A 282,237-nucleotide genomic window follows, 5' to 3' on the forward strand; every position below is an offset into this window, starting at 1 on the left:
AGCGCTGGTTTGAGTCCCAGCTGCTCCATGTCAGATCCAAACAGTCCCCTGCTGGATCTGGGGAGTGAACCAATGGATGGAAGACCTCACTACCTCTCAAATAAATCTTTTAAAAAATATATAGTTTAGGGGCCAGTGCCGTGGCGTACTAGGTTAATCCTCCGCCCGCGGCAGTGGCATCCCATATGGGCACCAGGTTCTAGTCCTGGTTGCTCCTCTTCCAGTCCAGCTCTCTGCTATGGTCCAGGAGGGGAGTGGAGGATGGTCCAAGTGCTTGGGCTTCTGCACCTGCATGGGAGACCAGGAGGAAGCACCTGGCTCCTGGCTTTGGATAGGTGCAGCGCGCCGGCCATAGCAGCCATTTGGGGGGTGAACCAACGGAAGGATGACCTTTCTCTCTGTCTCTCTCTCTCACTGTCTATAATTCTACCTGTCAAGTAATATATATGTGTATATATATATATATATATATATAGTTTAGGGGCCAGTGCTGTGGTACAGCAGGTTAACACCCAGGCCTGAGCATCGGCATTCCCATATGGGCGCTGGTTCAAGACCCGGCTGCTCCACTTCCAATCCAGCTCTCTGCTATGGCCTGGGAAAGCAGAAGATGGCTCAAGTCCTTGGGCCCCTGCACCTGCATGGGAGACCTGTTAGAAGCTTCTGGCTCCTGGCTTCGGATCTGCGCAGCTTCGGCCATTGAGACAAATTGGGGAGTGAACCATCAGATGGAAGACCTCCCCCACCCAGTCCCTCCTCTCTCTGTGTAACTGACTTTCAAATAAATCTTTAAAAAATGTATATAATTTACATTCTAGAGCAGTCTTAGACCCCCAGGCAAATGGAGCCATAGATCTCTTATCCCAGCCACATGCTAATGTGCTGTTTTTTTTAGCTTCCTGACACAGAAACTTACTGATTTTTAAATCTTTATGCAAACATACATATTTACAGATTTTCCCTCTAAGCAATACTTCAGGGACATCCTATCAATTCTGACATGCTATGTTATCATTCTTATAGCTTAAACTATTTTTAAGTTCCTATGACATCTTCCTAAACTAGGTTTAAAATTATGTTGCTTGCCGGCGCCGTGGCTCAGTAGGCTAATCCTCTGCCTTGCGGCGCCGGCACACCGGGTTCTAGTCCCGGTCGGGGCACCGATCCTGTCCCGGTTGCCCCTCTTCCAGGCCAGCTCTCTGCTGTGGCCAGGGAGTGCAGTGGAGGATGGCCCAAGTTCTTGGGCCCTGCACCCCATGGGAGACCAGGAGAAGCACCTGGCTCCTGCCATTGGAACGGCGCCTACTGCGGCGGCCATTGGAGGGTGAACCAATGGCAAAAGGAAGACCTTTCTGTCTCCCTCTACTGTCCACTCTGCCTGTCAAAAATTAAAAAAAAAAAAAAAATTATGTTGCTTGGTTTCCAAATACTTGTGGACTTTTCTGTCTGTCTTCTATCTTTGTTCTTGAGTTTGGTTTTATTCTACGGCGCTTAAGAGACCACATTCTGGTCTCGATGCTCTTAACTGGCTTCACAGCTTGTTCTGTGACAGAACTGTACTACGCAGAGCTCAGCACCCAGCCCAGGCATCCTGAACAGCGCTTCCTTCAAGGGCAGGACCTTCCACGGCCATCAGGATGCAGTGAGAGCCAGAGGGCTTCAGCGGCGCCGCCAAACTTTCGGACGGCTTCTTTCCCTCACAGCAGCGCTCCCGGGAAGCCACGGATGTTGGACCCCAGGATTCTTTTTTGCCGTTGGTCTTCAGAGGCGAGAAATCGAAGTTCTCAAAACTCAGACGCTCTCCAAGGGAGCAGAGCTGCTTCGAGAACGTGGAAGATGCTTCATTTCCAGATCCAGGGGGCACATCGCTGGCCAGCACAGGCCTCGGGGAACAGCTCCTAGTCACCTCGGTCACCCAGTAACCGAGCCAAGAGCAGCCAGACCCTTCCTCCTCCCCTCCGGGCCGCTCAAACTTCCAAGGGCAGAGGACTTGGGTGTGGCCAGGAAACCCGACTGCGAGCCGCCATCACGTGACGGGAGGACCCGGGGAACCTACGTTTATCAAGGCTCCGCCCACTTGACGTCATCCGCCGTGGCCCCGCCCTACCCACGAAGGGTGGACCACGAGGCCCCGCCTCCAAACGGCCTCTCCGCGGAGGGCCAGGCAGCCAATGAGGCGGGGCGAGAGGCTGGGAGAGGGAGCTGGTGCGGGGGGAGGGGAGCGGAGGAAGGGAGTGGTCACGTGTGGCGGGTGGCTTGGGGTCACGTGACTGGGCGCTGGGCTGGAGGGAGCCGGGAGTTCGCCTGAGGGAAGAGGAGTGAAGAGGAGGGGTCGCGGCGGCGGCAGCGGCGGCGGTGCTGACAATGGTGAGTGCGCGGCGGCCCGAGCCCTCGCAGCGGGAGCGCGCGGTCTGCTGCCAACGGCGGGTCCGGCGTCGCTGGAGGAGTGGGCGGGCGAGCAGGGCGGGGAGCCCGGTTAGGCCTGTCCGGCTGCCCCGGGGTTGGGGAAGAGCCGGCGGGCGCCGCCTCTTCCCGGGCTCGCAGAGGCCCGAGCACCTGCCGGCGGCGGCGGCGCGCTCTCCTGGCCATGTCGGAGCCTCTGCCCGCATTCCTCGGCCGACTGCGGGGGCCCTGGCTGGGCACCCGGAGCCCGCCTGTGCGGGGGCTCGCCGCCGCCTCCCGGTCCCAGGTAGCCAGCCCCTACCTGCCAGGCTTCCGCCGACGGCCGGAGACCGGGCAGCCCCTTAAAGCTGGACGTGGTGACATTATCTGTGATTTCGTGTCGCGGGCTCGGGCTTGGTGTTGACACTTGTAGAATTGAGGGGGGGGGCGGGAGAGAGAAGGACGTCCGTGTTTCGGGAGACCCCCAGCCTCGGGCCCCGGGTCTGAGCCCTGCTGTTACTTCCTTCCCTGGGCCATTGCTCTAACTTGGCGCACCGGGCGGCGTGGACGCGGCCGGGGGAGCGGACGAGGCGGGGAGAGCCGCGCACTGCGGCCGCAGCGCGAGCGTGGGCGCCGTGGTTCTTAACTTTGTGCGTGTCGGCCGTCTCCTTGGGGTGGGGGCTCGCTCGGCTCGTTTCAGAGTAGCAGCCGTGGGTTCGGGTCATCGCGCGAGCCCACCTTGAGCGCCTGCTCTGTGTGTGTTCCCTAGCTTTCCCAAAGCTCCGCAGTTAATAAACTGCTTGAGACGTGCGCTGAAAAATCAGGCTTATCAAGAAAAGTGATTTTGAGTCCATCACTCTGAAAGTCAGAAATCGTCTTTCTTCCCAGACAGCTCATTCTTGGAACTTTTTATCTTTGATTCAACAAATTATAGCTTATGTGTGTGCGCGCTCAGGGACCCGTGAGCAAAACGGGAGCACCCCTGCCTTCTGTCTTGTAGTTTACAATCTAAGGAGAGAGAAACACTTATTCTCGAGCTGTTTAACGTGGAGATGCCCGCTGCGATGCACGCCAAGAAGGAAGTACTGAGGGACCTTGCCTGTCAGACCTTGAGTGGAATTTGGAAACTCCAGTCCTCCTGTTTGTTGGCTACATTTCTAATTATTTTACTAAGATTGTTGGCTTCTGTTCAAGAGCCGTTTATTTTTATTTCCAAGTTACTCTTCACATATAAATTAATTTGTAAAGCCGAAATACACGGAATAGGTACAGGTGTAACATGTGTATGAAAATTTGCTGTTTCATTGTGTGGGTAAGTGAGTAAATCTTGGGAGCTTTGACATGCAGTCACTGGACCGAGTGACAGTCATATCCACATTCAGTAAAGGAAAAAAGTCTGCTGACTTTTATGTATCCATGGAATTTTGCTACATGGTGATACTCAATATGGAGCTTATACATTATTTGAAAAATTTTAAGATAACCTAAAGTCAGTGATAGGAGGTTTCGGCCAAGATTAGAAAACCGTTAAAAAAAACTTTTTTTTTGCTGTGTTTTAATAGTCGTTGTTTATTGCAGTCTGTTTATTTAAAAGCTACCTGAGAGTTTTAACTTGTAGGCCGGCGCCGTGGCTTAACAGGCTAATCCTCCGCCTTGCGGCACCAGCACACCGGGTTCTAGTCCCGGTCAGGGCGCCGGATTCTGTCCCGGTTGCCCCTCTTCCAGGCCAGCTCTCTGCTATGGCCCGGAAAGGCAGTGGAGGATGGCCCAAGTTCTTGGGCCCTGCACCCGCATGGGAGACCAGGAGAAGCACCTGGCTCCTGGCTTTGGATCAGCACGATGCGCTGGCCGCGGCGGCCATTGGAGGGTGAACCAACGGCAAAAAGGAAGACCTTTCTCTCTCTCTCACTATCCACTCTGCCTGTCAAAAAAAAAAAAAAAAAAAAAAGTTTTAACTTGTATGTTAAATGTGTAGTATTGCTCCTGAAAATTTCATATTCTGAATGTTCACTGGAAGATAGCATTTCCAAAATAACTGATCAGTATTCTTTCACATGAAAGATCTCAAAATTACCTTTGGTAATTCAGCACAAGTCTCTGTTAATGTATCATTACTTTCCGTGCAGTTTTTATTCATTTTCCTTCTAATCTCCACCATCCTGACAATTCTGTTTTACTTCGTTAACATATCAGAAGTGTATAATTTCATTGTGAATAAATAGAAAAAGGATTTAACTTCATGACTTTTTATTTGAAATGACAAGTTACACATCTTGAAATAACGTTGAAAGCAAGGATAGGTAGAGAATCTTTTTCATCTCCTTTGAGAAGGAAAACCAGTACAAGTTTTTGTTCTCAGATATTTTTGTTTCTGTTGTTTACTTGTTAAATGTAAGACATCCAAAAAAAATTTTTTTAAGACTGGTTCAACTTTGATGTGTTGTAGTGTAAAAAACTGGATGTTAATCCAGTGCCACATTCTTTTGGCATAGGGAACTTATAAAGTGCTTTTTTAAAAAAGACATTTTATTCAAAAGGCAGAGTTAGTACGAAATAGGGAGAGAGATCTTCTGTCTGCTGATTCACTCCCCAAATGGCCACATCGGCTAGGGCTAGGCCAGGCCAGGCCAAAGCCAGGAGCTTCATCTGGGTCTCCCACTTGGGTGGCAGAGACCCAAGGACTCGGGCTGTCCTCCACTACTTTCCCAGGTGAATTAGCAGGGAGCTGTATCAGAAGTGGAGCATCCGGGTCCATATGGGATGCCAGTGCTGCAGGCAGAGGTTTAACCCACTGTACCACAGCCCTGGCCCCCATAAAGTGTTATTGTTTATTGCTCAACCTATTACTCTTTTGCTATACCAAGCTTAATTTTATACCTTCTCATCTTTCCCAATTTTAGGGTTTTGATTGAATTGAAAAATAAATCACTTTTTGTTTTTAGTTGTGAAATATTTCATGCAAACAAAATAGAAGATACATAATTTATTTCTTAATGCTTTGGAACTTTAAGAATGATGTCAGAATAAGGCTTGTTTAATAATTGCAGTGTTGTGAAGTTTTATAAAGCTACACTATTTTAATGAGTGGAAATTTTGATTTTGTAAAAATATTTGATTTTTAATTTTTTAAAAACAGGTTTATTTTTAAAGATAGATTTATTTATTTGAAAGAGTTAGAGGGAGATACAAAGAGATCTTCCATCCATTGGTTCACTCCCCAGATAGCCCCCGTGGCCAGGAATGGGCAAGGCCAGAGCCAGGAACTTCTTCCAGGTCTCCCATGTGGCTGGCAGGAGCACAAATACTTGGGCCATCTTCTGCTTTTTTTTTTTTTTTAATAAAGATTTATTTTATTTATTGGAAAGACAGTTACAGAGAGAGGTAGAGACAGAGAGAGAGGTCTTCCATCTGCTGTTCACTCCCCAAATGGCCACAATGGCCGGAGCTACGCTGATCAGAAGCCAGGATCTTCCAGGTCTCCCATGTGGGTGTAGGGGCCCAAGGACTTGGGCCATCTTCTGCTGCTATTCAGGCCATAGCAGAGAGCTGGATCGGAAGAGGAGCAGCTGGGACTTGAACCAGCGCCCATATAGGATTCTGGTGCTTCAGGCCGGGGCTTTAACCTGCTGCGCCACAGTGCCAGCCCTATCTTCTGCTTTTTCTAGGCCATTAGTAGGGACCTGGATCAGGAGTGGAGCAGCTGGGGCACAAACTGTCTCCCATGTGGGATGATGCCTGCATCCACTAACTCACTACTCCACAATGCCACCTGCCCCAGATTTGTTTATTTAAAAGGCAGAGTGACAGGGAGGGAGAGACAAAGAGCTCTTCCATCTGCTGGTTTGCACCTCAAATGCCTGCCAGCAGTCAAGGATAGACCAGATAAAGCCAGGAGCCTGGAACTCCCTTCAGGGTCTCCCTTATGGGAGGCAGGAGCCCAAGGACTTGGGTCATCATACACTGCCTCCCAGATGCATTAGCAGGGAGCTGGATTCGGAGTGCTGAATAGCCAGGTTAACCAGATACAGGTGTCCCAAGCAGCAGCTTACCCAGTGTGCAACACTCACCCCTGATCACTTGATCTTTTAATATAATCTTTCAAATTCCAAGTACAGCGCTATGTGTTACATGTAAGTATGTGGAAAAAAGTTACCACAGTATTTCTTTTTATCTATATAAAACAGGTTTTATAGCTTAATTAATTTTTTATTTGAAAGGCAGCGAGAGAGAAAGAGCTCTTGTATCTGCTGGTTTACTGCCCAGATGATGCAATAGCTGGGGCTGGGCCAGGCTGAAGGCAGAAGCTGGGGACTCAACGTCGGTATGATGGGAGGGACCCAAGTATTCCAGGTGTTGCCTGCTGCCTCCCAGAGTCCGCATTACAGGAAGCTGGGATCAGGAGCAGAACCAGGACCTGAGCCCAGGCACTACAGTGTGATGCTGGCATCTGAAGCAGAATCTTCACAACCATGCCACATACACACACCTTTTTTTTTTTTTTCCCCTCCCAATTTTCAAGTCTCATTTTGCCTTGAAGTAGCTCTGGGAAATGTGAGAACAAGAACATTAATTTTAATTTTCCTGCCTCTTGTAACTCAAGAGTTAAGGATGTGTTTGCCAAAAGGAAGGATAACTCACTTTCTTACTGCCCTCTCTGCCAGTTAGCTTTATTTATTTATTTTTTTAAGATTTATTTTATTTATTTGAAAGGCAGAGTTACAGAGAGGCAGAGACAGAGAGAAAGGTCTTCCATCCTGGTTCACTGCCCAGGTGGCTGCAACAGTTGGAGCTGTCCCAATCCGGAGCCAGGAGCTTCCTCTGGGTCTCCTCTGTGGGTACAGGGGCCCAAGGACTTGGGCCACCTTCTTCTGCTTTCCCAGGCCATAGCAGAGAGCTGGATGGGAAGTGGAGCAGCCTGGACCCAAACTGGCATACGTATAGGATGCCTGCACTGTGGGCGGCACCTGTTATCCTTTAACATTGCTGATTTTGCTTCTCCCTTTAAAGTAGTCAGCTACTTGGAGGTACTGTCTTCCACTCTTTCATGATTGCTCCTCCAGCAGCCCTCCTCTAGACTTGCTGATAATCAGTATATAGTTGATTATTTTGAGCTCCATGAGTTACTGTACAGTCTCGTATCTGTAACATTTGCGATAAAATGTATTTCAAAATTTACTACTTTGAGCAAGTTTTGAGTTTGAGACTTGGAGTATGAAAGCTAACTAGGAATGGACAATGCAGGTGACCTATCATTGATGTTTTTCACTTTTTCTCTTCTAAGTTGTTTCAGAATAGTTCTGATTAAAATTAGTTTTCTGGTTAATTTTTTATTTGTAATTTTGTCAGGAGAGATTAAAATATGTTGTCAAAAAGAAATTTTGCTGTTTGTATTTGAAATATGTCAAAAGTACTAATCTGATGATTCTTTTAGTTGGGTTCTTGAAATTATTATCCCTCTGGAAGAATAAGATTGAGAACAAAGAAGCAAGCCCAGAATTTAGGAAAACACTGTCTCCTTTATTATAGTTTCACCCTGTGATCTGCGTAGTCGGAGAGGCTCGTTAGTTTGCTTGCTGTTACCTTGCTCCCGAGGACGGAACTGAGACAAAACACAGATTCCATGCTCTAGATGGCTGCTCCACCAGTGCTCACTTGTTGAGACAGGGCTAATCTTACCAGCTAGTGCAGATTTTACCCAATTTTTAACATTTTTATTTTCTTTTACTAGGTTGTATGTGCTCGTTTAGGATTAATATTCAGCAAGTGTTTGAATGCCTTCTATTAAATGGCTCACACGGCCCTGGGCATTGTGTCCTCAGTGATGAGGAAAGGGTAAGGTGTCTGTCCTCATGGAGTCTGCAGTTGAGTAGGAGAGTTAGGTACTAAATAAGCTTTATGATTCTTACATTTGGAGAATCCAGTTTGGATTAGGGGTTCAGGAAGACCTTGTTAAGGAAGTGAGTCAAACAAACTCAAAAGAAGAGTGAGTTAGGTTAAGAGTACTTCGCCAGACTCTAGGACAAGGAGACTAGCAAATCTGATTACTTGAGGCTGATGAGACTGGAGAGATAGGTAGGACTGGGTATATGTGGAACACAATAGAAATACATTTTGTGGGTGCGTGCTTAACAGTTACTAAGTAAACATTGCTTGAAAGTATACAAATAAGTGTATAGTTTGGTGAATTTCACGAAGTGTACATACCTGTATATCAAACATGTAGCTCAAAACAAAAATAAAACAGAATATCACTAGCATCCCAGAAGCTTTCTTTGTGCTATTCTTTTTGTGTCTGGCCTCTTTCAAAACTCAACATTTTCTATATGAAATTTGTCTTTGTGTGTAGTTATATATCTTTTAATTCTAGTGCTGTTCAGTATTGATGCTGTTTGAATATATACTAAAATTTATGTGTCCATTTTCTTCTTGGTGGACTGCTTCTCTTTGGGGTTACTATGAACAAAGTGGTGTTATGAACATTTTTTTAAAAGATTTTATTTTATGTATTTGAGAGGTAGAGATACAGAGGGAGGGAGAGACCGAGAGAAAGGTCTTCCATCCACTGGTTCAATCCCCAAATGGCCAACTGGCTGGAATTGGGCCAATCTAAAGCCAGGAGCCAGGAGCTTCTTCCAGGTCTCCAATGTGGGTGCAGGGGCCCAAGCACTTGGGCCATCTTCTACTGTTTTCCCAGACTATAAGCAGAGAGCTGGATTGGAAGAGGAGCAACTGGGACTAGAACTGGTGCCCATATGGGATGCCGGTGTCACAAGCAGAGGTAGCCTACTATGCCACAGCGCCAGCCACCTGTGAATATTCTTCTTTTTTTTTTTTTTTGACAGGCAGAGTGGACAGTGAGAGAGAGAGACAGAGAGAAAGGTCTTCCTTTTGCCGTTGGTTCACCCTCCAATGGCCGCCGCGGTAGCGCGCTGCGGCCGGCGCACCGCGCTGTTCCGATGGCAGGAGCCAGGTGCTTCTCCTGGTCTCCCATGGGGTGCAGGACCCAAGGACTTGGGCCATCCTCCACTGCACTCCCTAGTCACAGCAGAGAGCTGGCCTGGAAGAGGGGCAACCGGGACAGGATCGGTGCCCCGACCGGGACTAGAACCCGGTGTGCCGGCGCCGCAAGGCGGAGGATTAGCCTAGTGAGCCGCGGCGCCAGCGTGAATATTCTTTTATTTGTCTCCTGGTTCATGTTTGTAAGAGTTTCTGTCTAGGGTATCTACCTGGGGATTGAGTTGCTGGATGATGGGCTTAATGTTTATGTTCAGCTTTACAAGATAATATCAAATTATTTACTAAATTAGTTGTTCCAGTTTATACACTCACCAGCCTATAGAAGGATTTTAACCAGGAGGTATGATCAGATTTATGTTTATGAGAGATCACTCTAATTACTGGGTTGGGCAGAGTAATGCACAATTTCAGTTGATAGGATAATGTTTTTCTGTGTAACAAAAATAATAATCATATCCAATCAGAATTACAAATGGATGCTATATTATTATCACCTAGTGTATTTTGGCATTGGTAAGCAATTGATCTTTGACCCTGGTAATTTTTTTTTTTTTAAGATTTATTTATTTGAGAGTCTGAGTTACAGGCAGAGAGAGGGAGAGACAGACAAAGAGGTCTTCCATCTGCTGGTTTACTCCCCAGATGACTGCGAAGGCCGGAGATGAGCCCATATGAAGCCGGGAGCTTCTTCTGGGTCTTCCACATGGGTGCAGGGACCCAATCACTTGGGCCATCTTCTGCTTTCCCAGGCCATCAGCAGGGAGCTGGAATGGAAGTGGAGCAGCCAGGATTCAAACCAATGCCCATATGGGATTCAGGCACCTCAGGTGGAGCCTTAACCCACTACACCACAGTGCTGGCCCCCACCTTATATTTCTGTTACATTGAGGATTTACAGAACAAGGCTTATACATTTTCTTTGGAAAAATTCACAGAAATATCATTAGTCTCATTTAGAGCCATTTTTACTCCAAGGACTTAAAGTAGTCCACAATAATAATAATGATTATATAAGTAGCACTTTATAGTAATTCATCATGAGTAATTTGGATTGTATAAGTTATGCTATAATAAAAGTTATACCTGTATAATACTCATTGAAGTATATATGAAAGTAACTTTTCAAACCCAGATATTGAAGAATTATCTTCTTAGTTTCTTACACATGGTAGTATTTGATTATAGTGGTTACCTATGGAAATTGAAATTATAGGGTGTTTTAAGTTTGCTCAGAATATTTGAAAATCTTTTTTGTGTCAGAAAACATACCATGGGGCTGGCATGGTAGTGAAGCAGGTTAAGCTGCCACCTGCAACATCAGCATCCCATATGGGTGCCAGTTTGAGTTCCAGCTGCTCCGGTTCTGATCCAGTTCTCTGCTAATGCACCTGGAAAGGCAGCAAAGGAGGGCCCAAATGCTTGGGCCCCTGCATCCACGTGGGGAGACCAGGATGGAGTTCCTGGCTCCTGTCTTTGGCCTGGCAAATGGCTGTTGTAGCCATTTGGGGTGTGAACTAGCAGATGGAAGACCTCTCTCTCTCTCCCCATCTCTCTCTCTCCTCCCCGCTTTTGTCTCAATCTGTTTTGCTCTCCCTTTCTGTTGCTCTGCTCCTGGCCCAGCTCTGGCTGTTGCAGCCATTTAGGGAGTGAACCAGCAGATGGAAGATCGGTCAGTCGATTATCTCTCTCTGCCTCTCTCATTCTCTCCCCGCCCCCCCCCTTAACTCTGCCTTTCAAATAAATAAATAAATGAATCTTAAAACATAATGTGAAATTTACCCTCAACAAATTTTTATTGTTACACTCAGTTCAAGTTTGCTATAAGGTTTGCCATTTATTTGTAAACTCATAGATTTTAGTCTGTTTAGATTTTAAGTCATAAGTAATTCAGTCTGAATTATAAAAGGCATGACCTACTAAACATGGTAATGTGGAGCTTTTTCATTTTATTTTCAGAGTTTTCTTGGAGGCTTTTTTGGTCCCATTTGTGAGATCGATGTTGTCCTTAATGATGGGGAAACCAGGAAAATGGCAGAAATGAAAACTGAAGATGGCAAAGTAGAAAAACACTATCTCTTCTATGATGGAGAATCTGTCTCAGGAAAGGTAAATATTCTGGTGGGCAGAATTACCTAGTTTTACGATATTAGAATTACTCATCAAAATGCACTGTGCTGTTTCTGAATTTGAATGATGTCATTAGAGATGCATTTTTTTTTTTTCCTGAATGTCAGCTAAAATCTTTGATTTTAGAACATACAGGGAGGATTCTCAACCTGGAAGGGTTTCAGGCACTGTCTTCAATTTCATGTAAAGCTTTCTGTCTGTGACTGACTTTGGGCAGTTTTCTCGTGAATAGGATTGTTACCCATTCAAAGTTTGTTCTCCTTTAACATGAGTTTTAGAAATTGGAAGTAATTGTCTGGTATAGCTTTCTGAAGGTATCTTTCTCTTTCCTCGTATCTTTGTTCTTTGTACTACCACCATTGTGTTGTCAGTCTCATTTGTTGGTATCTTCCAGAGGACTTGAGTACTGTGGGAACGTGTGCATGGTCAGATACCTTTTGGGTACCTTCTATAAAGTTTCACCTTGTTCCCCTCTTTTCCAGTGATGTATTAGTTTATTCTTATACCTTAGGGAATATGATCAGTATTCATTAATTTGTGATGCTGGGGAATGGTAACATCATAAATGAAAGGAAATCACAACACATAACTTTTAAAATAGAAATATTGGGATTTTTCACCTCTACTAACAAGTAAAATGTATACTTGGTAGACAGTTTGGTTGTTTCTTTCTGCATTAATTAATATTTATGTAGTCTTTATTAAGCACATCTTTTTCCTGTTAGATATTTAAGTACTTTTTTATTTTTTAAAATTTTATTTATTGAGATGCAGAGACACAGGGAGACTGAGACAGTCAGAGAGCGAGCTCCCATCTGTTGACTCACTCTCCAAATGTTTGCAGTGGCTAGGGTGGGGCTGGACTGGGGCTGAAGCTGCAGCCAGGAATGCATTTCAGGATCCTAGTTACTTGAGCCATCATCCCTGCCTCCTAAGGGTCTCCACTGGCAGGAAGCTAGAGTCAGGAGCTAGAGCTCTGGGAATTGACCCCAGGCACTCCAGTGTGGGATGTGGGCATCTTAGTACACTTTAAAAAAATTATTTGGGGCTGGCGCTGTGGTGCAGTGGGTTAAAGCCCTGGCCTGAAGCGCCAGCAGCCCACATGGGCACCAGTTCTAGTCCTGGCTGTTCCTCTTCCAATCCAGCTCTCTGCTATGGCCTGGGAAAGCAGTAGAAGATGACTCAAGTCCTTGGGTCCCTGCACCTGCGTGGGAGACCTGGAAGAAGCTCCTGGCTCCTGGCTTCAGATTGGTACAGCTCCGGCCATTGTGGCCATCTGGGGAGTGAACCAGCGGATGGAAGACCTCTCTCTGTAACTCTCTTTCAAATAAATAAAATAACTCTTTAAAAAAATATTTATTTGAAAGTTACAGAGAGAGATGGAGAAACAAGAGTGAGCAGGCTCTTCCATTTGCTAGTTCACTTCTGGAGTGGCTGTAATGGGCAGTTGTGGGCCAGGCCAAAACAGGAGCCTGTAACTCCATCTGGGTCTCCCATGTGGGTAGAAGGGGCCCAACACTTGGGCCATCTTTCACTGCCTTCCCAGGAGCATTAACAGGGAGCTGGTATTGGAAGCAGAGTAGCTGGTCCTAAAACTAGCACTTAGGTAAGGGAAGCTGGCATCACAGGCACTGGCTTAGTCTGCTGCACCACAGTGCTGGCCCCCAACTGATTATGATTATTTTTTGTTGAAGTCAAAGGAAATCCTGTGTGCTTGGTTTGTGGCAATGCATTACAGTAATGAAAAAAAGACAATCTCGAGCATCTTAGCAGCTCAAAACCTATTAAACTCAATGAACTGGGAGACCAAATGCATCTGGAAAAAATCAGTTCTCTTCAATGGAGTTTGGAATCACAAGTGGCTTTTACTAGGCCTGATTGTGACAGAGATAGTGTTGTTCAGATGAGTTAGGTAGTGAGTAAGCTGATCTCAAAGAAGCTGAGGCCCATGGAGAGTTTGTGAAAGAATGTGCGCTGGGTGTTACAGTATTGTTAGCATTAGACAAAGTAAAATTATTCCAGAGTGTTAGTTTGTCTTGGAGAACCATCTCAGATCAGAATACTGATTTACCATAAGATATAAAAAAACCAGGATTCTGCAGATTTGCAGTCTTTCTGGCTTGTGACAAGATAATGGACATAACAAATACCACCCAACTGGTTTTCACTCTTGAGATAACTGCAGTTTGACATGCAAGAGGAACTGTCACTGGAAGCCATGCATGGAACTACAAGAGGTGACATGTTTGAGAGACTTGTTTTATCAATGAAAAATCTTGAGCTAACGTTTGAAAAGTTGAGCAACTTTCTACAGATGGAGCTGCGGCCACGTTTGGCTTGCATAAAGGGTTGACTGCGTTTGTCAAGAAAGAACAGAATCGTCTCAGTCATGATCCAGGTGATTTAATCTGTGCCACTGCATCACGCACCGAGAAGTCTCTGCTCAACACTGATGCCAACAATAGTGTCATGCGTAAATGTTGTCGAAAGCAGAGGATTTAATAGCCACCGGTGTATGGAGTTGCTGCACGATCTCGACTCTGAGTACCGGGATTGTGTTGATCACCGAAGTGGGGTGGCTGAGTTGTGGGAACATGCTCATGAGTTTTTAAAAACTGTGGGGTGAAGTCAAGCAGTTCATGGGGATGAAGAGAAAACCATTAGGGAACTCAGTGGTAGCAAGCGGCTGTGTGGTCTAGCGTTCACGGTGGACATTCCAAGTACTCTGAGGGCTGAACGTCAAGCTGCAGGGCCCCCACCAGCTTCTCAGCTCTGTGCTTTCAGACATGAAATCATCTGAAGCTAAAGTAAGGCTGTGGAAAGTGCATCTTGAAAGGAGTGGCAGACCTTCCCTGACACTTGAATGTGCTGGTGAATGTGTGAAAATAATTGAGTTATTTAGTGACATAGTCAAGGATGTGAAAAGTAAACAAATGGAACTGAGCATCTTTGCTACACTGTTCAGTGTGGAACCAGCTGATGCTCCAGATAGCCCTCAAAAGGAAATCATTCAGCTGCAGAGCCCAAAGGTAGGTACAAACCCTCCACTGTTTTTCTATAAATGTCACCTAAGCAGTGAGGAATTTCCCACTTTGAGGAGACATGCATTGAAATACACATCTGTGTGTGGAACAACTCTGCTGCTGGGAGCAGTTCTTTTCAAACATAATCACAGAGACTCAGCTGTGCTCCAGACCCACAGCCTGGGAAAGTTGTGAGTAACAACATCATCAGTGCCAGCTAAAATCACATACTTCACAAAAGAAAAGCAGTTCCAGCCATCACATTAGGGCTGAGTTCATTAAATGTTTGACCAAATATAGCAGGCTAATTTTTAAGTTGATAATTTTGTATGGCCTGGAAATGGTGTTGTAAATATCCAAATGGCCCTTGGCACAAAAAAGCTTCTCCACCCCAGCTCTGTAGTATCGTTAGACTTTGATGTGTCTTTGTTGATTTTCTGTCCGGTGATAACAATGGGGTGTTGAAGTCCCACGCTACTACTGTATTGGGTCTGTCCCTCCCTTTGGGAGAGATTGTATTTGAGTTTATCTCTCTCTCTTTAGGTCTAGCAATATTTGTTTTATATATTTGGGTGGTCTTGTGTTTGGTGCATATATATTTTTATTTATGATTATTTCATCTTCTTAATCTATTCTTATCAATATACAATATCTTTTTTCCTATTTTTATAGTTTTTAATTTAAAGTCTCCTTTATCTGATATAGCGACTCCAAATTGTTTCTGGTTTTCATTTGTGTGGTGTATCTTTTTAAAGCCTTCACTTTCAGTATATGTGTGTCTTTTTCCTGTGAAATGAGTTTCCTAGTTGATCTTGTTTTCTTATCTGTTTGGCCAACCTGTGTCTTTTGACTGGGGAATTTAATTCATTTATATTCTAGGTTAATACTGATAACAATTAACATCTGCCATTTTGTTGAATGCTTTCTGATTGTTTTATATATTCTCTGTTTCTTTCTGCTTCTCATTTATCTTGTGTTTTGGTAGCTTTCTATCACAATAAGGTTGGATTATTTTCTCTCCCTCTTTTGTGTATCTGCTGTGTCAGTGAATTTTGTACTGTTTCTTTTCATGATAGTTATGATTCTCCTACTTTATTTTTAAATGTTATTATTTATTTGAAAGGCAGAGTGACAGAGAGGGAGGGAGAGCCAGGCTGAAGCTGGGAACCTAGAATTCCCATCTAGGTCTCCCATGCAGGTTGCAGTGTCCAAGTAGTTGGGCCATCTACTGCTTTCTTAGGTATAATAGCAGGGAGCTCTATTGGAGGCAGAGCAGCTGGGATTTGAACTGGTGGTCTGATATGGGATACCTGCGACAGCTTAACCTGTTACACTGCAATGTTGGTGGCTTCTTTTACTTCTAATGTAGGACTCCCTTCAGGAGTTCTTGCAGGGCTGGTCTGGTGGTGATGAATTCTCTCAATTTTTACCCAAGGAATACTTTATTTTACTTTCACTTATGAAGATAGCTTCACTGGATGCAGTATTCCTAGTTGGAAGTTTTTTCTTTAAAGACCTTGAATGTATCACCACATTCTCTTGGCCTTTTGGATTTCTGCTGAGAAGTCTGTTAGTCTAATGGGTTTTTCTATATATGTAACTTCACATCTTTCACTCACTGACTTTAAGATTCTTTGTCCTTAACTTTTGACAATGTGGCTGTATAATACACTTTGGAGAAAGTGTGTTTTGGGTGAGCCTGATGCAGGTTCTTTGAGCTTCCTGTACCTGGATGTTCATATCTCTTTGAAGACTTGACAAATTTTCAACTACTATTTCATTAGATAGGTTCTCAATGCCATTTTTCCTTCTCTTCTCTTTCAGGTATCCCTGTAGTACAAATATTTATTGGCTTAATGGTATCCCATATATCCTGTAGGCTTTTTTCATTTCTCTTTATTTTTGTCTGGGTTGTTTGAGAAGTCGTCTCCTCTAGATCAGAAATTCTTTCTTTCATTTGTCTAATCTGTTGTTGAAACTCAATTGCATTTTTCATTTCATTGATTCAAGCTTTCAGTTACACAATTTGATTGTTCTCAGCGATTTCTATCTATTGAATTTCTCATTCATGCCGTGTATTGTTTTCCTCATTTCCTCAAATTATCTTTCTGTATTCTCTTTCATTGAATTTCCTCAGGATTATTATTTTGAATTCTTTTTTCAGGCAGTTCATAGATTTCCTTCAAGTTGGGATCTATTTTTGGAAACTGTTGTGTTCTTTTGGAGGTGTCATGCTTCCTTGCTGCTTCATGTTTCCTGTGTCCATGTGTTGATATCTGTATCTGGGCATCTGATGTAACCATTCCTTCTTTATGGGACAGCTTTTATTGGGGGAAACTTTTTTGTTCTGATGGAATGTGGGGTGTCAGTTGGGTATTGCTGTGGTTCTAGGTGAGCCCTGAAGTACAAACTGAGCGACTTGTACAGTCACCACCAGCAGTGTCTGAGTGCCATGATTTTCTAGTGTGTAGCAGTTTGTGGAGGTAGTAGTAGGACTTCAAAGTGGACATGGGTTTCCAAAGGTGTTGTCTTTGGGTCCCAGAGAGTTGGATGTCAATCACCTAGGGGTTATGATGACAGTAGCCACATTTCTGGTGCTATGAGACTCAGGGTGGGCATCCCCTTATCCTATGACACAAGCCAGCATAATGCTGGGGAAGGTATTCAGAATACATTTTTACCAAACATGTATACATTTTTTTTTTTTTAATTTGAGAGGTGGGGGAGAGATAGAGGAAGAAAGAGAACTCCCATCTGCTGGTTCACTCTCCAAAAGCCTGCAGTGGGACAGGGCCAAGGCCAGGGTTTAAGCCAAGAGCTGGAACACAGTCTGCTCTACCACGCAGGTAGTAGGAACTAGTGCCTCCCAGGTCTGCATTGGCAAGAAGCTGGACTCAGGAGCAGAGCTGGAAATCAAATCCAGGTACTCTGATCTGGGATTCAGACCTTTTTTTTTTTTTTTTTTTTTTTAAACAGATTTATTTACTTGAAAGAGCTACAGAGAGAGAGAGAGGGAGAGAGAGAGAAAGGTCTTTCGTCTGCTGGTTCACTCCCCAAATGGGTACAATGGCCAGAGCTAAGCCAATCAGAAGCCAGGAGTCAGGAGCTGCTTCTGGGTCTCCCAAGTGAATGCAGGAGCCCAAGCACTTGGACCACCTTCCACTGCTTTCCCTGGGCATAGCAGAGTTGGATTGGAAGAGAAGCAGCCAGGACATGAACCTGTGCCCATATAGGCAGCAGCTTTACCTGCTATGCCACAGCGCTGGCCCCCAGAACATTTTTATCACCTCAGTGAAACCTCAATCTATTAGTCCTACCCTTTGAGCCACAAATCTGCAGATCTCTTTAGGAAGTATACCTGTTCTGGAATTTCATATAAAAGGATCATGTAACATGTAAATAACATGTGACCTTTTGTGTACAATTTCTTTCATTTAGCATGTTTTCACAGTTTATGTACAATGTAGTGTATATCAGTACTCCATTTAAAAATTGTGATAAGATATGTATAATACAAAATGTAGGGGCTGGTGCTGTGGCACAACAAGTTAAGCCACTGCCTGCGATGCCAGCATCCCATATGAGTTCCACCTTGATTCTCAGCTGCTCCACTTCTGATCCAGCTCGCTGCTAATGTGCCTGGGAAACAGCAGAAGGTGGCCCAAGTTCTTAGACCCCTGCTACCTGTGTGGGAGATGCAGATGAAGCTCCTGGTTTCTGGCTTTGGCCTGGTCCAGATCTGGCCATTGTGGTCATTTGGGGAGTGAGCCAGCAGATGAAAGATTGATCACTAGGTCTCTCCTTTCTCTGTAATTCTGACTTTCAAATAAAATCAACAAATCTTTAAAAATAAATAAATGAAATGCAAAGGGACTTGAAAAGGTTTGTGGAAAAATGAAATTAAAAGGTAAGTTTTGGGGCTGGTGCTTTTTGGCTTAGCAGGTAAAGCTGCTGCCTGCAGTACTGGCATCCCATATGGGTGCTGGTTCGAGTCCTGGCTGCTCCACTTCCAGTCCAGCCTGGGAAAGCAGTAGAAGATGGCTTCAGTGTTTGGGCCCCTGCACCCATGTGGGAGGCCCAACAGAAGTTCCTGGCTCATGGCATCAGATCTGCTTAGCTCTGGCTGTTGCAGCCATTTGGGGAGTGAATCAGCGGATGGAAGACTTCTCTCTCTCTCTGCCTCTGTCTCTTCGTAGCTCTGCCTTTTAATAAATAAATCTTTAAAAAAAAATGTTTAGTGGTAGTCATTTGGCAATCAGAGTTCCTGGGTTTAAGTCTTGACTCTGCTCCCAATTCGAGCTTCTTGCTAAGGTGCACCCTAACCCTAGGAGGCAGCAATGATGGCTCAAGTCTTTGGGTCCCTGCCACCCCATGTGGGAGGCCCAGATTAAGTTCCCAGCTTCTGCCTGACCTAGCCTCGACTATTGCAGGTATCTGGGGAGTAAACCTCAGTGGATAGGCGATCTCTCTCTGCCTTTCAAATAAACATTAATATAGATATTTTAAAGGAAACAAGGTATATAAAAACTTTAAAAAACAAAAATTTTGTTGGAAAATATTTTTTGAAATTCATACATAGTTTTTTTTAAAAAAGATTTATTTATTTTACTTGAAAGAGTTACAGAGAGAGGAGAGGCAGAGAGAGAGAGAGAGAGAAAGAGAGAGAGGGGTCTTCCATCCGATGGTTCACTCCCCAGTTGGCCGCGACAGCTGGAGCTGCACTGATCTGAAGCCAGGAGCCAGGAGCTTCTTGTGGGTCTCCCACGTGGGTGCAGGGGCCCAAGGACTTGGGCCATCTTCTACTGCTTTCCCAGGCCATAGCAGAGAGCTGGACAGGAAGTGGAGCAGCCGGGTCTCGAACTGGCGGTCATATAGAATGCTGGCGCTTCACGCCAGGGCATTAACCCGCTGTGCGACAGTGCCGGCCCCCATACATAGCTTCTTTTTATTTAGTACTTCATGATAAAAGTAATACATAGTAATTCCTTGAACTTTTTTTTTTTTTTTTTGACAGGCAGAGTGGACAGTGAGAGAGAGACAGAGAGAAAGGTCTTCCTTTTGCCGTTGGTTCACCCTCCAATGGCCGCCGCGGAAGGTGCACTGCAGCCGGCGCACCGCGCTGATCCAATGGCAGGAGCCAGGTGCTTCTCCTGGTCTCCCATGGGGTGCAGGGCCCAAGGACTTGGGCCATCCTCCACTGCACTCCCTGGCCACAGCAGAGAGCTGGCCTGGAAGAGGGGCAACCGGGACAGGATCGGTGCCCCGACCGGGACCAGAACCCGGTGTGCCGGTGCCGCAAGGCAGAGGATTAGCCTAGTGAGCCGCGGCGCCGGCTAGCACTTATGTATTTTTTATATGGCTTAGTGGGTGTGAAGTTGTATCTCATGGTCTTATTTACATGTCCTTATTGACTAATAATGTTGAGCATCTTGTGTTTATTGTCATTAGTACATCTTGGACAAAATTCTATTTAAATCCTTTAACCATTTTATTTTTTTTTAATTTAAATTTTTTATTTAGTAAATATAAATTTCCAAAGTACAGTTTATGGATTACAATGGCTTCCCCCCCCCCTATAATTTCCCTCCCACTCGCACCCCTCCCATCTCCCACTCCCTCTCTCATTCCATCCACATCAAGATTCATTTTCAATTATCCTTTAACCATTTTAAATTGGGTAGTCTTTTTTAAAAAAATTATTTGTTTATTTGAAAGGCAGAGTTAGAGAAGGAGAGGTGGAAATTTTCCATCTGTTGGTTTACTCCACAAATGGCTGCAAAAGTCGGATCTGGCCTGATCTGAAGTCAGGAGCCAGGTAGCTTCTTCTGGGTCTCCCATGTGGGTGCAGGGGCCCAAGCAGTTGGGCCATCTTCCACTGCTTTCCCAGGTGCATTAGCAGGGAATTGGATCAGAAGTGGAGTAGCCATTTGAACCAGTGCCTATATGGGATGCTGGCACTGCAAGCGGCAGCTTTACCTGCTGTGCCACAGCGCTGACCCTGGGTTGTCTTTTTTTGGTTGAGTTGTAAAAATCCTTTATGTGTTTTTGTTGCAAGATGCTTATCAGAAAGTATGTTTTGCAAAAATTTGTTAAAGAAATATTTTATTTATTTGAAAGAGTTACAGAGAGCGAGCCAGAAAGAGAGAGGGAGAGAGAGAGATCGAGAGAGATCGATCTTCCATTCTGCTGGTTCACTCCCCAAATGACCACAATGGCCAGAGCTGAGCTGATCTGAAGCCAAGAGCCAGGAGCTTCCTCCAGGTCTCCCATGTGGGTGCGGGGGCCCAAGGAATTGAGCCATCTTCTGCTGCTTTCCCAGGCCATAGCAGAGAGCTGGATTGGAAGAGGAGCAGCCGGGACACAAACCGGTGTCCATATGGGATGCCTGCACTGCAGGCTGGGGCTTTAACCCACTGCGCAACAGCGCCGACCTCTGCAAATATTTTTTCACAGTCTGAGTTTCCTTTTAACTTTTTTAGAAAAAGATTCATTGGGGTCCACGCTGTGGTGTAGCGGGCTAAGCTTCCACTTGAGGTGCCGGCATCCCATATGGGCACCAGTTCAAGTCTTGGCTGTTCCTCTTCCAATCCAGCTCTTTGCTATGGCCTGGGAAAGCTGTAGAAGGTGGCCCAAGTGCTTGGGCTCCTGCACTGGCATGGGAGATCCAGAAGAAGCTCTTGGCTTCAGATCAGCCCAGCTCCAGCTGTTGGCAGCCATTTGGGGAGTGAACCAGTGGGTAGAAGACCTTTGTCTCTGTCTCTGCCTCTCTGTAACTTTGCCTCTCAAATAAATAAATAATTTTTTTTTTTTTTTTTAAAGGCAGAGACAGAGAATGAGAGTGAACTAGTAAGCTTCCATTTGCTGGTTCACTCCCCAAAGGGTTTCAACAGCAAGCAAATTTTGTGCCATACTGAAGCCAGGATCCAGGAACTCCATCCTGGTCTCGCATATGGGTGACAGGAGCCCAAGTACTTGGGCCTTTTTCTGCTGTCTTCCCTGGCACATTAGCAGGGAGCTGTAGTAGAAGCGAAGTAGCCAGGAATAGAACCAGTGCTCCAGTATGGGACATCAGCAGTGCAAGGGTGACTTAATCTGCTGTTCCATGAACCAAGCCCTTTACTTTTTTTAATAGTCTTTTGTAGCACAAGAGTCTTACATTTTGATGAAGTCTAGTTTACCTAACTTTTTACTTTATTGCTCCTGCTTTTGGCATCAGCTGGAAGAAACCAGTGCTTAATCCAAAGTCATTAAGAGTCACACCTATGTATTTTTTACAAGAATTTTGTGGCCAGCGCTGCGGCTCACTAGGCTAATCCTCCGCCTTGCGGCGCCGGCACACTGGGTTCTAGTCCCAGTCGGGGCACCGATCCTGTCCCGGTTGCCTCTCTTCCAGGCCAGCTCTCTGCTGTGGCCAGGGAGTGCAGTGGAGGTTGGCCCAAGTGCTTGGGCCCTGCACCTCATGGGAGACCATGATAAGTACCTGGCTCCTGCCATCGGATCAGCGCCGTGCGCCGGCTGCAGCGCGCCTACTGCGGCGGCCATTGGAGGGTGAACCAATGGCAAAAGGAAGACCTTTCTCTCTGTCTCTCTCTCTCACTGTCCACTCTGCCTATCAAAAAAAAATAATAAATAAAAATAAAAAAAATAAAAGTCTTTAAAAAATTTTTTGTAATTGTAACCCTTACATTTGGGCCTTTAATCCATTTTGAATTAATATTATATATGGTGCGAAGTAGGGGTTCAACATCATTCTTTTTTTCATAATCTAGTTGTCCCAGTGCTATCTGTAGAAAAAATATTCCTTGCTCACTGAATTTTCTTGGCACTGTGTGGCATATACTTTCAGAAGTTAAAACTCATTGCTGTTTATTAAGTTTTTTCGAGTGCTTTTTGAAGCACTCCTGAAGAGAACTGCAAATATTTAGATTATCACGAAACAGGAAGTTGTTAAACCTACTTAGGTTCTTTTTAATCCTTAGTATTGCTGCTTTCATTAATATCAAGGGACAAGTATCTCACAGCTCTCTGCTGTGGCCTGGGAGTGCAGTGGAGGATGGCTCAAGTGCTTGGGCCCTGCACCCCATGGGAGACCAGGAGAAGCACCTGGCTCCTGGCTTCGGATCGGCACAGCACGTCGGCTGTAGTGGCCATTTGGGGGGTGAACCAATGGAAAAGGAAGACCTTTCTCTCTGTCTCTTTCTCTCACTGTCTAACTGTGCCTGTCAAAAATAAAACAAACAAACAAACAAAAAAAACCTCAGCTAATATCCCTGTTCTTTCTGAGTAATTTTGAGAGTCTTGCTGACTGTGTTTAATTAAACGTTGAGCTACAGTTGTTTCTCCAGGAATTGTGAAAATTTTAGCTAATGATTTATCTGGCTTTTTTTAGGAGGGGTATTCTGTGTTCCAATTATTATTATTATTTTTTTTAAGATTAACTTATGCATTTGAAAGGCAGAGTTAGAGAGGCAGAGAGAGGGAGAGAGGTCTTCCATTCACTTGTTCACTCCCCAGATGGCCGCAATGACTGGGGCTGAGCTGATCTGGAGCTAGGAGCCAGGAACTTCTTTCTGGTTTCCCACGCAGGTGCAGGGACCCAAGGACTTGGGCCATCTACTTCTGCTTTCCCAGGCCATAGCAGAGAGCTGGATCGGAAGTGGAGTAGCTGGGACTTGAACCAGTGCCCATATGGGTACTACAGGAGGTGGCTTTACCTGCCACGCCACAGTGCTGGCCCCTGTTCCCAGTTACTTAACTAGGACATTAGTTTAAAGGCAGACAATAAAATAATATTGAAATTCTTATTTGTCTGCGATGTAGTTTAAGTTCGGGTCTTAGCTTGCCATCCAGATTTATGATGAAGCGCAGAAAATAATGTGCTTGGAACTGAGGACAGCGCCTTGCCTTTATTTATGCAGTTTTCAGATGACAGGTTTATGAAGGAGTTGTTTTTCTTCCCGCATTGCTTTTTCATGAGCAAACAGTGCTTGTCAAAGTGTTAATGTGTTGCTGAGAAAATTATTCATTCTATAAATATGTATTAGCTACTGTCATAGCAGACAGAATAAGGGGCTTAGAGGATCTCTATAAGGGAGAGAGTAATAAGATACTTGGGTTAGTTGCTTCAAAGTGGTATTTTTACACAGCAGTATATATTGTTCTCTCCTTACACTTAGAAGACATTTTTATTGATTTCTGTTTCATCAGAAAAGGACTAGATTGGTCTGTGGTAAGTGTTATGTCTTGAAGCCTGGTCCTAGCACAAAGCCGCCATACAGCAGAGTCTATTAATTCCCTGTTGGAGAAGGGAGCAAAAGCGTATGTTTAGCTTAAGATGACAGGAGTTTATATTTTAGTTTTTTAAGCCAGGAGTATTTTTGCAAAGTCTTTCATCAACAATACGAATATGGGACCAGCACTGTGGTGCCGATTAAGCTGCTGCTTGCAATGCCGTATCCTGTTTCAGAGCACCAGTTCATGTCCCAGCTACTCCATGTCTGATCTATTAATGCACCTGGGAAAGCAGCAGAAGATGGCCCAAGGACTTGGGCCTCTGTGACCCTTGTGGGAGATTGGGGTGGAGTTACTGACTCCAGGCTTCAGTCTGAACCAGTTCCAATCCTCATGGCCATTTGGGGAGTGAACTAATGGATAGAAGATCTCTTTCTCTCCCTGTATTTCTGTAACTCTGCCTTTCAAGTACATGAAATAGATCTGAAACAAAGCAGACATGGATGTGGACTGTGTTCTGGCAGCACTTGGCTAATTTTGGATAACCCTGACATCCAGCAATAATAATGTACAGATGTGTGGAACTGTACTTTCTATAAATGGTGTATAGCTCATTGATAATGTAGAATTTTATTCCTTGAATAAATCCTGAAGATGGCATCATTCAAGACATATAAAGAATATTATTATATATGCTGAAGCATGAGCTTTGAGACTGATTTCTTGGAGCAGTGAATATGTTTTATATGTAGATTTTATTTCCCTACATTCAGTTTTCATGGCCTTTTGAACATGTATACATAGTATCAAGTGTATTTACTTATTAATAACAAAGGAGAAAATATTACTTTGAATTGGAGAAGCCTGATGTGTCATCTTAGCCAACTGGTCAGGGTTAACATCACTCATCCTAGGACAAGCTGGCAGTGTCTGCTTCTTGACACACACGGAAGGATGCAACTTCATTTCCTGGTGTTCTTGCCAGAAATGCAGAAACAGAATCTAACTGTGGTGACACATTGGGCAAATCCAGATTAAGTAACATCTACAGAGTAACCGACTTGTGTTCTCAAAAAAGGGTCAAAGTTAAGAAAGACAGTGATTGAGAAATGTTCTAGAAGGAGACTAAAGAGACATCACAACTGAATGTAATATGTGAGCCTGTACTGAATCCTGGACAAGAAAAAGACTCTACATTTTTCAGACAATTGACAGAATTTGAATATAAGCTGAGGAATGTTAACTTTCCTGATTTTGGTAGTTCTGTGGTTATGTAAGAGAATGTCTATTTTCTTCAGAAATACACTTGAGGGGGTTAGAGGTAATGGTGAATGATATCCCCAACTTATTCTTGGCTCTGAGAAAAAAACTGTACAAATGTGCCGGCGCCGTGGCTCAACAGGCTAATCCTCCGCCTAGCGGCGCCGGCACCCCGGGTTCTAATCCCGGTCGGGGCGCTGGATACTGTCCCGGTTGCCCCTCTTCCAGGCCAGCTCTCTGCTGTGGCCCAGGTGCTTGGGCCCTGCACCCCATGGGAGACCAGGATAGGCACCTGGCTCCTGCCTTCGGATCAGCGCGGTGCACTGGCCACAGCGCGCCGGCCATGGTGGCCATTGGAGGGTGAACCAACGGCAAAAGGAAGACCTTTCTCTCTCTCTCTCACTGTCCACTCTGCCTGTCAAAAATAAAAAAATAAAAACTGTACAGATGTATGCTTTTGTATATGTAGAGATAATAGAGCAGACGGGAAGACACACAAACATATGATGGATCTGGATAAAAGTTATGTGGGATTTCCTTGTGTGTTCTTGGAGTGTTTCTGTAAGTTTGAAATGGTACCATAATAAAAAGTATAACTGAGTTGGTATTTTAAATTCTTTTTTTTTTTTTTTTATTTGACAGGCAGGGTTAGACAGTGAGAGAGAGAGACAGAGAGAAAGGTCTTTCTTCTGTTGGTTCACCCCCCAAATGGCCGCTACGGCCGGTACTGCACCGATCCGAAGCCAGGTGCTTCCTCTTGGTCTCCCAAGCAGGTGCAGGCGCCCAAGCACTTGGGCCATCCTCCACTGCCCTCCCAGCCCAAAGCAGAGAGCTGGACTGGAAGAGGAGCAACCGGGACTAGAACCCGGCACCCATAGGGATGCCGGCGCCGCAGGCGGAGGATTAACCAAGTGAGCCATGGTGCCAGCCCTAGTATTTTAAATTCTTTGACCTAGTTTATCATCATAGTTTTATTTATTTTTCTGTGTATCCTTGAAGAATAACTTTTAAGCTAAATTGCTTAATTCTGTCTTCTAATTCTTGGGGCCCTGCAGATTGCAAATTAGCCTGCATTGGGCTTAAAAGGAACTGTGTGACATCAATGAAAAATGAAGGAAAATTTCAAGACTCAGGCAGTTTAGTGGGAAAACTGAACAGTTTTGCATTTCTACCTTTATATTGTAGATTTATGATATTTTTGAAGAACTGAAAAAATTTTATTTATTTATTTTTTGACAGAGTGGATAGTGAAAGAGAGAGACAGAGAGAAAGGTCTTCCTTTTTGCCGTTGGTTCACCCTCCAATGGCCGCTGCAGCCGGCGCATCTCGCTGATCCGATGGCAGGAGCCAGGTGCTTCTCCTGGTCTCCCATGGGGTGCAGGGCCCAAGCACTTGGGCCATCCTCCGCTGCCTTCCCGGGCCACAGCAGAGAGCTGGCCTGGAAGAGGGGCAACCGGGACAGAATCCGGCGCCCTGACCGGGACTAGAACCCGGTGTGCTGGTGCCGCAATGCGGAGGATTAGCCTGTTGAGCCACGGCGCCGGTCGAAAAAATTTTAAATATCAGATGCAGCCATGTTCAAACAGACATTCTCAGTAGGTGATGCCAAATAGACCTTTTTTTCTGTGTACTTTATTGGTATACATTAGAGAATATTCCTAATTACTGCCTGGTGTATGAAGCATCTGGGAGTTAATACTTGTTTTATTATTTGTGATTCAGACATAAAATTTTAAATGTATATGAAGTTTATCTAAGTAGTACTTTTCTTAAAATTTTTTGACTTTGACATTATTTGTTCTTTGCTTAAAAAAAAATACTTGAAAACTACCAAGAAGAAAAGAAAGTTACCCATAGTCATTCATTCCATAAGAAATTGCTCTTAAGAGTATTTTATTTCTGTAGTTTAGAAAAATATAATTGGCATTTTACTCATATACAGTTTGACCATGCTTCCTTCATGTAACATATCATGTACATCTTCCTGCATCATTAAAAGTTCTTTGACACTATTATTTTAAACTTTTAATAATATTCCATCATTATTACCACAATTTATTTACTGTTTTTTTGAGATATTAATTTTGAAGGCAAGTAACTAATGTTCACAAGAAAACTATATATGAAAGAGTAAATATTTTAATTTGTATAGTTTTCAAATAGTAATTGTGCCTGTGTTTTTCTTGGTCCTTGATAATCTCTTTTGAGAAGCAGTGTTTGGAAGAAAACTTACGAGAGTCACATTACCAATATTTGTGGTAGTAAAGATTAAACCTGAAAGTATGCTCTTTTTTAAAAACAAAAAAGAACCCTTAAGGGACCAGCTGGTCCTTAAATGTTTGGAATTTTCTTCTTTTCTGTTTTTTTTTTCTTAAGATTTATTTGTTTATTTGAAAGAGTTACAGGGAGGGAAAGAGAGAGAAATCTCCCAGCCAGTGCTTTCCTCCCCAAATGTCCGCGATGGCTGGAGCTGGGTGGATCTAAAGTCAGGAGCTAGGAGCTTCTTCCAGGTCTCCCATGTGGGTACAGCGGCCCAAGCACTTGGGCCATCTGCTGCTGCTTTCCCAGGCCATAGCAGAGAACTGGATTGAAAGTGGAGCAGCTGGGACTCGAACTGGAGCCCATATGAAATGCCAGTGTTTCAGGCAGCTTTATGTGCTATGCCATGGTGCCAGCCTCTAAAATTTTATTTCTAATGTATATGTACACTGCAGGTATTTTTTTCTAATTAAATTAAAAATCTAATGTTTCCATTTAGCTGATAGGTTGTGAATTTAGAGATTTTAGATTGTATAAAATATGTAAGATAAATAAACTCAAAATTTACATCTTTAGACATTTTGTTTTTAGGGTAAGTAAGATTCAGGGCAATAAGCATTCCTTTTAAGGCTGGAGATTAAAACATTATAATCTTGGTTGCTAAAAACTAAAAGTGATTGTTTAGGTCAATTCTTGGAATTAGTTACTATGTCTCATTAAAATGCTGTTATTAGCCATAGAATTGGTTAATTATTTGATGGGAAAACACATGAATAGTTAAGTTTTTCCTTTGAGTCTTTATGTAGTTCTTGAGCCACAGGCTAAAGTTCCTTTACAATAACGCACATGCTTTAAGGATCTATGTGAGTAATAGCTTCACTAGTGATTGCGTATGAATAAACTGCACCTTCTCTGTCCTCCTATAAGGTCATCCTGAACTAGGTATGTGCTGGTGTCTCATACTTTGTAAGTGAAAACCTGAAATACATATATGTTGCATTCATCTGGAAGGATCTGATAGGCCCACAAAAAAGGACTGTTAACATCTCTTATAATTTCATGTTTTGGCAGGTAAACCTAGCCTTTAAGCAACCTGGAAAGAGGCTAGAGCACCAAGGAATTAGAATTGAATTTGTAGGTCAAATTGGTGAGTTTTAAAATAGTATTTTTTTTCTTTGATAACTGAGTTGAAGAAGGTTGGATTTGGCAATTAAATAATTGAATCAGATCTTGGCTTTGTGAAAGAAAGGAAGGAAATAATTTTGTATAATACAAGAGGATTTATTTTATAAAAATATTAGATCATGTTTTTTAATTCTGTGAGATATTTGACTCATTCTGCATTTATTGGACTTCATTACTAAAAGTGAAAGGAGTTCTATAAACTACCAGCCTTGAAAAATAATTCAAGTAATTTAGCTGATTTGCTGAAATTTCCATCTGCCTACATTTTTCATCAGCCTTATTCAACAATTACCAGCCTCACCTTCATCTTTCATTTTCTAATTATCCATGCCATTTGTCTTCTTGTCCTAGTATATTCCTATAGCCAGGGTAACCTGTCAGCAGAAAATTACATGCAAAGAGGAAGAGTGTAGTTTCCCCCTGACTTAGATCAACGTGTGCATATTTCTTCCATACATGTATTTCAGAGACATTCTTGATTTAGCAGAAAATAAAACTTCATATGTCTTTTGGTACTGCAGCTTCAGAAGAGAAGTGTATCTTTATAGTACTATTTACATAGCTAGGGTTTAAATCTAGCACTCTAAATTTTACTGTGCATTTTTAAATTATCAAAATTGGAATGGGTGGATATTTGTTTACATATCTATTCAGGATGACATATGAGACAGTAGTTGAGGGACAGTTTACAGTAATTAACTGATAGTTGGTTTTAGTCTTTTGTGTATTTTAGTTTTATCAAGGTAATATATTTGCCTAAAACAACAGAACAATTTTTACCTTGAACGGAAGAAATTCAAATAATTGCTGGTAGTGTGTCAGACAGCTTCATATTAGGAAAGTCATACCTACGTCAAAGCAGTGAACTCATTTCTAATAGAAATTTTCACTGGGCTCTGATGTATTTATGCCTAAGTGCATAATAATGAGGTTAATAAAAATCAAACCATTACTCTAGTTTATTAAAATAGAGACAAATCCAACTAGTTCCTTTAGTCAGAAATACTTATTTTGGATGTAGAAGTTTGGGCTTATTGAATGAATATAAAATATAATTGTTTCTTTTAATTTCTTAGAACTTTTCAATGACAAGAGTAATACTCATGAATTTGTAAACCTAGTGAAAGAACTGGCCTTACCTGGAGAACTGACTCAGAGCAGAAGTTACGATTTTGAATTTATGCAAGTTGAAAAGCCATATGAATCTTACATCGGTGCCAATGTTCGCTTGAGGTATGATTATATATTGGAAACTGTAAGCAGAAGCAAAACCAAGAAGTAACAGCTACTATTGATGTCTTATTTGAACTTCTAATTATAATTCTAGACTGGAATATATATAAGATTTACAAAAATCTTTCTCACATCTCTTTGTCTGGCTAGCGCTCCACAGAAGTGCTAAGAGCTTTCTGAGATTACAGATGGAGAGCGCTCCAAAATGAGAAGTCTTGGTCATATACTTCCTTTGTATGAACTGTCCCTTAAATACTTTGGATTTTTCCCCCCAGTGGTTTTTTGTTTAGTTTCTCAGTGAATCTCATTCAGTAAATGGTCAATATGTGATCTGAAGCCCCCTAAAGAGTGTCTGATTTGTACACAATTCCATAAGTAGTTAATGGCAGAAAACTATAGTTTTCTAAATTCCCAATCCAGTGTCCTTTCTTTCCACCAAGTCTTCATGCAGGAAGCCAAGGTTGCCTCCAAGACCATGATAAAAGAACATATCAGGTATCAGGTCTAGGATCCTGCTTTCTCTTTGACATTATACATACAGAACTGAGCTTGACAACCCAAATCCCAAATGGCAGTGCCTTACCCAGATAGGGATTAAAGAGAAAAAAAGAGATGTGGAAAGATTTCCTCAAGTTTTCCAGACCCATGTGGAAAGTATTTACTGTTCTTAAAATTGAACTTTTTTTTTTTCATGTTGGGGGCATTTTGAAAAAATTATAACTCTTTCATGAGGTGTAAATGAATTAAGTTGATTCCAAAGGAGTTCCAGCAAGGAGAAACCATCTGTTAAAATTAATGCTTGTTTATTTAAAACATAAATTTTATCATAGGTATTTACCTCATCCTCTCCATTAACTTTATAGGTATTTTCTTAAGGTGACAATAGTAAGAAGACTGACAGACTTGGTAAAAGAGTATGATCTTATTGTTCACCAGCTTGCCACCTATCCTGATGTTAACAACTCTATTAAGATGGAAGTGGGCATTGAAGATTGTCTGCATATAGAATTTGAATATAATAAATCAAAGTAAGTATTTTTCACAGAAATGGCCAAGGAAACATTAAACATAAGCTTTTCAGGTCTTTCTGTAAATGTATCAAAGAAGGAATAGAATGACAGTAACCTGATGTTAACAAGACCAGCAGAATTTCTGAACAGTAAGGCACTTCAGGAGCTTGGTCTGGTCATCCCAGGGTGGGTATCCTTTGTACACTATTCCTTATAAGTCTCTGTTTGGCTGCTTTTTGTAGAGAATCTCACCATCTCAGAAAGTAGCCAATCCCATTGTATCTGTAAAAACTTATCTTACTGCTTGAAATCACTTCAGCCTGGCCACCTCATTAAAAACACACAAAAATACTATGTAAGAAATACATTTTCATTATCAAAAATTTGGGGAGCTGGCGCCATGCCGCACTAAGCTAATCCTCTGCCTGCGGCGCCAGCATCCCATATGGGCGCCAGGTTCTAGTCCCGGTTACTCCTCTTCCAGTCCAGCTCTCTGCTGTGGCCTGGGAAAGCAGTGGAGAATGGCCCAGGTGCTTGGGCTCCTGCACCTGCGTGAGAGACTAGGAAGAAGCTCCTGGCTCCTGGCTTCGGATCGGCTGTCCATTGTGGCTGTTTGGGGAGTGAACCAATGGAAGGCAGATTTTTCTGTCTCTCTCTGTCACTGTGATTCTACCTGTCAAATAAAAAAAAAAAAATTTTGGAAGATGTAGAAAAGTAAAAAGAAGTAAAAATAGCAGGTATTTTTTCCTTTTTCACTGCTCAGTGTTAATATCCTCTAGTATATCTTTGGAGGGGTAGGGAAGTTTATAAGAGGGGCTGTAAAAGGTTCCGGGAAAGGTGCATTATCTTTTCATTCACCACAAACCCATGTTGTATTTTTACAGAATGGACTCACACTTTGTTTATTCCTTAATGTTTTTTTAAACTCTGTTATGGAAAAGTTAAAGAAATACCAAAGCATATGAAAAGTGTACTGAACAGTATAAGTCCTCATGTACCCTTTGTTCAGCTCCAAAAGTTATCAACACATGGTCAGATTTGTTTTATTTGTATTCAGCTCTCATACTCCCTATACAATATGTCGAAGCAGAGTTACTTATTTGTTTGAAAGTCAGAATTTCAAAGAGAAGAGAGATCTTCCATCTTTTGATTCACACTCCAAATGGCTGAAATAGCCAGGACTGGGCCGGGCTGAAGCCAGGAGCTGCTTCTGGGTCTCCCACGTGGGTATGGAGACCCAAGCACTTGGACCATCTTCTGCTGTTTTCCCAGGCAGTGGCAGAGAGCTGGATCCGAAGTGGAGCAGCCGGGACTTGAACTGCTGCCCACATGGGATGCTGGTGTTGCAGGCAGCAGCTTTACCAACTATGCCATGGCACCAGCCCCAAGCATAAAAATCTAAATTTTCCACTTTATTAGGTGCTTAGGTTCTCTAAAACTAATTTAACCTCTTAATAGGAACAGCAATTAATCAGGCTAGTTACTCCCTCAGAGGTACACTGATGATAGTCAAGTAAAAATTTTTATTCCTTACTTTGTATAGTGCAGTGATGAAAACGGGTTTGGAAAAGGGGGCATTAAACATATGAATATTCAGAATGCTATGCTTAAATATAATGTTATTATCCTAAAGATACCCATTAAAGCCTTTCAGGACCTAGTTCATTTTTTGTTTAGTTTTTTTTTTTTTTTTATAAGAGAAAATGAATGTTTAACCGTTTTAATGTATCTGGATTTTTCCTTTTTTTAAAATGTTATTTAAGGTCTACAAATTTCATATATTTCATATATACAGATTTAGGAACTTAGTGATACTTCCCACTCTACCCTCCTCTTATCTTTATTTTTAAAACTTGCATTTAATAAATGAAATGTATTTTTTTCCTAATAGGTATCATTTAAAGGATGTGATTGTTGGAAAAATTTACTTCTTATTAGTAAGAATAAAAATACAACATATGGAGTTACAACTTATTAAAAAAGAGATCACAGGAATTGGTAAGTTTAAAAGAGAACTTAAAATATCTTTAGTTGAAACTTTAGAAACCTTAAAATGTTGTTTAAAGATAAATTTGAAATCCACACTGAATACCACCTTTGCTCAGTTAGTATTGTTGATAGCAAGTTAATACTTTTAAAAAAATTAACTTGAATAAGTAACAAATTTATATTATTTTAAAAAAGTATAATAGACTATATGGTCATATTGTTCTATTTCTGTATCCAGGCTACTCACAGGTAATGTTTATACATTTTAAAATCCTTCTAGATATTTAAACATATACAGGCAAGTACCTATATATGTCCTTTTTACTTAACTGGTAACATAAAATACATAATTTGGTTTTTCACTTAACAGGTATTCTTAAAGATCTTTCCATATCATTGTGTATGTTTCATCTTTTGTATAATGCTCTATTGATACGCCAGAATTGAACCATTCCACCATTAGTGGACATGTTTTTTTCCCCCAGTCTTTTGCTACTATAAACAGTGCTTCAGTTAATATCTTTTCATGTGTATGTGTGACATGTGCAAGATGAAATCTTAGAATTGGAATGCTGGGTCAAAGGCATATTTATAATTTGAAGCACATTGGATTATACCACTTTGCAGTGCTATCTGCAATGAATATAGGACAGTGGCTTTTTTCTCTCATATTGTTGCCAACATGGATGTTTTTAGCTGCTGTCATGGGAAGGGAGCAAAAGTGTTCTATTGTAGTTTTGGAGGCTTTTTTGTTTTTTTAAAGATTTTATTTATTTGAAAGGCAGAGTTATGGGGCGGGTGTGGTGGTGGGGTGGGGAGCAGGGAGAGAGAATTTCTCTCTGCTAGTTCACTTCCCGGATGGCCAGAACAGTTGGGGCTGGGCCAGGCTGAAGCCAGGAGCTTCTTCTAGGTCTCCAATGTGGGTGCAGGGACCCAAGCACTTGGGCCATCCCTCTACTGATTTCCCAGGTGATTAGAAGTAGAGCAGTAGGACCTTGAACTGGCACCCATATTGGATGCTGGCGTTGCAGGAGGTGACTTACCCTGCTGTGGCACAATGCTGGCCCCAAAGTTTTGGAAAATTTTTTTTAAAGATTTATTTATTTATTTGAAAATCAGAGTCACACAGAGAGAGAAGGAGAGGGGGAGAGAGAGAGGTCCTCTATCCACTGGTTCACTCCCCAACTGGCCACAACAGCTGGAACTGGGCTGACCTGAAGCAAGGAGCCTCCTCCGGGTCTCCCATGTGAGTGCAGGGGGTCCAAGGACTTGGGGAATCCTCCACTTCTTTCTCGGGCTACAGCAGAGAGCCGGATTGGAAGCGGAGCACCTGGGACTTGAATCAGCACTCATATGGGATGCTGGCACTGCAGGCGGCAGCCTCACTCACTATGCCACAGCACCAGCCCCTGGAATTTTTAAAATTTCTCAACTTCATTGAACTACCATTGGCAAGTAAAAATTGTTGATGTTCAAGGTTTATAGTGTGATCTAAAATTTTTTAAAGAAATTTGAGAGTTCCCATCTGCTGGTTGACTCCTCATATGCCCACAATAGCCTGGGGTGGTGGTGATCAAAGCCAGTAGCTAGGAACCCAATCCAGGTCTCTCACATGGGTGACGGGCCCAATTACTTGAGCCATCACTGCTGCTTCCTCCTGCATTAGCAGGAAGCTGAAATCAGGAATCAAACCTGTAGCACTCGTACATGGGGCACAGGCATCTTAACTGATGTCTTCAATGCTGGACTAAATGCCTGTCTCTGGGATATTTTGATATATGTGTGTGCTGTGAAATGATTACCACAATCAAGCTAATTAACATATCCATATGGTAGTTTTTTATATAATATTTGTATGCATTTAAGATACAGTATTTTTTAAGGACTTTATTTATTTGAGAGAGTTACATACATTGAGAGGGAGAGACAGGCAGAGAGAGGTCTTCTATCTGCTAATTCATTCCCCAAATAGTCGCCAGAGCTGGGCTGATCCAAAGCCAGGAGCCTCTTCTGGGTCTCCCACATGGGTGCAGGGGTCCAGCAGAGAGCTGGATCAGTAGAGCAGCTGGGTCTTGAACCCTGCACCCATATGGGGTGCCAGCACTGCAGGCAGTACCTTTACCTGCTACTCCACAGCGCTGGCCCCTAGTATGGTGTTTTGATTCCTGTGTACATTGAATAATGACACAGTAATGAGTATATAACATTGTAGTCTCAATTTACATTTCCTTTATTCTAATTGGAGGGTATCTTTTTACACGTATAGAAACCTTTTGCAATTAGGACACCTGCCTCCCCCATTGGAGTGCCTGGCTTTAGTCCCTTATTCTGGCTCCTGACTCCAGCTTCTCACCAAGGGAGACTGTGGGAGGCAGCAGTGGTAACTCAGGTAACTGGATTCCTGCCTCTCCACGTGGGAGATAAGGACTGCATTCCCAGCTTTGGTGTAGGCCTAGCCCTGGCTTTTTAAAATTAAGATTGATTTATTGGGGCCAGCACTATGGTGCGGCAGGTGAAGCTGCTGCCTGCAGTGCCAGCCCATGTGGGTGCCAGTTCAAGTCCCAGCTGCTCCACTTCTGATCTGGCTCACTGCTGTGGCCTGGGAGAGCAGTAGAAGGCGGCCCCAGTCCTTGGGCCCCTGCACCCATGTGGGAGATGCGGAGGAAATTCCTGGCTTCAGATTGACTCGGTTCCCACCATTGCAGCCATCTGGAGAGCGAACCAGAGGATGGAAGAACTCTCTGCCTCTTCCGTAACTCTGCCTCTCAAATATTTAAAAAAATTATTTTATTTGAAAGGCAGAGTTACACAGAGGAAGAGACAGACAAACCTGACATCCATTGGTTCACTCCCCAAATAGCTGCAATGGCCAGGGTTGGGCCAGGCTGAAGCCAGCAGCCTGGAACTTCGTGCAAGTCTCCCACGTGGGTGCAGGGACCCAGGGATCTGGGTCATCTTTCACTGTTTTGTTAGGCATGCCCGCAGGGAGCTGGATAGGAAGTGGAGCAGCTGGACTTGAATCAGCACCTATACAGGATGCTAGCATGACAAGCTGTGGCTTAACTCGCTGTGCCCCAAATACTGGCCCCCAACTCTGGGTTTTACAGGCTTCTGGGGAGTGAACCAGCTGATGGGAGCTCTGTCTTGCTACTTTTCTAGTAAGTTAAAATAATATATTTGTACTTCTTTTCTGTAAACTATGTACTATTGGTAGCAACTACGCATTACGGAAATCAGCCTTTATTGAACGAACAAATTTCCCCTTTTTCTTGCCGATGATTCTTGATATTCATGTTAGAGTTACCGGTTTTTCCTTTCATAGTGTCTGGTTTTTGTTACATTGTTAAAGGTTTATTTCACACTAAAGTTCTTTTGATCTTGATTCTCCTAAACTAATGAATTGTGATTTGGGGATTAAGTTTTTTTTAAGATTTATTTTATTTATTTGAAAGAAAGTTACAGAGAGAGGTAGAGACAAAGAGGTATTTTTGAAAGTCAGAATTACACGGAGAGAAGAGGAGAGACAGAGAGGTCTTCCATATGCTGGTTTACTCTGCAATTGGCCAGGAGCTTCCTCCAGGTCTCCCACGTGGGTGCAGGGGCCCAAGTGCTTGGGCCATTTTCTACTGCTTTCCTAGGCTATAGCAGAGAGCTGGATTGGAAGTGGAGCAACTGGGTCTTGAACCGGTGCCCATATGGGATGCTGGCACTGCAGGCGGTGGCTTTACCCACTATACCACAGCCCCAAGGGTTTTTTTTTTTTTTTTTTTGTGTAGCATTTTAATTCATTCAGGATCTGGATGTGAGATGTGAAATATGGATCCAGCTTTACTTTGTTCCTGACTGCTATCTTTTATTGGTTTTTCAGGCTTTTTTTTTTTTTTTTTTTTTTTTTTTTTGGATACATAGGTTTACCCCCCTTATTTTACTGAAAATAAGTTCAGACAGCACTTTTTAAGAATTTCTAAGTCTAGGGTGAGGGGAGCAGCAGGTGTTGGCACAGTGCTTTAAGGCAGTGCTTGGGATGCCCACATCTATTTGGGTTCCTAACACACCTGGGAAGGCATTGGATGGTGACTCAAGTACTTGGGTTCCTGCCACCCACACGGGAGACCTGGCTGGAGTTCTGGGTTCCTCACCTCAGCTGGTTGTTGTAGGCATTTGAGGAGAGAACCAGTGGATGGAAAAGCTTCTGCTTTTACTGCGCTCTCTCCCCATCACTCCTTAAAAGAAATCATGAAAATTTTAAGTTGGTAGTCAAGTACAATTTTTAAAAAGTCAGAGATGTATATAAGTATTTGAGATACAGCGCCCATTTGTTGGTTCACTACCCAAATGCTGGTAACAGCCAGACCTGGAGCTGGAACTCAATCTAGGTCTCCCAGATGGGTGCCAGGATCTGAATTACTCGAGCCAACACAGTGGCCTCCCAGGATCTGCATTAGCAGGAAACTGGAGTCAGGAGACAGAGTTGGGATTCTTGCCCAGGCACTTCCAATGTAGGACGTGAGTATCCTAACCACTAAGCTAAATACTTGCCTCTGTCTGATTTTTTTTTTTTTTAAAGATTTATTTACTTATTTATCTGAAAATCAGACTTAGATAGAGAGACTTAGAGGGGGAGAAGATCTCTATCTTCTTTCTGCTGGTTCACTCCTCAAATGGCTACAAGAGCTGGGGCTGGCCAGGCCAACGAGAGGAGCTTCTTCAGGGTCTCCCATGTGCTTGACAGGGATACAAGTACTTGGGCCATTAGCATGGAGCTGGATGGGAAGTGGAGCAGCCAGGGCATGAACTGGTGCTCCTATGGGATGCCTGCATTTCCTGGCAGCAGCTTTACTGGTTATGCCACAATGCCAGTGGCTTCTTCAATTTTTGCTAAGAGATAGGAAAATGAACATTAAGTGATTTTAAGTATTAAAACCAAACTTTAGTTTCCCATTTGTTTGTTTTTTCCTGAGTGCAATTATTTTGTTATAGAAAGTTTTATTAAAAGAAAAAAAATCTATACCCATCAGCCAGAACAGACACTGGTCTTTGCATATTATATATTTTAAAACATTGATGTCATTATATTTTTGGCATACTGTTTTTCACCTAATATATTGATGCATTTTTAAAAATTTACTCAAGGGGTTGGCACTGTGGTGTGGCAGGTAAAGCCACTGCCTGCATTGCCAGCATCCTATATGGGCATCAATTCGAGTCCTGGCTGCTCCACTTCAATTCAGCTCTCTGCTATGGAGAAGCAGATGTCCCAAGTCCTTGGGCCCCTGCACCTGCATGAGAGACCCAGAAGTGCCTGGTTCCTGGCTTTAGATCAGCACATCTCCAGCTATTGCGGCCAATTGGGGAAGTGAACCAGCAGATGGAAGACCTTTCTCTCCCTGCCTCTCCTCCTCTCTGTAACTCTTTCAAATAAATAAATCTTTAAAAAATAATTTTAGAAGGGTGAACCCCTAAATGTATATATGTCAGTCAAGTATTCAGTTTGGTATTTTGTGTTAACTCCAAAAGAAGACAGTCTGGGTGTTCCATGTAGTGGTTCAATCTGGTGTGTAGTGCTAATTCTTTATGTTGGCAGATAGTAGAAATGAAAGGAGTTATGTGAAGATGCTTTCTGAGCTGTATGCTACCTCTGAAACATTCACTGAAGTGTACATCCAGAGCTAGCGGAGTCATCAGCATTTTCACAAAATGACGAGACAGACTGGTGCTAAGATAACAGCTCCAGGCTGGCATTGCAGCATAGTAGGTAAAGCTGCTGCCTGCGACACTGGCCTCCCACGTGGGCTCCAGTTCGTGTCCTGGCTGCTTTACTTCTGATCCAGCTCCCTGCTGATGCACCTGGGAAAGCAGTGGAGGACAGCCCAAGTGTTTGGGCCCCTGCAGCCATGTGGGAGACCCAGGTGAATGTCCTGGCTCCTAGCTTCTTCAGCCTGCCATCGGGGAGTAAACTAGCGCCTGGACTATCTGTCTCTTTAAGGTTTATTTGAAAGTCAGAGCTGCAGAAAATGTAGCTAGAAATCAGTAAGACAGTATAAGGATAGAACTCATTCTGCAAGTATTTAAGTTCATCGCATTTACTTTATTGCCCTAGGACCCGGCACCACAACAGAAACAGAAACAATCGCCAAATATGAAATAATGGATGGTGCACCTGTAAAAGGTAAGATGTTTTTCAGTTACTTCCTTTGTGTAGTGCAAACAGCACGACTGTGGCAGTTTCATTTGTGAACAGACTATTCTTACAAAGATCGTTCTTAAGGTCATTTTTGTATAGATGCTAAGACGACTATATAGCATTTCTTAGTTTGAAAAAAGTTTTTTTCCATCTGTTTAGAGTTTAGAAGATACAGTTATATGTATGTTTTCTCTAGTTCTGGGTTTGTGCTATTTTGATTATCTTCTGCTATTTGTTATCTGTAAGTCTTTTTCTCTCTTATCTGACCACAAGGTGCAGTGTGGCTAAGTGTTAATTTCTGTGGGATTTTGGAGTCTGTGTATAGCCTCCAAGGAAAAAGCAATTCTAGATAATTTTCATTGAGACACTGAAGCCCATATTTACCAATTTCAATTCATGTCTTTGGATTTTCTAACCTTGTTAGTCATTACTTAAAAAGTAGCTGCCCTTGGTTGAGTGCCAGTTGTGGGTGAGGCATTGTGGTCTCAGTGCTGAAAAGTGCCCAGGGCTCTTTGTGAGGTGTGTGTATCCTTCATCTGCAGATGAAACAGGTGTAGAGAGGGTAAAAAACCTCGCTAATGGTGATAGGGCTAATCATTGCCAAGTGGAGGCCAAGATCCACAGAGATGTCCTTTTGTATTCATTGCTTTAAAAAAAACCCAGCAGCCACAAATCTTTAAGTAGAGTGGTGAGTTTTAAACCTTCCAGCAAGTAGATGTGGGTGAGAAAAGTATTCAATAAAACATACTCAGAAGAGAATGTGCAAATACTTACCTTTCATAGGGAACTAGAAGCTGAACAGCAGTGTTAGAAATCGTGGTAAACTTTATGGAAACAGAAAATAACAATTCTACTTCTATGCAGCACTTACCTGCTGGGACTTTGATAAGCTTTCACATATTTTCACCCATCCAGTCTCTGCAGCTTTCCTTCAAGCTGCTATTGTTGGTGTTCCCCCTTTACAGATGAAGAACTTGGAACACAATAGTAAGTGATTTGGCCACGGTCCCACAGCCAGTGTTGCGATCTGAATCCAGGCCTTCTGGCTCCAGAGTAGTGGTTCTCATCCAGAGGCAGCTTTGCCCCTCTAAGGGACACGTGGCATTGTCTAGAGACATTTTTGTCTGCCACGCATCTGCCTCTGGGTGGGGGCCAGAGATGCTGCTGAACGTTGCAGTGCATAGGCCCTTCCCCGCAGGATGGCCTGCCTCCCCTTAGTGCCTACCCTGTAAAGCTTAGTTCTGGGTATTATGTGATCACATGTAATCTTTTAGAATTAAACAAAGTGCTTTTCTTTCAGGTGAATCCATTCCAATAAGACTATTTCTAGCAGGATATGACCCTACCCCAACAATGAGAGATGTGAACAAGAAGTTTTCCGTGAGGTACTTCCTGAATCTTGTGCTTGTGGATGAAGAAGACAGACGGTACTTCAAGCAGCAGGTATGGTGCCAGCCATTGTGGAGTTTTCTTCTGTGCCAGGTCGACCACAGCTAGAGAGCGCTCACTGGGCCGAGCCGCATTGTACGGAGCGGTGGGCGCCTGTGAAAGAAGTGCACACACTGGTGAGAGTGGGGCGAGGTTGTGCTCTGGCCTCTCTGCTCATTCTGCAGGACTCCAGCACGAGCTAGGATTTGTCAGAGCTTTGATTTTTTCTGTTTAAAAACAAAAAAATTCAGGTAGTAACAGGCAGATAGCAAAGTCAGGCTCAGCAGAAACTTGCTCCCCATCGTGACTGACTTTCCAGACAGACTGTGCGCCAGGTCACAGTGTGCCTGGGTCTTTAGTTTTGTTTTGTTTTGGTTTGGTTTTTTTACTGTGGTATCTTGGGTATCTTTTTCTTTTCTTTTTCTTTTTATTTTATTTTATTTTATTTTATTTTTATTTGACAGGCAGAGTGGACAGTGAGAGAGAGAGAGAGAGAGAAAGGTCTTCCTTTTGCCATTGGTTCACCCTCCAATGGCCGCTGCAGCCGGTGTGCTGCGACCGGCGCACCACGCTGATCCGAAGGCAGGAGCCAGGTGCTTCTCCTGGTCTCCCATGGGGTGCAGGGCCCAAGCACTTGGTCCATCCTCCACTGCACTCCCGGGCCACAGCAGAGAGCTGGCCTGGAAGAGGGGCAACTGGGACAGAATCCAGCGCCCCAACTGGGACTAGAACCCTGTGTGCCGGCGCTGCAAGGCGGAGGATTAGCCTGTTGAGCCATGGCGCCGGCCTCTTATCACTTTTAATAGCTGTATTTAGTTGATGCATTTTTTTAGGTTTTCATTTTGCTTACTAAACAGTTACTTTAATTGCCCATAAGATCATACAATTCCAATATTTAAAAAAAAAAAAAATAAGGTATTTGTGCTAAAATGTGTTCTTAGTTGAAAATCTGTTAAACCTTTGAATTTTGATTGTAGATTATGGTTAGACTTGTCTTTGGTATTCTGAATGCGATTAAACATTCAGTTGACATTCAAATGCTTGTTAAAGTTAGGCGTTAATCTGTGCTAAGTAATGTGAAGAATATAAAAAAATTTGTAAAAACTTGATCTTCACATTGCAGATATGTGGAAAAAATTAAAACATGATATTTACAAGTTCAAAATCAGTTACATATCCTGGCCCTGTTTGAATAAGGGTATTGCTTCCCATAGGTACTTTTTTTGGGAATATTTTAATTTCTACTATGTTGGTTTAAAATAAAAACAGCCAGTCATGACTTTTTAATATTTGAAAGGCAGAGAGGGAGAGGCTTTTCATCCTCTGATTCGCCCCTCAAATGGCTGCAGCCACTGGAGCTAGGCCTGTCTGGAGACAGGAGCTTCGATGAGGGTCTCCCTCATAGGTGCAGGGTTCCAGGCACTTGGGCCGTCCTCCGCTGCTTTCCCAGGCCATTAGCAGGGAGCTGGATGGAAAGTGCAGGTGACGGTGCTACCTGCTGTGCCACAATTTACAGATGAAGAACTTGGAACAGTCATGACTTCCTAAAATTTTAGGAATGTGGAAGAAGGGGAGATCTCAGGGTGGATTAAGGTAAGGTTGAGAAAGGCAGAGGAAGAAAGAAGTAGTGCGGGTTTATGTGAGAGCACAGTAACTGGGCGTGGCGGGGGTGGTAATGCTGGTAGAAGATTGAAGTCCTGTTGGGAGGTTTCTCCTGGAGGCACTCAGAACTACAGAAGAGCATCCCCACAGTGTCTGTGACGATGGGCGCAGCGGTGATACAAAGGGTGGGTCAGAAAGGAGGCCCGGCCAAGAGAGGCAAAGCTGCCACCTAGGAAGCTGTTCGTGTCCAAGGCTAAAGTGATCCGGCCTTGAACTTGGAGAAGAGCAGTGGACCAGAAACCAAAGCAGTTCGAAGAATAGCAAGGACTTTTTGCTGAATGGGAGTGGGAGAAGCAGAAGGGACAGTCCAAGACTAGAATTGGAACAATATGGGTCAGTTAAAAAAGATGAAGATAGGCTGGCTGTATGGTGTAGTGGGCTAGGCCTCTACCTGCAGCTCTGAAATCCCATACGGGTGCCGGTTCAAGTCCTGGCTGTTCCTCTTCTGATCTAGCTCTCTGCTATGGCCTGGGAAAGCAGTGGAGGATGGCCTAAGTCTTTGGGCCCCTGCACCCATGTGGGAGACTCTGAAGACGCTCCTGGCTTCAGATCAGCCCAGCTCCAGCTGCTGCTGCCATTTGGGAGTGAACCAGCGAATATAAGACCTTCTGTCTCTCCCTCTGTAACTGTCAGATTTAAAAAAAAATTTTTTTCTTGTGGTTAAAATGGAAATAATCATCAGTATTTATGTGGTGATAATTTAAGGCATAACCAAGAACGTTAACTTGTTGACTTCTTGTGTTTTACTAGGAGATCATTTTATGGAGAAAAGCTCCGGAAAAACTGAGGAAACAAAGAACAAACTTTCACCAGCGGTTTGAATCTCCAGAGTCACAGGCATCTGCAGAGCAGCCCGAAATGTGAACTGAACAGGAAAAACAACAACTAAGAACTGTAACCTGGAGATTACGTGCAGCAGGTTAAAGGTGGTTGCAGCGTGTAGGGGGAAAAGGCCAAAACTCCACATAGAATAGTCTTCCTGTATCTTACAGTGCTGCATTTATTTTACGATGTAACTAAATATTCTTCCTGTAAATACATTTTACAAAGTGCTTTCTTTGAAACACTGGAAATTTCTTAAGCTGCCTTTTTTTTAACTGCACATTTTGATTTGATAATAAGCACTCAGATTTGCATCAGCATAAACATTAAAGACTGTCCCATGAGTAGGCTGGGGTTTGTAATTTTGCTTTCGGTATAATATTATATTTTTCTTCTCCATTTTCATGCTAACGATTACCTCTTATTCTCTACATGCAAAAAATTAACTATTTTGTGTTCAAATGAAATTTAAAAACCTGAGTGGCCCTTATATTCTGCAGAGAATTAAAACATGGCATCTCAGTATTTCTGAGGTCAACACTTGTTTTTACATCGTGTTTGGGAAAGGCACATGGAATGTTCGCTGTGCCTGCCTTTCCGTGCTTCCTGAACTCTGTCCACTTTAACGTTTGCTGTGGAATGGCAAGTTCTACGTGGCATGTTATTAGGACCTGTTTTCCCCTTTGGGCCACGTTGAGCAATCCCTGTTTCTGCTACTTGTCAGCTGTGCTGCCACACACGCCTACTCCGAAACCAGTGTGTCTATGTATGTGTTTAATTTAAGGACTCTTTTTTTGCCACATGTATGCAAAAACCATTTTCTTCATTCTCTTCAATTTTCAGGGGAAAAGTTTGGGATGGTGGACTCAGGAGGACCTGTGAAATGTAGTTATTCAGATCTTGACAATTTTATGTTTGTTAAACTTTTTGGCTAGTCCAAACTTAAACAGTCTGTCTTAGTTTTTAACACTAAATCCAAGTCATTTGTCTCTTAAAAAAAAAAAAGTTGCAGTCACTGGTTCATATGCAGGGGGTCTGATCTCAAGTACACTAAGATGTGTAGAAGCAAAAGGAAGCCTTCTCTGGGGAAACTGCTTTCACTTATGACTCATTGGTTTTGTACCAATATTTTTTAAAATACACTTCAGTGTAAGTTTTGTCAGTTAACCTTACTTTATGAGTAAGCTAAATAACCCAAATTACATTCTTTAAGCCTGTTTTACTACTATGGCACTTTGATCAATGGTCAGTAACCCATTTCTTTACTGGCAAAGGCTCCGTATGCCATGTGCTGGAGCGTCTGTTCTGAATGTGGCGGTATCTGTGGATGCTCATGTTTCCTTCATGTAAGTGCCTGCTCAGAGTTTCAGACTTTAAAAATGCCAAATATTTTCATGGTCACTTGCATGTAGTAAAGCTAGAAAATATTCAAAGAGATTTTGAAAACCAATTGTATTTAACCAGCCTCAAATTGTGCAACCATGATGTATAATAAAGAATTTCAAACAGACTAGTCTTGTTATTTGAATGGTTAAATAACTATTCTCAAATCTCTTCTTACTGTTAGACTTCCTGTTGAGGGTGGGATTGCCCAATAGGTTAGGTAGCTGTGATTGCAGTAAGTTTTTATGAATATTACCAGTTTCAATCTTGAACTTTTGTTAAATTTGAGGAGCAGAGAGAGAGGTAGGGACAGAGTGAGCTCTTCCTCACTGGTTCACCCCCCACTGGCTGAGCTGGGACCAAGGGCCAGGAGTGCAATCCAGGTGTCCCATGTGGGAGGCAGGAACCCAATTACTGTAGCCATCACTGCTGCCCCCAAGGGTCTGCATTAGCAGGGAACTGGAGTCAGCAGCTGGAGCTGAGACTTGAAGCAGGGTACTCTGGTGTGGGACACAGGAGTCTGAGCACTAGGCCCAGTGCCCACTCTCCTTAGAAGCTTTAAAAAGAACCATGCCCAGGTCGCACCCGGATCGATAAAATTGGAAACACAGGGCTGGAACAACAAAGCTGCACAGGGTTGGGAACCACTCATCGAAAGGGTTAAAACTGTTACTTTTTCACTGTTAGGAAAGAAAGCCTCTTCCTCTATACTCTAAGTTCTTGGGGGCCTTCAAATTAAGCTGACAAAAAACATGCAAAAGCCCAATTTAACGGCATGCCTGTAAGAGCTGCCAAGTGTGTGAGTTAGGAGGGTGGGCAGAATGTGCGGCTCACGTGGCTCTTCCCAGGGGAAGTGGGGGAAGGAAGGGTATTTAGGGAAAGGTACCCGGGTGCTTAGCAGGTGAGAGTTTTGTGTCTGTTTAGGTGTGGTGCCCACTTCACTCTCTGGGGACACAAGTCACTCTTGCCTAGTTGTTCTGGGGAGGGGTTTTATGATAAAACTTTGATATGATAAAACTTTCAGCTTTTGAGCAAATGAGATTTCAGGAATGCCAAGTGCCTTCTCAAAATAACTTGCCTCAGGGATGGGCGCTGTGGTACAACAGGTTAAAGCCCCTGCCTGCAGCACCTGCATCCCATCTGAGTGCCTGTTTGAGTCCTGGCCGCTCCACTTCTGATCCAGCTCCCTGCTCATGTGCCTGGGAGAGCAGTAGAAGATGGCCCAAGTCCTTGAAACCCCGGTACCTGTGTGGGAGACCCCTGTTGCGGCCAACTGGGGGTGAACTGGAGGATGGAAGACTGTCTCTAACTCTCTTCTAACTCTGCCTTTCAAATACATCTTTTAAAAAAATAAAATAAAATCAGGTAGGCTCTGATAGGGCACGTGGGTATCGTAACTGCTAGGCTAGATGCCCAACTCTGGAATTTAACATACTTTTTAAAGATTGATTTATTAATAGGCAAAGCACAGCAGGGCTGAAAGGGGGTCTCAGGGGTACTTCCATCCACTGGTTCACTCCTCAAATGGCTGTAACAGACACATCTAGGCCAGGCTGAAGCCAGGAGCCGGGAATTCAGTCCTGGTCTCCCACATGGGTGGCAGAGGCTCCAGTACTTGAACATTTTCCACTGAATTCCCAAGGGCACTGGCAGGGAGCTGGATATCGAGCCAAGCAGCCGGGACTGGACCACCACTCCATCACAGGAAACTGGCATTGTAAGCAGCGGCTCAACCGCTATGCCACAACACTGGCCTCATGGAACTTTTTTTTTTTTTTTTTACATTTCTAATATAAAATCACGTCAGGAAAAGGTGTATCCTTGAATTAAGGCACTGGGCATTCCATAAGCATATTTCTTATGACACTCACCTATCTACGGTCTTTTAGTGACGGCTCCTTCCAGGAGAACGGTCCGCTTCCACAATGCGAAACACGTCTTCATCTCCAGTTACGCCAGATTCCTTGGACTGAACGCCCAGTCCTGCCTGCACGCCAGCTGAGGCATCTAGAGACTGTCAATGCAGTTCTGTCAGTGGTGGTGCTGTGGTCGAGACCGTTCAGGACTTGTAGGCCCTAGGAGGCACCAGTGTGTTCAGAGCTACAGAGGTGAGAGATGATGGCGTAGCTGGTGGGTAGTTCTGAAATAAGTGGAGGGGCAGATGTGAGGAGCAGAGATGAAGATGAGGCTGGAGGAGACAAGGGAAAGCCATTGTCGCACAGGGCCTGGATGCCATGCAAATCAAGAGAGTATGGTCACTTATTCAGTCACTGAAGGGTTTAAAAAAAATTTTTTTTAAAGATCTATTTGATGCGCTGGCGCTGTGGCAATGGCTTCCCATGGGGCACCAGTTTGAGTCCCAGCTGTTCCACTTCCAACCAGCTTTCTCCAAAATGCCTGGGAAAGCAGTGGAAAGATGGCCCAAGTGCTTAGGCCCCTGCACCTGTTTGGGAGACCCAGAAGAAACTCCTGGCTCCTGGCTTCAGATCTGCTGAGTCTGGGGCCTTGTAGCCATTTGGGGAGTGAACAAGTGGAAGAACTCTCTCTCCCTATCAAATATTTAAATAAATCTTAAAATTTATTTGAAAGAGTTAGATCCTCCATCTGCTGGTTCACTCCCCAAGTGGCCACAATAGCCAGGACTCAGCAGGAGCTTCATCTGGGTCTCCTACCTAGGTGGCAGGGGCCCAGGCACTTGGGCCATCTCCCACTGCTTTCCCAGTAAGCTGGATTGTAAGTGGAGCAGGGGCCAGCGCTGTGGCTTAGCAGGTAAAGCCACTGCCTGTATGTGTGCTGGTTCGAGTCCCACCCGCTCCACTTCTGATCCAGCTCTCTGTTGTGGCCTGAGAAAGCAGCAAAAGATGCCCCAAGTCCTTGGGCTTCTGCACCCACATGGGAGACTGGGAAGAAGCTCCTGGCTCCTGGCTTCGGATCAGGGCAGCTTCAGCCTTTGCAGCCATCTAGGGAGAGAACGAGCAGATGGAAGACCTCGCCATGCAACTCTGCCTTTCAAATAAAATGAATAAATTTCAAATAGAAGTGGAGCAGCCGGGACATGAATCGTTTCCCATATGGGATTCTGGCATCACAGGAGGCGGCTTAACCCCCTGTGCCACACAGCTGGCACCTCACCACACATTTTTAAGCAGGAGTAACTTAATCAGATGTGTTTCCAACAGGTAAGGGCCTCTGGCACAGTATGGAAGAAGGCTTGAGGGCAGACCAGGGTCCCGTTATGTGGTTATTGCAGTCATTGTTCAATAGGCAGAACATTACAGAGGCCCTGATAGGCGTCTGGTGCGGATTGCCCTTGGTGCTACGAGTATCCCTCTAAAGGGAATGACAGCGCTTTAGGAAAGCAAACATTCCAGATTGACTTTTCTCATTTCAACGTTTACAGTAGAAGTCTATGAGTGGCTAACGAGGAAAACCTACAAGTATTATAAAATTCAGACTGCAATTTAAACCTGCAAAGAGGTACCAACAAAGTTACAGTTAAAATAGGCTTGAGAATCTTATTTTTCTGCAAAACTAGAGTTAGACTCTGGTCCAATCATTAGTGTTCTATCCCTGGTCAAAACACCCACATGGCTTGGATGAAACTGTAAGAATAACACACTTAAAGGCACACAGTAAACATTCACCAGTACCGTCAGACACAGCTTGCCTTTCAATACTTCTGCCACAGTTGGCATGTTGCAGTGGGAAGCACATTTGCTCTGAAGCCACAGATACTTTATCATCTGACTCCACTTAATATCTAGCACTGAGACCAGTTTTATACCTTGCTAAACCTCATCTGTAAGTCTGGTGACAGTGAAACCTCTACATGATTAAAAGGCATAATAGCTGCACATTAAAAATTGTTTGAGGCTGACCTTGTGGCACAGTGGGTGAAGCCACCCCCTGTAAGCACGCTGATGCCGGCATCTGGCAGCCCATACCCGACGAAGTCTCAGCTTCTCCACTCCTGATCCAGCTCCCTGCTAACGTGTCCTGTTGAAAGCAGCCCAAGACGGTGCAAGTGCTTGGGTCCCTGCACCCACCCAGCCTCCAGAACAGTCACTGCTGCCTCCTAGGGTTTGTATTATCTGGAAGCTGCAATCAGGGGTGGAACTGCACATTCAACAAGGCACCGCTACGTGGGACAGGTGTATGCTCACTGACATGCTGACTGCTACGTTAAACCCGTGCCGTTGAATAACGTTTGTAGTGAGGATTATGGTGTGCAAAACCGGATGTCAGAGCAGGCTTCCCGTCGAGCTTCTGCGGGTGAACTCGGTGTCCTGGTTCACCTGTCCTTCCTTGCACCAACATCATGCTATCTCAATTTATATGTGTATCTATTTTTTAAAGATTTATTTTATTTATTTGAAAGATAGGGTTACAGAGAGAGGAAGAGACAGAGAGGTCTTCCATCCACTGGTTCAGTCCCCAATTGGCCGCAATGGCCAGAGATGTGCCGAACCGAAGCCAGGAGCCAGGAGCTTCTTCCAAGTCTCCCATGCGGGTGCAGGGGCCCAAGGACATGGGCCATCTTCTACTGCTTTCCCAGGCCACAGCAGAAAGCTGGATTGGAAAAGGAGCAGCTGGGACTAGAACCGGCACCCATATGGGATGCTGGCGCTTCAGGCCAGGGCTTTAACCTGCTGTGCCACAGCGCTGGCCCCTCAATTAGATTACTTGGTAGTATCTTTAGAAATTTGGTAGTGCCAGTCAAATATTATCAAAAAATAAATGATGGTGAGGATGCGGTGAAAGATACATTAATAAATTTTAAGTAAGGATGCAAACTAGTACAATTGTTAGACAGACAGTTTGGAGATTCCTCAGAAATCTGGAAATACATTCACCATGTGACCCAAATGTTCCGGTCCTGGGAATACACCCAAAGGAAATGATATCAGCATATGAAAGTTATCTCTACTCAGAGCACCCCAGTTCACAATAGTTAAGATATATAATGAGGCCAGCGCCGTGGCTCACTAGACTAATCCTCTGCCTACAGTGCTGGTATTCTGGGTTCTAGTCCCGGTCGGGGCACCGGAGTCTGTCCCGGTTGCTCCTCTTCCAGTCCAGCTCTCTGCTGTGGCCCAGGAAGGCAGTGGAGGATGGCCCAAGTGCTTGGGCCCTGCACCCGCATGGGAGACCAGGAGAAGCACCTGGCTCCTGGCTTCAGATCAGTGCAGCATGCCGGCCATGCTGGCCATTTGGGGGGTGAACCAACTGAAGCAGCACCTTTATCTCTGTCTCTCTCTCACTGTCTAACTCTGCCTGTCCAAAAAAAAAAAAAAAAAAAAAAAGATACATAATGAACCTAGATGTCCATCAACTGATGATTAAAGAGAATGAGGTAGGTATACACGATGGACTACTACTCAACCATAAGAATGAAACTCTGTCTTTTGCAACAAAATGGATTCAAGTAGAGACTACTTAGAGTGAAATAGATCCATCCCCAAACAACTACTATCATATGTTTTCTGATATGTGGTAGTTAATATAGAATACAAAAAAAATCTAATAATGAAACTGACATCTTATGATTTGATTACTGTCTATAGCCCCTGTCTATATTCCTATTTTACTGTGACATTTCCACATTTTACTTGTTGAATATTACATGTAGTGGTACATTTAGCTGTGATTATAAAGTAAGGTGAAATTATTTTATTGCAAAACCAAGGGAAAAAAAAAGAAACAGGGGGACTGATGGGGGAAGGTTGCAGAGACGGAGGGAAGTTTGGTTATCTCCTTAGAATTCTACTGATGGGCAGTTCCAAGATGGCAGAGTAGGGAGGCAGCTTACTGCTCTAACCCAGAAGATAGTTTAAAAAAAGTGGAGATAGTGTAGTCTTAGGAAAGAGTTAGGAAGAAACGGCAGAGGAAACTCTACCGAGATTAGAGGGACGCTGTGGACCTATGTGGAGGGCATGGGCACCCAAGGCTGGGGACTCCAGCAGCTGAGAGCCTACGTATCAGAGCGGGAAAGTGAGATAAGACAAGACTGCAGTAGGCCGAGACACTGGGGAAAAAGTGGCAGGAAGAGCCTAGAAGGAACCCAACTTGAAGCCCCGGGGGGAAAGTGCACCAGCCAAACTAGAGGAGAGGAAAAAAAAAAAAAAAAAAAAAGGACAGTAGGGACATGTTTCTCTTTCTCTGATCACCTTACAAAGGAAAACAAGCTGAAAGAGCAGGAACCACTTTGGACATACGTAACAGCTGCGCCAGCTCGTGTCTGCGCCTGGCAATCAGCTGAGTGGAGACTCCTGACTCTGGTGGGGAGAACTAACAGAGGGCTAGGAACTTGTGATGGTGTGAAGCTTCTGAGCATAGACTGTGAAAAAAAATAACTGAGGGTGTGTGGGAGAACTCACAGTGTGGCTGGGACTTTGAGCAGTCTCAGTGGGAGATACCACAAGCTTGGGGGTTCCTGGTTACCTGGTGAGAGACATCGCTGGGGAATCTGAACTCACACTGAGGACCACACAGACCATTTTGTGGTCCCTGGGACAGAGCAGATGAATATTATAACCACTGGGGCTAGCACTCAGGCACTGGTCTCCACTGAGGAGAAGAGCTCAGCTGAGCAGAATATACTTCCCTTCTGATTCAAAACAAAACGAACAAAAAACCAAAACAGAAGACTCTCCATACCAAACCTGGGAGTGTCACCTTAGGCATGCCCTTAACCCTAGAGAACTGAACAGAGCTCTCTGGCCACACCCACTATAAACCTCTAGAGATTCACTGAAAGCAGACAGTCTACTTATCTACAGGGTCATAGTACAAAGATAAAAGCTGCCACAGCTGGAAGTGGGGGGAGGAGGGGAAGAAACCAACAAGCATCTCCACAAATGCTGAAGAAAAAACACAACAATCCAATAAACAATAAGGAAGACAACATGATGCTCCCAAAAGAACATGAGACTTCAATACTAGATTATGAAGACAATGAGATAGAAGAAATGCAAGAAATGGAACTAAAAAAATTGATCATCAGAGTACACAGAAGTAATCAAAAGCAAATGTACGAACTACTGAAATCCATGCAGGACATGAAAGAAAACCTTTCCCATGAAATTGAGATCTTAAGGAGGAATCAAAATGAAGAATTCAATAGAATAAAAAATGCAGTGGAGAGCCTTAACAACAGAATCAGTGAGGCAGAAGAGAGAATACTGGACTCAGGAGACAGAGCACATGAAAGTATACAGTCAAACCAAAGACAAGAAGAGGAAATTAAAAACCTAAAACACACTCTTGGGAATCTACTGTATACTATAAAAAAATCCAACATACGGGTTCTAGGAGTTCCTGTAGGCATGGAGAGAGAAAGGATTAGAAGGCCTTTTTAGTGAAATACTAGCAGAGAACTTCCTGGGTTTGCAGAAAGAAAGGGATGTCTAAGTACAGGAAGCACACAGAACTCCCAATAGACATGACCAGAAAAGATCCTCACCATGACACATCGTAATCAAACTCACCACAGTGAAACATAAAGAGAAGATTCTATAACGTGCAAGACAGAAATGCCAGATTACTCTCAGAGGATCTCCAATTAGATTCACAGCAGAATTCTCATCAGAAACCCTGCAGGCTAGGGAGAGAGCGGCAAGATGGCGGAATAGGAAGGGAGCACATTGATAGTTCGTCAAGACACACGTTAATATAAGTGGAGATACTGCAGGGTCAAGGAAGAGTAGGGGAATAAACAGCAGAGGAAACTCTTCCGGAACTAGTGATTCACAGTGGACCTGCGTGGAGAGCGTGAGAGCCCAAGTTCGGGACACCAGCGGCAGACTCAACGCACCAGCGCTGGAACGCGAGGTGAGCCGAACCTCCATAGCCCGAGATACCAGCGAGCAAGCGGAAAGAGGAGACTAGAGGGAACGAGGCTTGAAACTCCGTGGGGAAAAGTTCACCAGGCTAACTAGAAGAGAGAGAGGAAAAAAAAAAGTGACCGATACGGACACGAGTTTCTCTCTCTCCGCTCACCTCTCAAAGGCGAGCAAGACAAAGAGCAGGCGCCATTTTGGAGATACGTCATAAGCAGGGCGACCTCAGGTCTGCACCAGCCCTGAGCCTAGCAGAAAAACCTGACTCTGGGGGGAGGGGTGAAATAACAGGAGATTAGGATATAACTTGGCAACCCAGTGGGAGACTGCAGGAGAATTGGAGCCCACACTGAGGGCAGCACAGATTCCCTGTGTGGTCCTTGGGAAAGAGTTTCTAATCTCTGGCTCCTGTGGGTATATCATTTGCCTGCTAACTACCTCCAAGTACGTTCAGCTGTGTGGAATTACTTCCCTTTTGAATCAAAAAAAAAGAGAGATTTACCACGCCTAACCTGGGAGTGTCATCTTTGACACACCCTCAGCCCTGAGGAACCAAACACAGCTCTCAGTCCACACTCATCTCAAGCCTCTAAGGCTCCACCGAAAGCAGACAGTCCACTTAATATAGAGCCATAGTGTAACAAGAAAAAACACCACAGTGAAGAAACCAAATATCTCCAACATGCCAAACAACAAATGCAAAAACCAAGCTAACAAGAACAAGGAAGACACTATGACGCCCCCAAATGAAAAAGACACCCCAATGCAAGATTATGAAGATGATGAGATCGAAGAAATGCAAGAAGCGGATCTCAAACAATTGATAAGAACATTAAGAAGTTCTCAAAAACAAATTCTTGAACTACAGAAATCCTTCATGGACAAGATAGAAAATCTCTCTCGTGAAAGTGAAATATTAAGGAGGAATCAAAATGAAATGAAACAATTAGTGGAACAAGAAACTCTGATAGTGACGAGAAATCATAATGAAATGAAGAATTCAATAGATCAAATGACAAACACATTAGAGAGCCTTAAAAACAGAATGGGCGAAGCAGAAGAGAGAATATCAGACTTAGAAGACAGAGAACAGGAAAGGAAACAGGCAAACCAAAGAAAAGAAGAAGAAATCAGAAAACTAAAAAATATTGTCGGGAATCTACAGGATACTATTAAAAAACCCAACATTCGGATCCTAGGAGTTCCTGAAGGCATGGAGAGGGAGAAAGGATTAGAAGGCATTTTCAGTGAGATACTAGCAGAAAATTTCCCAGGTTTGGAGAAGGACAGAGGCATCTTAGTACAGGAAGCTTATAGAACCCCTAATAAACATGACCAAAAGAGATCCTCACCACGACATGTTGTAATCAAACTCACCACAGTGAAACACAAAGAAAAGATCCTAAAATGTGCAAGAGAGAAACGTCAGATTACTCTTAGAGGATCTCCAATTAGACTCACACCAGACTTCTCATCAGAAACCCTACAAGCTAGAAGGGAATGGCGAGACATAGCCCAGGTACTAAGAGAGAAAAACTGCCAGCCCAGAATATTATATCCTGCAAAGCTCTCATTTGTGAATGAAGGTGAAATTAAGACTTTTCATAGCAAACAGAAACTGAAAGAATTTGTTGCCACTCATCCTGCCCTGCAAAAGATGCTTAAAGATGTGTTACACACAGAAACACAGAAACATGGTCACCAATATGAAAGAAGGTAAAGGAAGGAAACCTCACAGCAAAAGATCACAGGAAGCTCAATTTCTCTTTGACATAGAATTAAACTCTGATGCTCTGTTAAAGCAATGTGTTAAAGTAATCTATTATGTTCTCTTGATGTCTGTTAAATTCTAATTGTTCAAAAACAGCTGCATTTTTATTAAGAGCTATGGGTTATTTAAATATGTGCTTATTTTCAAAGATTTGAATAATCACCTTGTAACAACGATCAAATTTGGTCTATGAGTTTATAATTTTAAATATGGCGACTTAAAGTCTTTTGTCATCCACAGTTATATATGATGTGCTGCTCATAAAACTAAAGCGTTGTTGGTTCTGTGTGTAGCTGTCCTCCTATAGGTTCCTATGGACTTTTTCCAGCCACTTCCATTGTATTCAGTACTTTGGGATGGCTCTGTAAACAGATGAAGCCAATAATGTATTAACAGTACCAACTGAGAGAAAGTGTGGTTAACTGAGGTTACTAAAAAAGCAATTCAAATCAATCGGCAATCTACAAAAAGAGTTAAAGATTTTAAAAGCTATTATTAAAAATGCTATATTGGTCTATTATGCTATGTTATATGTGTGTACATATTGTATGTCCACATGGGGAAATTTTATTAAGAGTTTTATTTTAAATGGCTTATAGATAAGATTGTCCATAAATTTAAGCTGCTAAAATCAATCAAAGATACATTTTAATTTGTGTGACCTGAATCTGTGTATCATATGTTTTAAACTTGTTGGTAGAAAGAAACTAAAAACATTTTATATGGTTGTGCTTAAGTTTACTGGTTAAACAAACTACAACATGTTAGATATTTAAGAGGGGTTTTCAAATACATGATTCTTAAAATTTATAGAAGGCATTGGACCTTCTGGTAAATGTTTTCTTAAGTTGTTATCTAATGGTTGAAACTGTTTGCTAAGTATTCATGTGATATTGCTATTGTCAGCAAGCGATCTAGGACTTGCTCCCTCATTTCTCTATTCTAAGCCCAACTTGTTCTTTCATTTCTCTATTCTCTTCAAGGTAGGAAACTAATTCTATTATGAAGGAATCTGTAGGATGCACAATTTAATCTTTAGACCTTATAAAAGAGATGGCTAACATTTTTCTGCAGTAGCATAGCCAAAATAAGAACTTAAATAATAATCTCATAGCTAGATTCACTTCGCCATCAGCGAAGTATACAGTAAGTAGAAAAAACCTCCCTTTCAGACCAAAGGGAAAGAAAGTGTTAAAGGGAGAATATAATTTTCCTCATGGGCATTGTCTACCTTAGAAAAACTACTACAGAACATGCCTGTGACTATAGACTTGTAGTTCAGGCCACCGAAGATTAGAGATGGGACTTGGGCACTCCCTTGACTTGCATCCTCTAGTCTGCTTTAACACAAACCAGGAGGAAAAGAAAGCTCGGCATCAGAAGCAATGGGTGGCAGGCCTATTAATGGCTGATCTGTACAGTGATCTGCCCTCAAGGAGACCCAACAGGCCAGTCCACTGCAGTGGCTTTCAATGTGGTAAGCCTGGGCTTCAGCAGAAGTCAGCTTGTGAAGATCCCTGGCAGCTCTGCCAAGAGTTGGATCACTGGAAATGGACCTGCCCTGGAGTCGAAGGATGCCCAGGTCAGAGCCACAGATCTTATTGGCTCTAAGCTGAAAAGCCCTTCACTCAGCCCAACTTCCAAAGTGACCACTGCAGCTGAGGGGACGGCCAAGTAGGGTCAGCAACATTGCAGGCAGAACTGTAAATTTCTTGTTAGAGATGCCACCTGCCATTACCTGGCCAGCTCTCCTCCCAGGCCAGCCAAGTCATGAAAGTCAACAGAGTGCCTTCCCCTAGGAGGTTCACACCTCCCTTAGGATATACCCCATGTGAAGAGATAGATAGGTCTGGGCCTCTGAACTTACAAGGCCTAAAGCCAACCAGATTATTATCAAGCCCCTTCTATCAGGTTCTATTTGCCTCTCAATCAGAAAACTTAACTGTAGCTTAGACAGCACCTTTCTTAGCTCCTCTAATAATGACTCTGTCCTTTGTTCTAGGCCCTGTCTAGCGTACTTGGGCCTCATTCCTTCGTAATCATAACCTCTACTCTACCACCAATGGCTCTACTCCCAACATGTGTGTACTGATGGTCCTCTTCCCCACTTAATGCTGTATAATTGTTCAAACCTGGTTAATGCCACTGTTAGGATCATTGGTTACTATCCTCACTCTGTCTTTTATGACCTTGTCTAAATATGATCAGAGTCGGCAAACTTGGAAGGCTTCCATAGCCTTGGCAACTCATGACGACAGCCTAGGGTGGTTAATGACGCCATAAACTAGAGTGTCAATTTGTTGGGTCAACAACAGGAGCCACTGTGCACCTGCTCCTCATGTGGGATCTCTGTCCTTAATGTGCTGTACATTGTGATTTGATGCTATAACTAGTATTCAAACAGTATGTTTCACTTTGTGTGTCTATGTGAGTGCAAACTGTTGAAACCTTTATACTAAATTGATCTTCTGTATATAAAGAGAATTGAAAATGAATCTTGATGCAAATGGAAGGGGAGAGGGAGCGGGAGAGGGGAGGGTTGCGGGTGGGAGGGAAGTTATGGGAGGGGGAAGCCACTGTAATCCATAAGCTGTACACTGGAAATTTATATTCATTAAATAAAAGTTAAAAAAAAATGAAAAAAAAAAAAAAAAAAAAAAGAAACCCTGCAGGCTAGGATAGAATAGTGAGATATAGCCCAAGTCCTAAAAGAAAAAAATGGTCATCCCAGAATATTATACCCTGCAAAGCTCTCATTTGTGAATGAAGGTGAAATAAAGACCTTTCATAAGCAACAGAAATTGAAAGAATCTGTCACGACTTGTCCAGCCCTGCAAAAGGTGCTTAAAGAGGTGTTACACACAGGAACAAAGAAACATGGTCCTCAATATGAAAGAAGGTAAAGGAAGAAAAACTCTCAGTAAAAGATCAAAGGAAGTTCAAAGTATAAATTAGAAATATCTTTGGAAAAATGGAAGGGAAGGGGCCGGTGCCATGGCTCACTTGGCTAATCCTCCGCCTGCGGCGCCGGCATCCCACATGGGCACCGGGTTCTAGTCCCGGCTGCTCCTCTTCCAGTCCAGCTCTCTGCTGTGGCCTGGGAAAGCAGCAGAAGATCGCCCAACTCCTTGGGCCCCTGCACCCATTCCAACACAACCTTAACCAACAGTGTGCAATTAGATAACCATTTGTATGGAGGCAAATAAGAGCATCAGCAAACTTCACCAACATCAGAGTCCACGAGGATCCTACACGAGAATGGATAGTAACAATTCAGCCAACAATTGCTTAACTCCCATCTCTATATAGAAACTGCTCTCTCTGTACAGTTAACTCAATCTTACTGTCACCAGTGCAGACCAATAAACACATGTAACCTCTCAGATAATTCCAGAAGCTCCTTGACTTAAACCTTCTAAGATTACCTGATGTTTTAGCCTCCCTAAAAAAAAAATTGCATATACATATGTGTGTGTGTGTGTGTGTGACTGTGAGTGTATGTCGAGCAGGTATTAGAGGGCCCCTGAAAGGCATCCTGGGTTACACTAAGATCAGGTCGTCTCCTGTGACTTCAACAGTGACTCCCACTTCTCTACCTTTGATGTTGGGGACGGCATTACCCTCAGTGAGCACTCTGTCAAGCTTGTTTTCTGATATGACAATGAATATGGCTACAGCACCAGAATGGAGGACCTTAGGGTCCACAGGGCCTCCAAGAAGTATGACCTCCTGGACCACAAGTCCCAGTGAGACCACTAGTCCCACTGTGGCCACCAGAGGGAGAGAGGGGCCCTTAGCTCATGGGGATTCCCTGTCCCCACTCAGACCCCAACACATTTAGAGCTTCTCCTCTGCATATTTCCAGTCTAAGATCCCCTGGAGAACCGGAGGGGCTTAGGGAGCCCTACCTTGGCATTTATCATCAGTAAAACCCACTGTACCCAGTCAAAACAACAGTCAAAATGTGATGATGGAGGAGAAACAAACACCAAAAGAAGTAAGAGCACAGCCATGCATGCCTTGGGAATAGAAACACAATATGTCTTTTTTTTTTTTTTCCTTTTTGACAGGCAGAGTGGATAGTGAGAGAGAGAGACAGAGAGAAAGGTCTTCCTTTTTGCCGTTGGTTCACCCTCCAATGGCCGCTGTGGCAGGCGCATCTTGCTGATCCGAAGCCAGGAGCCAGGTGCTTCTCCTGGTCTCCCATGTGGGTGCAGGGCCCAAGCACTTGGGCCATCCTCCACTGCCTTCCCGGGCCATAGCAGAGAGCTGGCCTGGAAGAGGGGCAACCGGGATAGAATCCGGCGCCCCAACCGGGACTAGAACCCGGTGTGCCGGCGCCGCAAGGCAGAGGATTAGCCTGTTAAGCCACGGTGCCGGCCAGAAACACAGCATCTCTTTAAGGGAGGAAAACCAGGATATTTAAACGGGTGGCATTTACCTAAGGGGCTGCAACACCCCCTTATTTCTGAGAACAGCGACCCATGAAGGATAAGAGGCTGCTCTGCAGAGGAGGCCCCCTTCGCATCATCGTTCTGCAGGCTGTACGTGAAGGGGCACAGCAGGGGTGACCACAGCGTGCACTTTAGAGGCAACTGAGCTCAGGGAAGACTGGGTCCCAGCACAACCAAGGTAGACCCACGTCCTGTCCTTCAGCACAAGCAGAAAACGAAGAGGTGGGAATGCTTTACACCTGACTGCAGTGGAGGACATCCTCGTCATGGAGAAGATCTGACACTAAGAGAACTCCGGTGGTGGAAACAAACCCATTAAGATACTTGGCACAGGGGCTAGCACTGTGTAGGTTAATGCTCCGCCTGCGGCGCCAGCATCTCATATGGGGGCTGGTTCTCGACCTGGCTGCTCCTCTTCTGACCCAGCTCTCTGCTATGGCCTGGGAAAGCAGTGGAAGATGGCCCAGGTGCTTGGGCCCCTGCACCTGTGTGGGAGACCAGAAAGATGCTCCTGGCTCCTGGCTTCAGATCGGCTCTGGCCACTGCAGCCATTTGGGGAATGAACCAAAGGATGGAAGACCTTTCACTCTGTCTCTCCCTCTCACTGTCTGTAACTTTACCTCTCAAATAAATAAATAAAAATCTTTAAAAAAAGATAATTAGTACATACAAGATGTTATTGATTAGGGATTCTGAACTGGTCCCTTGAGAAGCTGAGCCAGCTCACTGAGGAAGGGACTTTCAGTGCCAGTAGAGGTCTATCGCATCATGAATGAAATATAGACCAGGCTAAACCAGTAGGTGGTGAACTAAGGCATGAGGATCAGGAGGCCACAGAAGCAGTGTTCATGATGACTGTGTAGTTCAATGGTTGGCACATGGCCTCGAAACATTTATGGGCCTTTGTGGTGAGGGGCAAATGCTCTGTTCCAAAAAACAACAACAAAAAAACTTTTAAAAATACACCTGTATACCTGAGGGGCCAGCGTTGTAACTGTGTATATGTGTATATCCTTGGGGCACAATGTGATAATTCCACACCTATATATAATATGTGGTGATCAAATTAGGTTACCATTTCCATCTCCTTATTAAAAAACACTCTTTATTACCACTTAGTAATTGCACATACTTTGGGGGTATAAAGAGAGATTTTAATGAATGTACACAATGTGTACTGATCAGATCTGAGGAACTGTTTCCCCCAACTACTGGTTTGCATTTAGAGTTTTGAGTTCCTGAGCATCCTTCCTTAACATGACAATAATCTTTCCTGCATGGCTATCCTTTATCAGCCCCTTAAACTGAGGTAGCCATCAAAGAATGCAATCTATTCAGTGAGGGACCAGAACCTGCCATGCCAGCATCCAACAAGAGCACCAATTTAAGTCCCACCTGCTCCACTGTTATTCTTTTTAAAGAGGGTTGAATTTTTTTTTTACTCTTCCAGGGAGTCTGACCCTACAAGGGGCTTGGTTCTTTTCTTTTTATTTATTTATTTATTTGAAAGACAGAGTTACAGAAAGAGGTAGAGACACACAGAGAGAGTGAAAGGTCTTCCATCCACTGGTTCACTCCCAAATGGCCACAATGACCAGGGCTGGGCAAGGCTGAAGCCAGGAGCTTCTTCCGAGTCTCCCATATGGGTACAGGGGCCCAAGCATTTGGGCCATCTTCCACTGCTCTCCCAGGCCATCATCAGGGAGCTGGATAGGAAGGAGAGCAGCTAGGACTTGAAGTGGCGGCCATATGAGACGCTAGCTCTGCAGGTCAGGGCTTTAATCCACTGTGCCACAGATCAGATCTGCTTTTATTGACTTGAAAGCAGGCTGCACAGTGAAGCCCCTTTGGATTTTTTTTTTTTTTTTTTGACAGGCAGAGTTAGACAGTGAGAGAGAGAGACAGAGAGAAAGGTCTTCCTTTCCCGTTGGTTCACCCCCCAAATGGCCGCTACCGCCGGAGCACCACGCCAATCTGAAGCCAGGAGCCAGGTGCCTCCTCCTTGTCTCCCATGGGGTGCGGGGCCCAAGCACTTGGGCCATCCTCCACTGCACTCCCAGGCCACAGCAGAGAGCTGGACTGGAAGAGGAGCAACCAGGACAGAATCCAGTGCCTCGACTGGGACTAGAACCCGGTGTGCCGGCGCCGCAAGGCGGAGGATTAGTCTATTGAGCTGTGGTGCCGGCCTACCCCTTTGAATTTAAGAACATTTTTCTGCTTCCTTTCTTCTTCCTGCAACTTCTCCTGCCAGAACTGCCATGCCCATAACCCAACATCCGTTTTCTGTGACAGCGGCACAAAGCATGTTGCAAACTTCTCCCATTCAGCTTTTCTTCCAAGCTGGCCCGTCATTGGGGGAGCCAGGCAGCTATCCACGAAGGAGCATCCTGGGAGCTCTGTGAGGAGCCCATAGCCAGAGGGGTTCGCAGCCAGGCCACTGGCTGCCTGCCCAAGCCACTGCGCTGCACTGCAGCTCTGAACACTCCAGAGGGGAGTCCCGGTGCTGCTCCACTTCCCATCCAGCTCCCTGCTGATGCCCCCGGGGAAGCAGTGCAACACAGGGGCTTGTGCCCCTGTGCATGCAGGAGACCCAGATGGAGTTCCAGGCACCTGGTTTCAGCCTGGCCCAGCTCTGGCCACTGAGACCTTTTGAGGTGTGAACCCGTGGATGGAGGGAGTGTGTGTGTGTGTGAGTGTGTGTCTCCCTTTCTCTGTAACCCTGCTCTTCAAATAAAATAAATCTCCTTTAAAAAAATAGAAACAGGTAGCCTGGTATGTTTTTGTCTCACTTGTGGACAAAGACTTCTATAGAGAGAGTGTGTAAAAAATAACTGCTCTTCATCAAAATGTCCATTCTCCCAAAAGCAATTTATAGATTCAATGCGATACCAATCAAAATACCAAAGACATTCTTCTCAGATCTGAAAAAAATGATGCTGAAATTCATATGGAGACACAGGAGACCTCGAATAGCTAAAGCAATCTTGCACAACAAAAACAAAGCCGGAGGCATCACAATACCAGATTTCAGGACATACTACAGGGCAGTTGTAATCAAAACAGCATGGTACTGGTACAGAAACAGATGGATAGACCAATGGAACAGAAAAGAAACACCAGAAATCAATCCAAGCCAACTTATATTTGATCAAGGATCTAAAACCAATCCCTGGAGCAAGGACAGTCTCTTCAACAAATGGTGCTGGGAAAATTGGATTTCCACGTGCAGAAGCATGAAGCAAGACCCCTACCTTACACCTTACACAAAAATCCACTCAATATGGATTAAAGACTTAAATCTACGACCTGACACCATCAAATTATTAGAGAGCATTGGAGAAACCCTGCAAGATATAGGCACAGGCAAAGACTTCTTGGAAAAGACCCTGGAGGCACAGGCATTCAAAGCCAAAATTAACAATTGGGATTGCATCGAATTGAGAAGTTCCTGTAATGCAAAAGAAACAGGAAAGCAAAGAGGCTTCCTACAGAATGGGAAAAAATATTTGCAAACTATGCAACAGATAAAGGGTTAATAACCAGAATCTACAAAGAGATCAAGAAACCCCACAACAACAAAACAAACAACCCACTTAAGAGATGGCCCAAGGACCTCAATAAATATTTTTCAAAAGAGGAAATCCAAATGGCCAACAGGCACATGAAAAAATGTTCAAGATCACTGGCAATCAGGGAAATGCAAATCAAAACCACAATGAGGTTTCACCTCACCCTGGTTAGAATGGCTCACATTCAGAAATCTACCAACAACAGATACTGGCGAGGATGTGAGGAAAAAGGGATACTAACCCACTGTTGGTGGGAATGCAAACTGGTAAAGCCACTCTGGAAGTTAGTCTGGAGATTCCTCAGAAACCTGAATATAACCCTACCATACAACCCAGCCATCCCACTCCTTGGGATTTACACAAAGGTGCTGTCTGCACCTTAATGTTTAATGTAATTCACAATAGCTAAGACCTGGAATCAACCCAAATGCCCATCAACAGTAGACTGGATAAAGAAATTATGGGGGGAGCCAAGATGGCGGATAGTGAGGACGTGTGCCTTAGTTTGGGAAAATAAACTTTCATAAAAGTGGAATTACTGTAGCCTCAGGAAAAGACTCAAGAAAAAAACTGCAGAGGAAACGCTTCCGGATCTTGTGGATGAGACACAGAGGACTTACAGGGAACCCACCGCGTGGAAAACCAACCGAGACGAGCCGAGCGGCAGCGGCGGGAGAGGAGCCAGAGCCACAGAATCTCGCCAGCGCGGGAACGGAGGAGGGTAAGACAAAGACCTGAGAAGTCCGAGACATTGGGGGGAGGGGGAACAGAGGCCTCTCCCTTCACTCACCAAGCAAAACAAAGAGCACCACGATTTTACATATGTAAAGCTCAGCCAAACTCAGTATCTTTAGCGAAACTGGAGAACACATTGAGGGCTGCATAAACTCTGTGTATGGTCCCAGGGGTAGATCAAACGAATACTCACAGAGGCCAGATTTCAACTACCCTCAACTCCACTCCCAACTGAGTCAAAAAAAAAAAAAAAAAGAGAGAGAGAGAGCGAGCCAGCAAGGAGCAAGTGAGTGAGAAATCTGGGAGAGTCGCTCTTTACACAGCCTTAAACCTGAAGAAACAAGCATAGCTCTCTGGCCACACCCATCACAGCCCCTAAGGCTCCAACAAAGCAGACAGCTCACTTAGAGGCATAGTATAACGAGAGAAAAAAACAAAAACAAAAACACCACAAATTATCTCTAACATGCCAAGCAAGAAACATAGAAGCGGAGGTACCAAGAACAAGGAAGGCACTATGACGCCCCCAAGTGAACAAGACATGCCAATGCAAGATTATGAAGATGAAGAGATAGAGGAAATGCAAGAAGCAGATTTCAAAAAATTGATAAGAACATTAAGAAGTTCTCAAAAACAAATTCTTGAACTACAGAAATCCTTAATGGACAAGATAGAAAATCTCTCCCGTGAAAATGAAATATTAAGGAGGAATCAAAATGAAATGAAAAAATTAGTGGAACAGGAAACTGCGATAGTGACAAAAAACCACAATGAAATGAAGAACTCAATAGATCAAATGGCAAACACATTAGAGAGCCTTAAAAACAGAATGGGTGAAGCAGAAGAGAGAATATCGGAATTAGAAGACAGAGAACAGGAAAGGAAACAGTCAAATCAAAGAAAAGAAGAAGAAATCAGAAATCTAAAAAATACTGTCAGGAATCTACAGGATACTATTAAAAAACCCAACATTCGGGTTCTAGGAGTTCCTGAAGGCATGGAAAGGGAGAAAGGATTAGAAGGCCTTTTTAGTGAGATACTAGCAGAAAATTTCCCAAGTTTGGAGAAGGACAGAGACATCCTAGTACAGGAAGCTCAGAGAACCCCTAATAAACATGATCAAAAGAGATCCTCACCACGACACGTCGTAATCAAACTCACCACAGTGAAACACAAAGAAAAGATCCTAAAATGTGCAAGAGAGAAACGCCAGATTACTCTCAGAGGATCTCCAATTAGACTTACAGCTGATTTCTCATCAGAAACCCTACAAGCCAGGAGAGAATGGCGAGATATAGCCCAGGTACTAAGAGAGAAAAACTGCCAGCCCAGAATATTATATCCTGCAAAGCTCTCATTTGTGAATGAAGGTGAAATTAAGACTTTTCATAGCAAACAGAAATTGAAAGAATTTGTCGCCACTCGTCCAGCCCTGCAAAAGATGCTTAAAGATGTGTTACATACAGAAACACAGAAACACGGTCACCAATATGAAAGAAGGTAAAGGAAGGAAACCTCACAGCAAAAGATCACAGGAATCTCAAACCAGATATTAGAAAATATCTTTGGCAAATGGCAGGGCAAAGTTACTCCTTCTCAATAGTCACACTGAATGTTAATGGCTTGAACTGTCCAGTTAAAAGACACCGATTGGCTGATTGGGTTAAGGAACAAAACCCATCCTTTTGCTGCTTACAAGAAACCCATCTATCCAACAATGATCCATACAAGCTGAGAGTGAAAGGCTGGAAAAAGATATACCACGCCAACAGAAATGAAAAGAGAGCGGGCGTAGCCATCTTAATATCGGACAACATAAACTTTACCACAAAAACTGTTAGGAGAGACAAAGAGGGGCACTATATAATGATTAAGGGATCCATTCAACAGGAAGAAATAACGATTATCAACGTATATGCACCTAATTACAGGGCACCAGCTTATTTAAAATACTTGTTAAGGGACTTAAAGGGAGACTTAGACCCCAATACAATAGTACTGGGGGACTTCAATACTCCACTCTCAGAGATAGACAGATCAACAGGACAGAAGATCAACAAGGAGACAGTAGATTTAAATGACACTATAGCCCAAATGGATCTAACAGATATCTACAGAACATTTCATCCTACATCTAAGGACTTTACATTCTTCTCAGCAGTACATGGAACCCTCTCTAGGATTGACCACATACTAGGCCATAAAGCAAGTCTCAGCAAAGTCAAAAGAATTAGAATCATACCATGCAGCTTCTCAGACCACAAAGGAATGAAATTGGAAATTGGCAACTCAGGAATCCCTAGAGCACGTGCAAACACATGGAGATTGAACAACATGCTCCTGAATGAACAATGGGTCATAGAAGAAATTAAAAGAGAAATCAAAAATTTTCTGGAAGTAAATGAGGATAACAGCACAACATACCAAAACCTATGGGATACAACAAAAGCAGTGTTAAGAGGAAAGTTTATATCAATAGGTGCCTACATCAAGAAATTGGAAAGGCACCAAATAGATGAGCTTTCAAGTCATCTCAAGGATCTAGAAAATCTGCAGCAAGCCAAACCCAAACCCAGTAGGAGAAGAGAAATAATTAAAATCAGAGAAGAAATCAACAGGATTGAATCCAAAAAAACATTACAAAAAATCAGCCAGACAAGGAGCTGGTTTTTTGAAAAAATAAACAAAATTGACACCCCATTGGCCCAACTAACTAAAAAAAGAAGAGAAAAGACCCAAATCAATAGGATCAGAGATGAAATGGGAAACGTAACAACAGACACCACAGAAATAAAAAGAATCATCAGAAATTACTACAAGGACTTGTATGCCAGCAAACAGGGAAATCTATCAGAAATGGACAGATTCTTGGACACATACAACCTCCCTAAATTGAGCCAGGAAGACATAGAAAACCTAAACAGACCAATAACTGACACAGAAATTGAAACAGTAATAAAGGCCCTCCCAACAAAGAAAAGCCCAGGGCCAGATGGATTCACTGCTGAGTTCTACCAGATATTTAGAGAAGAACAAACTCCAATTCTTCTCAAACTATTCAGAGCAATCGAAAAAGAGGGAATCCTCCCAAATTCTTTCTATGAAGCCACCATCACCTTAATTCCTAAGCCAGAAAGAGACGCAACATTGAAAGAGAATTACAGACCAATATCCCTGATGAACATAGATGCAAAAATACTCAATAAAATTCTGGCCAATAGAATGCAACAACACATCAGAAAGATCATCCACCCAGACCAAGTGGGATTCATCCCCGGTATGCAGGGATGGTTCAACATTCGCAAAACAATCAACGTAATACACTACATTAACAGACTGCAGAAGAAAAACCATATGATTCTCTCAATAGACGCAGAGAAAGCATTTGATAAAATACAACACCCTTTCATGATGAAAACTCTAAGCAAACTGGGTATGGAAGGAACATTCCTTAATACAATCAAAGCAATATATGAAAAACCCACGGCCAACATCCTATTGAATGGGGAAAAGTTGGAAGCATTTCCACTGAAATCTGGTACCAGACAGGGATGCCCTCTCTCACCACTGCTATTCAATATAGTTCTGGAAGTTTTGGCCAGAGCTATTAGGCAAGAAAAAGAAATGAAAGGGATACAAATCGGGAAGGACGAACTCAAACTATCCCTCTTTGCAGATGATATGATTCTTTATTTAGGGGACCCAAAGAACTCTACTAAGAGACTGCTGGAACTCATCGAAGAGTTTGGCAAAGTAGCAGGATATAAAATCAACCCACAAAAATCAACAGCCTTTGTATACACAGGCAATGCCACGGCTGAGGAAGAACTTCTAAAATCAATCCCATTCACAATAGCTACAAAAACAATCAAATATCTTGGAATAAACTTAACCAAAGACGTTAAAGATCTCTACGATGAAAACTACAAAACCTTACAAAAAGAAATAGAAGAGGATACCAAAAAATGGAGAAATCTTCCATGCTCATGGATTGGAAGAATCAATATCATCAAAATGTCTATTCTCCCAAAAGCAATTTATACATTCAATGCAATACCCATCAAGATCCCGAAGACCTTCTTCTCAGATCTAGAAAAAATGATGCTGAAATTCATATGGAGACACAGAAGACCTCGAATAGCCAAAGCAATCCTGTACAACAAAAACAAAGCCGGAGGCATCACAATACCTGATTTTAGGACATACTACAGGGCAGTTGTTATCAAAACAGCATGGTACTGGTACAGAAACAGATGGATAGACCAATGGAACAGAATAGAAACACCAGAAATCAATCCAAACATCTACAGCCAACTTATATTTGACCAAAGATCCAAATCTAATCCCTGGAATAAGGACAGTCTATTCAATAAATGGTGCTGGGAAAATTGGATTTCCACATGCAGAAGCTTGAAGCAAGACCCATACCTATCACCTTACACAAAAATTCACTCAACATGGATTAAAGACTTAAATCTACGACCCGAAACCATCAAATTATTAGAGAGCATTGGAGAAACCCTGCAAGATATAGGCACAGGCAAAGACTTCCTGGAAAATACTCCAACAGCACAGGCAGTCAAAACCAAAATTAACATTTGGGATTGCATCAAATTGAGAAGTTTCTGTACTTCAAAAGAAACAGTCAGGAAAGTGAAGAGGCAACCAACAGAATGGGAAAAAATATTCGCAAACTATACTACAGATAAAGGATTGATAACCAGAATCTACAAAGAAATCAAGAAAATCCACAACAACAAAACAAGCAACCCATTTAAGAGATGGGCCAAGGACCTCAATAGACATTTTTTGAAAGAGGAAATCCAAATGGCCAACAGACACATGAAAAAATGTTCAAGATCACTAGCAATCAGAGAAATGCAAATCAAAACCACAATGAGGTCCCATCTCACCCCGGTGAGAATGGCTCACATCCAGAAATCTACCAACAACAGATGCTGGAGAGGACGTGGGGAAAAAGGGACACTAACCCACTGTTGGTGGGAATGCAAACTGGTTAAGCCACTATGGAAGTCTGTCTGGAGATTCCTCAGAAACCTGAACATAACCCTACCATACAACCCAGCCATCCCACTCCTTGGAATTTACCCAAAGGAAATTAATTTGGCTAATAAAAAAGCCATCTGCACATTAATGTTTATTGCAGCTCAATTCACAATAGCTAAGACCTGGAACCAACCCAAATGCCCATCAACAGTAGACTGGATAAAGAAATTATGGGACATGTACTCCATAGAATACTATACAGCAGTAAGAAACAACGAAACCCAGTCATTTGCAACAAGATGGAGCAATCTGGAAAACATCATGCTGAGTGAATTATGCCAGTCCCAAAGAGAAAAATATCATTTGTTTTCCCTGATCGGTGACAACTGAGCGCCAAAGGGGAAACCTGTTAAGTGAAATGGACACTATAAGCAACAATGAACTGATCAGCTCCTGTCCTGACTTTAGATGTACAATGTAATACTTTATCCTTTTTAGTATTTGTTGTTGTTGTTGTTGTTCTAGTACTATTGGTTGAACTCAGTAATTAACACACAATTATTCTTAGGTGTTTAAATTTTAACTGAAAAGTGATCCCTGTTAAATCTAAGAGTGGAAAAAGAGAGGGAGGAGATGAACAATTTGGAACATGCTCAATCGGACTGGCCGCAAATGGTGGAGTTAGAAATGTGCCAGGGGATTCCAACACAATTCCATCAAGATGGCATGTACCAATGCCATCGCACTAGTCCAAGTGATCAATTTCAGCTCACAATTGATAGCTCTGATAGGTCTAAGAGTCAAAGAGATCACACAAACAAGACAAGTATCTGCTAATACTAACTGATAGAATCAAAAAGGGAGAGAAAGATCCAACATGGGAAGTGGGATACACAGCAGACTCATAGGATGGCAGATGTCCTAAACAACACCCTGGCCTCAGAATCAGCCCTCAAGGCATTCAGATCTGGCTGAAGAGCCCATGAGAGTATAGCAGGCATGGAAAGCCAAGATATCATGGAAAAAAAAAAAAAAGACCTAAATGAATGATCTCTGTGAGTGAGATCCCAGTGGAAAGAACGGGGCCATCAAAGAAGGAGGTACCCTTCTCCGAAGGGAGGAGAGAACCTCCACTTTGACTATGACCCTATCGGAATAAGATCAAAGCGAACTCTAAAGGCTTCCATAGCCCTGGCAACTCATGACTAGAGCCTAGGGAGATTACTGACGCCATGAACAGGAGTGTCAAATTGTTAAGTCAGCAACAGGAGTCACTGTGTACTTACACCCCATGTGGGATCTGTCCCTAATGTGTCGTCTAAAGCCAAGTGATGCTATGACTGGTACTGAAACAGTATTTTTATACTTTGCGTTTCTGTGTGGGCGCAGACTGATGAGGTCTTTGCTAATTATATACTGAAGTGATCTTCTGTATATAAAGAGAATTGGAAATGAAAAAAAAAAAACCTGGTGTTAAAATGGAAATGGCATAGAAAATTAATTAATTTGAAAAAAAAATTATGTAGGATCTCTGTCTTTAATGTGCTGTACATTGCTATTTAATGCTATAATTAGTAATCCAATGGTAGTTTTTTCACTTGATGTTGCTATATGGGCAAAATGTTGAAATCTTTACCTAATATATACTAAACTGATCTTCTGTATACAAAGAGAATTGAAAATGAATCTTTACAGGAATGGAAGGGGAAAGGGAGCGGGAAAGGGGAGGGTTGCAGGCGGGAGGGAAGTTATGGGAGGGGGGAAGCCATTGTAACCCATAAGCTATACTTTGGAAATTTATATTCATTAAATAAAAGTTTAATAAAAAAAAAAAAAAGAAATTATGGGACATGTACTCTATAGAATACTATACAGCAGTAAAAAAAAAACAATGAAATCCGGTCATCTGCAACAAAATGGAGGAATCTGGACACATCATGCTGAGTGAAATAAGCCAGTCCCAAAGGGACAAATATCATATGTTCTCCCTGATCAGTGACAACTAACCGAGCACCAAAAAGGAAACCTGTTGAAGTGAAATGGACACTATGAGAAACAGTGACTTGATCAGCCCTTGTCCTGACTGTTGATGAACAACTTAATACTTTATCCCTTTTAGTATTTTTTAATATTCTTGGTGAACTCTGTAATTAACACACAATTATTCTTAGGTGTTTAAATTTAACTGAAAAGTGATCCCTGTTAAATATAAGAGTGGGAATAAGAGAGGGAGGAGATATACAGTTTGGCACATGCTCAATTGGACTTGCCCCAAATGGTAGAGTTAGAAACGTGCCAGGGGATTCCAATTCAATCCCATCAAGGTGGCATGTACCAATGCCATCTCACTAGTCCAAGTGATCAATTTCAGTTCACAATTGATCATAATGATAGGATTAAGAGTCAAAGGGATCGGCCGGCGCCGCAGCTCAATAGGCTAATCCTCCACCTTGCGGCGCCGGCACACTGGGTTCTAGTCCCGGTTGCCCCTCTTCCAGGCCAGCTCTCTGCTGTGGCCAGGGAGTGCAGTGGAGGATGGCCCAAGTGCTTGGGCCCTGCACCCCATGGGAGACCAGAAGCACCTGGCTCCTGCCTTCGGATCAGTGCGGTGTGCCGGCCGCAGCGCGCCAGCTGCGGCAGCCATTGGAGGGTGAACCAACAGCAAAGGAAGATCTTTCTCTCTCTCTCTCTCTCTCTCTCTCTCTCTCTCTCTCACTGTCCACTCTGCGTGTCAAAAAAAAAAAAAAAAAGAATCAAAGAGATCACATAAACAAGACTAATGTCTGCTAATATTATCTGATAGAATTAAAAAGGAGAGAATGATCCAGCATGGGAAGCAGGATACACAGCAGACTCATAGAATGGCAGATGTCCTAAATAGCACTCTGGTCTCAGAATCAACCCTTAAGGCGTTCGGATCTGGCTGAAGAGCCCATGAGAGTATTTTAGGCATGGAAAGCCAAGACACTCTGGCCAAAAAAAAGAAAAGAAAAAAGAAAAAAAAAAAGAAAAAGAAAAAACCTAAATGAAAGATCTCTGCGAGTGAGACCCCAGTGGAAAGAACAGGTCATCAAAGAAGGAGGTACCTTTCTCTGAAGGGAGGAGAGAACTTCCACTTTGACTATGACCTTGTCTAAATAAGATCAGAGACGGCAAACTCAAAAGGCTTCCATAGCCTTGGCAACTCATGACAAGAGCCTAGGGTGATTACTGACGCCATAAACAAGAGTGTCAATTTGTTAAGTCAACAAGAGGAGTCACTGTGCACTTACTCCTCATGTAGGATCTCTGTCCTTAATGTGTTGTACAATGTGAATTAATGCTATAACTAGTACTTAAACAGTACTTTACACTTTGTGTTTCTGTGTGGGTGCAAACTGTTGAAATCTTTACTTAATATACACTAAATTGATCTTCTGTATATTAAAAAAAAGAAACTATGAGTAATAGGAATGCTAATGTAATAATGTTTCTGGTACAATTTTATCCCAGTAGCCTGTTCTTTATGATGCTTTTGAAGAAATAAATGAAATATTCATAAATAAAAAATAACTGCTCTTTTGCAATCCAGAACTCATTGTTCAGTATGAGTTCTGATATATATAAGAAGGAATATGATGAAAAAAATAAAGGAATAGAAATGTATTCAGATACGAACAGATCTGTTACCTCTTTTGACTACCATACAGAACATATAATTAATGAAGGTCCCTATGGCTCCTTCTTTTAGGGAATTCCTGCCATATGGGTTCTTACGAGAAGAAAAACCACAGAATTAAATAGATAGAGGAAGGAGCAAAACATTAATTCAAAGCTCTCATGGAGGATGTGTTACATTAGAGTGAGCAGGACTGTCAAAAAATACCATCAATAGATTTAAAATGTCCAAAGTTTGTATAAATCAAATCCTGAAAAAATTAAAAGGCAAATTTAAGATTTAAAAATAAATGTTACAATCTTTGAAACAGAAAAACATTCAAGTGGGGGCATTGTGGACAGCAGTTGAGACACCTCTTGGGATGCACAGGGAGTTTAGGGCAGCATTAATCTACTGGCTCCCATTAAAATTGATCATGAACATGATGCTAAGACTAGGAACAGTTGTCCCACTATGTCAATGGTTGATGACAGAGCTAAGCTAGTTGCTAATAGCCAACCTGTTGTTGTTAGTGGTAACACCTTTGGAGGCCTTGTGCCAGTAATACAGCATGGCTGTGAATTCACTGATAACTTGAGTTTCTAGGCAGAATAATTTAGGTGGTATTAGGCCATGGTCAACTATGAAGGCTGTACTCCTTTAAAGCTTCAGGGAGCTCGGATTAGAACAGCTACAATCACTAGTGCTATGTGACTGACTGATAAACAGGCAATTAATGATTTTAGATCAGTTTGGCGAAGACAGAGTAAGCTGGTTATAATTATTCCTCATCCGGATGGTATCAGGAACGAGCAGGCTATGCAGTCTGCTATGGGTTCAGAATGGCTGGGATCTGCATTATACCATATCCACCTGCTTTTAATAGTACAGCTGCAAGGACTACTGATCTGGTGATGCGGGCTTCAACGTGTGCTTTAGGAAGCCAGAAGTGGAGTCCCGGTAAGAGTGTTTTCACCATAAATGCTCAATACATGCTAATAATGAAAGTGTTGGATCAAAATTATTGGTTGAACTCCAAAGTATGTCAGTAGAAAATTTAGTGATGTTTTGAATATAAATTAATGCAACTGAAAGGGGCCAGGAGGCTATTAGAGTGTAGAACAGGAAGTGTGTGTCTGTGCTTAGTAATTCTGTTTGGTTCCCTCATTAGGTGATGATGACCAGGACTGGAATGAGTGTTGCTTCAGATAAAATATAAAATATAACTAGTTCTGTGGCTGAAAATGTTGTAATTAGAAATGTTTGTGAAGAGATAAGTATAGTGATGTAAGTTTGTTTTTTCGTGTTATTGTGATGTTGACTTACTATAATTATTAGGGGTAGTAGTCATGTTGTTAATAGCAGTAGGGGAGTCCATTGTGAGTTGGAGAATATTGTTGAAAAATTTAGGTTATCTTCGGGGTTCAATTCTTAAACGTAGTGGGTTGTTATGCTAATTAGTAGGCTTGTATAGTTAATTCAGATTCTACTGTTTTTAGAATACCATGCGGTTGGAATGAGTATGATTGTGAGTAGAACAATGTTTAGCACTGCAAGAGGTTTAGGTTGTGAACATAACCTATTTCGTATGCACTGGGAACTAACAGTGCAAGGCCTACAGCGGCTTCACAGGCTGCGAAGACTAGCAGGATAACAGGTATCATAAGTGACAGTGTGAAGTGGGTATCTGAAATTATAAGTGTGACAAGAATAAAAATTGATAGTATTACGCCTTCTAAGCATAACTGGGAGGATAGTAGGTATGATAGGTAAAATTAATATTCCTAATAAGGCTAAAACATTAGCTATAATAATATTAATATGGATTGAAGTCATTTCGATAATTATGGTAATTCCATAATCTAATGAGTAAAAACCATTCATTTTATTTAAACTAATTATCATGTTCAACTCATTCTAATACTTTTTGGAATGATTCATAAGCTAAGCACACAGCTAGAATGGAAATTAAGATTAGTGCTATGATAAGTATGAATTTGAGATTATTTCTTTGTGAGGCTCACAGTAGAGGTAGAATAATGGCAATTTCCAAATCAAATAATAGAAATGTAATGGCTACAAGGAAAAATTTTATTGAAAATGATAGGTGTGGCTGGCACTGTGGCTCATTTGCCTAATCCTCCGCCTGCGGCACCGGCACACCGGGTTCCAGTTCTGGTTGGGCACCAGGTACTAGTCCCGGTTGCCCCTCTTCCAGTCCAGCTCTCTGCTGTGGCCCGGGAGGGCAGTGGAGGATGGCCCAAGTGCTTGGGTCCCTGCACCTGCATGGGAGACTGGGAGGAAGTACCCGGCTCCTGGCTTCAGATTGGCGCAGTGCCGGCCGTAGCGGCCATTAGGGAGTGAACCAATGGAAGGAAGACTTTTCTTTCTGTCTCTCACTGTCTATAACTCTACCAGTCAAATATAAATAAATAAATAAATAAATAAATAAATAAATAAATAAATAAAAAGATGGTGATTGTGGGAGGGAGATGAGGAGGGAAGGAAATACGGTTATCATCTAAAAAAAAAGAAAGAAAATGATAGGTGTGCTGATTCTACTGGGTCAAATCCACATTTGTAAGAGCTTGTTTTTCTGAGTAGATGTCTAGTTGTGGAATTAAAAATACGATGGTGACTAAAATTATTGTAATAGGTATACTGACAATTAGAGCTAGGATTAATTTTTCTACCTTAATCCTAAACCCCTATCTTACCTCTAAACCTAATTCTAACCCTAAACCCTACTTCTGAACCTTATCCTAAAACAAAACCCATAACTCTACCCTAAAACATAATAACCTTAGCACTAAACCCTAAACTCAAAACCCTAACCCTAGCCCTAACCAAACCCTAGTCCTAACACTGAACACTATCTCTTAGCCCTAATCCTAAACCCTATGACTAAACCTAAATCCAAATCCCAACCCTAACACTAAACCCTAACTGTAAACATTAGCCCTAACCTAACCATTAACCCTAACCCTTAAACCTAACTCTGTCCCAGACCCAACCCCATCCCCATCCTAACCCTAAACCCTAATCCTAACCCCTTACCCTATCCCACCCTATCCCTAACCTTAAGCCTAACCTTAATTCCAACCTCTAATTCTTAACACTAAACACTAACCCTAAACCCTATCCCTAAACTTAAACCCCAATCCTAACCCTAACCCCTATACCCTAATCCCTAAACCTAACCATAACATTTAGCCTTAACCCTCAGACCCTAAATCTTACCCTAATCCTTTTTTTTTTTTTTTTTTTTTTTGACAGGCAGAGTGGACAGTGAGAGAGAGAGACAGAGAGAAAGGTCTTCCTTTGCCGTTGGTTCACACTTCAATGGCCGCCGCGGCCAGCGCACGGCGCTGATCCGAAGGCAGGAGCCAGGTGCTTCTCCTGGTCTCCCATGGGGTGCAGGGCCCAAGCATTTGGGCCATCCTGCACTGCACTCCTGGGCCATAGCAGAGAGCTGGCCTGGAAGAGGGGCAACCGGGATAGAATCTGGTGCCCTGACCAGGACTAGAACCCGGTGTGCTGGCGCTGCAAGGCGGAGGATTAGCCTGTTGAGCCACGGCGCCGGCTAATCCTTACCTTTTTTTAAAAAAAGATTTATTTATTTATCTGAAAGTCAGAGTTACATAGAGGAGAGGCAGAGAGAGATAGAGAGGTCTTCCATCCACTGGTTCACCCCCCAATTGGCTGCAACAGTCAGAGCTGGGCCCATTCAAAGCCACGAGCTTCTTCCGGGTCTCCCACGCGGGTGCAGGGGCCCAAAGACTTGGGCCATCTTCTACTGCTTTCCCAGGCCATAGCAGAGAGCTGTCTAATCCTTATCTTAACTCAAAACCCCTAACCGTACTTTTATCTTTTCTCCTTGTGCCACATACTAGCTGTTAAAGATCAATCTGTTCACCATGAACCTTTGAAACTCAAACCCCTAATTCCCTTGTGTGATTACTCCTCAACTCACTACTGAGCTCACTCCTCTTATTACAACATTAACTACATGACATCACATGGACAGAAAACTATAGGGCGAAAACCCTTAGAAATATTGATCTGAAAAAGATGAACAATAAATTTAAAGAAATAAAAATAGATAGTATGGTAAAGCAGTATATGCTACAAATAAGACATCTGTTTGGGAAGATCAAGGGTGATCAACAGTCATCCATGGGAGACATCACGTTCACAGAAAATGGAAAAATATCACCTGATCTTCCCAACAGATGCCGAAACAGCTCGAACAAATCCGACACAATTCCATGATAAAAGCGCCCACTAACTCGGCGGAGAAGGCAATGTCCAGGCCTGGCCCAGTGGCGCAGGCTGAGCTGACTGACGCTTGTTACGCCCACACTCCACGACAGTGCGCTGCTTGAGGCCCACCGTCGCCACACTCTGATCCAGCTTCCTGACAATGTTCCTGGGAGGCAGTGCATGACGGCTCCAGTATTTGGGCTCCTGAACCCCAGACGGAGCTCCAGACTCATGACTTTGGCCCGGCCAAGTCCTGCCCGTTGTGGTCATTTTGGGAATCAGGCATGGAAGCTCGTGCCCCCTCCCTCCCTGTCACTCTGTCTTTGAAATAAAACACGTAACTGTAACATACAGGGAGAGAACTTCCTCAACAGGCAGACCCCAGCAGGCAGACCCCAGGGCCAACATCACACTCGGCGGTCCTCCCGGAAAGTGAGGAGCAGGGCAGGGATGCTCCCCTCACCTCTGTGCTCAATATCACACTTCACACAGGAATGGGGCAAGACAGAAAATGTGCTGACAGATGGATACAAGAAATGGTTTTAGAGGCCGTTGCCGCGGCTCACTTGGCTAATCCTCCACCTGCGGCGCTGGCACCCGGGTTCTAGTTCCGGTCGGGGCGCTGGATCCTGTTCCGGTTGCCCCTCTTCCAGGCCAGCTCTCTGCTGTGGCCCAGGAAGGCAGTGGAGGATGGCCCAAGTGCTTGAGCCCTGCACCCACATGGGAGACCAGGAGAAGCACCTGGCTCCTGGCTTCGGATCAGCACAGCGCGCTGGCCATGGTGGCCATTTGGGGGTGAACCAATGGAAGGAAGACCTTTCTCTCTCTCTGTCTAACTCTGCATGTGAAAGAAAAAAAGAAGGAAGGAAGGAATGAAGGAAGGAAGGAAGGAAAGAAAGAAGAGAGAGAGAGAGAGAAAGAAAGAAAGAAAGAAAGAAAGAAAGGAAGGAAGAAAGAAAGAAAGGAAGAAAGAAATGGTTTTAGAGCAATATACATGTTCAGTAAAGTTCAAACACGGTATCCACACTCAAAAATCCATTTCACAAGCTGGCGCTGTGGTACAGTGGGCTAAGCTTTTGCCTTTGTCGCCAGAATCTCATATGGGTGCCAGTTCGAGTCCCAGCTGCTCCTCTTCCAATCTAGCTCTCTGCTATGGCCTGGGAAAGCAGTGACAAATGGCTCAGGTCCTTGGGCCTCTGCACCTGTGTGAGAGATCCAGAAGAAGCTCCTGGCTTCTGGCCTTGGATCGGGGCAGCTCTGGCCATTGTGGCCATTTGGGGAATGAACCAGTGGATGGAAGACCTTTCTGTCTCTCCCTCTCTCTGTAACTCTCTCAAATAAATAAATGAATAAATCTTAAAAAAAAAAATCCATTTCACACCAAAGATGAACAATCAAGAATGCAAATTTTAAAATTTCATTTTAAAAATGTCAATAGTGATAATAAGGAATAAATTTAACATTGGGGAAAGACATGCACACTGAAAATTACAAAATGTTATTGAACTAAAGAAAACCAAAATTGATATAAAGACTTATAAAACTCCTGTAATAGAAGACTTAAAAATTTAAGACTAGTCCGGCACCGTGGCTCAACAGGCTAATCCTCCACCTTGCCGTGCCGGCATACCAAGTTCTAGTCCCGGTCGGGGCACCGATCCTGTCCCGGTTGCCCCTCTTCCAGACCAGCTCTCTAATATGGCCCAGGAGTGCAGTGGAGGATGGCCCAAGTGCTTGGGCCCTGCACCCCATGGGAGACCAGGAGAAGCACCTGGCTCCCGGCTTCGGATCAGCGTGGTGCACCGGCTGCAGCGCACCGGCCGCGGTGGCCATTGGAGGGTGAACCAACAGCAAAGGAAGACCTTTCTCTCTGTCTCTCTCTCACACTGTCCACTCTGCCTGTAAAAAAAAAAAAAAAAAAAAAAAAAAAAAAAAAAAAAAATTTAAGACTGCAGAACTGCAAAGAATCTGCAGATTCAATGTGATTCTTTTCACCTGAAGGACCATAGGCCATATGTTGGGAAAATTATCCTAAAGTTCATATATGGAATTTCAAGGGACACTAAATGGCTAAAGCAATCCTGAAAAAGAAATGCAAATTAGATTCATACTTCCCAACTACAAATATTAACACCAAACAATGGAATTCAAAGGATGTATGATACTGGCATAAACAAAGATTCATGAAATTCAATTGAGAATATAAAACCATATACCTATGGTGAATTGATTCTTGACAATGGGCCAATGCCACGAAAACAGAAGAACAGCATCTTGAGAGCAGACAACTGGCCTAGTGGTTAAGGCGCCAGTCGGGACACCTGTGGCCCACAGTGGAGCGCCTGAGACTGATGGCCACATCCTTCTCCCAACTCCAGCTTCCTGCCAAACCCTGGGAGGCAGAGATCATGGAAAACCATCTTATTTCCCTGCCACCAATGTGGGAGACCCAGATGAATTTTCTGGCTCCCACCTTCAGCACCTCCATCACTACATCAGGCATTTGGCACATCAACAAAAAGATGCAAGCTTCTTTGTGCGTGTCCTCCCCTGCCCCCTCTTTCATATTGATATGCAATAAGGTAGCTAGCTGAGCCGGAGGTCACAAACCACTAGGCCCTGCACCATGTAACTGTACCCTGTCAGAATACCCCATTCCCAGGATGCCTTATGCTTATCTGGGACTTGGGGAAGGGTCGCCTTGACCCTGTACATTAGGCTCCGCATGACCTGTTAAGCAGGTGTCAAATCTTCCAGGTGACCACACCGCCTCAAGTGTTCTCTCTCCTCCACTGGAGACATGGACCGGAGAAGGTGCTGAGGGTGACCCCCTCTCTACTCAACTTCCCCCACCCCCTTCTCTCTCTGGCCCACGCTTAAGCTATGGCCACGTGTGTTTGTGTATTTGCCTTCTTACCTTCTAAGTAAACTTTTTTTAAAAGATTTATTTTATTTACTTGAAAGACAGAGTTACAGAGAGAAGTAGAGAGAGAGAGAGAGGTCTTCCATCTGCTGGTTCACTCCCCAGATGGCTGCAACGGCCAGAGCTGTGCCGATCTGAAGGAGCCAGGAGCTTCTTCCGGGTCTCCCATGCGGGTGCAGGGGCCCAAGGACCTAAGTAAACGTTATCACTTTGTGCACCATATATGTGCCTGTGCTTAAAATGCTAATTTTTTTAAGTAAAAGACAATACCTGGATTAGGATTAAATCTCACTTCTCCCACATCACCAACACTCCACACAGAAACTCTGTGACAGCAGCTTGAGTCCTGGAGTTAACCTAACGATGCCACAATCTACCTGGCGACAGCACCAGCGCAGGGGGAGGGCTCAGGCCGCCAGTGCTGCCCACTTCCGCTATCAGACCCAAGATTCCACTTTACCAATAACTCTCACCCAAGTTGGCCACAGATCAGATATTCCCACAATTCCCTTTTCAGTTTCAATCATCTGCTAGAGCAACTCGAAAAACCCAGGGGAACAGTCTACTTACAACTGCCGATTTATTACAGGGGCTGTGTTAAAGGCTACAAGTGAACGGCCAGAACAGGAGCACAGGACTAGGTGGGTGGGAAGGGGCATGAGGCTCGCATGCCCTCCACACGCAGCCTCCCTCCCAGCACCACCTGTTTTGTTCAGCAACACGGAAGCTATGTGAACTCTGTCCTTTTAGATTTCTTTGGAGGTATCACTGAATAGCCACACTTGGTAACTCATTGGCCATTAACGACTAACACAATACCCTACATAAAAGTCGGGGATAGGAGGTTGGGGGCACAGCTTAAAGTATTTTACCTGGAATCAGAGGGTTGGTTCTCATGGCAACCATACAGCTTGGGGCTGTCTGGGAACCTCCAGCCATTAGTCATTGTCCACAAAGACAGTCACTTCACACATCCCAAAGGATTAATGAGATCCAAGAGCCAGAAAACCAAATCCGAAGAGGCAAACTATGTAACTCTTGTGTCACAACAACACTCAGAATGGAAGAAAATAGTTGCACATTATATATCCTATATGTTATCCTATACGTTACCCAGGATATATTCTATGACTCGACTTTTTAAAAAAAGATTTATTCTATTTATTAGAAAGAGTTACAGGAAGGGAGAGACAGATATTTCATCCACTGGTTCGCTCCTCAAATGGCCTCAATGGTTAAGACTGGGACAGACTGAAGCCAAGGCCAGGAGCTTCATCTGGGTCTCCAATGTAGGTGCAAGGGTACAAGGACTTGAGCAGGCATTAGCAGGCAGCAAGACTGGAAATGAAGCAGCAGGACTTGAATGGGGGTGCCCATATGGGGATCCAGCATTGCAAGTGGCAGTTTAACCTATTAAACCACAATGCTGTTGCCCCATGTCTTTTCTTAAAATGATGATGCAACAACTATCTAGAAACCATATGGGGGCCGGAAACTGTGGTGCAGTAGGTTAATCCTCCACCTGTGGTGCCGGTATCCCACATAGGTGCCAGCTCTGGTTCCGACTGCTCCTTTTCTATCCAGCTCTCTGCTGGCCTGGGAAAGCAGCGGAAGATGGCCCAAGTCCTTGGGCCCCTGCACCCACGTGGGAGACCCAGAAGAAGCTCCTGGCTCCTGGCTCCTGGCTTTGAATGGGCCCAGTTCTGGCTGCTGCAGCCATTTGGGGAGTGAACCAGTGGATGGAACACCTCTCTGTCTCTCCCTCTGTAACTCTGCCTCTCAAGTAAATAAATAAATATATTTTTAAAGATTTATTTATTTATTGAAAGGCAGAGTTACAGAGAGAGAGAAGGAGAGGCAGAGAGAGAGAGAGAGAGAGAGTGGTCTTCCATTCTCTGGTTCACTCCCCAATTGGCCACAACAGCCAGAGCTGCGCTGATCCGAATCCAGGAGCCAGGAGCTTCTTCCGGGTCTCCCATGTGGGTACAGGGGCCCAAGCATTTGGGCCATCTTCTACTGCTTTCCCAGGCCACAGGAGAGAGCTGGATTGGAAGAGGAGCAGCCGGGGCTAGAACGAGCACCCATATGGGATGCCGGCACTGCAGGCAGAGGATTAACCTACTGCACCGTGGTGCTGGCCCCTAAATAAATATTTTTTTAAAAAAACCATATCTGACAAAGAGTGCATATTCAAAATACACGAAGGTTCCTAAAAATCAACAACACTGAACAACTCAACAAAAGCAGATAACTACACGGACAGCCGACCAAAGCAAATATCAAACTGTCGAATCATCACGTGGAAAGATGGCCCGTACTGTGTGCCACTGGGAGACTGGGAAGTACACCCCGAGGAGACGGCACTGCGCACACTGGGGTCGCCACACTCCACAACAGGAACGGAACGGCCGTGGCAGCCAGAAGAGAAGCACAGGCGGCCTCGCTCGCCGCCGGCAGGAGGCAGGACAGCACGGCCGCTCGGGAACGACGTGCTGGCAGTTTTCCTAGTGTGAGACAGGTGTCACTCACAGCCCAACAGTTACACCCCTGCATTCCTGTACTTACACTGCTGTGTAAAATCACCTGGTCAGTTTGTTAAAACTTAACAGTAGCAGGGCTGTCCGTCAACAGCAGAGCGTGTAACTGGCCTGGGGGAAGACATCCACGGGTATACTCACCAAGGTCTGTAAAAACAGCAAAGTTGTTTCCCTACACACTTCCAACCCAAACGCTGGGGGAAACCGCCCACATCGACCAGTTCTCCAGGTCCCTGGACACCAACAGGGAGTCAGGATAAAGGCACCGCAGCACCCGGCTGCCCCTCCCGCCGCAGACGCCAAGCGCCAGCAGGGGGGTCCCCAGTTAACACAGACGGGGCTCTCACTACCCCCGCTCCGGTGGCTCACAATTCCCATGGCCTAAAGGCGCTGCTATGAAGAGGTTACTGGTTTCTACCTACTATTTGTTGAATTCTTTATTTAGTGGAGGGATGAGCTCATGACCATGAAGGAAACTGAATGTCACTGTAAAAACCGTAAGAAAAACAAGAGAGGCCGGCGCGGTGACGCAGTGGGTTAAAGCCCTGGCCTGCAGCACCGGCACCCCATACCGGCGCTGGCTTGAGTCCTGGCTGCCGCACTTCTGATCCAGCTCCCTAACACACCTGGATGGCCCAAGTCCTTGGGCCCCTGCACCCACATAGGAGATCCTGAAGAAGCTCCTGACTTCTGGCTTTGGATCAGCTCAGCTCTGGCCATTGCAGCCATTTTGGGAGTGAACCAATGGATAGAAAACCTCTCTCTCTCTCTCTGCCTCTCTCAATACTCTTCCAAATAAATAAAATAAAAAGCAAGAAGAAAAGGAGGAGGAAGAGTGGTGGAGGAGGAGGGAGGGTGGGAAGCTGTACCCATGAAACACAGGACATTGTTCACTTTCTATACATTCAGGAAAGTAAAGAAAATTCTGATAAGAAAGCCAGTCACACAAAGAGGTTATCTGAACGGGACTGGACGGAGAGGGCTCCGTCTCCACAGTTGCTGTGCAAATCTAAAACCAACAGGAAGCAAAAACCGGTAAACCCTGGTGCTTGTTGCAGACGTCCGATTGCAACACTGAAATAACAAGGCTGCACAGACGGATCCTCAGAGACACGCACCGCAAAGCTCTCCCCGGACCTCCGCGTTCGCTCGGCTCTACCCGAGCGCATTTTACACAAAGCCCAGGGCCCAGGGGGAACACAATTCACACTGTGGCTTACACGAAAGCTTACTAGAGTTTCGTGTTTCACCCGTCTCTGCTTGCAGACTCACAGTCTGTTCCGCCCCATTAAAAACACGCTGGCAATCCAACCGACTTCCCGGACAGCAAAAATGTGCCTTTGCCACTGGCACGGCAGGAACCAAAGGCTGCTGGGAGCGATGCAACTGAATGTCTTACAGCGTCCGCAAACCCAAGCTCGGGGTTCTGGGTGGCAGCCTTTACCGCAGCGCCTGGGGTCAAATCCTGGCTCCAGCCCGGGAGAGCGCAGGTGCGGGCTGTAGCGCCGGGGGCCGAGCTCCGGGGTTCCTGGCTGCAGCCCAGGGGAGAGCACAGGTGCGGGCTCCAGGGCCGGGGCTGAGCTCCGGGATTCCTGGCTCCAGCCCGGGGGAGAGCGCAGGTGCGGGCTGTAGGGCCGGGGGCCGAGCTCCGGGGTTCCTGGCTCCAGCCCGGGGGAGAGCGCAGGTGCGGGCTGTAGGGCCGGGGGCCGAGCTCCGGGGTTCCTGGCTCCAGCCCGGGGGAGAGCGCAGGTGCGGGCTCCAGGGCCGGGGGCCGAGCTCCGGGGTTCCTGGCTCCAGCCCGGGGGAGAGCGCAGGTGCGGGCTCCAGGGCCGGGGGCCGAGCTCCGGGGTTCCTGGCTCCAGCCCGGGGGAGAGCGCAGGTGCGGGCTCCAGGGCCGGGGGCCGAGCTCCGGGGTTCCCGCTGGACCCGGCCGGGGGCGCCTCTGGGGAGCGAACCAGCAGATGGACAACCATCTCTGTGTCTGTCTTTCTCCCTGTCACTGACCCACAAGCCTCTCCCGGCCAGGCCAGGTGGAGTCTCCGCCCGGCCTCGGCTCCGCGGCCTCCTGTAGCCCCAAGTCCCTGGCTTCCCGAGGCGACCCGGCTCCCTCCCGGCCTCGGGGACCCCGCTGAGGCGGGCCGGGATCCCCTCCACCGACAGCAACACTGGCGTCTCCCTGAACTGCTCCCGAGAAGGAAGCTCCCTGTCCCGCTGTGGCCGCAGGCTCCAGCTGTTGCCAGGCTGAGGCGCCTCCCCAGTGTTACTCCCGGTCCGCCCAGGGGAGAGACCCCCGCGCACCGAACTGCCGGTCCGCCCGGTTCCGAGAAGACAGGGTGGACGCCCCCTGGTGGCCGCGGTTCGCAGCGCAGGAGCTCCGTGCGCTCTCTGCACAGTGGCCGGGCGCCCCCTGGCGGCAGTCCCAGTGATCCTGAAATTCACTCCTCTGTCCCAAGACGACTAGAAGAGATTCAGACAAAACAGAAGCCAACAATTTGTGTCTTGATCAAAGTGGATGCTAATGCGCCTGGGAAAGCAGCAAAGGATGGCCCAAGTGCTGGGTCCCTGCCACCCCCTTGGGAGACTGGGATGAGGTTCCAGGCTCCTGACTTCAAGGTGGCAGGGGGCCAAGGACTTGAACCACCATCTGCTGCCTTCCAAGGTGCCATTAGCAGGAACCTGGAGTTGGTGACAGCCAGAACTCAAACTCGGGAACTCTGATCCGGGATGCTGGCAAGGCAAAGCTTGTATGTGTGCATGCATGTTTATATGTATGCATGTATGTACTGCGGGAGGGAGACGAGGGGCGCGTTTTCTATCGTATTTGGCCACTCCCTGAACTGTGCAGACTCCTTCACTAGGTCTCCCCATTTCACAGAGTCGCTGCCGTCTTTCAGACACACTAACCCGCCACGGCAGCTGGAACTGTCACTTGTTTTCTTCCGTGTTTTTTCTTCCAGCCTGACCCAGGTTTTCTCAACAACCTAACGGCTATCTGTAAGCCATGAACAAGGCCTGCCTTAACTATGGTTGAGGTTTAACTATGGTTGAGGTCTATCTTTTCCACAGCGAAGCCTCTGCCTGTCAGAAATCTTACAGTTCTGAAACTGCTCCTTTAATTAGCCCATTAGAGTAATACTTGCATTACTCAACGTGCATTTCTGCTATCACCAACTCTAGGTCAACAAACAGTGTTAAGGACGGTTTTCCTTGCAATGCTGGCGTTCAACAGGTGCTCTGTGGATTAAAGGCATGTAGCAGTCTGTTCCTGGGATCCTGCTTGACACACACGTTAGCACGCACGCGCCGCAACCCTGTTTAGAAATTAGGATGTCGCAGCTTCGTACGAGGACACAGTAGCCAGTCAATGTAACTGAAGCTAACCCGTGGCCAAGTGCACGTTTTCGCCACGTTTTCTGTCGTACTGCTTAATGCACTACGACAGAATTCCTCAGCAACGCCCCCCCCCAGATGCAGACCAAGGGACTCGGTAAGGAAACAAAGGTTAAACACCAAGAAACTGCAGGAACGCGCTCCGGCGTCCCACTCCCGCAGGCCACGCTCCCTACCTGGGTATCCGCAGCTACCGCGGCCAGTGCACAGCCGGCACTGATAACCCCGCGGCCACGTGCTGCTGACCACGTGCCCCCGGGACGGGCCCGTTTGTGTCATGTGACACAGCAGGCAGGGCCCCGCCCCGCCCCCGCTCTCAGCTGTGACATCCCCAAAGATGCCTGATTACTTTCCCTGACTACCTTTGCCAGAAAGCTGATCCAACCACCGATGAAAGCAGGGAGAGAAATCAGAACGAGGATTTCTCTCTTGAGTTTTCCTGATAGGTTGCCCCGTCACGGCTAGAGCAGTTTTACAGCGCTACCTTCCCCTGATTGATCAGGCATTTGCCTGGGCAGCTCTCCGTGCTCGGCCTGGGTCTTTCGGGCCTGCAGGCGCCGGTGGTTTGCGTCACTGTCCGCCGCCGTGTCTCGGGGCTGCTCCGGGCTCCTTTAGAGCCTGCGGTCTCCATGTCCTTCTCCCGGTGTGCCCTCTTGTGGGCTCGGCTCCCGGCGGGGCGCCCGGCTGGGCAGCGGGCAGCCGCCTGCTCTGCCCTTCGCGCCCACGGCGGGCCCTTTCCCGGGGCTCTGGGGCGCGTTCCTGCCGTTGCCGCCGCCTCCTCTAATGCGTCCGGCGGCTCCAAAACCCCGAACACGTCCTTGTTCGTGCCCCTGACTGTGAAACCTCAGGGCCCCAGCGCCGATGGCGATGTCGGGGCCGAGCTCACGCGGCCTCTGGACAAGAGTGAGTGCGGGAGCTGGCGGGGGGCGGCAGGGAGGAGGTGTGCCTGACCGGGAGGGAGCCGGATCCCTTCCCTGGCGACCCGAGCGTTGTCATGGCGCCCGTCAGTGCCTGCCTCCCTCGCCGGCTGCTGAGGCCCTCGCTGCCTCCTCCCCAGTGTTTTGCCCCAGAAGTGGCCTTTTCCCTCTCGCTGTCCTCCTCTGAGTGGGGTTGGGACGATGCAGCTGTTTCTGAGCCGTCAGGTGCACGACCCCCACCCCGAGACGGGGCGAGGGAAACGAGGCCGTGAGAAGCCCGTGTGGACCGTTGTCGTGGACGGGCGCCGACCCTCTGAGCTGTTCGGGGAGGGAAGGTTTGCCGAGAGGAGCCAGCCTCACGGTCTCGGGGGCGTGCGTGGTCAGCCGTGATACAACAAGGTCGTGATGCGGGCGTCCCCGCCGAGGGTGGGAGGGGCCCTGAGCCGTCCAGGCTCCACGGAGAAGGGACAGCTTCGCGTCAGCGAGTGACAGTGGATTTTGTCCGCAAAACTGCCGTTGGGTAGGTTTGACAGGGAGTTCTGGGCGTGTGTGTGGGGGGGTTGGATGGTGTGGCTGAGCTTTAAAATTGTTCCCTTGTGCTTTGTAATTGAGACCCATGATTGTGCATGCAGGTGGGTCCCGTGTGATAACTGGTTAGAGAGGCCAGGGAGTGCCATCCGGAAGGCTGAGGGCATGCTTGGTCCGATGAGGTACTTGGTGTCCAGGAACTGTCTTGGGGCGGTTCACTGCAGCAGGCAGTTTTGGTGCTTCCTGTTGTAACTGTTAACAACCTTCCAGTTCAGTTTTATTTATTTGAAAGAGAGGGAGAGAGAGAGAATCCTCCTTCCACCTGTTCATTCCCCAGATGTTCACAGCACCCGGGACTGGGCCAGGCCAAACCAGGAGCTGGGAACAGAGTCCACGTCCCTCACACGCATGGCAGGGACCCAAGTACTTGCGCTGCATTTGCCTCCTAGGGTGCGCGCTAGCAGGAAGCTGGGAACAGTAGAGCTGTTTCGGAGGAAGTTAGAGACGAGCCGGTGTGTGAGAGAGGGGCCTGGGAAGACGGCACCTGCGCAGAAAGGAAAGCATCGGGCGGCCTCAGGGAGCAGACCTCGGAAGAGCCCCGGGATTGTCCACCGCAGGATCCTGCCCATACCGCCTAACTTGACAGGTGGTCCCAGCCTTCCTCCACGGAAGGACCCCAGGGGAATGCTGTCCTCCCACCACCAAATGGGCTACTCAGCCGTGTAACATTGGCTAACGAAAACTTGGGAGGAATTTGATCTGTTGCACACCCAGCAGACCGTTTGTCCAGGAGCAGACGGAGAGGGGATGGGAGGATGGCAGGAGGAACTGGACCCCATTCCCCTACAACCCCTGTCTGAGTGCAGACTGCGCTCCCTGCCCTTTCCTGAGGTGCCTGCCTAGCAATCCAGTGCATTCTCTTCAGCAGACTGTGTGACGCTGCTTCCCCAGTCTGATGACTGGGCACTGTCTCTGCCCCGGTCCACCTTGCTGCCCCGCTTACCACTGCTCTGAATTCTTGGTGAGAAGACAAGAACCTTCATTTTACGCATCTGTGCAAACAGTGCCAGGATGGAACGCAGGCACTCTGAGATGGGACGGTGCTGTGCTAGACACCTGCTCCATTTGCATGAACTTTTTGAAGGCCCCTGGAAGGCAGCAATTTCAAAATCTTTTGCACCTGAATTAACTTTTATTTATTTGAAGGGCAAAGTTGACTGAGATAGATGTTCCATCTACTGGTTTATTCCCCAAATGACCTGGGAGAGAGGGAGACAGGGAGAGACAGGGAGAGAGAGGGAGGGGGAGAGGGGAAAAGAGAGAGAGAGGGAGGGGGAGAGGAAGGGAGGGAGGAAGAGAGAGAGAGAGAGAGACATCTTCTATCTTCTTCCATCCGCTGGTTCACTCCCCAAATGACTGGAGCTGGCAGTCAAGGCAGCTTAAGTCAGGAGCCAGGAACTTCCTCTGGTTCTCCCCTGAAGTTACAGGGGCCCAAGGACTTGGGCCATCTTCTGCTGCTTTCCCAGGCCACAGCAGAAAGCTGGATCATAAATGGAGCAGCCAGGACTCAAATCGGTGTCCATATGGAATGCCGGCACTGTAGGTTAAAAAGAGTTTATTCACTTTTTTTATTTGAAGGGTGACAAAGGGAGAGACAGATCTTCCAAATGCTGTTTCATCCCCTAAGTGCTTGTAACAGCTAGTTCTGGGCCAGGCTGGAGCCAAGAGCTCCATCCAGGGCTCTCACGTGGGTGGCAGGGGACTCAGTACTTGAACCATCATCTGCTGCCTCCTGGACCGTTAGTAGGAAGGTGTGCCGGAAGCAGAGGCAGAGATGGGATTTGATCCCAGGCACTCCCATGTGGGACACAGGGCTGCACCACGACGCCTGCCCTCTACGAACTTTGTGAAATACCCTTGTGTGTTGTGTGGTATGTGACTTGTTCTTCCCAGCAAGATCTTCCACTTTACTTGCATTTGGGGATGGTATTATTTTATATTATGTACTTGCTTATTTTAGATTGTGATAAGAACATATGACATAGAACTTAGCATCTTCGTCAAGTGTATTCACGCTGTTGTAGAACAGATGTTGAACTTTTTTTCATATTGAATCAAACAATAAAGCAGTAATTTGTCCATTAAACAGTTCCCCGTTTGTCTTACTGTACGGCACAAGTAATTGTGTGAGACAATCTGGTGTCGTTGTTGTATTCAGATATACACAATTTACCTGAAAATGTCAGTCTTTGGTGCTCCCAGTATGTAGATGGAGTGAAGACGCCGGTTTGTCAGCACTGGGGTTCCTGCTGCTGGGGAACCCTTAGGTGCACCTCACTGGGTCGGTGTGTGCTGGGCCACCCTTCCTCTCCCGTGTGCAGAGGCGGAATTCACGAGGGTGATTTTTCAGCGTTGAGCGGGACCGCAGAGGACGGTGAACTGCCATAGCCTTATTCAGCCAGTGGTTAGTGGATCGGATTTCCACACAGAGGTGAATCCGCTTCGTGCCCAGAAAGTTGGCTTACAGCTTTGCTGCGTCCGTCTCCCTGTCTTCTTGTGCACTCTGTAGGGTGCTCCCTGGCTCTGCCTCTCCTGTGAGGTTCGTGGTCCTCCCACTCCTGCTCCTGCTTTTCCCAGGCCGTTAGCAGGGAGCTGGGTTGGAAGTGGAGCAGCCGGGACTTGAACTGGTGCCCATGTGGGATGCTGACTTCACAGGTGCCGGCTAACCCATTGTACCCTCTTCTTCATTCTTTAAAGTAGGTTAAGAGTTGCGTTCTGACCAGTAAAGTGGATTAAGTCCCTAAGCTTTCTTAGCATGCAGACGTGGGGTGCGGGCTTCCCAGGCAGTGGTTAGTTCTCAACAAATGGAGTCTGTCCTTGGTTTGTGCTGAGTTACAGAGCAGCAGGAGTTTTTCAGGCAGTTACACACATGCTTTTCCACTGTGGATACCAAGAAACTGGTACCTCCACTACATCTAGAGAAACATAAAGCCAGAAATAACAGGACAGCTGCCTGTGATCTGAGATACATCATCGTTTCTACTTCCCTACCTGTCTCATGCTGAATTGCAGGTAAAGACAGAGTTAGAGGGGGACAGAGTGACCCATTGGTCACTCCGCAAATGGCTGCTAGTGACCAAAGGTGCGATTTAAAAATTCCTCATTCAGAAAACAGTTTTGTTCTGGATGCTTTGTTCAGGCTTCATTTCTTCAGTGAGTTTTGTGTGTGTTGTGGCTGCATGAGAATGTGGCGGTCGCTTCTGTGGGAGGTGAAGGTACAGCTGGTATTTCGTGGGCAGAGTGTGTGGCTGGGTCTGTAAAATCTTCCCTCTGTAGAATGAGGCAGCAGTTTTTCGTCCTGCCTGACCTTAATATAATCTGATTCCTTTAAAATGTGTTACCTTGGCAGACGTCTAATTCCACTAACCTGATGGGATGGTTGTCTTTCTAGTACTCTTTTTTTTTTTTTTAAAGATTTATTTCTTTATTTGTTTGAATGAGTTACACAGAGAGAGAAGGAGAGGCAGAGAGGTCTTCCATCTGCTGGTTCACTCCACAGTTGGCCACAACAGATGAAGCCAGGAGCCAGGAGCTTCTTCTGGGTCTCCTATGTGGGTGCAGGGGCCCAAGAACTTAAGCCATCTTTTACTGCTTTCCCAGGCCACAGCAGAGAGCTGGATTCAAAGTGGAGCAGCCGGGGCTCGAACCAGCGCTCATACAGGATGCCGGCACTGCAGCTGGCGACTTTACCCGCTACACCACAGTGCTGGCCCCTCTAGTACTCTTGAAATGCAGTTGTCTGTCCCTGGCTTGACGACTTGTGGTGACAAGGAGCATTTATTTTTAAGAGACAACCTCCCTTTTTAAGGATTTATTTTTATTTATTTGAAAGGCAGAGTTACAGAGAGAGGGGGAGAGATAGAGAGTGAGATCTTCCATCCACTGGTTCCCTTCCCAAATGGCCGCAATGGCCAGGGTTGGGCCAGGCCAAAACCAGGAGCCTAGAGCTTCTTCTGGGTCTTCCAGATGGTACGTGCAGTGGCCCAAGCACTTGGGTCATCCTCCACTGCCTTCCTAGGGCCTTAGCAGGGAGATGGATTGAAAGTGGAACAGTTGGGTCTCGAACCAGTGCCCACATGGGATGCCGGCATTGTAGCTCATGACTTTACCCACTGCCCCACAGCACCGGTCCCAAGGCAACTCCTTTTCTTTGTTCAGTTGTTAGGACATTGTGTGGTAAGTCCCACTGAGATCAGCTTCTGTACCTGCCACTGACTTTAGTTATGCCATTGAGGCCAAAATGAGTGTAATCCGTTCTCCCTAAAATCATCATCTCCAAATGAACGGTCATCTTGGCCCTTTAGTATTTACACAAAAGCCTGATGGTCTGCTGCTGGCTGTTGCATTTGTCTTTTTTTTTTTTTTTTTTTTTTTTGTGCGGGTTAGCTGCGCACTGGTTGTCAGTTGTAAATGAGTGGAACAGTGTATGTGTCAGTGTGGTCTGGTGGACTCTGGAGACCTCCTCTGGGCCTTGCTCATTCCTCTGCAGTGTGACAATGGTGTTGTCCTGGCTGACTTTACCGCTGTGTGGACGCTCCATTGCACATTAACCCACAAAGAAGAATCAGCCAGAACCTTCACGTTCTTGAGACACTTATTAGACTCCTGCCTACAGTGTTAGGACTTCTAGTTTCTTTGCTTTTGGGCATTTTTCTGCCTTAAATGTTGAATTTTGATATCTTTCTTCTAGATGAAGTAAAGAAGATCTTAGACAAGTTTTATAAGAGGAAAGAAATTCAGAAACTGAGTGCCGACTATGGACTCGATGGTAAGGCCAACAGCACGTTACAGAGGTGCTGTCTTACTCCTTATCGTCCGTCTTTGGCAGTGTGTGTGGCGTGGGGACAGGTCCCTGCCCTTTGCCTCTGCCTGGGGAGCCAGACTGCATGCAGAAGAGCTGCATGTCCCACCTTCCTTCATGCTGTGCTAGGATTTCAGATTTAGCCCAGCTCATCAAAAACCAGCTGCACTACCCCACAGCCCAGCCTCCTTGGAGAGCCTGGTTTTATATATATGTCTGCTTTTTAAATGAGAACTGAAGCCAAGACTAAGCGCTATGTGTTTTGATTTTGCATTTTCCACAGCTCGTCTCTTCCACCAAGCTTTCATAAGCTTTAGAAACTATATCATGCAGTCTCATTCCCTGGATGTGGACATTCACATTGTCTTGAATGACATCTGCTTCAGTGCAGGCAAGTATTTAGAGAATAAAATCTCATTGAACATACTCTGTGCCCTTCCTGTAGCAGAGCGTGTTGGTTTTAGGGTAGAGCCTGTCTGTAATAATTCAGTGCTTTGAGAGGAGGTCTTGCAGGTCTCCAGGTAGCTTTTATATTAGGTCCCAGAGCTGGTTTTCCTGTGGGAGTCTTCGACTGGAGGAAGTGTGTGCCGTGGATTCACCCTGGTTGATACAGGCCACGGTGAAGGGTGCTCTCTCCCAAGACAGGGTCAGAGCAGAGCACATTCCGTCTGTTTCTGCCATTGGTCTCCTTCTCCTTCATGTTGGGACACAGTTCGTGCCATAGAAGGAAAGAACAAGAAAGAGCATCATCATTTTTTTCCTGTGGGCAGTTTGGCTTTGGTTATAATATTTAAATGTATTTCACTCTTAGACTGTACCCCTGTGCCAGGCCCTGAGGGAGAACCTGGATGCAGAGCCAAGTGGGAGCCAGCCTCACTGCTCCCAGCCGCAGTGTGGAGAGTGCTGTTCATATCTTCTCGCTGTGGTCTTTGGAATTTAAGACTATTTGCACCCGTGTCTCTGTTTTTGTAACCACAGTCTTTCTTCTTCTCTAATGTGTATTTCCAGGTTCTTTATTTTTAAAAAAAAATTTTTTTTTATTTATTTGAAAGAGAGCAAGTGAATAACTGTGCTCCCACCCCCAGTGGCCGTGGCTGGACTGGAAGTCTGGAGTCAGGTGGAATGCAGGCGTTTTTGCCACGGGCCAAATGCCCGCCCGTCCAGGTTCTTTTTTTTTTTTTTAATTGAATTCCTGCCAGTGCTCATCTCGGCTTGTACCGGCAGAGTAGCACATGGGGTTTGGCAGGCAGTTTTGTGTCTGCCTTGGTGTATGGGAATACTTGGTGGAAAAGTAAGACAAAGCCAGGCTCTCTGCAAAGGACAGGGGCTCCTGCTCTAGGGCTCGGGCACTGCCCCACTGACCTGGCTTGCTGAGAAGAGATGTTCATGGGGTTCTGCGGCACACAGAAGGTAGAGTGCACACGTTAATGCAGTGTTTTGCCTTTCAGCTCATGTGGATGACTTATTCCCATTTTTCTTGAGACATGCCAAACAGATATTTCCTGTGTTGGAATGTAAGGATGACCTACGCAAAATCAGTGACCTAAGAATACCGCCTAACTGGTTAGTTTCTTCATTTGTGGATTTTTTTTAAAGCTATATTTATTTATTTGAAAATCAGAGTTATGCAGAAAGAGAAGGAGAGGCAGAGAGAGAGATGTCTTCCATTCAGTGGTTCACTCCCCAGTTGGCTACAATGGCCAGAACTGCGCTGATCCAAACCCAGGTCTCCTGCGCGGGTGCAGGGACCCAAGGACTTGGGCCATCTTCTACTGCTTTCCCAGGCCATAGCAGAGAGCATAGTTCGGAAGTGGACCAGCCGGGACTTGAACCAGTGCTCATATTGGATGCCAGCACTGCAGGCGGCGGCCCCACAGCGCTGGCCCCCATTTATGTTTCTAGTCTTGAGAGATTAGTGACCATTTTATATATTTAAATATATGCATATATATATATTATTGAATGCTAGATGACAAATTAGAAAGAATCCAGATTATGTTGTATTCTCTAAAAAGCCAGGCAGTTAATTCTGTCAGGCAGTTAATTATTGTTTGTCTGACAAGGCTGGCTTTGGGGTTTTACTTGGGAGAAATAAAGTGGTCCCTTCCATAGGGCGCTGTCCTGCAGTGGAGGCGTGGCCTTTGTGGTACCTCAGCCGAATGCCACTGTTCCGATTCTCTGCCCCGGGGCTGCATTGCAGCATCCAGCACAGGGAACCTCTGTTAGGTTTTCCTCGCAGACCTTTGGTAAGCTGTGCCCTTCTAGGCCCTGTCGGTTCTCACCTTGTGCACATTCAGCCCAGCCCTGGGCCAAGGACCCACAGGGAACCCACACAGACTGCAGGGCTCCCCGCCCTGCTGCCTTTCTTCTTTTTCAAATTATAGCTGCCTCAGTGGCTCTAGACTTCTCTCTGCTGCTGTGCTCAGTGGGCCTCCCCTGCTCTGCCTGGCTTCTGCCTCCTTGCACCGCTGCTGGGCCGCGGCAGGGCTCAGTTCAGCTCCTCACGGCTTTCAGATCTGCTGTCGGTGCCTGAACTGGTGCTGCAGCTCGGTTTGCTGAGTTCTGTACTTGTTCACGGACCAGGGCAGTGCAGTGGCCGTTCCCATCAGGATGGAAGCGGAAAGCTCACAGCCCGGGAGTATTTGCTTTGAGGGTCATGTTGTTAGAGCTGGAGGGAGTGAGGTGAACTAGGAGAGGCCTCCAGAAAGTTCATGGAAAATGTGCGTTATGAGGAAACTGCATGGACTTCAAGATTTTTTGTGTGCCAGAATAAAGTTTTAGTTCTTTTCCATGAACTTTTTGAAGTGCTCTTGTATCTGTGGGACTGAGAGTTTTAACTTATTTTTATTTTTATTTTTATTTTTTTTTCTTTTTTTTTTATTTTTGACAGGCAGAGTGGACAGTGAGAGAGAGAGACAGAGAGAAAGGTCTTCCTTTTGCCGTTGGTTCACACTCCAATGGCCGCCGCGGTAGCGCGCTGCGGCCGGCGCACCGCGCTGTTCCGATGGCAGGAGCCAGGTGCTTCTCCTGGTCTCCCATGGGGTGCAGAGCCCGAACACTTGGGCTATCCTCCACTGCACTCCCTGGCCACAGCAGAGAGCTGGCCTGGAAGAGGGGCAACCGGGACAGGATCGGTGCCCCGACCGGGACTAGAACCCGGTGTGCCGGCGCCGCAAGGCGGAGGATTAGCCTGTTGAGCCACGGCGCCGGCTTGAACTTATTTTTATTAATTCCTGACAGAGAGAGAGATTTGTATAATGGGGAAGTCGTCCAAGACATTTTTTAGTGTTTGGATTTTTTCTTCTCCAGTAAGTAAATGCCGTTCTTGGAAATTAGTCATTATTTTAATGTGCATTTGAAAACCATTGCTTAGTTTTTCAAAGACTATCTTATGAAGATTAAGAGGATGTTTCATTTGGAATTTTTTCCACTTTGCCAGGATGGATATCAAGGTTAAAGGGATTAAGCTGTTTACGTATTTGTATCCTAGGTACCCAGAAGCAAGAGCCATCCGGCGGAAGATAATATTCCATTCGGGCCCCACCAACAGTGGAAAGACTTACCATGCCATCCAGAGATACCTGTCGGCAAAATCTGGAGTGTATTGTGGCCCTTTAAAATTACTGGCACATGAGATCTTCGAAAAGAGTAATACTGCTGTCAGTGAGCTACCAAATCTTTGCTATGTTTTCCTTGTTAATTTTCTTGGGGTAGAATGAAGATTGGCGGTAGGGGGTGACATGTAATAATAACAAAAAGACGTGTAATTTAACAAAAAATTGCCATATTCATTGCACCCAAGAAGCCATTAATTGAAAGATACACCATTATTTTATGTACAATTAAGAGAGAAAAGATGCTGCCAACTGAACTCTGACGTGCCATCGATCTTATGATGCACCCTGATTTCAGACGCCAAAATGTGAGAACGCGTGTACCATAGAGAGAAAGAAGTACGACACTGCAGAATCTCTCCTGTACAGAGAAATAACATACAATAGAGTAACATACCAGGGACCTGGAACCCATTCCCACCTCCAGCACGTCCTAGCATTTGCTCTACTTGCTTAGTTTATTTTTTGAGCAATAAAATATTGATAGAGTAGAAACTCCTTCTCAGCTCCTGCTTTGCCTCTTCTGAATTAACCACTGCTTGGGAATGATGTTTAATTTACCCACTTTTAGCTTAGACCTCTGATGCCAGCAGCTAGAACTGATGGTAAAGACTGGAGCCACTTTTTCAAATCCCAAAGGACTGAAGGCCTGTGGTCTGTGGCTTCATTTCACTTCATGGGCTGCAGGTTGGTTCATGGTTTTAGTAGGACTTTATAATACAACATTAACCAATTTGGACAGGTGATTTGCACTGTTTTTTTGTTTTTTGTTTTTTTTTTTCCTGAAAAAACCTGAGTAATTTGCATATATAATGCCTTTATCTGTAAATACTTGAGACTGTGTTTCCTCAGAACAGTGTTGTTTGTGTTTGTTTTTTTACTTCACCACAGGATATTTATCTGAAGCAGGATACTTAATTTGATAGAATGATATTATGTAACTCACAGTCCCTATTCAGATCTTGCCAGTTGTTCAGTGCAGTCCCGACCCCAGCTCCTCCAGGATTCCGCCTGAGCTCCCACTGCATTTAGTTGTCAAGTCTAGCTTCCTTTCATCTGGGCCACTTCCTCAGTCTTCCTTTGTCTCTCATGATCTTTATGTGTTGGAAGACTGCAGGTCAGTTGTGTTGTACACTCCTGCTGTGCTTGGCTGTCTGGTGTTTACTTGTGATTGGATTCAGGCCACCAGCTGGTCAACCGGCCCAGTTTGCCTGAACTTTCCTAGATTTAGCATCAAAAGTCCTTTGTTCTGGGAGACCCCATCTGGGATGGTTGATCACTCTGGTACCCATGGCCTTGATGTTGGCCTTCTCAGGGAATTGTATTAGAAAGTCTATACAATGTTACTTTGATTTACAATGTTCTTGAATATAGGCAGAATTCATGCTCATGTTAATGAACTCAAATAATTGAGAGGTGTGCAAAGTTGAAAATAGAACCTGCTGCGCTTCTTCTGCTTTTGCTATCTGAAGATTCCCATGATTTGAGATATTTCCAAGCTTACGTAGATTATGTAAAAGTGTGACTAGTTTTGGTTTTTATGAAAAAGAGAAAGCATTGGGAATGTTTTGTTTCAGCTATTAAATAAATGGTTGGCAGTGGAGAGCATATTAAACATCCCAAGCCTCTTTTTGCTGTTGCTTGCAAGGTGGAAGTAATTCTGGGTTTGGTTTTGTTATTCTAGGATGTGCCATGTGACCTGGTAACAGGTGAAGAGCGGGTCACAGTGGGGCCAGATGGGAAACAGGCTGCCCACGTTGCTTGTACTGTTGAGATGTGCAGTGTTACAACTCCTTGTATGTACCTGATTACCCAACTGTGGTCTGGTATTTTTTACTTTGAAGTACAGTAGAATCTACAAAATAAGTTGTTTATTATGAAAATACATTAAAAATCTAGACAGAATAATTCAACAGATGCCTAGTGCTGCCAACCATAATAAGTGTGAAGCATCTGTCATACTTGCTTCTGATTGTTATTTCCATTTCTCTTATAAAATAACCAAAATATTAGTTGACATTTTCTTTGTACCACTCCCCAGTTTAATTCTTTTTCCCTTTTATGAACTAAGTACCATCAAGTGCTTGATGTGATATCAAGTATCTTTATGTGTCTTTGTATCACCAGTACATATTACCTGTCAATACTATGGTTATTCAGCTTTTAAATGCTGGTTATCATTATATTACTGTTCTTCAACTTTTTTACTCCATACATTGTTAGATCTAGTGTTGCTGAAATATCTATGTGTATATATTTGAAATGTATTCAGTTAAACTATTATGTTGTAGTCAATCTTATGACTAAAATTATTCATTTCCCTATTAAACGATATTTAGATTGTTTTAAAATTTTCCCCATTATATCCAGTGCCACAGTGAACTTCTTTTTAAATAGTTTAGGAAACATTATAAAAAAAAAAGTAACTTTTCCTGATAGGCAAGCATATCTTTTTTGAAAATATAAAAATATAGGTAAGCAAAGAGGAGAAAATGAGCATGCATCATCTCCCAGTCCACCTGCCAGAACCAGCAAGTGTGAGTGTGTTTTCTAGAGTATTTGTGCAGTGTTCAAATTGTTTCTGCATGTACTCAAGTGTACATAGTGAGTCTGTATATTGAATAAAATAGGAATTACACATTATTTACTACTTAGTAACTTTTCGTTTCAGTCAACTTCTGAGTAAATGGATAGTTTTTAAAAATCAGTGTATTATAAGTTTAAACTCAAAATAGCACACAACTTTGTACCTCAGGACTTCCTCCTTTCCTCCCTCTTTAGTGTTATTTGTTTATATCCAGATATGCTGTGCTATTTTTAATCTGATTTTGCAGTATAAAATTAATTTTTTATGATTTTCTAAAAGTTATTGTGAATACATGGAATTTTTAAAAAGTTCTCTGTTTTTTGGTATTTTGAGAAGGAAAATATATATGATCCACAAAGAGCAGAATAATAGGATTGGAAGCGTTTTGGCATTTGAAAATAAGATGAGGCACTAATTTTGCCAGAGGGATGGGCCTAAGCCTCCTAGGGTAGTGTAACTGGAGCCCAGGGAATTACACACTCTGCTCCTGACAGCTGGCTGGGCTCCCTTCACAGAGGTTTCACTAGTAAAGGCAGGGTGTGTACTGCTTGTTCCTGGAAGCCTAGATACTTGCTTTCTTCTTTCACTACTCGGGCTGTGTCTGAGATTGTGGAGAAGAGAACAAAGGGACCTGCTCAGTGTGGGAGGCAGTGCAGCAGAGTGGTCAGAGGGCGGACTTCGGCACCACATGGCCTATGCTTGCATTTCCTCCCTAGATGTACTAACTATGTGGCCTCAGGCAAATAATTTCTTGAGGCCTCAATTTACTCTTAAAATGGAGATAATACTTAGCCCATAGGTTTGTTGTGAGGATTAAATGCGGCATAATTATAAAAAGTTTAGAATAAGTCTGCCAGAGCAGAAGCACCCAGTAACTGGTGATGATAATTATGGGGTTACTGAGAGCTTGCATTTTGGTGTTGTGATCTGTTTATCATTCAAGTAGATTGTGTTGCTCATGATAACTTTTTCATTTTAAGATGAAGTGGCGGTAATTGACGAAATTCAAATGATTAGAGATGCAGCCAGAGGATGGGCCTGGACCAGAGCACTTCTAGGTGGGTCTTCCTGCCATGAAACCTGCGCTTTAGGGCATTTGCACTGAAAGGCATTTATCTGCTCAGCATTGCCAAACAGAGTCAGATCCTCTCTCTTTTCTGATACAAATCATTCAGAACAGCAAGCTAAGTTTGTTTTAATTTTCTAAATATTAATAATGGAAAATCTATTTTCCGTGTTATACAATAAGTAAAATCGTGTAGCAAATCTCTTATTTACACCATCACAATTAGTGTTTTAGTGTTTCATGCTAGTCTCTGTTTTTCTACATGTGATGCTTTGTGTGCTACAGTTTTGTATTTTGCCTTATTCAGTTCTAGTGTTCCATGGGCATTTTTTGGACCACATTATTAATGTGATTACATGTTCTCCATTGAAGAATAGCACTATAATTTGTTCTCTAGAGTTGAACATTTTCCCCTATTAATAATTCTATCGTGAAAATCTTAGTGGTCATAGCTTTTTACTTTGTATTATTTTTTAGGATAGGAGCCTAGCAGTAGAGTTCTTGAGGTCCGTGGACATGAAGGAACGTTTCTGCTGCTTGGTCTGGGTGTGAATTTTTGGTCAGCTTGTTGCAGGGCAGGTGTTTTCAAATTAAAAGCAAATAGCTGAACTCTTTTTTTCAAATAAAAGAATATACATTGAAGCCTGTTATGTAAAATAGATGGAGGTGGATATGCTTATAGGTAAGGAGCTTGGATTTCCTTCTGCTTTGCAACCCCAGCCTCTGAGGAGCTTCAGTAATTCCATGGATTCTAGTTTGAAAAACCCAAGTATAGGATTAATGTTCAGGGCTAGCATCAAAATGCCAGGTTCTGGTCTTGGCTGGCTTCACCCAAAAAAAGACTTGAAACCTTGGCTATGCCTTGAGATGTATAAAATTGGAGATAATCTCTTTCCCAATGGAAGGTGGTGGTGGTTTTGAGGTTTATATCACAAAGATAATAGTTGTGAAAATATAAAGATAATTAAACCATATTTCTGCTATGCAAAGTACTTCAAATTATAAATCTTTAAAATATTTTTAAAATTCCAATTTTGCGTTTGCAGGGCTGTGCGCTGAAGAAGTGCATTTGTGTGGAGAATCTGCTGCCATTGACCTGGTCACTGAGCTCATGTACACAACTGGGGAGGAAGTGGAGGTACTAGCTTACATGCTTCGTTCTCAAGGTGGTGGCCACGTCAGATAGCCCAAAGTCCTGGAGCCGAGAGAGTGAGAAAACCACAGCTGAGCTGCCGAGGGGCTGCATTTGTGACAGAGTGGCCGTCGCAGCCGAGTCTTCTGAAAGCACAGGAGAGCCGCGTTTTCTCACGGCAGAAGCTTTTGGGCTTTGACCCCACAGAAGTTGATGGTTTTCAAAATTTTGTGTGTGAGGTTTTAGGGCCTTTGATAGACACCTAGTTGTCAGACACAGTTTGAGTCCCTTTCTCAGATTCCTGGTTTCCTTTTAATCCTAATTTTCTTTTTGTTTACCAGAATTCTATAATATGATAAGATTTAAAAATGTCTTTTTTTTTTTTTGAAGAAGGTTGGAGTTTTTTTAGACATTTATTTATTTACTTATTGGAAAGGCAGAGATACAGAGAGTGATTTCCCATCTGCTGGTTCACTCCCTAATTGCCCACAACAGCCAGGAGTCTGGGACTCGGTTCAGGTCCCCCACATGTGTGGCAGGGGTCCAAGTGCTTGAGCCATCGCTGCTGTCTCCCAGAGTGCACATTAGTAAGCTGGAATCGGTAGTGGAGTCAGGACTTGAACTCTGATATGGAATGTGGCTGTCCACGTGCTTAATCAGTTGTGCTGAATGCCCATCCCAGAAGAAACACTTTTGAATTGGGCCATTATTTTAGTTTTGTGCTCAGCTTTCAGGAGAGATAGTGGGATGTAGTGGAAGAAACTTTGGATTCCAGTCTGGACTTTGCTGTTTTTGTTTTCATTCTGAGGCAGATCACAGAAGGCTAGAACTGGAGAAAGCCTCATCTTCTATTAGGTTCTACATTATTCGTTCATAAAATGGAAATAACATTTTATTGTCCTTTTGGATTTATCTAATTGCCATGAAAATAAAATATATGTGAAAATGCTTTGAAAATGTATGAAATACTATGACATTTTATTAATTTAGAAATGCCAGGAGTACTGATGATAACACTTAAAATATCAAAATAAATGTTTTTCTGAGTTTTTCCCTTGAAAGCGTTGGTACCAGGGCTGGTGTTGTGGTGCATTGGGTAAAACCACCTCCTGTGATGCTGGCATTGGCTATTTGAGTGCCAGTTCAAGTCCCAGCTGCTCCATTTCCAATCCAGCTCCCTGCTGATGTGCCTGGGAAAGCAGTGGCTGATGGCCCAAGTGTTTGTGCCTATGCCACCCTGGTGGGAAATCCGAATGGAGTTCTGGGCTTCTAGTTTCAGTCTGGCCCAGCCTTGGCTGTTGCTGCCATTTGGGGAGTGTACTCTCTTTTTTTGCCCCTCCTTTTCATTCTGCCTTTCAAATAAATGAAATAAATGTTTTTGAAAAAGAAAGAAAAACATTGATATTTGTCAGTTTTTAGCTAATTTTTTTAAAGGGAGCACCGTTTTTAAAAGAGATTTGTTTATTTGAAAGATAGAGAGACAGAATGTGGGGGGTGAGGGGCAGTGGCCAGCCAGAGAAAGATCTTTGATCACTTCCAAATGGCAGCAAAGACCAGGGCTGGGCCAGGCTGAAACCAGGAGCCTGGAACTCCATCTGGATTTCCTGGGTGCGTGGCAGGGGCCCAAGCTTGGGCCATCATCCATTGCTTTCCCAAGCACGGAAAGGAGCTGGATCGGAAGGGAGCCCCTGGGATTCACGAGCAGCAGCTTAAATTGCTGTTCCACAACACAGGCCACTGCTTTTAGCTACTTCTCATTGCCCTGCGAGCTTTTCATCTAACTGTTAGGAGATGGTAAGTTGGCTGTGTTATTTTACCAGTTGATGTTTTTATTGTAGGTTCGGGACTACAAGAGACTGACCCCTATTTCTGTGCTGGATCATGCACTAGAATCTCTAGATAACCTTCGCCCTGGGGACTGCATTGTCTGTTTTAGCAAGAATGATATTTATTCTGTGAGTCGGCAGATTGAAATTCGGGGATTGGAATCTGCTGTTATATATGGCAGCCTCCCACCTGGTAATTACTGGCTTTCATCATGGCATGATATGAGATCTCTTGTGTGCATTTATATTGATAGTCGTACAAAAAGTAAAATGAATGAAATTAAGCTGCTTGATGTAGTACTGGTTTATTATAGGTCAGACAAAGATTTCTGTAGTTCATCTTAGTAGGAATACAAGTATTTTAATTATTTATAGTCTTGTTAGTAGCCTGTGTTTTCAGTGTTAAGTTTATGATTTTCATATAGGGCTGTTATTAAATATGGATTTGGTTATAACCTTCAAGTTGTAGTCCTGAAATCTGTTACTAAATATCCTCAGAAGTGATGAGGCTCGGGGTTAGGGATTGTGTTGCCATAGAGGGCATACTTAAAGGAGTGGAAGTGAAGTCTAAGTGGCTCTTCAAGGCTATGAAGAAGTAAGGTTGGAAAGAATAAAGTTTGATCTGTAGGCATGGAAGGAGCAGGAGGTAGGGGTTTCCAAGCTGTGCTTAGCATGATACAGTGAAAGACTGGGAGTACTGATTTAATGTAAACTCTTCCTGTTTTAGGGACCAAACTTGCTCAAGCAAAAAAGTTTAATGATCCCAATGATCCATGCAAAATCCTGGTTGCTACAGATGCAATTGGCATGGGACTCAACTTGTAAGTATTTTAATAAGCCAGGAGTATTCAACAAGGCAGTTGTTTTTTCTAATTGGCATTAACAACCAAGCACTTTAAGAGAATGTGTATTATAGTACAGATTGAGATTTATCTTGCTTAAACCTGTTGAGAGAATAAAAAGAAAATTTCATAAAACACCACACTTTTGGATGCTGCTCCCTACTCCTGCTAACCTGTCCTATTTCTTACTTTATTTTCAGTTTCTCAGTTACCGGGTGAGTGCCTATCATGCAGTGGGGCTAGCCAGTATCTCTCATGGTAACAGTGTAAAGCCTAGTATATTCCACCCTAGGTGATGAAGGTTGCTATACCTTCATAATCAAAGAACTATTAAAAGGGGCTAGTGCTGTAGTGTAGCAGGTAAAGCTGCCGTCTGCAGTGCCGACATCCCATATGGGCCCGGTTCGAGACCTGGCTGCTCCATTTCAGATCCAGCTCTCTGCTGTGTCCTGGGATAGCAGTAGAAGATGGCCCAAGTCCTAGGGCCCCTGCACCTATGTGGGAGACCTGGAGGAAGCTCCTGGCTCCTGGCTTTGGATCAGCGCAGCTCCGGCTGTTGCAGTCAATTGGAGAGTGAACCATCGGATGAAAGACCTCTCTCTCTCTCTCTCTCTGTCTCTCCTTCTCTCTCTGTGTAACTCTGACTTTCAAATAAATAAATAAATCTTTGAAAAAAAAACTATTAAAAGCTATTAATAGCAGCCAACTTTTTTGTAAGGTACAACTTTTTTCTCGAAGAATATTTATTTATTTATTTAAAGGGTAGAGTGATAGAGATGGAAAGAGAGAGACAGAGACAGATGTGTCTTTCATTGCTGGTTCATTCCTAGAATGCTGACAACCAGTAAGGGTTACATCAAGATGAAGCCAGGATCCAGGAGTTCCATCCAGGTCTCCCAGTGGAACTCAGGGACTTGGGCAGTGATCTGCTGCCTCGTAGGCATGTTAGCAGGACGCTGGATCGTAAGCATGAAGTAGCCTGGACTCAGAGCAGGGACTCAAGTTAGAGGATAGAGGCATCCCAAGTGACAGCCTAGCCCATTGTACCACTATGCCAGCCCCATCAGCCAGCTTTTTAAAACAGTAAGAGAGTACTGACTGTGTTATCTGGAAAAAATTTATTTAATGTAGCTTTGTTGAAGTATAATTTACATATCACACAGTTTATCCATTGTAAATACATATTTTTGGTGGTTTTCACCGTATTACCATACACAGCTTGTAGAACATACTATTTGAAGGCAGGAAACAGAGCTACCAGCCAGCATCTTTTCTTTATTTTTTAGGTAGCAAGCAAGTTTGCAAGTAGAATCAGAGTGTTTTTGTGATGGTCCAGGTAACAGAGGGGTTCGACATACAGTCTATGGGATCACTTTTATTTGTATTTCAGGAGCATAAGGAGAATTATTTTTTACTCCCTCCTAAAACCCACTATCAATGAAAAAGGCGAGAAAGAAATAGAACCAATCACCACCTCTCAGGCCCTGCAGATTGCCGGCAGAGCTGGTAGATTCAGCTCGCAGTTTAAAGAAGGAGAGGTTACAACAATGAATCGGGAGGACCTCCGATTATTAAAAGAAATTTTGGACAGGCCTGTGGAACCTATAAAGGTAAGGTGTAACATGCTAATTACTGCTTCTTGGGGAGTGACCCACCACCCAGACTCTTGCCTCATACTTAGAATCAGAAGCCAAAGAAGACTTTGTGCCTTGAGAACCACATTTAAAAAACTCTGCTTTATTGTTTTGGAGAGATGCAGAGACCCCTTGCTGAGGGAGTAGTGTGCACATGAAAGATTGCATTTGAGTAAGTTTAGCCATCCAATTTCTCTTCAGTTATTCCTACAGTCTAGCACATGGAGCAGTGGCAGTGGACCGAAAAATTACCAGAAGCTTGAATATAGGAAAAACCCTAGGATGTGGGACAAAAGCAGCACTGAGCAATGCAACGTCTAGCCGATAAAGACAAGTTTGTTTTGGTTAGTACACTTAAGGAATCAGAAGTGTACTGGGGTCCCTGACTTAACAATTTTTCAACTTTGTGATGATGTGAGAGTGATACACGTTCAGTAGAAACCAGACTGGATTTTGAATTTTGACCTTTTTCTTGCTAACTTACGCAGTCCAGTGCTCTCTTGTCACGCTCACGAGGGTAAACAGCCGGCACTTTGCAGTGTGGTCTGTGTAGTGCTTAGCGAGGATATTCAGTAGACAGGTGGATTCAGTGCATTTTCAACTTAGGATGAGTTTATTTAGACATAACCCCGCTGTAAAGTGAGGAGCATCTATATGTTTTTTAAAACCAACTTTTTTTTAAGATTTATTTTATTGTATTTGAAAGGCATAGTGACCGTGAGGTGGAGTTGAGAGGGTCACAGAGAGAGAGTAAACAATCCACTGGTTCATTCCCCAAATGGCAGCAGTGGCTGGGGCTGGCCCAGGCTGAAGCCTGGAGCCTGGAACTCCATCTGCATTCGGCAGCAGGTTCCCAAGCACTTGGGCCATCTTCCACTGCTTTCTCAGGCACATTAACATTAGCAGGGAACTGGATGGGAAGTGGAGTAACGGCCTTGAACTGGCGCCCTTATGGGAGGCTAGCGTTGCAGGTGGTGGCTTAATCCACTGTGCCACAACACCGCTCCCTAAACAAGCCACCTTTTAAGAAGTAGTTAAAATTTAAAGTTACCTGGAAAATTCATTTACATGGCTCATCTCATTGGTCAGTGATACTCGGTAAAGGGGAATCAAAAGGAGAAAATGCAGGGTTAAAGTCCAGAAAATAAAGAATAAAGCAAGAAAGTTGTGGTTGAAATCCCTTCTGTAGGGGGTGTAGTCATAGTCCCAAGTGGCTCCCAGTGCGGCTGACAGTGACAGCCGTGTGTCCTTCCAGTGTGCCTCATGTCCTGTACACAGACTCTTCCTCCCTTAGGATTCCGATTTCTCGTCTGCTCTCCTCTTTCTCGTTTCTGTTCACTTTCTTTTACTCTTGCTTCATTTCTTAGATTTACTTGTAGGCATTTCTTAACCCTGCAGTACACAGTTGAAGAGATAATAGATGTCCAGTTTAGAAATTTTCTAGGTGAATTCAATGCATTTTCTAGGTGGATTTGTGTACTTGTGTACTTATGTCAGTTTTATTGCCCTGATTAAAGCAACTGGCTTTTCCTTGTTCATTTTCATTCAGTGGAGAGAATTGAGATGTGGAAGATAGTTTTATCCTTGAAAGCATTTTGCTGCCCCGTCCAAACATCCCAGATTTTAGAAATAACTCTGCAATATAAGCCAAAGAGTTACTACTTAATGAGCATTATCTGTCATTTCTACTAAAGCAGCGTATCTTCTTCTAGTCGTAACAAAAGGTAAATGAGGACTTTTTCCCCTCCATTTCACTCAAGTGCTGGGCACATGGTAAGAGTTTAGCCCACATGAGGGACTGAGTTGAAATAACTTACGAAAATTTGTCCTTGGAAATAAAAACACAGTTTACAAGTGGTTTCTCCTTTCCTTTGACTGCAGGCAGCCGGTCTTCATCCAACTGCGGAGCAGATTGAGATGTTCGCCTACCACCTCCCTGACACGACGCTTTCCAACCTCATTGTAAGTGGCTGCACACTGTCCTGTCTCTTCTAAAAGTGTTGGCCTGTCTGACAGGTACAGTGTAACCTCATAGGCAAGACTGCGTAGCTTGCTTTTGTGAAGCTGCTGTTTGTAAACTTTATCTTGCAAGTGCAAACTTTCTTTCAAAATTTCCTGGGACTTTTGTCCTGAGGAATTTTCTTTCTGAGTGTCTCAGGTTGGGCAGGAAGTAGGGGAAATCTGTTGCCTTCAGGAGGCAGTGACTAAAGCAGACCTTTCTAGAAGTTTCTTAGGAAGTGCATATTGTCTTTAGTAGACGTGAGCACTTTATTCATACCCAGCTAGGTAGTCCAGTAATTTCATGTATCTGTTTTCTCCCAGGATATTTTTGTTGACTTTTCACAAGTTGATGGGCAGTATTTTGTCTGCAATATGGATGATTTTAAATTTTCTGCAGAGTTGATACAGCATATTCCACTAAACCTACGAGTGAGGTATGTGTTCTGCACAGCCCCTATCAACAAGAAGCAGCCTTTTGTCTGCTCGTCTCTGTTACAGGTAAGCCTGCATCTTTGTGATACTTTGAGTAGACTCAGGGTGATGCAGTTTCCTCAGCAGTTATTTGAGATTAAGACTGTATATTATAGACTGTAAATATATGAATAGAATGCTATTCTTTTTTTTTTTTTTTTTTAAGTGGGAAGCACTTTGTATTTGGGTTTATAACCTTTGTAAAGTAATGAAAACACAAATATTTAAACATTTTTAGGAAGGGACTTTGGCTGATGACGCAGTTTTTCCCTTTGTGGTTTGGGGTGCTGGTATTATTATTTGGAAGGGGAGGGGTGCCGGGCTCCCAGTGACAACAGTATTCAGTGTTCTTAACTATCAGGCGCTGAGCTGGGGGGTGCTGTGGCTCCTGAAGAGCACGAAATCTGGTTGGGGCCAGAAAGCGCAGTGCAGCCTGAGTTTCACCCCCACCCTTTTGTACCTATTGCCTGAGCTTGGCACATTCTCTCCACCCCACCAGATACAAGGTCACTTCCTCTCAATCTTTTCCTGACTCATTGAGGTTTGTTGCCAACCTAGCCTTAGCCTTCTGTATGCCAACTCCATTCTCATCAAATCTGTTTCCTAATTAAATACTTTGCCTTTGTGAACCAAATTGGAACATAAGATGGGTTACATGTGGCTACCCTCCAGCCCTGGTTCTCCTCAGTAACTACAGTTAGCAGTTTCTGTGCTGACCCTTCGCGGAGCGTTCACCTGCACATGTGTTCATGTCGAAATTCTGGTGTTGTTGTTTGGGCGTGTTTTCTTGTGAGCGTTTTCATAACAAATTATTCTGCAGCTTGCCTTCTTTTCCTCTTCACAATTTGTTTTAGAGGTCTTCCATGTCCAGATATTTACCTAGAAAACTTGTTTCTTAGAACTGGGTTTGTGAGAGAGTTAGCTGCCATAAGATTGATGATGATGGAATAGTTTTTATTTTAGTTTATTTCTTTAAGAAGTATTTACTTTTTATTTGAAAGGCAAAATTACAAAGAGACAGCAAGGTTTCATCCACTAGTTTACTCCCCAAATGGCCATACCAGCAAGGATGAGGCCAGATGGGAGCCAGGAGCCAAGAGCCAGTAATTTCATGTGGCTCTCCTGTGTGGGAAGCAAGGACCTAAACACATTTTCTGCTGCTTTTCCAGACACATTAACAGGGAGTGTATCAGAAATGGAGTGGTCAGGATTTGAGTCCGTACTCAAATGGATGAGTACAGGAGTATTTCAGGCTGTGGCTTACCCTGTGCCACAATGCCAGCCCCAGTGATGGGACAGCTTTAAGGTGCTGTAAACTGACCCAGCAGAGCCTGTTCCCCTGGCCTTGACCCCATGTATACCACCCATCTAGCAGCTATACTAACAAAGCAGAGACGCTACTAAAAGCCACCACGTGTTTGGAACAGTTCAGGTCAACAGATGATTGTGTTTGCTGTTTAAAGATCAGGAGGTGAAATAGAGAGGTGGTTTCGTTTTTGTCTTGGTCTCCATCATTGTTGAATTCTAAACGGGCCCAGTCCCATAATGGCCTCTGATGTCCCTCAGGACTCTTTGAAACTGCTCCTCAGAGCTGCTTTAGGGCCATCTGCTGGGTGGTGGCCTTGGGACAGGTGGGCATCTCTCCCTGCCCTCACTGGGCAGCTCCTCACTTAACCCTTTAACATACTGGTCGTTTACTACTTGTTTGAAGCCAGAAGTAATTACATGTAACAGAAGAGCTCCTGCTTGGCGTTTCCTGCTTAGCAACTTAGCATCGGCACACTTCTGTCCTCGATGGCTGTTCTGCTTGACGTTGACTACTTAACACCAGGCTCAGTAGAGTAAAATCTTAGCATTCCTTAACTACAGTTAATCTGAAATTGTCCTGCCTCTGATGTATTAATCTTGATTAGATTAAACTTTGAGAGATAATTTTCCCTAAGTAGAAAATAAACCATTTGAAATCTTTATGCTTGAAGCTAAAGATTTTATTTTATTTTGTTGTTTAAGATTTATATATTTTTTTTATTTGCAAGGCAGAGAGAGACAAACAGAGATCTCTCATCTGCTATTTCACTCCCCAGATGCACCCAACAACCAGGGATGAAGCCACAACTGAGGAACTCAGTCTGGGTCCCCCATATGGATGGCAGGGACTCAGATATTTTAGCCATCACCTCTGTCTCCCAGGATACACATCAACAGGAAGCTGGAACTGGGAGCAGAGGTGGGACATTTGAACCCAGGCACTTTCCTGGAATGCAGGCACACCAAGTGCCGGCCCCTAAAGATTTTAAAATCTTATTTGATGAATTTTAACATGCCAGGTGTTCCTGTCTTCTGTAGTACAGGTGATGTGTAACAATGCCCAATGTTTTCTGGGGTGTAGCATGGTTTTCAAAGCACATTCCCCAACAATTTCTTGTGATTCAAGATGGAGAATAAGGGGACTGGCATTGTGGCACAGAGGGTTAAGACACGACTTGTGGTGCCGGCATCCCATATGGACACCAGTTCATGTCCTGGCTGTTCCACTTCTGATCCAGTTCCCTGCTAATGCACCTGGGGAAGCAGCAGAGATGGTCCAGGTTCTTGGGCCCCTGCCACCCATGTGTATGACCCAGAAGAAGCTCCTGGCTTCAGCCTGGCTCGGTCCTGGCTGTTATGGCCTTTTGGGGCATGAACTAGTAGATGGAAGATCTCTCTTTCTCTCTCTTCTATGTGCCTCTCCCTTTCTCTCGGCCTTTCCAATCAATCAATAATTTTTTTTTTTTTTTTTTTTGATGAGCCTCTCATCAACATGAAAACTGTGTAGAAAATAAATCTGACATTAGGTTACATATTGTCAAAACTAAGGACATATCTTCTTTCTTTCTTTTTTTTTTTTTTTTTTTTGCTAGGTTAGAGAGAGAGAGAAAGGTCTTCCTTTTTCTGTTGGTTCACCCCTCAAGTGGCCGTTCCAGCCGGCGTGCTACGCCGATCTGAAGCCAGGAGCAAGGTGCTTCCTCCTGGTCTCCCATGCGGGTGCAGGGCCCAAGTACTTGGGCCATCCCCAACTGCCTTCCTGGGCCACAGCAGAGAGTTGGACTGAAAGAGAAGCAACCGGAGCCCCTACCGGGACTAGAACCTGGGGTGCCGGCGCCGCAGGCAGAGGATTAGCCTAGTCAGCCACGGTGCCGGCCCCTAAGGACATATTTAAAAAAAAAAAAAAGATGGTTGATGTGCTGGTCTCAAGTTACTGATGAGGAACCTGAAGCACTAAAAGCCACATAGCTAGTAGGAGACAAAGTCAAAGTCAAGTGGCCTCACACCATGCCGCATCAAAGTTTCTTCAGGACCAGGCATTTGGTGCAGCAGTTAAGATGCTGCGTGGGACATTCACACCCTTCCTGGGAAGCAGCAGGGGTGGCTCAAGTAGCTGGATCCCTGACACCCATATAGGAAACCTGGCTTGAATCTGGGCTCAGCTTCGACTGGACCCAGCTCCAGCTGTTGTCCGCATTTGAGGAGTGACCAGGCAGATGGGAAGGAGATCCCGTGTGTGTGTGTGTGTGTGTTTCTCTCACTCTTTGAATCTCTGGCCTTTAAAATAAAATGAAAACAAATAAAATTTTTAAAAGGTTCCTTGTAATAAGGGAGGCCATTAACAATAAAGAGAAAATTAAGCTCTCATTTGAGGTTATGGAACTATTATATGATGAGGCAGAAATAGGTGTCTTAAGGCATCAAATATTCAGATATAAGAGTTAACAGATTTCAACCCTGAAGAGTTAATCCTTGCACAACTTCTGATTACCATGGCTTGGAAAAAGAAGAAAGTCATCCTTTATATTTATTTATATTTATTTATTTATTTTTGACAGAGACAGAGAGAAAGGTCCTCCTTTTTCTGTTGGTTCACCCCCCAAGTGGCCATTACGACCAGTGTGCTGCACTGATCTGAAGCCAGGTGCCAGGTGCCTTCTCCTGGTCTCCCATGCAGGTGCAGGGCCCAAGGACCTGGGCCATCCTCCACTGCCTTCCCAGGCCACAGCAGAGAGCTGGTCTGGAAGAGGAGCAACCGAGACAGAACCCGGTGCCCCAACCAGGACTAGAACCCGGGATGCCGGCGCCGCAGGCAGAGGATTAGCCTATTGAGCCACAGCTTTTTATATTTTTTTAGGCAGAAATGTCTATAAATTTATAAAGTATTAATGTTCTTGAAGATATGGAAAAGTTTCGAGGAGGAAAGAAATCAGCCTGTTTATTGAAACACAACCACAGTTAACGTTTATTGTGGTTTTTTTCTTTTTCTTTGTAATCACAGACTTAAGGGAATTCTGATTCTTATACCAAAATTTTCTTTTTTTTTCCTCTCAGTTTGCCAGGCAGTTCAGCAGGAATGAGCCCCTGACCTTTGCTTGGTTACGCAGATACATCAAATGGCCTTTACTTCCGCCTAAGAATATTAAAGAGCTCATGGATCTTGAAGCTATCCACGACGTCTTGGATCTTTACCTGTGGCTAAGGTACCAAATCAAAGGTTCCGAGGTTTTTTTTTCCTCTTCCAAATTAGGCACCTATTTGCAAGGTGTTCTGTATTATGTTTACTGCTCAGAAGGTAGTTGAGTGTGGCTTATGTGCACCATTCCAGAATTGACTTAGTGATGATGCTGGTTAGGGTAGCAAGATGAGAGGCTGCACCAGAGCCTACCTGCTCATAGTGGTCTCGGGACCAGAGGTGCTGGTATCCCCTGGGAGCTCGTCAGCATAGAATCTCAGGCCCGTCCCGGGCGTATTCAGAATCTGCATCTTAGCAGGCTCCCTGGTCGCTTCGCTTGTGGATTCACATTTGAGAAGCCATGTTCTGGAGCAGGGCTTCTCAAAGGAGGGCCATGTCCCCCTCAGACATCAGAATCACTTGAGACACATGTGCTGGCCCACCCTCATAGTGACATGCTCCTCAGGTGTGTTGGGGCAGAAATGAAGGGTGAGCAGAGGCACTGGGCACAGTTTATTTTAAAAATAATAATAACATGTATAATTGATCCCCTTCAAGATGTAGGGTATGTCATTGAAATCAATCCAGCAATCTGACAAGAGCTGGTGCTATGATGTACTATGTCTTTCCTCAGCTACCGATTCATGGACATGTTTCCAGATGCCAGCCTCGTCCGTGACCTCCAGAAAGAACTAGATGGCATTATCCAAGAAGGGGTACACAACATCACCAAACTGATTAAAATTTCTGAGACGCAAAAGCTGTTGAATTTGGAGAGCTGCTCTCCAGGGAGCCCGTCACGCTTGGCAGGAACCTTGAAGGGCCAAGCTCGGAGGACTCGTGGCACCAAAGCCGTGGGGAGTAAAGCTGCTGAGCCACCCAGCCCTGACGCAGGAGGGGTGCCCTTGACCTCCAGACTGGTGCAGCAAGGGCTCCTCACTCCAGACATGCTGAGGCAGCTGGAGAAGGAGTGGCTGACGCGACAAACTGAGGCTGGCAAAGAGAGAACGGAGTATGGGACTTACGCAAAAGGGACACGAAGAAAGAAGAAGGAACCTAATTCTGATTAGCTTTTGTGTTTTTTTTTTTTTTAATTTTGCAAATAAAATCTATTTTAAATCTTTTACCCTTATTATTTACTGCCTGCAACAGTATTGGGGCTGTCTCATAAGGAGTTTTCTTGGCACAGAAAATTAACTCTAAGAAGTGACTAAAGTGCTGTTTTGTTTCAAATTAAAAAAAAAAAAACTAGGATGTCTTAGAGATTTTTAAAATAACTTTTATAATGACCATTTTAAAAAAATATTTGTTTATTTGAAAGAGTTAGAGAGAGAAAGAGAGACAGAGAAAGGGAGATCTTCTATCTGCTGATTCACTCCCCAGATGGCCACAATTACCAGGACTGGGCCAGGCTGAAGCCAGGAGCTTCATCCGGGTCTCCCACATGGGTGCAGGGGCCCAAGGACATGGGCCTTCTTCTACTGCTCTCCCAGGTGCATTAGCTGGATCGGAAGTGGAGCAGTGCCCTTAGGGGATACCAGCGCTGCAGGCCAAGCTTTAACCCACTGAGCCACAGCACCAGCCCCTATAATGGCCATTTGTCCATAGTACTAAGTGTACCATAAGGAACTCTGCATGTCAGTAAAACAGCTTGGTGAGTTGTTGGCGTTTCTTTTGCCACTGCTGAGGATGTCATAGCTGGAATTCTTTGACCAGCATCGCTGCCTGTTAGGTCCATGTACCAGAGGCTATTCTAAGTGCTGGAAAGGGACTGTAAGCAAGACACATTCCTGCCCTCAAGAAGTTCACAGGGGAGACAGGAACAAGGTGACAGATAAAGCCAGCTCCATGAGGGCAGAGGTTGTTGTCTGTCTAGTTCACTGACACATCTACAATGTGTGGAGCATGGTAGAAGCAGAGTCAGTGTAGGAAAACTGATATCATTTTGGAGATAAATCGTGGAAGGAAGGGGAGAGTAAGGGAGAATGACATGTGGTTGCAGTGGGCTCTTAGGGACCCGGTGACTGTCTCTTGTCCAAAGGCCAGTCTGATGCATTTGTATCCAATAGAGTTTCAGCCCTGGTTAGAAGCATAGATAAAAGGATTTTTAAAGATGTGAGCAGTGGAAGTTGGGTAGACTTGGTTCAGCCTCTCTCAAAAATACCAGTTTTGTGACTTGGCCCTCTCTGGACTGGGTCTCCACATCGGAAGAAAATAGATGGGCCAGCACTGTGGCGCAGCAGGTAAGCTGCACCTGTAGGGCTGGCATCCCAAGTGGGTACCAGTTTGCGTCCCAGCTGCCCCGCTTCCATTCTAGCTCCCTGGTGGTGTACCTGGGAAAGTAGTGCAGGAGGGCCCAAGTTCTTGGGCCCCTGCCTCCCATGTGGGAGGCCTGGAGGAAGCTCCTGGCTCCTAGCTTTGGACTAGCCCAGCTCCGGCCATTGTAGCCATTAGGAGAATGAACCAGTTGATGGAAGAATCTCTCTGTCTCTTCTCTCTTTGAATTAAATAAGTAAATCTTTTTAAAAAAGAAATAAAGAAAATGGACAATGCTTGCTGGGAGTCTTTCAGTAGCTTAGATGTGATGAAATGCTATTTAGCAGAGGGTCTGGCACGCAGGTAGTGAACCTGAAGGGCCCATTCTGTCCTGTGAATTAAACTCGGGTCATTCTGAGAACTAAACTGATTCCTGAAACACCTGCTGAACTGAGGCTGACTTTGGAGTAGATTAAACTGTGGTTCAGATTGGGTCATGGAACCGCCAGATGTACCAGCGTGGTCAGCGCTCCCTGGCTTTTTCTTGGGTAGTTCGGAGTTAGGATGTTAACAGAGATGACGATCTTTGTTCTAACCTTTGCCTTCATGGAAATAAAGATTGAATGGGTGGTACTGACTGTTTCCGCCTCACTTGTGGGCAAGCAATAGTCAAATGCCTGGAAGAGCATATTTCTTGATATTTTGTGTTGGGGCAAATGCAGCTTCTTGAATATCATTTCCCTTTGACTTCACCCTAGCAGACCTACAGTCATTTTTGCCTAGAAATACCCATGAACTGAGCTGCATAATGTGTTTGATCCCGTTGCAGTTAAGCAATGAAGTATGTTATTTAGGAGGTTGTTAATTCTCTCATTTTATCTAGGTTGGGGGCCGAGGTTGTGAATCAGAGCTAAGTCACTTAGGCAAGACTCTTGGAAATGGGTAAGTTAAATGTTCACAAAGCTTCAGATAAAGAGAGGTGGGGGCGGGGAATTCTGTTAAGGAAGAGCTGCTTGGGCATTTGGCTAAAGAATGTTTATACACAGTGATAAATAGTTTACCCTTTGACCTTTCCCTTTTCAGGGACAAGCAAGCACCATGGTTAAGCAGAGAGACTAAAAGGATAACATTAAGGGAAGCAAACAGGAAACATGTAATCCGTGTGGCCCTGTGTGGTTCTCAGCGAAGTCCTTAACATTGGCTCCAGGAGAATGGGCTGGTCCGTCTCTCCTGCAGTGAGCTGGCCAGGTCCCTCAGCTTTCCTTGTGAACCTCTGGGCCAGTTAAGTTCCAGGTGCACATTTCATAGTGTCGTATCCTCATCTTTTCTAAAACAGCTCTTTTTTCTTTTTCTTCCCTTGCAGTTTTCTAACTGCCTGAAGGTTCTCCTGCGATTACTGTGGTGGATTCAGCTGAACATCAGCCTGGGTTGTGGACTGAGGCTTGGATGCTGGTCTCGGTTTCATCACTACAGACCTGGGTAATTTAATAAGGTGTGTTAGTATGTAGTTGGCTGGGAGTAATAACCAATGACTTGTAGTACTTTGTACATGATGTCCATTGAAGAGTATAAATCTGTAAAATGGAACCAGGTCTTTTGAAAATGACTTAGATGTATCACAAATATACAAAACTATTGTCACACACTATCAAAATCTCTTATGGCTCAGACCTGGGAGTCTATAAAGATGGTGCCATTGTTTTATGTGTGTCCTGCTCCAAACCTGTTAGGAGATAATGAAAGGTGTGGTTTGCTAAGAGGTAAGCAAATGAGTCATGCTAAGATTTCCCTCCTTTTTCAAAGCTTTAAAATACATAGACCTGCATTAAGCATTTAACCTAGTAATTAAGATATCTGAATCCTTTGGTGGGCATTGAGGCACAGCAAGTTAAGCCAAAGCTTGGGACCTCTCCATTCTTATTAGAGTGCATGGAATGAAGTCCCACCTCCCCTGTGAATCCAACTTCCTGGTAATGTGCCTGGGAGGTAGCAGATGATGGCTCAAGTGCTTGGGTTCCTGCCACCCATGTTCTTGGCTCCTGGCTTTGGCCTGGCCTAGCCCTGGGTTTTGCAGGCACTTAGGAGTGAACCAATGGATGGAAGATTTCAGTCTGTCTCTGTCTCTCTGTCCCTCTGCCTTTCAAAAAAATTAAAAAATAAAAAAATACTTGCATCCCACATCGGAGTACCTGGGTTCATTTCCTGCCTGTGGCTTCTGATTCCAGCTTCCTGCCAGTGCAGACCCTGAAAGGCAGCAGTGATGGCTCAAGTCATCGGGTTCCTGCCACACATGGGAGACCCAGATGGGATTTGGCTCCTGGCTCTGATGTTGCCCAGTCCTGGCTGTTACAGGCGTTTAGGGAATGAACCAGTAGATGGGAGTGTAGTGTCTCTCTCTTTTTCTGACCTGCAAAAAAGGCAGAGAAAGAATATATATACACACACCCTAGCTGTTATAGGCATTTGGGGAATAAACCAGCCCCTGGATGGGAGCACGTGTGCACTTGCTCTCTCTCTTTCTGTGACCCTCAAGAGAGGGAAAGAACATGTACTCCTATACCTCAAACAGAGAGGGTGATGTTTACGTTTCTGAATTATCACTATTCTCTAAGTGTCTGTCATTTAAGACAGTGGAGTAGGGCCGGTGTTGTGGTGAAGTGGGTTAAACCGCCATCTGCAACACTTGCATCTCATATGGGCACTGATTTGAGTCCCGGCTGTTCAGCTTCCAGTCCAGCTCCCTGCTAATGCAACTGGAAAAGCAGCAGAAGATGGCCCAAGTCCCTGGGCCGCTACTACGCAAGTGGGAGACCTGGAAGAAGCTCCTGGCTCCTGGCCCAGCTCCAGTCATTGCAGCCATTTGGAGAGTGAACCAACAGGTGGAAGATCTCTGTCTCTCCTCTCTGTAACTCTGCCTTTCAAATAAATAAATCTTTTAAAAAAAAAAAAAAAGTGGATCTGATAATCTTTATGGACAAAATGATGGTAAGGAAAAAAAGCTTTTGAGATGGGTTCAGGCTTTAAAGAAAGTCTACAGATTATTTGGATTTTCTCAGGTTTCTGATGTCCTTTATCTGCTCCAGTTGCTGTCCAGGACACCACATCACATGTAGTTGTCTTGTCTCCTTAGGCTCCTTTTGACTATGAGTTTCTCAGCTTTCCATGCTTTTGGTGACCTTGAGAGCTTTGAAGAGTGCTGGTCATATATTCTGTAGACTGCCTCAATTGGGACTTGTCAAATGTTTTTCCTATGATTAGATGAGGTTTTTGTTTTGTTTTTTTTTTTTTTAGATGTATTTATTTGAAAAGCAGGGTGACAGAGACAAAGAATAAGATCTTCAACCTGCTCATTCAATCCCCAAATGCCCACAGAAGCCAGAGCTGAGCCAGGCTGAAGCCAGAAGCCAGGAACTCCATCCAGGTCACCCATGTGGGTGGCAGGGACCCAAGAAGACTTGAGCCATCATGCACTGCCTTCCCAGGCCCATTAGCCAGAAGCTGGATTGGAAGGGGAATAGGTGGGGCTCCAACTGCCACTCATGTGGGATTAGGAGGTCCCAAGTGGTGGCCTAACCTGCATCACAACACCCAGCCCTTTTGGGGAGGAAGAACACAGAGGTAAAGTGCCATTCTATCATACTATGTCAAGAATGTGTACTGTCAGTGTGACTTAACACTGCCGGTCTGACCTTGATCTGCCTTGGAGTGGTTTATCCGGTTTCTCCACTGTGGACTCTCTTGGAAGGAAGCCACAGTGTGAGTTATGTTCTGCCTCTGTGAGCATGGAGAATCTTTGTGAATGATTAGAGGTTCTCAAGGGAGATTTGTCTTGCCTGTCTGTACGTATTTATTGAGTTATTTGTATATATCTGTGTAGGTAATGGGAAATGTAATTTATACTTTGGATTGTATTCCAGTAATCTTTATCTCTTGCTCGAATTGTTCTGGCTTCGGTTATTGGGAACTTTTCACTTGGTTCCTGTGTCCCTTTGACATATTCCTGTCATTTTGACATTTTGGTTTTTTGATCATTTCCTTGCTTTCATAGAGGTAAAGAAAGAGCTACCTTCACCCTCTGAAGATTTGTTGGAATTAACTGACAGATAGATTAATAGGAGAAATGGTAAACAAATTTAACCTAATGTGCTTGGCTGGATAGCAATCACAGTTGTGTGGTTATTGTGTAACCTGGTGAGGTCCAAATGCTTATGAATTCTTCAGAGGGAGAGGGAAGTGGGGAATGTGCCCATTTTGAGGGGCAGTAAATGATTATAGTGAGTGCCTGGGCCCAGTGCTTAGACCATAGTTTATAGATGATTCTATGGAATTGAGTGGGCCTAGGAAACAGGCAATCACTTGTGATAGAATCTGTCTGGGGTTGGTTACATCCTTTAATCTTGTGCAGATACAAGTTTGTTTCCTGAAGCTCAGGGACAAGACCAAAGATGGTGGTTTTCTTCTTTGGTGGTCCATCCTTTAGGCAGATGCGAGAATGTCAGAACAAGTATCTTCCTCCATCTGCTGCTATCTGAGGGCCTTTTATTTAAAATCATCAGCATACCAGGGCACCATATTTTGGTGGAATTCACTTTCTGGCACTATAAGGTGCTCTGGAGTTACTTTGTATGAATGTAGTTCCTTCAAAAACTTTTTTTCCCGGAATGATACTAGAAACCAAGTTCTGAGCACTGAGTATGCTTGTTGCTGCTGGGCATCCTGCTTCTGGTGCCTCCCAGCAGACACAGCAAGGAAATACATATGTGTATACCAACCTGTGGGCATTCTCATGTCTGAGAGTGCTTGTGCAAGCATGGGTATGTGTCCTTCTATTTATTAAGCTAGACATGAGTTTTTACTGATGTGTGCAAGTCTAATCTAGTGATGTGGATCATGCTGGCCTTCTCTCTTGTCTGAAACCAACAATGAGCAATCTTGTATCCACCATCCCATTTACTTAATTGTTTAATTCTAGTATGCATTGTTAAATTGTTAAGCCATGCATTTGGGAGAAAACTTTATCATCTTTATCATCCAGAGTACAGTACCACATAGAGTTACTTCCTTTTTGCTGTCATTCTCACCAATTCCCCTCCTTTCCAAAATCACTTAGATCTGCAACTTTGTGTTCCGTCCCCTTCGGTGAGACTATCTTAGCCATTTGTGATACGGTCAGATTCTTTGGTCACAGTCTGCATTGCATACCCGACTATACATGTGATTTGTTTTAAAATTCGCAGGCATTGAACTTCAGTCTCTGTGCGATGTGGTTCTGTGGGCTTTAGCAAGTGTGTCACATAGGTACCATTTCAGTCTTGTACAGAGCAGTTGCACTGCCTTGAAAATGCCCCATGCTTCACTTTTCTGTCTCCAAATCCCTGGCAGCCATCGGTCTCTTGACTGTCTCTATTGTTTTGCTTTTTCCCCATCTGTAGGGATGGCCACACACCTTTCCTTGCTGATCTCATTAATTTTTCATTCTCATCATGACCACTGAGGTAGCCATGAACTCTTTACACATATGAAGTTGAACCTGTGTCTCCAGTGAAGGCAGAGCCAGAGTGGGAACCCTCGGCCTGTGCACCTTTCACTGTGCTGCCTGGGGCTTTGGTCCACTTCTCCAGCTTAGATCCTGTTTCCCCTGTGCTTTGCCTCCTGTTCATGAGAGCCTGTGCTGCACGTGGTTGAGTGTGGACTCTGGAGCCAGACCACCTGCATTCAGATCACTGTCTGCCATGTATCAGCCAGGCCCGGGACGTGTATTCCTTCATCTGTAAGATGGGGAGAATGATAGTTACTGGGGGAATTATTAGAGATCACCTAGTAAACACCATGTAAATGTTTGCCTGAAATAGGCAATTTTTAAAAATTTATTCATTTTTTAAAATGTATTTGAGAGGGGCCAGAATTGTGGTGCAGTGGGTTAATCTGCCACCTTTGACACTGGCATTTCATATGAGTGCTTGTTTGAATCCCAGCTGCTCCACTTCCCAATCCAGAGCCCTGCTGATGCACTTGGGAAAGCAGCACAAGATGGCTTAGGTCTGTGCCACCCACATGGGAGACCTGGATGGAATTCCAGGCTCCTGGCTTCAACCTGGGCCAGCCTTGGCCATTGTGGCCATTTGGGAAGTAAACCAGCAGATGAAAGTCTCTTTCTGTCTCCCTGTATCTCTGTAGCTCTGCCTTTCAAATAAATAAATTAATAAATTAAAAAAAAATTTTATCTGAGAGAGAGAGAACTCTCCCGCTGGTTCACTGCTGAAATACCCCAAATGGCCAAGGCTGGGTCAGACCAAAGCCAGGACCTAGGAACTCATTCCAAGTCTCCCATGTAGGTGGCATAATCCCAATTACTTGGCACAGTCCCATGACCACTGCCTCCTCGTGTCTGCACTAGCGGGACATTGGAGCGAAGAGCCAGTATTGAACCCACGTACTCCAGCGTGGAACACAGGCATCCTAACTGGCACCTTAACCACAGATGCTCACCCCAGCTCACTCCAACAGGCAACTATTGTTGGACTACTACTTCTATGCTCAGTACTTTTTAAGGAAAGCAAATGTTTATTGTCTTTGACCATGTTGGTTAAGGTGGCGTTCTGTGGAAACAGAGATGTGTACAGAGTTTCATTTTTTATGTGGAAGATCTGGGCCAAATGGGCAGTACACTTGAACTGTCACTTGTCAGTGTCAGCCCTCAAATGGGTATTTGTAAGCAAAATCCCAGTGCTAATTATGGCTGACACCCAGAGATTCTTGAATAGGCACACAGAACTTCCAGTAAAGTGAAGAATTCCAAGAGTTGGATTGTAGTAATCAGAAAAGAATGGTAAAATAATATAGTTATTTTTGTCATGAGTGCAGTGCTGGAACTGAGATAGATGACTCCAGATGCACGTGATCTTTATAATCAGTAAACTCTGGGTTTAGTCAGTGAGACTCAGACCTGGAATGTAGATGCTAATGTACTGAGATTAAAAATGGAATGATGTCACAGGTAAAAACCCTCTGGTGTCGTTTTCCTGTGTAACTGTCCAAAGGCTGTGCCTGTCTGACTCACACAAGCCACCATGTCATTGCAGAGCCCGCTGGTAATGCCTTTGTGTCCATTTGTCCACTGGCCATTGTAACCACTTCGTCTTGTGTTGAGTAAGTCAGTGCCAGTTGATGCCATGCTGCACTGCAGTGGTCGCGTGCATGTTACATGGGGGGATTAAGACAAGGAACATTATCTCAGGTGGGTCAGGACCTGCCCTGGGACACTGTCCTTAGCCAGAGCAAGGGAGGGTGTAGCAGGCCTGTTTCAGAACACCTCCAATTCCAGCTGGTTTGGGCACCTGAAGGGTAACTTTTGTTTGCTAAAGGAGCTAAAGTCATTGTCTGAGGGGCAGTAGAATTGAAAATGTTGGGTTGAGGTTTCTCAGTATGGGAGATGGGTTTGTGTCTGGAGTGATTTTCACCAAGTAGCCCCTGCACTGCAGGCTAAGCTAGGGCTGGGCAGGCAGCGTGACCTGGGGAGTCAGTGGCTTCTGTGAGGCAGCTTGGGAAGGACCTTTTCCAGGCAGCCATCCCATGATTGTTTTGATTGATGGGATTATGCAGTAGAAAGGCAGAGCAGTGGGGGATGCTAAGGTGACCAGAATTTTTTTTCTAGGAGTCTCTTGTCTTGAAAAGCAGGTGACATGTAGGAGCAAGAAACCCCAGACATCTGGAGAGTTGCTCGTTTTCGGGAACATTTGATTTGTAATTGGGTTTCTTCAGTTGTGTTTTTCCTTCACTGGAAATACCCTACTGAAGCGATTGTCTCTTTATTTAGCTTTCCAGATAGTTGGTTGAAATTCTTATATTAAGTGTTTTTTAATTTTTTTAATTTTTTTTTTTTATTTTTGACAGGCAGAGTGGACAGTGAGAGAGAAACAGAGAGAAAGGTCTTCCTTTACCGTTGGTTCACCCTCCAATGGCCGCCGCAGCTGGTGCATTGTGGCCGGCGCACCGCGCTGATCCGAAGCCAGGAGCCAGGTGCTTCTCCTGGTCTTCCATGGGGTGCAGGGCCCAAGCACTTGGGCCATCCTCCACTGCACTCCCTGGCCATAGCAGAGAGCTGGCCTGGAAGAGGGGCAACCGGGACAGAATCCGGCGCCCCGACCAGGACTAGAACCCGGTGTGCCGGCGCCGCAAGGCAGAGGATTAGCCTGTTGAGCAGCGGCACCGGCCCTGAAATTCTTAACAATAACCCAAACAAGTATCGTGTGGAGAAAGAATAATTTGAGAGCCAATGTTATGTGCTGGTTAAGAGCTGGGCCTTGGATTCAAGGTCCAGGATTGATTCCTGGCCGTACCGTTTACAAGCTTTGTGATTTTGAGTAGGACACTACTTAACCTTTCTGGCCTCGGTTTTCTCATCTATAAAATGGGAGTAGTAACTGTCCTGTCTGTGTTAGCTGCTATTAGCACTGTTGTTCCTGAATCTGTTGGCCACCCAGTGACTGTGGTTGCAAGGTTGATTGTCCCTGCCCTGACCCTTTGTGGGCCCTCCTCATATCAAGTCTGAGCAGTGAGGTGAGTGAGTGAACCGAACGTCTCAGCGGCAGGAGAGGTTTCCCACCTGTAACTTAAAGCTTCTCTCTCTAGCAGCAGCTTCCCAGCGAATCCCGGGGACCTCACTTCCTCCTCATGCATATTTTCTTTCTTGGCATCACTACCTGGGAAATAAAGGTCTTCTGTCTTAACGTTGTGAGTAGATAAACCTTTATTGATGGTTTCCCATTGACCAGGGTCTGTTAGCTAAGAGACCTGATGTGCCACAAACAGGGCAATGTGTGGGCTTCACGATGAAGACAGAGCTGCGGGGAAGCAGAGACTCAAAACGGTGTCTCTGGCTTGAGGAGAAAAAGGACTAACGAGAAAACCCTGGGACTGGAAATTTGCAGAGCAGCTCAGCCAGTTGAAAGTTGGCTTTGTTCAGTGCCCAACTTCTCAGATTTTCCTCGGCTGAGTGGGCTTGGTGGAGCACTGGCTTGAGAGTTGCTTAGCAACGAGATCGTGTGGCCCCCCGGTTCTTGAACAGGCCAGCAATCCGCCAGTGCCTCCCCCTCCAGCAGCCCTCTGCTACTACCGAAGCCTCTATTAACAATCAAGTGTGTGCGGGGGAGGGGCCAGAGCGAGGGGCGAGGTTTAATCATTGAACCAAGCAGGCTGTAAGTATTTAGTCTGCAGCACCCAGCTCCCCAGGAAGTCTGCCAGCCCGGGCTGTGAGTGTGCGGGCTGTGAGTGTGCGGTTCACGGGGACCTGGGAGTAAGCTCTGCTGGGAAATCTCTGCCTGTCTCGGGAGAAGCCAGCGTTGGGGAAGATGTTTGCGGTGCATTTGATGGCGTTTTACTTCACCAAGCTGAAGGAGGACCAGATCAAGAAGGTAAGGACTTGGTGCCGCAGGATGCCTGGGCCACTCCTTCCTGGCGGGCTGACTCACTTCTGCCTGCAGCAGGCAGGATTTCAGAGAGTTTGCTAGAAAAGGTGCTGGGAGCCCTTCGTTTAAAAAAAAAACCTCACAGAAGAGAAAGTGGAAATAAACCGCCCACCCCCTGCCCCACGGATGACTCCTGATCCCTGAGTTCCACTGGAAACTTCCTGCAGAGTATCGGATGCAGAAGGTGACGAGGAGAAAGTGTTTGGAGAACCTGAAGAGGCTTGTGTTTGATATAAGGGGAAGGCCCATACGAGAGAAGAGAGTCCTTTTTTAGTTCTTTGTTTATAAAATTATTTTATTTGGAAGGCAGAGAAACATAGAGAAACAGAACAGAAAGGTCTCATCTGCAGGTCCACTTGGCAAATGCTCACAAAAGCCAGGGCTGTGCCGGACCAGAGCTAGGAGCCAGGAACTCCATCCAGGTCTGCCAAGTACTTGAACCATCAGACCTGCTGCCTCTCACGGTGCACGTTAGCAGGGAGCTGGAATCAGAAAGAGCTGAGACTCGAACCCAGACACTTGGATACGGGATGGGAACACCCCAAAGGGCATCTTACTGCTGTGCCAAACACCTTCCCCAGGAGGGTCATTTCTAGAGACATTTTAAGAACTTTTGAAGTAGATCTGATTATATATTTGCGTAAGAATGGACACCAAGATTGGTGTGAGTTTTAATGTACAATAATTGAACTATTTATTGGCATGTGCTGTTTGCCAAGGGCATGCTGTTAGTGGTGTGTACAATTTGTCATTTTACCTGATGAACTTGTCTACAGAATTCCCCCCAGGGTGAGCTGGCTAGAGGTAGCTAAGGTTCAGCTAGATTCTCTTGAGGCAGTGCCAGTGAGCACAGCCTGCCTCTCTGGCCACATGTAGCGTCTCTCAATTTACAGATCACCGAAGTCCTCCTAGCAGGTAGACGGAGCAAAGGTCACCCAGGTGCTTAAGGTGGGACAAGGATTAAACCTGGGCTGGATGGCTGCTCCTCCAGCCTTCTTCCACAATGCCTTCCTGCTTTCTCCATGAGAGAGGAGGAAGCTCCACTCCTCACAGCCCTCCTGGGCTGGGTGGGATAAACCCCAGTAAATTCTGTGCATCACAGTTGGGGCTAGAGGTTACGGTGAATTCACAAGTATTATTAACAGGGCGGACATTGTGGTGCGGTGGGTTAAGCAGCAGACTGAGACAGACACATCCCCTATCAGTGCTGGTTCAAGCCCTAGCTTCTCAGCTTCTGACCCAGCTTTCTGCTGATGCACCTGGGAAGGTAGAAGATGGTGGCCCAAGAACTTGAGTCCTTGCCACCCGTGAGAGAGACTCAGAGTTCTGGCTCCTGGCTTCAGCTTGGCCCAGCCCAGGCTGTTGGGGCCATGTGGGGAATTGAACCAGCGATGGCAGATTCACCTCCATCCATCTCTTTCTCTCTTCCTGTCTCTGCTTTTCAAATACATAAATAAATCCTAAAAAAACAAAACAACAACAACAACAAAAAAAAAACACTATAAACCAATCAGGTTTAACCTCTCTGAGTTTTTGCTTACCAGTAAATTTAAGTAGGGAGGTGAGGAATGTTCCGAAGCCCTCCGTGAGCATTTGGCTTGCTGTTACTTCCTGCTCAGGAAAGAAGCGGCTCTCTTGCCCCCAGGAAGCAGCTCTGGAGCCCTGAGACCTTGGGCCTGCTGTGGCAGTGAGCCTTCCGTTCTGCCCGAGGATGAAGTGGGACGTGTTTGCTCACCAACCCAGGTGCGGGCTCAGGGGGCCCCTGCACTGATGTATTGCAGCCTTTGTCCATGCCTGGACTTGACCTTCCCTATCCTGCAGGAGGCAAGAAAGCCAGGAGCACTTTGTGGCTGCCCTAAGCAAGTGACCGGGGGTGATGTGGGGTAGTGGTGGCCAGGCTGAGTTGGGCTGCGCAGGACACACCTCCACATGGTGGTGACACACCTGGTCAGAAGGCACTGCGTGTTCTCCCCTGTGGTCAGCTAGCCAGGTCTGTCTCAGTTGCCTTGCTTCCTGTTTCAGAACTGTCCAGATCCTGGGCCATACTTGCCTGGGAGGGCTCCTGTTTTGACCCTGGAACAATTTTTTTTTTTTTTTTTTTTTTTGACAGAGTGGATAGTGAGAGAGAGAGACAGAGAGAAAGGTCTTCCTTTTTGCCGTTGGTTCACCCTCCAATGGCTGCCGCGGCCAGCGCATCTCGCTGATCTGAAGCCAGGAGCCAGGTGCTTCTCCTGGTCTCCCATGTGGGTGCAGGGCCCAAGGATTTGGGCCATCCTCCACTGCCTTCCCGGGCCACAGCAGAGAGCTGGCCTGGAAGAGGGGCAACCGGGACAGAATCCGGCGCCCCAACCGGGACTAGAACCCGGTGTGCCGGCGCCGCAAGGCAGAGGATTAGCCTATTAAGCCACGGCGCCGGCTGGAACAATTTTTTTAAAAGTCTCCCCAAACCCACCTTAAAACAGAAAACAGGAGAGAAAGAACAGAGAAACCATGCTGGCAGCTTCTTTTCCAATTCAATATATTGATATTATTTGACCTGTTGATGGCCCTGGCTGGATCTGGTCACTGACCTGAGATTGGTCATCTGTAAGAGCAGGGCGGTGAGGCTTCCAACATGTATTTTTTTACAGTCTAGCAAGTCAACATTACGAAAAGGTGGAAATGTCCCCTTTCCTTGCACCCCCTGTCACGTTTGCTTTGTGGAAGCTCACGTAGTCTCTCATCTCCACGTACATTGTCGCAGTTACCCTGATGGCGAGCTGGACACAAGCTCCGAGTCTTGCTTCCTTTGTTATTACTGGGTTGCTTACCAACATTTCTCAGCAATTCTCACTGTGACATCTGCCTAGTATTTCATCAAACGGATGTACCATCATTTATTCCACCTTTTCCTTCTTATCTGACCTTGGGATACTTTTAAAAATTCTTATATGTTGCCATGGTAGACATTGGTCTGTATTTGTTCTCTATATTTGGGGTTATTTCCCGAGTTCCAGAAATGAGACCACTGGGTCAAGGAGTGTAAGCTTTTTATGACTCTTGTTTTGTGGTCTGAGACCTTCGGACCCTATGGCCCCTTGCAACTCCTGCATTTGTAACCCAGCAGCCAGACTGGACATTTTTATCTTTACTCTTCTAAGTCAAATAAGCGACTCGACGGCTCTCTTGTCTGGAAGCTGTCAGCCGCTGCAGTGTGCGAGTCTTCTGCGACATGAGCCCCCTCCCCTAGGGCCTGGGGTGTGTGTCCCTGGTGACACGTGCCCCAGATCACCTGTTTGCATTTAAAGGGCAGCTTTCTTGTCTCAGTGTAACATTTCCTCCTTTCCTTGCAGCTATCAGACAAGATGCTGTGGGAGATACAAAGAGTAAACCATAAACTGCCCGAATTGTCCTTTCTGTCCTAACTTTAACTTACTGAGCAACCCAAAGAGCTGACCCCGCTCAGCTGCAGCTGCAAACCATCCCAACGGGCCCTGGCACACGGGGGAGGACAGGAGGTAGCCGCCTGGGGAAGCTCTTTGTCTTCTAGGCTGAGCAGAAATGACTGGTGGGATCAGGGGCGCTGTCTAAGGGGTTTTGGGAAGATAAAGGATGAAGTTCAGTTCCCACGTAGAGCAGCCCACCCTTCCCCAACCCCAATTACTGCGGTCACGTCCCTCCCGTCCAGTTTTCACCATTGTGTGTGGCTGCGCCAACCAATTAGTCATGATGAGCCCGGGCTGAGCAGGAAGCCCTTAATAAAGCCTGACCTGGTTATGTCCCCGTCTTCCCAGCTACGCGGAAAGCGCAATTGTCCTTTGTTGTCAGCGGCGCTCTCCTGGGTTCTGGCCATGAGGCCATTTTGCTGTCATGGTCTCTGCATGGGCCCTGGACTGAGCTGGATTTTCTTGTCCCCTGAGGCCTGGCTGATGCTGGGCACCCGTCCTTGGACAGAGATGACATGAGCCCTGTGGTTTTCATGTCATTTGGCTGTCTGACTTGTGGATCCCACATGGAGCTTTGAGCCAAAACTGGGCTTTGGGGGCGTGGAGTGTAGGGGCTGCTTCCCAGTCCCACTTCTGCTCCGTTGGTGCTGCGCAGTGGCTCTGAGCCCCATGTTCCTCATCTCTCAGCCAGGGACGGTGACCTTGGCCTTACATAGCTGGAGCCTGGATGAGTTGACGCACGTGAGAGCACTTTGCAGATGGCAGCCTTAGGAAAGGAGTGCACTTCCTCCAGGAATGTGCCTGGGGTCGAGCTTCCTGTGACCTAGAAGAACAGAGAGGGTGCTAAGTGTACAAAACAGGGCTGGCAGTACAGAGCTCCTGCATCCTGCCCCTCCCGCTCCCTTCCACAGTCCATCCCATCCCAGTGAGCCCTGCCTGGGGAGGCAGAAGACCCCCACCAATCAGTGAGCATGAGCTTGGGGGAGGGAGCTCTTGACGTGACGTGACGTGCCGCCTTCAGCTAGACTGAGCACAGACTATGTGATTTTATAACTTCCCCCATGTGGAACGGCGGTCCTTTGCCCCACTTTTGGGTGACTTGAATCACATCCACTCGTTTTCTCCTTTAAGATTTGTACTTCACTGCAATGGAACAACCTCAGTTTAGCCAAAATGGAAATTTAAAAGGACTAGATCTTAGAGATTACAGCTGGAAATGGAGTTTAGCTCTGAGCTTCCCAGCCGCCAGTAAATGAGAGGAAACAGCTTGGCTTTATCTGCTGTCGTCACTGGACAGAAGAAAGCTTCCGTGTTTAGGAACTGAGGATTCAAGCAGGAGCCAGTCTCTTGTGGTGGACAGGCAAGGGGAAAAACAGTGACGGCCTGGCACTGGGAGTCCCGGAACCTGGACACTTCTTAGCTTGGTCCCTCTGTTGCCCCATCAGAAACATGGGAGAACCACATTCCCCTGGGAGTTCACTGTTTGAGGAAGAAGTCCACACCTTTCTCAGCTCCCCATTCCATTCTGGTCTCCCACGCACGCCGTGGGCCCACCGCAGAGTCGGGAATGCGGCTTCATGGCCGGCCTGAAGGGTTACAGCCTTGACTGGAGGGCAAGCTCCCCCACAGCCAGCCCTGGCCACTCCGGTGTCTGTTCCAGGTGGACAGGTTCCTGTATCACATGCGGCTCTCTGACGAGACCCTATTGGACATCATGGCGCGGTTCCAGGTTGAGATGGAAAAGGGCCTGGCAAAGGACACCAACCCCACAGCCTCGGTGAAGATGCTGCCCACCTTTGTCAGGGCCATTCCGGATGGCTCAGGTGAGTGGGGCTGGGGACTGCCAGGGACCCCGACCCCTGCTCCTCTTGGCCTGCTCCGGTATGCCCCGGCTTACCTAGGCCTCTCTCATCCCCCCTCCCTCTGCCTCTGTCCTACAGGACACCTTTTGTCCCACAGCCCAGAGTGCCTTGATCCCTCCCTGTCTTGGCCTCCTGCGCCTTCCCCTGGTGAGCACTAGCTTAGACTCTCAAGTCCAGCACAGAGATCGTCCCCATCCTGGGCCAAGTGCCTGTCAGGGCCTTCGTCATCCTGCTGTGGGTAAGAGCCTCCTCCTTGAGGCCAGGATCTTGTTCCCCGCAGTGTTCCCAGCTTCTAGCAGCATAGCCCCTGATGCACACGAGACCCTGGCATGTTTGTTGAAGGGACCGTAAATGGCATTTCTCAGGTGTCTGGGTCCCATAGTATTCATAGCAAGTAATGGAGGGTGGTGTGATGCCACTGAAAAATACTAAATGAGATCTGCTTCTAGCTCAGCTCTGTCACTCCTCAGTGGCATTTGGCAAGTGTTTAACCTCAGTTTCTCCATCTGCAAAACGGGAGAGTTGGGCTGCATGTTCATTTCCTGTCGCAGCTACATCATCTCACCATAAAGGTGGTGAGTGAAAACAACGCTGATTTATTCTGTGACGGTTCTGGAAGGCAGAACTCTGAAATGGGTGTCAGTGGGCTCCGGTCAAGGTGTTGGCAAGGTTTCTTTCCTTCTGGAAGCTCAAGGGAGATTGTGTTTCCTTGACTTTTCTCCTAGAGGTCACCTAGCTTCCCTAGCTCATGCTTCTTCCTGTCTTTAAATCTCTTGACTCTGACCCTCTGCCTCCCTCTTCCGTCTCTAAAGCCCCTGCGATTGCAGGAGGCCCACTTGGGTAAGCCAGAATAATCTCCCAACATCAAGGTCGGCTGATGAGTGGTTTTGATTCCAACTGCATCCCTAGGACTGGGATGTGGACATGCCCAGCGGGGGGACAAGGGGGCGGGGAGGTGCGTTACTTTGCCTCCTGCAGCCTAGAGCTCTTTAGAGGGGATCTATGAGGTCCCACCCGACTCTTCCATACTTAGCCTGTCAGAAGCTCTAAGGAGAAGAACTGATAACGTCTATTGTCATGTTTTGCTTGGGACTCCCTGTGTCACATAGTACCCGTGGAACCCTGTGAGTAGCTGTCAGTAGGACAGGTGACAGCAAGAGCCTTCCCCAGTGCTCAAAACAGGCTTCTGCAGTAGCCTCAAGCTCTGTGGGAGCAGGGACTAAAGCTTGGGGAGCTCTTGGGTGGGGGTGAGGGAGCCTTCCATTAGATTAGCTGGGTTCTAGGCCCCTCTGGGGTAATGCAGGGGTCAAAGGAGCTTGGCTCTGCTGGTCAAGAGGCCTCTGGGACACTTGATAGGAATTTCTTGCTTCCTTGCAGGCAGATGGATGCTAGGGGTGGGCCGTGAACCCCCCCACCATGAAGGAACAGAAGCAGCTCTGCTTTGAATTCACAGCCCTGTCACTGACGCTGCTTGATGAGAGTGCTAAGGGCACTCTGGTCCTTACCAGTGCATCTAGGGCCATTCAGAGGAAGCACTGAGTCATGGGGTGTGTAGGGACCGTAGGGAATGCCAGGGCTAAGTCCTCCTGGCTTCCGGAGCTGCGGCCTCTCCTCGGGATGCAGACAAGGTGTGTCCCAGAACCAGGAAAAGTGGCCTTGGATAATCTGAAGGCTGTGGGGAGGAGGTGCCTTCCTGGCCCTACAGCCAGATAAGTTTAGAAGTGAAACTGGCTTGAGGCCAGCACTGTTGCATAGTGGGTAAAGTCACTGCCTGCAGTGCCGGCATCCCATATGGGCACCAGTTCGAGTCCCGGCTGCTCCACTTCCAATCCAGCTCTCTGCTGTTGCCTGGGAAAGCACTAGAGGTTGACCCACATCCTTGGGCCCCTGCCCCCATGTGGGAGACCTGGAGGGAGCTCTTGGCTCCTGGCTCCTGGCTTCAGATCGGCTCAGCTGTGGCTGTTGCCGGCATTTGGGGAGTGACCCAGCAGATGGAAGACTTTTCTGTCTGTGTTTCTCCCTCTCTCTGTGGCTGCCTCTCAAATAAATAAACCTTTTTTTTTTTTTTCTTTTTTTCAAAAAAGAAGTAATTGGCCAAGGTCTTTAAAATTTTTGTATTTAATTTATTTGAGAGTCTGTTTGTCTATCTGTCAAGAGACTTTCCCATTTGCTGGAGCATTCCCCAGATATCTGCAATGGCTAAGGCTGACGCTGGCAGCTAGGAATTCAATCCAGGTCTCCTACATGGGGAGCAGGAACGCAGTCACTTGTGACATCACCACCACCTCCCAGCGTCTGCACTGGCAGGAGTCAGGAGCCCTGACTGGGACTTGTACCCAGGTACTGGGGTGCAGGACACAGATGACTTCAGTGCTAAACACTAGCTCCCAACTGACCAGGTTTTAGAAAACCCGTCTTGCTCAGGCCAGGAGATGCCTCTCAGGACCTCTCTTCACAGGAGTCTCACCTGTGATTGAGTGGTGGTGTGGTCTCTGGGTCAGGTGCCCTTGGTGAACCCCAGGACTGCTGTGCTCCCATTGTCATTAGTAAGAGGGAGTGGCCAGCGTGTCCCACCAACTGTCAGGCTATTAGTGAAGGGGACAAGGGAATCCCCCTGACAAAGTTGGAGACCTTAAACTACTGAATTAAAGTGGCCAGAGGCAGATTAATAGGAGAAAGGGCATACAAATTTATTAACATGGGAGCCATGCAATATATGAAACTTGAGGCAGGCACTCAACCTAGTGGTAGGATGCTGGTTAAGATGCCTGCATCCCACGCCAGAGTGCCTGGGCTTGACTGCCGACTCCAGCTTGCTGCTAATGCAGACCCTGGCAGGCAGTAGTGATGGTGCAAGTGATTGAGTTTCTGTCACCCACATGGGAGACCTGGATTTTGCTCCTGGCTCCAGCTTCGGCCTGGCCCAGTCCTAGCTATTGTGAATCAGAAGATGGGAGCTTTCTCCCTCTCCCTCTTCCTCTCCCTCCCTCCCTCCCTCCCTCCCTCCCTCTCTCCCTCTCTCCCTCCTTCTCACTCTCTCCCTCTCTCCCTCCTTCCCTCCCTCTCTCCCTCCCTTTCTCCTTCCTTCTCCCTCCCTCTCTCCCTCCCTCCCTCTCTCCCTCCTTCTCACTCTCTCCCTCCTTCCCTCCCTCTCTCCCTCCTTCTCACTCTCTCCCTCTCTCCCTCCTTCCCTCCCTCTCTCCCTCCCTTTCTCCTTCCTTCTCCCTCCCTCTCTCCCTCCCTCCCTCTCTCCCTCCTTCTCACTCTCTCCCTCTCTCCCTCCCTCCCTCCCTCCCTCTCTCCTTCCTTCTCCCTCTCTCCTTCTCTCCCTCCTTCCCTCCCTCTCTCCCTCCCTCCCTCCCTCCTTCTCACTCTCTCCCTCCCTCCCTCCCTCTCTCCTTCCCTCCCTTCCTCTCTCCTTCCTTCTCCCTCTCTCCCTCCCTCCTCCCTCTCTCCTTCCTTCTCCCTCTCTCCCTCCTTCTCCCTCCCTCCTTCTCCCTCTCTCCCTCCTTCTCCCTCCTTCTCCCTCCCTCCTTCTCACCCTCCCTCCCTTTCTCTCTCCCCTCCCTCCCTCCTCTCTCCCTCCCTCTACCCCATCTCCCTCTTCCTTTCCCTCCCTCCCTCCCTCCTTCCTGAATCCCCACTCCTACTCTCTCTCAAATACATACATACAAAGAAGTATGAAGCTCAAAGAAGAGCCAGATGATTGAGGCTGAGAGAGCTTCCGCAGGGAGAACGGACAGTGACCTGGGACAGCGTTCCCCTGGGCTCTCGGATGCTGTTCGACTTTCAGTCTCCTCTGTGATAGGAACTCAGTATTCCTTGGTCAAGGGAGTTTCAGCAGCAGAGTTGAAGGCCTTGTGTTCTCATTAGTGATCAGTCATCAGGTAGAGAAGGGAGCTTCAGAGGAAGCCCCTCCCCTCCTTGACTGCTCGCGGCTGCTCTTGGTTTAAGTCCAGAATGGCATGATCTGGGGCATTGTTTCTGATCCCAGCGTTGGGATCTGGTGAGGTTGTGTGCATGGAGTGCAATGAGATCTCTGAAGTGTGAACCTGCTTCTCTGTCGCTCTTGTGAGCTCGTGGTCAGTTCACGATCCTCAAAACCAGACAACTGGGATCCTCCTAACCGCTTGTGCATTCTGTTAGAGTTGTCTGCAGTTTCTGGAGAGACCCTTTAAAAATTTTTTTTTCTTTATGTAAAAGAGAGAGAGGGACAGATCTTTGATCTACTGGTTAACTTTCCAAATGGCCCTAACAGCCAGGGCTGTGACAGGCTGAAGCCAGGAGCCTGGAACTCCATCCATGGGTGGCAGGGACCAAGCCTCTGGGCCATCTGCTTTCCCAGGCACAGTAGTAGGGAGCCAGATGGGAAGTGGAGGATGGTGGCATCCCAGGCACAGCTTAACTTGCTGTGCCACAACAGCGGACCCTGGAGGAATCCTCTGCACCTGCCCGTTTTGGTTTCTCCTCCCTTCACCAGAACCTACCTGAGAGGACACATCCCCTGTGAGCCTCAGTGCCCTCCCAGCCTTTTAGGCAGTGGACTGTTCTTTGGGGTCAGGAGCCCAAGAGCCTCATAAGAGTTTTGTTATCATTTGTGCTTTCTCTACCTGTCATGGAAGGCCAGGGTGTGGGAAACACTTACCGCGTGATCACGGAATTAGGATTCTTTGGCCCCACCTTAGCTGGCTCTTTCTTTGACCTGGCCACCTGCTAATAAGCAGGCCATTTCCACTGGGTGGGCCCAGCACTCTGATGGTGGGAAGCGAGGGCAGAAGCACTCAAATGAGAGACAGGCATCAGAGGCAGCCTCCAGGTAGCCAAGTGGCACGTTCGGCCTGAGGTCAGCTGACGAGCCCAGGGCTCTGCAGTAGGGTGGGGATTTCTGACTTGCTAGAGCGTAAGATTTAGATTCACCCCAGGCACACGGTCCCCCAGGCCTCTGCCTGCGCAGACCTGGCTGCCCTGGAGTCCAGATGTCCAGCTGCTGTGAGCCTTGGAGAGACACTTCATGTTGTCCCAAGTCATGGGGCACCGTGTGCAGGGCATGGATTTAGGGGATGGGGAAGGAGCAGAGCACAAGGCCTGGAAGTGGCTTGGGAGGAGGAGGCCGGACGTTCCAGACAGGGCATGAAGGCTGGATGCCCCGCGGCAGTGGGTTCTTGAAGAAGACTCCAGAGCTTGGGAGACTGTTTCCTTAATCATGTCTATAAAGACCCTGAAGGCCTCACCACCCCCTCTCCCTCATCCTCTGCCTGGGCAGGGCCTTCCTCCCCCAGGGTCCGGTCAGCTCTTTCTTTGGGCTCCCCACCATCAGAGTGCTCGGCCCACCCAGTGGAAATGGCCTGCTGAGTGGCTGGATTTCTGATAGACCTGCAGGAAGCACACAATTCTTTGTCTTTGCCTTGCTGGTGCCCGGCTGACGTTTGCATGTGGAGGCTGTGGCCTGCTCTGCTTCTGACACATCGCAGCGAGGTCTGGGCATCTGCTTTGGCTGGGAGCATAGGAGATGCTACAAAAAGCTGTGTAGGCTCAGCCCCCGAGTCCCTCACTGAACGCTGAGTGGCTCCGTCAGGCTCCTTTCAGGGCTGGTCTGAGAGAGAAGATTCATCAGCTTCTCCACCAGTTCCAGGTGTCTGCTCAAAAACCAAAGCTGGGGCTGGCTGGCCGGCTGAGTCATGAGGATCGCACACCCTTGCTACTCTCTCTGTGGTCCATAGACCATCAGCAGCAGGTGCAAGCTTGTTTGGAAATGCAGATTCCCAGGCCCCACCTCCCTTGGATCGCAGCCTGTGTGGTAACAAAAATCCAGAGGCTTGCTTCTACCTCTTTTATTGTGAGGAGCAGAGAGACCCTCTGGAGCAGGGTCAAGAGAGGGTTTGCTGTACCAGGACTCGGGCCAGGGAGGGGCACATGCCGGATCTGGTGAGACTCTGAGGGCAGGAGATGCGGTGTGTATAGGGCGTGGGAAGCAGCTTCAGGAGTGTCGTCGCCCCCCCGCCCCCGCTGCGCCACCGCTGCCACGGTTTAGCCTGCTTGTGGCTGGCATGGATGCCAGCTCACCTCTGGGACTGGGCTGCTGCTTCTCAGTTGGTACCACCTGCTGGCCACTTCCCTGTTTTGTTTCACGTTTTGCAAGGAGTGACTCTGGCTGCTTGGTCCCTGAGATCTAAGCAGCTGTGGCCAGGGTTTCATGGGACCAAACAGGCCTCTCGAAGAGCCAGGATTGTGACTTGGAGTCTCATGCTGTTCGGCCCTGGGGCGTGAGCTGGGAAGCATGCCTGGTCCCTGCAGCCATTCTCAGGGTCAGCGAATTCTGTACAAAGCTGCGTGGCTCAAGGGTGTGCACTCCTGGGTTTCTGTCCCGTGTGTGTGGCTGGCAGTGAAGGCGCTGGTGGATTGTGAGCAGAAGTCTTCATGTTGGCTGCCTCCCCTGCACATGACCTGGCCACTTATCAACAGCGTCTGCCTTGGGCTGCGCTGGGTTGGGTTCCATTCTCTGCTTTTGGCACCTCAAGGGCCATCCTTCGGCCCCTGTCTCTCTCACCTCCTGATTTTCCCTCTGCCCATCAGATTGAGGCTTGGGTGAGGCTGGTTTCTCTTCCCTGACCGCCTCCGTCTTCTCCTTCATGCCCTTGTCTGAGTCTCGGCATAGTTGGGGCCCCAGCCCTCTGTATTCTGTGCTAGAATAGGCACCAGCCTCACGGCCCTTCTCCAAAAGAACAAGCTCCTTCCTGACACCGTGGCCTAGTGTGACAGGCTCATCCTGTGAGGCAGACAGGCTAGGATCCACCCCAGCTCTTCCTCTTGTTATTTTTCGTTAGTTTGTTTTTTTCTATTTCATTGAGAGAGAAAAACAGAGTGAGCTCCCATCTGTTTTTCATTCCTCAAATGCCCACAATGGCTGGTGCTGGGCTGGGGTCAAAATCAAAAGTGGAGAACTCAGAACAGGTGTCCCATGTGGGTGGCAGAGACCCAACCACTTGAACCATCATCTGCTGCCTCCCGGTTGTGTATTGGTAGGAAGCTGGAGTCGGGGACAGGAGCACTGGGACTCAAACCCAGCTACTCTGACATGGGATGTGAGTGTCTTCATTGCTAGGCCAAATGCCCACCCCCTGGCCACATGCCTTGAGCCTCCACCAGTGGATGTGATGATACCCAGCTCATGAGGCGGCTGTGGGATTTAATGATGTTGGTCGTCTGTCCCACTGCTGACACAGAGCTTACCACCGAGTAGACTAAGTGAGCTATAACTGTTACGTTTCCTAATAGAAAACGGGGAGTTCCTCGCCCTGGATCTTGGAGGCTCCAAGTTTCGCGTCTTGAAGGTGCAGGTCTCCGCAGAGGGGAAGCGCAATGTCCAGATGGAGAGTCAGTTCTACCCCACGCCCAACGAGATCACCCGTGGGAACGGCTCCGAGGTACCCTGGGGGGCGGGGCAGGCCAGGCCCTGGCGGCCTCTGAGAGTGACCCTGCCTGAGCCCCGCGTCCTGTGCGTTCTTCTGTCTGCAGCTGTTTGAGTACGTAGCTGACTGCCTGGCCGATTTCATGAAGACCAAAGAGTTGATGCACAAGAAGCTGCCACTCGGCTTCACCTTCTCTTTTCCCTGCAGACAGACCAAGCTGGAGGAGGTGAGGCCGGTGCCCTGGAAGGGGGAAGCTGGGCGGGGTTGGACAGGGTTGGGGTTCTAGGGTAAGAGGAAGTGGGCCTGGCAGGAATCAGGCTGGACACGGGTGAACAGCAGGAGCTTGCTTATTTGATTGATTGTCTTTTTCTTTAATTTTGCACTCAACATGGGCACAGCAAAGGGTTGGAATTGTTTTTGAATATTTTATTTACTTTGAGAGAATTGTAGACAGAAGTCTTCCATCCACTGATTCGCTCCCCAAATGGCCGCAGCCGCTGGAGCTGGGCTGATCCAAAGCCAGAAGCCAGGAGCTTCTTCCGAGTCTCCCATGTGGGTGCAGGGGCCCAAGCACTTGGGCCATCTTTTACTGCTTTCCCAGGCCATAGCTTAGAGCTGGATCGGAAGAGGAACCAGCGCCCATGTGGGATGCTGGCAACACAGGCTGAGGCTTTTAGCCCACTATGCCACAACACCAGCCGCTGGAATGGTTTTTCTCAAACCTGGGTGTGCATCTGAATCTCCTAGAGGGCTTATTAAACACAGATCTCTGGGCCCACCCTGTGGTTTCCTAATGTGGTCTGCAGCCAGGCCCCAGGTTTGTATTTCTAAGAGGTGCCTGGGAGATTCTGAGGCTGCGGGTCTGTGGCCCACACTTGGACCCCCTAACACAGCTGCCCAAGGTGACAGCTCTGGGAAGCTGCCTCCCTGGTGAGCCCACAGGAGGAAACTGGAGGTGGGGTTGCTAGAGTGAGCTGTGTCACCAATTCACCGCTATGTCTCCATTTTTCAGTTTATAAACAGGGCAGGTGCTGAACTGGCCGTTAGGTGAATTTGTCAAAGTCAGTGAGGGGATGTGGACTAGGACGCTGAGCTTGTGGGGGCCAGGGCTTACCATCAGTCAAGTCTCACCAGGCCGCTCCTGTGTTGGTTGGTGGCCCCCAGTCTGCTTTGCCTTCTGGTTATAACCCCTCAGTCTGACTGTCAAATCATGGCCTTCATTGAGGTCATGACCCGCCTTGGGATGGGTTTGATGGGATTGGTCTGAGCCACCTGCTGGTGTAAGATACTAGAAGGGCTGAGCTTTCAGGACCCACAGACCTGGCTTTGAATCCCAGCTTGGAGCAAGATGTGTCCCTGCGGACGATTCCAAAACTTCTCATTTGTGGAGCAGCGATACTAATGTCTCCTGGGCTGGCAGGGCGATGTGGGCGTGGGGGTTGGTGTGGGGGAGATGGGGCTGGATGGAGCATTTGTAAAATGCCAGATATTGCCTCGGGCCTAAGTGTAGCTGCTGGCTGCAATAACCGTCTTTGTGTTAACTGGATCTGTGTCTGTGTCTGTGTTTTTAATTTTTCTTTCTGTTTAAAAGGGGGAGAGACAGAGAGAGAGAGAGAGAGAGAGAGATCTTCCACCTGCTTCTTCACTCTTCAAATGCCCAACAATAGGCAGGGTGGGCTAGGCCAAAGCAGGGAACCCACAACTAAATTTGGGTCTTCCATGTTGGTGGCAAGGACCCAAGGACGCAAGTACTTGAACCATCACCTGCTGCCTCTTGGGGTACACATTAGCAGGAAGCCGTATTAGAAGTGGAACTAGGCTGGCGCCGTGGCTCAACAGGCTAATCCTCCGCCTAGCGGCGCCAGCACACCAGGTTCTAGTCCCGGTGTGGGTGCTGGATTCTGTCCCGGTTGCTCCTCTTTCAGGCCAGCTCTCTGCTGTGGCCCAGGAAGGCAGTGGAGGATGGCCCAAGTGCTTGGGCCCTGCACCCCATGGAGACCAGGATAAGTACCTGGCTCCTGCCTTCGGATCAGCGCGGTGCGCCGGCCGCAGCAGCCATTGGAGGGTGAACCAACGGCAAAGGAAGACCTTTCTCTCTATCTCTCTGTCTCTCACTATCCACTCTGCTTGTCAAAAAAAAAAAAAAATTTAAAAAGAAAAAGTGGAACTAGGACACGAACCTAGGCACTCTCATATGGGAGATAGCCATCCCAAGAGGCAACTTAACCATGGCACCAAACGCCCGCCCCATTATGTGTCCCTTTGTGCTTTGGAGAGCAGGTGCTGTGGTGTGATTCTTCTCCCCTCACCCTGCCCCACTCCAGGGTTTCTCTAGCACACTGTTGCACTTGGTAGGGGCTCCATAGCTGGCTCGTGATTGAAAGGTGCAACCAATCATTTATTTAATCCTATCGAGTGGGGGGTTTGGCATCATCCCTGCAGGAGAAAGGCTGAGGTTTGCTTTCGCATTCTTTTATAAAAGAATAGATTGGGCAAATAATAGAAAGTTTTTGGAATGTTTAGGTTAGGCCAAGGGGAAGCTTTGCTTTGGGCTTCACTGTCTTTGCTGGCCCAGGGAGGCAGCAGGTGATGGCTGAAGTGCTTAGGTCTGCCACCCACATGGGAGACCTGGATGAAGTTCTGGGCTCCTATCTCTGGCCTGGCCCAGCCCTGCTGTTGCAGGCATTTGGAGAGTGAACCAGTGGATGGAAGATCTTCATCTACCTCTCTTTCAAATAAATTAAAAAAAAATTTTTTTTAATGTCAGCAGGTGCCTAACATTAAAAAGCTTTTTGACCCATTTTCTGTTCTTTCATGATAAGGATTTTCAAGTAACATTTGAACTGAGGAAGGAAGCTAGATTATACTGAAGAGGGAGAGATACTTTCTCTCATCGAAGCCTGGTTGAAATACTTGTATTTTATAAAATTTCCCAATAGACTACCTTGCAAGACAGTTCAGTAGAAAAGCTCCAACCAACAAAAAACTCATTCATAACCATAACTGAACGTGGTCCCCGTGGGAGCTCAGGAAACATCCCCTCCTCCTTGTCAAGGTTCAGTAAAGGAGTCGACTGAAGCAGACTGACAGACACGTGCACAGCAGTCACACAGCACAGGGAATGGAGGAGGGCCAGGTGGCGGGTCAGGGAGAAAGACGTGGGGCTGCAGGGGAGGTGAATTATTGTCAGGGGAGATGAATGGTTCCGAAGCTGGGGACAGGCATCTGGGACAAAGTTCGCCTGGGTGTGCATCAACTCTAGAGTTCATCTTCTGTAGGAGCCACTGTGTACATTGAGAGGGGAACTTCGGAGAAAGTTCCTTCTTGCACCTTGGGAGAACAAGAGGCTCAGGAGACAGGGGAGGGAAGTCCGAGAGATCTTGAGGCTGCTTCTGGGGTCCAGCATGACACTTCGGGGTGTCCTTTGCTGAGTCCCAACAGCTTGAAATGTGTAGCTCGTCCAGCATGGCTCTGCTGCAAGGCGCATCTTGTGACACTCAAATAAGGGCTTCTGGAGGAGGTGGGGTCCGTTCAGCTGTGCACGTACAGAAGGGGGTGGGAAGAGCAGTGAAGGATGCCTTCACGACTGGGACGGCTTCTTTGAGAAACTAAAGATGATCAAGGAAGATGAGGGCATGGGAATTAAAAGGAGGAAGCCACTTAGTTTTATTTATTTGAGAAGCAGAGAGAGGCAGACATGGGTTTACTTCCCGGATGTCTGCAGCAGCTGGGGCTTGGCCATGCAAAGCTGGGAGCCAGGAATACAGTCTGGGTCTCCCATGTGGGAGAGCCTTCCAGGGTCTGCATCAGCAGGAAACTGGAGTCGGGAGCTGGAGCTGGGTGTGAATGCAGGCACTCGGATATGGGACACAGGTAACTTACCTGGTGTCTTAAATGCTAGGTCAAACACCTGATCCTGTTTGTACATTTTTTTTTTTTTTTGACAGAGTGGACAGTGAGAGAGAGAGACAGAGAGAAAGGTCTTCCTTTACTGTTGGTTCACCCTCCAATGGCTGCTGCGGCCGGCGCACCGCGCTGATCTGAAGCCAGGAGCCAGGTGCTTCTCCTGGTCTCCCATGTGGATGCAGAGCCCAAGCACTTGGGCCATCCTCCACTGCCTTCCCGGGCCATAGCAGAGAGCTGGCCTGGAAGAGGGGCAACCGGGACAGAATCCAGCGCCCTGACTGGGACTAGAACCCGGTGTGCCAGCGCTGTAGGCGGAGGATTAGCCTAGTGAGCCATGGCGGCGGCCCTCCTATTTGTATATTTTTAAAATGCAGAGACAGTAAAGTCTTAGCCAAGGAGAAATTTGTGTGTGTGTGTGTGTGTATTCTGATGATAAGATATAATGTTTTTGGAGGCAAAAAAAGAAGAAGTTGAGGCCGGCGCCGCGGCTCACTAGGCTAATCCTCTGCCTTGCGGCGTCGGCACACCGGGTTCTAGTCCCGGTCGGGGCACCGATCCTGTCCCGGTTGCCCCTCTTCCAGGCCAGCTCTCTGCTGTGGCCAGGGAGTGCAGTGGAGGATGGCCCAAGCCCTTGGGCCCTGCACCCCATGGGAGACCAGGAGAAGCACCTGGCTCCTGCCATCGGATCAGCGCGGTGCGCTGGCCGCAGCGCGCCTACCGCGGCGGCCATTGGAGGGTGAACCAACGGCAAAAGGAAGACCTTTCTCTCTGTCTCTCTCTCACTGTCCACTCTGCCTGTCAAAAAATAAAAATAAAAATAAAAATTAAAATTAAAAGATAAAAAAGAGATAAAAATGCTAAAAAAAAAAAAAAGAAGAAGTTGAAAAATTCAGAGAGGGAAATAGAAAGCACCTCTGATCACGACATTCAGTGATGCTCTCGACTAGAATTGTGGGGTGTCCTCTCCGGTCACTTCTACGACAAACACTGATATACTTGTATGCTATTGTTTCCCCAACTTGGCATTAAATGGCAAGCATCAGTCCCTCCCTTCCCCATTCTCCCACCCCACGTCCCAGCACCTTTCTGGATAAGGCGACCGTAGCACAGCTGTCGCTCGTGGGTCCCCGTTGTCCTAGCCTCGGAAGGCGGCAGTTAGGGAGGCTGCCACACAGCAGTGCTGAGGTGCAAGGAAAACACCTGGTGGGGTCAGAGGTGCCGTCATCCCTGGGCTGTGCCCTCCACTGCGAGACCTCCCCCTCCACAGCTCCTTTCCTCGTCTCTAACGCGGGAGTGGAGGGGGTGGTTGTAAGCTTGGGCTCAGCAGCCCTGGAGCGATTCTGTTAACCTCCTGGTCCTCTTCCAGTCTGAACAGTTCTATGCTTATTTGCTGTCTTGGATACGAAATTTTTGGACAGCATGATTTTTAGGCAAATAACTGATAGTGCAATTTGAGAACCATTTCTCCAAGTTGAATTGTTTCCGAGGGAATCCTGTAAGGTAACTGCGTGTTCGTTGTTCTGCCTGCCAGCCACATGTCCTCCACATGTAATATGCAGAGGCCGTATGCGAGGTGTTTTCATCAGAGCATTTGGTAAGGGGGGAGATGGTCCATTTTAACCCTTCAGCTGTTGCTCTTTGTGCCATCATGATGTTTCAGTCTGCTCAGTTGAGAGTAATGCAGGTGTTTAAATGATTGGAAAAGGCCTCTGAAACACTGCAAAAAAAAAAAAATTGGGGGGATGCAGTATAGAGGATGGGGTGTGTGGTGAGGGTGGCAGCTGTGTGCTGTATCACGAGGCCTGGGCCTGTGTCTTCTCACAGGGCGTCCTACTTTCATGGACCAAGAAATTCAAGGCACGTGGCGTCCAGGACACGGATGTAGTGAGCCGCCTGACCCAAGCCGTGAAAAAGCATAAGGTGAGGAGTCGCCTTTCCCCAGTCCTAGCCTCTTTTTCCTGGGGGCCTCGTGCTGTGCCTGCCTGGAAGGAGAATCTGAGGAGTGGATGAGAGGGCCCTTCCTGCTGTAGTCCAGAAGTATGTAGTTCAGATATGGCCAAAGTGCATGAGCCCACAGGTGAGCCACATGCCCTTCCTTTCCCTGGGGCCACCATCGCCCTCTCAGGGGGTCTTGGAGAGAACCCGCGCTGTGTGAGCCACCCCACCCCTCTCTGAAGCTTTAAAGGTCACATTTCCTAATCTGACTCTGTTCCACTTCCCATTCTGTTTGCTGAACATCGCTATTTATTGAATGTATCTTACGATAATTTAAATAACTACGAAAGCAAGACCTTGGTGAGCTGGAAAAGAGGAAAAGAAGCCCAAACTGCTCATTACCTCATCAGCAAGAGGACGTTTTTGGATGTATCCCCTTCAAGTCTTTTTTCTCTTTAAGGCTGGCATCCTGTTCTTTTTTTTTTGGACAGGCAGAGTTAGACAGTGAGAGAGAGACAGAGAGAAAGGGCTTCCTAAATGGAAGCCACGGCCGGAGCTATGCTGATCCAAAGCCAGGAACTGGGTGCTTCCTCCTGGTCTCCCATGTGGGTGCAGGGCCCAAGCACCTGGACCATCCTCCACTGCCTTCCAGGGCCACAGCAGAGAGCTGGACTGGAAGAGGAGCAGCCGGGACAGAATCCGGCACCCCAACTGGGACTAGAACCCGGGATGCCGGCGCCGCAGGCGGAGGATTAACCTAGTGAGCCGCGGCGCCAGAGGCATCCTGTTCTTTCATAGCCTGTATTTTTCTCTTACTGTTTTCATTTTACTTGAAAATGTTCTTCCAAACCTTCGGGAGTCTTAGTGCACTGACCCAGGTTGACTCAGTGGAAACCCTGGACGGGACTTGACTGAAGCTGCGCCTGCTGGCTAAGCTGTCCCCGTGGGCGAGGACTCCGGGGTAAACGCGATTCTGCAGTGACTTCCCGGGGTCCTCACAAGGGCTGCAGAGCCTCTGGGATGCTTGTTCCCATTTTCATTGCGCAGAGGCCCTCGCCACAAAGCAGGAGCACATGTCCCTTCTTTAGCTCCTCCCGGGGCTCCCTCTCCCTGAACCTGGCCGAAGGCCTGCTTCTCCAGGGCAGGCCCAGCGGGCAGCCTCCCAGCCAGCTACCTTCACTGCGCTCACTTCCTCCGTGGGGAGCGATCCCCTCCTCCTTGCCACCCGCTGACCCTCTCTGGGACTTTGTGTTCAGCAGGACATGGATGTCGACATCCTGGCCTTGGTCAATGACACCGTGGGGACCATGATGACATGTGCCTACGACGACCCCTACTGCGAAGTTGGAGTCATCATCGGTGAGTCGGTGGGATTTACTTTCTGAGGGTTGGAGGAAGGGGCTGATTTCGGGCTTTGTTTCAGCAAAATCTGGGTAAAATCTGTGTAAAGGACATAGACACAGTCTGCTGAGAGACGCAACATAGGGAGATGGGCAATTAGTATAGGCTGGGCATCCCTAGTATGAAATTCTGAAGTTTGAAATCTCTAAACTCCAAAAAGGTTTTATTTTTTAAATTTATTTTTTGTTTACTTGAAAGGGAGAGAGACAGAAAGAAGGAGATCTTTCATCTACTAGTTCATTCCCCAAATGCCTGCAGCAGCTTGCGCTGGCCCAGGCTGGAGCCAGCGGCTGGAACTCAATCTGGGTCTTGCACATGAGCAGCAAATACCTGGGCCGTCATCTGATGCCTCCTAGGGTCTGCGTTAGCAGGAAGCTAGAATCGGAAGGGGAGCCAGGACTGGAACCCAGGCACCGTGGGTCTTAACTACTATGCCAAATGCCTGTCTCCAGCATCTGAAACTTCTTGAGCTCCCCACATGATGCCTCAAATGGAAAATTCCACGCCTGACCTCATGGGGCAGGTTGCAGTCAAAATGTAGGTGTACCGAAAACATTGTATAAAATTACTTTCAGGTTATGAGTATAAGGCATAGTATAAGAAGCATGAATGAATTTTGAGATTAGATTTGAGTGTCATCCCCAAGATGCCTCATTATGTATATGCAAATATTCCAAAACCCCCAAAAATCCAAATCCAAATATTTCTGGTTGATTGGCTCATTCATCAAGTGTTCACTGAGGGCCTGTTGGATGCCAGGGCCCTGCACTTGGTATTGAGGTCACAGGGCTGAGTCCCTAGGGAGATGGGGGAAAGGCCACATAACTGAACTAGTGAGTGAATTTCAGGTCATGGTGAGTGTGATGCAGAAGACAATGTGGGGGTGCTGGTGCTGTGGTGTATTGGGTAAAGCTGCTGTCTGTGACTCCGGCATCCCATATAGGTGCCGGTTTGTGTCCTGGCTGCTCCACTTGCAACTCAGATCCCTGCTAATGGCCTAGGGAAAGCAATGGAAAATGGCCCAAGTGCTGGGGGCCCTGCCACTGATGTGGGAGACCCTGATGAAACTCCTGGCTTCAGCCTGGCTCAGCCATGCCTGTTGCAGCCATTTGGGCAGTGAGACAACTGATGGGAGATCTCTTTATCTCTCCCTCTCTCTCTGTGACTCTGACTTTCAAATAAACAAACACAGTAAAAAAAAAAAAAAAAAAAGAAAAAGAAAGAAAAAGACAACATGGCAGGGTGAGAGGTGTGTGTGTGGCTGAGAATGAAACAGTATCATTCTCAGGCCACACACAATGATCAACCTAAAACTCAGCCTGTTTGTTGGCTTTACTGCCTGTGGCTGCCTTGACAAAACCAGGCTGAGTGATTTCCCAAGCCTCCTACGGCCTCCCAAGTACTAGAGGCCTCCGAGAAGCGACAGAAGCACCTGGGGCCTTTGCAGGAGGAAGCCAGGCTGCCAAGGGTTCACTCCGTCCCTGCCCGGCCAGGAGCGCCTCTCTGCTCACGTGTTCTCTCTGACCCCTTGTCCAGGCACCGGCACCAACGCGTGCTACATGGAGGACATGAGCAACATCGACCTAGTGGAGGGCGACGAGGGCAGGATGTGCATCAACACGGAGTGGGGGGCCTTCGGTGACGACGGTGCCCTGGAAGACATCCGCACCGAGTTTGACAGGGAGCTGGACCTTGGCTCGCTCAACCCGGGGAAGCAGCTGTGAGTATCTGCTTGCCAGATTCTGGGTGAGCGCACCAGGCCATCCCCACTCCCTCTGTGCCCTTGATACCTGGGAGGCCCTTGTCGCAGCAAGCCATCTGTCATGATGAGTTTATAAGGCAAGACTTTGTTCCAGTTTCACTGGACAGACGAGGAAATCAAAGCCAAGGAAGTGAAGTGATTAGGGCATAAATTAAGCTGGAACTCTAATTCAGAATATGCACAAGGCACTGGAGACAAAGCTGTGACCCCTCCCACTCTTCTGGAGCTGGGCAGGGTCTTTGCAGCCTCGTCCCATCCTGCCTGCGCTGTAAGTATCGTGGTGCTATCTGCTTAGCGCTTGTCCCCGTGCTGAGCTCCCTGAAGGTAGCCACGTGGCTGATTGTCCTTTCCCTCCCACACGTGGTATCTTACACAATATTGCAGGTCAGTATTTGTTGAATGACAAAAATATTTTCAAAAAGTGCAAAAGTAAATTTAGGTCTCTAGAAAAGTTGAGAAAATGGTGCAGAACACATACTCTCTTCTTCGTCCCTCAGATTTCCCAAGTAGCAGTTCTTTCTTTTTTGACTCCCGTGTCCTTTTGACATGCTCCCATTGCTGTTGGGGTACACGTCTGTGTGGATGTATAGCATCACCTTTTAGGAACCGTTGAGACTGAGTGGCAGGTGTAGTAACCATGTACCCTTAAATACATCAGGGCATATCATCCAAAATCGAGAACTTGCTCTTACATAACCACCACAGTCACTACAGCTAGACAATCAGTGCTGAGTCCTAGCATCTGAGTTAGACTGTATTCATAATTCTCCAGCTGCCCCACCGATGTCTTTTATAAAACAAGAAAGAAAGACACGTCCCGATCTGGGCTCCGGTCCAGGATCACGGGTTACATTTCACCCCTGCGCCTCTTTAGCCGCCTTCGGTCTGGAGCAACTCCTTGGGATCTCTGTTTTTCATGGCCTCAAAGCATGCAGGCCATTTATTTTACAGAATGCCCCTCAGTCTGGATCAGTCTGCTGTTTCCTCGTGATTAGATTCAGGTCCTGCCCTTCGGAGCAGCCGCGGCTTGTGAAGGACGATGTCCTTTCCAGTGCCGAGGGTGGGGAGGCACGTGGCGTGTGTCTGCTCCGTTACTGCTCGAGCTAACTCTGATCCCGTCGGCAAGGGGATACTCAACAGGCGTCTGCAGTGCAGGTCGCCCTTGCTCCTTGTGTAATGAGCAGGTCCCTGGTGTGGAGATGCCGTGAGACGGTGTCAACACTGCGTTCCTCCGGCAGCTTTCACTCACTAGGCTCAGCATCCATTGATGAATTTCTGAACCCATCGCTGCCCTGTGTTTATTGGCTGTTATTCTACCTCAAGGAAGAGCTTTCCTATCTCCTCCACCCATTTACTGTGCTGTGGCTTCTTTATGAATGAGTTCTGATTTCTTCTTATTGGTTTCATGATCAAATGTTTTTAAAGGAAACCCTTCCAGCCAGCCTCTGTGTCCCTTTGACATGTCCCCATTGCCCTTTAAGAACTTTTTATTTTCTGGCACAGTAAGAAGGGTCATCCTCGTCTCACACATCCCCAGCCCCAGCTCTGGAATCAACCATTTTGCAGAGATGCCCTGGTGAATGAATATTTTAGGTGCCTCCTAGCAGCCATTTAAACACCAGAACTGCCCATGTGCAGTTGACTGCACCTGCTCCCAGCACACACTGACTTCCTGGTGACCCCAAGCAGTCATGTTCCATCTGAGCTGGGGCTGGACTGAGGCCTTCTGACCTGCGCTGTTGACTGTGCCTCTGGCTCCTGGGCTTTGGGCAGTGATGCTACATCACCAAGGGTGTTCCTCCCACTAATGTGTTCACCAAATCACAGGTTTGAAAAGATGATCAGCGGCCTGTACCTGGGGGAGCTCGTCAGGCTCATCCTGCTGAAGATGGCCAAGACTGGCCTCCTGTTTGGTGGCCAGAAGTCCTCTGCTCTCCACACCAAGGGCAAGATCGAAACACAGCACGTGGCTGCCATGGAGAGGTAAGCCGCTGGCCGAGGCCCTTCCGCCTTGACTCTGAGAGAGCAAGAGTGGGTGGCCATGGGCCGTGGGCTCGGGGTGGACAGCAGTGAGAACCAGGTCCTTCCCCTTCACCAGCGGGATGTCAGACCTGGGCACAGCTTCAGATGGGCTAGAGTTTCTGCTGGGACTCAGGTGCCACCTTCTTGCTGGCTTTGTCAGCCAGGAGTTCTGCAGGGGCCACCCTCTCCCCACGCTTGCTGCCTTCCTCCTGTCTGAAGGGGTGGCTTGTAACTTTGCTAGGGTCACAGGCCCCTTTCTGGATGCTTTATCCCCAAAATGCACATTTGTGCACAATTTCACTTATGATATCAGAGCACCCTTGGGCCCCTTTGAGCCCACGCATGGGATCCTAGTTAAAAACTCCCATGGCCGAGGGAGTGCAGTGGAGGATGGCCCAAGTTCTTGGGCCCTGCACCCCATGGGAGACCAGGATAAGCACCTGGCTCCTGCCATCGGAACAGCGCGCCTACCGCGGCGGCCATTGGAGGGTGAACCAACGGCAAAAGGAAGACCTTTCTCTCTGGCTCCCTCTACTGTCCACTCTGCCTGTCAAAAATTAAAAAAAAAAAAAACAAAAACAAAACTCCCATGGCCGGCGCCGCGGCTCAATAGGCTAATCCTCCGCCTGCGTTGTCGGCACACTGGGTTCTAGTCCCGGTCGGGGTGCCAGATTCTGTCCCGGTTGCCCCTCTTCCAGTCCAGCTCTCTGCTGTGGCCCAGGAGTGCAGTGGAGGATGGCCCAAGTGCTTTGTAGTCAGTTTAGATTCTTAGCCCAGCAGTCTGTGTCTGAACCAGACAGAGTGGGGATGGAGCTTCCAGAGTAGTTACACATGCGGGCTCTGTAATCTAACTGTCTGAGTTCAAGTCTTGGCTCTAGCATTTACTTGCTGTGTGACCTTGGTCAAAATTACTCTCTGTGCCTCACATCCCTCATCTCTGCAATGGGGACTGATGCGAGGATTAGATGAGTGAGTTCGCACACAACCCTTGGCCAATCGCCTGGCACATAGCAAGTGCTTAGCAAGTAGTGGCTGCTGTTATCAGTGTTGATATTGTCCTCACTGGATTGCTATGCACCAGCTCATTCATTTTCACAATCCTTGAGAGAGGAGAGGGCTGGGGATGCCCACGGGTGGGAGCAGTATGGCCCTCTCACTCCTCTCCCTGGCAGGTATAAAGAAGGCCTGGCCAATACAAGAGAGATCCTGGTGGATCTGGGCCTGGAGCCGTCCGAGGCCGACTGCATTGCCGTCCAGCATGTCTGCACCATCGTCTCCTTCCGCTCGGCCAACCTCTGTGCTGCCGCCCTGGCAGCCATCCTGACCCGCCTCCGGGAGAACAAGAGGCTGACACGGCTCCGGACCACCGTGGGCATGGACGGCACGCTCTACAAGATCCACCCCCAGTGAGTGCCGCCTGCCAGCCTACACCCCACGGATGACCTTCCCTGCAGTGGCATCTCAGTGTTCTCTTTGGACTGTGTAGTTTGAGCAGCTGGGGCCACCCGCCTCCTGTTGGTTCTGCAAAGGAGTGGGTGAATCCAGCACCCACATTCCTCTGACTGGGTTGCTTTGGGGGGCCACCATTATGGGAATGTTCTGCTAAAGCCAGTTGTCTAATGAGGAAGGCCACTCATCCATGTGTCTACCTGGCCATCCGCCCCTCCCTCTATTCATTCATCCACCCAGCTCTTCTTCCTTCCTTCCATCCATCCACATATTCATCCATCCCTCCAACCATCCATGTGTCCACTGATCTGTTCATCCACATGTCTGTTCATCCCTCCCCTATCCATCCACCCACCTTTCCATCCATTCACATGTCCATCCATCCCCCCGTCCATCCACTTAGCCATCAATCTATCCATCCATAGGTCCATCTACCCATCTGTGTCTCCATCCATCCATCATCCATCCATCCATCCTTGTGTCCATCTGTCTTGTCTATCCATTACTTACTGATTACCTACTATGTGGTAAGCCTAGGAAACAAGGCACACTTAATTATAGACAGGGAAAATCGGGACGGCAGAGGTTGGCAAGTTCACATGAAAGTTCTTGGTAGGGAAAAGGAGACTCTCTCAGAGGAAGGAGAGTAAAAGGCCCGGAGGTGGTTTTGGAAGCCAGGTGGGGGTTCACCCTGAAAAGGGCTGGGAGAGAAACCCTTCCCTTTGGGACTGGGTGACGTTCAGCCAGCACGCTATGCATGGGCCTGCTCTCATGGCTGAAACACCAGTGGATAAATTAGCCACGTCCCGAGGCCTCCAGAGCACATTTCCACTGCCCTTCTTCCTAGTTACGCCCTGCCCCTGCCATCCAGCACAGAAAGGGCTGTGCTCTGGCCCAGCAGGATGTGTTGCCCCACCATGTCTGTATGTGCTCCTGCTGGCTGGGCCGCGCCTTCCTGAGTGTGAAATATGCTCTTTGCCCTGCTTTCAGGTACCCCAAACGCCTGCACAAAGTAGTGCGGAAACTGGTCCCCAACTGTGACGTCCGCTTCCTCCTGTCGGAGAGTGGCAGCACCAAGGGGGCCGCCATGGTGACCGCGGTGGCCTCCCGCGTGCAGGCCCAGCGGAAGCAGATCGACGAGGTGCTGGCTCTGTTCCGGCTGACCCTCGAGCAGCTTGTGGGTGTGCAGGACAGGATGCGGGCTGAGCTCGAGTTTGGGCTGAAGAAGAAGACCCACCCTCTGGCCACGGTCAAGATGCTGCCCACCTACGTCTGCGGGATGCCCGACGGCACAGGTGGGCCTGCTGCAGCCCCTCTCTCAGAAGGGCCACCTGAAGCCCTAAACCTGGGGTGCTGTTTGCCTTTTAGGGCTTTGGATTCATGTCTGTAATGAGGAAGGAGGAGCAAGGTGGAAGGTTAGCTCTCCTCCTGAGCCTGTTTGCCTTGGTTAGCCCTCTGTGTTTACAGTGAGAGAGTATCTAAGTTAGGTTGTGTGTGTGTGTGTGTGTGTTAGGGTCTGTATGTGAGAACACAAGCACACCTCATCCTGTGAGCAAACAGAATATGCAGACTCTGGCCCAGGAGCTTCCATCTGGGTGCTGGGTTTGTCTTCCTGCCCAATTCCCTGGCTCTTTCCCCGCCCCTCTTGTCACTTTCTGGCCCAGACTTTTCCAACCCTTCATCTCTCATCTGCTCATCTGTGCTCAGTGGAGAGAATCCACCCAGCAATGGAGTCCATTCTCTCTCTCTCTCTCTCTCTCTCTCTCTCTCTCTCTCTCTTTCTCTCTTGTTTAAGATTGATTTATTCAAAATGCAAAGTTACAGAGAGACAGATCTTCCATCCACTGATTCACTCCCCAAATGACTGCATTGTGGCCAAGGCTAGGGCACAATGAAGTCAGGAGCCTGAAGTTCCATCTGGGTCTCCCACATGGGTGCAGGGACCCAAGGACTTGGATCATCCTCTGCTGCTTTCCTAGGCCATTAGCAGGGAGCTGGATGGGAAGTGGAGCAGCCGGGACTTGAACCAGTGCCCGTATGGGATGCCACATGTCATGCAGTGGCTTTACCTGCTTAACCCCTGGAATCTATTCTTTAGACCTCATGAGCCTCTTCTGGAACTAATGACTTTTGTAAAAAGCTTTTACATCTTCCAGTTTGCTTTTGTACCTTGGATTTAATTTCATCCTCACCCCTCTTGGTATTCATCTAAAGAGGGAATGGTTCCCATTTTCTGGGCACCAAGACTGAGACCCCAAGGGTTTGGCGTGCATAGCTCTACTTTTGTTCTGTCCACAGCAAAGACCTCTTCCAGAGGAAGGCTTTTTTGTTTTCCCACGGGAAAAAGAAACAACCATAAAAGATACTGCTTAGTTCTTCACTCCTTCATCTCTGTGGTCCTGCTGCCTCCGTCCCTCACAGTTTCACTGAGCGCCACTCCACATCAGGCTCCATTCTGGGTACAAGAGAGTAGTGGCGCCCAGAACTTGCCCTTCAGGAGCTCCTGGCCTGTTGCACTGGCAGCCCCTGGAGAAATCTGTGCCACGTGACGTCAGGTCACAGCAGGTGCTGTGAGAGAGGGTAGAGTGGGATAAAAGGGCAGAGAGACAGCTCAGGGGACAGCTCTGGCACATTCAAGAAACAGCAGAAAGACCAGCATGGCTAGAACCATGTGGGTGAGGCTAAGAGCAAGGTGCAGACCTTGTAGACAGACTGGTGCTACACAATGGCAGACGAGGGAGAGGCCTGCACTTGGAGTGGGTGGGTGTGGGTGCATACAGTACCAGAACTGACATGGCTTCTCATTAGGCAGATATGTGGGGGTCTGAGGGCGGGCAGGGAACGGGTAGAGCCACTCCACAGTTGGATGAACAAGCAGCTCGTCTAGGCCAGAGAGAGATAGAAGCACCCCCAGAGTCCCTTGCAGTCAGGGTGGCCTGGCTTGGATTCATCCTTGGGGGCCCACTGAGTACAAGTCTCATCATATCCTTTACCAGGTACCAGACCCCTCGAAGGCTGGCCATCAGTGCAGTTTAAAGCCAGAGAGCCTTTCGAGGCCCCGCCTCCTCACTAGGCAGCTCTGGGGAGACAGGACCTGGCCCTTGGCTCCTCTTGCTCAAGAAAAAAAGTGATGTCTTGGGGCCAGCATTGTGGCGTAGCAGGTAAAGCTGCCGCCTGTGATGCTGGCATCCCATATGGGTACTGGTTCAAGTCCCGGCTGCTCCACTTCCCATCCAGCTCCCTGCAAATGCATGTGGGAAAGCAGCAGAAGATGGCCCAAGTTCTTGGGGCCCTGCACCCATGTGGGAGACCTGGAGGAAGCTCCAGCTGTTTCCACCATTTGGGGAGTGAACCAGCAGATGGAAGATCTATCTCTCCCTCTCTCCCTCTTCCCTCTCCCCCTCCCCCTCCCTCCCTCTCTGATTCCTTCTCTCTCTGTAAACTCTGCCTTTCAAATAAATAAATCTTTTAAAACAGCAACAACATCTCAGAAACCCAGATCCCTTGACTCCAGTCCAGGCTCTTTTCCCAGCACCCTACTGGTGATCATGTAGGTTGTGCCTGCGGTTTTGTACCTAGAGAAGCAGACTGGCCTCAGACAGACCCAAGGGCCTTCCAGGGCCTGATGCCGGGCATGGTGACCCCACGCCCCTCTGATCCACGAGCCCCAGCAGGGCAGGCTCTGGGTCTACTTGGTTTCAGCACCTCCCCATCCTTCTGGTGCCCTGGGACAAACCCCTGCTCAGTCCTTGCTTTCTGCACACAGAGAAAGGGAAATTCCTCGCCCTGGACCTGGGGGGCACCAACTTCCGGGTCCTCCTGGTGAAGATCAGAAGTGGGCGGAGGTCGGTGCGGATGTACAACAAGATATTCGCCATCCCACTGGAGATCATGCAGGGCACTGGCGAGGAGGTGGGTGCCAGGGGGTGGGGGTGGGGGCTTGTGTGCTCAGTGCCAGCCTGCCAGCCCCTCCCCCGGGCTTGCCCAGTGTGAACGCCACTGTCTCCCCACAGCTGTTTGACCACATCGTGCAGTGCATCGCCGACTTCCTGGAGTACATGGGCCTCAAGGGAGCCCGGCTACCTCTGGGCTTCACGTTCTCGTTTCCCTGCAGGCAGGCAAGCATCGACAAGGTGAGCAGCCCCGCTAGCCAGGACAGCAGGAGCTTCGTAGCCGCTGCGCGTTTGACATAGGGGTCTCACCATCAGGACTGCTGGGGACACAGGATAGAGAATTTTAACCACTTAGATGGTGTATTTATTATGCTTCATTATCTTGGGGGTTGAAGTTCACAGCGGGATTTAAGAATACAGTTGTCCCTGGACCTCTGTGGGCTATTGGGTCTAGGATGTCCCCAGAGACTGAAATCCAAGGGACTTCTATAAAAATGTAGCGTTTGTGCACAACCTACGCCTCCTCCTGTACACTTGCAGTCATCTCTGTGTTGTGTATTACACCTAACACAAGGTGAATGCTATGTTCTACTGTATTGTTGTTTTTTTCTTTAAAGATTGGTCTATTTGTTTGAAAGGTAGAGTTACATGGCGGGGTTAGGGGGAGCACTTCCATCCGCTGGTTCACTCCCCTAGATGGCTGCAACAGCCAGAGCTGGCCCAGGCCGAGGCCATATTCTCCAAGGAGAACAGCACCAAAGGCTTATTAGTATTTCATCTGATCCACTCACTGTCCCCATAGATACTCTTTTTCCTTTACAGTGTTCTAAATTGGGGTAAAATACAAGAGATCTTCAAAAAGTTCACGGAAAATGTATATTATGAAAGAATTATGCTTGGATCTCAACATTTTTTTTTGGCACCAAAATAAGCTTATTTTTTCAGTCCACACTTCCTGAACTGTTTGAAGTACCCTCATGTGCGCAACATAAAACTGACCTCTGTAAGCGTTTTTAAATGTACACATCAGTGGCACTGCGGACACTCACACTGTTGTGCCACCATCACCAGCATCACCACCATTCCTCTCAGCTCTTCATCTTCCCTACCTGGAGCTCATACCTCCTCACTCCCTTCCCCCAGTCCTTCGAAGCCCCATGCTGCTGTCTGTCACTGTGAGTGTGACTGCCCCATGTGCCTCGTGTCCGTGGACTTGATTTTATTTAGCAAACACATCCGTAGTGCTGATCTATGGCAGAACTGCTCTGAGTGCTCCGTGGGTGTGACCTAACCTGACCAGGAGGCAGCAGGAAGCAGTAGGTAAGAGCATGGGCTTTCGGGCCAGATGACCTGGGTTCACACCCCACCTGCTCCACTCACTGGCTGTGTGACCTTGGGCAAGTTAACTAACCTCTCTGTACGTGTCTTTCCTTATTTCAAAAATTGGGATAAAAATAGTACTATTTCATAGGTTTCTTGTGGATTTTAGAATTTCTGTGTACAATTGGGAATGTTTTGCAGATCCATATGAACGGGTCTAGGAGGTGCATTATTGAATGAGGAAAACAAATTGCAGTGTGAATTCATTTATTTAAAAATACGTGGAGAAGGAGAGGCAAAGGTCAAGAAGGGTTCAAGGCAGACTGCTAGTAGAGGTTGTCTCTCAGATTGGGCGGGGTAGGGGGAGCTAGGGGGACTTTATCCTTACCAGTCACGTTGTAATTTTTCATTAGAGTCCCGTGTTCCTGAATTACTGCTGCCGTTAAAAATTAATCTGCTGCTGAGGAGGGGAGTTGCCGCATGCAGCTGTCCACGGTTCTGAGTGGCCGATAGGCACCAAGACATAGCAATGCCCCTGACCAGGCCACCAGGCCGCTGGGCCTCTGTCCCGCAGCAGTGTTGACAGGCCCCTGAAAGCACAGCAAGGAGGGCAGAGCAGTGGACACCTTGGAGCAAAGCCACTGATGGCTGGGGGAAGGAGTGGGGCTTTAGAATATATATATATTATATGGGAGGTGTTTTGTGTAGTGGTTAAGACACCACTTGGGAACACCTGGATCCCATATCACAGTGCCTGAGTTTGAGGCTCAGCTCTGCTCCTGATTCCAGCTTCCTGCTAATATCTATCCTAGGACTGTTCAAGTGCTTGGGCCGCGGCCACCCATGTGGGAGACCTGGATTGAGTTCCAGAGTCCTGGCTTTGGCCTAGCCCAGCCCTGGGTGATGCAGACGCTTGGGGAGTGAACCAGCGGATGGGAGAACTTGCTGTGTGTCTCTATTTGTTTGCTTTTCAAATAAAATACACACATGTGTACGTAATTTAAAAGATTATTTGTATGAGGGGTTTTTGAATTAGGGGTATGTCTCTGATGTTCTGCATGTGTTAACCAGGAAAGGAGCAAGGGGGCCCATTTCCCAAGGCTTGAAGAGAGAAAGGGGCGGGGCTTGTTGGCTGAGGGTCTCTGGGTTGAGGGTGCTGCCATCAGATTTGCTGGGGGCCTCTCCTATCCCAAGCACTCCCCCAGTCTACCCTCCCTCCTTCAGCTTTCCAGGCTACAGAGCTGGGACTGGACTGACTGTGCTGCCCAAAGTTAACCGTGTGACTTTGAGCGTTTCTCATTATTATAAAAAATTACGCCTGATAATTTTAGAAAAGGTAGAAAATACAGACAAATAGAAGAGACATAAAAGCACCCATAATCTTGCACTCAGAACCACTGCCAACCCCTCAATGTAGATTCTGTTCCAAGGTCAAGTATGTGTGCGTAATTTTTAAAAGTAAAAACAACAGTGAACTGTCTGTACGTTTCATGTGCTTTGACTTCCCAGCACCCGGTGAGCATCCTTCCTTTCCCTTCCATTCTAGCATCCAGCACTCGCTTACAATATGATTTGTTTTTGTGGCTTTGTAACGTTTCCCGTGTCCATGTACAAGGCGATAGACGTCTGTTATAGGCATCATATGATGCCGCTAGTTTTTCACTCTGGAAGAAGTGTGTTTTGGTGAACGTATTGTAGCATTGCCCTTGATCCCACCTCAGTCTGCCCTTGGTTGAGGTAGATGTGGGATTGTTGGAATCCCAGGCCTTTATTCTGTGTAGTCTTGCCCAGGAAGTGTCGTCTGACTCTTGAAGAACGTGAATTTCCCCAGCGACTGCACTTGGCCATCAGCCTCTTTTGAGCGTTGTGCTCTGTGACACCTCTGTGCCACTTCTGTGCCAGTGTCAGGGCTGCAGAGCAGGTCGGCGGTCAGCTCTAGTGCCTGCATCGTTAGATGTCCAGGTTGTGGGGGGTCTTAGCAACCACTGACAAAGCGCATTTCCCCTCCTTTCTTTCAGGGAACACTCATAGGATGGACCAAAGGCTTTAAGGCCACCGACTGTGAAGGGGAGGACGTGGTGGACATGCTCAGGGAAGCTATCAAGAGGAGAAATGTAGGCTATGGCGTTGAGGCTGATGTCTGACCTTGCCCCCTGCCCCCAGGCCCCTCTGCTCTGCCATCCTCTGCCCGGTCCCCGTGGCTCTGGCCTCTGCTCTCCTCGGGCTGGTATGTCCCTTCTCAGCCTGTTTGACTTGCACATGCTGCTCACAGTGGAGCTGCTTCCTTTGCAGGAGTTTGACCTGGACATAGTTGCAGTTGTCAATGACACAGTGGGAACCATGATGACCTGTGGCTATGAAGATCCCAACTGTGAGATTGGCCTGATTGCAGGTGAGTGAGCAGACACAGACCACTGGCTTCCTCCCATCGGATCCTGTCAGGATTTCCATTTAATACGACGAGGGGCAGGGTGTGTGTGTGTGTGATTTTTCCATTATGCAGACGTTCTGTCCTATAGGCAAAGATGAAGTTAAGACTGGGATTGCGAGTCACCTAATTCCTAAATCTTATTATCTATTTCTGTGAAGGGTTCAAAGCCAAGGACACCTTTTCCATTGAAGGAGATAGTATAGAAAGGAAGGATTTGCAAGTTAGGGACTTGGAAGGAGACTGGACTGCAGTCAGAGGGTGTTGGCCTAAGCCTGAAGGAGCTGGGTGTTGGCTCCGGCTCCAGTGTGTGCCTCCTCTCTTCTGTGACTTCTTGGGCTCTTGGGGCTCACAGTAGGGGGAAGAGTGGAGAGGAAGCAGTGATCTGAAGTGACCTGTGGGAGAAGCCCAGTAGTAACTAAGGCCCACGTGGGTTCCAGGGAGATGACTGTCTCTTAGAGGTTGGGGAAGAGGTGTAATTAGAACAAGTGAGGTGGGAACAAAGGGCTTCTTGGGGGAAGGGCAAAGGTGAAGTCATGATGGAATCTGAGAGAGTTGTTCCAGTTGGCTGCCTGGGCTTCCTGAATGTGAGCAGCAGGTGGAACAAGGTGAGGGGGTATCCTGAGCTGTCTGCAGTGCCAGACAGATTACCCACCTGTGAGCATGGGCAGGTTGCTTGCTCTGTCTGATTGGAGTTTTCTCATCTGTGGAAGGGATTAAGCTGGATCTAGTGGGCAAATAGGGAGCCTGTGGGGTCGAATATGATGGCTCCCCAGACTGCTGGGTTGACGGAGTTCTGACACCAGGTCATAAGCTCACGGCTGCCATGTGTTGTCTTGTCCCAGACTAGGCAATGGTCTCTTCCAGCTCAGATGGCTACTCTGTGACCGCTTGCAAGCTTTGTGTGCCTGTGGCTTGTCGACGATGAAGATGGAAGAGAAGGTGGAGGGGAGAGAGGAGGAGGCAGGGACCATGTATTGAATATTTGCCACATGGAGGAAATTTAGAACTATCACTCCATTTTTCTTTATAACAAACCTGTAAGGCAGGTGTTATTTCCTTTTTATAGGCAAGAAGCTGAGCCTCTGAAAGCTAAGGTTCTTGCTGGAGGTCAGCCAGCTCCGCGTGCCAGGCTGGACTCACAACAGCTGTATCCGATTCTGCTGCCCCGGTAGGACCTCGTGGTGCCTCTGATGGCTGAAGCCCCTTCCTGCTTCCTCCTAGGAACAGGCAGCAACATGTGCTACATGGAAGAGATGCGGAACATCGAGCTGGTGGAAGGGAACGAAGGGAAGATGTGCATCAACACAGAGTGGGGAGGCTTTGGAGACAACGGCTGCCTGGATGACATCCGGACCCAGTACGACAAGGAGGTGGATGAGGGCTCCTTGAATCCCGGCAAACAGAGGTGAGGAAGGCAGATGTGCAGAGAGCAGCGCTGCCAGCTCTAAGGGGAGAGGGGTGCTTTTCCATGCCACGGACACCATGGCTTTGGGTTGGTTAAAACTCTGTCAGATGTCAGTCAGGTCTCTTACTGGGACAAAAGCAAAAGGTTGTGACAAGTTTCCATCAGGCTGAAGGAAAGGGGCCTTCTTTCTAATTACCTTAAGGCATTGTAGGGCTAGTGGTGGCTCTGCAGGTGGGACGGGGCTGTCAGAATGTCCACTTGCTTGGGGCCGGCGTCACAGAGCAGGGGTGTGGTGATTTAGTGAGCCCTCTCAGCTTGGGCTTCTGCTAGGTCCAGTTTAGTGGTCAGTGCCCTCAGCCTTTTGAGAGCTGGCTGCCAGGTTGTTGACCTCTGTTCTGGGGGCTGGAAGTAAATCCCGGTGATGGGCAGGAGTCCTGGTTGCCAATCATGTTGTCATGTGTTACTCTGGGGCACGATCACTTGTGAGGTGTACCCCAATTACTGATCACCCTGAAAACACTGAGAGTAACAGTAGAAGCGTATTTTCACTTGCATGCCGCTCTCCCTTCCTAATTAGGAGAGTTCAGGTGGGCAGAGCAGAGCCAGTGCACTGGGCCTCAGCCCATCCCCCAGCACAAGGGCTGGCACTTTCTGAAAAGGACAAGGTGGAAAACGTTTTACATTTTGCAGGCCAGATGGACTTTGTCACAATGAAGATCTTAATATGTGAGGTATAGGGGACTAGAGACTCACTGTGATGAGTGACATCTAAGAGGGGAGGCCAAGCAGATAGGTAACGGGATGCCTGGGCCGTGGACACCCTGGGAGCTGGTGGACTGAGAGTGTTGTCTAGGGAAAGCCTTGGCAGGGCTAAGCTGGATCTTGGTGGTTCCTCACCTTCCTGTGACGCTAGTCCTTGTGGCTGGAAGGCAGGTGAGGTATGTTCAGCTAAACCGGGAATTGCTCCAAAAAGCAGGGATCATCTCTGAAAAGCACACATTAGGGCATCTGAGTATTGGTTCTCCTCCAGGGGCTGCTTCCTTCTGCCTCAGCCTTCTGTTTGCACCCACTGGGTCGTCAGATTTTTGCACCAAGAGTGTGAGGGGGAGAACATCTGAACCTGCCTCACAGTCACCGTTCTCTGTGTCCTGATGCTGGCTTCTCAGACTGATGTGGTCCTGAGCAGTGACAGGAACCCAGCTGCACACAGACACCTTCTATTTCCACTGGCCTCTGCAGGCAGTGGCCATCCAGCTCTGCAGCGCCGTCACCAGTAACAGTGCAACCACGGCCGGTGCCTTCTCTGTGCCTTGTCAGTTCCAAAACCCTTTTTCTGCCTGTTGTTAGCCCTCCGGGAGCTCAGAGCCTGGCAGAAGGGGGAAGGGACCTCGCGTTATTTGGAGCACCCCTGGTGCACGCAGATGGTTTAAATGTCTTATAGAGCAGGTTTGTAGTGGCACAGATTTCTTCAAATGCAAAGCCAAGGAGAATCTCCAGCAGAACAGATTTGTAATGCAGAGCCAAGGGGAACAGGCTTTGGGGCCAGGAGAGGGATTAACTTCTGCCTGGTGCCTGCTCTGCACCACGTGCTTGCCTCCTGCTGGCTTTGTGGAGTGCTTGTCTGCTCCGCACTTTGCAGATGATGGCTCATGATACATGCTCACACTGGGCAGCTAGTCCATGGCAGAGCCAGGGCCTGGCTCCTGGTGAAGTGGTCCCAGGGCCACTTTGTCCCATGAGGCTGCCCTCTGCATTGTGCTACCCGGGCAGCAGGCAGCTGTGGATGCCCAGGGCATATCCTCCCCACCAGGACCCGAAGCCCTTCCAGAAACCACTTGCCCACACTAGGTTTCCTGCCCTCACCAGCTGGATGCCCCTCTCCCAAACAGGTACGAGAAGATGACCAGTGGGATGTACCTGGGCGAGATTGTGCGGCAGATCCTGATCGGCCTCACCAGGCAGGGCCTCCTCTTCCGAGGGCAGATTTCAGAGCGGCTCCGGACCAGGGGCATCTTCGAGACCAAGTTCCTGTCCCAGATTGAAAGGTGACGTGTGACAGGTTTACCTGCATGCTGTGAGACACCCTGTTGGGATGTGCTGCCATCACGCTGGGGTTGAGTGGATTTGAGATCTGGGGGAGGGGTTGACTCCTGGGGCTGCTCTCAGTCCCCAGCTGCAGCCCAGCTCAGAGTGCTCAGCAGGAATGACAGAGTCCTCCCCAGGGGGTCCTCCATGGTCACACAGGAGTTAGGTGAAGGCTAAAGTGTATTTTCTTCCTGAAAAGATGGCCAGTGTCCATTAGATGAAAACAGAGTCTGAAACATTCCAACCTGATGCTCACTGACGAATGCAGCTGTTTTGGGTTTTGCCCATTTATGGTCCTTTTTAAGTTCTTAAATGCATGCAAACTTTTTATTTGCAAACATTCATGGAATATCATTGTGTGTATTATTTGTTCAGTATTTTTTGTGAAAGCTTTCATTTACAATTTTGATTATTTTAAATTTTTAAAAGATTCGTTTATTTATTTATTTGAAAGAGTTACAGAGAAGCAAAGAGAGGTGTTCCATCTACTGATTCACTCCCCAAATGGCTGCAACAGCCTGAGCTGAGCCGATCTGAAGCCAGAAGCCGAGAGCTTCTTCCCAGTCTCCTACATGGGTGTGGGTGCCCAAGGACTTAGGACATATTCTACTGTTTTCCCAGGCCATAGCAGAGAGCTGGATCAGAAGTGGAGCAGCTGGGACTTGAAGTGGCACCCATGGGATGCCGGCACTGTAGGCAGTGGCTTTACCTGCTACGGCACAGCACCGGCCCCTGTTTTAATTTTTATCATGAAAAGTTTTAAACATACAGCAAATGGAAGGAATAGTAAAATGAACTTAATGCTTCCACCATCTCCTTCACCAGTAATCATCTCGTTACCAGACTGGGTCATCCACAAGCGAGCTTCAAAAAGTTTGTGGAAAATGGGACTAAAAGATGAGTTGATTTTTGTACAAAAAAAGTTTTGGAATCTGTGCATCATGTTTTGATAATACACACCGATCATTAACTTTTTAAATACCCCTCTGTGTACTCAGAGGTCCTCACTCCCAGATGGGGTTAATTTGAAACAAATCTCACATTTTATGTCAGCTGATCTATAAATATTTCAAATATATTTCTAAAATATAAGGGTTATTTTAAAAAGATGTATTTATTTTAAAAGCAGAGTGACAGAGAGAGGGAGACAGAGATCTTCATTTCACTCCCCAAATGCCTGCAATAGCTGGGACTGGGCTAGGCTGAAGCTGGGGGCCTGGAACGCCATCCTGGACTCACATGTGGGTGGCAAGGGCCCAATTAGTTGGACCATCAGCTGCTGCCTTCTCTGGCACGTTAGCAGGAAGCTGGATAAGAAGCAGAGTACACAGGACTCACATTGTAGCTCTGATACAGGATGTGGTTGTCCCAAGCAGTACTTAACCCACTGCACCACCACGCCTGCTCCAATATAAGAGTTCTTTTAAGAAAACAAAACAACAAAATATAGTACCATATCACACCTGAATTAGCTAATGATAAGCATTAATCTCATAATATGTTCTATTAGTGTGCCTATATCTTGAATTATGTAAAAATGATGGTTTTTACAGTTCATCTGTTTGGATCGATATCTAAAGTCCACATGTTGCATTTGGTTGATGTGTTTCTTAAATCTCTTCTAATCTACAGATTTCTATACCCTCTCTTGTTTTCCCTTGCGGTGTATTTTTTTTGTTTTTGTTTTTGTTTTTGTTTTTGTTTTTTGACAGGCAGAGTGGACAGTGAGAGAGAGACAGAGAAAGGTCTTCCTTTTGCCATTGGTTCACCCTCCAATGGCCACCGCGGTAGCACGCTGCGGCTGGCGCACCGCGCTGATCCGATGGCAGGAGCCAGGTGTTTATCCTGGTCTTCCATGGGGTGCAGGGCCCAAGGGCTTGGGCCATCCTCCACTGCACTCCCTGGCCACAGCAGAGAGCTGGCCTGGAAGAGGGGCAACCGGGACAGGATCGGTGCCCCGACCGGGACTAGAACCTGGTGTGCCGGCGCTGCTAGGCGGAGGCTTAGCCTAGTGAGCCGCGGCGCTGGCCTGTATTTGTTTAAAAAAAGAAAAGAAAAGAAAAAAAAACGATCGTTTTATGCCATGAGTTTCCTATATTCTGGATTTGGCTGGTTGCAGCATGTAGCCTTTCCTCTGTCTCTTGTATTTCCTGAGAAGTCATAACTAGACACAGTTGTGTGGTTACATTCGGTGTTGAATTTTGGATAAGAATATTTCATAGACGGCCTTATCTGTCTCTCTTCTGTGTTTTCAGTCATTGATGCTTATTGCCTAGATCTGTTATTTCACTAGAGTCTGTAAAATGGTGATAATTTTTACCTTTATTTATTTTTACCTTTATTTATTTAGGAAGTGCTGATTCATGCCCCAAATGTCTGCATCAGCTAAGCTGGGTGGGGACCAAAGCTGTAAGCCAGGAATACAGTCATGTCTGCCACGTGGGTGTCAGGAACTCAATTACTTGAGCCGTCACTGCTGCCTTCCAAGATTTACATTAGCAGGAAGCTGGAGTCACGAGCCAGAGCTGGCGATCGAAACCAGGCGCTTCAGTATGGGATGCGGGCATCTTAACCACTAGCTTAATTGCCTACTCCCAAATGTTGATGATTTGAGGGGCTCCTTCCTGGATTTCCTAGCTGTAATACTTCTAGAAAGGAGGGCTTCCCCTTCTTCACGTAGATGTGATTGTCGTTCTGAATGGCTGCATTAGAGTTACATTATGTTATTACAATTTACTAGCCTTTCCCTTTGGTATAGGGTATCTGGCTTATAATTTATAATTTTCTGCTCTTCTGAGATACAATGTATTTCTTGTACACATAGTCAGTTGTATTTTGTGAGTTGTTTTCTTACTGTAGAAATGTTGGTTAAAGAAAGTGTTTCCCTAGGGTGTGGCTTAGCCTGCGGCAGCACAGTACCAGCCCCAGGAAATACTGCCTTTAAACAGATAGGTCCAGCTTCCACCATGGGTAGTTGTGTGCAAGTACGTTCGTTTCCTTGCTTTTTTCTTTGTACAAGTACTGGATATTAGCGGAGGCTTTGTGCTTGACCTTTCTTCTCGATTGTACTCAGTGAATCTGAGTAAATATGTTCAAATATTGCAAGTGAAAAAGCCCATTGCAGAGGGGAGAAGAGGAAACCGCTCTATAAATGCAGGCAGAGTGCGGGGCAGGGGGGAATCAGACGGGCTGCTGCAGAGGCACTCGCTGCCTGGGCAGGTGCTGCAGGATCAGTGGCCCCCGCAGCAGTTTTGTGTCCTTGAGGTGCTGATGAGGTAGAAGTCGCCCATGTTTCTCCTTGTCTCTGCTCAGTTCTCACAGGGGGAGTCCGGCAAGACACACAGCACGCTCCCTCTCAGATTAGGAGGCCAGCCTAAGAACAGGGCTAGGTTTTAAAGGCACAAGCAAACAATTAAAAAAACAAAGGTCGCCTCTGATGACCAGAGGGATCTTCTTTTGCTGTGGGAGACAGTTTCTCCCCCTGTGCAGCAGACAAGCAGATCGGCTTAGCTTTGCCTTGCTTTTCTTGGAGGCAGAGGGAGGGGGCCGCTGAGCACAGAGGATGTTGTTCCTGCCGGAGTACAAGGTGGCAGCAGCTGCACACTGCACAGTCATTTGCTTCTGTTGCCCAAGAAGCGTCTGCTTTGCATGGTTTGATCTCTGCATTTTTTTCATGGAATACAAAGAAAATCATATCCAGTTAGTGTCCGTGGGAAAGTGGTGCTGTTGCTGGCTGTGGCCCAGGTCAGAGTGTGCTATGCACAGGGATTCCCCGGGGAAGAGCCCTGGGTTTCCAGTCTCAGAGTGTGTGTTTCCCACTTAACCTGTTTGAGCTGTGTGACCCGAGGCAGCCTGCTTCACCTCTCTGGACCACGGCTTCTTTCATTACAAGATAAACGATCGCTCTGTGGCTTAACCCCCAGTACTGCTCTGAGGATCCAGTACATGAAAGGGCTTGATAAACCAGGGGCAAGGCCTATAAGGAATCACAGATTTTAGTTTCATACTCATTAAAAAAAAAGAAGCTCTGTTTTCCCCTTGCTACACAGTGTTATTCATTTAACAAAGTCTAAAAATACAGACTGGGGCAGGCATTTGGTGTGGTGGGTAAGATGCTGTTTGGAATGTCTGCATCCCATAACAGTGCCTGGGTTCCATTCCTGGTTTCACTTGCGACTCCAGCTTCCTGCTGACGGGCACCCTGGGAGGCAGCAGTGATGGCTCAAGTAGCTGGGTCTCTGCCACCCATGAGGGAGGTCTAAGTTGAGCTCCTGGCTCCCGGCTCCCGGCTCCAGGCTTTGGCTGTTGTGTGCATTTGGTGCACTCTGTGTGTCTGTCTCCCTCCCTCCTCTAAGGGGCTGGTGTGTGTTCTGTATCCTTCAGTCACTTGCTTGTTGAAAGCACTCAGCCCTGTGCTGGCTGCTATGGAGGATATCATTTTATCCTCACACGGTGTGTACTCTAGTTGGATGAGAAAGCAGAGAATCAGAAAAAGTTAGGTAGAAAGAGAATTGGCTTAAAAAAAGGGGGAAGGGAGTGACACTGTGACGTAGCTGGTAAAGCAGCTGCCTGCAGTGCTGGCATCCCATATGGGTGCTGGGTCAAGTCCTGGCTGCTTCACTTCTTTATTTTTTTTTTTAATTTTGAATTTGGTTTTATTTAAATTTTACAGAAACCTTATTGGAGTTCAGTATGTAATTATAAGTCCAGTAACAATTTCAACAAAAATGCACATGTAATGTCAGAAATTCCTTAAAAGCAACTAATACCATATTTTTTTGTTTTGCATATGCATAAAACATGCATTAATTATCAACTGCCACATGTTGGCCAAAATCAGTCTGTAAGAAAAGACAGTCCACTAGCATCAATAAGAAAACTAGTTGTGGGGCCGGCGCCATGGCTCACTTGATTAATCCTCTGCCTGCGGTGCCAGCATCCCATATGGGCGCCAGGTTCTAGTCCCGGTTGCTCCTCTTCCAGTCCAGCTCTCTGCTGTGGCCCGGGAGGGCAATGGAGGATGGCCCAAGTGCCTGGGCCCCTGCACCCGCACGGGAGACCAAGAGGAAGCACCTGGCTCCTGGCTTCGGATCGGCACAGTGCCGGCCATGGTGGTCATTTGAGGAGTGAACTAACGGAAGGAAGACCTTTCTCTCTGTCTCTCTCTCTCACTGTCTATAACTCTACCTGTCAAATAAATTAAAAAAAAAGAAAGAAAGAAAGAAAGAAAACTAGTTGTGAACAAGAGGTAAAAAAGGAGGTTTTCCAGGTAATGTAAAACTAGGAGCAGTAGCCGTCATGAAACAAGCCGTTCAGAGCTGGGTGATTTCTACTGTTGTGCTGCTGGGTAATGCTCCACCTCCAAGACTTGGTCCTGACCTGTCACAGGACAGAGGGAGTTTTCTGGTAGTTAAATCAGACGTGTGGATAGATACAAACTCTCAGGACGTTAATAGTGCCGTTTTGCAGAAGGGGTTCAACACGTCCTCAGACTTGGAGTTCCCAAGTTACAGACACAGAGCCTTCTCCACAAGGCCAGCTCAGGGCATTCAAATTTTTGCAGCTGTTAGGACCCAGTTCCACATCATGCTTTCCAAGGACCTGGAATTAGGGGGTTGAATGCAAAAACAAAACAAAACAAAACACGTGACTTATACCATTTCTTGGAGGCCTTGACTTTTTTGTAGGACAAGTTCATCTTGCTTAGGGATTGGTGGGTACCCTCCCCATGACTGTGGGACACGAAAGGAACATCAGCATTCACATATGGCCCCAGAGCCCCCTTTGTAACACACCTCAGTGTCACCTGGTGTCGGGAAAGACCCTGCTCCTCCAGGGGAGCAACTGAAGGCTCTCCATGGTGGATGACAAAGGGTGCCTCCACCTAGGCTGAGCGGCTGCACGGACTTCACACCGACTGGAAGGTTTCCTGTAAATGCAGGGTTTTGTACAGCCCTTCATGAGGATCCTCAACAGAAGGTGACAGTCACCAGCGAGCCAGCTGGGGATGGGAACGCTCATCACGTGTGCAGCTGAGGGTCTGCTTAGGAATCTGTTCCACAGGGTCTGGCTCTTCCAGAACAGGGCAGTTCCTGCCCTACTCACCACCAGGAAGCCAAGTCTTTTCTTCAGCACAAAGGGAAAAACAATAATTTATTTGGGTTCTAATAACATTTTCATAACAACGATATCCAAATGGGTCAGTTTTTATATATGCTTATGAATATCCCTGATAATGTATAGAAATCCAAAGGACTTTGTAAACCACCAAGCTTTCACAGGGGTGACTCCCTGTTGTTGTCAAGGCAGCACAAAGGGCCCTGCAACACTGGCAGATTTTCTCTCAGAAGCCCCGAGAGCACAATGGGGGCAGCTCCACTTCCTATCCAGCTCCCTGCTGATGTCCTGGGAAAGCCAGGTCTTTGGGCTCCTGCACCCACGTGGGAGTCCTGGAAGAAGCTCCTGGCTTCAGACCGGCCCAGCTCTAGCCATTGTGGCCACCGGGGGAGTGACCCAGCGGATGGAAAGCCTCTCTCTCTGTCTCTCTCTTTTTCTGCTTCTCAAATAAATAAATCCTTAAAAGACAGAGTGAGAGAGATGGTCCCCCACTGAATGGGGTGGGGAGCTGAGAGCTAGCGTGGTCCCTGCGAGAAGGCCGGAGCTGCTGGCAGAGGCTGGTGCTGGAAGCCTGCTCGCTACTGTCTGAGAGCTCAAGTCCTCTGAACCTCAGGCTCCTCTTCTGGAAAATGGGTCCTGGTGTGTAGGTTGCCCCATCTCATAGGCACTCCCAGTGAGGGAATGGGAGTGAACGTGCCTAACACAAGAGATGCTCACACTGCGGTTTGTAAAGATGATGGAACTTCCTGGGGAGAGCTCAGGCCTTGTGCTCCCGCTGAGCTGTTGCCTGGGTCTCCAGGGCACTTCGAGATGGGGAAGCCGTGTGTTACACGGAGCAGGTCCCAGGGTCCCAGGAAACAGGTCCTAACCCACCGCTGTGCTTGCCCACAGCGACCGCCTGGCCCTTCTCCAGGTGCGGAGGATCCTGCAGCAGCTGGGCCTGGACAGCACGTGCGAGGACAGCATTGTGGTGAAGGAGGTGTGCGGCGTCGTGTCCCGGCGGGCAGCCCAGCTCTGTGGTGCCGGCCTGGCTGCCATCGTGGAAAAGAGGAGGGAAGACCAGGGGCTGGAGCGCCTGAGGATCACCGTGGGTGTGGACGGCACCCTGTACAAGCTACACCCCCAGTGAGTGCCCCGAGAGGCCTGGCGGGGGTTGGGGGTGGGGGTCTCCTGGGCTGCCCAGTGGGATGGTGTCCTGCCCTCTCCTGGGACAGAGTGCTGCGTGGTGATGTCACCCGTTGAGTCTGCAGACAAGGGCTGAGCCCCAATGCCTCTGCCTCCTGGAAGCACAGCTGGCTCTCACAAGGTGGCAGTAAGAATCAACCAATATTCCTGGCTTAGAGCATTTATCAACTATAAGCTGCTTATAGGTTTCTATTTTATGTTTTAATTTTTTGTATAAATGATGAGTTAGCTTTTTGAAATATAGTATTTGAAGGGCTGGTGCTGTGGTGTAAAAGGTTAAAGCCCTGGCCTGCAGCGCTGGCATCCCATATGGGTTCCAGTTCAAGTCCCAGCTGCTCCACTTCAGATCCAGCTCCCTGCTACAGTGCCTGGGAAAGCAGTAGAAGATGGTCCAAGTGCTTGGCCCCTGCACTTACATGGGAGACCTGGAAGAAGCTCCTGGCTCCTGGCTTCAGATCAGCACAGCTCTTGCTGTTGCAGCCATTTGGAGAGTGAACCAGCAGATGGAAGATCTCTCTCTCTCTCTCTCTCTCTCTCTCCCACACACACACACCTTTGTAACTCTGTCTTTTAAATAAATAAAATAAATCTTTTTTTAGAAAATAGATTATGTGAAAGAGAGTGTGAGAAAGAGAGATCCTCCACCAACTGGTTCATGTCAAGGGCTAGACCAGGCTGAAGTCAGGAGCCAGGAACTCCATCTTGGTCCTATGTGAGTGGCAGGAACCGAGTTACTCCAGCCACCATCTGCCTCCCAGGTACATTATCAGGAGGCTGAAATGGAAGCAGAGCAGCCAGTGCTCAAACTGGCACTCCAGTAATGGGTACAGGTTCCCAAGTGGTGGCTTAACCTGCTGTACCATAATGCTGGCCCCTAAAGAGTTAGCTCAAAAAAAATTTTTTTTATTTATTTGAGGGGCAGAGAGCAAAAGACAGTTCACTCCCCAATGCCCAGAACAGACAGGACTGTGCCAAGGCTAAAGACGAAGCAGGAACTCCATCAGAGTCTCCCATGTGACAGACAGGGACGCGACTGCTTGAGTGATCACCGCTGCTTCCCAGGGTGTGCGTTAGCAGGAAGCTGGAGCCAGGAGTGGAGCGGGACTCAAACTCGGGCACTCCAATATGGAATTTGTGCTTCCCAAGCAGCGTTGTCTTAACCTCAAGAGCAAATGCCCAGGCCGGCGCTGCGGCTCACTAGGCTAATCCTCCGCCTGGCGGCGCCAGCACACCAGGTTCTAGTCCCGGTCGGGGCGCCGGATTCTATCCCGGTTGCCCCTCTTCCAGGCCAGCTCTCTGCTGTGGCCCGGGAGTGCAGTGGAGGATGGCCCAAGTGCTTGGGCCCTGCACCCCATGGGAGACCAGGAGAAGCACCTGGCTCCTGCCTTCGGATCAGCGCAGTGCACCGGCCGAGGTGGCCATTGGAGGGTGAACCAATGGCAAAGGAAGACCTTTCTCCCTCTGTCTTTCTCTCTTACTATCCACTCTTTCAAAAAAAAAAGAGCAAATGCCTGCCCTTGAAAAAATTTGAACTAAAAAGGGGAAATTTTGAGCCTGAAAAAAAGGAAAGATTTTGGAAAAAGACCTGGTACAGGTTCTGATCAGCATATTAGCTGTACAAATTTGGACAGGTTTCTGAACTTCGGAGCAGCAGTTTCTTTCTGCAGTAGAGAGCAATAACTGTTTCCACAGAATTATTCGTTACACTGTGATGTTCTGCCCTCTGCCCGTGAGACGCCGGAGCCGTCCCATGCTAGTAGTTGTGTGAGAGGAGAGACTGCAAGAGCTGTGTCAGAAGCTGTTGGGAGACTTGAGAAGCAAGGGTGGTAGGGAAACTCGACCAGAGTCGCTTGTAAATCCCTCTCCAGAATTGAGCTGATGATGCTTCCCTCTCTCTTTCCTAGCTTTTCTCGGATATTGCAGGAGACTGTGAAGGAGTTGGCTCCTCGATGCGAGGTGACTTTCATGCTGTCAGAGGATGGCAGTGGGAAGGGAGCAGCTCTCATCACCGCTGTGGCCAAGCGGTTGCAGCAGCCGCGGAAGGAGAACTAGGAGCCCCGCCTTGGGCCTGACGCGCCTGGCATCCCGACCAGCCTTTCCTGCGGCAGAGGAGCTGCCCGCGGACCATCGGGCTGACTTCACCCCGTGGACGGCCGAAAGAGAACCCCAGGTTCTCGGGTGTGCTCTTAGTGTCTTGTTACTTGCTTTACAGTGGCATATAATGGCACCTCTCTCTCGTGTACTTGGGCCAAAGATGGGCCAACTTAGGAAATCAAAGGGTCTGGCTCGCGAGAGCCCCTTTCAGCAGATTTTTCAGCTGAAGCCTGAGCTGTCAGCTCTGTGTGGCTCTGGGTCCTGTGGCTGCTGAACTTGGAAACATGTCCAGAATCTGGCCATGTGGCCTGGCTGGCTGAGGCCCTGCCGTGATGTGTAAGCTGCCGCTTTTACTGACTGGGCCCTCAACTGTGGATGAACATTGAGAGGGAGAGGGACTCAGTGTAAGGTGTCTTTAGCTCGTCATGTCGACATCCAAGTGAAGGAGGAGCCTTTGAGTGTCCAGCCCCAGGAAGCCCAGGGCTTGGTTGCCATGGGGCCCTGCAGGAATTCCTGTCATGCTGCAGGCGAGCCGTGTCAGCGCCCTGTGGAGTTTTCTTCCTTCCTGAGTGTGTGACGGAGCGGGGTGTTGCCCGGGGCATCTGTTTGCCATTTTACATGTGGCTGTGTGGCTGCTGTTGGTAGCTGTTTTAAGGACTGCTAGGTATATGAAATCCAGTAAATGAATAAAAATACTTGATTTCCTAAGAAGCTTGATATGAGGTACGGCTGTTTCTTCTGAGAGGCTCATTGGTAACCCCACGCTCTGTTGGTGGATAAAATAAGGGACCCATGGCGTTGGCAAGAGCTCAAGATCTCCTTAGTCCCAGCTTCATACCAATAGGGGATAATTTATGGAATATCTTCTACAATATCCTTAACAGATCATCCACATTTCATTTTATTGAATACTTCTTGTGACTGTGTACTTACCGTGTGATCCTACAATTCTAGCTCACGTTTGAACAGCTAAGGGTGATTAGAAGGCATCTGTTCATCCAGCTATCTTTGTGTCTGTCTGTCATCTCTTTTGAAAGGCAAAGACAGGGCTGGCGCCGCAGCTCACTAGGCTAATCCTCCGCCTGTGTTGCTGGCACACCGGGTTCTAGTCCCGGTAGGGGCGCCGGTTCTGTCCTGGTTGCTTCTCTTCCAGTCCAGCTCTCTGCTGTGGCCCCGGAGTGCAGTGGAGGATGGCCCAAGTCCTTGGGCCCTGTACCCGCATGGGAGACCAGGAGAAGCACCTGGCTTCTGGCTTCGGATCGGCGCAGCGCCGGCCGTAGTGACCATTCGGGGGGTGAACCAACGGCAAAAAGAAGACCTTTCTCTCTCTCTCTCTCTTTCTCACTGTCTAACTCTGCCTGTCAAAAAAACAAAAATTAAAAAAAAAAAAAAAAAAAAGGCAAAGACAGAGAGGGTTTCTTCCATCTGTTCATTCACTTCTCAAATGCCTACAACAGCAGGGACTGGGCCAGGCTGAAGCCAGGAGCCAGGAACTCAACCCAGGTCTCCCACATGGTTGGCAGGGACCCAGCTACTTGAGCCATCACCTGCTGCCTCCCAGGGTACCCATTATCAGGAAGCTGGAATGGAGAATAGAGCTGGGATTTGAATCTAGCCCTGTTCCAGGCTTCCCTAGCAGTATCTTAAGAGGAAGGCCTTCTGACCTTCAAGCTGACCCTACCGCTGGGGAAGTTGGTCCCTCCCACATACCCCAGAACTCTGTGGAGTCGGCCTCTCCCTGACCCTTTCTCCAGTAACATCCTGTGTCTTCCTCCCTCTTCCCCCCTTTATCTGAACTGCCTGTGACCGCCTCTGTCGTCACACAGTTATCTGCATGAGTTTCTTGGCTGGCCGAGTCAAGTGTAGACTCTTTGTCAGATATGTATTTGAGTTGCCCGAGTGAATCCAGCACTGTGGAGCCATGATCGAATAAGGAAGCTTTTGGAGAAATTTGCTTTGGAAAAAGTGAAGACCAGGATGGAAAGAACAGCGCCCGAGGTGCTCTGGGCTGGTCTTGATTTGTCCGCCACTCCCACCCCTCAAGAGCTGTCGGCATCAGCGTCCTCTTCCGGAGGTGAAGATTCCTAGCGCTGAGTGTCTCCATTTGTGGAAGCAAGACGTTCACCCGGAGAGTGGAGGAACCTGAGTCCGAAACACAGAGAGGTGAGCTGGGCCTGGGGACAGAAGAGGGATCCGAGGACCCTGGGAGATAGCTTTTCCTGCGTTTGGTGAGCGTATATGGTAGCTATGCTGTGAGCAGGTCCTGGTTTACCAAAGTTACCTGCTTTGTAGTCTGAGGTTCTACCTCTCTGGAGCAATGTGTGGACTCGCTGTGTTTATCTTCCTTGTGTTTTGAGGTTGTGAATTCTCTTTGGGGAAAGGCTTGTCCATATCAGCGTCTGTTAGTCAACTGAAAACCTGGCTGTCCTGGCTGTTTCCCCAGTACTGTCTTCCTTGTGAGACACCCTCAGTGTCCAGTCCCTGTGTCTCCTGGTTCTCCTGGAGGGGGTCCCCTTCTTAAAAAAAAAAAAAAAGAAAAGAAAAAAGAAAAAGATTTATTTATATGAGATGGAGGGAGAGAAAATGCACACAAACTCGATCTTCCATCCGTTGATTCACTTCTCCAACGGCCATAACAGTTGGGGATGGGCCAGGCTGAAACCAGGAGCCAGGAACTCCATCCAGGTCTCCCGTGCGGGTGGCCAGAACTCAAGTACTGGAACCATCATCTGCTTGCCATCTGCATTAAGTAGAGAGCTGAATCTGAAGCAGAGCAGCCAGGACTCGAACCAGCACTCTGATAGGGGATGTGTGCCTCTCAAGTGGCAGCTTTAACCCACTGTGCCGCAATGCCCGCCCCTCCCGGGTGTCTCTCTCTCTCTTCTGTTCTTCCTGAATGCAAGATCTGGCCTACAGATTCAGGTTGTGGGCCACCGGGTCTCCCATGACCTGGTCTCTGAGCACATGCTTGGCAGGTGAGAGCAGGTCACCCCCACAACTTCTCTCCCAGCTCTGCTCTCCGACTAGTACAAGGAGCCCCGAGGTATCCAGGCAACTCTGTACATTCCAAGTAATTGACAGCATCATAGAATCCCTGAACCAGAACCGGAACTCTGGAGTTGGTAGCTGTCTTGTGTCTTTGCATGGGCCAGCCCCGGAAACACCTGGGGCAATGGAGGCTCCACTTCTCCTCCAAGTTTACTAGGCAAGACCGGCAACCACAGGGCAAGGTAAGCTGTCCTCGTGAGAGCCTCACGGGCTTTGCCTTTGAGAGCACCTTCATCTACGTTGCCTGTTTTCTGACCCCAGCATTTATTTCTCCCATAATCTTTTGGCCAGACAGAGCGGACGGATACAGATTCAGAATCAGATTTTCCTCACGTCTGTGACGGCGTTCCCATTTGTCTTTCTCGGGAGAGCTTGTTTTCTCTTCTTCCCATTGGCTGGAATAGGTGCTCCACAGGAATAAGGACTTGGGTCTTCTTCCTGTTGTCCCCAAGGCCCGACACAGAGGCTGGCGTTGAGTAGCCACTGGGAAATTCTCTAAATGAAAGTGTGAATGAAAAAGTGCTCCAAGAAGCATGTGCATTGTTCTTTTCCTTTGGGTTTCTCCATTCCTCGACCCCACTCTGTGGGACTTGTACACAGTAGCGACTCTGTAAATGGTGATTCAGTGAGCACCAAGAACCCAAAGACACCATTCGTGTGCTGTGAGGACTCATAGACTAGCCAGGAAGGAAAGCCAGGCGAAAACCTGCCACACTGTATGGTAAGCAGGAGCACGTAGAAGACACAGCACGCCCCGGACCTCTCATACGCCAAGCACTCTGTGTGTGCATACTCCGTACCACCCCTTAGTAATCATGGGAAGCTTAGTGGATTCTGTTCCAGAATAACGTGTGTAAGTGCATAAAATACACAGGCCTACAAAGGAAACCGGAGGTACTGAATTGTGGCTACTTTAAAAGACCAAAGCGGTGACGTGGCACTCTCTGGGATTATTTTTCAGTGCATTACCTATTAAGAGCCAACAGGAATCTAATGCCGTAATTTTAAGTTCTGATGGAGGTAAACAGTGTTTTGAGACACTTGGGACAACAGCACAGATAGGAAAATATCTGTGGTTTTTACTGCAGGAGACAAAGTTACAAGTCTGTTAACACTACTGCGGCTTGTCCCCCACATAATCCATAATTAAAGGAGTTACTAAATTTCAGAGACTATCAAAAATAAATTTATGCTTTCCCCTTCCAGGAAAGTTGATGGGGATGCCTGGTGTTTAGGTTAATATTATCTGCCTGGAATGTCCTGATGGGGCTGGCATTTAAGGGACTGTTTCTGAGTTGGACAGAGCTCGGTTCAGCTCGAGATCCACCCTGTGCCCTTGGGTGTGCTCTCCGACCTTCCTGAGCCTCGATTTCCTCGTGTAGGAAGGGAAAAACACACAACAGCCTCAGCAAGTGATGTGAGAGCAGTACAGGCTCACTGTGTGGCCCTGCAGATACCCCTTAAGCAGCTTGTGCAGTGTCAGGCGACTGTCTGAGGTTGCTTCTGTTGTTAGGGGGTCCGTCTTAACCACTGACTGGTGTGGTCAACTTCAGTATCAGCATTGAGGTCCTTCCAGGCCGGTTGCCAAGCATGTGGATGGATACTAAGTGGCAACTGGAAGGCATAGGCCCTTCCATCAGCCTCTTCCTGCCACCCCATGTCTAGATACCCGCTTGCTGTTTTCCCAGTGAACCACAGAGGAAGGAAGGGACTTGGAAGGAGTCAGATAACAGGGAGACCTGGGAGCTCATGTTTGGAGTGCGTTAGAAGATGCAGTTAGGGCTGGCGCTGCGGCTCAATAGGCTAATCCTCTGCCTAGCGGCACCAGCACACCAGGTTCTAGTCCCGGTCGGGGCGCTGGATTCTGTCCCGGTTGCCCCTCTTCCAGGCCAGCTCTCTGCTGTGGCCCGGAAGTACAGTGGAGGATGGCTCAAGTGCTTGGGCCCTGCACCCGCATGGGAGACCAGGAGAAGCACCTGGCTCCTGCCTTCTGATCAGCGCGGTGCACCGGCCGAGGCGGCCATTGGAGGGTGAACCAACGGCAAAGGAAGACCTTTCTCTCTGTCTCTCTCTCTCACTGTCCACTCTGCCTGTCAAAAAAAAAAAAAAAAAAAAAAACACCAAAAGATGCAGTTAGAGAAGAGTCAGATTCCTTCCTGGTGCAGCCAGAGAAGGACTGAAGCTAAGGAGAAAGGAAAAGCACTAGAAATCTTCCAGCTTTTTTGTCTGTCTCTAATGTGCGCATGCACCAGTGCAACCTAAATAGACATCAGCATCACCTTGGAGAAGTTACCTTTCAGGACCGCATGGCTCTTGCCGGTGCTCTGCAGATGCCGAAGTGGACTCTGGACTTCCCCTGGCCTTCTCTGAGCCAGGGTTTTGCTGCTTTGTGAACAGCCTAAGAATCTCACAGAGTGATCCTGTGTAGCTCCCTACTGCCCTCTGTGCTTTCCTGACATATAGTTTATGTTTGCTAAGAATTCCACAGTGCGGCCGGTGCCACTGCTCAATAGGCTAATCCTCCTCCTGTGGTGCCGGCACCCTGAGTTCCAGTCCCAGTCAGGGCGCCGGATTCTGTCTCAGTTGCTCCTCTTCCAGTCCAGCTCTCTGCTGTGGCCCGGGAATGCAGTGGAGGATGGCCCAAGTGCTTGGGCCCTGTACCTGCATGGGAGACCAAGAGAGGCACCTGGCTCCTGGCTTCAGATCAGCGCAGTGTGCTGGCCGCAGCGGCCATTGAGGGGTGAATCGACAGAAAAAGGAAGACCTTTCTCTCTCTCTCTCTCTCACTGTCCACTCTGCCTGTCAAAAAAAAAAAAAAAAAAAGAATTCCACAGTATACAGCTATTGTTTTAAATAGTCAACAGTCTTTTTTAATGGAGGTTTATTAATAAGCACATCTACCTTTGCTTTCCTTCTTGTAGTTCCATGATTCTGTCTGGGCTCATTTCCCTTCCATCTAAAGCACTTTTTTTTTTTTTTTTTTTTTTTTTTTTTTTTTTTTTTTAGCATTTCTTGGATGATGGCCCTGCTTATGGTAAATTTGCTCAGTTTTTGTTCATCTTGAAATCCGTCCCTGCCCACCTTCATGTCTGAATGACAGAGAATGCTATTCTACTGTAGGGTTCCCCTGCCCCCTGATGTTATAAGGATACCAGCATCATTTCCTCTGGCTTCCATAGTTTTTGCTGTAACTCATCATCCTTTGTGTTTTTGTGCGAGTAACTTGTTCTGGTTGTTTTTAAGGTTTTCTCTTTCTCTTTAGTTTTCAACAGTTTAATGTGCTCAGGGTGTGGCTTTCTTCTTATTTATGCAGCTTGGGGTTTGCTGCGAGCTTTTTGACCCTGTGGATTAATACCTTTCACTGGTTTTTGCAGATTCTTGTCTTGTGCCCCATTATTTCTTGTCTCTTCTTGAACTCATGTATACTCTTTTTATCACATCTCACATCTCTTTTGGGTCTGTTTTAATTTTTTCTTTGTTATTCAGTTTATATAATTTCTAATAACCAGTCTTCAAGTCCACTCATATATATACTTGCTGTTTTTAAAATGTTTATTCATTTTTGTCTACTTGAAAGAACAAGCAAGAGAGAAAGAGAGGGAGATCTTCCATCCACTGGTTTACTCACCAAGTGGCTGCAATGGCCCAGACTGGGCCAGGCCGAAGCCAGGAGTCTGGAACTCTATGGAGTTCTCCCATATGGGTGGCAGGGGCCCAAGCACTTAGGACGTCATCTGCTGCCTCCCAGGATGCATTAGCAGGGAGCTGGATCAGCAGCAGAGAAGTGGGCTCTCTGATATGGGATGCAGGCATCCCAAGCGGGGGCCCAGCCTGCTGTGCCATAACACCAGCCCCTCAACTGATATTCTGTGTTGACTCCAGTCTGGTTAAGCCTGGCCAATGGATTCTTAATTTAAAATACTGTGGTTTTCAGTGGTAGAATATCCATATTCTTTCTACAGATTCCATTATCGTATTGACAAGGACTCATCTTTTCAAAGGCTTGTCTATTTTTCTTCCACTTTTTCTAATATTCATGATATTATAATAGTAATTTTAAAGCCCTTGTCTGCTGATTCTGCAGGACTGTTTGTATTGTCTGTTTTTTCTCTTGCTCACACGTCCTACTTTCTACTTTGTGTGTATTTGTTTATATTATGCATACATAGCCATGGAATCTGAAGTAGATTTTGTTTCCCTCCCTTCCTCTCAGACGGCTGCCGTCATGGACTGATCACTTCGATCCTGTCTGAAGCTGAGCTGGATCAGCTACTTGCAGAGTGATGTCTGTGCTGTGTTTTTGCAGCTGTCTGTTGCCCAGGAGGATAACATTGCAGGAGATCTTTCTTTGAATTTCCAACCTAGCCTCTGCCTCCTCCACTGTCCGGCACTGCCAGGGCAGCGCTGGTGGCTGGGGAAGCCTGGCTGTGCGCTTGAGGCTTCTCCACGCCCTGCTTTGTTGCAGCCACAGGTATGTCTATAAGAGCTGGCTGGTTCCTCACGCTGCTCAGAGCAGGCTTGCCTCCGCCCTGCCCTGTGCTGCTTCTCTCTCCACAGGTGCCCAGCAGGGAGAGCAGTCACCAATCTCCAGCCAGCCTGGCAGGTCCTTTCTGCAGCAGAGTTTAGTTCCGTTGGAGTTCCTTGCATCTATAACTTTCCAGTGTCTCTAAAAAGATACAAGACTTTTTTTTAGTGTATTCATTTTTTTTCTGATCGTTAACACTGGATGCTACCTTTTTTTTTTTTAATTTTATTTATTTTATGTATTTATTTTTTTGACAGGCAGAGTGGACAGTGAGAGAGAGAGAGAGACAGAGAGAAAGGTCTTCCTTTGCCGTTGGATGCCTGCGGTGCCAGCATCCCATATGGGCGCCGGGTTCTAGTCCCGGTTGCTCCTCTTCCAGTCCAGCTCTCTGCTGTAGCCCAGGAAGGCAGTGGAGGATGGCCCAAGTGCTTGGACCCTGCACCCTCATGGGAGACCAGGAGGAAGCACCTGGCTCCCGGCTTCGGATCAGCGCAGCACTGGCCATAGCGGCCATTTGGAGTGTGAACCAGCGGAAGGAAGACCTTTCTCTCTGTCTTTCTCTCTCACTGTCTATAACTCTACCTGTCAAATAAATTTTAAAAAAGTTTTTATGATGTCTTTTTTTTTTTTTTTTTTTTGACAGGCAGAGTGGATAGTGAGAGAGAGAGACAGAGAGAAAGGTCTTCCTTTTTGCCGTTGGTTCACCCTCCAATGGCCGCCTCGGCCGGCGCATCGCGCTGATCAGAAGGCAGGAGCCAGGTGCTTCTCCTGGTCTCCCATGCGGGTGCAGGGCCCAAGCACTTGGACCATCCTCCACTGCCTTCCCAGGCCATAGCAGAGAGCTGGCCTGGAAGAGGGGCAACCGGGACAGAATCCGGCGCCCCAACCAGGACTAGAACCCGGTGTGCTGGCGCCGCAAGGCGGAGGATTAGCCTGTTAAGCCACGGTGCCGGCCTGTGATGTCCTTATATTTGAGCGATCATTTGGCTGGATATAAAATTCTAACTTCCAAGATCCTTTCCTCTCGTCTTTGGATGTCTCACTCTGTTGTTTTCTTGCATCTCTGTCGCTGTTGGGAAGTCTGACATCAGTCTGGTTCTTGTTCCATTTTGGGTGCTCTGCTCTGCCTCTGAAAGTGTTTAGATTTTCTCTTTGTCGTGTCTGCTGCTGTGTAATGCAGATGAACCTTCCCTAGGTCTCATTAGCACTGTGCCTTTTCCTGTCTCAGATCTTCATTTTTACTTACTTGTAGGAAGTGCGTCTGTTTCGTATTCACACATTTTAAATCCCTATTTTATTTCTCTTCTTTCTGGAACTCCTGATTTCCAGGTACTGGCGTTTCTTCTGTACTTCCTATCATTTAACTTTTTAGTTTTGTTTTCTTTCCCTGCTGCTTACTGAGAGATTTCTTCAATCTGATCTCCCGTTCTTCAACCGTGTCCATCTCTTCTAATTGACGTATGTTCATCTGTTACTTCTTAGGTATTCTGTTCTCTACATAGTGTCTTTCAAGGATTAACAGTTTTTAATTTTAATGAAGTCCAGTTTTTTAATGGCTTGTGTTTTTTGTGTCCTATCTAAAATAAAAACTTTTGACTGTTTCTATTATTTCTATTATCTTGTTTTTTTTTTCAACTACCAATGTATTTCACACATAATATTTCTAGTTGTGGAATGATTTTGCATTCTCTTTTATGTCCTCGTTTTCTTCCTTATCTGATTAAATAATTGTGTCCTCATTGTGCGTTCTTGGTCTGTCTGTGCTAGCATTTCTGCTTCAGATAAACCATGTTGCCCACCTGCTGACATTCTTTCCACGTGGCTTCGTTTCTCATGTCTTGTTTGTTTTCTGTGTGCTGTGATTGGGATGTGGTTTGTTCTCCAGTATGGGTTCATGTGTTAGAAGTGTGGATCCCCAATATGGCAATGTGGAATCCTGGAGGGAGGCCACTGGGGGCACTGCCCATGGATGGGAGTATGTAGTTCCCACGGGGCCCTGGTTAGTTCCTGCAAGACTGAGTTATAAAAGAGTGACCTGATCCCTCCCCAGCCTCTGGCTTCCTGTCCTGTCGTGTGTGCTCTCTCGCTTGTATGTGCTTCCACCGTGACGCTGATATAGAACAGCCCCCAAAAGTGGCTGGAGCAGTTGCTGTAGAACCCCCAAACTGAATCCACTGGCCCAATGCGCAGAAAGCCAGTCACTGACATCATGTTGGTGGAAGCAAAGACTGGAGCCGGGATTGGAGCCAGGTACTCTGATGGGATTGCAGGTATCCCCAGGGGAGCCTTAACCACTGTGCCAAATGCCTCACCCCTTCATGAACTTTTTGAAAATACTTCATGTGTCATGGATAACCATTATGATTTATATCATCTTTTGTATTTTTATACCTCCTTATAAACCTGAAAAAAAAAAATGCTGTTTACCAGGTACCCCTGTGCTGTTTTGTAGTGAATTGGGGAGGAATAAGGGTCAAGGTTGAGCATAAAAATAAATCCAGTGGTGGTGTTAGGCCATCACAAAACACACCAAACGTTGGAGTAAGGGAAAGGGTTTATTGCAGAAAATCCAGCAGACAGGAGGGAAGGTCGAAGAGGGCAAAAGAGAGAGAAGGAGAGTATAAGAGAGAGACAGAGAGGAGAGGAACTAGCGAGGAGAGAAGAGAGATGAGAGAAGAGAGAGTGAGCAGGAGGGAAGAGAGCAGGAGAGAAGAGCCAAGAGAGCACGTGTTCAGGAACAGGCCCTTTTAAAACTTTGCCGGAGGGCGGGCAGGGAAAACCAGGGCAGGGAATCCGATTAGGGTGGGGATGGAGCTGACACCTGTGGTTGGGCCCTGTGGCCACCTGGCTTCCACAATGGCGGCGGTGGCTAGAGCCTAGGATGGTGTCAGGGTGTAGATCGCACCATAGATAAGCCTGTGCCATTTTCCTAACAGGTGGGATTAGGGCTGAAGGGGCAGAGGAAGTGAGGCTCACAAGTTACCAACACCTCAGACCACATCCAGCTCTGGGACCGAGCCTGCCGCTTCCTGACCTAACACATTTCCAGCACCTGCTGCCCCGTGGAGGCTCCCTGGCCGGCTTCTCCTGGGCGTGTGTGTGTCCAGCTGCACTTTGTTGAGCTTTCTGAGGATCTGGTCACCAATCTTCTTTCCCTGCCGGGGTCCAGTAAGCGCAGAAGGCGGTGCTGACCGGATCAAACTGGAAATCCATCTCTCTTCTCCCAGTGGGTTGGAGCTGTGCGGTTCCTCCCTGATTGTAGTCTGTCTCCATTTTTGAGTCTGCTTGTGAGGTCAGAAAATGCTTCAGGGGTGAGGGTGAGGGTGAGGGCAGGCGCCCTGGGATTGAAACTTGGATCTGAACTATTGGACAATGTCTGGAGTTTTGCACACAAGAGAATTGAATTGTAGATCAGCTGCAAGGTTATTGTGATAGCCCTGGTGCCCTTGCTGCCTCCAGGGGCGGGAACCCTGTGGGAGCGCATAGCTGGCATTTTTCTGCTAGAAATTAGGAAGTCTTTTGCTTCCTCTGTGAATTCAATGACTGCCATGGTAGGATGGAGTCTTTTTGTGTGTGGTGAAAATGAAACAAGAGATTTGGCTCGGCTCGTTACGAGGTGGTGGGCAGATGAGCTCGCTCTCCAGTGTTGGGCGCAGAGCCAGTGGAAGAGCATGTGGTCACATTTTTGTCCAACATCATCAAGAGCACAGAGAAGCTGTGATTCCGGCCTCGGAGGAGTGTGCTTTGATTGTGTGTGGCTCTCCAGAGACTGTCTTCCCCATTGCATAGTAAGTTTCATTTTGAGCCTGTGTTTTGAGTTGATGCTGTGTCATCACTCAAAGGCTGAAGTCACTCCCAGCTGGTGGTGGGAGCCTTCCCAGACGGAGGGAGGGCGGGGTGGGGGGTGGGGACAGTGGTGGGTGGTGGATGACCAGACCCAGAGGGAGCTCTGTTGTATTTCTTCCTGGACTTCCGTCTGGCTCTCCTTGCAATGGGCCCGTCATCTCTCTGCCCTCTTCCTCATGTTGTAAGGGATATTGGGGCAGTATGCAAATACAGATTCAAAACAGAATTTAGCCTACTCTGTTGTGTTCCGCCATATTTTGTTTTCTCTGAGTTAGGTCTTTTGTTGGCATATTCTTCGGACTGGAATCTGTCTGGAGTCAACTTTGGTCTTTCTATTTGGAGAAGAAATTAGGTAGTGGCCATTTGCAGGTGGACTGGGATTGGATGGAGTTTGCAGGATTGCAGAATGGTTACATGAATGAATGTGTGATTGCATGTGATGAGAACCCCAGAATGACGTAAGAAACATGCTCCTCTAGAAGCTAAGTAGAGCCAGGACTGAGAAGTAGCCACTGTTCATGAAAAATAGTGACCATTTAAATATAGTGGGGAGGGTCTTTTTTTTTTTTTGACAGGCAGAGTGGACAGTGAGAAAGAGAGACAAAAAAAGGTCTTCCTTTGTCGTTGGTTCACCCTCCAATGGCCGCCGTGGCCAGTGCGCTGCAGCCAGCGCACCATGCTGATCCGAAGCCAGGAGCCAAGTGCTTCTCCTGGTCTCCCATGGGGTGCAGGGCCCAACGACTTGGGCCATCCTCCACTGCCTTCCCGGGCCACAGCAGAGAGCTGGCCTGGAAGAGGGGCAACCGGGACAGAATCCAGTGCCCTGACTGGGACTAGAACCTGGGGTGCCAGCACCACAGGCAGAGGATTAGCCTATTGAGCCGTGGCGCCGGCCACGGGGAGGGTCTTCTAAAAGCTCATGGAAAAATGCCTATTGTTCAAACCTATGCACGGATTTTATATTTTTTGCACTAAAATAATCTTTTATAAAGATTTATTTATTTGAAAGGCAGAATTGGAGAGAGAGAGAAGGATAGGAAAGGAGAGGTCTTCCATCCGCTGATTCACTCCCCAAATGCCTGCAACAGCCGGGGCTGGGCCAGACTGAAGCCAGGAGCCGGGCGCTTCTTCCAGGTCTCCCACATGGGTACAGGGGCCTAAGCACTTGGGCCATCCTCTGCTACCTTTCCAGGTGCATCAGTGGGGAGCTGGATTGGAAGTCAAGCACCAGGACTTGAACCGTGTCCATATGGGATGCCGGCATCACAGGCAGTGGCTTTACCCGCTATGCCCAATGCTAGCCTCATGAAAATAATCTTATAATTCTGTTTTCCAGAAACTTTTTTATTTCTTCCTAATCCAATTAAGTCATGAACACAGGACTTAAGAAAAACCACATGAGAAAGGTGTCCATGACCTTGAGAATATTGGAGTCTGGGTCAGACTTGGGAATAGATCCTAGGGACTTTTTCCTAACATTTTTCCAGAATGTGTGTCAGTTTACAAAGCCAGCCTCATGTCAGCTGGCCCAGCTGAAAGGGCACATGTACTTAGTTTCCCTCCCCTTTGCCTTTGCTGTACTAAGAGCATGTGTAAGTTCAGGGTCTTCTCTTATGCTTTAGTTGGTTGGTGATGGTGTGTTCACTAAAAACCACAGATAAGCATAATTTTCATCCTTGGTGATTTTGACCAAGAATGACAAGGTTTACCTTTAAGAACCCAGAGAACTAAGCTTAATGGAAGGAAGTTAGAGGGAGGCAGGTGTTGTCTCTGACTTAACCAGCCACTGATGGCAGGGGCTGCTGTGAAGAGTGAGACCCACTGCCCGGGTCTTATCTTGGGTGCATGTTGTAGTCTGAATGTTTGTGTCTCTCCAAAAGTCATACATTGAACCTAAGCCAGAATGTGACAGAATTAGAAGATGGGTCTTTTGAGAAGTGATTAGGTCATGAGGGCAGAGTCCTCATGAATGGGTTTAGTGCCCTAATAAAAGAGGCCCAAGGAGGGGCGGATCTTTTGGTACACTGAGCCGAGCCACTGCTTGCGAGGCGGGCAACCATGCTGTAGTGCTGGTTCAAGTCCCAGCTGCTCTGTTTCCTATCTAGCTTCCTGCTAATGAGCTTGGGAAGACCAAGGAGGATGGGTTAAAAACTTGGACCCTTGCCACTCATAAAGGAAACCTTGATGAAGTTTCTGGCCCTTGGCTTTGACCTGGCCCAGACCTGGCTCTTGTGGCCATCTGGGGAGTGAACCAGTGGATAGAATCAATCAATCTGTATGTGTGTGTGTGTCTCACTCTCTCATACAATCTGCTTTTCAAATCAATCAGTCAATCTTGGAGCCAGTGTTGTGGCGTAGCAGCATAGTATGTCAAGCTTCTGCCCATGATCAGCATCCCATATGGGCACTAGTTTGGGTCACAGCTACTCCACTTCTGATCCAGCTCCCTGCTGGCCTGGGGAAGCAGTGGAAGATGGCCCAAGTGCTTTGGTTCCTGCCACCCATGTGGGAGCCCCAGAAGAAGCTCCTGGCTTCAGCCTGGACCAGCACTGGCTATTTGCAGCCATTTCAGGGGGTGAACCAGTGGATGGAAGATCTTTTCCTTTCTCTGTGTAACTCTGCCTTTCAAAATAAATAAATAAATCTTTAAAAAAGTATATTGAAGAAAAAAAGAAAGAAGCCCCAGAGAACTTGTTAGTGTTTCCACCACAAGAGGACAAAGCAAAAGGCACCATCCACGAGAAGTGAGCCCTTTGTAGACACCAGGTCTTTTTTTTTTTTTAGATTTATTTATTTGAAAAGCAGAGTTATAGAGAGGCAGAGGTAGAGAGAGAGGGAGAGGTCTTCCACTTTCACTTCCCAGATGGCCACAACAGCCAGAGCTGCACCGATCAGGAGCCAGGAGCTTCCCCCAGGTCTCCCATGCGGATGCTGAGGCCCAAGGACTTGGGCCATCTGCTTTCCCAGGCCATAGCAGAGAGCTGGATCAGAAGTGGAGCAGCCGGGACTTGAATCGGTGCCCATATGGGATGGCAGCACTGCAGGCGGCAGCTTTACCTGCTACGCCATAGCTCCAGCCCCAGACAGCAGGTCTTGATTTTGGCCTTCCTAGCCCTAGAACTGTGAGACATAAATTTCTGATTTTTTTTTTAATTACCTGGTCTAAGGTAATTTGTTATAGAACTCAGATGAAGACAGTGAGAATGGGAGAGGAATATGGTGCTCTGTGTTCTTTGCAGTTCTCAAATAATCTACTTGTGCACCCCAGAATCTCATCCTCTGCACTTGACCTATGAGTTGCTAACATCTTTGCGATGTTTTGTTGCCTCTTCCTCTCTCACGTGGAGGACATGGGGGAGTGAGAAAGAACCAGGGAGCAAGCCCACTGCACTGCAGGCATGCAGAGCATGATTCTCACCTTAGCAGTCGCACAGTTCCCAGGAGGGCTTGATAAACCACAGTGCTGGTCCTGTCCCCAACGTGTGTGGTCCCGGAGGCCTGGGGCAGGGCCTGAGAATGTGCACCGCTAGCAAGCTCCCGGCGGCGAGTGCTGTCACTGCTGCTGCAGGGCCCACGCTTGGAGCAGCACCGTCTTCAAGGACAGAGAGCAAGCTGGCCCATGCTCAGTTAGGTCTCAAATCTTGGGCGGGGAGGGTTAACAAGGACCAGGACATGTAACCTCCTCTGTGCTCGGGGCTTACGGGGTCCCTGTCTCAGGGACCTCCAAAGCAAGCTCTCACCTGGACCAATGTGTCTCAGATCCAGTCACTTCCCCCAGGAAGTCCTCCACGAACTCCAGGATTAATTTTGAGGCTCCGTATATATCTTCCTAATAGCTACTGCAGTTCACAGTTTGCAGCTGTCACTCCTGATTTCTTTCTCTCTTTCTTTCTTTCTTTCTTTCTTTCTTTCTTTCTTTCTTTCTTTCTTTCTTTCTTTCTTTCTTTCTTTTTTAAACGATTTATTTATTTGAAAGAGTTACACAGAGAGAGAAGGAGAGGCAGAGAGAGAGAGGTCTTCCATTCTCTGGTTCACTCCCCAATTAACCTCAATGGTCAGAGCTGTGCTAATCCGGAGCCAGGAGTCAGGAGTTTCCTCTAGGTCTCCCACATGGGTGCAGGGGCCCAAGCACTTGGGCCATTCTCTGCTGCTTTCCCAGGCCATAGCACAGAGAGGCATTGGAAGTGGAGCAGCCGGGACTTGAACTGGCACCCATATGAGATGGCAGCACTGCAGGCAGCGGCTTTACCTGCTACGCCATAGCGGCGGCCCCTCATGATTTCTTAGTTGGTGTGTGTCTCCTCCAGAGACTGTAAGCTCCATGAGGACAAGGTTGAAGAACAGCAGGGAATAGCTGGGCTGCTGGGGTGGGAAACAGTGGTGGTGGCCCGTGGGACCGCACCGTAAAAGAGTGAAGCAACAGGAGGCTTTGCCCCTGGAGGAAGGCAAGGGAGGAGCAAGAAAGGGGGCCTGGGACGTTCGTTACAACTTTTGGCCTTGCCAACTCCACCCCAGCTTGCCTGGCACTGCCAGAGGTTGGCCTTCTTAATTTTGTCCACCAACCTGGGCGTTTCCTTACAGGCTTTGAAACCTGAGCTATCTCATTAGCACTGAGCTGAAGCCGCTGTACCCATGAGATAGTTAAGGCCCCAAGGCTGAAGGCCCCAAGTTCCGAACCCAGCTCTGCTACTACTGCAGTTCCATTTGTATGCAGGTTAACTCCTCTATGCTGTGGCTTCTCCATCCATGAAATGATTTCCGCTTCCCTGTATGGTTGGGAAGCGTCCAGCAGGTGATGTGTGTGAAGTCCAGACAGGAGGGCTCGGTGCACACAAGCCGCCGTTGGCTTCAATGCTCCATTGTCATGGTCTTCTCCACCAGTGCCACCATGCGCGTCCCCCTCCCCCAGGTTCCTGTGAGGTCTCAGTGGCACCATAAAGCACTGTCTGAATGCTGAGGGCGTACAAGTGCCCCAGCTGCTGCCCACAAGGCCCAGGGCCTTCCTCCTTCCCCAGGGCACTAGCACCGGCTCTCCCCGTCCCGGCCCTCTGATGCCTCTCGATTTCATGACAAATGCATCTTTTGTCTCCTTCTGTTCTCAGGACTCCAGCTAACCAGCCAGACAACCTACCCAGGGCCTTGTTCCCAAGGAGAAGAGCCCCAGCACCCACCCACACCTGCTCTGAGCCAAGAATCCACCCTTGGGCTGCAAGGACAGCTTACGTTCCTTTTGGAAAAATGAGAGTGTGTCCAAGTGAAGAGCTGGCAGAGGTGTCACACGTCATCCCAAGGCAAGTGGGTGGGCAGCGGGGGCGTGCTTGGCCCAGCCCCAGCAGGCAGGGCCTGGCTGGCCTTTTGCAGTAAGTAGCTTCCTGTCCTCAACATGAATAGGGAGATACCCAAGGCTCTGAATCTCAAAGTTCAAACTCATTTATTTCACTGATGAGGTCCAGGGAGGGGCGGATGCTTTCCCAGGGTCACCAAGTATTTTGGTCTAAAGTGACTAAGTTAATGCCATCTATGACATGATTTTTTTTAAAGGGAAGTGCTGTTCTGGAATTTATCATAGCTTGATAAATTGTAAGGTGCATCTCTCCCAGGGGTACCCATTTGCCCTTCTCTATTAACTTCATTAACTTGTTTAAAGCCAGGAGCCAGGAGCCAAGAGCTTCTTCTAGGTCTCCCACATGAACTGCAGGGGCCCAAGGACTTAGCCCATCTTCCACTGCTTTCCCAGGCCATTAGCAGGAATCTAGATCAGAAGTGGAGCAGCTGGGACTCAAACTGGTGCCCATATGGGATGTCAGCACAGCAGGCAGAGGGTTAACCTACTATACCACAGCACTGGCCCCTTGAACTATACACTTTAAAGGGTGCCTCTGGGCCAGCACCAAGGTACAGCAGGTTAGGCCACCGCCTGCAATGCTGGCATCCCATTTCAGAACCCTGGCTACTCTGCTTCCAATCCAGCTCCCTGCTAATGCACATGGGGAAGGCAGTGGAAGGTGGTCCAAGTGTTTGGCTCCTGTAAAAACATGGGAGACTAGAATGGAGTTCTTGGCTCCTGGCTTCAGCCTGGCGCAGCCCTGGCCATTTAGGGAATGAACCAGAAGATGGAAGATCTCTCTGTGTTTTTCCCTCTCCCTCTGTGTCACTCTGCCTTTCAAATAAATAAATCTTTAAAAGAGGGATGGGTCTTTTGGGATGTGAGTTATATCTCAAATTTTACGGTTCTATACATTTAGTAATGTATGTAATATAATATGTATAAAGAATAACCTAAAAAAGTTATAGGGTGAGATTAAAAAGTCATAAATATAAACTCTGATGTTATCTTCCCTCATTCCAAGAAATTATTTTGTGCTTTGCCCAAGGAACCACTAATTTAAACCACCTTTGGATAGACTGGGCCCCAGTTAGAAGCTATTTATGGAGTGGATGTTTGGCCTAATGGTTAAGCTGAAGTTTGGATGGCTGCATCCTGTATTAGATGCCTGGGTTTGAGTCCTGGCTTCATTCCTGATTCAGGCTCCTGCTAATGTGCACCCCTAGAGGCAGCTGGTAGTGGAGCTAGTAGCTGAGTCACTGCACCCACGTGGAAGACATGGACTGAGTTCCCAGCTTCTTTGACCAGACCCAGCCCTGGCCTTTGTGGGAATTTTGGGAGTGAAGCAGCAAATAGGAACTCTGTCTTCCTCTGTCTCTCTGCCTCCCAAATTAGCAAAAAGAAACCATTAAAAAAATTAAAGAATAGAACCTAGTATTTATTTATTTATCTAAAACAATGGACAATTTTATTTATTCATTCATTTATTTATTTATTGAAAGGCAGAGTTACAGAGATGCAGAGAAAGAGAGACAGACGGACAGATGGAGAGAGAGGGATCTCCATCTGCTGGTTCACTCCCCAAATGGCCAAAATGGCCAGAGCTGGACCAATTTGAAGCCCGGATCTAGGAGCTTCTTCTGGGTCTCCCATGTGGGTGCAGGGGCCCAAGGACTTGGGCCATCTTCTACTGCTGTCCCAGGCCATAGCAGAGAGCTGGATCGGAAGTGGAGCAGCTGGGGCTCAAACTGGGGCCTATGTGGGATGCTGGCACTGCAGGTGACAACTTTACCTGCCACACCACAGTGCCTATTATTTAAAATATATATATATATATAGAACTTGGCTGGCGTTGTGATGCAGCAGGTTATACCACTGCTTACAACGCCTGCCTCCCATGTCGGAGTGCTTGTTTGAGTCTTGGCTGCCTTTCTTCTGATCCAGTTCTGTGTTAATGCTCCTGGGAAGCAGCAGATGATGGCCCAAGTACTTGGGCCTCTGCCACCTATGTGGGGGATCCTAATGGAGTTTGGGCTCCTGACTTCACTCTGGCCCAACCCCAGCCATTGAAGCCTTTGGGGAGTGAATCAGCAGAAGGAAAATCTCTTTCTCTGTCCCCCCACCCCACCCCCTTTCACTCTGACTTTCAAATAAATAAATCTTAAAACAAAAAAAAATAGGGTCCAGCACTGTGGCATAGCGTGTCAAATCACCATCTGCCAGCATTACATATGGGCACTGGTTTAAGTCCCGGTTGCTCTTCTGATCCAGCTCCCTGCTGTTGCACCTGGGAAAACAGAAGATGGACCAAGTGCTTGGGCCCCTGCTATCCATGTGGGAAACCAGAAGGAGCTCCTGGCTCCTGGTTCCTGGCTTCAGCCTGGCCCAGCCCTGGCTATGCTGGCTATTTGGGGAGTGACCCAGCAAGTGGAAGATCTCTCCTTTCTTTCTCTCTCTCGCTTGCTCTCTCTCTCTCTCTCTCTCTCTGTAATTCTGCCTTTCAAATAAATAAATAAATCTTAAAAATAAATGGAACCTAAGTGAGGACAGCACTTTTACTTCTACAGATGTTTTGAATTTCATTAAAACTGTTAATCCACAACAGTAACAGTTGACTTATATTAAGTATGTGCCAAGCACTTTGTTCTAAGGGCTCTGCTTATGTGCTGATACTCGCTAATCCCATGAGGCTTGGACACTTTGATAACATCACTGTTTTACAGTCGAGGAAACTGAAGTTCAGAGAGCTTAAGTAACTTTTCCATAGTCAGAGCTATTGAGTGGGCCACACAGGGCTATACACCCAGCCAGCTGGCCCCGGCCCCCATGCACTTAACCTTGAGGCTGAATTCAATACCTACCATGATGATTTTATATCCACATACACTGTGAGATGATTACTATGGTCAAAACTAACATATCCATCACCTCCCATGGTAACTTGTGTGTGTGTGTGTGAGATAGGAACATTTAACACCTTCTACCTTGGGCCGGTGCTGTGGTGCAGTAGGTTAATCCTCTGCCTGTGACGCCGGCATCCCATATGGGTGCACTGGTTTGTGTCCCAGCTGCTCCACTTCTGATCCAGCTCTCTGCTATGGCCTGGGAAAGCAGTAGAAGATGGCCCAAGTGCTTGGGACCCTACATCTGTGTGGGAGACACGGAAGAAGCTCCTGGCTCCTGGCTTCGGATCTGCTCAGGTCTGGCCGTTGTGGTCATTTGGGGAGTGAACCAGTGGATGGAAGACCTTTCTCTCTGTTTCTCCCTCTTACTGTCTACTACCTCTCAAATAAATAAATAAAATCTTTTTTTAAAAAAACAATATAACATGGCTCCATCTTTGTGTTGTTACTGACATGTAGTTTTCCAGAGAAAGCTGCATGGGAGGATATGGAACAATAAGCTACCAGAAATATCTCTATGGGAATAAATGTGATTTTAATTAAGCTTTTTTGTTTATTTTATCTGAAAGGCAGAGACAGAGACAGATATCTCTTCTGCTGGTTCACTCCCCAAATGTCTGCAACAGCTGGGGCTGGGGCAGGCTGAAGCCAGGAGCCAGGAGCCAGGAACGCAGTCCAGGTCGTCACTGGGGAGACAAGGATCCAACCACTTGAGGCATCACTGCTGCCCCCCAGGGTGCACACCAGCAGGAAGCTGGGACTGGGAGCGGAGCTGCGGCTTGAACCCAGCCTCCAGTACGGGAAGCGGGTGTCCCAGGCAGTGTCTTAACCACTGTGCCAAAAGCCCACCCCTGGCTCTCGTTCTTAGGCTACGTGCTTATATGGTCTGAGTTTCTTCTTTTTTAAAAATGGTGACTATGCATCACTTTTATAGTTAGAAAAGTAAGTTTTACTCCTCAGTACAGCCTATTCTGTTTAAATTAGCCTGGTGTGAAAAAGAGTGCAACAGGGTGGAGATCACACTTAGGAAACTGGCCTGTGAAGGTGTGGAGTCTGGGCTCACTCCCATCTCTGTTGGGTTCCTCCCCAAGGCAGGCTCCCTCTTCAGGCCTGATTGGTGATGAGGTGTTACCTCCAGACAAGGCTCCAGGGAGTTTCTCCTAGAACTGTGTCCTGCCAGAAGCCTCTTTCCCAGGGTTACGGAGCCTCTGGAAACACCCTGTCCCTCGCCCTCAGTGTCAGAGGTTGGGCTTCCCATTGGTGAGGACAGGAACAAGGTGGCCAGACCCTGACCTGCCGTCTCTGACCTTGGCCTTTCTCCAGGCGCAGGAGACTCTGCTGCTGAGAACAGCGAAGAACAGGACAGGCGCCCCCGCCATGGGGCAGAACTGCCAGCGAACACAGGTAAGCGCGTCCTCACCCTCCTTTGGCTGCTGCTCCCCACGGAGGGGCCTGCGTTTTCCCTCCGTGCTGCAGCAGGGGCGGAAATGCCCCCTCTACCCAGCCCGCAGCCTTCCTACCCCGCAGGGCTTGGAGAAAACTGAATCCCACCCTGTTTCTAATGCCCAAGTGGAAGCTCCTGGTCCCATTCTCTTGCAGAATCTGAGTCGCCTGCTTGGTTTACAGTGGGCTCTAGAGGTCAGTAAATACATAAATCTGAAGACGCCCTTTGGCTGTTGGACCCCCGGGGGGCCACCTCCTTCTCTCCTCTGTCACCCCCTCAAGCAGGGTGGAAGAAGTGTTGCTGGCTCTCCAAGCCAGGAACTTGTTTGAGATGTGATTGCCACCTCTCACAGCCCCCACCCTCCCCCGCCTGTGCCCCTGCCTGGCCTTGCCAGCCCCAGGCAGAATGCCACTGAGGGTTTAAAGCAGGCCAGGCCAGCCTTGGAGAGGTGGCACAAAGCAGCCAGTGTCACGGGCGCCATGTGGCAGTCAGCAGGTTTGGGCTCTGGACCCGAGTTCGGTGTCAGTCATTGGGCTAGGATTGGTCCTCGGTAGCAGGTGGGGGTCCAGAGAGAGGAGCATGGGCCAGACACAAGACACAACCCCAGGAGTTGACCTCCAAGTAGCCTAGGGTACGTTCAGTTCTTGGTTTTTTTGTTTTGCTTTAAAAAAAATTTTTTTTTTTTTAAATTTGAAATGGCTGCAACAACTTGGGTTGGTTTAGTCTATAACTGGGAGCCAAGAACTCCATCCAGGTCTCCCCTGTGGGTGGCAGGGGCCTAAGTACTTGGGCCATTTGCTGCTGCTTTCCCAGGTGTATTAGCAGGGAGTGGGTTGGGAAGCAGAACAGCTGGGACTTCAACTTGCACCCTGAAATGGGATGCTGGCACTGTCAGTGGTGGCTTAACCCGCTGCATCACAGCTCCAGCCCCATGTTCAGTTCTTGCTCCATCCTAAATCCATCAATGCTCTTTGCTGTAGCCACTGCCATTTAACAAACAATTGGGGTAGGTGTGTGGCGCAGTGGGTTAAGCTGCCACTTGTGACGCCCGCATCCCATATCAGAGTGCTAGTGTGGGTCCTGGCTGTTGTGTCCCACCCAGCTGGGAAGGCAGCAGTTGATGGCTGATGTACTTGGACCCCTGCCATCCATGTGCGAGTCTTGGATGCGGATCCTGCTTCCACCTGGTCCAGCCCCAGCTGTTGCAGGCATTTGTGGAATAAACCAGCAGATGGAAGATATCCATCTCTCTCTCTCTCTGTCACTCTGCCTTTCAAACTAAACAAATTGTTTTATCAAAAGAAAAAAAGGACATCCCACAGAAATCATGGTGCTAAGGAAGAAAAAAGTAGGGGAACACCTCATACACTGCCGTCTGGCAAGTTTTCCACATGCCCAAGGATCAAACTGTCTAGACTTTACAGGTACACCCTGCAGAAGCTGAAAGGGCTCTGCTGCTGCCTTGCAGCTACTTCAGGCCCGCAGGGAAAGATGTTGTCTGGGGCTGGCAACAGGGAGCCCAGAAGAGACTGAATGGACCACACGGATTTTGGCTCTTCCGTAGACCAAGAGTGGGAAGTCAATACCCAAAGCACGGCGTTTCTCAGCCAGGAACAACTCAAAATACTTCTAGCCTTAGGAATATGTGGTTGGGAGACCTCAATTTTCTTTCTTTTAAAAAATTCTTATATATATGGGGCAGGGGAAGAGACAGACGCTTAGAGGTACAAAGCAGAGATGGAGACAGAGGTCCCAGGTGCTATTTTACTCCTCAGATGCCCACACAGCCTGGGCAGGGCTGGAGTCAAAGTTGGGAGTTGGGAACTCGGCCCAGGTCTCCTATGAGAATGGTGGCTGTGGGGGAACCCAGTCATGCGGGCCATCACTGCTGCCTCCCAGGGTCTGCGTTAACAGGAAGCTAGAGCCAGGAGCCAGAGCTGGGTACTGAACACAGACAGTCCTATGTGGGACACAGGCATTTAACTTAACTGGCATTTTAACTGCTGGGCCAGTTTTCTTACTTGTAATTCCCCACCCCTTATTTTTCTTTCCCTGATGCCATAGAGGACTGCATCAGGCTATTGATGTAGTCAGAATCCTACAATTGACAGTCAGGATCCTAAGCCTCTAGTCAGGACCAACGAATGTGCTTGCCTTTGGGTTGCATCTCTTCTAGCTTGGAGTCCCCCAGAGAGGCTGTCTGTAGCAGCCCTGGGATGGGTTGAGACCAGGACCTGCCCCTCCCTGCCAGTAGGGGTGGAAGGGCGCAGCCGGGCTCTTATCCATCTGACTCCCATCACTGGACAAGCCTGTTGTGCCCCCTTCCCACTGACGGTGATGCAGGCCTGCTGGCCATGTGAGTGTCCCCAAGCATCCATTACTGGCGGTGTGATTCAGTCCATCACGGAGCATTTTAACTCATCTCTCCATCCCCATCCTGGCAGCCTCAGATGTGGGGACATTGGGCATCCCCTCACTTCTTCTTCTTCTTCTTCTTCTTCTTTTTTTTTGACAGACAGAGTGGACAGTGAGAGAGAGACAGAGAGAAAGGTCTTCTTTTACTGTTGGTCCACCCTCCAATGGCCGCTGAGGCTGGCACACTGCGGCTGGCACGCTGCGGCCGGCGCACCGCGCTGATCTGAAGCCAGGAGCCAGGTGCTTCCTCCTGGTCTCCCATGTGGGTGCAGGGCCCAAGGACTCCACTGCCTTCCCGGGCCATAGCAGAGAGCTGGCCTGGAAGAGGGGCAACCGGGATAGAATCCGGCGCCCCGACCGGGACTAGAACCTGGTGTGCCAGTGCCATAGGTGGAGGATTAGCCTAGAGAGCTGCAGCGCCGGCCATCCCTGCACTTCTTAGGTAGCTGTCTTCTGTGCCTGATGACAGGTGACAGCTGGCTCCCAGCCTCAGCCAGCTGCCCCAGCTCACTGTCTAGGCGGGAGGGCTGGTACTCACCTGTCCCTCAGCTTCTGACCCTGTTCACCTCCAGTAGTCTGGGCTTCCCTTTCCATGACACATTCCAGCAACGAAGGGGCCAAGCATCTGAGCAGTGGGTGCTAGAGGAAGAAAAATATCCCTAAGATGTGTGTGCCCTCTCATTTCTGCCTCTGACTTTCAAATCTCTCTGTATCAGTCTTTGCTGTGTAATAAGTCACCTAACTAGGGGCCAGTGCTGCGATGTAGCAGGTAAAACTGCTGCCTGCAGTGCCGGCATCCCATATGGGCACTGGTTCCAGTCCTAGCTGCTCCACTTCTGATCCAGCTCTCTGCTATGGCCTGGGAAGGCAGTAGAAGATGGTCCACATAGGAGACCCGGAAGAGGCTCCTGGCTTCAGATTGGTAGAGCTCTAGCCATTGCAGCTAATTGGGAAGTGGATCAGTGGATCAGTGGATGGAAGATTCTCTCTCTCTCTCTGCCTCTCCTTCTCTCTGTATAGCCCTGACTTTTCAAATAAATAAATCTTTGAAAAAAATAAATCACCTAACTATTAGTGGCTTAAATAATCTTTTATTTAGCCTCCATTCTGTGTTGGCAGTTTGGACTGAGCTCAGCTGGGACGGCTCTTCTCTGTCCCACCTACTGTCAGCTCTGCTCACTCACGCATGATGCTCAGCTTGAGGTCTGTGACTTCTCTTTTATGTCTGACTATTGACTGGCTATTGGCAGGGGTGAGGAAGGTAACTAGGCCATGTGTCTCCAGCAGACCAGCTGGGACTCATTCATTGCAAGGACCCCAGGATCAGCAAGAGAACAGACCCCAAAAAGCAGAGGCATTTTCCAGTCTCTGCTTGCATCACATTGCAGTTATCCGATTGGCCAAGGCAAGTCATATGACCAACCCCAGAGTCACAGTGGGCAGAGAATGTATAAGAGCATGAGTGCAGGGAGAAGCGTTATCTTGGCCGTTTGTGCAAACATTTTATTGTGCCCCCACCCCACCCCTTCAGCTACTATTTTAAAGAAATTCACATGGGTTTTTTTCTGGACTGCAGCTCCCCTAATCTGTCAGACAAGGGGAGCTACACAAGGGCAGGATGCTGGCTCATCCTTCCCAGACCCCACCAAGAGCTGGCTGTGGCTCCATGGCCGTGTTCCCCCTGGGCTCCTCTAGCGAGCATTGCATCCTGCAATCTTTGAGACTTGGTGGGGCCAGTGGCTGAGCAGGGATCAGATCCCTCTGGTCTGTGGGAACTGCCCCTTTCTGGGCCTCCGCAGCAGGTCAGCAAGGAGCTGAGCTTTTAATATTGATGGACACATCTGCCTTCCCTTGTGGGCTGTGGGTTCCCTGAGGCTGAGCCTCTGTTGGTTTTCATCTTTGACTCTCCTGGGCCTAGCACCATGCCTGGCACATTTGTAAGCGTGCAGTAAGCATTGATTTGCATACATTTGGAAATTGCATGTTTCTGAGCTCTGCTGAATTTGCTTAGACCATCCAAGGTTATTTGTCACTGCTTTTGCTTTCTGAGCATGCTCAGTTAGTCATGAGCATTAGCATGTTGTAAATACAAGTTGCTAAGATGCTTTTGTAACACCTCTTCTTGTCCTGCCTCTTTCAGGCTGCAGAACCTAAAATGGTGATACAGCCCCCACTCACTGAAAAGAAGGTAAGAAATGCAAATGTTCTTCTCATTTGCTTCTGTAACATTGACTGCAAAAGGTAGACGTTGCATGGCAATCCCTTTGGGGAGTTCTGATAATAGTTTGAAGGCGGCCGAGCAGCCCTGTGTGGACTCCCTGGGGTGAGGTGGCCCAGCCCATCTCTGCAGAGCCTCTGAGGCAAGGCTCTCCTTCTCAACTCCTCTTGGAAGCAAAATGTTGAGTGTCAGAGCCATACACAGAGCCCTTGTGTCCCAGAGCTGCATGGTGCACTGATGGTGGGCGAGCCTGGGATAGGCCACAGAAGGGGGTCTCCCACCTGGCTGACCTGCGTTGCACAGTCAGGCCAGACAGGAAGTTGCCCCGGCCCCTCTGCACTTTGGCATGGGTGTGTTTCAGATCATCCCTACCGACAGTCCCCTAGGGTCTCAGATGAGAGTTTTCTTTGCTGTTGGGGATGCTGCCTCCGCTCCCCTCGCTATGCCTTTATGCCTTCAAAATTGTGATTGAGCCGATTCAGCTACGTGAGGGCAGTGAGTCCACTGAAGAGTCCACTCGTTGGGAGCAGGAATGGCGACGTTCCATTTCCCCTGCTCCTGGGCCTGTTTCCTGGCCCCAGGTGAGGCCAAGGCTGGCTTTGGGTTCATCACCACCACTGCCCTGCTCCTCACTCTGCCAGTTGAGTAGCTACTTTCTTGTTCTTTTGAAAATGAATAAGACTCAGTCCCCTGTCTCAAAGGAGTTAGGGCTGAGAAGTGGAGCGCAACATGAAAGGAAAAAAAAGGGACAACACAGAGTGACAAGTGTCTTAAAGTAAGGGAGTGATCACCCCTGTCTTAGGGGATAGGGAAGGGTGGGGAAAAGTGGCAAGATTTTCAGTCTTGATGTAAAATGGGCCAGCTCAGGAAGGATGTGCCAAGCAGAGACAGCAGCAAGTGCAACAGAATCACCTGCGAAGAATAAGGAGACGCTGGAGGAGGCCGATGAAGCTGGGAGGGCTGGGCTTGCTTGTTCAGTTAAGGAGCTCGGGAGTTCTAGGCTGAGCAGTCCTTGTCTGTGGTAGTAAGGAGCAGGAGCATCCCGCACACTGGAAGGGGCAGTGGGATTGGTGTAGGGAGACCTCCAGAATGAGGGTGTGTGTGTGTGTGTGTATGTGTGACGTGACTCATTCAGCATTGCCATCCTGCTGTGATCAACACTGGTGGCCACATCTGGTTGGCACTCCAGATGCCCCCTTGTATCATCCTGTACCCAGGCCTCTCGATGAAGAGGGTCCACAGTGGCCCCCGCTTTGTCTCCTCGCATTATAGTTGGAGAACTGTGTAGCTGAAGGGGTTGTGTGAATCATGTTCTCTGGCTTTACCTAGAGTGACCCTCACAAAACAGGCAAGTGGCTCAGAACAAGTTCTGCACGGAAGCTGCGGCTTGAAGCTAACATAGATGAACAGTGGGAGAATAAGAGCACCTACATATTCCTATCCCTGGTACAAGCCATTCGTCAGCCCTATTGTGGAGTTAACAGAAAATCAAAGATCTCCTCATATACATTAAGAAACCAGTGACAAAAGTGAAAATGAGTGAGGCTATTTAAATTCTGGTTTTACATATGATATCGTTAGCAGTGAGTGAATCCCTGTGTATACAAAGGAACTTGAGAGAAGTAGGTAATGACATCACAGGGCTACCATATTTTAAAATAATTTATTCTACCTCTCTATTTGTATTAAAATTTTACTAAAATTTTTCTTTTTTTTTTAAAGGATTTATTTATTTACTTAAGAGGTAGAGTTACAGAGAGAGAGAGGGAGAGACAGAGAGAAAAGTCTTTCATCCGCTGGTTCACTCCCCAAATGGCTGCAACAGCTGGAGCTCAGCCAAACCAAAGACAGGATCCAGGAGCTTCGTCCGGTTCTCCCGTGTGGGTGCAGGGGCCCAAGCACTCGGGCCATCTTCTACTGTTTTCCCAGGCCATAGCAGAGAGCTGAATCTGAAGAGGAGCAGCTGGGACTCAAACTGGCACCCAGATGGGATGCCAGAACTGCAGGTAGAGGCTTATCCCACTACACTACAGCACTGCCCCCTAAAAATTTTCTAGCAGTCAAATACACAAATATCATCTGCTAAATGAGTGTTAACACAGATGTGTCCCTGTTTAACCATTACCACGCTATGGAACATTCCCGTCACCTCTCAGTCCCCATACTCCCTTCCAGTCAATACTTGTCCATCACTGGTCCTGAGGCTACCACAATGCCAGCTTCTACTGCCTTAGGCTGCTTTTTACATGCTTGAACATCATGTAAATATAACTTTGTTACATTGCTGCATATATCAAGAGTTAACGATGTTTGTAGAAATCCCGAGATATAGCTGGGCCTTTGACACAGCAGTTAAGATGCTGCTTGGATGCCCATGTCCATAGTGAAGCACCTGGTTTAAGTCCTGTCTTCTCTGCTTCCAGTCTGGCTTCCTGCTAATGCAGCAGGTGAAGGTTCAAGTACTTGGGTCTCTGCTATCCATGTGGGAGACCTGGATTAAGCTCCTGGCTTTGGCCTGGCTCAGCCCCAGCAACTGTGGGCATTTGGGGAGTGAACCAGTGGATGGATGATCTCTCTATCTGCATTTCAAATAATAAAAAAATTAAACTTTAAAAAGAAAAATCCCAAATATTCACAAAAAAATCAATCAAAACTAATAAATAAGTTCAGTAAGGCTGGAAGATATGAGATCAATATACAAAACTTAATTTTATATGTATACCCTTGCAATGACCCATTTAAAAATGAAATTTGAAAAACAGTTCTATTTATAATAGCACCAAAAGGAACAAAATACTTTGGAATCAACAGAAGAAGTGGAGTGCTTCTACTTAGAAAAGTATAAAACGTCGTTGAAAGAAAATAAAGATCTAAATAAATAAAAAGACATCCCATGTTCATGGATTGAAAGATTTAATATTGTTAAGATGGGAATATTCCCCAAATTGGCCTACAGATTCAACTTAATCACTATCAGAATCCCAGCTGGCCTCTTTGTAGAAATTTTCAAGCTGTTCTTAAAATTCATAAGCAAATGGAAGAGATTCAGAATAACTAAAACAATACTAAATAAGAAAGAGAATTCACATATCCTGATTTCAAAACTTTTTATAAAGCTACAGTAATCAGGTCAGTGTGATACTAGTATGATGATAGACATGTAGATCAATAGATTAGAATGTAGAGTTCAGAAATAAACCCTTACATTTATGGCCAAATGGTTTTTCATAATGGAATAAAAACAATTCAATGGAGGAAAGAAAATTTTCTTTAACAAATTGGGGGTGGGGCTGGTGTTGGCACAGCAGGTTAAGCTGCCTCATCCCATGTCAGAGTGCAGTTTTAAGTCCCCACTGCTTTGTGATCCAGCCTCTTGCTAAAGCACCTGGGGAGGTAACAGACAACAGCCCAAGTACCTGGGCCCATGCCACCCTGGATGGGGTTCCAGGTTCCTGGCTTTGACCTGGCCCAGACCTGACTATTGTAGCCATTTGAGGAGTGAACCAGCAGATGGAAGATCTCTTTCTCTCCCTTTCTTTCTGTCACTCTGGCTTTTGAATAAAGAAACATTTTTTTTTTCCCAAAAAGCAAAACAAAACAAATGGTACTGGGGAAATTACATCTCTATATGCAGGAGAATTAGGTTAAACTCCCTCTTCAACCACATACACAAATTTATTCAAAATGCATCAAAAGCCCAAATGTGGAACTAACATCATGAAACTCCTAGAGGAAAATACAGGTATAAGTCTTTGAATTTGGATATGGTTTCTTTACCATTCCTTTCCATTTATTTGAGAGGCAGACAAAGAGCTTCTGTCCTCTGGCTTACTCTCTGAATGCCCATAGCAGCTGGGGCTGGACCAAGCTATCACCAGGAGCTGGGCACTCAATCCAGGTGTCCTATGTGAGTGGCAGGGACTCAACTCCTTGAGCCATGACCTGCTGCCTCCCAGGGTGCACATTAGCAGGAAGCTGCAGTTGCAAGAGGAGACAGGATTCAAACTCAGCTCAACTGCTCTCTCAACCACTGGGCCAAGTGCCTGCCCCTGGCAATGGTTTCTTAACCATTAATTAACCCATTATGGGCTGAATTTACCCCCTCCAATTTACATGCTGAAATCCTAACCCCTAGTACCTAAGAATATAATTATGTTTAGATGTAGTTTTTAAAGATTTAATTATTTTTATTTGAAAGAAAACAGTTACAGAGAGACAGAGATAGATCTTCCATCTGCTAATTCACTCCCCAAATGACTGCCGCTGAAGCCAGGAACCTGGATCTTCATCCAGGTCTCCCACATGGGTGGCAGGGGCCCAAGCACTTGAGCCATCTTCTGCTGCCTTTCCCAAGCACATTAACAGGAAGCTGGATCAGCCAAGTCTTGAAGCAGTGCTCCTATATGGTATACTGGCATTGTAGGTGGTGGCTTAACCTGCTGTGCCACAACGCCAGCCCCAAGACCTAAGTTCTTCAGAGAGGGAATTAAGTTCAAATTAGGTGTTTAGCATGGCCCCCTAATTCTGTTTTATCCTGCTTGGTCCATTCGTGTGGCTACCATTCCCAAGGCATGGTATTCCCAAGGTAACTTAGGATGGCTACTGGATGTCCAGCTAGTCTGTGCTCCAGTCAGCAGGAAGGGGGCGAGAAGCTGCACAAGAGCCTTGTCTTAGGAGGCTCCCAGCAGCTCCATCGCTTTGCATCTCTTTGGCCAGAACTTGGCCACGAGCAGCTGCAGAGGGAGGCTGATCCTGCAGCCTCCTACAAACTGAGTCACTGATGAGGGCGAACAGGAAATGGACACAGTGGGATAAAGCTGTGCCAGCTCCACCCTGCTTTAATTTCCCTGCTGGTGCCTGGCCTGATGTATATTTAACTGGTGATTATTTACTGTCTGTCTTTCCCCCTGCAGATCGTAGGTAGGGTCTCTGTCTTGTCATGGCTTCCACCCTGCTTCCTTGTTTATTTGTTTATTTATTTAAAATTCAGAGTTAGAGAGAGGGTGAGAGAGAGATCTTTCATCTGTTGGTTTCACTCCCCAAATGGTCACAATGCCCAGGGCTGAGCCAGGACAAAGCCAGGAGCCAGGGATGTCATCCAGGTTTCCCACATGGGTGGCAGGCACCATCTTCCACTGCGTTTCCCAGGCTATTAGCAGGGAGCTGGAACGGAAGTAGAGCAGCTGGGACTCAAACAAGCGCCCATATGGGATATAGGTGGCGGCTTTACCCGCTATGCCACAGCACGGGCCCCAACTGTCACTGCTTCTTTGGTGAGAGGGGAGTGTGGAGCAGATGAAGTGCTTCACAGATGTTGGTGGTGGGGATAAATGACAAGGCCGGGGACTTGAGAAGAGTCAGCTAAGGAAGAAAGTGATGGCGAGGGGAGACGCCGAGTTCTGGGTGCTGGGGCATCTAGGAGGTGACGAGCCTGGGCAGTTTGAAGTAGGGCTTAGGGGAGGGGTGGGGGCTGAAGCTCGGCCAGGCCACGCTGGGACAGATCTACAGGTGTGACAGTAGCACCATCAGCCGGCTCAGCTGCGCACCCCAAGGGGAGTGGCCACTTGCAGCCAGAAGCTGAGAAAGGAGTCTGGGGGCCAGGCCCTCCCTGGGTGAGGGAGCAGCAAAGGACAGGCCGGCCGCGACCTTTAGGGCTGGGGCTTGGGGGAAGGAGAGACACCTAGGGCCCAAGACTCAGGTGCAAGATCTAAATTGTGCATGCTGCCTGCCTCACTTTAATCCCAGCTCTGACACCTGGGGCCTTTTGCCTGGAAAGCCCAATCAATCAGCAGGTGCTGAAAACTGAAGACACGTTACAGGGATCTATTAGCAGTGTCAGTGAAGTGGGTGGGCTGTGGGGCTGGGCCAGGCTGGAGCTCCTCTGACCCTGCGGAGAGGGCCACGGGCACTCAGCTCCAGTCCATCGTTGCCACAGGGTCGCCCATGTGGCCCCCATGTAGCTACACCTCAAGTATCAGAAGCCTACATCTTTTTTTTTTTTTTTTCTCAAAGATTTTGTTTGAGAAGTAGAGTCACAGAGAGAGGGAGAGACAGAGAAAGGTCTTCCATCTGCTGGTTCATTCCCCAAATGGCCACAACGGCTGGAGCTGAGCTGGTATGAAGCCAGGAGCTTCATCAGGGTTTCCCACGTGGGTGCAGGGAGCACTGATTTCCCAGGTCATTAGCAGGCAGACGGCTCAGAAGAGGAGCAGCTGGGACGTGAACTGGCGCCTGTAGGATGCTGGCGCTGAATGTGGAGGCTCAGCCTACTACACCACAGCTGAACCCAGAAACCTAGGTCTTAAAGTGAAATTAATTATTTTGTACATGTTGCTCCCTATTTAGAAAACAGGAGAGCCAAACAAGATGTTATAGACCACAGGTTTTTTTATTTTTATTTTTATTTTTTATTTTTGACAGGCAGAGTGGACAGTGAGAGAGAGACAGAGAAAGGTCTTCCTTTGCCGTTGGTTCACCCTCCAATGGCCGCTGCGGTAGGCGTGCTGCGGCCGGCACACTGCGCTGATCTGATGGCAGGAGCCAGGTGCTTCTCCTGGTCTCCCATGGGGTGCAGGGCCCAAGGACTTGGGCCATCCTCCACTGCACTCCTGGGCCATAGCAGAGAGCTGGCCTGGAAGAGGGGCAACCGGGACAGAATCCGGCGCCCCGACTGGGACTAGAACCCAGTGTGCCGGCGCCGCAAGGTGGAGGATTAGCCTATTGAGCCGCGGCGCTGGCCAGACCACAGGTTTTTATCCTGAAAGCAGTTGAGAGGAGAGGCGATAGTCTGAGAATGTACACTACATCCCCAGCCACTCCCAGGGCCAGGCAGCCAGTGTCTCCACACCTGTCTTCTCCTGCAGGAGGTAGACATGTCTGGGAAGCTGATGAATCACCATGAACTTCACCCCACCATGCTTGGGACCCGGAGGAGAGGCCCTCGGCATCGTCCAAGGGAGGCTGTGATACGTATGACAGCTTGATTCATTTTAGAAATGTCTACCAGTGGAAAGTTAGGGTCTCCACGAGTGGCTGTCATTCCTGGCCACACCGGAGTCTCCCCCCAGCTCCAGCCCAGGTCAGTCATCGTCTCTGAGGCTGGCCTGGGCAGCGGTGTTTAGAAAAGCTCTGCAGGCCGGCGCCGTGGCAAGGCCAGGTTGAAAACCAAGGACCAGCAGGGTCAGCACTCCTTGCTGGGGCATCTCCTCGGGACCTGCGAGCCAGCTAGCGTGAAAGCCCCAACTGTGGCAGGATTCTAAGAGGCTCAGTGGCATGGGATCTTCTTTCTGGTCATCTTTGAGATCTCAGACAAGCTCTCCAGCCCCCATACCCTCACTGATGAGTTCAGAGTGGATAATGATATTTGCCCTTCTAACTCATTAGGCTGTTATCTGGAGAAATGAGGCAATAAATGAGAAACCGCTTTGTAAACTGTCAACGTTGTGCACACAGTTACTGTCCCTGCTGCTCCTAGGTGTGGGGGCCCAGCTTCGACCTGTGGGAAGGCCTATCTGTCGTAGCATTCCCGGTGCTGACTTAGGATGCAGCCCGCACTTTTAGGGGCAGGTTCATGGTTTTCTTAAGTTAACTGATTTTCATTTTATTTGAAAGGCAGAGTGACAGATCTTCCATCTGCGGGCTCATCCCCCAGCTGCCCACCAACAGCTAGGACTGGATCAGGCTAAAGCCAGGCGCCAGGAACTCAATCTGGGTCTCCACATGGGTGCCAGGGACCCAAGTACTCGAGCCATCACCTGCTGCCTCCCAGGGCGTGCATTAGCAAGACCCCAGGCACTGATATTGGATGCAGGTATCCCCAGGGGCGTCCTAACCACCGCACCAAACATGTATCCTGGGCAGGTGTTTCATGGGCTGGCAACCTGGCACTATCTGAACGCCTGCACCCCGACTTGTGTAGGAAAACCGCAGTAAATGAACAGAGCTCCGGGGACGGGAGGGAATGGGCAGGGCCATCTGGGGGGAGGAAACTGAAGACTCATTTGGGTCAGGGTTCTCCTGAGGGTCCAGGGAGTAGGCACCAAAGGGCTCCTCCGGGGTCCAACAGCTGTGACAGCAGACAGGGGCAGCACAGAAAGCAGTCGGTGATCGCCGCTATGACACAGGGGGAATACCGCAGGGCAGCATGGGCTCTGGTCCTAGGGAGCTGTCTGATTGGGGCAGATAAGACCAGCCTCTTAGAAGACAGAAAGCCCTATCACGAGGGCGGTCATGACTTGGTGTCACTTATCTGAGGCCCAGGCTGTACTGGGTGGCAGGGTGGGATGGACAGGGCTCTGGCTTGGCATCAGAACTGGGTTTGAGTCCCGGCTCCCAACGAGCACAGGCTGACACTGGGCAAGATGGCCCACTGGCTGCACCTCAGGCTCCCTGCGTGTGAAGAAGGGCCTTGGTCTAGAGCCGGATGGACTGTGAGCACAGTCCGTGCTCGGCGTGTGGAAGCGCTGCGGTCTGGGAGCCTGGGGTGAGTAGCTCTGGGAAGGAGGGGGGAGCAGGGCCTTGGCTGAGAGGAGAGACTTGAGGCCAAGGTGAGCAGAGGAGCAGGGCACAAGTGGAACGGACTTGGTGAGGGTGAGGACAGCGGGAAGTGGCCATGCTGTGGCCACGGGTGGAGGAAGAGATAAGTGGGAGAGCCTGGAGTCAGATTACAGAGGGCCCCAAACACCAGGCTGCGGCGCTTAAATCGCTTCCATCAGGAAGGGGGGGGGAGGAGGCAGGCATTTGGGACAGGCTCACGATGTGATTAGGCTGCTTTTTAGCAGGATTAATGTGGCCTGGAGCTCAGAATGAGTGGCATGGCAGGAAGCCAGGAACCAGTTAGGACAGCTTCAAGACTCCTTTCGGATCTGTGGCCCGGGGAGATGAGGACGGGTGTTGGGTCAGGCCTACAGCTATTTCTCAGGGAACACTGACAGGCCTTGGGGCCCGCTTGCATTCAGTGGGTGGGAAGAAGTGAGTCACCTTGAAAAGCAGCCTCTCTCTCAAAGGCCAGGAAAGAGAAGGCAGAGGCAGACTTCCTGCTGGCAAACGGAAGTCTCAGGGTAGCCTGGCCCCTGGGGGGGGAGCTTTGCCCGCCCCGGACTCTAGGTCAGATAAGGGTTCTACAGCTGGGCTGCACAGGGTATGGTGCCGGTGGGGGTGGGGGTGGGGGCTGTGCTAAGGACTGTGCTCTTGACTGCTGCGCTGGTCCACGCAGTCTGCAAAGTGCCAGGCCTGGGCTAGATGTGGGAGCTGGAGCGATCAGCAAACCCAGGCCTCCATCCAAGAGGAGCCTTGGCAGCATCACATTTACAGCACGCACATCAAATGGCAGCTGAGAACCAGCTTGTTCCCATTCAGACAACGCAGGGTGTTGTGTCTGATGGGTGCCAGAAAATCTCCCTGTTCCTGGATTATTATTATTAGCCAGGGGCAGGTCCAGGTTTTGCAGAAGCCTAAATAATTGGTGTTGGGGGGGGGGTCTTTTTAGAAAGGAACTCAAATATAAATATAAAAATATAAAACTGCCAGGCCTACCCCAGGCCTAGAAAGAGGGGACGCAGGTGTGAGGCCCTGAAGTTTTAGCCTCATTCGCTTCCCAGGCAATTATTCAAGTCTCCCTGTTGAGTAGGTGTAGGTTACTTGCAGGTGTTTTAGCTATAGTGTTTCACAGCAGCAGGGGAGAGGGGCCGGGCAGTGCTAACTCTTACCAGTGAGGAACCATGCTCAGAAGGCAAGGTGAGATGTTGCAGTGCAGGGGTCACAGGCAAGGGTGGGGCCTGGCCTCCAGGGCAGCAACCAGGCTACTCCTGTTCAGGTAGCGAGGGCAGCTGTCAGGACCTTGGGGTTTCTGATGGCGCTGTCCTGGACCCCAGTCTCTCCCCCGGATTCAACTGTACTTTTGCCAGGCCTGGCCAAGGTGCCAAGGGACCCCCAACCCACCCCCAGGACCTAGAGGTACAGCTGGGGGAGTGGACTCTGGCCGCCTCAGGGCGGCAGATGGTGCCGCCTTGGTCCCAGGAAGTGGACCATTTAGACAGAGGGGACTACAGACATCTGGGAGGTCAGCACACCCTGGGGGTGAGCAGGTGCTGCCGAGCCGCACAGAGCCGAGCTGTCATCCAGCAGCGCCAGCTTCCTGGCTGGGGGGGAGCCCTGCAGCATGGAGACCTCACGGAGCCCCAGAATCCTTACCTGCTCAGTCAGGACGGCGACCACTTCCTTATAGGCCTGAGCTCACTACACGGCGGTTTGTAGGCGCCGCATTCCTGGGGTCCCCCAGCACACTGAGGCGGTTAATCTTGCGGTCCATCCCAGTAGCAGCGTACACACCTCCGTCCCTGCACTCCCTCTCCGGCCCCTTCGGACGGCGTTCGAGGGGTCCCTCCCACCCCACCTAACCTCCTCTAGGGAAGTGGAAAAGAAGGGGGCCCGAGCTGTCCCCCAGCTCCTTGTACGGTCCAAGAGCCAGACGAGGCCTGGGGTCCAGGTGCCGCGCTGCGGGCGCGAGCCTTCGGGGAAGCCGGCGGCTCAGGGGCGGGCGCCGTGGGCTGGAGCAGCCGAATCGGCCAGCCGGAGACTGGGACCGGGCGGCCGGGGCTGCGAAGGATGCCCGGCCCCGCGAGGGCGACCAGGAGCGGAGACCCGGGTGCGAGGGCCGCCCCTCCGCGCGCCCGCTTCCGCTCGCTTTCCACGCCCACTTCTGCAGGCCCCCGCCCTCGTTTCCGAGGAAAAGGCTCGCTCCCCCGGGTCCCCGGGGCCGGGCGGCGCCTCCCGCCTGCGCCCCGCACCTCCGCCCGGGCACGGCGCCGCCACGCGTGACGGTGCGCGCCGCTCCCTACGTGGGGGACGTGCCGGGTGATGCCGGCCGGGGGGGACCTCGGCGCGTCGCCCGCCCCCTTTCCGGCGCGGGAGGGCGCGGCTGCGCCCCCCGCCTCCCTCCCCAGCCCGGACGCCGCGCCCCGCGCTGCAGAGGCGCCCAGCAGCCAATGGGCGCCGAGGAGGGGCCGGCGGGCGGCTGTCACCCTGCCGGGCACGGGAGCGCGCGAGCCGCCGCCGCCGCCGCCGCGCCCGGGCCCGGGGGGCGGAGCCGAGGAGGCGGAGCGGCCGCGCCGCCGCGGGAGGACCACTGCTCGCCCGGCCGCCCGCCTGCCGCCCCGCGCGCCCGGCCGCCAGCATGATCGCCGCGCAGCTCCTGGCCTACTACTTCACCGAGCTCAAGGATGACCAGATCAAGAAGGTGAGCCCCCGGCCGCCGCGCGCGCCTCGTCCGCCGGGCCGGCTTCTGCCGGCGAGGGGCTCCGCGCTGTTCTCCCCGGCATTGTGTGTGCGCGCGTGTCGGCGCGGGCGGCGGGGCGGAGACCCCTGAGGCTGGGCTGCTGGCCGCAGTGTCCTTGAGACGGGCTGAGGATGTTAGATGGGCCCCCGCGCGCGCGAGGAGGGGGCTGGTGGCGAGGGGCGGCCTTGCGCAGGGTCCGAGCGCCGCGGGTGCCGGGATGCCCGGGAGCGAGCCGGCCGCCGGCGGGCGTGCTGGCTGCGGGCCAGGCACCCTGTGTTTGGGGTTCCCAGCAGGGAACGTCCGGGGCCTCCCCTCCCTCCCCCGCCCCGGGCTCCCCCAGCAGTTGCAGCTGTGCTGAGGACGGGGTGACCCGCCTGGCTTTCCGGAACGGGGAGGGTTGCGCAGGCCACCGGAAACTTTGCTCATAGGCCTCGGGTCCTGGAGCCGCACGTCTGAGTGGAATTTTTTATTCCTCTTAAGCTGTAATTTCCAGCCAGCCCGGGAGCTCCAGTCAGAGACCCTGGGCACTGGCAGCGGAAGGAGGCCTTGGCGTGCGTGCTTGCGGCCTGTGTGTTCCCTCACTGGGATGCAGAGCCCTGTCCTGGGGGGGTGACTGCCTTTGACGTCTGCCCAGTGTCACACGCTGTCCCGCTGGCGGGTCTTAAAGGTGTAACCCTCCCTTTTGCCGGCTTTGCTACTGAGTATGCAAGAAACAGCCTGAGCTGCAGGGAAAGACGCCCATTTTATCAGGGCCAGGTCTGGCAAAGGCTCCTGACCCACCCACCTGGGTGTGAGTGACATTCCTGCGGGCTTAGTTGGGATGGGCCGGCAAAGTCTACCTGTCTGAAGCTCAGACAGGTAGTGCTTCCTACAGGTGAGAGGTACGAGTGATGGGCCTTGATTGGCTGCCCTGCAAGCCACAGGATGTCCCCTCTGGTCCAGCCCACCCAAGGTGACTCTCTCATCTGGCACAGCCGGAAACAGGCCTCCTGAGGGCAGTGGCCTCCTCATCAAGGTCACCGGGCCAGTGAGAGGCGGGGCCAGGGTGGGGTCTCCTCCTCTCTCCACTCAGGAACTCGACCACGCCTCCTCCTGGAAATCAGCTGAGGGGGAAGTGCAGAGAGAGTCCCTGGGGACCCTGCTCCCCGCCCTGGATCCTGTGCCGGGGGTGAGGAGCAGGAGTGGGGTGGTTAGGAGACCCTGCCGTGATTCTGGGGTTGTCACACCATGGGACTCACGCCTGCTGCTGGGGAGCACGGGGATCTTCCTGGCTGCTGACCCCGGTAGCCGTGGGTGCCAACCCCTGCGTTTCACACGTTTCCTTGGGGGTGTGTGTCCCTGATGTCCTTCCTGCCGGAGAAGGCCGGCCAGTCCTCTGGCGCTGGCAGAGCCTGCCCAGCCGGGCTTCTGAGGCCCAGAGGTGGGCACTGTCCTGCTTGTGGCGGCTTGTGCTCAAGGCTGCGGACTGTGCAGGGGGAGGCCTGCTCCACCTTATAGCCTGCAGCATGCACAGCCCAGACCACCACCTGTGGGATTGCTGGCCAGGGCGCCTGCTGAGTTGACCGAGGTTTGGGCTGCACTGGGAGGGACTGGGCGGTGTCCGGAGCGTTTCAGAGCCATCTGCTGCTGTGGTGGCCTGACTCACTTCTGTCCTTACACGTACTCCCTGCCAGGTCCCCTGGAGGTAGTGAGGGTGCGCCTTCTGATTCACATGATCTTAAACTCTGAGGTTGTAACTCAGCTTGTGACTCCAGGGCTCATCGATCCTCTGGCCCCAGAACCTTGCTGGAGGAGGGTTTGAGGCCAGAGGTTCAACCAGATAATATCATTTGTTAAGGAGATCCTGAAAAACCACATGGCTTTTTGCATCTCCCCGAGGTGCTGACCTGCCTGGTGGGTTGCGTGGCACTGCATCCATGGTGTGGCCCCCCCAGAGGCTTCCTAGGCCACGGTGAGCACTTGCTCTGGTCACCCCTCAATGGTCGCCACTCCTGAGTGTGTAGATGTTGGGGGGCTACATCTGCCTTCCTGGGGCTCAGAGCTTACTGGAAGCCAACCCTTCTCACCCAGCATTCCCCCAGGCAGAGGCTGGGCAGGGGGCAGGATTCCAAGCCCACGGGGCTGGGCCCTGCCTGCCACCCCAGGGGAGCCCCGTGAGGGAGTTCCCCTCCCCGACGGACGGACGTGTGGGCGGCCATGATGATTCAGCCTCCGGGGCTCTGGAGAAAGACCTGGTGTCCCTCGGTCCTGCTCGTCCGTTTTCTTGCTGTGACCTGGAGGTGGAAGGAGGGAGAGTGGGCACTGCAGAATTGCTCAGGGTGCAGACATGCGCGTTTGTCTCTTCCCGGTCTGTGGGGCCCCTCGGCACTGCAGCCTCACGGAGTAGACCCTGGGCTGACGCGGTCCGGACATCCCACTTCCCCTTGTGGACGTGGAGCCCCGTTGTCCGGACTGTGTGTGCGTGACGTTGGTCAGCGGGCGCCGTGAAGCAGCGTCCGGTCGTGAGCTGAGCGAAGCACAGAGCACACTCTCTGGTGCTTTCTGCAGGGCAAGGAGGCACGTGTGCTCTGTGAACGGTGCCATTCATCAGGAGCCCAGACGCCTGCTGGCTCTGCAGCTGGAGGCCGGCCGCCGACCTCTCAGTAGCTTTGATGGCCTCTCGCCGGCTTCTTCCACTTGGGTTAGCCGGGTCAGCTGTGAGGAGCCTGGGGGAGGGCGAGGGATCAGTGACATCCAGAAAAGGCGGAGGGGGCCAGGCGGGTCAGACCTTGGCTTTTCAAGAAAGCCTGGGCTGCCAGAGCAAGCATTAAATGAATAATAATAATAATAATAATAATAATAAAAACAACAAACCCTCCTTACTGCTTTAGGGGGTGAGAGAGGTGAGAGTTACAAAATGATCAAAGCGTTTCCCCACCTCTGGGCCAGGTGTTGAACAGAGAGCCAGGGAGAGCCTCGCGTCTCTGAGGCTGCTTTTCATGTCCCCTGCCCCCTCACCGTGGCTGCTCCTAGGGTTTCTCCTCTGAGGAGCCCCGTCGCTTCAGCTGGGTGGATAATTTGGGAATATCGTGAGGGAGTGGACCGAGCAAGCGGGGCGGCCACACAGCGCTTTCACATCTGGCCGTGCTGCACAGTGCTCCCACGCTCCTGCTGTTCCCTGGAGAAGCCATGGGCAGCCTTTCCCCAAAAAGACTGATTGGGCGTGACTGGGACCGTCTCCGTGTGTGTGTCTGCAGTCAGGGAGTCCTGGCTGCCAGAATTAGCCGCCCAAGTCAGCACTGAGCGCCGGGGAAACCTGGCTACAGGGCTGCAGCCATGTCCCTCTGCGTCCGCCAGGCTGCTGGCACCTGCTTATTGATTGGAGGACTTTGGAAGCAAATCTGATCACAGGAGCTCAGCCATTTCTCCAGAAGTCTTTGAGTCCGTTATGGATGGAGTACTGTGCCGGACCTGTAAGCCTGCTCACAAGCACACATCATTGCATGCTGTCCCGGGGTGCACGTGGAGACTGCTCTGAGAGCACCGGGAGGGTCGTGCTGGGGCCGAGGATGGGGAATCACTCACTTAGGAACTGCTCGAAGCCGGGCTCCAGAAGTTATCTGGGGAGGAGATGCTGTTTGAGGTAGCAGGACAGGTGCCCACTGCCTTCCAGACTAATAAACAGTAACAGTGGATCTGCTGAAACCACTTCCTGTGCACAGGGTTGTGTCCGAGGTACCTGATCGTAAAGAAAGATGGGTGCACATTTTACTGATTGATGGGTTTTCAGTTCAGGAAATAACATCACCCTTTGGCAGGCAGTACAAATGGTGATATTATACTTAGAAACTTTGCAAGGTGGAATTACATGGGCAGTCACCCAAACGTTTTGCTTTCTTTTTTAATGGTTTGTTATCTCTGCACATCCCCCAGCATTCAAGGGGTGTCACAGCAGACATCGATTGTATGTCCTGTATAGAATTGATATCACAAATGTTGCATGCACACACATGTGCTAATATACGTGTACGCGTGTGTATGCATTCATTTGCTCTTTGGAAGACCTCGGCAAGGTTGTCAGGAGAGGAAGCAGTGTTTCTGGGCTTCCGGATGCTTCCTCCCTTGCAGACAGAAGGCAGAGGTTTTATTCCCCATTTAGAAACAGGGACCAGAGGCTCCCCTGGAGGAGATAAGCAGTTTTCTCAAGGTCACAAGAAAGTCAGAAATGGGATCCATGCACCTCTTCCTGTTCCCTCTGCTTCTTTCCTTTAAGAGAAAAACCTGTCGTTGTTGATTTTAATGGTTTACTTTGGAAGCTACATTTTAGAATCTCTCTCCACACACATCAATCAGAAGAGTTCCAGAGCTGAGCATAGCAAATGTCCGTATATTTCCACTCAGTTTGAGAAGTTACAGACACAACTATAAATCTGTTATACACACCGTTGAAGCCCCTGCTAGGCCCACCTCCCGTTCCATTCATCCCACTTGCTGCTGCTTCCCCAGAGGTGAGCTTTGTTTTGAATATCATTGCCATGCAAGATTTTTTTTTTAAGTTTTTTTTTTTTTTTTTTTTTTTTTAATTTGAAAGAGTTACAGAGAGAGGTAGAGAGAGAGAGAGATCTTCCATCTACTGGGTCACTCCCCAAATTGCCACAACTGCTGGATGGGCTGATCTAAAGCCAGCAGCCGGGAGCTTTTTCTGAGTCTCCCATGTGGGTGCAGGGGCCCAAGGACTCTCTGCTGCTTTCCCAGGTGCATTAGCAGGGAGTTGGACTGGAAGTGGAGCAGCTGGAACTCGAACTGGTGCCCATATGGGATGCCAGCCACTGCAGACTGGGGCTTTTAGCCTGCTGTTCCACAGCACCAGCGCCACCATGCAAGTTTTTAGACAGCTTTCACATATGCATGTATCAAGAAACAGTAGATGGGATTGCTGTCTGTGGTTTTCCCCTTTTGCAAATAGTGTGTACTGTGTGCATTGCAGTATATCATGTTACTTTGTATGGTTTTAAATTTGTGTACCTGCTGCTATACTGTGTGCATTCTGCTGCAACTTGCTTTTTTTAAAGCGCAACATGCTCTTGAGATTTTTTTTCTTGTTGATCCATGTAGCTACTTCATTAATTGAACCTGCAGCTTTTGTGTTCTTAACGTTGTATAAATACTCCACAGTTGATTTAATCTTTCTTCTTTTAATGAGCATTTGTGTTTCTTATTTTTCAAATGACAGTGCTGCGGCGGACTTTCTCTGGAACAAGCCCTTTAGCACACAAACAAACCTCTCTAGGCTGCGGGCTGCCTTGGGCTGGAATAAGCAGGGGGAGGAGGGGCGTGCGTAACCCATTTGCAAGGTTTTGCCTCATGGCTGTCCTTCACGGTCTGCCCATCATCCACACTGCCACCAGGAGCACATGCAGTTGCCAGTGCTCTGTGCCAGCCCTTGGTGTGGTCCAACCTTTGCAGATTTGCCGTAGATCATTTTTAGATTCAGCTGTTTCCATTCTCATTGCATCACTGGGGCTTAGTTTAAAATTAGAGCACTTCCTAATCTACCTGCCTTATCAACTGACCCTCTTGCTGCCATAGGGAGTGAAGTGGGACAGCTGTCATTGTGAACCCCTGGGCCCACGGCGTGCTGCAGGGTGGGTACTGGGGATGGGGCAGACGCAGAGGGAGCCTTAGGAGGGCTGTCGGTGGCGCTGGTGCTGTGGGGGTGACTCCGTTAAACTTTTTTGGGAATTAAGCACGCCCCTGTGCTGTCTTGGCTCCTGTACTCTCCTGGGAGGACTGGCCGGCCAGCCGGGCAGGGCTTATCAGTCCCCTAAACGTGCCTGGCTCCCTTCAGAGATCACTGCAGCCAGCGGCCTCTCCCAGATTACCTTCCGTAAAAGGAGAAGGAGGCTGCACCCCGCAGCGGCGAGAGCTGGAACATGGAGCCTGCAGCCTGGCCCTCTGCAAACGGGAGCTGAGCGGGAAGTGTGGCTTGCATTCTTTTGGAGTGCCTTCGCATTCCAGGCTACAGACGCCACCCCGGGAACGGCATTGGGTGCCTACCAGATGCCTTTGCTCTCCTTACCATGGACCTCACTTAATCATTGGTAGTAATAATACTTCTCCAAGCCTACGTGCACGCCTGTCGCCTGCCTGCTTGTTCGTTCCCCACGGTCCCCAGGAGGAGGGTCCCACTGCCATCTCCGTTCTTGGATCGCGACCCTGAGACTCGATAGATAGGAGATAGATAGGAAGTGGTGGAGCCTGTGTCCAGACCTATCAAGTGTGATGGCTCAGCCTGGGTTTTTAAATTTTTTTTTTTTTAAATTGAACTAGAATTCCCATCGTGTGAAACTCGCCCTTTTAAAGTGCACAGTTGAAGTTTCTAATCCAGTCACAAGGTTGTGCAGCCCTCACCACCATCTAATTCCAGATCGGTTCTGTCATCCCCCAAAGCAGTCCCCTCCCCATCCCTCCCTCCATCCAGATCCCGACAACCACTAGTCTTACCTTTGTGGGATTTGCCTCTTCTGGATGCTTGCTGCAGGTGCAGTCCTATAAATGCAGCTTCTTGGTGATGTAGCATAAAGTTTTCAGTGTCCATCGTGCTGTAGTGTGTGTCTGTACTTGGCTGCTTTCTAAGGCTGAATAATGCCCCCGTCCCTCTGTGCCACATCCATCCAGTGGTCAGTCAGGTTGTTTCTGCTCCTTGGCTCTTAGGAACAATGCTGCCATGTGTCCTGGGTGTCCCTTCCAGGAAGCCAGCCTCTCCAAAGTCCCAGGCAGGAAGCGACTTGCACAGGACACCTCGCAGCCCACGAGGGATGGGGTCTGCAAAACTCCCGCTAGTCCCCGACTCAGAAAACGTGCTCTGCACTACGGCACCCGGCTCTCAGGCACCTGGCTCTCATTCGGCAGTGTAGGGAAACAGGTGTGAGGTGGGAGGCTGTGGGGGGGGGTAGGGGGGGGAGTGGGCAGAGCTAGCTTGAGGGCCCCAGGGTTCCTGAACTCAGTATCCTGCCCCTGCCCCACACATGCACCCTCACCCAGCCCCTCACCTCCATCCCCCGAGCTCCCAGTTGGTCCGTGTGCATGGGTCCCTTCCACCTGGGAAGGAAGTTGGTCCAGTAGGGTCATTTGCAATGAGAAGTCTAGGCCTTGCCCTGGTTTGTGGATTTCTCTCTGGTTCCTGGCCCCAGTCCTTGTTTGCATTTACAAGAGGTTGCCCCGTGGGGGCAGGACTCCCCTGTTAAGAGCCTGCTGTGCTCCTTGTAATGCCCACTCCAGCTTCTGCCTGGCCATGCTGTGAGCCGCTATTGATTTCATCCAGTGATGACACATGGGGTTTGCCACACCTCGTTTCTCTGATGTCTCCTGGTGCCTTCTGGGGTCCTGCTGGCGTGGGTAGGGGGAGTGGAGAGCTGGCTGTGTGGGTCACCACTTTAACAGAGACCCCATCGCACCAGCACAGTGCTGCACAAGACCCTGGATTTAGCTGGGTGCTTAGTGTGGGGCTGGGTCCTTCCAGCAGGTGCAGAGATAGGTATTTGTTTCTTCCTGCCTCTCACATGACACCTGGGAGGTGGAATGGAGGCTGTCTCAGGGGCCAGCAGGGGACAGGGAGTCCCTGACACAGGTGGGCCCCTTCTCATGCTTACAGAACCAGAACTGTGATCTGGGGCTTCAGACCCAGAGCCCTGATGCCCCCCAGCACGGCCCTTGGCGTCTGAGAAAGCGGTAGGAGCAGCAAGGTCACCTCGCCCTCCCCTGCCCACCTGCCTGAAGCAGGTTGGAAGGCCCTACACCTGGCGCACCTGGAGGAAAAGAACATTGTATTGTCTGCAAACTCAGGGACACAGAGAAGTGTGCGAACAGGCCTTGCCAGATGCCCTGTTTGTTACCCCAAGGCCACAGCCCCTTTGCCCAGGTGTGCTTCTCTGTGGCTACCCACCCACTTCAACCTCAGCACGAGCCCGACCACGGCTCGGGTCCACTGTGTCTCCAGGTCATCATTTCCTGAGAAGGGTCCCTTGTCTTGGAAACCTTTTTACAGATCTGTGCCTTTTCTCTCGTGAAAGAGCCTGTTGGTTGGGCCTAAGGTGGGCAGGAGGGGGATTTCCTCCCCCTGCAGTGTGTTCTGCATTGCGGTGCCCCCCATCCCCAGTGGACAGCGTGCTCCTGGAACTGTAACCTCCAGCCCCATGTGGCTGTGAGCGCTTGAGATGAGGCAGGTCTGATTCCAGAAGTGCTAAGTGTGAAATCCACCCAGGTGTTCCAAGCCTTCAGACGAGAGAATGTAAAATAGCTTGTTAATAATGATTACTTTTTTTTTTTTTTTTTTTGGACAGGCAGAGTGGATAGTGAGAGAGAGAGAGAGATAGAGAGAAAGGTCTTCCTTTGCCGTTGGTTCACCCTCCAATGGCCGCCGCAGCTGGCGCGCTGCGACCGGCGCACCACGCTGATCTGATGGCAGGAGCCAGGTGCTTCTCCTGGTCTCCCATGGGGTGCAGGGCCCAAGGACTTGGGCCATCCTCCACTGCACTCCCTGGCCACAGCAGAGAGCTGGCCTGGAAGAGGGGCAACCAGGATAGAATCCGGCGCCCCGACCGGGACTAGAACCCGGTGTGCTGGCGCCGCAAAGCGGAGGATTAGCCTAGTGAGCCGCGGCGCCGGCCAATAATGATTACTTTTTAGCTTGGTTTTTAAAATTTTTTTTCCTAATTTTTATTTATTTATTTCCCCAGAAACCTTTTATTTAAGGAAGACAAACTTCATGCATTTCATAAGTACAGCTTTAGGAACATGGTGATTCTTCCCACTGTACCGGCCCTCCCACCCACACTCCCACGCCTCTTCCTCCTCCCTCTCCTATTCCCATTCTTATTTTTTACTAAGATAATAATGATTTAGTATTGATTACATGTTGAAATGTTTTGGATATACTGGGTTAAGTAAAATACATTACTAAAGTTAAGTTCACATGGTTTCTTTTAATGTGGCGACTAGAAAATTGAAAGTCATTGTGTGGCTTGCATTATATTCTCTTCTTATGGAGTTTGGACCAGGATGCCTGCATTTAGAGCGTGGGTGCCTGAGGGCCCTTGTGTGGGAGGCCAGGAGGCCTGGAATCCAGCACCTCTGCGGGTCCCTGGTGCGGGGGTGGGGGTGGGGGGTGGTGTGGAGCTCTCAGGGCCTTAGTTTCCTTCTCTGCTAGGGGGGGCAGGCGATTCCACCCGTGGGAAACACCCACTTGTGAAACTAGGGAACAGACGCAAAGCGCTTGGAAATCGTACAGGTGCCAGGTGTGATCACTGCCATTCACCCAGCACACAGCCGTGGAGCAGCCGGCTGGGGGACGGCTGCTCTCTGGGTAACAGTAGACAGACAGCAGAGCTGTGAGCCTGGGGCCGGGGCCAGGGCCTGGCTCCCACTCAGCGTTTGCTGTTGACTGTCTGGGAGCTCTCAGACCACCTGCAGTCCGTGTGGCCTGGTGCTCCTGTGCCCACCATAGGTGAGGGCGAGAGGGCAGCTTTCAGTATTGCTGTGTTACTGTGTTACGCAGACGTGGGAGTGCTCAAGGTCACAGAGAGGCCGTGCTGCAGCCTCATCGGCTCCACTGCTACAGCCACAGCCCACGGGGTCAGTTTGGTTGCCTCACAGCGAAGCTAGACCCCTCTGCCTGCAGGCCCAATCCTCCGGTCTGTAGGGATCGGAACATTGGGAATTGTGAGTCTGGAGGCTGGCTTGTCCCTGGCCCAGGGCAAGGAGGAGGCAGAGAATTAGCCTGTTGTTCCTGCCCCACCGCATTCCAGGACTGTGCGGTTCCACTGGAGGGACCTGGAGGCTCCTTAACTTTCAGAGCATAGTGCAGTGCCATAGCTTTGGGCTGGGCCACACTCACTGGCCTGGAAGCTGCTGTTAGTGGGTGCCTGGGCACGGCGTCAGGGCCTCACAGTGGTCCCCCAGCAAGAAGAGTCTGGGGAGAAAGGGGAGGGGCTGGGTTTGGAGTCATAGCTGGGGCTGCCCTGGTTGCTGGGTGCCTGGGTGTATTGCTTACCTGTGGAGCCCCAGGGTCCTGTGTGCTCAGACGAGGTGGATGAGGCCTCCTTACAGGCGGTGTGGATTTGGGTAAGGGCAGGTTGACATGGCTAGCATGGGCCCTGTCCATGTTCTCCATCCTAGAGCCTCAGTTTCCCCATCAAGAGTGAGACTGGGACCTGCGCCGTGGTGCACTAGGTTAATCCTCCGCCCGCAGCGCCGGCATCCCATATGGGTGCCAGTTCTAGTCCCAGTTGCTCCTCTTCCAGTCCAGCTCTCTGCTGTGGTCTGGGAAAGCAGTGGAGGACGGCCCAGGTGCTTGGGCCCTGCACCTGCTTGGGAGGCCAGGAGGAAGCACCTGGCTCCTGGCTTTGGATCAGCACAGCTCCGTTGCGGCCATTTGGGGAGTGAATCAACGGAAGGAAGACCTTTTTCTCTGTCTCTCTCTCTCTCACTGTCTATAACTCTACCTGTCAAATAAATTTAAAAAAAAAAAGAAAGAAATAGAAGGCTGAAAATTAAAAAAAAAAAAAAAAAAGTGAGGCTGTCACTCGGGGCAGACAGTGGCATTCTGTTTAGGAAGCTGCGTGGATGCCCACATCCCATATCAGAGTGCCTGAGTTAGAGTCCTGCTCCGGATTCCAGCTTCCCGTTAATGCAGACTCTGGGAGGCAGCAGTGATGCCTCAAGTACCTGGGTCCTTACTTGGATTGAGGTCTTAGCTCTGGGCTCTGGCCTGGACTAGCCCTGGCTGTTGTGATCATTTGGGAAGTGAACTAATGAATGAGAAATCTCTCTGTCCATCTTTCAAATAAATGAAATAAATAAAAAAATTTAAAAAGCACAACCCACAAGCATGGGGATTTCGTCTTCCTTCTGATTTGTGTGTTATCAGATGTAGCAGTTGGTGGGTAGTCCATGTTCATGGAAACAGCCAGGGTTCAGAAGCATTCACAGAATGCTGGGTGGGGCACTGGGACAGCAGAATGGAGCTGGAGAAAGAGTCTGGGATACAGGGACCTCCCCAGCACGGTGACTGTGAGTGCCCAGGGCATGGCTTTTGCTTGAATGATGTTCACATGTGATCTTCCCTGAGGGCCTCTGCAGTGGAATTCGTTTTCCCAGACACATTTCCTCCCAGTGACTTTCAGGCAGTTCAGAGAGCTCTGGAATCCTGATTATTTTTAGGGATTTGTAGCCCTTGTGTTCCTCTGGACAGTAGTCGTTAATTGGAGATATTGTGAATTGAAGGAGAGCTTAGAAACGCCTGGAACTCACCACAACTCAGAGAGAGGCTGAAGTTCGGGGCTGGGGCATGGAGAAGGGCTGGGCTATTCGGGGAAGAGTCGGTGCCTGGGCCTTATCTGAACCAGCAAACCCTTGGAGACCTCCCACCAGCGGCCTCCCGCCCAGCCCAGCCCAGCCCAGCAGCACACAAAGGGACCGGAAGGCATGGCCCCTGCCCTCCTGGCACTCACAGGCTAGCTGGAGGCGTGCACCATGTGTGTGTCCCTGCAGCCCCCAGGAGAGGCACCTGCCACGCCATGTCCCCTGGGGCAGTTGGACTCACCTGTGTTGGACACCTAGGGTGGAGGGGATGTGGAGGAGAGGAGTGGACTGTGTGGGCGGGGCGGATCATGGCTGGTGCTCTGGGCAAGGTGAGTTGGGAAGAGGAGGGGGTGGGGGACGGAGAGGCCAGCAGATGGTGGCTCTGGGAGAAGGCCTTTTAGGGGTCAAGAGCTACTGTCGGACTGGCAGCGGGGAGGGGGTGCCGGGAGGAGGTGGTTGCTAGGGGGGACCCCACCAAGTCACAGAGGTCTTGCTTGGGGTCACTTCCCTCCCTGTTCAGAGATAGGCTGCTGAGAGCACAAGGGAAACTTGGTTTCCCCTCTGCCACCCGCAGTAGTGGGGGAGCTGGGGGAGAGGGAAACCGGAAGAGCCACATGCAGGCAGGAAGGGGAGTTGGGAGGCCCTGGCTGGCACAGGCCACCACGGAGGATCTGGCTGAGCCGGGGCCTTCAGCTTACTGTGGCTTGTGAACTTCCTTCTCAAGACTGGGTGAGAGAGGAGAGGGGTGGGTGGACAGCTTGTCATGGGTCTGGTCCCCAGTAGCGGGCAGAGCGGGGCCTCCGCGTCTCCCTGGTGTGGCGTGCTCTCTACATGCCCAGGGAGCCACGTGGCTTCTGCACTGATGCCTCCCATGATCCCGGGTCTCCCTGGGGTTTCCCCAGGCTGAGAGGAAAGAGCTCGGGCCTTGGGGAACGTGGTGTCTGCCCCGGTCCTCTAGCTGGCTAGCCGGTCACTGTGGCAGCGGAGGAACCTCCCTGGCCTCTGAATTTTCCTCGGGGCCTTGGAGGTAATGCTGCACACCCTGCTTCTGCAGACAGGATGGTGTCGGGGCACCCTGGGGAGGTGCGCACCGTGGGGAGAGCTTCACGGAGCAGTCCCAGGAGCACACCCACCTGATGCATGGGAAGACTGGCGTCCAGGGGGCTGGCAAGGCCAGAGTCCATTGCTCAGGTCTCTGTTTCCCCCCTGAAGCAGGCAGGGTGGCCGTCAGTGCCCACACCGTCCACACCATCTTAGTTCCCAGAGGACTTAGGAAGGTGGAGGTGAGGGTTCAAAGGAGAAACTGTTTATGATTTATTTCTCTAAATTCAAAACCCAGTCTCCGTAGGTGTGTTTGGTTAGGTAGAAAAACAGTCGTAGAAGTTAAAGAAAGGGTTTCTCTGGGGCAGTTGAGGGGGAGAACACTTAATTCTTACTTCTGTGCATTGGTGTGCTGATTATTTTTATACTAAGTATATGTCACTTTAAAAAAAGTGCAAATATTTTGCAGGGATTTTACTGGAATCTTTCATTTGCCATATTTTCTGGCATGCTGCTACCCTTTTAATTTTCTCTTCAACAAAACGGGTCAGTAGCATTTGTGGTAGAAGTATTTTTTTAGGTCTTTAGGTAAAAAGAGTGGCAGGCACGTGGGTATGTCTCTAGGCAGGGTGGGAGAAAGGAAGTGAGACCGAATGCTTCCTTGTCTTCGGCTCCTTGTTAAAGCCCTCCCCCTGTCCCTCTTCTCCATCTTAAAAGTGAGGAAAGCGGGACAGAGAGAGGTTAAGTGACTCTCCAGAGTCACACAGCTAGTAATCGGGCACATCCTGGATGTGGACCTAGCTCTGTTTACCCACAGCCCTGTGTTTTCTCCACTATTTGAGAGATAATGAACGTGTTTAAGGAGAAGCCCTGAATGATGGGTTACGAGATCTGGATTCTGGGCTCAGCTGCCACTTACAAACCCTGTGATTCCATGTGAGTCATGGCTTTCCGTTTCCTCCCCTACTAAAATGGAGGTAATGGGATCTTTCCTGGAGAGAGGGACCAAGGCACCTGCCGTGTGCTCGCCACTCGGCGTCCGTGAGTTCACTGAGGTACGATGGGATCACACACAAGGGATCTTCTGGAAGCTCACGGAAAATGTAGTTTATGGAAAAACTACGCATGGATTTCAAAAATCTTTTGCACCCAAACAAACTGACCATTTTACGCCATTTCCATGAACTTTTGGGAGGACTCCCGTGCTTGGCGGTCCTGTGTGTCAACAGCAGGGCCCTCCGCAAGCGTGAGCTGAGGATTTGATACAAGCACACAAGGACGCGGCCTCTCCTGGGTCTGAGTCTCCGTCCCATGCCTGCCCGGGAGCTGGCGCCCTTGACCTTTCACCACTGGCTCCTGGCTTGCCTTTGCCCGGGAAGTGTCTCGCTTGAAAAGTTTGTTTGGAAGTCCTGCGTGGAGCAGCGTCCGTCACGCCTGTTGCTCTGCCCTAACCTTGATGCTCATGGGAGAGCGGACAGGAGAGGGAGTGACATTTTCCATGGCTGAGCCCCTTCCACAGGGTTACCGGTGGTCACAGTGCCTCCTGCCACAGCTGGCTTGCGCACTTGGGCATGTCTAGTCTTGAATTTGTGTTTTGCACGTTCCTTTGGGAGCAGGAGGGGGCCGTGGGGTCAGGTGCAGACCTGTCTGGGTTTAGCCTGGTGCCGGGCAGGCAGGTTCCCTCTTGGGTGGACGGCTCAGCCAGGCTGTGTTCCTTCTGCTGCAGGGCCCTCCCCTGGGGTCCAGCTTCGGGAGCTTCCTTGAGCTCCAGGGCCCTCTTGGGCCCAAAAAGGACGAGTATCTGGACAGAGTTTGGGCCGGAGTGTCTGCCCGCTGTGGCTGGCTCGGCCCCTTACCATAGCAAGGAGACCCGCTCTACGGACGGTGGGAAAGGCCCGGGTCCCGGCGAAAGCGTGGGGCATCTGGCGGCTGGCACCTCTCCCACCCCCTGGGCTGACCCAGTCCTGCACACTCAGGTCAGGCAGTGAGCAGTTGAGGGCCCAGGGCTTCTGGGAGCCTTGCCTTAGGACAGATGTTCCAAAGGCCAAGGCTTGGGGTGGAAGCTCCCAGAAGAGTTGCTGTGCTGGCCTCCCCACCCCCAAGCGCAGGGGGTAGACGCTCTGGGCCCCAGTGTTTGACCAACAGGGTGGTGGTTTGGAGGCAGCCCCTGAAGGGGAGGGGAAGGCTTTGGAAGTGGGAGTGTGTAGGGGGCAAAGAGAGGAGGGAGAAGGAGAGGAAGAGATCTGGAATGGCCGTGCCCAGGGCAGAGCGGGGCGCTGGGGGTCGCCAGCCTCTCTTGCTGGTTTCCTGCAGAGCGGGGAGATGCAGCAGTGACTGCCCCCATGCCCTCCTCCCCTCCACCTGCCTCCCGTTCTCCGTCTCTCCTTCCTAGGAGGACGCGCCGGCCGGCCAGCCAGAGCCAGCAGGCCTGCTCTGAACGAAGGCAAAGGCACCTCGTTTGGGGAGGCGCCGGGCGCCCTGGGAGTTTCCTGCAGGTGTCTCGTGGTGTGCTTCTCTCTGGTGCTAACAGCTGCTCCAAGGGCCATGGCAGGCGTGTGGGTGTGTGTCGGCTGAGTCCCGCTCCTGTGGGTGCTGCCTGGCCAGCCCAGCCAGGCTCAGGCCCTCCCTGGCCTGCAGAGGGGCTTCCCGCACTCTCACGCACGCGAGGTCCGGGAGGCCCGTTTCAGCCCCAGCTCTGCCCCAGCTCTGCCCCAGCTCTGCCCCAATTCTGGCCTCAGTTTCCGTGGTCCTTCCACGGGAGGTTGTACCCCTGGATGACTCCTGAACCTGGTCAAGAGGAGGAAAGTCCTCCCCCACAGAGCTCGGGTGGGGCTCTCCCGTGTCCCTGGCCCATGTTTGCATCTGGATTCTTTACTGTTGGAGCTGCCCCTCGAGTTGGGAGGGAGGCTGACTGTGGAGCTGTGGAGAGCCCCGCCTTTTCCAGAAGGTTCTCCCTGTCCAGGTGGAAAGCCGCACAGCTTTACTTGAGCCTGCCCTCTGCAGAGCAGGGGAACCGGCCTTCCCCAAGGGGTGGGGACGGTTACAGTGAGGAGCCCCAGACTCACAGGCACGAGGCCTCACTCCCCTGGCTGTGTGCTTTGAACCCATCGTCCCTTAGTGTTCGGGGGCCTCAGTTTCTGCATCTGTAAAATGGGGGCAGGTGACATGCCATACCGCACGTGGAAGTACTTGCTGCACTGCAACCCACAATGTAGTTTCGAAGTCTGACGGCAGCATCCGGCGTTATCTGCATTCCTCCTTCGTGCCAGGCGGCGGGGTGACTTCCAAAGGTCTGGCCAGCACTTCCTCGCCCTGGGGAAGCCCGCGGTGTCAGGGGAGGTGATGCCCGCAGTGCCGCGGGGAGGGTGGTCGTTGGAGCGTGTGCAGGACACCAGCAGACAGCTTGGTCTTTCAGAAGCACAGCCTCGTCCTTGTGCCCCGACCAGAGCCGTCTGGTCTCTGTGTGGCTTGTCAGGCCCTGCACGGGACGCAGCTCTCGCCCGTCTGGTTGTCTCACGTCAGCTCGATGCGTTGTGGGTTCATGTCTGCTCATCTCACTGGCCACCCGCCCTCGCCTCTGGCCCTCACACGCTCTTGATCGTGCCTGGACGCACCCTCCGGCCTCACCGCTCTGGGAAGCCTCGTCTCGCAGGTTCTTTTGTGCCCGCCGTGTCACTGCCCCACAAGACTGAGGGCGCTGAGATGGTGAAGGCTGCTGACCCGGTGCTGCCAGCCCCAGGGCCGAACGTGGTGTCTCTGCTCCCGGGGCCGTGATGCTGGCAGCTTCTATCCCAGCATGCAGTGGTTTCTGACCGTCTGTGCCTGACTGTACTGTGAGGAGGAGGAAAGGAGAGGGTGGGTGGGGTGCTGACTGGGAGTGGGGGCAGGGATCAGCTGGCCCCAGGGGACGTGGGCAGAGTCCTGTGAGCACCATAATTGTCCACAAGGCAGAGGACAGGCAGGGCCTGGGGGGAGCACCATGCACGGAGACCAGTGAGGAAGGGCTGCCAGGAGCGAGGTTTGCAGAGGTGACCTTGTCTATGGACTCTGCGTCCTTGAGCTGGGACGATCAGCCACCCTGAAACGGGAGCTTGAGGTGCCGTGCAGAGGCAAGTCAGAGTCAAGGGCTTTCCGGCTTCACTGGGTCATGAATCTGCCTCTCCGTGTGCCAGGAGCCGCCTGCGTGCAAGACTGCGTGCTGGGCCCTGGAAGGCCAGGTGAACGGAGCGTAGGCAGTGCCAAGGGTTAACTCCAGCTTGATGCACTTGGCCTCCGGCAGGAGGAGGCAACATTTGATCTAAACCTGATGGGGGAGAGAAGGAAGGGAATTGCAGGGAGAGGTGACAGCAGAAGTTGGGAAACCTGGGGCACCTCCCAGCGCTGGGAGAGGTAGTTTGGCTGGAGTTCAGAGCACAGGAGTAACCTGCAAGGGGTAGGTGGGTCCGTCCTGGGGAGGCATGGAGAGGCATCGCGAGGCTTGGAGCAGTGAATGACCAGGGCTGTACTTTGAAGACCCAGTGTGGCCGAGATGTAGAGGGCAGGCTTTGGGAACCAGACTAAAGGTGGAGAACCATTACAGTGGACGAAGCACTGGTGATCCGAGCGTGTGGTTCCAGGCTTTCCAAGCTGCAGAGCGGTGGAAAGGTGAGGTGAAAGGACTTCCAACAGGTGCACAAGGACAGTGCCCGAGGACTGGTGTCGGGCCCAATGCCAGGCAAATTAGATGGAGAGAATAAAAGGGAAGATGCTCCAAGGAGAGCCAGTGGTGACCTAGGAGGCTTGAGGTTGGGAGCCTGGATGCTTGCAGGGGCACAGGGCATCCAGGAAGAGAGCCAGGTTGGGTTGGCTCGGGTGTGGTTCTGTTTGGAGGTCCCTGACACACAGATCCTGCACCTGGGCATGGGAACCCAGGGGCTTTCTCCATACATCCTGATGGTGGCATTGGGGTCTTCAGGCTCTGGACCTGCTGTCCCATGTTCCCTGAAGGGTTCTGGCCTTGTGGCCACGATTTGTACCTTCCGGGAAGTCACACCCACGGAAACCCAGCAGCACCACTGTTGCACTTGGATACAACAGGTGTTGCTTTGGAGTGCTTACAGTGTCCTGAGTTCCTCTCTAGCTCGCTTGACCTCGCAGGGTCCTGTGAACGGCCCGCTTTATCATCTCAGTTTGTCACTTGGTGGAAGTAAAATCCATGTGGTTGTTAAGCAGTGGGGGCTGGGGTTTGAGCCCCGGAGCCCTTGTTCTTCACCTCTGATCCACACGCCCACACCCCTCACAGCGGGAAGGAGGCCTTGAAGTGTGTCTGGGGCTGGGGGAAACCTGCCTGCACCATAAACTCGGGCTTGAAGGGCAGTGCCGTGCAGTCCTTAAGGGTTGGAAAGGACCCTGAAGATGTCCAGTGCCTTTTGCGGGGGCGGAGCTCTGGGGCTCAGAGCATCTGCAAGTCTGCTACCGGTGACGTGGCTGATGGAGGTCAAATGGCCTCCCCTCGTGTTACTTGCCAGCCTGGGTGCTCTGGGACCCGCAGCAGCTGGCTTGTCCTGAGCAGGCAGGTTCCTCGACCTGCTCTTCCTCGCCCAGCCAGGCTGGGGCCGCAGCCGCCTGCCTGACCCTCAGCCTCACTGTCCCTTCTCATCCTTTGCCCAGATTGACAAGTATCTCTACGCCATGCGGCTCTCCGATGAAACTCTGGTAGATATCATGACTCGCTTCAAGAAGGAGATGAAGAATGGCCTCTCCCGGGATTTTAACCCAACAGCCACAGTCAAGATGTTGCCAACGTTTGTAAGGTCCATTCCTGATGGTTCCGGTGAGTCTCTCAGCCAGAGATGGGGCTCTGACGGCTGACTGTTCTGGGCGGCCACCCCTCCCGCTTTCCTTTGCTCATTCATTCATTCATTCATTCACTCTCACTCACTCACTCCTTCATTCATTCTGTCCACCTGTTCTCCCATCCATCCATCCATCCACCCACTCACTTACCCATCATCCATCCACCCAGCCCCCAGGCATCCTTCGTCTGCAGGGCATGTGGGACGTGCCAGGCATTCCTGGACCAGGCAGACCGCCTGATGGCCTGACTGCCCAGTGGCTTGTGGGACTTGGGAAGTGCAGTGTTGGTGGGTTTTGCTCTTCTGAACATGAAAAGCCTCGGAACAAATGGAGAATTCCCTTCAGGCGAGTCTCTCCATCAGGGCACCAAGGTCTCCCCCCCTTCGGTACTCCAGAGAAGTAACGATCCTAGTGGCCAGGTGGGCCTTGGGCTCAAGGAGGGGGTTCAGGTCCCCATTTGAGCAGATTTCATCAACGCTGAATCCAGGTAGCCCTGACGTGGAGGAAGGGAGAGGTGAGGTGGAATTAAAAAAAAGAAAGATCCCCTGAGTCTGCGTCCCTGAGACTGGTGCCCACAGCGGGGGTGCAGGGGTCAGTGCGGGGTGTCGCTGTCCGCCCCCTCCAGGAGCGACATCAGTCCCTGCTCGGGGCAAACGGAGGCCGGGAGGCTCAGCTCTGCTCTGCTCAGCCAAGCATACACGTTAGTTTGCAGAGGTGGGTGTGGCGCCCGCCCCGGCTCAGCGCAGTCCCGCGAGACCCTCTGATGGGAGACCGTGCTGTGGCTGGAAGGATGTCGTTTCTCTCGTGCTGTGGCTGGGAGGATGTCGTTTCTCTCGGGGTAGTGAGCATGCGCCTCCCGGGTGTGATCCGTGTGTGCACTCACCCCTGCTGTTCTCCCCTGCTCTACAGGAGCTGCTAAAAGCAGTCATTTAAATCTTTTTTTTTTTTTTTTTTTTTTTGACAGGCAGAGTGGACAGTGAGAGAGAGACAGAGAGAAAGGTCTTCCTTTTTGCCGTTGGTTCACCCTCCAATGGCCGCTGCGGCCAGCACATTGTGCTGATCCGAAGCCAGGAGCCAGGTGCTTCTCCTGGTCTCCCATGTGGGTGCAGGGCCCAAGGACTTGGGCCATCCTCCACTGCCTTCCCAGGCCATAGCAGAGAGCTGGCCTGGAAGAGGGGCAACTGGGATAGAATCCGGCACCCCGACCGGGACTAGAACCCGGTGTGCCGGCGCTGCAAGGTGGAGGATTAGCCTAGTGAGCCGCGGCGCCTGCCGTAAATCCTGTTTAAAGCGCTTGAGCGCAGCCTGCACCATAGACGCCAGGAAGACTGACGCAGCTACACTTACGCTCAACAGACAGCGCAGAGGGCCAGCCTGCTCGGCAGACCGGCTGCGGTGGGACAGCCCTGCTCTGCCTGCCCCCGGCCTTCCCGAGGCCTGGGTGCAGCTGTGACGCCGACAGTGCGTGCGTGCTCTTCTCTGCGGCCTCGGGTCCGCTTGCTGCACTCGCCTTGGCCTTTGTGTCTCTCGTGTTTCTTTGACTCTTGACTCATTCACTGCGCCTTGCTCCTCTGGTTACCTTCGAGGGGCTGGTTACAGCGCTTCAGCTATTTAAGAACTCTTGCAAAGTGGCCAGCGCTATAGCACAGCGTGTTAAAGTCCCGGCCTGCAGCGCTGGCATCCCATATGGGCCCCGGTTCGAGTTCTAGCTGCTCCACTTTCTATCTAGCTCCCTGCTGATGGCATGAGAAAGCAGTGGAAGATGGCCGAGATGCTTGGGCGCCTGCACCCATGTGGGAGACCCAGAAGAAGCTCCTGGCTCCTGGCTTCAGATAGGCTCAACTTTGGCCTTTGCAGCCATATGGGGAGTGAACCAGCAGATGGAAGACCTCTCTCTCTTTCTCTCTCTCTCTGTCTCTCTCTCTCTTTCTGTAACTGTCTGTCAAGTAAATTTAAATCTTAAAAAAAAAAAAAAAGAACTCCTAAGAACAGAGCTGGCCACCAGAGAGACCGCAGTGTGGTGTCCCCTGGGTATGTTCTTGTGTCTCTGGCTAGGGACGGACACTGCCGGCTCTGCTTTATCCCAACTGGGTGGTACCTGTGTCCAGAGCACTGGAGTTTTTCCAGGATTGGCAGAATTCCCCAGCAGGGGTGGGGCTGTGTCCACTCCCAGCCAAGGGACAAGGAACTGGGAAGGGATTGGGTGTAGGCAGCGCCAGGAGAGCTCCTGCTTTGGCTTTGCTTGGACGACTCTGATCCCTGTGTGCCTGGCCCGGGGCAGCCACACTGGAGGAGGTGGTGCCTCCCCCTTCCTCGTGAACCTGCTCTCCAGTCAGCTGCTCCCCCCACCCCCCAAGATCCTGTGTCAGCAGGGGCTGCTCCCCGCACTCTGCACACAACTTCCAGGATTGAGGGTCTCCACATGGGAGCCAAGTCCACTGATAGTCGAGCCACTCGCCCCCTCAGCCGCTCCTTAGAGCAAGGCCTGGGGCTCAGGCTCGTTCTGCAAGCCCCTCTTAGCCACAGCAGCAGCAGTGGACCAGAGGCCCTGGGCAGTGCTGTGGGAGAGAAGCCACTTCGCCTGGTCCACCTTTCCCCAGCACCTGCTGCCGCATTGCATCCATTCTCCATCTGTCTGTGATGTGAACTCTGAAACCAGCACTGTGCGCTATATGAATCACTTGTAAAATTGCTGTGGGCGGCATTGTTTCTTTGTTCGTGTTACATAAAATAATGCCATCTGTCAGTGCCTGGAGTCTCCGCTGTGCTGGCAGGTGTGGCTACGTGCCCGTGATCCCGTGATCTGGCTGGCAGGCGTGCTTACACGCCTGTGTTCTGGTCCCCCCATCAGAGGCTTGTGGGGCCAGAGTCAATAGCCGGGGCTCCTGCCGCCCCTGAGCCTCATCTTCTCCAGTGCTGATAAGGCCCCTCGGGAGTATGGGCTGCTGCTGAGAGCACAGGGCAGGGGAGGGGGGAAGTGAAACCGAAACCCGCCACAACAAGGGCCTCCCTCCTTGTGCAGAGAGCGTGGGGTCAGCCTGTGCTCAGCCCCCTTCCCCCCTCCCCAGACCTCTCGCCTGTGTTAGTATCCCAGGGGCATCATAACAAGGGGCCACAAACTCTTTTTTTTTTTTTTTTTAAAGATTTATTTATTTATTTGAGAGGCAGAGAGAGGTATCTTTCATATGCTGGTTCACTCCCCAAATGGCCGTAAGAGCCGGAGCTGGGCCAATCAAGCCAGGAGCCAGGAGCTGATGCTGGGTCTCCTACGCAGGTGCAGGGTCCCAAGCAACTGGGCCATCTTCCATTGCCTTTCCAGGCCATTAGCAGGGAGCTGGATCAGAAGTGGAACAGCCGGGATTTGAACTGGTGCTCATATGGGATGCTGTCGCTGCAGGCAGAGGCTTAACCTACTGCGCCACAGCGCTGGCCCCTGACCCTGTGGTTTTAGCAACAGAAATGCATCGTCTCACAGTTCTGGAAGCTGGAAGTCCAAAATCAAAATAAAAAGGCCATGCTCCTTCTGAGACCCTGAGTGGAGCCTGCCTCGCCCCTCCTGGCTTCTGGCTGGGGCTGCCCGCCCTCGCTGTGCCTTGCCCACAGCGCCACCCCTCCCGCTGCTCTGTTCCTGGATCATCGATCATCCGGGACCCAGCAGTCGGGGCGGAACCAGGCTGTGGGTCTGCTTAGGAGGAAGTTCACTGTGCGTTTCTTCCTGAAACGTTAATCACTGCTTCGCTGCATAGTAATTACTCAGCCTCAGAATTAGTGGTGATCCCAAAGCACAGAGGAGGGATGGAGCCACCCTAAAGGGAGCTGCTGGGGAGACGCGCCCCGGCCTGCCAGGGAGGAGCAGGCCTTTCCCTTCCCGCCGGCCTTGGCCTGCGCCGGACGCAGACCATAAGAACTGCTCATTTTCCAGAGGCATCTCCGAAAACATCTGATAAGTACGTCTGATAGCACATCAGCCATTTTTTATTAATTTTTATCCCTTTGGACATTTACTATGAGTGGCATGTTTTTTTTTTCCTATTCTTGCGTAATTCATATAATAATTTTTTAAAAATATGTATCTGAAGGGGAGAGTGACACAGAGAAAGGAGGGCCGGGGGAGAACTTCCATCCCCGAATGGTTGCAATGGTGTGTGTTGGGGGAGGGGAGTTGGGTGAGGCTGAAGCCAGGAACCTGGAACTCCATCCGGGGCTTCCACGTGGGTGGCAGGGACCCAAGCACTTGGACCATCTTCTGCTGCTTTTCCAGGTGCATTAGCAGGGAGCTAGAGCGGAAGTGCAGCAGCTGGGGCTCACCTTGGTACTCAGCTATAGGACACTGGCGTCACAGGCAGCACTTAGCTCGCTGTACTACAACACCGGCAGCCCCTATGCATTAATTTTTAAGCAAAACCCCAAAATGGCTTTCAGCCGTTACAAATCCTTTTGAGGTAGGAAGGTGTGAATAATAGATGAAGCAAGGAGAGTGTTACAGCCTTTTGACGCTGGTGCCTTGGCTAAACAGAAGCCCCTCCTCAGGCCTCCTGGTCGGCGGGAGCAGCTGCCCTTCTGGGTCCAGTGCCTCGGAAGACCTTGTTGTCCGTGGGCCTTGTTCGTGAAACCTCCCATCTCTGCTTCCTGTCTCATTCATCACTAGGGTTTTGTGGTGCTGGTGGAGCTGTGAGCTTTTTGGGGGCAGATGAAGTGGGATCTTCCCTTGTTTCCGCTGCGTGGTTTTTAGCACAGAATGTGTGGAGGCTCCTGTGTACCCCTGCCTTTCTGCATGTGGAGCAGAGTAGGGTACAGGGCGGTCCCCGTTATCCCTGGGCCCCGAAGGTACACGGTTCTGCTTCCCAGCCAGAGGAAGACAGATACTTGCCTTCTCTCCCCGCGGCGTCTCAGCAGCCTCCAGCTTTCTTGTCTGGGAAGGTTGCTGGATTCCCTTGCACATTTTCTCCATCTGTGAACTCTTCTGAATGTCTGATGCCCTCGCTGGGGCTTGTACAAAGTTATTTACTTATTTATTTGAGAGACAAAAAAAGGGAGAGAGATCTCCCATCTGCTGGTTCCTTCCCCAAACGCCTTCAGTTGGTACTGAGCCAGGCCAAAGCCAGGCGCCTAGAACTCCACCCAGGTTTCCCATGTGGGTATCAGGGACTCAGTTACTTGAGCCGTCACCTGCTGCCTCCTGTCCTGCACATTAGCAGGAAGCTGGAGTGGAGAGCAGAGCCAGGACTCGAACCCAGGCACGCTGATACGGGACATGGTGACTCGGCCGCTGTGCCGAATGCCTGAGTTCTAGCTGGGCTTTCGATGAAGGCACAGAAGTGTCATCGAGTGGCCGGGAGGCAGAACCCTCGTGGCTCCTGTGCAGTTAGCTCACTGAGCTGCAAAGGTAGGCACTTGGTGGAGGCGGGGCTTGTTTGCCCTGGCCCAGGCAGGCCCAGACTCGAGAGAGACATCTGTCCCGTGTTTGTTCTCCATTAATTGCTAGTAATAATAGCCGTCCTCAGACAGGGAGAGTTGCGGGCCCTTCAGATGTTTTGTTTAATGAGCCTTCACCTGACGAGGGCTCTCCTGGCCTCCGTGGAAATGGGAAGTAGATGATGAAGGGCGTGTGAAGGCCTTGGGAGCACGGAGGAGGCCTGCAGACCAGAGATTGGAGGAGGGTATTGCAGAAAGACTGAGCTTAAAGTGGAAGGAAAACAGTAAATAAAACAAAACCAGTGTCCCTGGCTCTGCCACTCCGTGTGACCTTGGAGAAGCTGCTTCTGGGAGCTCCACTGCCCCTTCTGTGCAGTGGACATGATTGTCCCTGCCTCACCTGCCTCACGAGGCTGTCATGGGGTGGTTCAAATGGAAGCACTTTGGCAGCCACCACAGGTCATCACTGACTTCCTTGTAATTTAGTAACTGACTTTGCACGGGCTCCTTGGGATGCCTTTGCCTGCCCATCAGGGAACTCACTGTGCGAACTCAGCCTCTAGGGGAGGGAGCATGGTGTTCAGAATTCACAGGCATCTCAGTGGTGTTAGAGGGGAGGGGTGGAGTGAAAGGGGAAGGCGAGGCCAGCTGCGTCCCCTGCCTGCACCCCACAGGTGCAATGGGGTGCACGTGCCGAGTACAGCGGAGGGGGGTGCTCCGCACTGGGGTGATGGCCCCACAGCTCCGCATCGGGAAACTGTCTGAGGTAACAGGGGCGAGAGATTCCCTTTGTTGTGGAGAGCAAATGGGTACTTGGGGGCCTCACTCCCTCGTAAAGAACGAACCTGGGAGCCTTGTTGTGGCTGAAAGAAATCCAACTCAAATCAGTTTAGGCCAAAGAGAGAAAAATTCTAGGATCCTGGAGCAGGAGTCCAGGTGTCAGTTGGCATCTGTGTCTGGGGATTCATTGGTCTCTAGTGTTTGTCAGCCCAGCTTTCCTTGGTGCTGGCTCCATTTGTAGGACCCCTGTCCCCTATCAGTGGAAGGGACAGCGCCTGCAGCCCTAGGCGATTCCAGCCAGAGAGCAGGCACGGCTCCCTCTTGGAGAGGGCCATGATGAGCAGCCTGGAGTCCTGGGCCCATCCTGAGCCAATCACAGTGCCCGAGACGGGTGACCCTGGATGCCCCTGGATCCAGGTGCCTGAATCACAGGTTGGTCCTCTGGACCTAGGGCAGGGAGTCGACCCCACCCCAACCTCCTGGGTAGAAAATACGAGGATCCTTACCTAAGGAGATGCTAGACACCCTACGGTGTTGCCGGAAGTCTTGTTGCCTGCACGTTAGTCATCCCTGGTGTGCCTGCATTGTACAGAAGCCCACGGCCCGGGCACTGGCTGGGGCAGTTCTTCCGAGCCAGCAGCAAGTGCTTGGGGGCTGCCTGCTGCCCGCAGGTCCGCACACACAGGATGAGCAAGGGGAAGATGCAGAGGGAGCCCTGGCTTGTCCACAGGTGTGACCAGGGTGGATTAGTCAGCCTTTTCCACAGCCTGAGAACGGCAGCTGCTCTCTGTCCAGCATTTTCTAAGCTGCAAATGTGATTTTCAGAAGAGGTGTCACTACCTCTTTGTGCAGCCACAAAGCACAGCTTTCCCGGGCCCAGGCCACTGCCCAGGAAGGACAGGCTGCGAGACTCCTCGCGAGTGTCTCCCGGGGCTGTTTGTCGAGACCCCTGGCCTCCACTGCCCTCCACCGCACTGCGTGAGGGTCCAGTATCTCACTTTGCCCTGCCTTTCATGGCTGCCCTTTTCTGACTCCCTGGGACCCCCACTCCCACCCCACTCCCCGAAATGTGCTTGTTAAGAAAGGAGCAGTGGAGAGCTGGGGTGAGGCAGGGATCTTTGCTGAGCTGCAGGAACGTGGGCCAGCCTCCTGCACCCTAAGGCAGGCTCCTCCCAGATGTCCAGGCAGCTCTTTTTAAAAATGATTGATTGATTTATTCAAAAGGCAAAGAGAGAGAGAGGGGGAGATCTTCATCTGCTGATTCACTCTCCAAATGGCTGCAACGGCCAAGGCTGGGCCAGGCTGAAGCCAGGAGCCTGGAACTCCATCCAGGTCTCCACGTGGGTGCAGGGGCCCAAGCGCTTGGGCCATCTTCCACTGCTTTCCGAGGTGCATTAGCAAGGAACTGGACTGGCAGCAGAGTAGGTGGGGCTTGAACTGGCACCCTGATATGGGATGCTGCTGTGCTACAATGCCAGTCCCATGTGGTCATTTTTGATTTACTTGGCTGGAAAATTTTCAGGCTTGGGACTCCCAAAGGTGCTGCCTGAAACCCGACCTCTTCCTGGGTGGGGGACCGAAAGCTTCTACGGGCTCTGTGTCCATGCTGGCACCCATACCTGTAAGCAGGAGGTCCCAGTCCCCAGACACCTGGAGCTTGTGTAACCTGAAGCCTGCTTTCCCCTTGATGCATCTGAAATGAGGCTTTTGAGTGGGTTGGCAACCAAACAATAAAAGCTGCCATTTGAAAAAACTGACCACCAACCAGCCAACGGCATGGCCGCTTCATGCTTAATGAAGGACAAGCAGTGGCACCATGAGTGAATGGGCCACCACTGCCTGTGACCAGGCAGCCACTGGGCATTTGTGGCAGTCTCCGGGTACCGAGAGCAGGTGCAGAGTCCTGAGCGCGGCCCTTCTCCCGAGGCACGTGAGAGGGCAGGTGAGAGTAGTGAAATTCAATGCAGGAATTTCTCGGTTTATTCATTCATGAACACCTTAATTAATTCAGCACGTGTTCGTTCAGCCTTTCCAATACGCCAGAAACTGCTCTAGAAATAGAACAGGGTGTCAGGAGCGCATGGGTTCCATGGACATGCATACAAAGATTTGTCAGCTCTCTGAAAGACAGCACTTTTGTGTTTCAACAAAAAGCAGCCATTACTTTTTTGAAAATAAAACAACCTAAGGGATCCAGGGTAGCCAAAACAATCTCAAGGGAAAAAACAAAAACAAAAAAACAAAAACAGACTTGGAACTTCCAACTTCCAAATTTCAAAATTTCCTACAAAGCAACAGGAAACGCCGTGGTCCTGGTGTAAGGGTGCAACTGAATTGAGAGTTCAGAAATGAACGCAAATGTTTGCCGTCCAATTCATGGAGACAGAAAGTAGCAGAGGTTACCAGGGGCGAGAGGGGAGGGAAATGGGTGTGGGGGTTCTGTCCGGGCTGATGAAAAGTTGTGGGAACAGGTGGTGGTGATGGTTGTGTGACTGTGCGTGCTCATCGTGCCACTGAAGGCACACCGAAAAGTGGTCACCATGGCAGGTTTCATGGTATGTGTGTCCTACCACCGCCATCCCCACCACCATACAACAATAAAAAAACGAGTCCTGGGGGCTGACCCTATGGTGCAGCGGGCAAAGCCATCACCACAATGCTGGCATCTCATATGGGTGCCGGTTCGAGTTCTGACTGCTCCTCTTCCAGTCCAGCTCTCTGCTATGGCCTGGGAAAGCAACGGAGAATAGCCCAAGTCCTTGGGCTCCTGCACCTGCATGGGGGACCCAGAAAAAGCTCCTGGCTCCTGGCTTCAGATTGGCTCAGCTCTGTCCATTTGGGTAGTGAAACAGTGGATGGAAGACCTTTCTGTCTCTGCCTCTGCCTCCCTGTAACTCTGCTTTTCAAATAGTAAATAAATAAATCTTAAAAACCAAAACAAAAGCGAGCCCTGGAGTGAATGGAGGCCTGGACTCCTCGCTGACGTGCAGGTACCAGGTGGACTCTGGGTGTAGGATTCTCTCTTGAGTCAAGATGCTGGGTGATTTTTACTAATGGACGGCAGTGCTATTTTTGAAATAGGGAAAAGAAGTGAAGAAAGATGGACCAGGGCCTTGTACTTAGTTCAGTATTTCCATTGCCCTGTGGTAAGGCGTGAGGAGCTGGATTGCTTGCAGCTATTTCTGTCCCAGGCAGGGGTGGGGAGCGTCCGGCCGCAAAATCACTTGGTCTGGTCCTGCCAAGGCAGCCACGGGCGGGACTCGAAATTCAGCAGATCCGTAGCAGCTCGTTTTTAAGTTGATCTTTGTGTACGGCCCGTGAATGATGCTACACATATCCAGGTGGCCCTTGGCAGGAAAAGGGTCCCCACCCCTGGTCTAAGGGCCCCAGGGTGGACTGGGGTCTCCACACAGGGCGTGGGTTTGCGTGGCTGAACATGGCAGGGACAGGAGGAGGCAGGCAGGGCCTGCACGGAGAGCAGGGGTGGGTCGTGGCTTGCTTCTGACACGTGAGACTGACATGATGCCCGTTGTCTCCCTGGACAGAAAAGGGAGATTTCATCGCCCTGGATCTCGGGGGGTCTTCCTTCCGGATTCTGCGGGTGCAAGTCAATCACGAGAAGAAGCAGAATGTCCACATGGAGTCCGAGGCCTATGAAACCCCCGAGAACATCGTGCATGGCAGTGGGAGCCAGGTGGGTCCCCGGGCTGCCTCCAGGCGTCAGACTGGAAAGCATGGGTTCCCAGGCCCCTGGAGGGGTTTCGGGAAGGAGTCCGTCGCCAGTGTACCTGGATGAGGACTCTTGGGTGGAAAGGTGCAGTGGCCCCGGGCAAGGTTGGGCTGGGTTGGAGAGAGGTGCACCGTCGGGGTGAACGGTGGGGAGCAGGAGCTGGCGCTGGAGCTTTCTTGGAGTGGCGGGAGTGAGCAGGGGCCCCCAGCTCTGCTGGTTGAGTACCCCCCTTCCCTGAGGACCCTGGGCTGGTTCCCCAGCAACGGGTTCAGTGGAGCGCTTGCTGGAAATGGCCCTTCCTCCAGGTTTGGCCTCCTCGCCCACCCACCAGGTAAGGTGTAGCTGTGGTTTTGTCAGACAAGAGGTAGAGTTCCCAGCCCTGAGGCAGTCGGGGGCTCCTCGCCCCTGATTTTGTAGTGAGCCTGAGCACAGGAGCGCAGAAGGCGGGGCCTGGACACTGGCGTCTCCTCCTTGCACTTGGATGGGGCCCACCCCTTCGTGTGCCCCACCCCCGACAGGCGGGCTTCCTCCCCGGCCGAGGGTGTGGCTGTGCCCAGGAGGGGCCCCTTTGCCCACTCCTGCCTGTCTCCTTGCCGCGAGGGCTGGGTCCCTGGTCCACAGAGGGCCCTGAGACCAGGGTTCCTGCAGCCCCCTGGGTGTTCAGTCGTTCCCGGGTCCCCTAAGCCGGCCCCTCCCGTGGACATTCCTGCTCCTCCAGTCCTGGCCTGAGTCAGGGCTGCTGTCCAGGAGGAAGATTCGGAGCTTGCCAAATGTTTGCCCTGGAGAGGGTGTGTGCATGGCCAGTGCGTGACTAAGGCCTCAGAGAGCCCGGTGCTTCTGAGTTGAACTTTGAAATGGGACCCGGGAACCCTCCCCTGGCCTCACTGGGTGTGGGTGGGACCAGAAGTAGGCCACCAAGCCTTTCTTTGTCCAAGGGCCATTCCTGGCCTTTGGCCTGCTTCCTGGGGTTTAGGCTCAGGTGAGCATTAGAGGAGATGCTAGCCCTGGAGCAGGGGGAATGACTACAGGCAGCCACTGAGATGGGCACCTGTCACTCATTGGGTGCTACTGGGCTGCAGCACCCACCCCCTTCATCCCGTGTGTGCAGGTGGCGGCCAGCGGTCAGGTCCTTACTGTGCCCTGTTGACCACTGCATTGCTCCTTTTTGCGGGTGGCCAGTGACCTCGGAGCTTGGCGTCCTGCTTGTCCATTTGGTGTTGTCTGTTTCTTAAGCTGGGCCACCCAGCCCTGGTGCCTTCACCACTGGGAGGCTGACCTGGTGCACGCATCCCCTGGGGGCTTTGTCCTGACCTATCAGGAGGGGGACCCGGTGCAGGTGCACACTTGGTGCACTCACTTCCACAATAACTTCCTTCTCCCCACTGCTCCCCTTCTTACCATCCTCTGTCGCCCCTAGCCTCTGCCCCCTCCTTCCCTTCTCAGCCTCGGGAACCTGGTTTCTCCCGCTGCCTCTGTTTCTCCTCTACCCCTTTTAAGCAGTCTGCTACAACGATGTTGATGAAAATACACAGTCACCATGCAGACGGCTACGTAGCGCGTGTTGTATACAAGCACTTTATGTGTATTAACTCGTTTGAACATCACAGTAACTCCGTGGTGGGGGGGTAGGTATTGCTGTTAGTCCCATTTTACAATTAGGAAAGTTGAGGCTCAGATGTTGAATAACTAAGCCCCTTAGGTTATACAGTTCAACGGTAGCAGACCAAGGACTTGAACCTAGACAGTCTGGCTCCAGATGTTACCGTTTTAACAAGTTGGAACTTCTGGGCTGGGTTTTGTCTTTGTCTTTATTTTCTGTCCTTTGGTGGTGTGGTGGGCAGCAGTAGTTCAGGGAAGGAGGGGGAGGGGGTTGGAAGGTGGAAAAAATGAAACGGGAAGTCGTCCTGCAGAAGCTCGGTGTTGGGTTAGAAACACGCGTTTTGTGCTCCATCTTCCCGAGCTCTCCCACTGACCTGTGCAGTGCCCACAGTCTGCTGGGGTTGAACGCACAGACTGAACGGCGGCCGGTTCTTGGGACTGTCATCCTAGGGGAGTTTCATGTCTGTTGTGCATGGGAATTTTCAAGTAGGTTTTTTTTTTTTTTTTTTTTTTTTTTAAGATTTAACTTATGTATTTGAAAGGCAGAGAGAGAGAGATCTTCCATTTACGGGTTCACTCCCCAAATGGCTACAACAGCCAGAAGCCAAGAGCTTCTTTGGGGTCTCCCGTGTGGGTGCAGGGGCCCAAACACTTGGATCGTCTTCCACTGCTTTGCCAGGCCCATTAGCAGGGAGCTGGATTGGAAGTGGACATGAACCATTGCCCATATGGAATGCCAGGGCTGCAGGTGGCATTAACCCGCCATAACACTGGCTCTTTGAGTAGAATTGTTAACCTTTTATTTGAAATATTAAACTTATAGGTTTGAAGGAAAGCATAAAGAACTCCTGCCTATGCCCTTCATACAAAGTTCCCAGGTGTTAACTGTTTCCTTTATCCTTGTCTTCTGTCTTCATACACACGTGCACCTGCACATGGGTGCACACGCACCTGCACACATGCACACATACGCACACAGGTATCCCCAGAGTCTCAGTGCCATTGTTCAGCTTAAGCACAAATGCAGCATTCCTAAAACACCAATCATTTAGTTTGGGGAATTTCAACAAGTAAATGTTTTCTGTTTCTGCTGCGGTCCTTGTTGACCATCTCCGAGCAGAGGAAATATTTAGGAAGTGAGTGAGCTGTTAGAGAGCTAATTCATGCTTCTTATTAGACACTCGAACTGTGAGTCCCCCGCAGTTGGGTCACTTCCCTTCCTGGCTGACCCCAGCCCGGGGTTAGCCCTGGAGTGGCTTCCTGCCTCTGACTGTGAGTGTCCCCAGAATGGCCCCTCCCTCCTCAGCGGAGTGCTTTGCCTGCAGGAGGCGGCTGCAGGCCCTGTGCGGGCAGATCCGGTTCTGCAGCCTGGGTTCTTCCTGGCGCTGCCCTACACCAGCCTCCCCTTCCTCCTTCCTTCCGCCCCGGCCTGCATCAGGGGAGCCTGGAGCCTCTGAGTGCAGATGGCGTGGGCGCGAGGACGGACTTAGTAACGGGCTTATTATCAGCCTGCAATATGGGTCACAAGAAGCTTAGCCGGGCCTCTCCAGGGAGGGCGGGCGTGAGTCTCCGCAGGCAGAGGGGCGGGCTGTAGCAGGGGCACAGGCCCCAACCTCAAACACACTGGCACAGAGGTCTGCATGAGAGCTGGCTGTCAGGGGCATCTGGGGAGAGTTGGGCAGAGCAGCAAGGACTCTGACCCCTCTTGAGGGCACCCCTGCAAGGGGGACCTTCAGGCAGATGGTGGCCTTGTCTGGGAGCCTCATGGGACTGTGTGGTTTGCTTCTCTCAGTTCCTCCTCCTAGGCTCCGAGAAGCTCTGTGGCTGTGTTCATCCCATGTGTAAGGAAGGTCTAGGGTCATGATTGTCATGTGCAAAAAACAGAAGGTGACCAGGGACTGACCCAGACCGTGGCATGGCTGCCCAAGGGGCCATGGATGCCCAGGTTGCATTCACAGAGGGACAGAGCTAAAGAAAAGAGAGGCTCTTTGTTCTACTCAGCTCTCCTCTGTTTGGAAGCCAAATGGAATATTCTCTTCAGTTCTGATGGCATTAGGGAGGAGAGGAGTTAACAGAGACCCTAAAAGATTACCCCAGAGGGGTGGTGAGCCTCCCGTCCCTGGCAGTATTTATGCAGAAGCTAGGGAGCCCATGTTCTGGGCTCTCCCTAGAGGATTCCAAAGGTGTGTGTGCACCTATAAACCAGCTGTGAGAACCCAGTGAGCTCTCGCCTTCAGATGTGTGCCCTGTTTTGGGTACGCACCTCGTGCTGCAGTAGACAGTCACAGCCGCGGGCCCCTGGAGACGGCAATTTACAGAGGGGATCAACCAGTGTTCTGTGACTTTCAAGTCTTCTCAGTACCCGATGCCCCGTCCTGGCGCCCGCTGCGGGGTCAACCTTCTCCGCAGGATCTGAGACGCTCCTGAGAACGGCGGTTACGACCCACAGCACAGCTCCTCTCTGCCATCCACGCACCATGTGGCCCACGGGGTCGGGGCCCCTTTGTGTGTGTGCTTGGGAGGGGAGTGGGAACGCCACGTGCCCTCCCTGCCTGCCTCCCTCCCGCCTGACCGCCCTCGCGTGCTTCCTGCAGCTTTTCGATCACGTCGCCGAGTGCCTGGGAGACTTCATGGAGAAAAGGAACATCAAGGACAAGAAACTGCCCGTGGGATTCACCTTCTCGTTCCCTTGCCGACAATCCAAGATAGACGAGGTAAGGGCGCCAATCGGCCAGTGCGGCCTGGGTGCCCCATGTCGTCTCGTGTTAGGATGTGGGTGGAACTTAACACCTGGCGCTGATGCAGTTTACTTTGTCAACTGCTTTCATGATGCGTGTGCGTTTGGAGCTAAATCCTGGTGTTTGTGGCCACCAGGTAGGCAGAGCCATCTTATTGACCCCAAACAAGGGGAGGAGAATGAAGTGGGTGTGGCGGTGGTGGCCAGGGGGCAGCGTCTGTAGGGCCCTGGGGTGCCTTGTTGCACTCCAGGTGGCTTGGCGGCACTCACCCTCCTGTTTGTCATTTGTTCACTCATTCTTCTGTTCAGCAGACCTGCAGTGACAGCAGTGTCCCTCGGAGCCCTGCAGGAATTCCACATAGACAGCTGCAGCCTTGTTCTTTTTCTCTGCACGGAGACAAAGACACACACACACACGCACACACATGTACCGCTGTGATTAATAGGGATCCTGATATTGGCATAACTAAGGACCCACAAGATACCAGGTGCTTCACACCTATATCTCCATATAATCTCCAAAATCCTCTCCTGAGTTAAGTGATTCCCACCCACCCTGCAGATGAGAAGACGAGGCTTGGAGGGCTCAGAACCTGCCCAAGGTCACCCAGCCAGGAGACGGCAGAGCTCATGCTCGGAGGGGTGTCCTTTGCTGGAGGGTGGTGATGTTGGGGCGCGGGGCACCTCCCACACGGGTGGGCGGCCTCTCAGAACCCCTTTGTCAGTAGGTCCTCTCCTAGGCACTGCTTTTTGCCACTGGAGTCCTTACCTGTGCAGTTTGCAGAATCAGCATGAAGGGGCTTGAGAGGCCAAGGCCCTCATTCCAGGGTGGAGAAGGGAGGCCTGCCGGGGCCACAGGGCTTCTTACGGCAGATCCTGGCCCCGAGGCCCCAGGCCCTGCCTCCTATCCATTGACGCACCCCTCCACTTCCCCTAACACACACACGCGCACACACACAAACACACACACACCTTCCAACATGGCTACCTCCCTGAGATGCTGCTGGCTCATCTTGCATCCATGCAGGACTGCCTCGGCCGCCAGCAGACTCTTCCTTTGGTGTCTGGCATAGTTATACCTCCACGGTAGTCACATCTGTTTGACCTCTGAGCTATTTTTCTCAAACCCCTTTGCAAAACCTTTTCAGCTGCAGAACCCTGCTTATCTACAGGGAATATGTTCCAAGACCCCCAGTAGATGCCTGACACTGCAGATGGCACCAAACCCTTTGTATACCATGTTTTTTCCCGTACATGCCTTTGGTAAAGTTTAATTTATAAATCAAATACAGCAAGAGATTAACAACTATAATAATAAAGTAGAAAAATTGTAATGATATTCAATAATAAAAGTTACATTAATGTGATCTCTCTCAGAATATCTCCTTGCACTTCCATGCTGCCACAGTTGTCCAGGAACCTGGGTGGCACTGGCTAATGGGCGGGTAGTGTATACAGCGTGGATACAAGGCCAGAAAGACACCTCATGGCCCCGGGTGGAATGGAGTGGCATCCAGTGAGATTTCATGTTTCTCAGAACAGTGCACCATTTCAGACCTATGAACGGTTTATTTCTGGGGTTTTCCATTTAGCATTTTGGACCATGGTTGAGCGTGAGTAGCTAATACAGAGAGACTACTATATTAAGTGTCCTTTGAAACAAAAGACTGGGGACTGAGACATGCAGTCACACCCCCTAGGCAGAGACAGACCTGGGACACCCTCCTGGGGGAGTAGCTGAGAATGAAGAGACTCTGGTGGGCGGTGCCTACTCCTCGCTCCCTTGTTCATTCAGCAAGCTTCCCGAGTGCTGACCTTGGGCTGGGCACTAAGCTAGGCCCTGGGAGACAATGGCCGGGAGACTGAGCCTACCCCCAGGAAGATGCAGTGTACCAGGGAAGAAGGTGTATCAGGAAGGGCTGGGAAGGGGCCTGCAGGGTGGAGCCCTGGTGCCTGGGAAAGGCTACTGTGGGCAGAGAAGGAGCCAAAGGTGGGGGCGCCACCTGCCTACTTTGCCTCCCATCTGGAGAGGGCTTCCTAGGCGCGGCCAAGCTGCCTGCCAGATAGCCCATGAGTCACACGCCCGTCCAGGGCGCCGTGCACACTCCTCAAGGCTGGCCAGGACCTTGGAGATTGTCCAAGTCTAGACCTGCTCCCTTATTCTAGGTATGCAAAGCAGACCTCAAACAGTGGACCGACCGGCTCACAGAGCAGTGGGCAAACAGTGTGGAAAGAAGTTAACCAGGTCCCCCGACTCCCAACCTCTCGCTCCTCCCGCAGGGCCATGTTCTCTGTGGCTCTGGGGGGAGGGAAGCAGTGTCCAGGGGCTGCTTCTGTCCTGCCTGCCTTAGCCACAGCTGCTGCTGAGCAGAGAACCACAAACTCTCTCCAGGCGCCTCCAGTCCGCGTGGCTCTCAGCAAGTGCGGATAGGGCCTGTGTGGGCAAGACCCTATTCCTGTGTCCCCGGGAGACCCACAGACCCAGACAGCCATCTCCCCCAGCCCTGCTGCATATGGGTAATGACTTTCCCCATTCAGCGAGAATAGCCAAGTGTAACGATGAGTTTGTTTAAAGTACAAAAGCAACATGTAAGACTCTTGAAAATAATACTTACAGTCCAAGGTTGGATTGCTACCCTCTGCGTTCCCATTGATACGCAAACTGAAATGGAGTGTTTCTGTATAGATAGTGCAGTCAGCTCTTACAAATGGGGCTGAGTTCCAAAGATGCCCAAGCACGTGGTCAGCGTCAGCGTCAGCATCGTCCCTGTGCATCCAGGGCCCGAGTCCCGGCAGCTCAGCAGCCTAGAATTACGCTGGCCACTTGTGTCTCTCCCCAGTTTGGCCCTGATTTCTCTCCTTGGGGCTGTGGACACTGAGATCTGGTTGGGATTTCTCTTGCTCTCCCCCTTTAAAAAATTATTTTCATCTATTTGAGGGGCCGGGGGAGAGAGTAAGAATGAGGGATAGAGGCTGAGAGAGAGAGAGAGAGAGAGGCAGAGATCTCCCATTAACTGGTTCATTCCACAGATGCTCACAATAGCTGTAGCCAGGATCTTGGAACTCAGTCTAGATCTCCACGTGGGTGGCAGGGCCCCAACTACTTCAGCCATCACTGCTGGCTTCAAAAAGCTGTGCATCAATAGGAAGCTGGAATCAGAAGTGGAATTGCTTGGGGCCAGTGCTGTGGCATAGTAAGCTAAGCCTCCGCCTGCAGCGCCAGCATCGTATTTGGGCGCCAGTTTGAGTCCCAGCTGCTCCACTTCTGATCCAGCTCCCTGCTGATGTGTCTGGGAAAGCCATAGAAGATGACCCAAGTGCTTGGGCCCCTGCACCTGCTTGGGAGATCCGGAAGAAGCTCCTGGCTCCTGGCTTCAGATTGTCCCAGCTCCAGCTGTTGTGGCCATTTGGGGAGTGAACCAGCGGATGGAAGACCTTTCTCTGTCTCTTGCTCTCTCTGTGACTATACCTCTCAAATAATAAAATGTTAAAAAAAAAAAAAGAATGGAACTGCAACTCGAACCCAAGCACTCTGATATGGAATGTGGTTGTCCCAAGCAGTGTCTTAACAGCTGCACCTAATGCCCACCCTTCCTGCTGTCTCTTTTAATGGGATCTGGCTACACAGTGGATGTCCAGTTAGATTTGCATGCTGTGTGGTATACTGTACCCATTGGCTGCTTCTTTATGCTGGTATAAGCTCTGGGTATGGGAACAGGGTCTTTCTCTCCTGGCAGACCCCATAGAAACGCACTGTGAGGGTGAGGGGAGGGGAGGGGGAACAGAGCCAGGCTGCGTCACCAGTGAGGTCTGGAGGAAGCCACCTGGCCCAGTGGCCTGGGCTTCATCCCTGTCCCAGAGCAGCTCCCAAGGGCTGGAGTGCGGGCGGCTTGTCCTACCCCATCTGCTGTCCCTTGCAGGCCGTCCTGATCACCTGGACAAAGCGATTCAAGGCGAGCGGCGTGGAAGGGGCAGATGTGGTCAAGCTGCTGAACAAAGCCATCAAAAAGCGAGGGGTATGTCCTCTGGGGCCCTCTGCCCTGGCTGTGCGGACAGGGGCTATGTGGGAAGTCTGCATCCTAAAACGCCACAGCCCTGGCTGGGAGCTGGGGGTGGGGGCTTGGGCAGTGGTGCCACGGTCTAAGACTGCGGCAGGTCAGGGTGGTTCAAAGCCGAGCTGTCAGAGGGGCTCCCTGTAGGAGCCAAGCCCCGGGCCAGGGCACTGCTTCTTCTGACGGGGTGGGCTGGGCTCAGCAGGGAGCAGGTATCCCGGGTGCAGCCCGCCGAGCTTGGAACAAGGATGGAGCAGCCGGCCTTCAGTGGGGACGCGGACCCCATGCAGGGTCTGCAGAGGCATGTGGCTCCGTGGGTAAAATCCACTCCCCAGAGGATGCGAAGGCAGACAGCGAGGGACTGTGCAGTTTCCAGGCTGATTTGCATTCCAGCAAATCAGGGAACTATCACCGCCCACAAGCATAGGTGCAGATACCCAAGTGCTCGCGCCAGGCTCCCCTCTGCTGGTGAGTGGACAGTGACGCCCCGTTGTCTATCCCCAGGACTATGACGCCAACATCGTGGCTGTGGTGAACGACACGGTGGGGACCATGATGACCTGCGGCTACGACGACCAGCAGTGTGAAGTCGGCCTGATCATTGGTAACCGCTGCCCCTTTGCTTCCGGGAGGCACCGTGGCCTCTGTCTCCGGTGGTCACAGCTTCCCCCCCGATGTCTCTCCCAGGCACCGGCACCAACGCGTGCTACATGGAGGAGCTAAGGCACATCGACCTGGTGGAGGGCGACGAGGGCAGGATGTGCATCAACACGGAGTGGGGGGCCTTCGGCGACGACGGCGCCCTGGAAGACATCCGCACTGAGTTTGACAGGGAGATCGACCGGGGCTCGCTCAACCCGGGGAAGCAGCTGTGAGTCCCAGGCCTTCGCGGCGTGTAGGGGTCGTGGGGGAGGCTCCTTGGGAGAGCCAGGTGGTTGCAACCCGGAGAGCCTGCCGCGTTTGCCTGGCTCGTCACTCCTTGTTGGGACAGAGGCCTGTTTGACACCACGTTCTCTTTCTTTATTCACATTATGGTTGTGTCACCGTAAGCTATTTTGGGAAAATCAGAATCCATACAAGGTTTCAACACATTGCCAAGTGCTGTAGTCATGAACCTTGCTGCTCGGGGCGAGAGGGGGGCTGTGGACACGGGGGGGCATGTGCTGAGCCGGGAGCGGAGAGTGTTGGCTTGTGGAGCATACACTTGCCGGCACTTGGGGGCTGAGCCCCGCTCTGGGCTCCGAGGATCCAAAGCTGCGCCCGCCCCCGCCCCCTGCTTGCTGTCTCGAGGGAGGGTGTGAGTCAGAAGCATGTGAGTCCTGCAGAGCTCGGGGGCATGGGGGATGGAGGCTAGGGCAGGTGGGCTGATGAGGGAGGGCAGCCTTCGGGCAGATCGCTTTCGACCCTGGACAGCTCCGGGTTGCAGAAGTGGCGTTGCTCAGCCCGCAGAGGGCGTTGCTGCCTCTGAGCCACGAGTCTCCTCTGTGTGGCCCGCGTGCTGCCAGCCCTCTCTGGTCCACCCCACCTCCCACCAGCCTTATCCTGGGGTTGGCCGGTGACCCTGTGCACCCCTTATTCTGATGCCATCACCCAGAAGATCTTCATCCCCTGCGCTGGACAGCTGTCCTGGTCAATGGCATGTGTAAAGGTCAGCCGTCCAGCCCCGGGACAGAGGTGGTGGTGAATACAGTGGGTTTCTTTTCTTTCTTTCTTTTTTATTTTTATTTTTTAAGATTTATTGTTTTGAAAGGCAGAGTTACAGAGAGAGGGAGAGAGAGCTCTTCCATTCGCTATTTCACTCCCCAAATGGCTGCAACAGCTGGGCCTGGGCCAGGCTGAAGCCAGGAGCCTGAAACTCTTCTGGGATCCTCTCATATGGGTGCAGGGGCCAAAACACTTGGGGCCTCTTCCATTGCTTTCCCAGGCACATCAGCAAGGAGCTGGATCAGAAGTGGAGCAGCTGGGACTCGACCTGGCACTTGTATGTGATGCTGGTGTCGCAGGTGATGGCTTAGCCTGCTGCACCACAATGCCAGCCCCAACATTGGGTTTCTTAGTGCATGGATTCCAAGTTCTCAGACCCCAAGTTGGACATTTGCTTCCCTGGCTGGGACGAGGACACCAGCTTGGGGACTTGTGGCCCCAGTTCTAAAGCTCTGACAGTTGAAGAATTTTTTTTGTCTCCTCCCTGTCCCCCCTCCCCACCACCCTCCTGCCCCAGTCCATTGACTTGGCCCCAGATCCTAAAATGTGGCCCCACCCGTGAAACTGTTTTCTGTGCTTGTTTATGTGTTTTGTGGTATGTGACATCTGCACCACCTTGCATCTCTGAAATCCTCAGGCCTCCACATTCCAGAGCACCAGTGGCCCCAGGGGTTACAGATAAAAAGTTGCAGATAAAAACCCAGCAGGTGGGGCAGCCACCTGTGATGACCGAGCAGCCGTGGCCCAGGCCCTCTCTCTGTTCCTTGTGTGTCAACTTGGATGTCTCTGCCATCCTGATGTATTTCTGACTTTCTCCAAAGGGCCGGCTCACATCCCCAGGTTGCTCTATCAGCTGGATGCCAGCTGGCTTGCTACAAGTATTCTTGGGTCGGTGGCTGCTGGCTGGCTGGCTGGTTGGTGAGTGGGAGGATAAGCAGGATGAATGAAAGGCAGGAGAAGTCTGCCTTCTCCCCACGGGCCGGGTCTCATTAAGGACAGTTCCAGAGAGATGAGATTCCTGAGTTGTGTCACGTGTTTCTGGAAATGCGCTGTTGGCCACAGAGCGTTCTGCACAAGCAAAATTCTGCTCTGCCCCCAGGCTCCTGTCTGGATCTTGGGATCCGCCCGAGTCTGTCTTCCAGAGAATGCAGGTCCTTCAGAGCTGTTTTGGCCTCTGTGAGCTAGGGGCTGTTGTTTGCCCCAGCCTCTCTGTTGAGATTTGACCTGGTGCAGGCTTGGGGTTTGCTGCCCGATTTGGAAGTATGAGGTTTTCAGAGTGAACCAAGGCTGAAAACTTGGCTGTGTTAGGTTTGTGCCAAGGCTCTCAGTGCCTCGGTGGGCTCCAGACCGCTACACACCACTCATTTCTTTCATTTCAGTCGAAGTTAGCATTTACTGAGTACCTGCTGTATACGTTACAGCACGGGGAGGAGTGTCACAGTGGCGTGGCGGTTCTGCTACTTTCGGTGGCGGTGAGGGGGCAGCTAGGGAGCCCACCATTGGCCCGGAGCTGGGTGGTGTCTCTCTAAAAGGGAGCCAACGTTTAGCTCCTCCCCTTGCCCCTGTGTCCCAGCCTCTGATGTCCTCACATACCTGCCTCCTGTTGCAGATCTGGGTTCCTTCTGCTTTGAGTTTTCATCCTCCCCTCCTCCCCTCCTGCCTTCTCCGGCCTCTTGCTCTTCTGTTTGCCCCGTTGTGTCTGGAATCTCAAATCCCATTTCCCTGTGGCTCCTCCTCAATGCAAGGACAGCAGTGAGCACACAGGTCGGGGAGTGGCCTTCTTTGGCCTGGCTGGCGCAGGGCTCCTGCAAGCCTCCTCAGCTGCTTTTCTTCCTGTCACTTTGCCCACGCCATGGCCTTTTTCTCGGCAGCTCTTACTTCCATCTGCTGCTTGCCTGTAGGCCTCCCCCTTCCTTTCCCTGGGCTGCCAGCTGGAACAGTCCCGGCGGCCGGGGGGGACCTTATTGGGGTGCAAGGTCTTGCTTGTGACCGCCACCCCGCCTCGGCCCTGCCGGAGTTGCCAGCAGACCGAATGGCTGCAGCAGTGTGGTGCGAGAGGCTAGCATGGCTGTCCAATTTCTCTTGCGCAGAATGGGAGCCTAGCCCCGTGAGCCTGCGGCTTGAGCAGAGTGGGCTGGTGGGAGGTGCTCGGCTAGAGACTGGGAACGGGCAGACCCTGGGTCTAGGGCTCCTTTTTCTGGGAAGTACGTGTGTAGAAGACCACCATGTAGAAAAGGGAGCGATTGTTCTGGGTGTTGCTAGAAGACAGGGTGAGAAGCGGTGGGTAGGAGGCACCAGGAAGCTGATGTCAGGCTGCCCAGGGAGGAAGGGAACTGCTGTCTGTGAAGTGGGGATAATGCAGATGCTTACCTCATAGGGTTATAAAAGTAAGTTAATGTATTTAGTCGGCCTAGAGAAGTTGCAGACACACGGGAAGGGCCTTGGCAGTCGTTAGCAACCAGACCCATCCCCTCTGTAGATCGTCAGAGGCTGGCCCTGTCCTTATCCCCATCACACAGCTGAGTGGCAGCCAGCGGGGAGCCTGGGCAGTCTGGGCCTGCGCATCTCCTGCCGGCTCAGGGATGCCAGCTCGGGGCTACACAGAGGCTGTTCCGCCGGCACTCGGCGGCACCTGGGCAGCTGGGACTCCTCTGCCGGGGATCTTCAGCATCGCTGTAGCCAGGGCAGTCTCAGCAGGTCCTGCCAGCAGGGAGCACAATGAAGACTGTGTTTGCAGCGAGGCTCTGCGCCATGTTCACAGGCGAGGGCCAGGCACTCAGGCCCTAGCAGCACCTGGGCTCACCGGCCTGCGGACTGGAACGGCTTGTTCTGCTGGGTCACTGCCAGCTCTGGGGATGCCAGCTCCTCCGGGGAGAGGCTGGTGCTCCCGTGCGGACCTGCCTGCTTCCTCTGTCCTTCTCAAGGGTTTCCTCCTGGGTCCTGAGCAGCCAGGACTTGGGGGCTGGCTCTGGCCCTCTCTCGCTCCTGCTTGGCCGTCCCCTGTCACCAGCAGTCTCGGGCTCCATGCGGTCTCCTTTCTTCTGCAACATCGGCCTTGAGAAAGCTGCTGCAGTGGAAGAGCCACGCCCCCAAGGGCAGGTGACAGAGTCACTCTGTGATTGGCCTGTGCCCAGTCATGGCCGGAATAGTGGGATGAGCTGATTGGCTGTGAGTTTAGGATGCGGTCAGTGGGAGAGGAGCAGTTCCTCAGAACAAATTCTTGGTCCCCTGGCTGGAGACCAGCAGACGCCCCAGCAGCGGCCTCGTGGAGGCAGCTGCTTCTCCTTCAGAGACGCTGTCTGCCCTTCGTGCGCCACACGTCCACGTGCCCAGGTTGGGTTCCCGGCTCCAGCTCCTCACTCTCGCTGCTGTGAACGCAGACCATGGGAAGCAGCAGTCATGGCTCAAGTAGTTGGGTCCCTGCCGCACACTTTTGGGAAACCTAGATTGAGTTCCCAGCTTGTGGCTCTGGCCCTGCCGTGACCCAGCCCTGGCCATGGTGAGCACTTAGGGAGAGAACCAGCAGATGGGAGCTCACTCTCTCTGACTCTGTCTCTGTCTTTGTCTTTCTCTGTCTCTTTGCCTCTCAAATAAAATAATAATAAAAAAGTGTGCCGTACAGCTTTGTAAGAACTTACCATGTTCTGCCTTCCTGCAAGCCCTCTTATCTGTCATCTCCAACGTAAACCTAAGGCTCCCCCTGCCTCCAGGCAGCCGTCCCTGCCTGCTGCTGCCCTGTAGTGGTCCCTGGGCACTGGTGTGCCACTGGTGTGGCCGTGAGGGATGAGATAGTGCCTCCGCTCCTGGCCTGTTGCCCTCGGGTTGGTGCCCAGGAAGGACTGACGGCTCCTGTGTGTCTTTCTCCTGCAGGTTCGAGAAGATGGTCAGCGGCATGTACATGGGGGAGCTGGTCCGGCTGATCCTGGTCAAGATGGCCAAGGAGGGCCTCTTGTTTGAAGGGCGAATCACCCCGGAGCTGCTCACCCGAGGGAAGTTCAACACCAGCGACGTGTCGGCCATCGAAAAGTAGGTCCTGCCCCTCAGGCCTTGTGGGGACGGTGGGTTGGAGGAGGGCTGTGGGTCCCTCAGGAGTGTCAAGGCTTTCTGGGCCAGGCTCCCCACAGGTGCCTTGTGGGGGTTCATTGCTGCATGGCCCAGGCAGCAGCTGATGCTTCAGATGATTCTCCTGGCTGCTTATCAAAGAAGCCTCCTCTCCCACCCCTGCCGCCCCCTCTCTCTGTCACACACACACACACACACACACATGTGCATGCAGGAACAGGTGTGTTACTGTGCATGCATGTATACATGTGCACACATACATACACATGTGCACATGTTCATGTGCACGGACATGAATTTGCATACACTCATGCACTCAGAGGCAGACGAGGGTCTAGGAAGCCAATGGTGAACAGTCTGAGCCCGCAGCGCGTGCACCTAGTGAGTAGGGTTCGGCCTGGCCAGAGCCTTGGAGCTTCAGTGTTTCGCCTTGCCTCACGTGGTCCTTAGCTGCTGTGTGTCGCCCTCTCCCCTCCCAGGAATAAAGAAGGCCTCCACAACGCCAAAGAGATCCTGACCCGCCTGGGAGTGGAGCCGTCCGACGATGACTGTATTTCTGTTCAGCACGTGTGCACCATTGTCTCGTTCCGCTCGGCCAACCTGGTGGCCGCCACGTTGGGCGCCATCTTGAACCGCCTGCGGGACAACAAGGGCACGCCCCGGCTACGCACCACCGTCGGTGTCGACGGCTCTCTGTACAAGACGCACCCACAGTGAGTCAACCCTCTGCTGCCTTCCAGGTGGGAGGAGCCTGTATGGGGAGGCTGGCCCTCGGAGGATTCTTGCTGTCATTTGTCTTCGTCTTTGCCCTCATCTCACCACTCGAGCTAGGGATTCCCACAGCTGCCAGGGACGCTGGGCAGAATGTGTGTGGGTCAGACGTGCAGTACCTGTGTTCTTGTTTCAGAAGCACCCGTTAAAAATCTCCCTAACGCTTAGGTGTTACTTAATTTGGGAGGCAAAGAGAGAGAAATTGAAATCTGCCGTTCACGGATTATTCCCCCCAGACACCCACAGTGGCCAGGACTGGGCCAGGCCCAAGCCCAGAGCCATGAACACAGTCTGGGTGAGTGGCAAGAACCCAGTTACTTAAGCCAGCATGACTGTCTCCCAGGGTCTGTGTCAGCAGGAAGCTGAAATCTGGAGCTGGAGCTGGGAAGCAAACCTGGTGCTTTGATACGGGATGTGGGTGTCTTCCAGTCGCCAAACGCACGCTCCACGTTACTTTTTCAAATGGGCAGCCTGTCGACGCTTGGCATCTGACAGCCAGAGGCCAGGAGCGAGTTGGAAGTCTGTCCCATTGATGAGGGGGCACCGTGTGCACCACTCAGCCCTCTTGTCCCGTCGGCTGCCTCGGCCGTGTCCGTGCTGGCTGGCCCTCGCTTCCACAGCCTGGCCAGGAAGCACACGGCTTGCACATTCTAGAGTCTGCGAGTAGATTCTAAGTCTTTGATGGGGTTCGGTGGTAACAGCCTGTGATGTGCAGGACATCAGATGTTTCCCCTCTGTGGCTGGACATTGCTCGGCATCGGCCTGGCAGGCACTGCAGCTTCACGCCAGGCCCTGGGAGCGGCAAACACACCCCGGCTCCAACTGAAGCGGTTCTGTGTTGCTGGGGTAGAGGTTGAGCCGCTTGGGTGGTTTACCTGCCACGTTCATAGTTTTAGCACTTTTTAATTTTTTAAAGTTTTTTTGTTGTTGTTGTTGTTTTTTGGTTTTTGGTTTTTTTTGACAGGCAGAGTGGACAGTGAGAGAGAGAGAGAGAAAGGTCTTCCTTTGCTATTGGTTCACCCTTCAATGGCTGCCGCGGCTGGCGCGCTGCGGCCGGCACACCGTGCTGATCTGAAGCCAGGAGCCAGGTGCTTCTGCTGGTCTCCCATGGGGTGCAGGGCCCAAGCACTTGGGCCATCCTCCACTGCACTCTCGGGCCACAGCAGAGAGCTGGACTGGAAGAGGAGCAACCAGGACAGAATCTGGCGCCCCGACTGGGACTAGAACCCGTTGTGCCGGCACCACAGGTGGAGGATTAGCCTATTGAGCCATGGCCAGTTTTTTAAAGTTTTGTAAAAATTCTTAAAAATGAAACAAGCTACTTTTTTCTTTTTAATTTATTGGCTAATTTTTGGACAAGAAAGCCCATAGACATTCTATATTGAAAAGTTTTTCGGTTGTGATTAAGAAATATACCTAAAGTAAAATATGTCATCTAAATCATTTTTATCAGTTTTTTTTTTTAATTTTATTTCTTTATTTAAAGGGCAGAGTGGCTATGAGAGGGGGGTGGAGAGAGAGAGATCATCCATCAACTGGTTCACTCCCCAAATGCCCACAATAGCTGGTGCTGGGCTAGGCTGAAGCTAAGAGCCAGGGTTTCCTACATGGGTGGCAGGAGCCCAAGTACTTGGGCCTTCCGCTGTCTTCCCAGCTGTATCAGCAGGGAGCTGGATTGGAAGCAGGGGTGGATCGCGACCCCAGGCTCTGTGCTGTGGGATGTAGGCATCCCCAGTGGCAGCTTAACCCTCTGCGCCACAGCGCCGCCCTGCAGGCCGTTTCTGGGCGTGCGGTTCAGCGGCACGTTCGCCTTGCTGCACAGTCACCGCTGCTGCTGTTCCCAGGATAGCATCGTATCTTTAAAAATAGCCTTGATGGCATAGGTCTGACTTCAGAAGTGATACAGACTCCTTGTGGAAACTTTAGAGAGTTACAAGGAGAACAGAAGCCATTCTGAATCCCGCCCCTTGTTAAGGTTTTGGGGGCTGGTCTGTGTCTCTCACAGGCAGCCTTCCATCCTTACAGCTGAGTGCAGGCCGAGACAGTTCTGTGTCTCAGCGAGCCCTGGCCACTAAAAGAACATCCTGAGTTATGGAGGGGCTTGGGGGGGAGAGACCAAGTGAAAATGAAAAACAAATGCACTGATGTTTTGAGCCCTTTGGATGGACTCGTTTGCTTCCAGACGCTGCTGTGAGCCCTCCTCTCTGCCCAGGCCAAGTAACCACTCACAGGTCGTAGGGGAGCTCACCGACTCTTGTTTTCCGATCTGACTTGCACACGCTGCTTTGAGCACTACGCCCCACCATCATCTCCTTGTTGTGTGGAAGACAAGATCTTTTAGGGCCTTGGATTTTCTTTTTGATCGATACTCACATAATCATGAAAATCCTCTCTTATGTGTGCCTGTGGCTGAGTCCCTTTTGCCTTGTCTGCATTTGCTAGCTCTTCTTCAGTGGGTATATTAAAAACACAAGCGAGCGTAGACAGTGGCATCCGAGTGCAGAGAAGAGGGGGCCCACAGGACACCCCAGAGGGTTTTCTCCAGCTGTCGTGCTGTGTCCCCCCTGCCCAGGTATTCCCGGCGTTTCCACAAGACCCTGAGGCGCCTGGTGCCTGACTCCGACGTGCGCTTCCTGCTGTCGGAGAGTGGCAGCGGCAAGGGGGCCGCCATGGTGACGGCGGTGGCCTACCGCCTGGCTGAGCAGCACCGGCAGATAGAGGAGACCCTGGCCCACTTCCGCCTCACCAAGGAGATGCTGCTGGAGGTGAAGAAGAGGATGCGGACCGAGATGGAGGCGGGGCTGAGGAGGCAGACGAACGACAAGGCCGTGGTCAAGATGCTGCCCTCCTTCGTCCGTAGCACCCCCGATGGCACCGGTGAGGCCCTGGCGGGGTGGGGGTGGGGCTGGGCCAGTCCCAGGGCCGCGAGCAAGAGCTGCAACCCCCTCGGACCTCTATTTCCCATTTTGGCCACTGACTTGTGTGTACCGGCTCAGGGCTGTCAGCGTTTCTCTGGCCACCCCTCCCACCCTGGTGCTATCTCAGAAGCCTTGGCCCTGCCTGTGGAGTTGAAGGTGCAAGTGAGGCCGGGGACTGGCTCTGCTGTGGCTCAGGAGAGAGTCAAGGCCGGGCTGGAGCCCAGGGGAGGAGGAGCGGGCCGCCTTCTTTGGTGGGAGGGACTGCATAGTCACATTGCAGAGGAAGGCACTTTTGCACGCACTCCGCACGTTGGCATACATTATTTTTGCTGAGGTTCCTTAAAATCCGGCATCGCTGTTAGGCTTTTTGGCAACCCTGTAGCTGGTGACAGGTGTTTCAGGTGCTGGCCTTCTGCCCTTCCGCGTGGCTCAGAGTTTGTGGTGGTGGGGAATGAGCACCCACTCCTCTGCGTAGGAGGGAGGACTTCCTGCGGCCTCTTTGACTCACTTGACTCACTGTGGGCATTCCCTGATGGAAGGCTGCAGAGCTGGGCTCCCTGGCTGCCCAGGGCACAGAACTCTGGTCCCTGATGGAAGGCTGCAGAGCTGGGCTCCCTGGCTGCCCAGGGCACAGAACTCTGGTCCCTGATGGAAGGCTGCAGAGCTGGGGTCCCCAGCTGCCCAGGGCACAGAACTCTGGTCCCTGATGGAAGGCTGCAGAGCTGGGGTCCCCAGCTGCCCAGGGCACAGAACTCTGGTCCCTGATGGAAGGCAGCAGAGCTGGGCTCCCTGGCTGCCCAGGGCACAGAACGCTGTTTCTGTCCTTCGCTGCCACAGAGAATGGTGACTTCTTGGCCCTGGATCTCGGAGGAACGAACTTCCGCGTCCTGCTGGTGAAAATCCGTAGCGGGAAGAAACGCACGGTGGAGATGCACAACAAGATCTATGCCATCCCTCTGGAGATCATGCAGGGCACCGGGGAAGAGGTGAGGCCCGTGTGCAGCCCACACAGGGACAGTGGCATTGGTGGTCCTGCGGCGTCCCCAGCTGGGCCCTGTAGTCCCCTCAACCATGCCTGGCCTGCTGCTCTGGTGGCTGGAAGGAAAGGGGAGCTGCTGTGTATGTCAGGATGTACATGTGTGTCAGGGTGTGTGTCAATGTATGTGTGTGTCAGAGTGTGTGTCAGGGTGTGCGTGTGTGTTAGGGTCTGTGTGTGTCAATGTACGTATGTGTCAGGGTATGTATGTCAGGGTATGTCAGGGGGTGTGTGTGTGCCTGGACATGCACGCTGAAGGTCTTAAGAGCAGAGCTGACACGCGTGTGCCTCCTGCCTGCAGCTGTTCGACCACATCGTCTCCTGCATCTCCGACTTCCTGGACTACATGGGCATCAAGGGCCCGCGGATGCCGCTGGGCTTCACGTTCTCCTTCCCCTGCAAGCAGACGAGTCTGGACGCGGTGAGTGTGGGCAGGGCCGCCTCCAGCCTGGCCGTCATCCCTGGGTGCCTGGGCCTGTCTCACACGTCCAGGGGTTCGTGGGCTCTGTTGGCACCTGGACATCCTTCGGGGGCCTCCCCTTGAAAACCAGCCTTTCCCTCGGCCTCCCGTTCCTTGGACATGGTCCTGATTATGACTTTCCCCATGGTTCCTGGTGACTGTTGCCAGGCAGGCACCTGTTGCCCGCACACCCCAGCACAGCGTCCTGTCAGAGGACAGCCTGGGGAGCTCCTGTTCAGTCAGCACTGTGAAAGTTCCAAGATCAGGGCCTGAGTTCTGCTTGGTGCTGAGCTCTGGGCACAGAACCAGGGGCCACAGGGTCTGTCTTTAGGGGTCCCCCAGCCCTGGGGAGGAGGGTCAAGTCCTTGTCCTAGCTGGATAGGGCTTGGGTGTGGTCCTCGGAGGGCACCCATTATGCCATCACCCAGGCAAGACGGGGCAGGAGCAAGCCTGTTGAAGAGCTGCAGGTAGCGCCGTCTGTCACGGGTGGAGGCCCTGGACGCAGTGTCCACTCACAGGGCCTGAGGCCAGGGTTGAAGGTGGGGTAGGCAGCACTGGGAGAGCCAGGTAAGGTCCCTGCCTGACTTGAGATGGTTTCCTTCTATTTATTTATTTAGCTGTTTGAGAGGTAGAGTTCCAGAGAGAGGGAGAAACAGAGTCTTCCATCCGCTGGTTCACTCCCCAAATGGCCACAATGGCCAGAGCTGTGTCAAGCCAGGAACCAGGAGCTGCTTCTGCGTCTCCCACGCGGGTGCAGGGGCTCAAAGACTTGGGCCATCTTCCACTGCTTTCCCAAGCCATAGCAGAGAGCTGGATTGGAAGTGGAGCAGCCGGGACTCGAACTGGTGCCCATAAGGGATGCCGGTGCTACAGGCAGTGGTTTACCTGCTACACCACAGCGCCGGCCCCCAGAAATCTGGTGATTTTTTTAAACAGCAGTGCTTACACCGTTGCCTTGCCTCTGTCACAGAGAGAACCTCCATGGCATTCCCCGCAGGTGTGTAGCTTCGTTGTGGTGAAACCTGCCGTGTCCCATGGGCAGTGACGCCAGTGCTGCTGGATCCTTGCTTCCCTACTAGTTAGGTTGTCAACAAGCTGTGCTGTAGGGGACCTCTTGGCAGGGCCAGACTGAGAATCAAGAGATCTGGGTTCTTGTCCAGCATTGCCATTTTCTGAGAGCCTTTTGCCGTGTGTGCCTCAGTTTCTCCGTCTGTGAAGTGGGGTTATAAGCCAGAGCACTGTGAGGACAGAAGGAGGGGGGCTGGCCTGCCGCGCTCCCCGTGATGTATTGGTTTGAGCCTTGTCTTCTTCAGAGTCCCCGGCAGGTGTAGCCTCAGGAGGGAGGGTGTGAACTCCACATCAGTCACACGGGCCTTCCCCGGCGTCTTCCGTGTTTCAGGGCATCTTGGTCACCTGGACCAAAGGCTTCAAGGCGACTGACTGCGTGGGCCATGACGTAGCCACTTTACTGAGAGACGCCATCAAAAGGAGAGAGGTAACTGTTGCAAGAGCGCTGCAAGAAATCTCTGTGGAATTCCAGCAGTCCAGGAGCGCGTGACCTGGGGAGTCAAAGCGCCTCGCTTCCCCACCTGACTGCCCGCAGTAAAACCAGGGCGCGAAACCTCACGAGACCATCACAGGAGGATTCCCTTCTAGTAACAAGACAGCCGGGCACAGCCTGGCACGGGGAGTCCTGCCCAGGATGGCTTCACGCAGGTTTCCCACACAGCCGTGGGGGGTTTAGACGAGAGGCACCCCGCCCACGATGGCCATCAGATGGCCATCAGTCGCCCCTGCTTCCTGACCACATCCCACCTGGATCCAAGCCCCGGGCCTCCCCATTGCTGGGGTAGCAGAGTGGACAAGCAGGGGAGGGGGGTGGGGGTGCGGAGCTGGCCCTTCTCTAAAGCCACGCCCCTTTTTCTTCAAAGGAATTTGACCTGGATGTGGTGGCCATGGTCAATGACACAGTGGGCACCATGATGACCTGTGCCTACGAGGAGCCCACCTGCGAGGTTGGACTTATTGTAGGTGAGTGTTCTAGCGAGCAGAAAAGGGCTGGTGTGGCCCTGGACACCATGGCCCTGGGGCTGTTTGTTGTGCCTTCAGCAGCCACTGACGCGGGTTCTGCAGGTTGCTCCCTTTTATTCTGCACACGTCGGGGGTCTAGGTTCAGTAGCATGTAATCCCTGATGCGCACTGACTGGGGCGGGGAGAAACCTGTCCGTCCCGTGGTCCTGCCCCAGGGGAAGCGCCCAATCCTGGCCGCCATCTGCAGACTCTGCCTGCACAGGGAGGTGTGTGTGTCTCCCCCTCCCTGCCCTGGCCCCGCCCGGCCCCGCCGCATGAGCCATTTGCTGAGTGTCTAGAGGTTGGGTAAGGCCCCAGCAGGCTGCCGCACCGGTGCGGGAAGACCTTCTCCTTTGTTGTTGAGCCACTGTGGCTTCTGCAGAAATTCAAAGCACGAGGGAGCAGGTGGCCAGTTCTGGGGCTTTGCCTCTCCCTCCGCTGGGCTCCCTCCCTGCTGCTCTGGGCTTGGGTGTGAAATGCAAGGCAGAGTGACACAGCACATTCCCCGCTGCAGGCCAGGACTCACCTTCTGCCTTCGAGGTCAGGCCCGCAGATGTTCCTGGCACCAGACTCTGGCCACGTTCAAAGCCATTGTCTCCTTCCCTCCATCCGTGGGTCTGTTTGCTGGGAACTCCCTTGGGTGACAAGTGGGGATTATGTGACTTGGCTTGGCAGGTTCCTCCCCCGCCTCTATTCCTGGGGTTCCTCTTCCCTCGGTTTCAAACCCTGGGTGAAAGGGAGCTGGGTTGCAGAAAACAGAACGCATCCAGGCACGTACTCAGTCTGTGGGTTCCACTTTTTTCTTCCAAGGCAATGAAGGTGCCAGTGCCAGGGGGTCTGTCCTTGAGTCACTCCTTGATGCTGAACTTGTGCCTACATCCCAGGCAGGAGGGGTCGATGCTCCAGGGCCACTGTTATCACTGGGCCAGCCCCGCCCCAGGCTCCCTGACCCAGATCTGGATCTTAACCAGAGCCCCTGGGGGTTCAGATGCGTACTGAAGTGTCTGGGAAGGACTGCTTGGTTTGGTTAGTTGGCTGGTTTTTAAATGTTTAGTCCATTCAATAAGAGAAGCCCCGGTTGCTCCTCTTCCAGTCCAGCTCTCTGCTGTGGCCCGGGAAGGCAGTGGAGGATGGCCCAAGTGCTTGGGCCCTGCACCCACATGGGAGACCAGGAGGAAGCACCTGGCTCCTGGCATCAGATCGGCGCAGTGCTTCGGCCGTGGCGGCCATTTGGGGGGTGAACCAACAGAAGGAAGACCTTTCTCTCTGTCTCTCTCTCACTGTCTAACTCTGCCTGTCAAAAATTAAAAAAAAAAAAAGAGAAGCCCACTGACTGCCCATTTACATGTCCTAGCAATTAAAACTGCGGCGAACACATCCTCTCAATTTCCTTTTTTTTTTTCTTTTCAAGATTTTTTTGTATTTATTTGAAAGGTAGAGTTACAGAGAGAGGGGGAGAGATCTTCTATCCTCTGGTTCACTCCCCAAATGGCCACAATGGCTGGGGCTGGGCCAGGCTGAAGACAGGAGTCTGTAACTCCATCCAGGTCTCCCACATGGGTGGCAGGGGACCAAGTATTTGGGGCCATCTTCCACTGCTTCCCAGGTGCATTAACAGGGCTCTGGATAGGAAGTGGAGCAATCAAGATTGGAGCCCGTGTCCCCCTGCAGTACAGCCCTGCTCCTCAGTTCCTTTACTTAGCTCCTCATGGACTGGAACGGCACAGTTTGTGGTCCCACCCCAGCCCTGTGGGGCCGCACTCTCAGGAACAGGCTCTAGGAGTTCAGGCATAGAAACCAGCGGCCTGTGGGCCCCTGGAAGCCATCTTCCAGATTGTGGGTACACCTGTACACCCAGATGAATGCACCTTTTTCCTAGGAGAATCATCAGCTCTTTTTTTTTTTTTTTTTTAAGGACTCATTTCTTTCTTTAGAGGCAGAGCTCCAGACATAGAGAGGGGTCTTCCATCCACTGGTTCACTCCCCAGATGGCCACAATGGCCGTAGCCGGGCTGATCTGAAGCCAAAAGCCAGCAGCATCTTCCAGGTCTCCCACATGGGTGCAGGGACCCAAGGACTTGTGCTATCTTCCACTGTTTTTCCAGGCACATTAGCAGGTAGCTGGATTATAAGTGGAGCAGCCAGGACTCGAACTCATGCCTATATATATATATATTTATTTAAGTGCAAGTGTAAGTTTGTGTGTGTTTTTTTCAGTTTTCATTTATTTGAAAATGCAGAGCTGAACAAACTCCATTGGTTCACTCCCTAAATGCCTGCAACAGCTGGGGCTGGACTAGGCCAAAGTTGGGAGCGAAGAACTTAGTCCAACTCTCCCACCTGGTTGGCAGGGACCCAAGAACTTGAGCTGTTACCTGCTGCCGCCTAAAGTGTTCAGTAGCAGGAAGGTGGAATCAGGAGTGGAGTCAGGACTCGAACCCAGGCACTCCAGTGTGGGAAGGAAGTGTCTCAAGCAGTGCCCTCACCGCTGTACCAAATGCCTGCCCGAGTGTTTGTGTATGTGTGTGTTCACATATTTTTTCCTTGTCCGCGCATTGCCTAAACTTCTACCATTACAGATTTATGCCTGTGTCCTAAGACCATCTATTAACATAAGTATAGCCCTGCCTGCATGGATAAACATGGAAGGCCGTTGGTGTGAAGCGAGTTAATCAGACGCTCTCTGGGTGGCTTAACTCACACTCTCTGTTTATATTTCAAATTTTTCTCCTGGAGGACACGGGGGAAGCAAAGCTGCCGCTGTGTTCATCTCCAAGGCATGCCCCTTATCTGCGGAACGCCGGCCCCGTGCCTGGTGTCAGGGCCGTTCGCGCACACGCCCCCGTTTGTGTCGCAGGGACGGGCTGCAATGCCTGCTACATGGAGGAGATGCGGAACGTGGAGATGCTGGAGGGGAACGAGGGGCAGATGTGCATCAACATGGAGTGGGGCGCCTTCGGCGACAACGGCTGTCTGGATGACATCAGAACCATCTACGACCAACTGGTGGACGAATATTCTCTAAACGCTGGGAAGCAGAGGTAATTGTGCTTGGGGGGCGGGGGACACCCGAGGGTCAGGACCTCGAGGACGCTCGGCTGCCTTCTGCCTCTTGCCATGGGAAAGGTTTAGGAGGAGTGAGGTCCCGGCAGAGACCTGGAGACTGACCCCTGTGGCTCACTCCTGACCTTGGCTTTTGGTCCAAGGACAGCAGAGGGCTGGGCCCCCAGAATGGTACAGGATGGCCCAGAGGACGGACAGCCAGGCCGAGCCTCCCCATCCAAATGGCATGGGGGTGGGGCCACAGGTAGGGGCAGCAGAGCCCTCCCTCCCCATTCTTCCTTGCCTCTGTGAGCCTCCAGCCCCACCTAGTGTCTACTAGGGCTTTGCCACTCAGTTCCCAGGGACCTTGTTTGAAACGAGTGTCCACGCTCCCGTGAGATGGGACAAAAGAGCCTGTGTCTCCAGAGGCAGAAGGCAGGGCTAGTTCAGCACCTCCCAACACGGGTGGGTCCCCAGCCTTTCCCAAGGCACCACCTTGTCCCATTATGTCCGTTAATGAGGGAGGAAGAGAGGAGCGAAGCTCGCCATAGACAGATGGTGGTTACCGCACCCCATGCCGGGCGGCGTTCATCCTCGCTAGCTGACACCGGTGCCTACCGAAGGCTCTCAGCTGAGCCCCTCTGTTGGAGAGGAAGACGGGCAGGTGCTGGAGGAGGCGGAGACCTGCCAGCACCCACCTGAGATGGTCTCCGAAGGGCTGGGGGTGGGGCGTGTAAGAAGACCCCTTCCCCACCCTCTGCTAGTTCACGCTTTCCACTGCATGTGCCGGGGAAGCCCTTAACCCCTGTCGTTTGCTGACACCCTTAAGCGTGGGGAAGGCAGGCCCCGTCGTCCTCAGGAGTGTGTGCCCCAAATCCTCCGGCCTGCGTGGCCTTAGCACACGGCTGGGTGTGTCCCCCAGGACCTTGAGTGTCTTCACAGAACCCAGGGGCTTCCCATTGTTGCCCACTTGTCCCTTTGACACTCAGCCCACTCATCTGCTTATGCTGTCGCCAAGTATGGAGCCCTTGCCGGGGGGCCTGGTGCTGTGCTGGGCCCTGGGCACTCAGAGCTGAGCCAGACACGCGTTCCCTGTCTTTGTAGGGCTGTCACTGCTGTGGTGACAGGAGGCAGTGAGGCCCTGATTGTCGTGAAGCTGAAGGGCAAGGTGTGTGTGTATGTGCGTGCGTGTGTGTTTGTGTGTGTGTGCTGTATTGTGCCAATGCCCGTGAGGGGCCGACCGAGGGCTGGCGGTGGCCCAGTGGCTTCGCCTGGATGCCCAGCCCGCCTCCTGTCTCAGGTACGAGAAGATGATCAGCGGCATGTACCTGGGGGAGATCGTCCGTAACATCCTCATCGACTTCACCAAGAAGGGCTTCCTCTTCCGCGGGCAGGTCTCCGAGCCGCTCAAGACGAGGGGCATCTTTGAGACAAAGTTCCTCTCTCAGATCGAGAGGTGAGTGGCAGGGACTCACCCGCCGCACCCACACTGATAGCTGGGGCTGGCTGCCAGGCTGTGCGGGGCAGGGGGTCTCCGGGGGTGGCCCTGGGTGGGAAGTGTTTTTTCCACGGCAGTGGCCGGCCCTGAGAGTTTGCTTACTGAGGCCAAATCCTTTCACTGTAAATGCCTTGGCTTTTGTGCATCTTTTCTGCTGGGCAGTCATTATTCCTGGGTTGATCGATGCAGCATAGGACAGGTAGAGTGCAGATCCCTGAAGGGGTGTGGAGCAAAAACCTTGGGCCCAGTTGCCCTCAGTGCAGCCTGTGCGGCATCCATGGGCCACCCCTCAGTCCCCTGCCTCCTGGCAAAGCCGATTCTGTCTTTGTCCCATGGCGTGAACATTTCATCCCCGCCTTTGCTGTTGGAAAGCATAAGTGTTTGTGCGGATGCCACCTTAGTCTTAGAATGATCTTCAGGAACCAGGGGTGGCTCTGCACAGTCATCTAACGAAGCCTGCACATTGCTTTTGCCCAGACAAGGCCATTGGCAAGTGCATAGCTCAGTGGCATTATGTGCCTTTTTTTTTTTTTTTTAAAGATTTATTTGTTTATTTGAAAGGCAGAATTAGGGAGGAGAGAGAGAAATCTTCCATCCACTGGTTCACTCCCCAAATGGCCATAATGGCCGGGGGCTGGGCCAGGCCCAAGCCAGGAGCTGGTAACTCCATCTGGTCTCCCATGTGGGTGCAGAGCCCCAAGCACTTGGGACATCCTCTGCTGCTTTCCCTCTGCTGCATTAGAAGGGAGCTGGATCAGAAGTAGAATAGGCGAGATTTGAACTGGTGGTCATATGGGGTGCTGGCATTGCAGGTGGCAGCTTAACTCACTGCGCTGTAACACCTGCCCTGGCATCGAGTGTGTTCACATTGTTGTGCAACTGTCACCACCCTCCCTCTCCAGAACTTTTTCACCTTCTCAAATGGAAGCTCCGAGCTCATCAAACAATTCCCATTTCCCGCCTCCTCCCCTCCCCGGGCAGCCAGCGTTCTGCTCTGTGCTTCTATAAGTGCTGTAGGTACCTCGTAGGAGGAAGCACGTAGCATTTGTCCTTTGGTGTCTGGCATCTTTCTCTTAGCATAATGTCCACAGGTACATGGGGTCATAGCACCTGCAGTTTCCTCCCCTCGAGGTGACTGGTGTAGTGTCACCTGGATATCCACGCGTGGTTTCTCCACTCACCTGTGGCTGGTCACTTGGCTTGCTTCTGCCTTGTGGCTGTTGTGAATGCTGCTCCTGTGAACGTAGGTGTGCGGACAGCTGTTTGAGTCCCTGCTCTCCTTTGTTTTGTGTGTATATGCACCAGTGGGATTGCTGGGTCATATGGAAATCCCATCTTTGGTTTTCCAGGGAACACCTGCTGTTTCCACAGGAGCACTCTTTTACATTCCCCCAGCAGAGCATGAAGCTTCCTGTCTCTTCATTTTTTAAAAATTATTTATTTATTTGAGAGGCAGAGTTATAGAGAGAGGTAGAGACAGAGAGAGTGGTCTTCCATCCACTGGTTCACTCCCCAAATGGCCACAATGGCCAGAGCTGAGCCCATCTGAAGCTAGGAACTTCTTGGCGTCTCCCACGTGGGTGCAGGGGCCCAAGCACTTGGGCCATCTTCTACTGCTTTCCCAGGCCATAGCAGAGTTGGATCAGAAGTGGAGCCGCTGAGACACTAACCGGTGATCATACAGGCTGCTGGCACTGCAGGTGGAGGTTTAGCCTACTAAGCCACAGGATCAGCCTCTCTCCATATTCTTGACAATACTTTTATTTTCTGGGTTTGTTTCTTTTGATTATTATTATTATTATTATTTTGCCTTGTTTTGTTTTTAAAATTTATTATTTGAAGGGCTGCCGCTAGGGCATAGCAGTTAAAGCTGCAGCCTGTGATGTCAGCATCCCATATGGGGGCCAGTTTGAGTCCTGGCTACTCTACTTCCAATCCAGCTACCTTCTAATGGCCTGGGAAAGCAGTAGAAGGTGGTTCAAGTGCTTGGGTCTCTGCTACCCATATAGGAGACCCAAATGAAGCTCCTGGCTTCTTGCTTCAGCCTGGCTCAGCCCTGGCTGTTGTGGCCACTTGGGGAATGAACCAGCAAATGCAAAATCTCACACACTCTCTCTCCCCCTCTCTCTGTAACTCTTTCAAATAAATTAATCTTTAAAAAACTATTTATGTGAGAAACAGAGACAGAGACAGATCTGTCTGCTGGTGCACTTCCTATAAATACCTATAGTGACTACGCTGGGCTGGTGCCAGGAGCTACTCAACTCCTAGCTTCAGTTTCCTCATCTTGTTTTTTTTTTTTTTAAGTTTTCAGATTATCTTTTTTCTTAAAGATTTATTTATTTATTTAGAGGCAGAGTTACAGAGAGGCAGAGGCAGAGAGAGAGAGAGAGAGAGAGAGAGAGGTCTTCCATCTGCTAGTTCACTCCCCAAATGGCCACAACGGCGAGAGCTGGGCCGATCCAAAGCCAAAAGCCAAGAGCTTTTTCTGGATCTCCCACATGGGTGCAGGGGTCCAAGGACTTGGGCCATCTTCTGCTGCTTTCCCAGGCCATAGCAGAGAGCTAGACTGGAAGTGGAGCGGCCAGGACTTGAACCGGTGCCCATATGGGATGTCGGCACTGCAGGCAGCGGCTTTCCCCGCTACACCACAGCGCCAGTCCCCAGTTTCCTCCTCTTTAAAACGGGAATAATCCTCATCTTTGAGCATAAGCGTGTGCACTGGTTGGTTGAGGAATAAATGAGGTAGTGTACATGCTGGAAATCCTCAAAAAGGCAGACTGGTCTCAAGATCATCCATTGTCAGTCATTGTCCTCTCTTCTGATTTAATGCAAACAAGACAAAATCCCAGGAGAAAAAAAGGTCCTGGTACACGTTAGGGAGGCCATGCAGCCAGTGGACAAGTGAAAGGAGGGGCCGTCCTCACTAACAGAGCAGAGTGCCGGTCAGCCACCTCTCCATGAGGAGCAGTGTGGCCGCGGGAGGTGCAGGTGCCGCCTCCCGGGTAGCACTGGCACTGTGCATCCAGAGCCCCGTGCCTGAGAAGTGGACCCCCAGGAAACGATCCCAACTGTGTACAAAGACTTAGCAACAAGAAACTTCATCACACTAACTCTCTCTTAGTTATTGTTGCCACTTATTTGAAAAAGGGAGACAGAGACTCCACCTGCTGACTGGGGCTGGGCTGAAGCTGGGAGCCTGGAACTCCGTCTGGGTCTCCCAGGTGGGTGGCAGGAACCCAGGTCCTCCCAGGATGCCTGTTAGCGGGAAGCTGGAACTGGAACCCAGACGCTCTGATATCAGCCGCAGGGGTCCCGAGTGTTCTCTTAACCACTGAGCCAAACGTCCCTCCTCAGAATTAGTATTTTATAATAGAAAATTGCAAAAGACTGACATTTCTGCAGATTGCTGATTCGGTAATGCTGCGTGCCTGGAGTGCGATGCTGTGTCAGCACTCTACAGTCCTCAGAATGGCTCAGGTTTACAAAACAGGGAAAGGAAGGAAAACCACATGGGTGCAAAGGACGGTTCCGTGCTCAGCTCACAAGCGCAGCACCGTTGTCCAGGGACAGCTAAGGAAAATACATGGGAAGGAAATATACCGAGCATTTGTCGAGGTGTTGGAATAATGGATAGTTTTAATCTCCCAACTTTTATTTTTCTAGATTTGACAAAATTCAACAAAATCCTTGTGAGATTTTTTAAAAAGAATATTCTCTTTTTTTAAAGATTTATTTTTTATTTGCAAGGCAGAAGTAGAAAGAGATGTTTTATCTACTGGTTCACTCCCCAAATGGCCATAACAGCTGAGGCTGTGCCAGGCCAAAGCCAGGAGCCATTAACTTCTTCTGGGTCTCCCACATGGGTGCAGGGGCCCAGTGACTTGGGCCATCTTCTGCTGCTTTCCCAGGTGTGTTAGCAGGAAGCTAGGTTGAAAGTAGAACAGCCAGGACTCAAAATGGTGCTCATATGGGATGCTAGTGTCACAAGCGGTGGCTTAACCCACTGAGCCACAACGCCAGCCCCCTTTGAGATCGTCTTTTAAAAAAAAAAAAAAGTTATTTTTAAGGCCTACTGGTGGCTAAGTGCAGTGACTTGGGACAGTGCCGCTTCACCCAGTGCCTGGCTTCTGTCCCTCGCAGCGACCGGCTGGCGCTGCTCCAGGTGCGGGCCATCCTCCAGCAGCTGGGTCTGAACAGCACGTGTGACGACAGTATCCTCGTCAAGACGGTGTGCGGGGTGGTGTCCAGGAGGGCCGCGCAGCTGTGCGGCGCAGGCATGGCTGCGGTGGTGGACAAGATCCGCGAGAACAGAGGGCTGGACCATCTCAACGTGACCGTGGGCGTGGATGGGACGCTGTACAAGCTTCATCCACAGTGAGTGGGGCCTCCCCCAGGGCTGGGGTGGCAGGGAATGGGGCCAGCCTGGAGGCTGTGCGTGCAGGGCCTGCTCCGGGCGGATGAGCAGCTCCAGAGTATGACTGGGACTTGTGGGGGCGGAGTGGGGCTCAAGGTGTGGCTTTCCTTGGCCAGCACAAAGCCAGACCCTCAGGTGGGAGAGGAGGTAGGGGTGGGTGTGAGCGTGTGCTAGAAAGTGGAGAGGAAACTGAGAAAGGAGAGGGCCATTGTCTTGCTCACCTGCTAAAAGCTCAGTTTGTGGAGCCTTGGAAGGGCAAGAGCAGCTGTAGCTCTGGGCTTGGGGGCAGGGAGAGGCAGGGAGTGGCCTCCTCTTGGTCATATGTCTGACACCCATGCTGGAGGCGGGCATGAGACCCCGTCTGTAGACTTACAGAGAACAAGAGGAGGAGGAGGAAGGAGAGGTCTTCCATCTGCGGGTTCACCCTCAAAATGGCCACAGTGGCCAAGGCTGGGCCAGGCCAAAGCCAGGAACCAGAAGCTTCTGGATCTCCCACGTGGGTGCAGGGGTCCAAGCACTTGGCCCATCCTCCACTGCTTTCCCAGGTGCATTAGCAGGAAGCTGGATTGGAAGTAGAGCAGCTGGGACTCAAACTGGCACCCATATGGGCTGCTGGCATCACAGACGAGGGCTTAACCTTATGCCAAAGAGCTAGCCCCCTTTTTTCTTTTCTTTTTTTCTTTTTTTTTTTTTTTTTTTTTTGGGTAAAGATTTATTTATTTATTTATTTTTGTATCTGAAAGGCAGACTTAACAGAGAGAGAGGAGGAGAGAGCAAGCAGGCAGAGCATGGCATTGACGAGTAGAGTGACCCTAATGTTATTGTCTAAACTAGGCTGCTTTTGCCAGCTTCTTAGTTCCTAGTGACTACCCCGGGACCATCCTGGATAAACTGAGCCTTTGTGTCACCTCACATGTAGGCAGTGGCACCTGCTTACCTTGATGAAGCCACATGTCTGGCCACATCCTCACCCACGTCTACACCTGCAGAGCTGCCCCGTGGTCGCCTGGGCTGGGTCTGGCCCTGTCCACCTCAGCACACCGTGCAAGTGCCCAGAGTCGTCCTCGAGGGCAGACCGCCCTCCACTGGGGGCTGCTTGCTCCAGGCTGTGGGTGCTGGGTGCTGGACTGGGGTGGTGGTGAGCTGGGGTCCCAGCACTGCGGCTGGGGGTTGGTAATGTTTAGTCCACGGAGCCCCCGTGTCCTTCTGGGATTTCAGGTTCCCTGGAGCTCCAAGCTCTGGGGGTGAAGGTGGAGGTGTGTCTGTGTCACTCATGCCGTCGCCCCCCAGAAGCGATTTGGGTTGGGCCAGGGCTGTTGAACCCTCGTGGCTTCCGACCACCCTGCTCCAGTGCAGCCTCTGCCGCCTTGGTCGGGCACTTGAGCGTCTGCAGGGGAGCACAGTGGCTCTTGTCTTTCTTCCTGTCTCCACCGTCTCCTCTGTCTCTGTCTCTGTCTCTTAGCTTCTCCAGAATCATGCATCAGACCGTGAAGGAGCTGTCCCCAAAGTGTAACGTGTCCTTCCTCCTGTCCGAAGACGGTAGCGGTAAAGGCGCCGCGCTCATCACGGCTGTGGGCGTGAGGCTCCGAGGCGAACTGAGCAGCTAGGAGCCGGGGCCCCAGCCGCCATCCTTCCGGCACGTCTCTCTGCCAGCGCCGGTCCTGCTCCTCCCTGCGAGCCGTGCTGTGGCACGCGGCTGGAGCCCGCCGTCCCCGCCGTCCCCGCCGCAGGGAGGAAGACGAAACCCAACTAACGGCGTATAACCTAGGGTACAACGTAGAGTGTGTGCTGTTGATAACCTCTCTCACCTGGGTCCCTCCTCACCCACCCTGCCACTCTGCATGATCTGATTTCGACCTGGTCGTCCGTCCTCCACGTGTGAAGTGTAGTGGCATCCATTTCGACCGTGTGCATTTACCCAGCGGAGTTATCTATTGGCTCGAGATGAAAAAAATCACAGCACCGGGCAGCCCTCACAGGCCTCTGAAGCTCATCGTTGGGGTCCCCTCCCCCGTGTGAAATGTATTATCACCAGCAGACACTGCCGGGGCTCCACCTGCCGGGGCGCCGCCTGGAGGGTGAGGGGGGCCTCACGGTAGCCGCTGCCTCCTGTCCCGGCGCCACCCTCACGTGTCTGTGGACCCCGATCCTAGCCACACCGTGACAGTCTTGCATCCTGTTTGTCTTGTGGGGGGAGGGGGGCCGTCTGGGGGAGAATGTCTTGTCTGTATGTGGGTAAGAGGAGCCAGCCAGCCACCGTGCCGTCACTGGAATCTCCATCGCTTCTGTGAGCCGTGTTGTATGACCTAGTAAACTTTGTACCGATTCAAGGCCCTGCGTCCCGCGTCCCGCGTCCCACGCCTGGGGATGTCCCCAGACCAAATGCAGGAGAAAGGTTATGGTCTTCAGCCCCCGGCCTTGGGTGGGCACGAGGGCTTCGGTCCTCTCCCTGTGGAACGTCACAGAAGTAGCCTTTTGCCCTGTCTTCCTCCTCTGGTCCCAGGGTCCCACAGCCCCTTCCCCACCTCCTATCCGAAGGTGACAGTGTAAGGCCCTTATCCTCCGACTTGGCTCCCAGGAGCCATTCAGGGCAGCCCTGGTTCACACCCCCTTCCCCTGCCCCTGCCGTGTGCCCCCAGGAGGCCTCCTCTTCTATCCCCCTGTCTGCCAGAGGCCGCCTGCCCCACGTGGAGCCTCGGAGCAGCCCAGCTCTGTAGGGTCGCTGCACTCGCCCCCAGTCTGAACTTGACCCCGCCCATCCCTCGGGCACTAGCCCTTATCTGACCCTTCTCATCCTGTGGCTGCCATGTTGGAGTCTCCTGCCAGCCCTTTGCTGGGTCGCACCCCCATATGGCTCCAGGCGCCCTGTGATGTCCCGAGCCACGACTCCAGCTCTCCGTGGCTTCCCCAGGACTAACTGCCTGCTTGGTCGCTTGGTCTGGTGACATCAGACTCCCTTTATTTGGGGTTCCTGCAGTGCTGGTGTCTGGCACAGTGATCTGTGGGGAACATGGATAACGCAAAACATTGACGTGCACGTGAACGGGACACGGTTCTTCTGGGGGGAGGGGTGGAGCAGGAATCAGCGAGCGGGGAGGGCTGTGCCCTGGGCAGGGCTGGGGGTCGGGACACCTGCTGTTGGCTGCTGCACGGGTGAGGGTGGGAGCTGCGTGGCTGACTTGCAGGTGGCTTTCATGGGAGACGGCTGGCAAACTAGTCTCAAGAACCACGCTGCTGTTTAGTGAGCGCTGTGTGGCCTGGTTTGCACACGTCACGTGCATCAGTCCCCCACCTCCGTGTGAGGCGTGGGCTGCTGGGCAGAGGAAGAGGGGGAGGGCCAGAGCGACTTGTCCAAGGCAGCACAGCTGAGGTCCCCACTGACTCAGCCCCCATCTCCACTGGCCCGGAGGTCCTGGGCCAGCTCGTGGCCGGTGGGCGTGGCCAGGCACGCAGCCGCCTCCTTGTGTCTTTAGCCTGATGAGGAATCGGTGTGTCGGATTCTGCACTGCCCACAGATGTCCTTGGCTTGTCTGGAGGTGTTTTTTGCAAGCCAGATCTCACAGGTCCACAGGTCTCACACTCAAATTTGGGATTTTGGGTTTTCCTGAAAGGGTGAGAGGCCCTGGCAGCGATGGGCTGCCCTGACTGACACCATTTACCCAAAGCGGAGCGGCTGCCGACCCTCTGACAGCCTAGCGCCTCCGGTTTGCCACAGTCTGCACCTCTCCCTATCGCATCAACCCTGACGCTGGAAATCAGCACGTGGAGTTTTTCTTTTGCGCTGGATCCAGTTCACTACTTTATGTTGCTTGCTCCAGGGCACCTGAGCTTTCGACTCCTGGTGTAGGTAAGTGCTGGCCCCATGGGAGACCCTGGCCCCATCTTGTTTTCCCTGGGTGTGGCGGGCATGGGCCAGACCCTCAGATCCGGTCCTCTCAATTGGCTGCTTCCCAAAGGGTGCTAGGTCCCCACCATGCAGCCAGGCACGAGGCTTTAGAAATCCTGGGGACCCCCAGCCTGCCCATTGGCAGCCTCAGAGGGAGCCACGTCCCCAACCAGGAACAGAGTCTCTTTGGTGTGACACCTGTTGACCCTCACGGAGAGGGACGGCGTGTGCGTCAGCTCCAGCTTGTCTTCCTCGGTGGGCGTGACCCAAGGGCAGCAGCGGAAAGCAAGCCGGAATCCGGAGCGAAACCTGGGGAGTGGGGAGGTCACCTTGAGTGAGGGGAGTGAGGGAGTGGGGTGCGGGAGCCCTCAGGGGAAAGTGCGGCCTCACGCGGGGGAGACGCCATGGCTCGCTGTGTCTTAACAGGTGCGTTCTATCCCGGTGTGGGGTTTGGGAACCAGCCGGAAGTGCTCTAGAGCTAAGAGGCCATCGGGTGGCTCTGTGGGTTTGGGCTGTTTCGTTGCAGACACAGGAACACAGCCAGTGATATGGTCCTGGCTGGTCTGTTCCCTAAAGAGTATTCAGAGTCTGTTAAAAAAAAAAAAAAAAAAAAAGCTACTAGGACTTGGGCAGCGTGGGTGCAATAAAGGTGCTCTCCGAGGGGACTGCAACAGAAGAAGGCACACGTGGAGCTACCAAGTTCGGGTAGTTTTGCTTAAAAAATAACCGCGTGGCAGCACTGAAAGCCCCTGGACTTCAGAGGCAGCGGGCACAGCGAGTGGCTTGGCAGAAGGAGCGCCAGCTGCCCAGCCAGGGCAGAGGAGAAGGAGCCCTGTCCTGGCCGCATGCAGACTCTCCCTGGGGCTGTGCACCCCCCGTGTCCCTGCAGAGCCGCAGTGTCCAAGCCTGGCGGCCTTGGTGCCCACACCCAACCTGCCCAAACCCAGCTCCCAGCCACCCTTCCCACCCCACGCCGGCTCCCGGCAGCTCTGGCAGACCTGCTGGGGTCGCCCCGACTTCCTCTCCCACACCGTCATCACGCCTGACCGCACTCCAGCCGGTCTCTCACCTGGGTGACTGCAGTAGCCTCCCTGAAGCCCTCTCCCTGTGTCTCCCCTTGTCCCTGTGGTCCAGCTCCCGTGCAGCACGGGCCTGGTTCTCTTGAGAGCTAAGCCAGAGCACAGGACGCGTCCCATCCTGGAGTGCCTGGTTCCAGCCCGGGCTACCGTGGGCTGCTAATCCAGCTCCCCGCTGATGCACCTCGGAGGCACGGGAGAATGGAGTTGCCCCCTCATAGCTGGTGCTGCTCTTCCTCCCGTTCTGTCTGTCCCGACCCCCTCTGACTTCCCCTCCTGGGCATCTCTCTGGTCCTCCCTTTGTCCTTGTCCCAGATGTGGACCCAGGGGAGATAGGGGCAAATGAGGGGTGCCGTGGCCTGGGCAAGGGGGCGAGGCTCTGTGGAGGAGGGGTTAGAGCTCAAGCCAGGCCCGGGCCAGAAGGCAGACTGCTGCGAGCCGGCCGGGTGGAGGGCGGGCAGGCGGGTGGGCTCACCTGTGGTTGAGGCAGCAGTAGATGATGGGGTTGTACATGGTGGAGCTCATGGCCAGCCAGAAGAGTACCAGGTAGACCTGCTGGATGAACTTGCGGCAGTAGATGTCGTCCTGGAAGTGGCCCAGCAGGAAGTAGAGGTGGTAGGGCAGCCAGCAGACGGCGAACGTCACCACCACCAGCACCATGGTCTTCACGAACTGGCCGCGAGAGCTCAGGTCACTCCGGAGCCGCGAGCCCCAGCCCTCCAAGGGCAGGTGCCAGTTTGGGCCGCCCCCCACCGCTGGAGCCCACCTCCGGGCCTCTGCCCAGGCTGGTCCTTCTGCCCTTACCGCCCTCCTTTGAAGTTCTCACTGCTGCGAGCCCAGCACCAGATCCTGGAGGGTGGGTGGGCTCCTGCCAGCTCCTAACCCCAACCTCAGGGGTTTGCAGAGTGCTGTCTCCCTGAGACCTGTGCCTGTCCATGGGCAAGCCTGAAGGCTCCCCTCTGTGACCCTCTGCCTCCCTGAGCCCACAGGGGCGGCTCCCAGGCTGGCCCCACCCAGCCCCACACCCACCTTCTTCTTGGCCCGCAGGTGGCGCAGGTTGGCGCCATGGGTCTGGTGTCTGGGCACGGCTCGCCTCCAGAGCTTGAAGCCAATGACACTGTAGGCCACGAACATCACCACGAGTGGCAGGAAGTAGATGAGGGCGATCACCGTGAGGTGGTACCTGGGGGAGAGCCAGAGGCCTGGGCAGAGGGCTGCCGCCCTGGCTCGGACATCCCTGGGTGGCTTGTGGAGGCCTGGGCTTGGTGTAAAAAGAAAAGGCCATCTCGGCAGCATTTGTGCCCTGAGGCAGGGGACCAGCATTAGCTGGGAGTCATCCAGGTGATAGACGCTACCAACAAAGGAAATAAATAGCAACACGCTGGCTTTGAAATTTAAGTATGGAGGAGAAAGTCAAATCCCAGGCCCCCCACAATTAGCGGTGTGGCCTGTTTTCTTCTAGAATCCTATGCATGTGCATATGTAGAAAACCTCTATGTGGCTGGATGGATGGATGGATGGATGGGTAGGTGGGTGGGTGGATGGATGGGTGGGAGGGTGGGTGGATGGATGGATGGATGGATGGGTGGATGGATGGATGGATGGATGGGTAGGTGGATGGGTGGGTGGATGGATGGTTGGATGGATAGGTGGAATGGCTGGCATCAGTGGGACTCCATCTTGTACCCACGCCTGCAGCAAGGAATAGGATGGGGGGATTGCCACTTTGCACACATCACTGGGCCACCTGCTTCCTGCCTGCATGTCAGCAAGGCCCTGGCACGCCACCCCAGGCAGGCCGCCCTCAGACCCCTGCATGGAGACTCACCGGTCCCTGGGCGCACACTGGGCTGGGCTGAGAGGGCGCAAGGGCGCCGTGGCCTACTCTGCTCTGCACCCTCAGGAGTGACCAGTGGGAGCCCCAGAGCAGCCCTGGAGCTGGCCTAAGCCCCCAGCCCTGCCTGTGGCCTTTTCCTTTCTTCTTACCCCGCACGCCCTGTGGGAGGGGAGCAGGTGCCCCAGCAAGTCTCCCTCCCGGAGCCTGGTGTGTGGAATGCCGCTTGCTGGCTTTGCGAGTGTGCCCACTGCAGAAGCTAGGGTGGGGTGGGGGCGGCTCCTGGATGCCTTGGTCCTCACGTGGGGTCTGGATGGGGAGACCCGCTGCAGAGCAGATGAGAAGGGGAGGCACAGTGAGTGCCCCCCCCCGTCACCACTCAGGGTGTCCGAGCTAGAGACACCTGGGAGATCAACCAGGCCACCTGCCTCCAGAGACAGAACTGAGGCCCAGGAATCTGACAGGCAAAGCTCTGCAGGCTCCGCCGGAACCCACGCTGCTCCCCTCTCACTGAAGGGCGGCGCTATGGGAGTCGGAAGCATGGGATTCTTGCCCAGCCTCTTAAGCAGAGTGTGACTTAGGGCAAGGCAGTTCTCACCCTCGGCCTCGGTTTTCCCGTCTGTAAAATGGGGAGGTCACCCCTACCTCCTCCCTTCTCCACTGCCCAGGATGACGCAGGGTGGGGCAGGAATCCCCATGGGCTAGGGTGAAAGAGCTGAGCAGCGTGGGGGCTGCCTTCCGGGGTCTCCCCAAATCAGGGACGTCTCCCCTTGGGCCTGGATGGTGTTTTTGTACTTTGGGTTCGGGAGATGTGTGTCTCTGAGGGGGCCTCCATAACTTCATGAGATTCCCACACACAGGCTGGGAGCCTGTGAAGACAGAGCCCCCAGTCGCCTGAGGCTAACGACCCCAGCACAACAGTGCCGTTCTCACACAAAGCCAGGCTTGCCCAGATCCTCTCTGACTCCATGGAGCTCGAGAGTGCAGCTCTCCTGGCCCAGCGCGGCCATCCTGCCCATCCCTGTTACTGCGCAGGGCTGGAAGGCCCTGCCCGCAGTAGCTGGTGTTTGGTGGCCTAAGTTCTTGGTTCCACTCCCAGGGACAGAGGCGCATGCCTGAAGGTGGGGAAACACTGCGCCCTAGTGGTCAGTTCCAAAATGCCACTTTTCCCAGGGCCTGCAAGGGGGATGCTGCCGTGGGCACCAGCCTCAGTGAGGGTGTGGGACTGGGTGGAGGCCGAATACCAGGACCAGGCTCCGTGGCAGCCTGGCGCCTTCCCTACCTAGCATGGAATGGCCTCTCCTGCTAGGTGCTTGAGACAGATGGAGACCAGGTAGGGACGGGGGTGGGGTGGGGGATGCTAGGGGTGGAGGCTGGGTTGTCATGGTTACCCTGCAGCTCTTGGCCAGGAGCGTGCGCATCCCCATGCTTGCAGCATCAGGGACTTTGTGGAACTAAATCGGCCACCTCCAGCTCTGGTTTTGTTGTCCCTGGCTTGGGTGCCTGTTCTGTGCCCAGCACACTGCTAAAGGCTTCCTAGGATCATGGTTACCAGTCCTCACCTGAAACAGAGGCTCTGGCCGGGCGGGATGGGGCCAGCGTAGACTCCCAAGCCTCCGTCAGCTCTGTGCTCTAACAACAAGCCATGCTGTGCTTTGGGGGGCACAAAGCCACACTGTGACAGGGTCACACAGCGTCTGCGCTACGCCCAAGTTCCTCTGCCCACCCCTGCCGTGGTCCCCACCTCGGCATGGAGCAGGCAGCAGGCCTGGGCACACACGGAGCCCTCTTCCAAACACATTCCCTCACACGTGCCTGCCTGCACTCTCATAGGCTCACAGATGAGAGTGGCTGCAGCGCGTCTGTGACGGGCGGGGCGACTGCGCCTGGGCCTGTGCCTCAAGTCCTTATTCCAGGACTCCCATCCTTGTTTAAGGAGCAGAGCGGCTGGGAGACGGGGCTCAGAAGCAGCACTGCCTGGCTTCGAATCCCACTTTACCACTTACTCGTGTGCACTTGGGCACACTGCTGAGTTTTCTCAGTGCTTCGGTTTCTTCACCCAAAATGGGAATAATAAAAAGAATAACATGGGTAGGCCCCAGGTCAGCAGACGGCTGGGCTGCAGAGCTGGGCCGGCACACAGGTTAGGTGGGGGATGTGCACGCTGCACTTAGGGCGTTTTCAGTTTACTATGTATGCTCCTAGACGCAGGTGCAGCCCCAGCACGGACACTGCTCATCCATGGATGTCAGTGCACACACACACACACACTGCTCCTGTGTGGACATGATGCACACACACACACTGCTCCTGCGTGGCCATGATGCACACACACACACACTGCTCCTGTGTGGACATGATGCACACACACACACAGCCCCTGTGTGGACATGATGCACACACACACTGCTCCTGTGTGGACATGATGCACACAACACACACTGCTCCTGTGTGGACATGATGCACACAACACACACTGCTCCTGTGTGGACATGATGCACACACACATGCACACACAGCCTTACAGGAGGAGCATCTTGCCTCCGCTGTCTTCAGGCCAGGCCACCACACACTTGGTGGCACCCTGGTCCATGGTGATGGTGGAGTAGAAGCACTGGGGGAAGGCGAGGGCCAGGGCCACCAGCCAGATGCCAGCAATAACTGCCTTGGTGCCAGGGGCCGAGAGCCGGGGCTGGAAGGGGTGGACGATGGCCATGTACCTGTGAGCAGAGCGCAGTGTGAGCAGTGGGCTGCTGCATCAGCCTGGCTCTCACTCCCCTCCCTCCCGCCAGCCCAGGCCCACAGCCTCTTGCCCCTTCCCCACGCTAGTGCCCAGGCACCAACCCACACCTCCCTCTGGATGTGAACATTCCCACAGATGGCCACAAGAGGGCGCTGTGGCCTCACGGGCAGTCCATCTAGCCTGAAGCTCGGCCCTCTCGGAGCCCCTCAGCCCCATGCCCAGCCCACTTCTGTTCAGAAACCTGAGCAGAGCCGGCAGCCTCCAGGATGAAGGCCAGATCCGTGCTGCCCACCAGAACTCTCTCTGATGGGGGAAACGCTCTGTTCATGCATTGTCCTGTTTGGTAGCCACTAACCACGTATGGCCACAAGCACGAGAAAGTGTGGCTAATATGGCCAAGGAGCCACGCTGCATACTTCAATTCATACTTCAATTCAATACGCACCTATGGGGCAGTGCAGGCCCTAACCTTTAAACTCGGCGTTCGAGGCCCTGTGCATGTGGCCAACACACGTTCCAGCCTCCTCGGTCACTGCTTCCCACGCTGCCCCTGGCTCACGCTGGCTGTGGGGCAGCCCTGCGTGACCTTCTGTAGGGTGCTCCCTCCCTCCTCACCTTAGAAAGCCTCCTTCCCGCCCCTCCTGTTAAAATTCAGGTTGGACGCCGCCTCCCTGTTGCAGGTAGCAGGAGCTGCCGCCTCTCTCTGGGGGAGCTGCAGGGGTTGGAGCTGCCACCTGGCACCCCTGCTACTGGGACACGGAGCTCCTCTCTGCTCCCAGGCGCCCCGGAGTCCTGGGCCTGGTGGGACTGAGGAACGGTGGGCTTCGGGGAAGCTGCCTGCTTCTCCCAGGCCAAAGGAGTTGAAGGGCGGGGTCCACTAAGGATGCAGGCGCCGGCCTCTGCCCACTCCCTTCCCTTCACCTGGCCGTGTGGCTGGGCCCTTGGTTTTCTCTCCAGGAGAGTAGCTGGTGCCCAGGGATCTTTGTGCCCAGGGACCGCTCCTTAGAATGAGATTTGTGTGTCTAGGATACACGGGGTTACAAAGACAATAGGTTCTACCAAACGACAAATACCCAAGTGGAAAATGCACGCCCTTGTTTGCCCACCAAACAAGTAGAGAGGTGGAGCGGCAACAGCGAATTTCAAAGGGTGAGCAGTGCAGTGGCCCTTCTAGACGGGTGATGTTAACTCCCTCCCTCCCAGGTCCTCCCTGGGGCTGAGCCAGGGCCAGCTCTCGTCTGGGGCTGCAGCGGGCGCCCCCGGATTCCCGGGCACTCCCACAGGTGAGGCAGGTGGCCTCAGGTCAGTGTGGGGGCTCGGATCCCCGCCTGTTCCGGGAGGGAGGTGGCCGAGAGGCCATCCTGTGTGTCCAGGGGCAGGGTCTAGCGACCTGGGATTCAGACGGATTCGCCACCGGTGTTCCCACTGTCCAGCAAACGGCTGGAGCTCTCCCCGCCTCCTGTCCACTCTGCGAAATGGACTGTTGGTGTCAGCAGGGGTGCTGTGGGAAGGGGCGAGGCGCTTATTACTGAAACTCCGCCCCAGCGGGCAGCCTCTGGTGGTGTTGCCCGCAGCATCCGGGAGTAGGGCCTGCAAAGAGCCAGAGCAGGCCTGCGCAAGTGCTTGTTATGCGCATGCGTGAGGGCAGGAGGCACCAACGGGTGAGTCTCCGCTGTGGCTGTGGCTGTAGCGGCCCGGTTATCCCACGGCCTCCTGCGGGTTCCCCCGACTGCCCCCGCCCCGGGCCCCACGGGCTCCTCCCGCCCCGCAGTGGAAGCTCTGGGAGGCCGGTTTTTCCTAGGGTTGTGCCTGCCACAGAGGAGACACGGGAACATTTGCTGTGGGAATGCCAAGACAACCTCAGACGGGCGGAAGCATCCAGGGGCATAGGGTGCACAGTGTGGGGGCTCCGCTCTGAGTGCGGGGGCTCCGCTCTGAGTGCGGGGGCGCCTGGCCCCGCCGCTGCCTCACTGGCGACCTCACGGCAGCCTGCTCATCCCTGCCTCAGTTTCCCTGGGTGAGCTCTATTCTGCCAAGGGCCGTTTGGATATGTATAACCTCATTCCGGGGCCATACCAAATGATCCACTGCTGTAGTTTTATTGGATTTCGAGTCTGCCTGCGGGTCTGTCCCCTTGGCCTCGGCAGACCCGGTGACCTCGCCGGCCTTCTGCGGCCAGGACGTGCCCCACCCTGCAGACGAATGGGGTTCCAGGGTTTCTTTCCACGTGGAATGAGTGGGAGAAGATGTCTCCCACAGGGAAACCCGCAAAGCCTGGCGCTGCGCAGCTGGGGTGAGAGAGCTCCTGGGGCTACCGGAGCAAGGCGGGGTGGGAGGGGGCACGGAGCGGGAGGGTGGCGGGTGGACTTGACAGGGACTCAGTGCCTCCAGGGTCACAGGCTCCTCGAGTCCCCTCCCACATCCGAGGCAGGCCCCAGCGGTCCAACAGCCGCCAGAGGGCTCCCCGCTGGCTCCCTGCTGAGTCCTGAGCCTGCGTGCCCCAGGGCCCCTCAGCAGGAGGGCAGGGTCTCAGCCCCCAAGGGCAGCGCGGGACAAGAAGGGGTCCTATAACAATGCTATGGCCAGGTGGACGCTGCGTGCCCTCCTGTGACCCACCTGCCACAGAGAGACAGTACGAGCAGGTTTCTTATAGCAAAGGAAACACCCCAAAGACCAGCTCCGAGAGCCCCCCACAGGTGCTGCCCCCCGACCCCCGTGCCGGTCTGCCCGCCAGCCCTTTCTCTCCTCTGTCTCCTGGACTCTACTTGCGGCCTCCCCCAGTGTTCTGGGTCCCGACCAGATCTGGAAGGCAGTTCCCTGGGGTCTACTCTGACTGCAGCCGCCCACCCCTGTCTGAGCCCCAGCAGAGCTGGGGAGGGGGGAGCTGCCCCAGTTCCCCTCTTGCCTGTCAGCAGCGATGGCCGTCATGGAGTAGATGCTGACGAACATGGCCGTGATGGGAAAGAGGTTCTGGAAGTAGCAGAAGGCGCGGCCAAAGTACCAGATGTTGTGGCTGGCGTAGACGAAGTTGAAGGCGGCGTTGAAGGTGGCCATGCAGAGGTCAGCCAGGGCCAGGTTGACGATGAAGTAGTTGGTGACCGTGCGCATCCTCCGGTGGGCCAGGATGATCCAGATGACCGTGGCGTTGCCCACCACGGCCACCAGCACCAGGGCCAGGTAGGCTGTGGCCCACAGAGCCAGCTGCCAGCCGGGCATGGAGAAAGCCGTGATGCCCGTGGCGTTGCTGTCAACGTCAGATGAGATGTTGGCCTCGGTCACGATGTCACAGGCCCCCATGGTGGCTTCTGAGCAGGGCACGGGGGGGGGGGGGGCCGGGGCCGGCAGCTCCTGGGTCCTCTCCGGTGCGTGGGTATAGCGTGGAGGGGTGGGGTGAGGAGAGGAGGAGATGTAAAGATGCGGCCACGCACCTGGGCGCCAGTCCTACGTCTCAGGTAGAGCTGGGCTAGGCAGAGCAGAACACCTGGTGCACGGCCATGGTCAGCTCACAGTGCCTCCTCCCAGCCAGGATTCTTGCGCATAGCATGTAAAAGTAGAGCCCAAGCCACGTATTCAGAGCAGGAAACGTCCCCTTTACTGAAGACTCAGGCTCCCGGAGGGCATCTGACTGGCGCAGGCCACTCGGCGGGTCAGTGACAAGTGGCACTGGAACCCTGGAACCCGGGGCCCTCCTAAATGCTATTCAGGAGACATCGCGGGTCAGGGGAGCATCCCACAGGTCACCTACGCAGCAGGCCGTCCCTCCAGGATTCGGGGTGCAGGCCGGTCGGGGGGCTGGGGTGCACTCACGACTCCGCCAACTGCCAGCCAGTGCCGCTGCTCTCCCAGGCAGGGCGGCCAGGGCCTTGGCAGAGGTGCTGCCTGCTCACGAGGTGGGGCTTCAGCTCCCGCCCCTCGGCCCACCCCCTGCTTGCACGGCCAGGCCTTGTCTATTGGAAGATTTAGCACTGGCTGCGAGGCAGGGAGAGACCCAGGGCAGCCCGGGGGAGAGGCGGGAGCGCTGGCACGGCGGGCACAGTCCCGGCTGCGTGTTTACATTCAGCCTGGCACAGGCGCTCCAGCGAGACGGTGATTGCCAGTGCACACTCGGGAGCTGGACTGAGCCTGATCTTAGTCCAGATCTGACTGAGGTGACCTCTGACTATGAAAAGTGACTGTTAGTGGGATGTTCAGAAATATCCAGGGGAGTTAGGGTGCTTATGGGGGGAGGGGGGCTCAGCTAGGTGCTGGGAGAGCTTCCCCTGTGCTGAGAGCCCACAGGTCTGGGTGCTGGGCCGCCTGGCTGTGTTGGTGACCTGCTGCATCAGGGGTCAGGGGTCCTGCTCTGCTCTAGCCTCAGTTTCCCTGGCTGCACAATTCAAAGGCTGGCCTAGCTAAATGGCCTTCAAGCTGTTTGTTTTAATCAGCGAAGACTCAGAGGGACTCCCTGATCCCACAGCCTAAAGCACAGAGATGGGTGGATGTAGGGGGGTAGGGAGGTGGCTGAGGCCGGTGGGCTGGGGTGGAGCTGTGAGGGGACAAGAGGGGACCCGCCACCCCATTCGCAGCACAGAGAACAAAGGTGCGTCTTGCCCTAGGTGTGTGAGCTTTAAATGAGGTGACGTGCATGAAGGTCACTTAGCACGGGACTTGTGTGTGGAAAGCGTGGCGTGGACTTGTGACCCTGAAGGAGGCTCCCAGGTGCTCAGGGCTCGGTCAGAGGGAGAAGAGGGGGCCCAAAGTGTTTCTAACCAGTTCCCCTGTGATGCTGCCACCGCTGCTGCCGCCTGCCCAGGTCGCTGTCTTTGAGAACCACTGTTGGAGGATAAGGCCGGGGCTCGCGGCTGTGAACCCCAGAAGGGCTGGCATTTTAAGCCCCAGGAGGCTGCTCTGGGGTTAGCTCGTGAGCACTGGCCGTGTGCCTGTGTGTCAGACGCCGAGTGACGTGCGGGTGATCTACGTGACTGTGGGGCTGCGTGTGCAAGCTGGCGCACACTCATGCACCTGTTTGGCACAGACCGGAAGGCGTGTCCCTCATGAGAGCGCAGTGGGCTCTGGGCTCCCCCGGCTCTGCCTGGCACAGCCCGGGTCTCTCACGGCCGTGCCCCTCGCCCAGCCCCTCCTTCCTGCCTTTCTCTCTGTGTGCCATGTCCCCCATGTGAGGCCTCCTGCCTCCCTGGCTGAGCTGGGGGAAACTTTATAAGTGACCAGTGCCAAAGAGGTTATGCTGCCCGAGGAACTTCAAAAAAGTCATGGAAAAATGGGATCAAAAGATTTATTTTAATACAAAGAAATCTTACATCCATGCGTAATCTTTTTATAATCCACATTTTCCACGAGCATTTCGAAGACTCCTCATATACAATTAAAAATTATTTTGCACCCAAATAAGCTTATCTTTTAATTCCATTTTTCAGTGAACTTTTAAAAATCTCTTCATAAAACTCAAACACATGCCAAAAATGAGAGTGCTGTTCTCTAGATTTTTCCAAGAGTGAACTGGATAAGACCATCAACGGTCAACAGTGACATTATGTCTGTTATTTGATGTCCCTGCTGTGCTGAGCGTGTGTCCTTGTCCTCCGGGAGGGGCTGCTTCCTGGGCTCCTGCCCCTGTGAGGACAGGGACAGCAGATCCTGGCCCTCTTGCCCTCCCAGGGCCAGCTGTGGAGCCCTGGCCAGGCAGTGTGGCGGAAGCCCGCTCCCTCCCTGATGTGGGCCGATGTGCTCTGGGCGGTCTCTGGTCCCTTGCTGAAGGATCTCTGCCCATGGTCTCTTTCCGCTCCGCTCCGTCAACACTGGGGCCCGCTTCTGTCTTGTGCTCATTGGCCCAGGGGCCTAGAGCTGAAACAAGAAGGTGAGCTCGCCCAGCCTCCCCACGCTGCTTCCTGGCCTTGCGCTTCCAGGCAGCCAGGATTGGTGGAGCTCTGGGTGCAGACACAGTGCAGGCGGGGATGCCTGACTGTCACCCAGCAGCCCAGAACAGTATCCATCCCGCTCCCCGCTCCCCGCTCGGTCCTCCGACCTCCACTGTGTATGTAAGGGGATTATATTGTGCAGCTATTAAAACTGAGCTTTTATTTCTCCCTTAAATCATATGGGCCTGCAGCTTTCCAACTATGTGCTCTGCACTTTGCAGCCTCTGGGGAGGAGCGGGAGGGGCCGCCCAGGGCACAAGGGGTGATGGGCGGCGATGTTGCTCAGAGCCGGCCTCGAGACCACCGCTGGACAGTGGTCTCGAAGCCCCATCTGTTCTCTGAGTTCCTGCTGGCAGAGCTGGACTGGATGGGCTTGCGCATCAAGGCATCCGTATGGGAAGCTCCAGTTGGGCGAGAAACGGGGTAAAGGCAGCCAGCGTCGCTCAGCCGGTGGCTCAGGTTGGGTTTGCTGGGAAGCAGACTCTGCCGAAGAGACCAGCGTGCAGGTGGATGAAGGCGGAGCCATCAGGAGTGGCGTCTGCGGAGGGCAGGGCAGGAGGTGGGAGTGGGGGGAAGAAGCTGCGCTCCATGCAGCCCAGCAGCGGCCTGGACAACCCCGTGGTCTCTTGGGAGCGGACGAGCCCATCTGAGTTGCCCTGAATTGGGCAAAAGTGGGCAGATCTCTCCACTGCCACAGCCATCGCTGGATGTGGGCCACCCCAGGGAGGGCCGACACAGTTGACAAGGCCAGGCCACCAGGGGCTGACAGCTGAGGGCTCTCCTCGGTCAGCACGGCCAGTGTGGACGAGGGTCTGGAATCACAGATGGCGTCCACTTGGCTGACAGGCGGCTGCTTCAAGGGCCCCCTGCTGACTTGAGTTACTGTCACCTCTAGGCTAGGGGCCCACTGCCCAGAGTTGAGGGAGGGATGGTTTTCCAAGGGGGTATGGAGGCAGAGAGGGTGGGAACAGGTGCAAGGGGTGAGGGAAGTGGGTGAGAGAGAAGGGAGGGGCTCCCACAGTGTCTGAGGGCATCTAGAAGTTGCCTGGCTGGGGCCGTGGCCTGGAGACTGCTCTGGGTGGAGGCTTCAACGGGTCACACTGGCATTGGTCAGTGCCGGGGGCCGTCTTGTCAGCACTCGTGGTACCAGGTGGTGACGGAGCTCGCCTGGAGTGGGCAGAGGGAGGACACTGAGGTCAAGGCAGTGAATTTTCATGCAGCTCCCTGAGTCCGGTCCCGAGGCTCACCCTTCCTTGGGAGACGGTGAACTTGGGGCACCACTTCTTTCCAGAGTGAATGGCAGAGGTGGGCGGCAGGTGTTCACTCGCTTTTTTGCTTTGCCTCTAGAATTTCTTATTTGATGAATAAAAAGCTGGTGATAACATGGATTTCTCACTTAGGATTTTTGGTATTTTCTCAGCCCATGAGAGCTCTGATCTGGTTCCTGGCTTGGAGAAGCGTCATGGGACCGGGGCCCTCGGGAGGGGATAGCTCGGGTCCCATCCCCAGCAATGGGGGTGCCATGCCTCCAGTGGGTCTGCTTTGTCCTACGGCCTTCCCTGGCCTGTCGGCCTCCTCCCTCTGGACACTCATTAGAGTCACGCCCAGTCACTTCCCTGTCACACTAATCAGGAGCCCCTCAGAGCCCAGACTGTGTCTTCCTGTCTCCAGTGTCTAGGCGAGTGGGCACACATCGGCGATGGCCTGTGGATGGTGGCTGAATGAACATGAGGGATGAAACCTACAGTGCAAGGGGACGTGAGGAGCAGGCACTGGTAGACGGAGAGGTCCCGGCCCTCCACATCTGTGGGGCCGGCGTCTGTGCTCACCAGCCAAGGTTGGAAAGACTTAGAACACGGATCTGTACTGAATGTGCAGACTTTTCTTTTCCTTGTTATTCCCTGAGCAATGCTGGGCAACACCTGTGACACAGTGCGTGCGAACGCTGTGTTAGGGGTTGTGAGTATCTAAGAGGACCAAGGTACTCAGGAGGATGCCATGGCTTTACTGCCCACGCGACACCATCTTATGTAAGGGATCTGAGCACCTGCAGATCCTGGTGTGTGGGTAGGTCCTGGAACCAATCCCCTTGGGACACTGGGGGGCGATGGTAATATGTACTGTTCATCTCCACCCATAGAGCCCACTCAGATATGGGTGGCTTAAAAAAAAAAAAGATTTATTTATTATTTGAAAGGCGGAGTGACAGAGAGATCTCCATCGGCTGGCTCACTTCCCAGACAGCCCCCAACAACTGAGGCTGGGCCAGGCCGAAGGCAGAAGCCTGGAACTCCATCCGGGTCTCCCACTTGAGTACCAGGGGCCCAAGATGAGGGCCTTCATCTGCTGCTTTCCCCGGGTGTGTTAGCAGGGAGCTGAATTCCCAGCAGGGCAGCCAGGACTCAAACCAGCCCCCCCATCCCTGGGGGACCTGGCAGTGCAAGCCGTGTCACAACGCCGGCCCAGACACGGACATCTTCATCTCATGGGACGAGCACCCAGGGTGCCCTGAGATCATTTAGAGTGGGTGGGCAGTAGGATGCCTGGCCCATGGCACATAGTAGGTGCTCGGGAAATGTCAGATGAGTGACATTTAAGCCATCGGCCCAGCCCATAGGGTGAAGGGGGTGGTGTCCTTGTTTACACAGGGTCCAGAGCTGAAGTCTGCAGGGGCCTTTGGAAGGCGTGGGAGTCTCGGTAGCACTCCTGGGTTGATTCCTGTACAGAGCCCCCGGTCTATAAGCCAGAGAGTTCCAGGCCAGCCCCTTTAGGAGCCCCGCTCTGGGCCCCCTGGCCTGGGCATCGGTGGCCCGGTGCTGGAGACGTCCGCTGGGAGGGGGAGAGAGGCAGCTCTGCCAAGGGCACGGCTGCCGCTGACATCTCCCGTAAACACTGCGGGCGGCAGGGCAACGCCGGCCGAAAGCCTCAGTTCATCCAGGCGGAGAAGCGGCCGAGTGTTTACATCTACTGCCGGGCTGTTGTACACAGAGCTCCCAGGCTGTTAACACAAACGTGCTTATTTCCCCGCCCTGGGCTCCGGGCTCTGGGCTCCGGTATGATCTGCCCATCTAAGGCTGCCTGGGGAGGAAGTGGGCGGGGCCCATCCCAAGAGGCGTCACCTTGACACCTGCTTGCTGCGGGTAGGGATGGGGGCAGGGCTCATCCCAGTGCCAGCCTCAGTATTGCAAACTTGCCCTGGGCTGGCCAATGAGTGCTGTGTGAAGCTCTGGCCCTGGGCCCCCCGGAGGGTCTCTGGTGGGCTCAGAGTGAGGCGGGCAGGCCACGCCCCTCTCTGCACGCAGCTCCCAGCCAAGCTGCAGAGCCAAGCCCCAGCCTGGTATAGAGAACGCACCATGCCCTCTGCCACAGGGGCGATGCCAGGACCGTCAGGCTTCCGGGGAGCTGTGGGTAGGGAGGAGGAGGCTGACACAGAGCGGCTCCTGAAAGTAGTGGAGGAGGCCACACAGAGAGGAGCGGCCCAGCTGGGGCCCAGGGTTCCTGCAGGGAAGGAGGGAAGAAGTAGCATCCCCCCAAGCCTCAGCGCGTGCCGGGTGGGGGGCAAGAAGGAGGGCAA

At 50.1% G+C, this 282,237-nt stretch overlaps 5 protein-coding genes, 1 long non-coding RNA gene, 1 other non-coding gene and 1 pseudogene across 8 annotated transcripts; 6 read left to right on the forward strand and 2 right to left on the reverse strand.

The window, feature by feature from the left end:
- The first annotated feature begins 2,261 nt into the window (after positions 1-2,261).
- On the forward strand, positions 2,262-44,322 carry VPS26A (VPS26 retromer complex component A). Its single transcript, XM_062214150.1, has 9 exons — positions 2,262-2,367; positions 11,356-11,505; positions 28,371-28,446; positions 29,561-29,717; positions 30,581-30,745; positions 32,619-32,725; positions 38,817-38,885; positions 40,201-40,343; positions 42,741-44,322. The coding sequence occupies exons 1-9, from the start codon at positions 2,365-2,367 to the stop codon at positions 42,852-42,854; spliced, it is 984 nt and encodes a 327-aa protein (XP_062070134.1). The 5' UTR covers positions 2,262-2,364; the 3' UTR covers positions 42,855-44,322.
- LOC133775686 (uncharacterized) lies at positions 30,742-84,561 on the reverse strand. The gene is made up of 4 exons (XR_009868299.1): positions 84,496-84,561; positions 46,067-46,335; positions 39,772-40,442; positions 30,742-31,400 (listed from the first exon to the last, which is right to left on the reverse strand). It is a non-coding gene; the product is annotated as an uncharacterized LOC133775686 (long non-coding RNA).
- LOC133776444 (small nucleolar RNA SNORA40) lies at positions 71,102-71,186 on the forward strand (annotated as a pseudogene).
- Positions 84,562-84,914: 353 nt separating the features above from the next.
- Positions 84,915-111,378, forward strand: SUPV3L1 (Suv3 like RNA helicase). The gene is made up of 15 exons (XM_062214740.1): positions 84,915-85,222; positions 90,515-90,592; positions 90,909-91,016; positions 92,074-92,188; positions 94,116-94,284; positions 95,924-96,035; positions 97,807-97,884; positions 98,939-99,030; positions 100,863-101,043; positions 101,578-101,671; positions 103,083-103,302; positions 105,208-105,288; positions 105,649-105,825; positions 110,158-110,306; positions 110,913-111,378. Exons 1-15 carry the CDS (start codon positions 84,949-84,951, stop codon positions 111,346-111,348), a joined length of 2,364 nt encoding a protein of 787 aa, XP_062070724.1. The 5' UTR covers positions 84,915-84,948; the 3' UTR covers positions 111,349-111,378.
- Positions 111,379-121,800: 10,422 nt separating this feature from the next.
- Positions 121,801-168,354, forward strand: HKDC1 (hexokinase domain containing 1). 2 transcript variants are annotated; one of them, XM_062214144.1, is made up of 18 exons: positions 121,801-121,947; positions 127,087-127,249; positions 134,564-134,712; positions 134,804-134,923; positions 140,428-140,523; positions 141,795-141,897; positions 143,476-143,659; positions 145,529-145,684; positions 146,896-147,129; positions 148,163-148,467; positions 150,939-151,084; positions 151,186-151,305; positions 154,404-154,499; positions 154,678-154,777; positions 156,038-156,221; positions 158,111-158,266; positions 165,315-165,548; positions 167,513-168,354. In XM_062214144.1, exons 1-18 carry the CDS (start codon positions 121,885-121,887, stop codon positions 167,658-167,660), a joined length of 2,757 nt encoding a protein of 918 aa, XP_062070128.1. In that variant the 5' UTR covers positions 121,801-121,884; the 3' UTR covers positions 167,661-168,354. The 2 variants fall into 2 exon arrangements, with proteins under 2 accessions (XP_062070128.1, XP_062070129.1); XM_062214145.1 differs by having other exon boundaries at positions 141,798-141,897.
- Positions 161,586-161,719, forward strand: LOC133776445 (small Cajal body-specific RNA 11). Its single transcript, XR_009868391.1, has one exon. It is a non-coding gene; the product is annotated as a small Cajal body-specific RNA 11 (non-coding RNA).
- A 36,201-nt stretch (positions 168,355-204,555) lies between the features above and the next one.
- Positions 204,556-265,539, forward strand: HK1 (hexokinase 1). The gene is made up of 18 exons (XM_062215337.1): positions 204,556-204,663; positions 222,733-222,895; positions 232,659-232,807; positions 237,037-237,156; positions 241,100-241,195; positions 241,736-241,835; positions 241,919-242,102; positions 246,806-246,961; positions 247,477-247,710; positions 250,341-250,645; positions 251,524-251,672; positions 252,024-252,143; positions 253,582-253,677; positions 254,114-254,213; positions 257,110-257,293; positions 258,595-258,750; positions 262,936-263,169; positions 264,672-265,539. The coding sequence occupies exons 1-18, from the start codon at positions 204,601-204,603 to the stop codon at positions 264,814-264,816; spliced, it is 2,754 nt and encodes a 917-aa protein (XP_062071321.1). The 5' UTR covers positions 204,556-204,600; the 3' UTR covers positions 264,817-265,539.
- A 1,663-nt stretch (positions 265,540-267,202) lies between these two features.
- On the reverse strand, positions 267,203-276,045 carry TACR2 (tachykinin receptor 2). The gene is made up of 5 exons (XM_062214293.1): positions 275,654-276,045; positions 272,531-272,725; positions 269,201-269,354; positions 268,647-268,843; positions 267,203-267,404 (listed from the first exon to the last, which is right to left on the reverse strand). The coding sequence occupies exons 1-5, from the start codon at positions 276,043-276,045 to the stop codon at positions 267,203-267,205; spliced, it is 1,140 nt and encodes a 379-aa protein (XP_062070277.1).
- Positions 276,046-282,237: the final 6,192 nt, after the last annotated feature.

The sequence above is a fragment of the Lepus europaeus genome, chromosome 17, assembly GCF_033115175.1.
Source record: "Lepus europaeus isolate LE1 chromosome 17, mLepTim1.pri, whole genome shotgun sequence".
In the NCBI taxonomy this organism is placed as follows: domain Eukaryota; kingdom Metazoa; phylum Chordata; class Mammalia; order Lagomorpha; family Leporidae; genus Lepus; species Lepus europaeus.

What these genes read in the sequence shown, in the direction of transcription:
- VPS26A (XM_062214150.1), top strand. An exon ending in GAGAATCTGTCTCAGGAAAG is followed by an intron (nt 11,506 to 28,370) that starts GTAAATATTCTG and finishes ATGTTTTGGCAG; the next exon opens with GTAAACCTAGCCTTTAAGCA. An exon ending in GGATGGTGCACCTGTAAAAG is followed by an intron (nt 38,886 to 40,200) that starts GTAAGATGTTTT and finishes CTTTTCTTTCAG; the next exon opens with GTGAATCCATTCCAATAAGA.
- HK1 (XM_062215337.1), top strand. Translation starts at nt 204,601, where the DNA reads ATGATCGCCGCGCAGCTCCTGGCCTACTACTTCACCGAGCTCAAGGAT. An exon ending in GTCCATTCCTGATGGTTCCG is followed by an intron (nt 222,896 to 232,658) that starts GTGAGTCTCTCA and finishes CTCCCTGGACAG; the next exon opens with AAAAGGGAGATTTCATCGCC. An exon ending in CTCAACCCGGGGAAGCAGCT is followed by an intron (nt 242,103 to 246,805) that starts GTGAGTCCCAGG and finishes TTTCTCCTGCAG; the next exon opens with GTTCGAGAAGATGGTCAGCG.
- TACR2 (XM_062214293.1), bottom strand. Translation starts at nt 276,045, where the DNA reads ATGGGGGCCTGTGACATCGTGACCGAGGCCAACATCTCATCTGACGTT. An exon ending in GGAGGCAAGATGCTCCTCCT is followed by an intron (nt 269,355 to 272,530) that starts GTAAGGCTGTGT and finishes GCTCTCCCCCAG; the next exon opens with GTACCACCTCACGGTGATCG. An exon ending in TACTGCTGCCTCAACCACAG is followed by an intron (nt 267,405 to 268,646) that starts GTGAGCCCACCC and finishes CCCACTCCCCAG; the next exon opens with GTTTCGCTCCGGATTCCGGC.
- HKDC1 (XM_062214144.1), top strand. Translation starts at nt 121,885, where the DNA reads ATGTTTGCGGTGCATTTGATGGCGTTTTACTTCACCAAGCTGAAGGAG. An exon ending in CGAAGTTGGAGTCATCATCG is followed by an intron (nt 141,898 to 143,475) that starts GTGAGTCGGTGG and finishes CCCCTTGTCCAG; the next exon opens with GCACCGGCACCAACGCGTGC. An exon ending in CACGTGGCTGCCATGGAGAG is followed by an intron (nt 145,685 to 146,895) that starts GTAAGCCGCTGG and finishes TCTCCCTGGCAG; the next exon opens with GTATAAAGAAGGCCTGGCCA.
- SUPV3L1 (XM_062214740.1), top strand. Translation starts at nt 84,949, where the DNA reads ATGTCCTTCTCCCGGTGTGCCCTCTTGTGGGCTCGGCTCCCGGCGGGG. An exon ending in TGCCGACTATGGACTCGATG is followed by an intron (nt 90,593 to 90,908) that starts GTAAGGCCAACA and finishes CATTTTCCACAG; the next exon opens with CTCGTCTCTTCCACCAAGCT. An exon ending in TCTGCTCGTCTCTGTTACAG is followed by an intron (nt 105,826 to 110,157) that starts GTAAGCCTGCAT and finishes TTTTCCTCTCAG; the next exon opens with TTTGCCAGGCAGTTCAGCAG.